Below are 258,580 nucleotides of genomic sequence, written 5' to 3'. Positions count from 1 at the left end.
CTTGTATTACTTGAACTGCTTTCAGTGGCTCAACAGCAGTGATTTTTCTACCTAAGGCTAGTCCTGACAGTAGCTGCTGAGACAGAGTCAGGCCAAAAAACCATAATTGGATTATTCTGACAGCCAGTCTGTCAGCAAATTTTTACCTAACCTACACATGGCCCATTTTCAGAAAAGTAGTAAGACTCAAAACAGATCAGAAATGAACATATTCCAGTGCAAGAAGAGACAATTTACTGACCCTCCACCCACCTGCAGAAGACACCTGATGGCAACTTTACTTATGCTTGAACAGACTGACAGCAGGTAGTAGTAGTAGTTTCAGATCTGGCATAAACAGTAGCTCATCTCATAGGTTTCAGCTGCTTGTCTAGAAGATGTCATGATAATGAGTCCTGAAGTGAGCTCTGTGAGATGTTTATTTTCTGAGGGCAATGCTGGGTGTTTTTGGTCGTTTTTTTTGTGGGTTTTTTTGGTGACTAAACCACTTGGTAGTCTGGCAATATTACAAACTTTTTTCTTTTTACTCAAAAGGGAACCAAACCAAAAGATCTCACAATAATCCAATGAATGGAATGGAGCCCTGTGAAGAACACTCACAGCCATATTTCAAGAGCTGTTGTCCAGATTTTTGTAAGAGGTTTGGAAGCGTTTTCCTCAAATAAGCTCTGTTTGAACCAAGGTACAAATGAGTAGAGAATGCAGATCAAATGACACCACATTGATTTGGTAGGGTTTCACCACATATTCACTAGGCTTAACATGGAAGACTGTTATGAGCCTTCTGTCACTATGTTTTATAAGCAAGCTCCAGCAGGACTTCCGTCAGCAGAAGTTAAATGTACCAATTGAGGGCAGTATATCATCTGCACAAGAACTCACTTAGGAATGGAGCCTGCCTTTGTTCCATAACATTTTTTCAGCCAACTAACTTTTCTTTCTTATCAGATTTTTTTTCTAGCAGATTTTTCCAGCCTGTTACAGAATAGATGTTATGACACACAAAAAAATCCAGTCTGCTCTTGTCTGTACAGAACAGATTATTGCCCTCTGGCTTAATCTTTCAGTGGTCACCAAACAGTAGCAAATTATTGCTGCAGGAGGTCTGAAGAAATTTATGCAGTATTTTGCTCATGAAGACTTACTGTTATCTGTCAGTAGTCATAATAGAAACATATATACTGAATACCTTATTGCTTTTTAGCATTCATAGAGTTTGCAACAAACATGTTAGTAGTTGCCAAATGCAGTAGCCAGATAGAGACACTGCTGCAGCTCCATGTTCCCAGGTCCAGTGAGCAGTGAGGCTGAGCATCTGTTCCTAATAGGTACCCACACAAACACAGGTGTACAACAACTATACATACGCGTAGCCAACTACATGGGTCATTGTAGATAGAAACACTAAGCACTCACACAAACAGCACCAACAGCCTCCTCTTGTTTTCCTCTCTGGCTTAGCACGATAAAAGCCTGATAGTGGAAAATATACACACACAAACATATATGTTTACACACACAGTGCAGATGCCTAAGTAACTGGCCTTAGACACCCAGTCTATCCAATAGCTTGCCCTCAATCCTTGCTCCCCCCAGCTGCAGGCACCTCAGGACCAACAGACCCACTCCAGCTGCTGGTCCGCACACACTGCAGTAACTGGTCTTAAGCACTCAGCCTATCTAGTAACCGGCCCTGGATCCTCTATTTGCCTCATGAAGACACACACACACACACCCACCCACCCCCACCTCTCCCCCTCCTGCCCCCGCATCTTACAGACCTTATGGTCTTCTGTAGTAGTTGTCCTGGACTCATGGGTCCCTACCGTAGCCAACTGGCAGACCCCTCTGGTCTCTCTAGTATCTGGCCCAGACTCACAGTTGCATTGATACTTGGCTCCCAGGCCTCTTACTCTACTCACTGGTAGTCTGGTTTTATACTTGCTAGCAATTGCGCACTGATGTACACACTGTTGCTTGCTCCTTTTGCTGGCACCATAGGCCTCTATGAACCATAGTCCAACACCAGTTGCTGGCATTGGATGAGACCCCACTACACACACAAATGCAGTCAGAACGGAGAGTCCCTCACTCAGCAAGACAGTTAGAATTTGAGCTTACTGAGAACACAGGACAAACTGCAGTCATCAAGAGACTGGTTCCTTTTACCCCATTTCTATTTTTCCATGCTTGTTCCTTCCCAAACCACCTTGATCCCTCTCTTTTCCATGCCTTTGGCTCCTCCCCAGGCCAATAAATCTAAGCATCCCAAGATGTTCCTCCCCACGCTCCATAATGAGACCCACACCTCTGGTCATAACTCCCCCTTGTCTGTAAGGTGCTCTGGAGACCATCTCTCATTGACCCACAATGCTGGTGACCCTCCAAGTCCCTGGGGCTGAGGGTCCCCCGGGACAGCCTCAGTAGGGTCTGGATCTCTGGTCTCTGGGATGTTGGGGTACCCCAAATGCTACAGTGCCTCTGTGCTCCTTCATGTTTGGAGGAACGAGCCTTTATCACATGATCTACCAAAATATGCAATATCAATGTTCTGAGCCACTGCATTGGAGAGCACAAATCTTACTCGCAAGGTACAGAACTGTGCTTGGTAAAGCCTGGTCATAACATCAGATTCAAGGCTACCCAGTGCTCTGTTTTTTTCTGTTGAATAAGACATTCCACAGTTACTCAGAGACACGGTGAGTTAAGAAGCTACACTGTACTTCAGAAACAAATACATATAGTGCTCTCAATACATTTGCTATGCAACCAATTTAATCTACAGGTCAATACAAAATGTTGCTGTTCTGCATTCTGATTTCACTGTTATATGCCAGTGCTTTCAGGCTGTAAGCTTTATATAGAACTACAAAGGTATCTGAGAACAGTATATTTCCATACTTCATATATGAAATTATGAGAAAAGAAGCTATTATTTTGGCACGTTCTAACTTATGTATAAATTATAGAACATCTTTATGAAAACAAAAGTACACACACATACAACTGAAATTCAAAAGTGTTTGGATCATTTGAAGCTGACAGTTTATGAGGTGGCAAGGCCGAGGTAGTACCAGTATGCCAGTTTTGTGGCTGATTGTACAGAAAAGATTAATTTCAAACTCTGATCATTCAGTTTCCATGCAGATCTGTTCCTTTCCAACCATGTTCTGATGATTTGCTGTAAATGAACAACCTGGCATGAAAATGGCAGACTCAAGATGTGAGGCACCAGCTCAAGAGCTGGAAAACATCAGAGCAATAACTTTATAGACCAAATGCCCAAAGAACTTGGTTTTGTTACCATATTGATACCAACAGGGCAGTTTGATAAGGAGCCTATCCCTGACTAATGGGAGGAGAAACTCTGATGACCCCTAAAAGGGATCTTGCTGTCTGCAACACTGAAGTGAAGGAGGTCTTCAGCAGTTGAAAAGCTCAGAAGGAAGGGGAGGAAGCTAGAAGTCCATGTACTTCCTAGCCCTGGGGCAGAAGAGGACTGTCTTATTTAGAAGGACCAAATGTCCTGCACAGACCAGACAGTCCCACTGTGGGCCATCACAGGACAGGAAATCAGAGAGCAGCATGTGTCCTCCTTTCTTATTTCCACAGTTCTAAAAAATACATGGCAGCCTGCAGCAACCCCTGTGGGAAATCCCTCATTTCTGGGGATTCCTGAGTCAGTCCTCGTCAACTTTTTCAGCTGGGATCTAGTGTACTGCTTTGAAACAAATCTCCCAATTGTTCTTACACGCTTGACTTTCCTTTGTGACACAGGATTGTATCAAAGTGCATGAATCAGATCCCTTTTGGATGCACTGGACTGGAAGATGATGTCCAAGAATGTGCCCAATACACTCCAGCTAATTGCAATGGCCATTTGATAGAGCCATGCTAACACCAATGAAAAATAACCCAACTCCAAGGCAACATAAATGTTGAGGGAGCATTGTCAGCACCAGCTGTTTTGCTCTGCACATCCCAGCCCTGTTTGGCTGCCTCACTACTTAGTGTGGACTTAGTATAGCCAGTGGCCATGCAGCTGCTCTGTTAAGGGAAATGAATAGAAAGGAGGGTGGGACAGTGTGGGCCAGGCCGAATTATTCCTTTGCACTTCCAGGCATAGACAAAATGGTAAAAAGTGAATAAGCCACACAAACCCTGGCATTGCTGGGCAGCAAATGCTTGTAGCTCTACAGCAGTGGTTCTTAAGCACGTGCACCGGAAAACTCTGAGGCCTGTCCACACCAACATGTGCTTTCTTGTACTCTGATTTAACACACATCACAGAAAGCATTGTGCTTCGACTGCAGAATTTTTTGAGTACTGCTGGCATAAAGTTTTCTTCTGACCTGATGCTTTTCATATAAGTAAAAAAAATACTTACGCAATTTCTTTTTTTCATAGTAGCTACTGTGTTATGACCCAAAATGCAGGCACAACCAACCCAGGCGAGTGAGACTCTGCAACATAGGCACTACCTTCACATAGAAAGCAAATGCAAACATCAAGAAAGTAGATAGTGTCTATTGGTTTTTATTCAAGGGTGACTAAACCAGGAGTGACATCTAGAATAGAGAAGGAATCCACAGCATTTTCTAAAAAGAACAGTGTGTAAAATTGAGACTACATGGCATCAGAACAAAACCAACAACCTTCAGCTCATGTAAGGCTAACATGCAGAGTCAAAGCTATCCTGCAACAGAAACTAAACACCTCTGAGATTTTCTCAACAGAGCCATATGAAAAGTGACCCACCATCAACTTCTCTGTACCAGAATCAGAAAGAGATGCCAGATGCCCTAGGCCATGTCCTGGTGGAGGTTGGGACAGTGACCCATGTGAACCCATTCCCTGACAGCCAGTCCAAACAGATCGTCGCAGAGAGGACACAGTTTGTGGGAAAGAGCAGCAGCTCCAAAGCAGAGAAAAGCAGCTGCAAGAAGCAGCAATTAAAGGAAGAGGTCAGAGTTCAGACCTTCTGTGTTGTCTAACTGTGTTGACACAAGGAGGAGATACAAATAAAGACTGAAAACCAAAATGACATTTTTAAAAGGTCTGACCAGGTACTCTTCACATTGAAGTAAATCAGTGGAGATTCATTCACTCTGCTCAAGTGACATTAAAAATGCATTAGCATTATTCTGGTATTCTTGCCTAGCCTGTCTGAGAGCACACACGAGAAGGGGCAGCATTTACACTAGATACCAAAGAGGAAGCTGTAAAGGCGGTAGAAAGGCAGGGTTAGGAAAGGCAGTGTACCACAGGCCAGGCTGCAAACATCTTTTTCCTCCTCATAGGAAGGGAACTTTCTCTGGGTCCAGCTAGGCAGCCAGCTCTTCCCCAATGCGAGATAAAGATTTACCATCTAGCCCACAGAGAGTATGGTCAGTATTATTCAGCCAGTCTGAGTTACAGTTCTTGCTGTAAATTGGGTATCTGTTAAAATGCTTTTTTGCATTGTAACATGCAACTCAATCATGGGACTCACAACACTTGGCACATCACTCTGTGTTAACAAATGCTGTGCCTTTTTACAAATTCTGATTGTGATTGACTTGGCATTCAGTATAGACACCAAAAGTCATGGATAAACACAGAAAGACTGGCCTGATTTTCACAACTATAGAGCACCCCAGTGCTCTAAATGCTCAGGGGCTTAAGTGTTAAAGTTTTGGTTCAGTCTGCTGTAAAGAAAACAGATGTAAATTTGCATTCAGCTGAACATCTCAAAAGTTTGAGATGGCTTAGTATGATTGTAATTTGCACCCATATCTTCTTTGAAGTCAAGAGATGAATCATCTGCAAAATTAGTTGCAGATGGAGGCTCAGGTCTTGGGAGGCTTAAAAGATTCCAGGCTGTTTGGAAGGGTTTCAATTTGCATCCACAGCCAGTTCAAAGTGAAAGATTAACCAAACCAGCTAATACACAATGGGATAGATGGCGAGCATCTCCTTTGCCTATTCCCCAGAGGAAACTTCTGGCACAATAAAAGGCTGCTAAAAAGAAAAATAATATTTCTTTTCATATATTTTACCCACACTGTAAAAATCTCTTTACTGGTACCCTGTATTGCTGTTGTGTGCCTGCCGTAATTGAACGGCCTAATGCAAGAAGAAATATTGTACAATCTGAATGCAAACATAATGGGTATTTAAAAAAACTCCCTGGCAATAGCCAGAAGGTAAATAAACAAATACAGAAATTATCTTGCCTAGGCATAGCATTTCTATTAAAGAAGGCAAATAGATGAAATGCCTTTGTGTTAGAAAGCAGGGCATTTCTATACATATGGGTATATATTCAATTCTAGCTAGTTGTGCATTCTTTGTTACAAAAACATTTGTGATTTTAGAGCACAGACATCTACCTCTGCATTAAGCTGTGTGCTGGACAGAAAACCTTTCCTACTCAAAATTATCACAAAGGTATGGAGAAGAAGAAACGGAGTGAAGCAAAACATGAGGTGGGGTTTCTGGTGACCAGCATTATCACACAAATGTAATTTTGCAAGGAAGATTTTAAGGTTTTTTCAGGTGAATGCTGAGACTGCACATGGAAATTAAGACTACGTGGTAAAGTGCTTAGAAGAGCAATTAAGGGATTGAGATATAGAGCCATCAAAAGAAATGAGTCAGTATTAACAGTCCATGTAGATTTGATAGGGTTGTGGTGTTTTGTTTTAAAATCTACACATACCAAACAATATTAGGGAAGCTTTATTTATTTTTGTCTTCCCTTTTACTTATTTAGACAGAACAATAAATTAACTGTTTTTATGCCAGTTCTGAGGACAAGCTGATGAGGAACAAGCTGTAAACCATGAAGGGATTTTAATTTTAAAAACCAGATGTTGAAAAACAGAATTAGAAAAAAGCTATCACTGATTGGAAGTTCCAAAGTAACAAGGAACAATAAAGATTAAAACTGTTATTAGCACACAAACCTGTATCTTTCAACGATTTCAACAGGAACATATAGTGTTGAATCTGGAATTTTCCAGATGCTGCTAAGATATCCATGCCCATTACTGTAACTCCAACCTCTGGCAAACAAGTATTAGTATCTTTTGTATTCACCACATCTGGGTGACTGTCAGCTTCGTATTGTTTCTGTTAAATATTTTATTTATTTCTTTCATATACATATATAATAATATAAAACCATATACACATATATGAAATTTATAATTTTTTTCTTTCCACCTGACCCAGGCCACAGCAGGCAAATACTTTGCTGGCTTTACAAGCATAACATCCCTTAACAATACCTTGGAAGGAGAGAGATTAAATTGTATGTGATTATAGTATCAGTTCTAAACATGTTAGGGCTCTGGGTACTTAGCTGTATGAATCTTCTGGAGTACTCAAATATGCCTTTTCAAAATAGGCTAGAGAAAATTCTAATTAAAACCATTTTTCTTCAGGCAGTACAATATTCCAGTATTTCTTAATTGGCACTTATTTCTCACAACAGTCTACCTGTAACAGCACAAGTTTTGAGTGCAAAAGATTTCCTCTTCCCCCCATTTTTCAGTGTTTCCTCTGTTATGTTGTCACATTTATTTCTAGAAGGAGATAGAGGATGGTATGGATATTAATCAATCAAGCCCCATAGCTGTCCATCAACAAGTGCGTATCTTAAGCCACTTCTGTATGTAAAAGGACCCTTCCAACCATGGCTGGGCCACTGTGTCCAACACAGGCCATGTGGAACCAAGCTCCTTTGCTGGATCAGCTAATGAGAACTGAAAAGCCAACCTAACAAGGCTTCTGCTAAATGGGAAAGTCCATTCATACCAGTCACATTTGTTTAAATTCCTAAACACAGAAAAGGCTCTGTAATAGTGTCACTACCACAAGAAAGCTGTAAAAAGAGTGAATGCATATCCAAGAGAACTACTTAAGCAATAGTAGACAGAGGTAATAAGCAGTAAACACAAGAAGAGTTGTGCTAGAATGCAAATGCAGGTTCGGTAGAATCACCTTTTTAACAGTACCAGCACTAGTATCTGTGTTCAGGCATTTTTCACCAGTTGAATGAGAGCTGGAGTAATCCCAAATCCTGCTATGACGCCACAGGGCAGAAGTTCTCATGCCTTTTTGGGGAGCATCTGCATCAGTGAGTGTACCTCCCCTTTCTCAACGGCACAGTTTTCATTTACATCAGAAGCATCACTGATTATTTCCCTACACTAGAATGCCCACTGCCTAAGAGAACTATTAGCTTGGAATGAATTTTTTATAAAGCTCTACAACAAGCACCTGAGGACTCTGGTCCATGCAGCAGTCCTTCTAGAGGGAGAATTTTATGGTCCAGGTTAGGAAAGAAATCAAGACTCAGAGACACTGAGCTGATAGCTTTTACAAATAAATGGGCTCTAGTTTAAGGTGACCTATTCTGATCAACACTTTTATAATTAGAGCTGCTATGAAATCACACCAGAACAGCCAGTCCTTTAAGTAAGAAGGGCCCAAACCACATGGCCATTTCCCACTTAGTCAGGCTTTTATTTGGCATTGAATTTCTGTAAGTCTGCACATTTTTAATACCTCAAAATAAAAGCCTTATCCTTCCTGCCTTATGAAGATCAATATGATAAGTATATTATATTGTCCATTGGACAATAATTGGTGTTGCCTTCTGGAAGCACAGTGCTGACTATTATGGAAAACAACAGAGTATAGCTCTAGCTCAGCAAGTCACCTACGATGAATTTTGCTTAATACTCCTTGATTAATGCCCAAGAACCTAATAGTTTGGGAAGAAGTGCAGTAAAGACTGTGACAGATCACCTCTTGGGGTTTGTTTTTTTTTTTTTGTTTGGGGTTGTTTGTTTGTATTTTTTTTCCTCCCCAGATTTTCTGAACCTTAGTTTCCATTCCAAACCCATGGCCAAGTTAATTGCAGATCTTGCAAAGACTAAGAATGCAGTCTTTGGAAATGTTGGCCAGGTGACTGGTACAGCAAATACCTAATATCTGTAGCCTTCATTCCTTTTTTGCTGTTATACGTGTTTTTCTGGCAGGGCTTAGTTAGGATTGGTCCCCTCCATGTTCAGCATACAGGATTTTCAGTGGGGGTATTGGAGAGGAAATCTAAGCAGCACTGTACTCAGGGTAAAAGATAGTACTCAAGACCAATCTAGTGCAATAGCACAAGCATTCTAGTATCATTACAACGTGAAAGGATGGATGGAAGTGACCGAGTTTACCTTAATCCAGGTAAGCTGAAAATAATGCTAAAAGATAGCAGAGTGAACCACAACTGATGGTGACCAGGTGCCAAGTGTAATATACATTCATGGGTATGGGTGTGCAGTTAAATCTAGTTCCTTTTAGAAGGCCAAAAAGGGGAAGCCAAATTGGGAAAATGTCATGAAATTGGTAATTCTATTCAGGCTGTCATAATGTATTTGTTGTCATGGTATCTGAGGGTTTACCTTACTCTTCCTTTGATTCTGTCTGGCTTTACTCTTGACATCTACATCTTAGTCATGTAACCCAACAGCTGCTGCTAAGCTTATTTAGGGCTGTGTTGGGACAGGACAGCAAGGAACATTTGAAATCTAGCTATAAAGACAAAGGTATTATGTTTATTGAGCAAATATCACAACTTCCCTTTGACATGGAGACCTTCAGAGGTCTCTAGGAAATATCCAAGTATGAAGCAAGACTTGGAACAGTTGGGATCAGGTTTCCTTGAAGACTGCTTCATCTAAGTCCAAGCAATCATGAAAAAGCAGCCAGAAGAGTATTCCTGTCAGAAATCCACTGTTCTCTGTGGTCAACTGAGACACGGTCTTATCACCTCTACTTATGTTAGTCAGAACCTGACAAATGGGTACCTGAGGACAGAAGTGGTGGGTTCACTGGCAGAAGGAATGAAGGTCGATTGATCCATGAAGGATGGGTGGAGGGAAGATTGTTCACGAAAACAGACTATTCAGGAAATTCTACTGGAAGCACATATACATTGGCATTTGTGTCACTGGAGATTTGAATCCATACTGGTATCTATCTGTCTACATTTTAACTTTGTGCATGGATTATTTAAACATTCCAAGTGATCCTATGAGAAGAACTAGGGGTAAAGTGAGGAAGAGTCACTCCCAGAGTGATAGCAGTTCAATGCACAGGAGTCATTTGTATTACCATGGTATCCTTCTCACTCAAGTAGTGACACACCATGAATGTAATCTATTTAGAGACTCTAGAAAGGTAGCCTTGTGATATCTCTGACCCAAGCAACTTTGCTATAGGCCCCAAAGATACAGGGAGACTGGGCAAAGGCAGAGCTGAGTGGGAGGGCCAAAATGAACGTAAGCTCGCTTCTTTCTGTCCACCCATGGCTTGCTCACTGCTGTCCACAAAACAAGCTCCTTTCCTCTATAAAAACAGATGATAGGGTGGAGGAAGGGTCAAGATTAACAAGCAATACTGCAGGATAAGTAGTAAACCCCTACAGAATATATAATCCTTTATGAAGAGCTCTTTTGGAAATACTGTTAAAATATCTATTTATTTATTGGAGGGGGGGACACAGATCATAAGTTTCCTATAAGTCAGAAACAGTCAGTATGGACAAGCTTTAATTTGCTCTGAGACTTGGAGAAAAAAAAATACCTTTCATTCAGGGCACTAACATATCATCTATGCACAGAATATGTTTTTGCTTATGAAGTATTAATGTTAATACTATTTCACCCTTGAGTAAATAGGAGAGTAGATATATTTCTATGCATGTGCTTTTAAGAACCTGTTTGAAGGAGCTAGTTTTAGTCCATCCATTTAATAAATAAAGTAAATCCTAAATGAGGAGGGGGGAAAAAAAAGTACCATGAGCTTGGATTCAGAGTTAATCCTTTCAAGTTCCATAAATCTTTAGTGACCATCAAGGCTTATGCAAGACATACCTGTATCCAGGTAGCAAAGATTAAGGTACAAGATCAATACATGTAATCAAAATGTGTTTCATTTTTTCCTCCCCTTCTCAAATGATAGCTAATAAGACCTGGAAAGAATTGAGAGTATGTCTGCAAAAAGCAAATAAACTCCAGAGATACAATCTGTTCAAGTAAGAGGTTGGTTAAATGTGTAACTGGTGGAAGGCACTGGAACATTTCTGGTTCTCTGCAACTTGTGAAAAAAGGAAGCTGATATTAGTATTAGGCATGTACATATACACAAAGAGAAAAATACAGGACCTGATCCAGAGCTCACTGGAGTGACAGGGTTGTAGCGAATTAGACCCAAACCAGATCTTCAGCAAGCAAAGAGCTTCTTTTATGATTCTGCTCCTATACTTAACCCCAACTATGTCAGAAACATCATCATCTTCTGCCAAAAAGGCATCCAATTTTTGTATTTTTCATGGATAATTCCATCCAAGGTGGATGGAATGAAAGAGATGCAACGTATAACACAGAAAGTGGCGAGTTTGCATATCCAGGTCCCTGACAGCAATACAACAGCGTACCCTTTCTCCACCACCAGCCTTTGGATTGCAACTTAGACCTCTAGAGAGCACTACAGCAGTGCCAGGCTGTAAGAAGCTTGGTATGCTCAATTTGAGCAAAGCTTTCCAAGAGTGCAGTTCAGCACTTAATAGTTGCCAAGACTTTAGGTTTTGATGCACAAAAAAGACCCAGAGTCTGTTAAAGGACTTGCTAAAGAGCTTGATAGCAGCACAGAGTGTGCACTGTTGCAGCAATGAGAGAGATAAAATTACATTATGCCAGAAGGATAAGTATTAGGAGATTAATGGCCACATGATAGTCTAAGTATGCAGCAACATCTGTAAGCTTTAATGACATTTTCTGGCAAATAATAGTACCAGAACCAGTTCCAACAATGGGGAAGAAGAGTTAATTAAACAAGAGCTTGTAAAGGGACAGGTTGCCTGTGCCATGTCTTGGAAATTTCTAATTTTGTCTTTATCAATAAAACCAGGAACTGACAGCTACTTAAACCAAAAGACACTCTAGAACAGTTGCAATCTAACAGTAAAAAATATGCATGTTGGTTTTTAAAAAAAATATTTTTTTCATTTTGCAAAGTTATGTTTTTAAGGTAAACCTATTAATTTATCCTTTATCTTGTCTAGTGAAAAAAACCAAACCTCTGACATTAAGTAACCTGACATGCATGAGGCAGTCTGTACTTTTGTGGGTGGCAAATCTGTTCACTGACAAAATTCCAGAAAATCTGTCACCCAGCAGGTTCCGAAGGTCCCAAAAACCAGTAGGACAATCTACTACAGACCTGCTTGGGCCTTTACTCTAGATGGATAATGCACATGGCCATATTGCGGGGGGTCATTCTCTCTTGGCAAGCAGTGGCTAAGCATCTTTGGCAAATGGCAAGAAAGCAGGGAAGAAAATTAGATGGTGCCCCTTGTGACCTCTGAATGGACTTATTGGCAAATGCCTGTTGCAAGACAAATAAATAGAGAGGCAGGATCCTCAAACACTTGTGTTCACCAGATGTCTTCCCAATCATTATAAACTGTCCATTTCCATGCCTGCAGTTCTGCATCAGTCTTATTCCTTAACATATTGAGCATTTGTTTCCCTGTATTATTACTGATACAAGCCACAAAAATATAAAGTCAAATTGTACAACTTAATTGTGTAAAAATAGGCCTGTTTTAACAAAAAAAAAAAAAAAAGGTATATAAACAGGCTTAGTTTTCCTATCAAAGCTCTCTTTTCTCTGTGCTAATCAATTTTAGGTAGAAAATACTTAACACCTACCTCTGGGATACAAGCAGTTGATCAACCTATAAAAACCGAGGCTATTCACGATAAATACGGCAGCACTAAAATTACGCTAAATGATCAAAAACATGCATTTATGAGTTTACATGGAAAGTAGGAAATGCATAGAAGTCCTCATAGTCTAAGGAGCAATGAAAAGGCATCACCGGAAGAAAAAGAAACAGAAAAACTGTGTATCCTAAGCTGTCTGTACAATTTTCATTTAGTACTGGAGGTTAATCCATCCCAGACTGCTATCAAACAGCGGTGACACCATTGATCATTCTTTCAACTGGAAGTAATGGCAAGACCTCTGGTGCTGTGTGGGAAACTGGAATTTTTGTTCCTCAAAAGACAGAGATTTGGAATGTGGCTTCAGGCCAAATTGGAGAGTAAAATATAAGTAACTGAAGGGAACATTTTAAAACATTGTTTTATTTCTTTAGACATTCAGGCTATTATTTTTTTTTCTTTTGCTATATAAAAAAGTCACAGCTGAAATGAAGCTAGGACACAAAAATCCCACATCAGAAAAAATGGCAACATATATCAAAATTATAAGCATTAAATAAATAAAATAAAAATATTTACTTTGGAAAAAATACAAGTATGTGATAAGTCAGGGTTTTCGAAAACATCATCTCTTCTTCTTTCTTCAAAAAAAAAAAAAAAAAAAAAGAGTCTTGCAAAATTTTGAAATGCATTGTGCTTTGGATAGAACATCAGTAAAACAAATCCATCAGTGTTTCCCCGATCAGTTGTATTTTTGAGGACTGCCAGCAAATTATAGATAAAGTACCCTAGGTTTCACAGGGGATAGAAGCATGTACTGCTTACGAATCTGCAACCCCCTTCTGCCTTGAAAGACTCCCACAAATCACATTTCTCCATCACACCAAGACTTAGCCAGTCCCTGCCCATTCCCATTTCTACCACTACCAACCTGCAACAAAGCCTGTAAAGTAGGAGAAAAGAGACCCCGTTAATGGCAAATACCCCTTTGATCTGTGCTGTTGAGGCCTCTTCTTCATTTACACAGTTGCAGCATTACAGCTGCAGCAGCGCAGGAGGCAGGAGCAGAGACCTTGCTCATGCACAGGGCTCCTACCTGTGTTAAGCCCTGTTTGACTTCATTTGCTCTTTCATTATTTCAAGTTTATACAAGATAAAGTGTATCTCCCATCCTCCTCCCCCAGAACGCTTATTTGTTAATCAGGCATTTATTTAAAAAACACTCTACTAATCTCCACGTACATTGCTACTTGGTGCAGGGAAGATAGATTCTTTTTATAGATTTATTTAATTCACAGATGCTATTTTAATTGGTCTCCCATGCAATTGTCTCTCACTGGGATTCTGGATGGCTCTGGGGAATTGGCAGCAACTTTGAGAGCTTTTCCAGGTCCCCAATTCAGATCTAACCAGAGTCACTGGTAGCTGAGAATTAAGGTGGAAAAAATTATTTGACAGCCTATATGAAATAAAGTAATAATTTCAGTCCAGTTGCAGTTTGACAGATTACCAGCAAAACCAATTGCTGCTTTTAGGGGCCTTTTTGGAAAAGAAGCCAGAAAATAAGCTTCTGCAAATTATCTTTCACATTAGGGCCAAAGGCAGCCATCAGACCTGCGAACATGAAACTTTTACTATCAGTACACCTATGGAGATTTCAAGTTTTTTCCCAAATTCTAACAGTTTGATATTCTGGGGACTGTTTGCCACGCTCTGCTTTAGACTCAGAAGGCTAATCTCTCTAAGCTTCATCTATTATCCAGGGGAGGGAAGAAGGGAGAAGGAAGAGAGGGCAGGAGATGCTTGTCCTGCATTATTCTCTAGACTCTAACTTAGAGAATTTGGAGTATCTCTCTGTGCTGACTGGAGGGCCAGCCTTGGGCACATAACCTTTAGAAGGTTAAAATTTGCTTTTTTAACCTTCTCCCTCGTGCCCCTGCAAACACACTCCAAGTATTAGGCTAGATAGTAAAGAATGTGTCAGACCACTGAAGTCAGATAAAAAACACTTTGACACAGCACTTAAAGCTTTCTCCCTCATCAAATTTTTGGTCCAGTAAGTCCTAACTGGACACTTTGCTTACTATTTCTGGCAAAAATAAACAGTTTTTCTGTCTCACGCTCCTGTTTGATTAGTACATGCTTGTTTTTCCAAACTCTCGTTCATCTTACTTCCTCAAGGACTGACTTTTAAAACAGCAACACCACTAAAACACATAGCTCAGGTCCTGTTTCTCTTCTTCCCCCACAAAATGGGGAAGTTACAAAGGAAACCTGTGTCTGCAGTGAAATACTGTTCTCGTAGACCACGAGATCCTCCAGTCTTCAAGGAATGGATGCACTGATTCAGTTAAAGTTAATGTATAAAACTAGGATGAACAGAAGATATGTTCTTCAAATTCCTATACGACCTTTTCCATTCTCTCATTAATTCCTGCTAACAAAAAACAACCAACAAGGAGCTTAGTTTCTTCACAGTTACTTTGCCCAGCTCTTAGTGGTGTACCAACACAGGGATATTTGGGTTATTTTTCTTGTGAGGTTTGCAATGTATTGCCACTGGTAATCTAATGAGGTTGTCAAAAGCTACAGCAAAACAGTTCTGCAATTTATATAAGCAGGATAGGGTCTATCCAAAATATATAAAAAGATACACAAAATTCAGCTTTCCTCAGCATATACGAAGAAGAAAAGGTGAACACCTTTGTACAGTTTCATGTAAGGAAAAAAGCAGAATGAGAAATGAAAATTTTCCCAGGAGAAAGAAACCTAATGACCTATTTTTTCCACAGCAACAGAAGTGGGAAGCAAGACACAACTAAAGCCCAGTTAGTGAATACTTTTCTGGTTTTAAGAAAAAAAATATTTTCCCCTTCTTTGTCATAACTGATTCAATAGTGCTTTGTGCCAGGAAAGAAAAGTATTCTATACCTAAAAGATTTCTTCTCTGCTTTGCGTACTTTGGAGATGTAGAGTTAAGAAGTTCAAATTCAATTTACAGCTTATGGTACCCATGAGAACTTTAGAAATTCAGACCTACCAAAAAGAAAAAAACCCCAAACTTCTCTTACTTCACATGTAAGGGCAGGGGATGCAGGGCTACCTTCTATTGAACAGTAACAGTTGACTTCCGGCCTTTTTTTTTTTTCATGTTATTCAATGGTCAATTTGCAGTTAGCTTTATTAACTTCTGAAAGCATCAATAGTTAGAAACAACTGTTTGAAATCCATGGCAGCCCCCAATCCCATAGAAGAACTTAAATAGGTAAACTGCTGTGCAGTAATCCAGAAATTAGTAGGTGTAATACATCATCTTTTATTATAGCTGTCAGTTCTGGAGGGTTTTGGTTCAGTGCCAAAAGGCAATAAGGCTGTACAGGTGACTGCACGCCACAGAGGCTTCTGATGGCACAGCTCCAAATGTGGGCAACTGAGCACAGAAGTAGAAAAAGAGCAATTGCTCTATCAAGGGGTCATTCTAATTACCAAGAATGAAGTAGGATAGGTAGATTATAATACCAGTTCCTGTGACTGGGAATTTTGATAGCCAGGATGCAATCAGAACCTGAACTGGTGAAAGTTATCATGGATCAGTTAATGGTGCAGTTATTTAAGCAAACAGAGAACCTAGACTTCTTTTGCTAACCTTGTGACCAATATATACGTTTTGTCACTCTGCCATGAAAGCATATCTGATAGCAAAATAATTCTATGCCAGGGTATACATACACACAGTTCTCAATGTCCACTCTTATCCTGATGTGCAGAAGAACCTCTGGTCAACTGTGTGTCAGTTTGTCATGGTTTGGCCCCAGCCAGCCGCTAAGCCCCACACAGCCACTCACTTACTCCCCAAAGTGGGATGGGGGAGAGCATCAGAAAAGGAAAAGAGAGAAAACTCATTAAACTGTCTTTACCTCAATCCATAAGTAAAGCAAAAGCCATGCACACAAGCAAAGCAAAACAAAGATTTAATTCCCTACTTCCCATGGGCAGGCCGTGGGTTCAGCCATCTCCAGGAAAGCAGGGCTCCATCACACCTAACAGTTACTTGGGAAGACAAATGCCATCACTCTGAACATCCCCCCCTTCCTCCTTCTTCCCCCAACTTTATATGCTGAGCATGACATCATTGGTGTGGGACACCCCTGGGGTCAGTTGGGGTCAGCTGTCCTGGCTGTGTCCCCTCCTGGCTCCTTGTGCACCCCCAGCCTGCTCACTGGTGGAGTGGGGTGAGGAGCAGAAAAAGGGCCATGACTCTGTGCAAGATCTGCTCAGCAGGAACTAAAAGATCCCTGTTATCAACACTGTTTCCAGCTCAAATCCAAAACACAGCCCCATACTAGCTACTGTGAAGAAAATAACTCTATCCCAGCCAAAACCAGCACTCAGCTTTAGCTTTCTGAAAGCTGTCTACTTTCTCCTGGGGAGACTAGGTGCAAAGCATCCAGGCGACAGAGGGTACAGAGTTAACCATAGCATACCTAGGGGTCCTTAGACTAGCATATGGCAAAACACTCTTAAGAGCAAAGGGATAAGGTGAATAGAAAGTTTTGAAAATGGGTTAAAAGCAGCTCAAGGAAGGGAATGCAGGACTGTGGCAACACTTGGCCTAGACACCTCAGCAGTGTGATCGGCAGGTCAAGACAGCTTATCTTGGGACTGAGGTACTCATTCCTGCCCCCTCCCTTCTCTCCAAGCTCCCTGCTGCTGCTGAGCTCAGCTGCAGCAGCTCAGAGCTCTCTCACCAAGGCAAAGAACACTGCTTTACTCACTCTCAGTATACCAGAAGACGATGCAAGCAGTTCAGCAGCTGCCACACAAGTAACTGAGTCATCTCAGCAAAGGAGACAGCTACAGGGTTAGAATTCCTACCAGTCACCAAAATGTTAGCACTCCCTGCTTATAAATAGGTACACTAGGTACACTGCAGTTGGTGGGAGGCCAGAAACACACGCTGCTGAATGATATGGATCTCTAAGCTGAAAACACAGAGGAATGAGTAGTTCTTACTCCACAACTGAGCTGTTCCTTGAAGCCAAGTTAGGAGCTGAGAATTTAACTGAGGCCTCCAAAAGCTTGGGGGTTTCACCAGCACCAGCTCACAGCCAGAAATAGCTCTGAGGAAAAGCAGCCAAGACAGTTGCAGGTGCTGCTTAACCAGGTTACCCTGGGAAGCAGCTCAGGTCATCCAGCATGCAGCTGGGAAGAGGCACTGGACCTGAGGATCTGTTGCTACCTCTTACACAAGAAGCCTTCATAGCTATTAATTTCCATTTATATAAAACCAGCAGCACCATAGTTAACCAGCACAGAGATGGGTAGTAGAAGGCTCACTAGTCTCTAGCTCTGCAAGTTTTCAGTGTGCTGTAGCCAAACATACTTTGCAAAATAAATGCTGTTCTAAAGGAAAGACAGAGCTAGTAAGGAGGAATAGGTTCATGTTCCCACCCATTGAAAGAAAAAGCCCATAGTAATGACAGGAATTGGGGTTGTTGGATAATTTAAGTAATTATGCAATCGCCTGACTCCTCCTCTGCGATCTCTGTGAAGTATTCACTTTCTGCCTGGAAGAAGATACGACTGAATTTTGTAAGGAGTAGAGACCAGAGGAAAGAAAGAATAAAGATAAAGAAATTAAGAATTGATTTAACAGCCCATAAGGCTAAAGGAATGAGATCCTAATATGCTGCTTTTCATAGTGTACATGTGCACAGGGTCAAATTCTGATCAATCTCTCATGGAAGCAAAGTATGTGCTAATGGGTGCATCAGCCTATATATACACATATATAAAACTTTGAACACTCAAGTCTGCCTCACATAAATGTGCTCACGTTCCTCTTTTAAAGCACTAAGATATACAGTGTATGTGTCACCATGACCTATCTGTTGCAAGATATTTGCTTTACTGTGTGTGACTTCGGGGACTTAACCAAGTGGTGTTCATGAGCAGTGGCAAAGTAGTGGAGAGCAATGTATACTCAAAGTCAGAAGCAATTTCATGGCTATCAGGCTATTCAGATACTTTGATTTTTTTTTTTAATGCTATAAAATATTAACCTATGTTTTAAAGAACCCGTTTGTGCTGTATCCTCCTGCCATCAATTCCATGCTCTTTCCAAGAACTGGGAAATGAGCTATTTGCTGAACTTTCTTGGCCTTCACTGCAGAGAATATCATGTTCATGGAAGAAACTTTCAGGTGGCAGAAAAAGTTCAATACCTGACAGTGTTGTGTCTCAGAAGCAATGATGTCCTAACCCACAATCTGAAACAGTGACTGCTTCCAGGAACAGGGCTAGTTCTTACATACTGATTTTAAACACTACTGCTAATCATCTCTTATCTTGAAGCTAACAGAGGCTGTTTTGGTGAAATGGTGAAACAGTTCTCCATGTTTCTACTGGTTTCTTGTATTGTTTTGCAAGGTTCTGAATTATTCATTATAAAAATAAGGAATGCTTTATAAAGAAGCTTTTGAGATTACAGATAATTCAAATGTTTACTTTTACGCCTACATGCTTGACAAGCTCCAACTTCTCTTGGCAAGAAGGTAGAGGTTGACTTTCACTTGAGACAGAGGCCAAAGCCAACTTCTGGCTGGCTACTGTAATTGCTGTGCTGGGAACCAGTGTGCATTTAACATGCAATAAAAAAAAAAACCTGGCCAAAACCTCCGTTTCCTACCTCAGCAGTGAGGTAAAGCAACTCAGTTTTAGCCCTTGTCTTTAAAGATTGTTACAACTGTCGGGGGAAAATGGATTTAGCTTTACTGTATTTGATTATGCTAGCAATCAAGCCAACATTATCATCTAAGAACCCTTTGTAACCATACGAGAGAGGTGAGCACTTTCCAAGGGGATTGTATCCTAATTAGGGCAGAGTGCATCATTCTCTGGGAGCATCTACCTCACTGTGTAAATCAGTTTTTAACCAGCTCCTGACTCTAGGGTTGTTAAAACTAGGTAAAATGAATACCGCACTATGTTTTCATACTCCTCAATATAGACCATACTTTGCTGGAAAATTAACCGCCACAAACAATTGAAGTGGTGAGATAACCTCAGATCATGGTCAAAACTGCTGGACATCTCAGTCATACGATATGTAAAGGGAAACTTCTCGTGGATTAGTGAATTAACAGAGTTTTAAATAAACGCTCAGTGAGTTATAGAATCTAGCGCACATAAATTAAAAGACTTGTAAATCATGCTTGGAAGATGCTTGGGTTTTGTGGTTTGTTTGGAAGTTTTTGTTGGGGCTTTTTGTTTTTCTTTCAGGGTGTTTTATGGTTCACCCAATCCCCCATAAGCCACTTAAAATTTCTTCTAATTTAAAGAGTATGCAAGCTCCCCTTGCTTATCCTTGTTGCTCTTCATTCAAATGAAGTATCTCTGAAAGTGTGAGCCTTTTCAGCATAGCTAACACAATTTGGGGTAGCAACAGTACCCAGCATGGAGTTTACAGTTAATTCTTTAGGAAAATATTAATCTAACACAACTAAAAGCATGGCACAGCTGAAGCATGCACACATTCTGGGGACAGATGTTACCTGTACTACTGAGTATCCTGTGAGGCTGCTGTTAGCTAAGGATAACAGATATTTTTTTGCTATTTCAGGAGAAAGCAAGGAATACTTTACATGTAGATGCTTTGGAAATGTGCCTGAGTGACATGCAAGAAGACCAACTGAAGTCCCAGCAGAAAGGAAAAATTAAATGTGAACAGATGGACTAATTCTGCATTTTCAAGTAGTGAAATCCAAACGTGAAAGAAACCTGGCCGGCTACAGATGGCAAGGCCTTTTTCAATTCAATCTTCAAGCTATAATAGCAGGCTCTTGATTTCCCCCCCCCCCCCCACATTGAATCAGTCTTCTTGAGGAAGCTGGCATTTCAGTGGGTGTGAAGCAGTCAGATAACCTTCCCTCTCCTGGGGCTTCAGTTTCAAACTGAAATTCAATGTACCACTCACTAGACTTGTTGCTCTCAGTCCATTCAAGAAAAAAAACAAACTGTGCAGATTAGCTTGGTTTAGGTGTGCCAATATAATCTGTTTGGAAAAGGTCGAGGTAGGTAGAATAAAAAGTTTTAATAGGTCAGCCTTGAAGTGCCCTACCAGAGGTACATGCAGATATTTAAACACCTCTTTTCAACATTGCCTGTTTCCAGCAGAAGTTGATGATCCACTACTTTTCTGAGCACTGCGTTTGGACAAACTATTAAAAATGCTTAACTGAAAACAAATACAATGAGCAAGAATACCCACCAAGCTACTCTTGCCGAAGTCCCCCACCATAAAAACCTCATTTATTTGTAACCTACCAGTAGCATGGTAAATCATGTAAGATGGGTCACGGCACTGGGCAACAGTAAGAGAGTGGACAAAATTATGTGATTTCTTTGATGTTTTCTAAATAGGAATAATATCTTGGATGTTTGGTTTTCTTTTTTTTTTTTTTTACCTGGGAAAAAAGTGTTCAGGGGAATCTGAAGAACCTTGCTAATTCTACATGAGATGAGTAAGAATGTAAAAAAAAGTCATGAAAGAAAAACTTTTCTGTGTTTTGACTTGTAATATTTTGAAACTTCTTATCATTTAAAAGCCTAATACCACTTTTTGAGAGAACAAATGGTTTTAGCCATCCTCAGATAGCAATCCTCCTGTTAACTTTTAGGTTCTCTTATAACTGCAAAGCACTGTGAATTTTGAGACTGAACCATATTTTTTTTTACCCAGCTTTCAACACTATGAGTAAACTAAAACCTACAGTTATTTCCACAAAATGTTTTTTGAGGAAAGTCAGGGGCAATGCAGGAAAGGAAGAATGTGCAGTAGAGAGAGTAACATTTTAAGGTTATGACAGAACTAAAACTTAGATTATCCAAACTCCATCAAGCATCGTGGGACATACTGTCTTTTCAGCAGGATAAATTAATTCTTAATGTCACATCATTATATTGCATCTGAGGTTTATTTTGTATAATCTATCCATATGGGTCCTCTTGCCATTCTGGAGTATTAATATAAGCCTAAAAAAGAAAAGGATCCATATTTGCCTACCTATAATGTAGTTGTTCATTATTTATCTCTTTCCAATGATGCACGTGGTTCTGTACTACTTCCTTTGGTTTGGATTGTTTATATAACCTAAACTGAGTCTCCGCACAGATTCTTTCCCTCATAACTACGGAAATGTTAACTCCCAGCTGCTGGAATAATACAGATATCAGCAAACTATCAGTGGGCAGGCTGAAGGCAGCTCACAGAGTCTGCAGACAGAAAATTGTTAAAGCACCCTTTTCTATATACTGTGGTCTGCAATGGCCAGTATCGAAGGCATTAAGGGATCCCATTTACTTTCCTCACTCTAGCTCTATGCTTATCTCATGGCTAGTGGAAGAAATATGTAATTGACCTGGAACAGGTCTGTGTTCTAGGTTCTCTCATTCAACAACACACATATGCAAGTTTATTACCTTTAAGAAAAAGAAAGTGAACTGGTTTTGAAGTTAAAGGAAGCTGAGTACATGGTGAGCTGCTCTGCTGAGCAGATAAAATCTCACCAGACCATTATACTCTTTCACAGTGATTTTGCCTGATACACTAAGCAGTGAAGCTGAACTACTTCCAAGAAAAGAAGTATATTGTTATATCAAGGGATAAAAAAGCATGGGAACTACTGGCAACCCTACAGGCACATAACTAAACTGCTGAGTACAAAATAAATACATGAAATAAAAAGCGAGTCAGAACAGCAATAAAATAGAAGATGCTGTAGTAACTACGATTTACCCATACTAAGAAAAGCAAAATATATAACCGGACCAGAACCATACTGCAACAATAATGTAACTGCCTTTATTGTGAAGTGCATCCCAATCTAGTAATTGCATTGTAATTCTTGCCAATGAAGTTTAGCTTGAATCACTGATGATGAGACCCATTAGCTAAAGACTAAACTGAAGTACTGTAAATGGGGAAAATGCCACAGCAATATCACATAAAAGGTCTCTTTCACCAAAGAGCTCTGTAGGCTCACGCTGCAGCTCTTCCAAACTGAAGTTATCAACTTCAGGGCAGTAGAATTAGCCCTGGAGAGAGTTACCGTATTAGTCACATAAAACCCCCCACAATCCACCATCATCCACAAGTTTCCAGCACCTTGAAAATCTGGAAATATAGGAAAATGTAAAAAGCACCAAAAGTAAAAAACCACATTATATATCTGACGGTTATTCAGGATATTTTACATTTAGATCAGTTTTCAGGCAAGTGATGCAAAGGAAATCAAAACACAAGCATATGCTGTTTAGATGAGTAATCTTTCAAGTCCTTTCACTCTGATCTTCCCACCATAAACTGTCCTGAGTTACTGGAACCTATGATATAGCACTTTGCCAACAGGAGCAAGCTCCTTCCTCAGATATCCTTTACAGCACAGAAGGTTTCACTAGAGCAGGGAGGGAAATTTTCTCTGGAGAAGCTTCAAATTGGCTCTACGGTCTATTCATGTCAGGTTATTACAACTGAGCAATAGCACAGACTTTTAGAATTCCAGTTCCGTAAGCCAGGGAGGGAACAAGCCCTGCAGAAGTATTCCCTGGCCTTACTTCTTTTCCTGCCATAATATTGGTTCCGCAGCCCTTGATCAATGCACCACAATTGGATCTTTCTCCCCTACATCTGCCCTTGGTTGTTCTGCTGTTCATGGTTTCTTATAAGAAACAGGGCTGAGCAGAATAAAAGAACAGAGGAAAATGAACTGACTCCCTTTCTAGAATTAAACTAATCTCTAAAGAATGGAGACACCAACTGAGATGGATTGGCTAAAACAAATTTTGCCTTAGCATTCAAAAACAGGAGCATGCACGCTTTCAGTAACCTTTCAGTTCTATTGATTCAGGTCTGCTTATCTTAGAGCTCTCTCTTTCACTGCTCACAAAAAATCCTGCTTCTGCTGACAGGATCTCTGTTTATCTTTAATAAAATATTAAATTAAAATTAAAAAGTGGAAAATGGGAAAGAGTATTCCCTTCTTTTTTTAGAGCCCTGCAGGAATTCTGATTATGTAGCAATGAGTGTAGTTGCAAGATAAATTTGCTTTGCAAGCAAGCTAGTAAAAACAGTATGGAGGTCTATATTAAGAGGACCACCATATCTGTCTGCGGGTAGAGTGGTCTCAGATATTCTGTTCAGACAGATGGCCTTAGCTTTCAGTAAACTTCACTTCCGCAAAAAAACCCCACATCATTTAAGACAGGCCATCACTCAGTAGATTTAATTGAAAGACAGTGGCAGTCACCAACCACATGAAGTTTAACAAGGGCAAGTGCTGGGTTTTGCACCGGCAATCTTAGATGTACATACAAACTGGGGAACAAGATATTGGAGACTAGCCCCACAGAGAGGGATCTAGGTATTCGGGTCGACAGCAAGTTGAATGTGAGCCAAAGGTGTGCCCTGGCAACCAAGAGGGCCAACCGAGTCCTGGGGTGCATCAAGCGCTGCATTGCAGCTGGGCAAGGGAGTGGATTGTCCTGCTTTGCTCTGCACTGGTACATCCTCACCTTGAGTGCTGTGTGCAGTTTGGGTGCCACAGTACATTAAGGATATAAAGCTGCTAGTGTCCAGAGGAGGGCCACAAAGTTGGTGAAGGGTTTAGAGGGGAAACCGTACAGGAAGTGGCTAAAGCCACTTGGTTTGTTCAGCCTGGAGAAAAGAAAACTGAGGGGAGACCTTATCATGGTCTACAGCTTCCTCCTAAGGGGAAGAGGAGGGGCTGATCTCTTCTCTCTGGCAACCAATGACCAATGGTTTAGGTTGGGTATTAGGAAAAGGTTCCTCACCCAGAGGGTAGTGGAGCACTGGAACAGGCTCCCCACAGGAGGCAGTCACAGCACCAAGCCTGACACTTGGACAAGTCTCTCAGAGACATGGTGTGAATTTGGGGTTGTCCTGTGCAGGGACAGGAGATGGACTTGATGATCCTTGCAGGTCCCTTCCAACTCAGGAGATTCTATGATTTTATGATCTCCACTGCAGTTATCTGTGTGTTTCTTTAGAAGCAGCAGCATGGAAAAAAAAAAAACAAGTAGGAAAATGATGTCTGTAGAGATATTACTCTTCCATGAATTGAAAAGGAAGCAGTTACCTGTTTTCTGATACTATTTATTATTTTACAGTCTTTTGTCCCATACATTATGGATTAAAGACCTCCTGAAGACTAGGAAAAGAGAAGATACAGTCTACATGTACACAGAGATAAGCTACACCAGACCTGTCATAAACTTATGCTTTGGGAAGGCTTTAGCGCACATGGTGGTGTAAATGTTCATTGACAGGTAGAACAATGCAGAAAAGAAAGACAATTAGGCTAAACTCAAATGCCATCTACTTTGGTATGAAAGATATTTAGCTGGGACAAAGGAGAGCCACATTGTAACTCTGGATCAGGCCATGAAGTGTCATGAATATGTTAATCACCTCCATGCTACAGTGATCACACAGTTAATCACAGTTAATTATTAATTTTGAACAGTTTTGCAGTATTGATGTGATAAGCTTACCTCACAAAATGTTTGTGATATGATGAGCAGGTGGGTAGAGTTTTGTAATGAGAAATTATTTGATTTGTCCAGAAAAAGTAATTAATACTTCAGTTTACCATGCATTGGGAAGGGAGAAGAAATCTGGTTTATCTAACACAAAGGAAAAACCCTTACAATGATAAGTTAAACTAAAATTTGAAAAAGTAGATTTAAATAAATACTAGTTCTAAATGGAGCACTTCACTATGAATCTAAACTCCTCACTTTGTTGAAAATCTTCAGAAAAGCTAGCTTAGCTAAAAAAACCCCAAGCATTAGATTGAGAACAAAAAATAAAGCAGAAACTATTTAGACTTCTCCCATTCTTTTTTTCTTCCTTCCTTAAACTGAAGAGGCTAGTGGAATAACAATAACATTTGCCAAAAGCACTACTGTCACCAGATCAGTCACTTCAATAACTTCTGATCAAAAAAAATCCCTGATATTTAGTTTGCTTTGTTCTACTCACTGATACCTTTCACTGGGCTGTACTGCTGCAGCCTGGAACATACCAACTACATTCACTCAGATATTTATGTACTACTAGCAAAGTAATTAAAAATAAATCAGTAGAGCTATAAAACCCAAGGGAGTTAAAAATGGAAAGCTCACAAATAGTAGATTACATTCAGTAAAATCACAATCAAACATCACTATGCTCCTGATTTCATACAGTTCTGTTCCAGCTGTGCTCATTACTCACTATTCATCACTGGTTCCCTTCTCTGAAGATTTTGGCACTGAAATTCTTACACTGGTAAATTTTAAAATCAATAAGGATTACTAATGAGAATGGTTCCCTAATACCGAATCCTGAGCACTGCAAGGCCAAACTCAGTTTAGATGAAACACTTCTTCCTACAAATTATCCTGTTAATCCATTATTGAAGATAGCAACACAAAAAGTTGTCAAAGCTCCAGCTCTTCTTACCATTGAATGCCACTTCCTGATACCCTAAATCATTATAATTTTCTATATCGCTTCCAAAGTACTCTTCACCACACCTACCTTTAAGTGAAACGTAAGGACTACTGCATGAGTGCTTTGGCTCAGATTCATGAGGGACACCCAGGAAAACTCACAATTCAAGCTAGGTGTCTAATAACCCAGTACAAAGCGCAGGGAGACCTTAGCACCTAAAAATGAATTAATGAGTCAGCACACAGGAGGAGAAAGAGGTTGCAGGTGGCTGCCTAAGCCATGTAATAACCAAAAAATAAATGTTTAAAATTCAGTGACACTGTCCTCCCCGCACCTGAACTCTGACACACTTACATGTGGCCTGAAGCAGATGCATCTGTTGGACTGGGTCCCAGAGACCCTTTTTGAACGTAAGCACTCCAGACAGCCACTTCCTTCTTTTAAACAACATTTACCATGTGGCACTCAGGTTTTGAGAGCACAATGTTTACTCCTACTCCTTCCACCTCCACATCTGCAGCTGACACTGATCACCTGGTTATAAACTGAAATGGGGCATTCCCTTGGGAACAGAGAAATGCAAGTTTGAATCTCTTTCAGCTGAAGAGGTTATTGAACTAGGTCTTCTACTGGTCACCAAGTAGACTGATTTGATACTACACACAAGGTCAGTGACCTGTCCTTTACCTCCCTCATGCCTGTGTCCTGTCCCGTGCCCCCCTTTTTTTTTTCCTCAGAGGAAAGCACAACAGCCTTTGCCCCCTGTATTGAAATCAGTGCTCTCAGCACTCCACAATTCCAGCCAATTCCACCTTCAACCTTACCAGGGCAGAGGCACAACTAACTTTGTGACTATCAAACTAGTTTTAATGCAAGATGTTTAACCTGGCCACACTGCTGGTGGATTTTTATAGGCCTAAAATTTCTGTAGAAACAAGAGCAGAAAATCATATTTCTACCTAGACTGCACTATCATGACAAATGTACTTTTTTTTTAATCACCTAAATCCTATAAAACAAAGAAAAAACAAATTGCAGATGTGTAATAGAATGAGCGAGAGAGAGATAACAATGTGAACTAACTAGTCTGGGACCAGCTCTAAAAGCATCTGCATATGCTATCATAACATGTGGAAAAGAGCAGAGGCACTAACCTAATGGCAAACGAGAGGACAATTCATCTTGTTCTGAAAATGAAGTTTGTTTTGAATACTTTCAGATGCATATTACAACCAGTCACAGTTTAGAAGATGAAAGGCTGTGTGACAGTAGAACCTTGACAAAAAATAGGGACCACCATCTAATCAGGGTCATCCAGTTGCATCTAAGATTTCTGTGAAGATACTTCAGAAATGATCTGGTAACTTATTCACCAGGACTCCTCTGAGCTTTGGTGTCACTTATATATCATGCGATATGAGTGAAGAAGCTGTGATTCACCAGGAAACAGGCCTGTAAGCACTATTTGCCCTTCGAGCAAATACAACAATAAACAACAACAAAATAAAAAAGGTGGTGGGGGGGAGGTAACACCTAAGAAATAGAATGAACAACCATCACAAAACTTACAGTTAGTAACTTCACCTTCTGCCAGAGAAGGCTACATGGTCCTGCCCAGAGGTTTTTAAGAACAGGATGATCACGCTCCTACCAGGAATAAGAGACTTGTTTAATCCTGCCTTTGGGCAGAGGATGGATCAAATGACCTTCTGAGGCCCTAATGATCATGTTTCCTATGGCAAAAGGGACCATTTTCTGACCTGGCCAGTAGACATAGGAAGAATATACATGCTTTCCCTTCTCAGTTCTCTTTCAGGCAAAGCAGGCTGCTGCTTTAGGTAAATACAGTTGAAGAAACTGTCCCTTTATACAGAGCCTGCCATCTAGAAAGGGCTGAGGGTGGCAGAAAGGAAGTATTCCCTTCCCTGTTTTGTAGATTGTCTCGTAGATGGAAAAATAGAAGCCTTAGAGAGGAAAAAAATTAAGCTCTTATTTATAGCTGAAGCCTCAATACCCTCTTGACCCTACCTGTGTAAAGTTAGGCACTGGCTTAAGAGCATTCTTGAATCAGGAAGTGACAGAACAAATGACTCAACTCAAGGGACTCTACGGTACAGTCGGAATTGGAAGCTATGTACACAAGATGTTGGACTATGAATCAGTGACAAATCTATCCTTTGCCTCTCTGTAGTAGTGCAACACGGAAGTACTTTATGTTTATCTTATTTAACACAAGCCATGCTAAATACTGTATCTAAAGTGGAACATTTAAATGGTGGATGGGGAGAGGAGGCAGGGAAAAAGGCTGGTGGGTAAAAGAATTAGGGATGACATTTTATGTCTTTTAGAAGTCTGACCTTTTGGTAATATCACTGTGTACATTTTAAATATTAATAAAGTCACTAGCTGTTAGAAGGCACAGAACTGTAGTTGGGGGGTGACCTTTTATTGAAGTAAAAGAAAATTGACAGTTTTATTAGCCATAGAGTACTGCAAACAGAAGCTACAGGAAAAAAGGAAGTAAAAAAAGTCTGTCATTGTAATTAGCTACAGTCTGTAAATTAATCTGAGGATGTGGCTGTGTCTAAATATTGCCTCAGGTCACTCTGTATCTTAGCCCAGCCTTACCAAACAAGCTTCAGAATGAAAAAGAAAAGCATTTCCAATTTCAGTTCTTTAAAGAGGTTTTGTTCCCAGAGAAAACCACCATGACACTGGGACAAAATTAATGGGATCTTCGTGACTCCATGATCATTACTTCTGTGTGCCACTACAAGCATCACCCTTAGCAGCTCTGAGCAAGGCTGGGCTAGAACCACTTTTCAAGCATCACCAACAGAAAGACTAGGACGAAGATCAGACAGCTGTTACCTCAGACCTATTTTTGCTTCTCAGGACTAGTTAACATAATTAAAAGATTCTTGCTCAAATTACCTAGACTTATTCAGACTAGAACTTTGATGCTACATGACTAGGAAAGAAGGATTCACTCTACTGTTTCATCCAAAAATATTTGGTTTTTTATTAGAACTAAAACGGCTGAATAAACTTCTTGTCTTCATTTTGCTGGTCATAATCTCTAGGGTTCAGCTGTCTGTGATCCAAGGCCAGCTGATAAAGCACAGCTGTGTAACATTGACTCAAACTTCTGAAAAAATTGCCAAGCTGTGAGAATGAGCTGTGAAAAACAAATAGAGTAGAACAATTCAAAATAAGAAAAGTAAAATTGTAAGCAAAGGTAAGATTGTTGAGATAGGAGAGTTGGCATCTCAAGGACTTGAGAGAAAAAAAGCCAGCAGCATGAAAATGTATAAAGCCAAGCAGGGGGGGGAAAAACCAAACCAACAAAAAAGCCCCCCCCACAAACAAACAAACCCCTACTCCACCCCAAAAAATACACACCAAAAAGACTTGGAAGTTGACAGCACATCACCAAGGATCTCTATTCCAAAGAGGAACAGAGGTCATTCCTTCACCTAACTGATGACTGCTTTGCCACTTCCTTTTATCCCGGCAAGGGTAAAAAGTTTATGAAGAGTTAATCCATCCTCTACAAACTCAGAGTATGAATAAGGGAGAAGGAAACAAAAAGAAGAAAAGAAATAAAAGGACAGCCCTTACTTGTCCTTTAGATAGCCTTTACTGACAAACCAGGCGCTACATAACATTTTTGCACCTCACTACCACTTACTTAATCTGATAAATTCTTTCATACATTTCAGCTCCATCCAGTTTTTTTTTCCTATTAGTTATGTTATAGTTCATGCAACAGAAAAAGCTGGGTTTATAAACTATACCTAGTCTTGCAGTCATGAAGGGCAAAATCTGCCCTCCTTTATGTCATATGCTACATAAGGGTTTTCAATGCATAGGATTTAGAGTTGATGTGCAACTCCGTAAAGCCAGCTGAGCCCGTTCTTGCACACAGTCCCACCACTAGGGCTAGTGGAAATGATGAGGACTTAGAAATGGTGAGCAGCACAGCATTCACTCTAGAGGGGAACAAGTCAGTCATCATCTCTTTTTTCCTCCCAGACAGCTAAGGACCAGCACACTCACCACAAAGCAGCTTTGCTGGTGTAAGCAACAGGTGGTGGTTAATCTACAGATCCTGGGTTTTCCTACCACTCAAACATACTGCATATGCACATACAAAAGGATAACTAGAATTTCTGAAAATATTTTTTTTTTAACGGAGGTATAATTTATTTTCCATTCTCATTTTTTTATTTTGAAATTACCTTATTTGGCTAGTAAAACACAGGCTGCGTTTGTTTGGAGAAACAGGCAGGAGAAGTTAAACCTATTCCAAATATTTGTTCTGAATGCCAGAATTTAATCAGTTAATTCACGTAAAGGCATCAATGTGAGATTAAGTACAAGCTAAAGATGTGGTCAGGAAGTCATGGGTAAATCAAATGAGATGGAAAAGACAGTGAAGTAGTTGGAAGGAGATTTATAAGCCTGTTAGCTGTCAAAAATAATTCAAGTAAGCTACTATTTTTTATTTTAAAGTAGACACAAAGAATGTTAACAGTAACATAGAAACACTGCGAAAGATCATGCATCTATCCTCTTAAATTGTCTTCTATTTAGAGGTGTCCAATTTCTCCTTCCTCTTTTCCCTTTATATTGACGAGGTTTAGGATGCCCTGAGGGCATTGCTGTATTACAACGGTATGCAGAACCCATGAAAGACAGACATGTCACTCCACTGAAACTGGGGGCACAACTAATCCTTCTCAAGGAAAGGAGAACCGGCACACACCACTGAAATGCAGATGTTTAACAGCACACAGAAGGTGATACAGCCTTCTAGGACAAAAGCTTCAATTGAGAGTGGAAGTAATGATTGTGGTGCCTACTGATGTCAGTGGGAACCATCCTCTTTGTCTGTAGGCTCTGGACATTCACCACCCTTCCTCCTTGCACCCCCACTAGTATCCACACCTGAATTATCCAGAACCTGGCGGTTATCACATCACTGACATCTCATATAACAAAAATAATTTTATTATAAAAAAAGACTAATTGTAAGCTAGAAGTTAACATGCCTTTCTGCCAGGGTATCGTTAAGCTTCTCCTGAATGAAATCTTTGTCCTCTCTCAATGCAGAATAGTAAAAATTCAAAAAGTTATCAAATGCGCAAAGCTCCAATGTGAATGCCAGAGTTCTTTAGTGATGTAAGGGAAAAATAGACTAAAGAGGAAACCATTTCAGTACATTTTGTTACGACTGGAATTAAAACCTTCACAAAACCGAGTTGTTATAACAAGTTTCCTTGATTAACTTACGTGACCTCAAAAAGAAAGATGCCTTATCCTCAGAGGTCCTGAAGACACTGAGTAGGTTGGGAAACATCATTTTGCAAAAGGGATTAAACTTTGATTCAGAACAGCTATAGTTCAATAATGTCAACAAAATTCACATAGTCTGTCAGTAACTAGGACTGATTACTTTGAGCTATGGACAGGGAATCTTCTCCTCTGAGCACTTTCCATCCCAATCTATACTGCTGTACTTAAGTAACAATAGCAAAACACAAATTAATGCTCTTTGATACTGCATTTTCCCTCGGTCTCAGGAAAATTATTCCTTTTTTGTGGTTTCCTGTCAGGGAGACGTAGGGAATGACCAGAGGACAGAAGTTTAATGGGCAAATCAATTTCTCTCCTTTGCTTTCAAGAAATATTTTGCTTCTCCCCCATCCCTGGCATTTGTAGCTGTCTTGAAGTTGAAAGGCCAGTTCCTGCTGAACTGCAGCCTAAGGAAACTCCTCAGTATATATGAAAAGTGAAGTTACTTTCTAGGGAAATGGCTAGAGATTTCAGCTTTTTGTCCAGAGATCTGAAGATATGAAACATCAAACAGTTATAAAACATTCAACAGATACTCCATCAGAGAGTAAGAAAGCATTATATCCAGCCTATGATATAGTACCTTTTTAATGTACTCTTCTCTACAAAATCACTTCCTGTGAACCTATTCATGCCTGTGCAGAGACCCTACACAAGTCCTATATACCACTAAGTCCTCAGGATTACTTAGGCAACTAATGATAAGAAAGTTTTAGTTTACCAGCACAGCAGCTGGTATAAACCAGAATTACAATTTCAATGAAAGTGAAAGCTTGGGCCAAAATACATCATCCATCAAAACTATACCCAGGGTAACTGAGGAGTGTGACAGGAAAATACGCACATATGTAATGGTAAACAACAGAAGATCACCGTTATCTGCTAAAACAAGATTTCCTTTTGGAAAAAGTAATAACTGGCACATATTCACACATCTATTTGTGTCAGCAACTCAGCACACCAAAGGGCAAAGGATGGCAGAGATCTGGGGAAAATGTAGGGGGTTTCCCCCTTGGTTCTACAGTATCATTCACAGTAGAAAGAGAAAGCTATTTTCTTTAGAAGTCTAGTATTAAAATAGGTTTTCACAATAAAGATGTTTTCATGTTCCTGTTCTAGATAAAATATTATCTAGTCTCAGCAGAAATCTTAATATTTGAGTTAGCCACCTTCTTCCTTTTGAACTGCAAGGAAGTTATGTGATGCCAAGCAACCGTCGAAGGGGACAGAGGAAAGTAATCCCATGAACAAGAAGGCAGTAGAGAGCCTGGAGATGAGAGAAAGGGAAGAACAATTTTTTCATTGGTGTTCAAGAAATCACGTAGTTAATATTTACAGAGCATGCTACATCTGGAGGGATGTGAAGGTGTTTTGGCATAGTCTGGAAATATCAGAAATATCCAGGCCAACATTTTGAAGTAAATGTTGGCCTTTTAATCAACAGTCTGCTCTGTCTTTGCACATACACTTCCTGAGGGTGTTTCCTACCTCTACCACAACATGGCGCAAGCAGCTTGTGCTTGCGCCAGAGACATGAGTGGGAGAAGACTTTTTAAGCATATGGTAGGCTGGGTTGGCTCCCTGACAAATAAACTGTATGTTATCAGTGAAAGGGAAAGATGAAGAAGAAACAGCAAGAAGATGGTCAGGCCTGTTGGCTCAAAAAATTATGGCCAGCTGTTACCAGTAAACATTTATTTAGCTTTAAATTTCCTGCAATTCGGTGTGCAGTGAATATGAGCCCTAAATTCCCAGTGCTATCAGTATAGTGCCTTTCATTATAATGAAAATTCCCAGGCCTGGCCAGAGAGAGCATTAACAGTTTCTTCCCTCCTAAAACACAAGTCTCCACTGAGGTTAATGGGCTCTGCAATACCCAGCAGAACTCCCACACCACTCATTTTCTTGTCTTTCAGCATTAGACTAGACTCTTTTCGTTTTCTGTAGTTATTTTATGGACCATCACTACATATAACAATTATTGTTTAAATCATGGTTTGCTTTGATTTAGTGCACAAAAGATGGTCCGGTGACTTGGGCTGTAGCTTTTCTATATGATTGAGGTATGCAGAGTCTTTATTAATTTTTCTTTAAGATAACAGGCATACTTCAGCTAGGCCTGTAATTCTTCAAGGCTCCTTTTATATGCAAGAGAGAGAAGGCTGAATGTCTTCTTAAGGTAGTGGCCTCCCCCCTGACAATACTGGTAACTGATGTTCGTATCCTTAAAGTTAAATGAGAAGCTAAAGCTTCACCTCCAAGGATACAATAGTACTTTACTACCTTTGAGGATGTTACTTTAGAGAGCACAACACATTCAGACACTGTGGTCTTGCATGTTTCACCATAATGATCATTCCTGTCTTATAAACATAATTCAGCATTATCTAAATCTACATGAAATGTACCTAGTTTTGTGCTTCCTTGCAAATATGCTAGCTGACTTGTTTGGAAAATTTTTGAGTAGGACTGCCCTGGAAAAAAAATGTAGCTCCTTGTGACTGAAAGCTGTTAGACCAATGCACCAGTTTTACCTGTGCAGTGATTTAAATCTCTGTATAGAATCCTCATTTAAAGATTTTTGCAACCAGTCTTTTAAGGTGTCTTGGCAGCTTCATTTTCAAATATCACAGTTCTGGGTTTGTTTACTTGCAGATGTATATAGCTCAGCTGCAGAGAGTGCAGAGGAGAGTTAGGAAAATTATCAGAGACCTAGAAAAAATGAGCTAGAAAACTGGATTTGATGAACCTCAAGAAGAAGGGAGGAGAGGAATTGAGGGAGAACATGGTAGTACTCTTCAAGTATTTAAAGGACACCTGTCAAAAGGAGGAGTCTAGACTGGTGGATCAGAGAAGAAGGAAGAGACTTGAATTACAACAGAGAAGATTCAAAGCAAATTTTGGAAAGACTTGCGGTGTTAAGCGTAATAAAGCACTGTTAGCTCCTTGGATGTTGCCTTCCTTTCTGAAGTCCAAGATGCACATTCCTCCTATCAACTCATTCAGAAACACATTGTTCTTCATTCTTCCACTATTCAAATACTATAAAGTGTGTAAGTCCTTTAGTATGTTAGTTTTTCTATTTTACCAAAAGCATTTTTATCAATGTAACAGATGTAATTGCAGAGAGTTACAAATGCAAACCTACATGTCCAGTAAGTATACTGAGATGCCAATTTTTCATGGAGAGCAAGAAGTAATTTCACACCAAGTTTCAGCATGCAGCGTGCTGTACTGGGAAGCCTTTTCAAATGTAGTTTGGAGGGTCTTTTCCTTAATTAAAAAAAATTAAAGATTGAAAAAGTAAAATCAGCTGTTTTAAGTCTATTTCAACTATTTGAAGGATAATTGACAGTGTTTCCTGCATATACATTCCTCTTTGTGAGCCTGATACTGTTTGTGGTTCAAATGCTTTCTATACGTCCACTTTCTTGCGCCACATTCAACAAGCGCTTACAGAGAGCAATACATACACAAAACACACCTATGTAACCGCATGCGGTCTCTGATTGCTAGCTGAGCACACGAAGGTGCTACATGTGGATGCAGAGGCAGATGCCCAAGCCTATGGATGCAAGAGAACATGGAAATGGACTTCAGCTTTTGAAGGGTGTTATTTTTGGCTTATCAATGCACAATTTGCACAAGGCATTCTCCCCTACATCCTGTTGTCAGATTTTTATTTTGCATCCCATCCACACTGAGTACCTCCAAAAGGAAGAAGAGGCGTCAGCAAGTGCTTACTTTGGTTGCAAGTATGACTGTGAGCTACTGGCAACCTGCTGGTCTTCAAGGAAGAGGCCCCTCTCTAAAGCCACCCCCAAGCCTTCGCTTAATGTGGTATATCCAGACTTTGCCCAATGGCGTGAATTCCAGCAGCAATTCCAATACTAATGTATTTACTGAAAAGTCAAGAAATGGGGAGTAGGAAAAAAGCAAACACCAACATAGCATCAAGGCTTAATCTCCAGAGCTATTTGATGGGCTTTTTTTCTAAAGCAATATTGCAAGGAACTGATTAAAAACAAGCTGCAAACTCATGGGGATTCAATTGTGTACAGATGCAACATGAGAAAAAAAACAGAATTAAGTAAGTTCCTTTTTTCCTGCTAGATAAGCAGGCTGGAGGGCAGCACTCAGCAGTCCTATGTGATCACAAAGGCACAAAACTTCAAACCTGTTAACTCCTGTGTATGATGGCCACCTAGGGAATAAAGAACTGTCTAGAGGCTTCATGCATAAACCTGAAATCACCTGTTAGAAGAAACAGTATTTCACTTTAGTATAAACAAAACATACATCTGGATTTCTGCTGACTTCTGTGTTCACACCCCTATGCTATTACTGTTCCTAGGCAGTTCTCTTTTCCTAGGAGGTGTAAGAAAGTAGCTTATCTAAGCCTAACACCACAGTTTATTTCACAAAAAAATTGGTTGACTCTCTCTCTCTCTCTGCCCAAATACTTTATCTTTGGTCTACTAAAAAAAGAGGGAGTAGAACACACTTTAGAGAAATCCTGTGGACAGGACTGATACACTGACTAAAGCCCAGGCAAAGGGATTGGGTGGTTGGTTCTTAGTTCAATAACAGACTTGACAATTTGTTAATATATAACCAGATGGTATATTCCAGACAGCTGCAAATCCATGGCGGCAGAAAAGACCAAAACCTATGCTAGTGCAGAGCTGATCTCACATAAGCAATTCCTTCTGAAAAGTGGGGGGAAATTAATTCAGATTTTGATTTTGTGGGCACAAAATAACCCATGTGGGTCATTAGATGAAGCATGTATCTGTCACTATGTAATACATGGGTATTTCTTCACCTCCCAGAGCCCTTTATCACCATTTACAAAACAATGAAACATTCCTTTGCAAACTTTTTGGCATCTGTGGGCAGCAAGTATTATACATATGTTTTGCGGTTAGCCATAATCTAATTACACCTACCCATTATGTTCCAGTTTTAGTTGCACCACCATAAACAGGTAATACAATAATAACTAACTTTTGCCAAACCAGATTTCTGGAGCCTTTATTTACACAAGTGCTACAGTTCCCAAAATTCTCTGTGCCTGCTCTCTGACACAGTGCTGCATTTGGAAATCATGAGTGGGAGTTTAAAATAGGTTCAGCATACAGCTCACACTGTTCCCATCTCTGATATCCATATGCGGTTTGGACAATCTGGAGCTTTCTTTGAAAGGCCTCACTCTGTCTACTTTGCAAAATAAAAGTTCTACATTTGCTGCTATTAGGCTCTGCGAGTTACAGCACTTTAAGATGTCACTGACTTGATAACCATTGAGGTTTATAGAACAGTCTGATGGCTAAATAGACACATGCAGGATCAAATGTTTGCCACACAAGCAATCAAACAAATTGGGAGACATAGTTCTATAATCGCTTTCTTCATAACTGTTCTATTATTAACCAGCAATATGCATATCTTCCTCCAGTTAATGCCTAGAAAGATGTCAGTTGAAGCCTAATTACTAGCATAACACTTGGTTGATTAGAAACGCAGGAACAGTCATTGCTCCTACTTCATTTACAGAAGGCCCATAATAATAAGCGAAAGGACGTCAGTCAGTCACTGCTTTCCTGCCAGAAGTTTCTGCTGTAGCAACAGCTTCACATGTAAATGCACTCCTCTACCCATGCCACTCAGCTCGGTAATTGCCTTGCCACTCACATAAAGAAAACAATTTCCCGCTTTGATGGGATTTTGTTGGTGATGTGAAACTGCTCCTGCAATCTCTGCAGCTAGGTGTTAGATGGGTTACTTTGGTGGATCATAACATGAAACTAATCTTTAAGGAAGCAGGTGGGATGAGAGACAGACTCAGGGGTTGGTAGGTGCTAGAAACACAGTGCTGTCCGACTGATCAACAAAAGGAAAGTGCTAGATTAAGTGGAAAAGAAAGCAAAAAGAAGAAAGCAGAAGCAAAGAGAATAAAGTTGCTCTGCCATTTTCCTACTATCAAGAACATCTCTGTTCAGAATATCTTTCAGAAACTGTTATAAAACCATGTATGCTTATTTTATATGCCATAGGTAGCTGACCAGCAGTCTAATTTCAGCTTGCAGGTTTTGGGTTTGCGTCTCCCCATGAGCTGTACACTTATTGCCGTAATTTCCTCATTCCCGGCTGAAGCTGCAGATGCAGAGAGTTTTCCTTTCAATGTGACACGTGGTGGTTTTCTCACTTCACAACCTCATTCCCAGAACGAGGTCATCCAGCGTTAGACATGTCATTCTGCTCCTCATCCGAGGTAAACCTAGATCCCAGCTTCAGGTTTCCATGTGACACCCGAGGTCCCCTCCCAAGCTCCCCACACACTCATGCTTCTCTGCATGACCCCAGCTTGACTTAGTAGAAGGACACATGCAAGGAAAAGGATCTAGGATGGCAAGCAACAGCTAACTCTGCTTCCTGTCACAGCCAGCAGCTGCAGCAATGGAGACAAGACTGACTTCTCCCTCCTGCCCCATACCTCCCAGGTGGATTTATACTGAGGTTTTCATGGACAGGCATAAGAAAGGTATAATTTTTCTGTCTCTCTCATGGTGATTTAAAACTTAATCAGAAATACAGTTTCTGGGCAGTAAGGTGAGGACAGAGCAAATGGAAAGGTTCCTTTTTCATGGTTTACAGAAAGTCCATCTAGAACATGAACTCATTTCAAGGCTCCTTTTGGATGGAAAGCCCTAAAAGGAAAAGGGTAATGAGACTTAAAATTAAAGGTAAATCATAACCATCCTGCAGTATCAGTCGAGAAAAATCTCTAGTCTTATACCTTAAATCTTCCCTTGCAGGCATAAGGGACAGTTTGAAGCAGCCGAGCTGTCCATGAATAGACACAAAAGCTATGCTCCTACATTTGCACAGGGGCCAAGGCATAAGCAAAGTATTATGTACAATTCATGCAAATTGTTATAATTTATGTATTTTCCACCAGAAAAATAAAGCCCCAACTTACTGGAGTCCCAGAACCTGAGGATACCAGAAATACCAAAGATCTCTGTCAGAGTTATCCAAGGATCTGACCCACAGACACACACACGATCCAACAGGGGAGTTCTTATAACATCTTATAGGAAAAACATGCTGAAGAAAACCATCTATTTCAGTTGCTTCCAATGAAGTTTGGGGGTTATTTCGTATCTATTTCTTTAATGTTCAATATTGCTATCCCAAGATCCTATGACAGGACTAGAATTAACCATCTTCAGTATGCTTTCTAATTCTGAGTGAACTCCTGAGAAATATGAATGATGAAGGTCTTAAATGCACCAAGCTCCTCATCTCTTCATAGCACTGTCTTAACCATGGCACATACCTTTAGCAAGTAAATGTGTATTACGTTATTGGGCAAAATCCCTTTCATTCTTAGCTCAAATGGTTCTACTTCAGTTGCAGTATATTTCGTCACAGTAATATTAAGATACTTTCAAAGCTGCTCTTGCATCACAAAGAATTAAAAAGGGCTATTTTCTTCAGGATGACACCAAATCTGATCATCTGAGTAATTACATCCCTTTTTCATACAGAAGAACTTGGCTGCACACAAACCATGGACTCAGGGAAACCTCTTACTGTCAGCTAAAGCTCACCAGTTCTCCTTCTACCCCAAAGAAAGCAGAGGAACTATTCTTACCTTCGGAAAACACATGGCAACTCCCAGTGTATATCTTCAGAAGAATCCAAAACCTCCCCAGTCAGGCTTTAAGTCCTTACTAATTCTAAAATAACAAAAATAATCAATATTTAGGGATTTGTTGTGGTTGTTTTTTTTTTCTCCAAAAAACACAGAATAAAGTTTTTAAAAATAAGACCATGCAGGAATAATTATAATTTTGATCTTTGAAACAAAACAATTCCCCCCACCCCCCACAAACCCCTCCTTGGCAGGTAGCCTGGCTTTGTATTGACCACTTTGTATTTTTCACATATAGTGGAATGTTATTTTTAATGCTGACTACACAGTAAATAAGGGAGATACATGAAGTACATAGCCAAAATAGCCCAATGCTTGGCTTTACTATAAATGCGATAACCAGCAGTAACACAGAGTTGATTTGTACCCTATTTCTAGTAGCTCATATTTCTTTAGCATAGCACTTTTCAAAACTGAAAAATAAGCACAAATTTTATAAGCTTAAAATACAACCTAGGCAAAAATATTTTACAAAGTTCAAGGAACTGTTGAGGTGGAGTTTAAAGTGTAATCACAGATTTAGGACAGCTTCCCACACACTTATTTCTTCAGAGTTTTCATTAACTTGCATCCCATTCACATTCTCCCCAAGTTTTCCCAACCTTGTGTTCTTTTCTCCTCATACTTATTTTTCCTTCCAATAAAAAGCCACTTTCCTGTTTTCTTCTTTGAAAATTAAAAAACCCAAAAAAAACCCAAAACAACAAAACCCAAACAAACTGTAGAATCACTCTGCAGACAGATAAGAAACTGCTGCATATTTTAAAAAGGAAATTGCATATTCAGCACTTTGAAAAACAGAATCAAGCATACATATCACTTCTGGCAAAAGCAGAAGAGGTTTCCAAGCATATTTCTCAAGTTACAGGGATTTGTTCAGTACCCGTTTGCTCTGAATAAGCTTGTAAAGAACCACAAAACCACCATCATAACCAGCAGGCAACATTAGCACGATGTTCTGCTAGACCTACCTCATACCAGTTATGATTTCACTCTGCACACTCTTTATTGTGCCTTTGAAGTACACAAAATCGGGAAAGTTCTACTCAGGAAAATAACACGTTTTGAACAAAATCACAAAACATATATCCAAACCATTCATGCCTCTATCAGAAAAAGCAAGCCATAGAGTCAGCCCAAGAAAACAAGGGCATTTGAAAAAAGGAAGGAAACTCTTTCACCATAGCAAAAAAGGCAGCAGCCAATAACACTGACAAAGATTACCTCAAGGACTTTAGCCCACACCTTACTAACTGTTTCACCTTTGCCTCTTCTTCTGAGCTCGGTTAATCTCTCCTTCACGCATTTTGCGGTTCCTGAGGTCCCTGTACACTAATGACTCATGTCTCCAAAGCAGCTTGGCTAATTTAGCTCAGACAGCTATTAGTCGCCAGGCAACACCCAGCACTAACTTTTACACAAGTGTCTGTATTTACTTATTTATCCTTTCCCCTTTTTTTGGGGGGGTGGGGGGTGTGTGTGTATCATAAAGTCAGCATGCTGCAGACACAAACAGAAGGAAGAACATCAAATAAGAGAAAAGAGCACACCTCTCACACAAATTTATATCACATTTATGAATATTCATGAGAGGAACATCTAGGCTGAGACAGAGAACAGTATTTTGGAGAGAAGAAAAAAATGCAGCTGCTCATTAGCTTTAGAAAGACACACGTGAAAACTGTCACAGCTTTGACTGATTACAAGAAAGTGTTTCACATGTCCCAAAAGCCATTCTTAAATGCAATACAAACCCTAAAATATCTAGCATGTAGCAAAATGGCTTGTATGGTCACTGTAAAAGTGCCATGAAGCCAAAAGACATAAATGTTGCACAAGCAGACTTATGGGATTAACAAAAACATTACATAAACACTACTAAATGCAACTCAGCTGACCTGCTAAAGGGAATGGGAAAAGTTCAGCACTCCAGTGACCCTATCCACAAAGCAGCGCTGTCATGCTTCATGTTAAAGATACGTCATTAATACTTATGTGGACACATAACATCTGTGCCAAGGCTGCGGGAGGGGAAGAGACCCTAAGTGAGTAAAGAAACAGAGAGATCCTTGAGAAACTTTGTATTCAACAGCAACAAGAAAACCCTTGAGTATTAAAGTTAATGGAAACCCCAGGATGATAGCCTCCTTGAAAATCCAGCCCTATGGAGGGGGAATTCTGCTGAATCGGCTCCTTGCTTTGACAGCCAAGAGGAAAAAATCTAAGTGACAGCTGAATGAGAAGTTGTTGTTAGAGTCACTGTAGGTTTCTTAAATGCTTGGGGATTTTTTTGCTGTGTCTGTAACTGCTTCCAATGTTGTAATCAAGAGCTCAATCCTTTGTTGCTATACAATTAATTCGCTTTCATAAGTTTACTTTATTTGAACTCGCCTGGTGTTGTGTGACTCAGTGGTCGCTCTGGCAAGCTGAGATACATGGTTTCTCCAGAAGACAACAATATCCAGTAGAAGATCCCACAAAAAATCTGCAGAACGTCCCATCAAGAAGACTGGTTTTATCAAGATATAGGACACACAAAAAAGTATCTTCTGACAGATATTATTCAGTGACCTGCAAATAGGAGAGGAGATGGTTTATGACACAAGGGAATCCCACATTGTCACATCTTGACATAAGCAGAACAGATCTGTGTCTGTAAGCTTATAAGAAAATGTGAATTTCATCCAGCAACCCAAGTTTCAAAGAATATTTGCATATCCTGTAATCTCTAGCTCTTAAGGCTGTATTGGCAGTGTTGTGTGTTTTGGTTTAAAGAACTGAATAATTATTAGCAGCTGTACCTGATTATGTGCCAATTAATATGGGAGCTCCCACAGAGTTAATACAAAGGTTTTCCTTTCCTCTGCTGTTCATTTTTATCTATGACTTTGAGAAAACTCTATTAATCACCCTAGGCATGTTCTCTCTGTGCTAATACAGCCATTTATTATGGTTATTAGGCTGCTATAAATCCCAGGGAACTTTGACAGATCTTACAATTTTAGACAGAAGATTTATAAGAAACATTTGGCAAATCATTTGTAGGAACTATGTCCTGTCTCTAAACCACATGCCTCCAGAAGCCCCAGGCTTTACCACTTGTGTCTCATTCTCCAGTGTGCTACTCAAAATACCTGCTGTCTCTCTGGTTTACCATATCAGTTCCCATCCTGGTGGACGCTAATAACCATAGAAGTGGGTAAGTACACTGACCGGGAACCAAATCCAGAGACCAGAGAGAGGTGGATCAGCTGGGGCCAGGGGAAGGCCTGGGGCTGTCCACAGGTCACACAAAGTGACCAGAAGCTGCATCCCTTGGCAGGGTAGGATACCCTGGCACCAGAACCAGGCAGCTGCCATGGCCACCTCTCAGATACACTCCAATAATGTGCTCAGGAGATACCCCCCCACACCCCAGCAGGTCCATGCTCCTGCCTGTGCTTATAGTAAAACAAAACAAACCCCTTTGCCTGTGATTTTTCAAGAGCTCCTAAAAAGTCTTGTGATTGTGGGTCATCTTAGCTTGGGTCAGTCTGCTGCTTTTGAAAACTCCCCTTCTTGTCCTCAATATACTTTGTGTAAAACATTAGTATATAATATTATAGGAATTAACGCTGTCTCACAGTGACTGCAAGATACAAAAAGAAATATCACTTAGAAATACTCACTGATTTAAAATTGTAAACTATTTATTCTCAGCCAGCTGGCTTGTGATATGAGCCAGTCTGTATTTAAAAGCATAGCTTCCTCCATTGCTTCTCTCAGTTTGGGTGACTTTTATGCTCTCTCTTTGCAAAGCTCTTTTACTGGGGCAGTGATTTGCGGGTCACATAAGCCACCAGGCTCCTGCAATATGACATTATAGATAACATAACTTAGCATGCTTACTGATTACAGCGTTGTGCTGGTTTTGGCTGAGAAGGGGTTAATTCTCCTCACTGTGGGGGTCGGCTACCTTTCCAGCTTCCCGCGCCCTGCCGCGTGGTGGGGGGGAGCGGGGGGGGCTGGGAGGGGCAGGGCCATGGTGGGGACGGCTGACCCCGACTGGCCAATGGCAGGTTCATTCCATACCATGTGACACCATGACCAATATATTGAGGGGGGCAGTAATGGTTTTAAACCAGTTGGTGTTAAAAATCGGTGTTGGTTAGTTGAGTCTGCTGTGTTCTGCTGTGATTAGTAATGTTTTGCCTACAAGATTTGTTATACAAACACTCGTTTTCAGCTTTATCTGGTATTTGGGGTTTTTGCTGAAACCGTTACTGTACTTCGGACACCACCTTGTTGAGGCAATTAGCAATTATACCTCCTCCTCTGAGAGGTTTTATATGGAGGAAATACAGAATAGTACCTTTGCAACTTTGTTCTATGATGTCTGTGCCTTTGTTACAACAACGTTTTTGTATCTTGAACATCCTTGGGTGGTTAAGGTGCACTTATTGTTAGTTTTTGGGCATGTTGTTTTGGTTTTGACTAAGCAACTTAAGAATATCACCCAGAAATCTGCCCCGAGGCTTGATAGTTACGAGTGGCAGGGCATGTGGGATAGCATGGGCAAATACCTAGGGCAGTGGGCACCCCCAGTGTTTTGGAGTTTCACCCCCGAACAAGTGCAGAATCCTAAAAAACTAGTAGAATATTTGGAGAAAGTATGTTGTTACGCTGGGAACTCCAGAGAGACACAGATAACTGCAACATGCTGGGGTCTGGCCCATGCATACCGAGCCCTGCTCAACAGTATTCAGTGCCCCCAGGGGGAAGAGAATGTCTCTGGATTGAAATGCAAAGTGTCTGGCACTATAGACAATCCAGCCCTGACAACAGGCACTGCAGCCACTCAAACCCCCACAACAAGTACCGGAGCTAGCTCAGAAAATAAACCCGTACCAGTATCAGTTGCCCCCATACACAAGACGAAATATTGGAAGCGGACATCAACTCGTTTAGAACGGGATGATGAAGAACCAGGGCCATCGCGGGGAGAGGAGGGAGAAGTAATAAATGAAACAGAGACCACCCGATCCCTGTCCTTAAGCGAGTTGCGAGATATGTGAAAAGATTATAGCCGTCGTTCAGGTGAGCACATTGCCACCTGGCTGCTCCGATGCTGGGATAATGGGGCCAGTAGCCTGGAACTAGAGGGAAAAGAAGCCAAACAATTGGGATCCCTTTCTGGGGAAGGGGGCGTTGACAAAGCAATTGGAAAAAAACCACAAGCCCTCAGCCTCTGGAAGCGACTCCTGTCTGGAGTGAAGGAAAGGTATCCCTTTAAAGAAGATGTTACATATCGCCCAGGAAAATGGACAACTATGGAGAAAGGCATCCAGTATCTACGGGAATTAGCTGTGTTTGAGGTGATTTATGGTGACCTGGACGATCAACGGTCATCCAAAGATCCAGATAAAGCTGAGTGCGCACGACCCATGTGGCGGAAGTTTGTACGGAGCACACCATCTTTGCATGCAAACTCATTGGCAGTCATGATAGATAGCAGAGGTGATAGATAGACTCCGGGATTACGACACAAATATCTCTTCCTCGCTTGTCTCTGCTGTGGAGAAACTATCCCAAGAGGTCCAGCAACTCAAAGAAGATCTGTCCTACTCCCCACCTCGACAGAGCAGTGTCTCAGCTGCTAGGAATAAGCGTCCTTTGGCTCAAAGAAGGGGATACACACCACGGGCCACCCTGTGGTTCTACCTGCGTGACCACGGAGAGGACATGATGAGGTGGGATGGCAAGCCTACTTCGACCCTACAGGCACGAGTACATGAACTGCAAGGAAGAACAGTCACTCAGGGAGGTTCTTCCAGGAAAGCTGCTGCTCCAGTTTCCAGCAAGCAAGTCCCCAGACAGAGGAGTAGAAGCGCAGATTTTATTTCTAAGTGTAATAGAGGGACTCCTGATTCACATTTACAGGAAGTGAGTTGTGACTGCCATGATCAGGACTAGAGGGGCCCTGCCTCCAGCCGGGTGGAGGAAAGGGATAACCGGGCTTACTGGACTGTGTGGATCCGATGGCCTGGCACGTCCAACCCACAGGAGTATAAAGCTTTAGTGGACACCGGCGCACAGTGCACCTTAATGCCATCAAACTATATAGGGGCAGAACCCATCAGCATTGCTGGAGTGACAGGGGGATCCCAAGAGCTAACTGTATTGGAGGCCGAAGTGAGCCTAACTGGCAATGAGTGGCAGAAGCACCCCATTGTGACTGGCCCAGAGGCTCCGTGCATCCTTGGCATAGACTACCTCAGGAGAGGGTATTTCAAGGACCCAAAAGGTTACAAGTGGGCTTTTGGTGTAGCTGCCTTGGAGACGGAGGAAACTGAACAGCTGTCTACCTTGCCCGGTCTCTCAAAGGACCCTTCTGTGGTGGGGTTGCTGAAGGTCAAAGAACAACAGGTGCCAATCGCCACCACAACAGTGCACCGGCGGCAATATCGCACCAACAGAGACTCTCTGATCCCCATCCATAAACTCATTCACCAACTGAGGAGCCAAGGAGTCATCAGTAAGACCCACTCACCCTTTAACAGTCCCATATGGCCAGTCCGGAAGTCTAATGGAGAGTGGAGACTAACAGTAGACTATTGTGGCCTGAATGAAGTCACTCCACCGTTGAGTGCTGCTGTGCCAGACATGCTAGAACTTCAATACGACCTGGAGTCAAAGGCGACCAAGTGGTATGCCACAATTGATATTGCTAATGCATTCTTCTCAATCCCTCTGGCAGCAGAGTGCAGGCCACAGTTTGCTTTCACATGGAGGGGCATCCAGTACACCTGGAATCGACTGCCCCAGGGGTGGAAACACAGTCCTACCATTTGCCATGGACTGATTCAGACTGTACTGGAACAGGGAGAAGCTCCAGAACACCTTCAGTACATTGATGACATCATTGTGTGGGGTAACACAGCAGAAGTTGTTTTTGAGAAAGGAGAGAAAATAGTCCAAATCCTTCTGAAAGCTGGTTTTGCCATAAAACAAAGTAAGGTGAAGGGACCTGCACGAGAAATCCAGTTCTCAGGAATCAAATGGCAAGATGGTCGTCGTCAGATTCCAATGGATGTGATCAACAAAATAGCAGCCATGTCTCCACCAGCTAGCAAAAAGGAAACACAAGCTTTCTTGGGCGTTGTGGGTTTTTGGAGAATGCATATTCCAAATTACAGTCTGATCGTAAGCCCTCTCTATCAAGTGACCCGGAAGAAGAATGATTTCAAATGGGGCCCTGAGCAACGACAAGCCTTTGAACAGATTAAACAAGAAATAGTCCATGCAGTAGCTCTTGGGCCAGTCCGGGCAGGACAAGATGTAAAAAATGTGCTCTACACTGCAGCCGGGGAGAATGGCCCTACCTGGAGCCTCTGGCAGAAAGCACATGGGGAGACCCAGGGTCGACCCCTAGGGTTTTGGAGTCGGGGATACAGAGGGTCTGAAGCCCGCTATACTCCAACTGAAAAAGAGATATTGGCAGCATATGAAGGGGTCCGAGCTGCTTCAGAAGTGGTTGGTACTGAAGCACAGTTGCTCCTGGCACCCCGACTGCCAGTGCTGGGCTGGATGTTCAAAGGAAAAATCCCCTCTACACACCATGCAACTGATGCTACGTGGAGCAAATGGGTTGCACTGATCACCCAGCGGGCTCGAGTAGGAAACCCCAGTCGCCCAGGAATCTTGGAAGTGATTATGGACTGGCCAGAAGACAAAGATTTTGGATTATCACCAGAGGAGGTGGTGACACGTGCTGAAGAAGCCCCACTGTATAACAAACTGACAGAAGATGAGAAGCAATATGCCCTGTTCACTGATGGGTCCTGTTGCCTTGTGGGAAAGCACCGGAGATGGAAGGCTGCTGTATGGAGTCCTACACGACAAGTAGCAGAAACTGCTGAAGGAGAAGGTGAATCGAGCCAGTTTGCAGAGGTAAAGGCCATCCAGCTGGCCTTAGACATTGCTGAACGGGAAAAGTGGCCAGTGCTCTATCTCTATACTGACTCCTGGATGGTGGCAAATGCCTTGTGGGGCTGGCTACAGCAATGGAAGCAAAGCAACTGGCAGCGCAGAGGCAAACCCATCTGGGCTGCCACATTGTGGCAAGATATTGCTGCCCGGGTAGAGAAACTGGTCGTAAAGGTATGGCATGTGGATGCTCATGTCCCCAAGAGTCGGGCCACTGAAGAACATCGAAACAACCAGCAGGTAGATCAGGCTGCCAAGATTGAAGTGGCTGAGGTGGATCTGGACTGGCAGCATAAGAGTGAACTATTTCTAGCTCAGTGGGCCCATGACACCTCAGGCCATCAAGGGAGAGATGCAACATACAGGTGGGCTCGTGATCGAGGGGTGGACTTGACCATGGATATTATTGCACAGGTTATCCACGAATGTGACACATGCACTGCAATCAAGCAAGCAAAGCGGGTAAAGCCTCTGTGGTATGGGGGACGATGGCTGAAACATAAATATGGGGAGGCCTGGCAAATTGACTATATCACACTCCCACAGACCCGCCAAGGCAAGCGCCATGTGCTTACAATGGTAGAAACAATGACTGGCTGGCTGGAAACATATCCTGTCCCCCACGCCACTGCCCGGAACACTATCCTGGGTCTTGAGAAACAAGTCCTGTGGCGACATGGCACCCCAGAGAGAACTGAGTCAGACAACGGGACTCATTTCTGAAATAGCCTCATAGACACCTGGGCCAAAGAGCATGGCATTGAGTGGGTGTATCACATCCCCTATCACGCACCAGCCTCTGGGAAAATTGAACGGTACAATGGACTGTTAAAAACTACACTGAGAGCAATGGGGGGTGGAACATTCAAGCACTGGGATACACATTTAGCAAAAGCCACGTGGTTAGTCAACACGAGGGGATCTGCCAACCGAGCTGGCCCTGCCCAGTCAGAAATCCTACATGCTGTGGAAGGGATAGAGTCCCTGTAGTGCACACAAAAAGTATGCTGGGCAAAACAGTCTGGGTTCTTCCTGCCTCCGGCAAAGGCAAACCCATTCGTGGGACTGCTTTTGCTCGAGGACCTGGGTGCACTTGGTGGGTGATGCGGGAGGATGGAGAAATCCGATGTGTGCCTCAAGGGGATTTGATTTTGGGTGAAAACAGTCAATGAACTGAATGGCACAATGTGAACTGCTATATAATACTGCGTGTCACCTCTGTGTTGTATCAATGATATCAGAGTACGAGCCTCCCAACCCATGGAAGATCAACTATGAAACAAGCCGTGCAGCAGTGATGGAACGATGACTGACTCGGTATGCAGCAACCCAACGCCACACACCATCTCTCCCACCCGGAAAGACTGATACAACAGATGGAGCCCAGAGTCATGGACTGGGTGAACTCAATGGACATTTTAATGGACATTTTACAGGGAAGGTCCATGAACTAAGGGAGTGATGTCTGTGTATTATGTCAAAGGATGGGAAGGGGAGGGGTGGTGGTTGGTACGGTTGTATTGCATCATATGGGACCCGAGCATGGTGTAAATGGTATGGAATAAGGGGTGGAGAATGTGCTGGTTTTGGCTGAGAAGGGGTTAATTCTCCTCACTGTGGGGGTCGGCTACCTTTCCAGCTTCCCGCGCCCTGCCGCGTGGCGGGGGGCGGGGGCTGGGAGGGGCAGGGCCATGGTGGGGGCGGCTGACCCCGACTGGCCAATGGCAGGTTCATTCCATACCATGTGACACCATGACCAATATATTGAGGGGGGGCAGTGGCATCGGGTCGGCGGGCGGCTGCGGCGCGTGCGGTTTGTTTCGGCGGTTCGTTTCGGCGGTTCGTTCCCCCTCTCCCCTCCTTTCCCCCCTCCCCCGGGGCTTTGTACCTCTCGTTGTTCTCCTTTACATTGCATTTCTACTGTTGTTTCTTTTAATTTTAATTATTAAACTGTTCTTATCCCAACCCACGAGCGTTACCCTTCTGATTCTCTCCCCCATCTACCGGTGGGGGAGTGAGCGAGCGACTGTGAGGGGCTGAGCTGTCGCTAAACCACAACAAGCGTGATTCTATGAAAAAGGATGGAAAGTTTTGCTGGTCTGTGAGGCCATTTTGCTACTCTTGAATCATAAATGAGTTCATTTATGTCATCTCCAAATATCAGCCACATCGCCTGCAGCACACATGCACAATGTATTTGCTGTTAATCCCATGGTCATTAATCAGTCTTGTGGTAGCAGCCATGGTTCAGAACCCAAGCAGAGAAAAACAAGGGTTGAACTTAATACAGTCATAAGATGTTTGTTTTCGTATGTGACACAGCCATGGCCAGCTGTTTCCAAATGTGGCATTAGACAATGAAGTGTAAGCAACAGCCAGACAATTCAAAAATAATAACCTGTTTGTAAGATGCACTGGCTCTACCAGTGAATATATTAGTAATATTAATAATATGATATTAATGCAAAGCTGTGCTGTCACCTGCCACAGAACAATGGCTGTGTATATAACTGTATTGGTTATTACTTTACAAGGAGGCCTGAAGCCTTATGCTGACAGTAAGTGAAGCAAGTATGGCACTTAACCGAGCAAAAAAAGAAATATAAAAATCATACCTTTAATTTAACATATGCATGTTCTTCACTGTGGCAATTGCGCACAAGAACACACTGGGCTTCAGGCTATCAGACAATTTATTCAGGATTACTCTTATGGATGATAGCTCTTAATGGTTTCCAAAACAGACTTGTTCATTATATTGCTTTCTGCTAACAGGATTTCTGCAAGATGCTCCTTTCATGTACTTTTTTGGGGGGTGTGTCTTTGAACCATGAAAAATACCAAAAAACTGACACACGAGTGACTTCAGCATCATAGGCAGAGCAAATATGCAAGAAGTGCATTTTGTTCTGATACTGTCTGCAGTCCTTTAATCAAGGAAAACATTTGCTCAGTCAGGAATGAATGAATGGGAGCTGAAGGGGAAAAAAGACCCGTTCAGAATGATTAACCTGATTTTTCAGCTTAATTTTTAACACAAAGTGAAAATAAATAATCATCACCTCATATAAATCCATGGACTCAGTTATTCTCACTTAAGTAGGGTTACAGAAGTTTATGCTATCTGAAAATTATGCCTGTTATGTTTATCTCAATTTGTAGCCTTCCAGAAATCTATTCCAGATTTCTGAATAGGCTGTGTACCCTGGTGTGCTGAGGGCATCCAAATGCCCCAGCTGGATCATGCTCAGCAATTAGCAAATAGACCCTTTGTCAGAGTAGGCCAAATCCCAGTCTCAGGTCACCACGTTGCTAGCATATGAGATGTCTGAAACGTTGAGCTGGAGTGCAAAGTTTAGAAATTTAGGATTCCAATGGCCTTTTTTTTTTTCCTGTTTTAAGGCTCAAAACCTTAAGCAGTAAGGAATTTGGCCCCTTACTCTCTCATTATCGTATAAGTTCTGTGTTTCTTCAGGTATCCTGTCAAGCCAGCTGGTTTCCAGGGGCCACGCCAGTAGTTTATCTTACTTTATTGTGGGTCACAACAGCATCAGAAACAGCACATTTGTTAAGCATATTTGCCACCGCAATCTTGTTGCCATTGGCTTTTTCCTGTGCAGTTCAACAGAACTCATAAAACTGTTCTTAACTATTGACCCATTTTATTTGCCTAGTTATCCTCTTGGCTCATTTTATTCTAAAATAATCAGTAATTTAACCTGGCAAAACATTTTCTCACACATTTCCTAACTGGCCAGCAAAAGATCAACATTGAAAGGTTTGCTTTCTGCATTACAGCTCTAACTAATGGTTTGTTTATTCAGAAAAACACGCAGAAAGGTTTGGTCTTACCTAGCAAGAAAGGTTGTAAAAGACTACTTTTTGAAATTGTGGGTGGAAATTGAAGTGGCTCAGGAGCGTTCCACTGAAATACATCTACATTGGAAAAGAGCTTCTTGGAACGAAAAGCTGTGGTCTTTTCAAAGTGTTTGGGTTTCATTTAGGAAGTGAGGTCAAAATATTTTGCCTCAAGTTAAATAAACCGGTATTGCAATATTTGGTTTGTGAGACAGAGTCAAAATGTTAGTATCCTTATAGTACTAACATGCAACTGTCTGGCAAAACACCTCAGCCTGCAGAGAGGAACTATACTTCCCACAGGTCACTGCAACAATTCAGTAACATAAACGAGGATAAAACGTTTCAGTGTGGTTCTGCAAACAGAAATTATTTTTTATTTAAAAAGCATTAAATCACTTCAGGCTAAAGTCCTGAAAGGTAGTATTTGGACATTCCTGTCTGAAGATTTTTTGAATTTTTATTCTGGATTTAAGTTTGTCAAGTTTTAGTATGGATTAATTTTCAAATGCAATAATCTTTCACAGTAAAAGAAATTCTAACTTTTTAGGGTTTCTAGTATCTGAATCTGATTATCGTAATCCAGTAAACTAAACTACCTTAAGCATAAGGTAAACTGGTTTGACTGTCTCTAATATGCATTTGCACTGCTTTAACTTCTGTGATGGGTATTAAGTGCAATGTTTTGTTGCTAGAGAAAAAACAAATCTGCCCACTGTTTTACCTGGCAAGAGTCTTTCAATTTCTAAATAACATTATATTCTGCAAAAGCACATGCTTCATAGCCTAGTGTTTATTTACATTTCATAAAGGATATGTGACCAGAAAAGAAAACACGTTGTTCCTACTGCAGCGTCCTTACTGAGGTGAGAGGGGTTGTTCAGTTAGTGCTTTGAACTTCTTTTTCAGCAGATAAAGGACTTTGCTAATAAAAATAAAATATTCAAAGACATGGTTAAGGTCTGTGCTTTGGCTGCCCACAAAGTTTTCACTGAGCACCTCAGCTCTATAAACACCTAGGGAAAGCAGGAGAGAGGGAATAACACTGGTCACTCCCAAGTCTGTCATACCAAATGCCTCAATAAAAGCAGGTGCTGTCACCTGGGACTTCTTAGATATTAAACATTAGGAAAAGCCATAGCACAAAAACAGCAGAACCTGCTGCTTTAGTGTGTGAGGGTGTGACTTTCACGCACAAGTGGTGATGGCTCTGGAGAGGACGAGGCGACATGACAGGTGAGGAGGTGGTGGCCATTTTTTGTCAGGCCAGCAGCCCTTCAAAGAAAAGTCTTCTCAACCCTGTGCCATGGTGGCTCCCCATTTCCCTTCCTCTGCTGTCCCTTTTTCCACTCCCCTCTCAGCTTTGTTACCCCAGGGTTGATGGCAGGCGGCAAAATACCTCAGAAAACTGGCAAAAAAAACCCTCCTGGGCCGAGGACATGGCCCCCACAAGGGGCGACCATGCTGAGGAGAGGCAGCTGTGTCACTGCTCAGTGCTCAGGGGAGCTGGACCCGGTTTAAATGGACTCCCTTGCCTCAGAGGTTGCAATGTGAGGGTGAAGGCTTTAAAAGAGGGCAAGGATGCTGAGAGCTTTCAGTTTTAGCCATCTGACCAGGACACCCTGGAAAGTGCAGAACAGCTAAGCTTTGAAAAAATGGCTTTATAAACACGGTCTTGAATCAGGGCCTTTGAAAGTCAGGCAATCACAAGAAAAAAAATGTGTAGAAATTAAGTATATTTCTATACCCCTCCTGCTCACCTCTGTAAATAGCTAATGCTATTGAGTGTTCACCTCTCAGTCCCCATGTGCTATAATTGCTCTTCAATGGCCACCTCAGAAGCGCCAGCTCTCATGGATTAAGCAGAGGATTGCCATGGTGCATTTCTGCAGGAAATAAATAATTTTTCTCCCAGTTTGGGCTGGACTTCTGTCTATAGATAGCATTTTGTGGAAATAACCTGGGGTTACAGCTCATTGTGAAACAGAAACAGCCAGTCAGGCCCAGCATCCCTGGGAAACATCGCACTTCCCTATATCAGCTATGGCTTATCCAGGAACAAAGCATTGCTCTGCGACTGCAAGGATACCTGGAAACGCTGTGTAGGTCCTACCTGCAAAGGGACACTCAGGGGGTTTTACCCAAGAGCGCAAGTTTTGGTTGTAAGGGAGATCAGTTGGACTGCATTTCAGTCCTTTTGTAGATATTCTGATACAGAATGAAAGCTGGTATTATTTATTTTACCCCATTTCACTCGGCTTCACTTTCCAAACTGCAGCCATGTAAAATCAAAATAAAAGTCTGTACGGAAAATTATGATCGACAGCATCAACCCATAGGGCAGGGGCAGAGAATCCCACAGATTTCTTCTATAACTTTAGGGTTTTCCTTTCTTTTTAAATTTTATTTTAAATACCATCTCAAAATTTAATTTCCACCCTTCATGATACATCTTTGTCTATTACTCTTTTATTAGCTTTCCCCCTTTGATTTTGAGCCACCCACTCCAGCATGCTAAGCGCTCCAAAATGATTTCTTTTTCCTACTGTAGTAGTGCTGTTACCAGCAACAGCCTCGTCATTTACTCTGCACTAAAAGGCAGGAAAGGTTCAGCCTCTGTGTAAGCTTTCTGGCTCCTCACTCTAATAACTAGTGCCACTAACACAATAAAATTGTATATCATTTTTATTAGATCCATCCTAGAGAATTATAGGAGGAGCACTGGCTTGCAGAGCAGATGTGTGAAGCTGAGACAGAATTGCATCTATTTCCTTTTGCCACAAATTGTTCTGTATTGTCCCCTGTTGACTAGGAAATTTAACATACTGTCACTGTACATCACATTTATAATAAAATCATTGTTTAACATAAACGCATTATCCCCTTCTTTTTTAATAACAAACTGACTTTATTTCCTCTACTTCTCATCACCAAAAGAGATTTTTCTTCTGGCCCTAGTATTCCCTAGAGCTGGGTCAGCTCCAGAAGTTTGATGCTGGCTTTTACGGCAGTCCTGAAAGAGAAATGGAATACAGGGGAGGTCGGGAAACGTCAGTAAGAATCTGCTGCTTTTCATTAAATAAAAAAATATTTGGCACTGTATTTCTTGATTATTTTTTTTAACCCAACAACTGTTGCCTATGAGCAGAAGAGAAATAAGTTACCATCCAGATCCAGATAAGGAATTAAAGGGAAAAGCTCTGTCTCTGAGCTGCAGAAAGTTGCCAGCAGCTTTTAATCTCCAGGCTGAGGTGATGCCCTGCTTTTGCTGCAGCTGCGAGTGCTATACAACCTTGTACCTCCCTGGGTCACTAGAGCCACTCTGGTTTTCAGGCTGCTGAATAAACCAGCTCCCGGTTGCTGATTAACACAGAATACTGCAGTGCCGTTTGCAGGCAAAGACAAGCTTATTTTGCTCATTTTCCTAGCTGAGGGAAGAGGACATGTTAACATCACACAAAACCTGCAAGCTAATGTACTTATCTTTGAAAAATAGATGTTTTCTGAGGAATGGGGCCACGCCAGCTGCAGCTACTCTGCTTCTTGTATGGCTGCACAGCATGGTCCATGTCTTAGAAAGCAAGACTCTCCTCTGCCTGCACCATCTTGCACAGACATGGTGCAAAACGCTACAGGATTGCTCAAGGCTGTGGCTGTATATCATTCCCAACAACAGTGCCACCTTCTGCCAACCTCGCAGAGGCACTGCTGTACCAGTCAAATATTTGGGTATGGTTCCAAGTTGGAAATGCAGCTGATACACACAATAACAAGAGGAAGCCGATGGGGTGATGACAGAAAATCACATCAGTTATAAAAATGATGGGTAGTCACAAGCCCTTTAAGGGGCTCTGTCTTATTCACATTTTCTTATGCTGCTCAGAAAACTTAATGAAGTTTAGCTTCTGTCATTAAGATAAACCAGCTCTCTGGTGGTGCTGTCAGCTGTACTGATTAAAGTCAGCCTCCAAAAGCTTAAAGCTTGTCTATGCTTGAAAATTAATTCTATTTGAGGTAGCATATAAATTTAAATTGCAGCAGCTATTCCACCTAAATTAAGACACTTATTTTGGAATAAGAGTGCCTTTGAACTTGGATCAAATTGCAAAATAGAGCAGTTGCTTCTTTTCCCTGTCCTGAACTAAGAGATCTCTGCATAGGAAATGATTCAGGGATACCTCTTGCTAAGCATCCCCATGCACAGATGAGCGTTCAGATGGCTGAACAACAGCAGCCTTCCTTTCTTTATGCCTCTCTCTGCATTGTGCCTCACCAGCCGAGCTACAGCTGAAGCAACAGATGATATGTTTTTGCAATGTGCTGAACTAAACTGATACAGATTATAGTTGTTAAATTTTTAAGGACCTGTAGTGTTTCTGCAAGGCTGTTGTTACACTATAAAGCCTAAATAAGAAAACTTAAACCTAGGCTAAAACCTTTCTAAGAAAAAGAAAATACTTCTTAAAATCTTTTATAAACAAGAACATTTGGAATACAGAAAAAAGGCTGTCAACATGTGGGATCATTTGTCTTTATGTACATTGTAGGAATACAATTATCAACCAGTTTAAGAAATGGCCAGAAAGTGAACACTAGGGAATATAACCAATTCCTGTTACCATCAAGGGTAGTTTTGCAATTAAATTCCAAAAGCCCATAACATCCAAGATATTTGGAAATGTCAGAGTATCTGACAAACACAAAACAAAGTTCTCAGTCTTCCTTCCTTTCATATCCTGCTCTCCCAGCTGCATGTTTAACACTGAACACTTTCCTAATGCTTGCAAGCAGAATAGAAATAGCAGCTTAACAACGTCAGTGCTGGGGAAACATATCCAAGGCAAGGGCTAGAGAGCACGTGGAGCAGAGCAACATAATATGCACAGCTTGACCCTCATTGTCTAATTTGGAAGATGTGCACAAGGTATAAAGCTGCTGTTTAAAATGGAAGACTGTGCCCACTTAAAGACACATAAGTGGGCAAAAATAAATGGTATTTCAGATGCCCTTCTCCAGATTGTTTTGAATAGGGCTCACAGAACATAACTCCAGGTTGGCCCTTAGGTTTTTGACATCTCCAGCTGGGAAAGGCTGTGAGATTGGATGGTTTTTTCAGGATCTTAAATGAAGAATCATTTACTACCTGTGTGAGGAAAGGGATCATAGCGCTTCTCTCATCCATTTTAAGCACAGATTTCAGAGAATGCTGAAGATAAATGGAGAGCCATGTCCAGCAAAAGATGTTCTTCACGTGAAAAGAAATTATTTGGCAGTCCTTGCAAGGGTGTCTGGCCATTCTGCTTCACCTGTCTGACCAGGTGAAAATAACATAGCATTTTTCCCCTTTTACATGGAAAAAGAAAACTATGATTGCAGTGTGAGTGGAAATAGACTCTCCTTGCTGTTAAACACAAAACACTTCAATCATCACCTACTCTTTACAAAATTGCAGCCTGATCTCCTACTTAGCTGCCATCTATTTTTGGATACTCTGGCATTTTTTAGTTGAGGCCTGCAATGGATTCCCCCTAAGCAACCAGCTGATGGTTCAAACGATACCACCTTCCTATGACACAAATGGAAATCTCTGCTCTGGAGAGGACACTGGTAAAAGAGAGCTGCTCTCTACTCAGTCATTGTGGTGCAGTATTTCCCAAAAAGTAGAGATAGATACACAATAGAAATAAACAAAGCCCTAGAAATACCAGAATTAGACAACTTCCTCCGTATAAACTATTCTTTTCTTTTGTTCTGTCCTCTCCTTCATTTTCTTATGATTTTCTCAAATAAGATGCTTATTCCTCTGGGTGGTCTTGCACGGATAATGCCCATCGGAATGAGAGGCAGAGGGTTACTCTGGCACTGGCACCTCAGGACTGCTGGACCTCCAGTGAGTTGCTGTACCTCCAGGAAAGGATATCATCCTTCTGTCAAGCTAGGATATCTCAGGTGGTGGTCATCCTTCCTCAAAATGTGGCCACGAAAGGTTCTCATGTTGTTAAAAATAATTGGTGGGGGGAAGAACACAACAAACTATTGCCCAGAGGAAAATATCCAAGAGGACTCCTACACATGGGAGTATGTGTGTGTGTACACGTATGTGTGAGTACATGTGCAAACACATACAGAGAACAGGACCATGCAGTTGCTTTCCAGCCTGACCTGAAGCAAAACACAATATGCAATGGGCAGTGGTCATCCAGGTGGGATGAGGTGCTCCTCTTACTGGTATCCAAACGCTTGCTCGAAAATGAACTGCTTGGCAGCAGAAACGCTCCACAGCTGGAAACCACGAACAAGTCAAAGCAAATAAACAAGCCCAAAATTAGGTTTAAACCAGAGAATAAAAACCAAACATAATTTGAAAGCGTACTAAAATTGGCTGGAGTCTAAGAGAGCATTTGGTAGCTCAGCACTTCTCTGCTGCACTTCAGAAATTAAGGCGAGAAACAGAGAAACAGTCTTAGATGAAGCAATAAATAATGGACACTTTCAATACATAATTTGCATTTGAATTAACTAGGCTGGCTAAATTAATTCATCCATTATAAAGGGAGAATTTTACTGTCTATATTTTCAAGCTCCCTACTGTGCTAAGTTAAATGGGCATTGAGGCAGGGACTACTGGCTTCATAGAAACTGCTAGCAAATTAGTTTCCTCCCTATTATTATCTAGTTCACACTCACACTTTGGAAACCTAATGCTGATAGAAAGAATTGTCCCAGGGCCTTTTCATCTCTCCACACTTCATATTAGTGAGGGTGTACAGCTATCATGGCACTTTTGGGTGATATGGGACTCACCCAGAGGTTTTTTTGTCTGAAACGTGTTTCCAGGCCTCCCTCCCTGAAAGGGTTAAATCATGTGGCTAAGGTTATTTTGTATTAAATATAAATTTTAAAGTCTAGGAAGGCTGAGGAGTGATTTCTTTGCAACATTATTTGAATTACTCCCTTGAGAAAACATCAACTAATCTTAAAATAGATGGTTGATGCAATATATGACAATAGGTTTTAATCATATAGCTTACAGCATCAGGAGCTATCTGGAGGAAGACACAAGCTTGGAGACTTATGTGGTAGTCAATATATTACATTGCTCCTAATAATGCATTAACCTTATGTTTTCAACTGCACACAAGTTATATTTTAATGAACTGTACCATTGGGGTTTTCAAAGTCATGCTCAAAAATGCAAAAGCATTTGCAGAAAGGCAAAAGAGACGTATTGTCACCTCCCCTTTCCAAACAGTGGCAGAGGAGGGAACCCATCTTGTAATTCAAATCATGTTCAGGGTAGGGTCATATCCCTCTGAGATCTTCACATCAGGAGAGATACACCACAGCAAAAGCAGAGTCTGCCCCAGGCTTCCCGAAGGACATGCTAAGGGACAGGATCCGAGCAGCAAGGCTTTGACAGGAGCACGGTTCACCAGCAAAACCTATTTAAACTTCTGACACTCTCTGCCAGTATCTGGAGAAAACTTGTTCTGGTTGCGGAACAGGAACAAGCAAGTGATGGACAGCTACCTAGCAGCTTTTATCACCTTCTCTAGAGTCGTAGATAGGAGAGAGAGGCTTGTAGCAGGTACCTGAACTCATGAAGCTGGGTTGGGAAAGAATGGATTTTGGCAGAAGAGCGATACTTTCCCAGAACAGCTACGTTGTAAAGCAGAAGGTGTGCCTGTAGCTCACATTTTTCTGAGCTTTGTGCCCCACACCCTGGTCTACCTCCTTCCTCTCCCCAGGGAGGCATAACGCATTCCAGCATTTCTTCCCCCCCACTTTATTTTTTCATAATCAAGAAAAAAATTTATGGGAGTCCTTGCAGTGCCAGAATATTAGTCCATCAGCCCATAGTTTCCTCACTCCACATGGACCATAACAGCGACATGAGGAGAAGGAAGGCAGAAAACAAGAAGGCAAACCACTACACTCCTTGCAACATGACTATGATCCACCATCTGGAGAGCTCTGGTACCACGAGCAAACAGTTAGAAACAATGAAGCTCTTTCTTCAGGCTGCCATGATGAAACAAGCTGCAGGAATCAATACCTACTAAAGCCCCCCAGATAGTTTACACTACCCTTCCCTTGCTATCGATTTCTTCCATGCAGAAAGCAAACCATGTTGCAGCAGAAAACCACATTGCTACAGAAAGTCCAAAGGGACCATCTCCTTCCCTGTCTGCTTATGACACTGAGAAGACAAGACCAGGCTTTGTAATAGTTTGTCCCTGCTGTCTGTGTCACTTCAATACCAAACAGGATATTGTGTATATATTTTTTTAGCATTAAACCTAAGAGGCAAGATGTCTGGTCCTGGAAATCACATCCTTCAAGGTCTAAATCCATTTGCAGAATTGCTAAGGTTTCTTCCCTTGCTTTTAGTTCCGGAGAGGATTAAACAAATTTACATCTAAACAGAGTAAATTTGAACACTGTAACAGGATGGGACTTAAAATATTGATTTTTCTTATTAGTGAAAGGTTACAGCACAAAGCATCCACAGCATACAGAGCAAGAAGCATACAGAGCTCTAGAAGATGTCAGTCTGATGCCCTGGAACCTTACAGGATAACTTTAAAAAGTATTCACTAAATGAGGAGCATAGAAATTACCTGGGTGAATACAGCGAAGCTACCCAAAATAATCGGCAAATGACTGACTCTTGCAACAGCCGTCTTTAAATGAAGAGCTAACTCTGACTGCATTTGGGTGGAAAATGAGTGGAGCAGATTGCCACTAAAGAGAGCGTCACCTTCCCAGCCGAAGGCTGATGGTGATAAAAGGGATGTTTAGGCACATCATAGCTACAAGCCTGAGTTTTTAAATTTTTGCGAGCTGATACAAATCAGAGAGCTCTTTCAGGAAGCGTTCTCAAATACTGGGCAATTCAATATCAAAGGTAGGGAAGAATAAAAGTATCTCACAAATCACAATTATGAGGATCAGCTTTCTTCAAGATTCATTAAACCATTCCAATTTTCAGAGATTCAGTATATAATAGATATTAAATATTATTTATGCATTCCTTGAGCCTTCTAATCGAGGGGAAAAAATCTGCATTTCCTAAGCTAACGTGAATAAGGTAGTTGCATTCCATATCAAGACCATTTCACTTTCAACAGAAAATTAATTCTATATCTCTGAAAAGGCCATTTATTCGGGATGAGTGACAGGTGCCATAAACTTACGAGATGTCACTTGTATGTCAGTTGAGCTCAGCTGAACAAATCTGAGCAAATCAATTAAACCCTGTCAAGTATAATTACCTGCTGGACCAGGATACATCATTTTGCATTTATTACTATTAACAATACCACAGAAGCACTAAGTTAAACAGCAATTTTGATTAACATGAGGTCATACAGAGTTCTTTCTTCCTAAATGCTTCCTTCGCCAGGAGTTTACATCATGATCATTACAGTATAATTTTATTATTTGTACTGTGATAGCAATTAACTTCCAATTATGAATGAAGAACAAAATATGAGGTCCAGTGCTAGATTAGCAGGACCAAATTTTAATTGTAGAGAAAAAAAAGGCTTAAGGGGATGTATTTCTAAGAGCTGGAGGACAGCATGTGCTCACAGGACTTGAATTTCACAGATTCATAGAATCATTAAGGTTGGAAAAGACTTCTAGGATCATCAAGTGCAACCATCAACCCAACACCACCATGTCTCCTAAACCATGCCCTGAAGTGCCATGTCCACATGTCTTTTAAATACCTCCAGGGATGGTGACTCTACCACCTCTCTGGGCAGCCTGTTCCAGTGCCTGAGCACTCTCTCAGTAAAGAAATTTTTCCTAATATCTAATCTAAGCCTCCCCTGATGCAGCTTGAAGCCATTTCCTCTCGTTCTATCGCTAGTGACCTGGGAGAAGAGACCAACACCCACCTCGCTACAACCTCCTTTCAGGTAGTTGTAGAGAGCAGTAAGGTCTCCCCTCAGCCTCCTCTTCTCCAGACTAAACAACCCCAAGTTCCCTCAACCTCTCCTCATAAGACCTGCTCTCCAGACCCTTCACCAGCTTTGTTGCCTTGCTTTGGACATGCTCCAGCAGCTTGATGTCCTTCCTGTACTGAGGGGCCCAAAACTGAACACAGTATTCAAGGTGTGGCCTCACCAGTGCTGAGTACAGGGGCACCATCACTTCCCTACTCCTGCTTGCCACATTAATTCCTGATATAAGCCAGGATGCTTTCTTGGCCACCTGGGCGCACTGCTGGCTCATGTTCAGCTGGCTGTCAACCAGCACCCCCAGGTTCTTCGCCACCGGGCAGCTTTCCAGCCACTCTTCCCCAAGCCTGTAGCATTGCATGGGGTTGTTGTGACCCAAGTGCAGGACCTGGCACTTGGCCTTCTTAAACCTCACACAATTGGCCTTGGCCCATCAATCCAGCCTGTCCAGGTCCCTCTGTAGAGCCTTCCTACCCTTGGAGCAGATCAACACTCCCACCTAACTTGGCATCATCTGCAAACTTACTGAGGGTACACTCGATACCCTCATCCAGATCATTGATAAAGATATTAAACAAGATGGGCCCCAACACTGAGCCCTGGGGAACCCTGCTCGTGACCCGCTCATGAATTTGGGCTCTTAGCTCCTCTTTCTATTCTCCTAAAATATTTTAATGTATACGGAATACACATATTCTGGGTGAATTGTTTCACCAGCTTTAAATCACCCATGGTTATAAAAACCCTCAGCACTCACTGCTATGCTGTGTCACTTAAAGGACTTTAAGTTGCACCACAGCAATTTATGGACAGAACACGTCTTTGCTTTCAAAATAAATTTTTTTTGTTTGTCATTCCTTCGTTAAACAATTTAATAGAATATTACAACATACACTTCCCAATAAACTTATGTGTTTTGCTAGGAGCCAATTAGTGTCATTCCAGATTTGTTTTTCTCTCCACTTTCTGGTATCATACAGTTTGGGGAATACTGGATATTTTAACCCAGTTGTTTTTTAATTTGTTTTATAAGATGAGAACTAATGTTTGTAAATAGGATACGCATTCAATATAAAAGTCAGTTCAATGCATATTTATGTACTTATATGATGTTCATAAAACTCTGAGACAAAGGAGAAAGGCTATAGAGTATAAAATGATTGACAGCAACCAGCCAAAATCTTCAGACAAATGAGGCTGATATTTTCAATATGTACATAATAGTCAATCATTAAGTTAGGAAGATGTGAAGTAACTGATTATTGCAAGAAAATTTAGAGCATTCCTGTACAGGTGAAGTGCCTACTAAGCTGCAGCATAATTGTTTGGTTACACAGTAATGCTTATGTCAGTTCTATTTTTGTATGTGATGGCAGAATTGTTCTGGTTTAATGAAAAGAAAATTAAATTATGATTTAATAAGAGGAAAAACAAAAATAAAGATAAATCACAAAGACAGAAATATTACACAACACAGTTAACAAATCAAAAAGGCTGACCTCATTGGACTCACTGCTAAACCACCCAGCAGGCAAATTTGACAGCATTCATCAGACTATAATTTCCCTGATACCCTTCCAGAGCATCAGAAACTACCAGGATTCCCAAGGAGTTCTCTAACCACATAACCTGCCTGGATGTTATTCAGCATAAGATGTGTTTAAAGAACAAAGGATATAATTCTACACAATGCAGAATGCAATTTGTCTTATTTTGTAAGGTTCCTGCTGAAGTCCTGGCTCTCGAGGTAGTGTAGTCAAAATCAATTCACACCTCCATTCATCATGCTGCAGGGATGAATAGATGCGGTCTCTGTGTCACATCTGTAACAGCCACTTCCATTATTCTCCAATCCCCCCCCAACAACTATAATTCAATTCATTTTCTCTATGCCTCTGAGAAGGTTACAAGTGACAAAGCTGGGCAAAATCAAAGAGAGCAGCACCCTTCTGTTAGAGCCCTGAAAGTGCTAGGAATAGGGAAAAACTTGAGTTACTAGGGTGTCGTGGTTTAGCCGGCAGCTCAGCCCCACGCAGTCGCTCGCTCACTCCCCCACTGGTGGATGCGGGAGAGAATCAGAAGGGTAACGCTCGTAGGTTGAGATAAGAACAGTTTAATAATTAAAATTAAAAGAAACAATAACAAAAACGCAATGTAAAGGAGGGCAACAAGAGGCACGAAACCCAGAGGAAAAGGAGGGGGAAGGGAGGGGGAAGGGAGGGGGAAGGGAGGGGAATGAACGGCTGAAACAAACCGCAGGCAACGCAGCCGCTCACCCCACGCCGACCCGACGCCGCGCCTCCCCTGAGCCGCAAACTGCCCCCCGCTTAATATACTGGTCATTGTGTCACATGGTATGGAATGAACATCCCATTGGCCAGTTGGGGTCAGCCGCCCCCGCCGTGGCCCTGCCCCTCCCAGCCTCCCACCCATGCGGCAAAGCGCGGGAAGCTGGAAAGGTAGCCCAACCCCCAGGGAGGAGAATTAACCCCTTCTCAGCCAAAACCAGCACATAGGGGATGCTCATATGCAGGGGTACCCAGAGGCTGGGGGCTGCAAAGATCTGTCTTCCTAAAACTCCAGGAACAGTAATGCCAAAGGAACATGCTTCTAATTTTGCAGTCTTTGCCCAGTTATGACAATGGTGATTCCCTGTACTTACTTATTTTTATATTCTAATTGACGCAATGCATAGTGGACTTATTCAGGAATTGGTTTCTTATTTTACTCACCATTAGACGCTCCTAAACTACACGGGGCTTTTGCTTGACCCCAGGATTCTTCTGGATTTACCTTCTTTTCTGGAAACAATGAACATTTTGTTTAATATACACAACTAATGGGCTTGCCAGAAAACTCAAGCTATGGGGAAAACACCACTTTTGATTATTTTTCTATCAAAGGAATCAAAATAAAAAATAGCATTTTCAAGTCCAGGCTTTGAAATGAAGTATTTCAAATTTAATACTACTGCTCTTTGCGTGGAAAAAAGCCTCCAAACCAAATACACCTAACTCTTCTGAATCATGTTGTTTCACTATTTAGATCTGAACATTTACTGCACATGGGACAACACACCATTATTATTCTTATTTATATGACAGCCTGTCATCAGAATATGAATACATCCACATGGACCTAATTGATTGTATGTATAAGGGCTACACGTTCCCAAATATTCTGCTTATTCAGTCACAATGTAATAATAGAAAAGAGTGATTGCCTTTCTCAGAATTTTATGTAAGCCGTTATAAAATTTCTAAAGCTTTTTAGATATGTAAAGCATTTCGTACATATAGTGAGCAATGGGAGGCAGAAATACCACTGACCTGGGAATATACAGACTGAATAATTTCATCAAAAAACCAGTATGAACTTCATGAACCATTTCTGCAATAGATCCTTTTAGGTGTTCAGTGCCACAATCTACAAGGCTTAAGGGATTTCACCTGCAACATTTATAGGTAGACGTACTTGCATATACACTTTCAGCCTCGGACTCAGTTTAAAAAAAGCTCAGAAAATTCAGATCACATCATTTTAGGTCTCATCACACCAGCTGAAAACAATAGTGGCCTCCAATCTAGCTTCTTTCTTTCTTAAAAGAAGCTTTATGCTGTGGTCGAGGTCTTGGTAAGCACATATGGATTCATTCTAGCCTTTTCAAGCTTTGTGGCCAAGGCCAGAAACCATGATATTCCTCAAGATACAATGTTGGGTTTCCTTCCTCCTTTCTGAAAACATAATTTGAGCAGGAACAAAATGCCTTAGAAGTTAATTGCTAAGGAAAAAACTCACCCTAGATCATCAGGCACATAGACTGATACCCCTGACATTTCATTCGTATCTCCCTTGCTCTCCCTTTGTGAAATCAGCACCCTTCACACTCTCAAATTAAGTTAGACCTGATGATCTCCCAGTCTGACACTGAAGAGAGCACAAGTGCTCCAGGCTTAGGATGGCCTTCACCTGAGAAAAAGACCCTAAAAAGTATATGGAGGGTGCACTGCGCATGTTGGAAGCCAACACTCAGCCTCCTAATTTTCCATATTGGTTTTCAAGCTTTTCCTAATCTGTATTTCTGCAAATATTTACCCCCAGCAGAAACTCCAGCTTGGGGGTGTGTGTGAAAAGATGATATAACATTTCACAGGTGTTAGTAAAATAATTTTACAGATGACTTTGGAAGAAAACCAAATGTTTCTTAGATGTTTTGAAGAGTTCCTATCTCAGTATTTTTCCAGCCATGGTAGGGCTTTTATTATTCCTGTACCACCAATCTGAATTTTAAGAAAACCAAGTTAAACATTTTATTATCCTTTAAAGAAAAAAAGTAAATGATAGCCTGAGCTCTCCTATGAAAAAACACTAGTAAGTCAGAGGCACTGTCATCCAAACTGTGGAAAGGGGAAAAGAGAGGTGTTATCACAGGGACCCTACCTACAGAGACGTCCCAAAACAACTCATCCTCTTCAGACAAATAACATCTGATGAGACAAGGGCTAAGTTCAGAGCTACCTACATATTTTATATTGAGTCATAATTAGCTGCAGTATATATAATTCACTTTAAAACGGCTATGAATAGATAAGTGCCAGGGACTGCCATCTGCTCCCTAAGCCATAATTAACTGCCTGACTACACAATACATATATATTTATCTAATTAGTTTTAATATCACTGCTTTTGCTGGCACTATGTCAAAAAATAAGGTAAAGAAGCAGGTCCTACTACCTCACGGAGAGAGGCTGGAGGCATGAACAGCTCTCAGGGGAGCTGCTCCAGAGGGCAGCATGGCCCCAGAGGGGGTGAAAGAAGGGTGCGAAGGGGCACCCAAAACAGGGAGCTGTTGCCCACCAAAAGGTTTTGCAAGACAACACGCAGGGCACTTCTAAGCCAGTCTCTCTCTGCCTGTCTTACCACGGGGCATGATGCAAAGCTTGTCTTGAATCTCAGATGAAACTCGTGGTACTGTGGGTGATGATTAAATAGTGAGAAACCAGGACAAGGGGTGTGCAGACAGGCATAGCTGTGCCCCACCATGCATGGACATGAATCAAATGCTGCTTCTTGAAACAATTATTTGAGCCCATAGTCCAGATATTTGGCAACATAGTCCAGAAAGACTTTCTATGGGGATTGGGATACTTTTCTATTTTATTCAGAAAAAAAAAAGTACCTCAATGTATTTTCCCCGGCTCTCTGCATCATAACCCATTTTACATCCACTATTAATTTCAGGGTGAGTAGCATTAATGCTTTGCCACAGGACAGATTTTGTCATAAATTCCACATTTTGATTGCAACTCAGACAAATATATTTTTTGTCAATACAAGATAAATACATTTAGGGCCAGATTTTAAAAGTATTTCAGATGCCAAAGGGTACATTTGACATAAATTTCCCATGAACTCAGGAATCCAAATGCATCAAAATCCAGTTGTTCAGCCCAACCCTACTGAATCACTCACTGAGTTTCCAAGGGCTACAGGTTAGCTGAATATTGACTTCAGATTAGGAAGCACTGTCGTTACAGTAATAACGGGACTTCTCATACCAGTCTACCCATGGGAAGTCTCCACCAAAGAAACCAAAGAAACAGAAGAGATGTCCTGCAGCTTCCCCATTCCTCTTTACACACTTTGTGATTTTGCAGGATCCTATCTGTCAAGTTCTCTCCTGCATACCAACAGCACACATTATTTACACCTCCTCTGGATGTTTGGTGTTTTAAAGCCCATGCTTCCTTCCTGGGAGCAGTGAGGTTCATCCATGAGTTAGGAAGTTAATGTGAAGCCCCCTAAGATGCACTGCTGGGGCTCTGGGCTTCTCTGTGCTTATCTTGAACAAGACCTTTGGTAACTGCAATTTATTCCCACAGGGGAATACCCACACATTGTACCAAGTTGCTGTAGCAGCTTGCAGACTTTCCATAGCCCTCCCTAACCACAGCTGGGATCCCTGCCCAGCTCTGCTTCTCCCCAGGGATTACAGCTGCCTCCTTAGTGCCACCACGCCAATGCCATCAGGACCCATCACTGGCTCCTGTGTCATTTATACGAGAGAAGAATCTGTCATCCCAGGCAATGACTTCACCAAATCCACCATCAAAGCCTGGTAAATGAAGTGTGACAGGCTTGCTCTCATTTCATGCCCATGGTGGTGCCAGATCACAGCAGTGACGCTGACATGACTATCCCACAGCAGAGCAGGTACATTAATTTAGTGACACATATGCCTGTCTCTACTTTTCAGCTTTCTCCCTCTCTGCCAGCCCCCAGGGATAACTAGCTGTGGATGCCATTTCTTCCAGCCTGTGGGGCTAAAAAAAATTTATACATATCCTCAGAAGTCCCTTTATTTCACCAGATGGGCTGAAATCCCGAGTCTCAGGGAGCCTGCATAGCCATGTCTTTGCATGTTGCCGAAGGTGGAAAAACTCTGACTGCAGTTCCCTTGCTTTTCTGGGGAGCTGAAGGCCCCTTGCAAGTCTGGATGAAATATTATTGCTCCAATATTGTGATTATATGCTGTACAAAGCTGGCTATATTGCAAATGCCACGTAGGAGGAGATGGAGATCACAGCTTGTTTTTGGAGGAGATAAGAGAATGTAATTTTTCAAATGGGACCAATAAAATCAGACAGCCCTCTTTGGAGCCTGTTTCTTGAATGCTGCTCAGAGCCTCTCTCAGCATAACAACAAGACAACAACTGCTTAAATAACAGAATACAAATTTCTGTTGCTCCAGTAAATAAACGTGGGACAGGCTTAATTCTCACCTCTCCCCAGAACCCACCAGCAGCAAGCTGAGCAAGACAGTTTTATCCTACAAGATTAAGATGTGTAGCGAGCTAAAAAAATTTAATTACAGAAAAACCATGCCATCGCCCTGGGCCTGTGTCTCTGCTGAGAAACACAGAGCCACATTCCTTCAGCCGCAAGTATCCTCCTCCCCATTCTTGTCTTTATTCATGAAATTAGGATCCCATTCTGTAATACCATTAGCTAAAGCAGCTTTACTGCTCTAATAGCTTTGCTCCTTACATCTGCCTGCTGATGGCCTCTCTCCAGAAAAGCACTTAAGTATATCCCTCTGTAGTCAAGGGAACATCCTCTTAGTGGCTTCACAGGAACTTCTCACGGACTGGGCTTCACAAGTGCACTGTTGAATCAGGGCCTCCCACTTATCTGTCCAATTAACAGCATTGGGCTCCTTAATTATAAGCAAAACGAGGCAGATATTGTATACCATTTGTTGGAGCAATTTTGCATGTTCAGTGAAAACCATTGTTACTATTTTCTTAAAAATATATATATACATACATCAATTATTAAAACCATTCTCCTTTTTCAGAACCATTTTTCTAGCCCCATGACATCAGAAGTTTCAGTTTATCAGGATCATGGATACTGGCATCTCACCCTACTCTTGGTATTAAAGAGGGATGTTCAAGGGACAGGACCACTCTTCACAATCATCTTGAATAATAAAATTGAAGCAAACACCTCAGATGGAACAAGAAGGAACACTTTCCCTCTGTTAACTTATATTTTATCATAGATTTCAATTATGCTGGCCACCAAAGCATGCAGAATTCAGGAGCTCCTTGCTGCTGTCTCTATAAACAAGCAGAGCCGAAGTTGTGTGTTCTCATGATCCCAACAGCCAAGCTTTTGCAGCTGTGCAAAATGCTCAGGCTTCCTCTGCACGCCCTGGAATTGAGTCACTTTGCTTTCTCTCACAGATCGGATGGAGTCTTCTCTTCTGCCTCTGCCTATTCATTTTGGCACGTGACCTGTGAACAACCATCTACCTTAGAAAGCCATGTTACCTTTAGCAAGGCCAGAAATTTCTCAGAGTGCCAACCAACATTAAGCATTCCTATTTGCTGCTTTTGAAGCGGATCCGAGCATACATTTCCCTAGAGAGAACAACCAACCCTCCACCTCTACACACACCTCAAATAAACACACAGCTTCCTCCCAGACTTGAGATGTTTACTGTGAACCATCTCTAAGCTTATTTTCACGTTCTCCAGGCTTCTCTAAACGGAAAAGCCCAGAGAGGGCAGAAGCATCGACATTTAGATGACCAGAGTAATGACAAGCTAACAATACATTAATTACGACAAATTATTAGCTTTGCCAGACTCAGAAAGAGCCCGCTGTGAAGGCAAAAGCAAATGCCTTTTACTCCCTTGCTTGCCGAAGGCACAGTGCCACTGCACTAAGCAAACGCCATCCAACTCCCCTGTTGCAGGCCAGCCCTGTGGTGATTTTCAACTGGCTTTTTGTCGCCTCCTAAATGCAGAAGCTGGCTTCTTAGAAGTGGGCAATGAGTGCCTAAGTACTCTCAGAGAGCTCACCTAGCAGGGGTCTTTCCTTAATCAAAAATTGGATGACAGTGTGATGCCTTTACCTGTCAGCATCCCTGACACCAACCACTTCCCTCATTGATCAAGCACTTCTCCGTCAGGACTCAACCAGGGCCAAGCAGCTCTGATCTATGTACAATGGGCACTGCAATAAGACTTAGTAAAAAGCACTCAACTCTAAGTTTCTCAGGACCTGTGGAATAAGTTTGGTGTAATAGTTTATTCTCCAAACCTATTAATGAGCCACAGTTAAAAGACCAGACATTCTCTGGAGGAGGAACGCCAAACTAAGGCGGGTTCAGTCACTTGAAGTTGTGCGGACATGAGGCCACATGCTATGGACAGCAGACTCTTGCTGGAAACTTGTGGATATTCCTAAAACTCTGGGATAAAGGCTAAAACTAGGAACGACAGGCTAAAATTTGTTGCTCTTCCTCCACAGTCACAAACAGCTCTTGCTTGCACAAGCGAAAGACTGGGTAGGTACCACAGCCCTGGTGCTATTAAAGCTCAGCACCACATGAGTTTCTTTTAGACCTTTGTAAAGCAGCTAAAGTCTTGGTAGGAGAAAGGGGAAGCTGTATTTGATGGCTGGGGCAGAGGGGCTGGTAGGAAGCCACACGCCCTACTGCTGAGCAATTCCATCAGTACTGCTGCTGCAATAAAATTGGTAGCACAGCAGCAAGAATTAGCTCAAATTTGTGTCTGTAGCAAGTGAAAAGCTTTGCCTGAAGAAGATTGGGTCCAGTGTAAAGGGAGAACCTATTTCACAGAATTGCAGCTCTTAGTTTGTCTTTCCTCCTCAGCTGGTCTCCCTCTGTGCTGCCCTGAGCATATGCCTCCATGCTCCACTATTATTAATTCTGTAAAGCTGTTAGGAATCCATTCACATGGGAAATGGTGAAAGCACATCATCCTCCTCACCTAAATTTAGGAACTTGAGAAAAAAACAAAACAAAACCCAAATACATGTGTCCAAATAGAAGTGTTAGGAAAAATAAACCCAGACAAACCTACAGGGCAGAGTCCCCACTGTAATCAGATTCACATGTATCAAACCAAGAGCTAGTTTACTGAAAGGTTTAGTTTTTGTATTTTCGTTATCCCATAAAAGAAGAGAAAAAACCAGGCTATGAAGCCTCAACACTAGGTGAGTCACAGCCTGGAAGAACTCACCTTCATTCACAAGGCCAGTTACCTTCTTTCTCCAAAGGGAGAGGACACCTTGACACCTTTTGAAGGACAGAGCATGCTGCAGATCCAACCTTCCTCTTTATAGTAGAGAGCAGGTCAAGGCAGATATATAACCCTTTGGTCCCCTGGTGTTTTTCTGCATAACAACAGCAATTAAGGGTTTTCACAGAGACAGGCTTCTTTCATGGATTTCATCTGCAGACAGCTGAAGGACTTTGCTAATTCAGTCAAAAAGCACCATTCATCTGTGCTAGTCTGTGCATTGAGTTTCTATCACACTCCTTTCAGAAATGAAGTTACTGTATCTATCCAACCAAAAAATACAGTATCAGCTCTCAAAAACCTCTAATTGATATTGATGCTTGGACCACTGCAACTTGCTTATCCTAAATTCTGGTTTAATGAAAACTGCTAATAACTCCCCAGATGCAACTGACAAAGTGACACCCCCCTACACAACAGTAGCACAGAACTTTTTTAGGCTAGGAACATCAAAGTGGGGCTTTTAATATGAGTATTTGAACAGCATTAAAGGCCAAGGTCTTTCTCAAACATCCTTACCAAGTCAGGAGCTAAGGGATTCATACCCTTCTTGCTCAAAGAGTGTCTGCGTGTCATACAGGCAGGTTGTATATTTTAAAAGCCAGGGTTCCTTCTGTTCTTTGATAATGAAATTTGTTTCTTTAGACAAGTTATTATTAAAACAAATTCTCCATAGAATTTGAACAGGACTGGAGACAATTTCAGGAAAAGCACAGCATTCATGTTGGGTGTAGAAAGGGCACAGCGTATAAGGCAGACATCTGCAGTACTTCATCTCCTCACCAAATCTATAAACCCAGGGGCCATATTTTAGAAAGGAATTGTCTGAGAAAGGGTTACACCTCAGGAAACTCAGCAGTGTTACTCAAAGATCCAGCTGTTTTTTTTTTTCTCCGAGAGTGGATTTTGTGCAGAAATCCTGTTGTTTTGCCCAAGAAAGGGCACACTGGCAAAAACGTACAAAAATCTCCTAACAATGCCCAAGCATTTAGTTTTTGAAATAGTTAAGTGGAGAGATTCCTAGCTCCTGCTGGTCAGTTGTCCTCACTGTCCCAAAATGCAGCTGACCTGAGCTCACGGCTACATAGGAACACTGCCAAACCTTGCTGTACAGGCAGCCATGGGGATCAACGCACCACAAGTGCTGGGCCTTTATTGTCCTTTCCAACACAGGTAACCTGATGGTCTCTAGATCTAGTGGGAAGTTTCCCAGTCACATGGGTTTCTCCTCTGAAAAAGTGCACTCAACAAATAACCACTGGGAAATAATTGTGGAATTTATTTTATCGGAGTCACTTTAATCTTAATATCAAAACAAGCTGATGGAGTAAAAAAAGCTACAACAAACTGAAAAGAAACACATCGTTTTCATCTTTGTTTGCTTTACCTCAGGGGAAAATAGAAGGTCAACATCTATCAATTTCTTCAAGGAGAGAAAATCTTTTCTCAGCCCTCTCTTAATGCCATCATGTTCCCAAAGCTAGAGGTTAAATGAAGTTCAGTGACCTGTGTAATCAGAAGGTATAACTTACAAAAGATGCAACTATTCCACACTGCACCCATAAATGCGGAACCTGATTTCTCTCTGCCACCAGACAAGTACCATTTCGCATCTCTTCTCACCTGTAGAAGCAGCTAGAGCCCCACAGAGGCAGCAGCCAATCTCCTCCGAAACCTCGTGCGAAGGTAGAGGCATCGACCCTTTGGCCCTGGAGAGGTACCACTCCAAATTGCCCCTCATCAGCATGCACCATCTTTGTCACCGTAGTCCAAGTTTCCTGGCTTGGCCCTAATAACTTGGACAAAGCAACTACACAAGCCATTTTCTCACAGGTCAAAAATACTTCCCATGATATATGTAGAAAGGTGCAGGGTCAAAGGCACAAAAGAGGTGAGACTCAAATGTGACGCAGCCTCCAGTCCAGAAAGCCCTCGTTTGCCAAGAGCTCGAAGAGCTCACACCAGTACGCACATCCCACTTCTCCATCATCTCTGAGCACAGCGTCAGGTGTGGAAAAAGGAAAAAAGGTGGGGAAAAGTGGTTATTTTGGGAAGCACAGCTTGCATTTCACCTAGGGTCCTCCAGCACTGTGCACTGTTCACAGGGAGTAGCTTTGCCAGGAGACAGCTGAGACAGCTCCTAAACACTGCTTTTCATTTCAAAAGCACCCCTCATCAGCCACGACAGCTGTACAGTTAATTTTCCCATGGGTATCATTCCCACATACATGTATACGATACTGCCTTCCAGTCGGAGGCAACAAACCACATGCAATTTCCTACTGTCCCATGGAGAGCAGAGGCTGGCGAGGGTGAAGAGAACTCCCAGCATATCCAGCGCAGGCAAGGGACACTAAAAGCCCAGCCCGTGAACGGCTCCCCATAGCTGGACCGTTTGAAACCCCAGTTGCAGAGGATGATATCTTAAACTGCTTCTAAAAGAAAAGACCCCACTCAGCACAGCACTCAGCACAGAAATCCAGTGCACAGAAATCCAGCACACCAGATCTCTGGGCTTCATCCACTTGTGAAAGGTGGGCCCAACCAGCCTGTGCATTTCTGTCCTTGCAATATTCAGCCAATCAACTCAGCTGGGACTGAGTCTTTATCCATGAAAGGCATTTTTGGGTCCTTTCTGGCCTTTGAGACAGGACTAGCTCACAGTGCCTCTGTGGTCACAGAGTGCTATCAGATGCAAGCACATCTTTCTGTTCTCCTCTGGCTCGCGGTGAGGCAGATTGAGGAATTGACCCTTGGACAGAGGTTTTTCAATCTGTGTCTGACAGAACTGGAGGCAAAAACAGCCTTTCACTTGTAAAATTAGATCTGCCTGCAATGCTTTCAAGCATTACAGTTCTTGAAAAAGGACAGAGGTGTGGTAACATACCTCGTCTACAAAGACATTAATGTAGTATGTTGTTTTTCACAAAGAAATGGCAAACACAAGGCAGATCTGTTAATTGTTATTCTTTTAAACCATCCTCCAGACCAAAATGAAGCCCTACCCTTCCTTTAGAGGACAAATGTACCACCTCCACGAGCACTTGCTCCAAGTTGCAGTTGTCTGGCAATGCACCTTGCCTGGGAATCAGCCTGCTGAGGTGGGCTCCTGTCATGGTTTCTGTTAGCAGCACAGGAACATTACCCACAAATAATCCCCTTTAAACAAGGTCACCAAAGCAAGGTTTTCAAAGGAAACACAATGCTAGAATTATGACTGGCCTGTATGGGCTTAAACCCCTCAAAACAAGTAGGTTTTAATTACATTCCCCTTTGGTGATTCCATCCTAGCAAGGACATGCCACCACCTCCATCCTCTGCCCCAGCTTTTCCCCCTCAGACACAGCAGGATTAGGCAATGCCATATGGCTCCTGCTGCTCCCCGCGTCTAGTTACCGCAGTGCTGCCCCTCTGGGCCATCCCGTGTTTCCATCTTCTGAGTTCACCCTTCAGCCTGCTTCCCCCTCCTCACCAGGGCAGGGGGAAAACAAATACCTCTTACAAACAGTTTAATACACAGACACACTACACTTCCTCGCCCTTATCTTGCTCCCCAAGACAGTGAGCACATCTCCATAGACCTCAGCCCGAGGCAGATTTTGGGCAAGGAAAATGCCAGGTCAGACATAGAATCATAGAATCATTAAGGTTGGAAAAGACCCTTAAGATAATTGAGTCCAACCACTAACCTATTACTGCCAAGTCCACCACTAAACCATATCTTCAAGCACCACATCTACCCTTTTAAATACCTCTAGGGATGGAGACATGGAGAGCTATAAACAGCAGTGAAGTCCAGGGTAGGGGCAGGTAACTCCCAACTAAGCCAGGCAATATGAAGTTTAGTTACTTCTTATATGAAATAATGTGGGAACGAAATTGGCTTGTTTTACCAAAATTTGTTATTTTGCAATTGGTTTGAGAGCTCCAAAGTGAATTTTGAAATGCTGTTATGAGACAGGTTAAAAAAAAAAAAAAAAAGAGTAGATTTAGCCATAGGGGCAATATAAAATTTTCCCTGGGCCAGCTTGCTCACTTATCAGAGTCAATGTAGATCAAAAGAATAATTTATAAGCTTTAATGAGGATATTGATTTGCAAGGGCCCTTTTATTCATGTAAGTGGGGAGGGAGGTGACAGGGGAAGGAGCCCTGTGGCCAGAGTCTTACGTGAGGGCATAAAGCGTCACAGGGCACAGAAAGCCCATGCCAGCACGGGGAAGGTGCACAACACAGCCAGCCCAGGCAGTAGTCTTGTCTCTCCCAGCAAGGGGAGACATCAGTGTTTCCGAACAACTCACCATCTAATTTGTACTTATGTAAAAGAGCTGTCCCGTAACACAATTAACATGCAACACTTCAGCGAGACTCTCCGCTGCTTGCTGTTGAACTATCTTCAATGCCATTAATGAGAGCTAATTAAATCAATCCAGTCACCACCATACTCAAACATGACTAGTTACTGAACCTGTATCAGATCAGAAGCGTTTTCTCAGGCACTGTAGATATGAAGATGCACGTTTATCATGCTGCCCTTCCAGCATACATCTGTTCTCACTGCTGCGTTTGTCACCATCCCTACCCCCAATACATCTAGGTGTCAATTAATTCTTCCCTGTGCAGCTCAAGTGCATCATCTTGAATAATCTCTTTCTTAAGATCTACCTACAACATCTCCTCATAGGGAAGCAGCAACACTCAGCCACATTCCCTACATAATGTGACTGTGACCATAATCTCTTCATTTCTGTATTGCAAGTTATCAAAACCTCAAACCACCTCCACATGGATAATTTTCAGGGGAAGTGATGGAGGTTTTGACTCCCTTCTCCTCACTCCCAGGCCTTGGAGATTTGCAGCACAATTCAATGAAATAAACTTTTCTGAGAAGTGTTACCAGGAAAACCCTTCAAGTAGGTAATTGCTGTGGAACTTCAAAATGCTTTTTATAATTAATGAGTATTCAAACATTTGCAGTACTAGGCAATGGCATTTCTGCTATACCACCAGCCCCTGTACCTACTGCTCCATTACCATGAGCATGCAGGGGGATGATAGTCTTTTTCTAAACAGAAGCATTGTCTCAAATTACATTGTAACATTTGGTCTCTGTCTGGCTAACTCTCCCTTTTATTTACAAATCAGCTACATTAATGTGCTTTAATTTCAACATTGGTTGTTTATTTCACAGATAAATCACTTGGCAAAAGGGAAACCCACCCTAACAGAAAGCAGAACCAGCTCTGACACCACATAAATATATATTTGTAATTACTCCATAGTAGACTGAAAAGTAGTGGGTTTTTTACTTCACAAACATAGCTGGTGGCATTTTCCATGCTTTAATTATAAAAATACCAACTTGCAGGTCAGACAGGGAAGAGCTAACTAATGCAGCATTCATTTCTCAAGCACCCCTTGGCCATAGAATTGCATCCCCTGCCCTGTGTCCTTGGAGAAGAGAGATGGGGCAAAGCCCCTGCGTGTGTCCCGGATGGAAGGACACAGGGGAAATGTGCAGGAGCCTATGCATGGAAATGGAGTCCCTGCGAAGAGCCACACCAAGAACCCAGGGGAAGCTGGAAAAATATCCTAACCCTGAACACCAAACAAAAGCAATTAGGAAAATAACACCTTGTTAGAGGTAGTGGCAGTGAGTGACAAGCCAGATTTTAATGCACTTTATTCCAAGTGCATTTAAGCAAGAGGCATAATTGCCTAGATGAAATCATGGGTGGTTTTGCCCTGGCCCTGCAGCTGTGCAAGGAATTATGGGCACATAACCTTTGTGCCTTTATTTCTCTGAACTTGGCACCCTGGGGAAAAAAGCAGAGTAATGTTTTAAAACAGCTGCCTTACGCTGGTGTGAGACAGACTCGGACTGTACAAGCATGAACAGGGGATTGGTTCTTATCCCTCTGTGTAAAAGGCTTTCAGAGCCTCATCTGAATGCTGCCAAAGACACACTAGGAATAATAATTTAGACCATAATCATTAATTATTATAGTGGTATGTAAGCTCCCAGCAGAGATTAATGCTGGGGGGATCCCTTTTCACCCATCATCCAGCTGTAGAAGGACCCAAGAGGTGAAATCAAGGATATCTGATGGCAGGATGACAGGATACCATCAGGCACTTCCATATACAAAAGCAAGCAGGGTGTTCATTCTCTGTGACCTCACTGGGTACAAAGAATAAAAGTTTCTTTTCTTCCTTCCCCAAAACCCAATTTCTTCTACCACCCAGCAAAGAAAATTAAAGGTGCTGCAGAAGAGACAAGCAGAGCACGTACGTGCTTTACCATTGCTACCCACAGAGTAGCAGCTAAGTTTGCAGTAGGAAAATATTCAGGAGAGCTGATCATGAAATAGAAAACTCTCAAAGTAAAGGTGGAAAAACCAACATATTTGCAATAGCTGGTTATTCTGGGTTTTGCATTTCTTGACACCCTCCTCCCAGTGTCTGGGAAAAAAAAATTACTTTTTTTGCCAGACACCCATTTTCTGTTGTGAAAGTCATACTGGGAAAAAAGTCTCTGTGATCATTACAAGGGGTGAGATATGGTGTCCAAAACCCAAGTCACACATAGCACTGCATCCCACAGAGAAACTTCAGTCCTGACCCCCATCTTGTTAGTGAGCTCGTCAAGCCCTGCTACAAGTTCCCCCTGAGTCTTTTGTGTCCTGCTGCAGCAATTTTAAGGCCATGGCAGACTTGTTTATGGAATAAATACATTTGACTGCATGGGTCTCTCCAACTTCAGAGAGGATCAATGAAATTCTTTCCTTAGAGGAAAGAGTCTGATTCAATTCTTGGTTTAATCCACCTAAAATCATTTAGTCGAGTAAATTCACGTGACTAAAAGCATTCTGTCAGTTAAAGGCATTTCATCAGCTGCATACCCATAATTCTGGTGATAAAGTGATTTTTGTCAACAAAATATTGCCTGGCTCACGTACAGAAGTTTGTTTAGCAGCAAGCAAGTACACAGTAAAGGCAGGAATCAGATCCTAAAGATTATGTAGTTATAAAAATACAAGGAGAGAAATTATCTGTTTGGTGCCAGACTGTGGGAAGTAGTTTACATGAAAGAAGGGGGCGTTTACAAGGCAACATCAGCTTCCTGCGGGCCTTTAACGTTACCGTAAATCAAATCATCAGCGCAGAGCCATGGTCACTGGTCACATTGCACAGGTGTTTCGTTTCCTACTGGTTTTGATCTTACAGTTGGTAGATCTGTTTAATGTGTTAATTGCAAACCCCTCTGCTCTTTATCCAAAATTTCTTCTGTTTATTGGTGTGTCTGGCATCAGAAACATGCAAATTAGGTGACTGAGTTTTTTTGCCTTTTGCATATCATTGTGCCTTCATCTAGTCTGCTTTGAACAAGCCTCAGCAGCTGAACTTCAGCCCCAGGTCTGCAAAGCCACAGATGCTGCTAATACACACGCAAAACCCCACTCAGCCCAGTGCACGGGGTCTGACAGTGGTGGGAGGACTACTGCAGCCCCGCCGGTGGGCTGGATCCCCGAGGTGCTGGGTGCTGCCTCTGACCAGGGAAGGACGAGCCACGCCGCTGCACCCTACAAAGGGCGGTAGCTCAGTAGTCCTGGCTCCTGACTTTCTCAAGGCAGCACTGTGCAGTTCAGGCTCCCACCCTGAAGTGCAATTGCTGAAGGGATTGATTTACTCTTCTGAACAACTTTAACGAGGTGCTTTGTTAAGTCAGAGCCTAAACCACACCCTAAGACTAGAAAAGCCATTGATACCACCTCAGGTTACTCAGTGACACTGCCATCCGGGCGGGGAAGGTCAGGATCTGTGCCAATATCAGTATTTGCAATCATCTAACAGAAAACCTGACTATAATTATATTTCACTGGCTTGGTTCATGGCAGTTCTCACTAACACATTGATAAATGGCTGGGATTTAGGCAAAGGAGACAACAGGAGACAATTTTGGAGCCAGCAAGGAGCAAGAAGCACAGGCTGAAGGTCTGTGGCCATGGGCAAGTCAGAAGGAGTGGGAAGGTAGGTGCTCTCTGAAGTAATTCACGAGTATAGGGAAAAGAAGGAAAAGCAGAGAGAGAGGATACAGCTGCTCAGTACTAAGGAAGCAGAGCTGCAAGGGGCAACACATGTAGGAGCAAGGAAAAGAGTTTCCTACAGCAAAAATGGAGTGCATGCAAATACAAACACACAAAAAGGAGGAGTGAAGTCAACAGCAGAGAACAGAGCTATTAAACATTATCTGTCCTCAGGAGACACTGGCAGACAGAGAAAGGAGGAAATCTCAGAGCAGCTTTATTTATTTGGTGGAAGTGCTTTTGACTTTCCAGCTGTGCAAGAGCTACAGCAGGAACCCCCAGCCGGGGAGAGGCCATGCAGTGCACACCTGTATTCGCACACCCAAGTTAAAGCAAAGCAGCTTATCCTAAGCCTTCAGGGTGGTATGGAAACAGTATTATTTCCTGCTTCCAGAGGTCAACAGAGCAGCTACGGCAAGGCTTCCAGTATGCTGAGAAACAAGAAAAACACCCTTCAGTAGGTCTCAAAACCTTATTTGTGACATGAAGGGATGTCAAGGTTTCTACTGAAATTAGAAGCAGAGTTTTGCCTGCCTCCTGCTGCCAAACAGCTTGCCATGCCCCCTCAGCATTTGCCATTTTCTTCTATGCCTTACAGCACCATACGGCAGTTCTCAGAGTCACCGATGCATCTCCTCCAGCAAACCCTCTCTTGAATTCCCGTGTTATATTTTTTATATATATATAAATTATATAGTAATTTTTGAAGCCTTTGAGCTGTACTTACAGTTAGGAGTTGGCAAGGGGAGCTGAAGTGCTCTGGTACGAGAAGCTTAACCAAAAAGCCATGCTTTTCACACTGGTGCAATTGCAGATATACATCTGGCAGCAGGGTTTACATATCCAGGTAATTATTGTCTGGGAAAGAAATTAAATTAGTCTTACCCTTCTCCCTCCGTGGTAGCACTTGAGCTGAAGTGGTAATAAAGAAAAATCTCAAACTAGCCGCTAGTCACCAGAATAATTTGTCTGCTATCAATCCATGGTGTGATTTAACGGGGTGAAAAAGCAGGTACAGGAGGGATGTTTTGTCCCTCCCTAGGTTAGGGAAGCCCTTGCTGAAGTCTCACCTCATCCTATGGGTTCTGCTGGCCCTACCCTTCTTCCACCACATCACCCTCGTGGGTCCCCAGCTTGGGCCCCGCACACACATTTCACTTCCTGGTGTGCCCTGGGAAAGGCAGCTGCTCCCTGAGAGCCAGCATTGCTCAAGAGAGGAACGTGCCCAGGGCTTGCGAGAAGGGGCAATTGTTCGATTCTGTGCTCAGCTGCTGAACCTGAGAGTCTGCAGGTTTATTCTCAGCCTGCCACAGAATGGGAAGAGGTTTAACATCCATCAGGCAATTTTTCTGCAGACTCTCACGCCCAAACATTTGCCTTGGAAAAAGGGTTTGCTCTTACTCTGCTTGCTGACATTTGCATTCTCTACACCAATAATGCAAAGCTGAAGCTCCACCACAAAACACCTTGAAATTTATGGCTATTTTCATCAACAGGAACTGCAAAATTAAAACCCAAGACCCTCCCCACCATCAGTTTTGCCGTCCACAAGCCCAGCTCTGCCTAAATCATGCAAAAGCCATAAAAAGGAGCCAACACCAACCCATAGATCCCAGCTGTCCCATCTCCCCAGCTTAATACCAGGTGATAAAGATGCCCCAGAGTTTATATGGCTGCCAGTGCAACACCTCCCCCCCCCCCCCTTATTGATCGTATACATAAATAAAAACACAATGATCTCATTTGAGTCCCTTTTAACCAGCATACACAAATGCTAGGCGCCCCAGCTAGTCTAGCTGGAGCGATTCACAGTTATTCTTGATTGAAGCTGACTATTAGTGGATACAATTAAGATGCTGTTTCAGTTTAAAGATGAATTGGCCATGCAGCAACAAATTGTGAATGCTTATTGCTGCCACTCTGAGGCAGGTAATCAGGGAATGAAGTTGTAATTGTGGCACCTCTTGTTTTGCTTCTGCTGAAGTGCAGAACGCGAGATTCAATTTAACAAACAATTTGCCACATGGCTCATCCCTGCTGGGTGGGAAAGCAAAGCTTGTTGGCAAGGTTCTCCTTAAGTTTTGCTCCTTTTTAAACCTGTTATAAGCAAAGCTAGCACTGCTTTAACCTTTGCACTGAAGCAGAAAGCAGGAGGAGAAACCCAGGAGCATCACTGATGGTGTTTTGAGAGTGTATCGCAGGCTTCATCCAGAGACAATATAAACCAACCCCACATGCAGTGGAAAGAGTCATCATTCTTTTAATGACTTTTGGGTCTTTGTGAGCTTCCCTGGAGAAACCAGCAGGCAGCCAGGCCAGCACACTGGAGCAGCAAATGCCAGTGTGCACAAGTGGGGAGAGATTTATATATGCTGAGAGTTGCTCTCCCTCTACAGGAGATTCAAGCTGGAGACCCTGGGTGATCTTCAAGCCAAATCTTTAAGTCCTTTTTCCCCCAAAGGAGGGAAGGCTGAACTGAAGAAGCAGCTACATATAGATTTAGCAGCTCGCCTCTGTCCTGTTGCAAGGGAAGGAATGCAGAGACATGAAGCAGGTCTTGTAATGATGTTTTGGCTGCACTGAGGAACCAAGTGTGAGCTCCTTTGCTGTAGTCTGGTTATCACAGTGACTTTACTTCCTTGGGTGTTTCTGAAGCAAGCACTCTGCAAGGAAAGTAATCTTGCTATCGTGAATCAAGAGAAATATACTAATTTTAATGGGCATTTTACTTTCAGCTGTTCCACATCTGTCCAGTGCTACATTAGAAGCCACAAAACTCCCCACATTTCAATTTTATATCAGCAAGACTAAGTCCTGGGAAGCGTTAAATGCACATACGCACTCTGCATCTTGCAGCAGCTGACAGTCCCTGGGTCTTCTCTTGCTTTTCTCCAGTTAGCTGTTTCAGGGCCTAAGGGGCTGGCGTTTAAAGGACTCCAAAAAGTTGTTAGAACCAGATACTGCCTGGACCAGACTTGCAGGACGGAACTTTCTTGGCTTCATTTACCTCTGTTTGGGATCCATCCTTGCATACAACGTCTGTATCCAAGTTTCTAGTCCAGACTCAGCTCCTCCAACAAGACCGATTCCAGGGACATGCTACAGCCAGCCCTCAAGCAGCCTTCCTGCTTCACTGCTGTTAGCAAGTCATAATCAAGCAAGTCACTTAAACTTATTTTAAGCCCCAAATCTCAGTAATTTTATTCTGCTTCTTTAAGGCTAAACATGTGCTTACATGTTTTGGGATGTCAGAGCCAACCAAGACCAGTTGCTCTTGGTACTTCTTCAGGATGCAGACATTGGCACCACGTTTTTGGTCAAAAAGAGGACAAAGAAAATTATCCTCTAGTTGCTAGTCTGACTTAGCTCAGATAATGAGGATGTCAGCTGTCACAGAGAGGTCCCTCTTTTTATCAGTTTATCTTTGTAAGTGGTTCAGTTTCTCCTTCCTGCAAACATACAGGAATCAGAGAACATCAACGACCACAGGGGAACATTAGTGGTTGGTAATTAGAGAGGCTCCAACGGAAGCCTTTAAGAAAAAAAAAAAAAGAAAGGGATCGTCTTCTGTTTTTTTCTGAAGTACTGCTGGTTACCATCTTCAGAGAAGACATTTTCTTGCCTACAAGCACAATATGGGACTTAACATCAGTTGGATCCTGCTCTTCACTCCTCATCAGCCTTGGAATAGCCCCAAGGCAGCCAGCAGCAAAATTTGATAAGACTTTAGGCAGATACAGCTCAAAGTGGAGAAAAGCTCACCTAATTAGATTAAAGTTTAGAGTTTTGGACTGAGGCAAGCTGTCAATGCCAAGAGCTGTGTGCTCTGGCAAAGCAAGTAGCAGAGCAGCACAAAAAAATGCTTCATAATTTGTATATCAGCAGCGCTGGATACCTGAGGGAGGATAAGGGTGTTTTTCTTCAAAGGGAATGAGCTGGATAGTGGAGAATGCTGCTCTCCAATACCACCCAGCCCCTCCCTCCCCCCCTGCCCTAGCCAGCCTGCCCTATTACAGAACCTCTCCTTGCTCAAATATCTTGCAGGAGACTAAGCACTGGCTAAGATGTGATATCCATTACAGGGCTATCACTCTGAGCAAAGATGATGCCTTTTTATCAACCCTTATTAGATAACCAACATTGCACCAGGAGGTTTAGTTTGTTGCTCTGTATCACAGGGCTGAGGCTGATGCCCTCTGCTGCAGCAGCACAACACACTACAGAAAAACAGAACTAAACTTACTCTTAAGTACCACTCTCGCCCATCCCAGATGGATAATAATGCATCTTATTCTTTCAGACACAGAAATTATTCACATATTTCCCCTTAAAGGAGTACACAACGAACATCAAAGCAGTGTCTGGACCCATCCTAGTGCTGCGTATATAAAATGCAAAGCTTTTGAGTAGGTGAAATGAGAGTTTCCAGCGTGCTGACTTTGGTTTGAAGGCTGCACCTTGAGGTAGCTCCACAGCTCAAGCCCTGAGCACAAGGAATACTGCAGGAGAAGCTTCTGCAGCTATTTAGCAGCTAGACAAGGAAAACAAAGGTAGATGCTTGGTCTGTAATCCCTGCCTGTCTCCTGACAGCAGGGCCTGCTCCCTGACCAAAGCTTGGGAGCTGTGAGTTTAAGTCACTGGGGAGGAAGGGGACAGATGCCACAATTCATAATGTCTCCTTCAGGCTGTACCAGGCATCTAATATAGAAACAGATTAGAAGAAAGAGAGGTACATGTGTCCCAAAAGGTATCTATCTTTTATGTCCCAAGTCATCTAGAGATACACACTGCAAATACCTGTCCCGTCTGACACAAGCAGGTTGTGTTAACTGATCCACTGTACAGCTGTGCAGGGAAATCAGGCAGAGAAAGGTGAAATGCCTCACCCTGCAAATACTTGCATGAATACTTAATATCTCTCCCACGAGCAGTCTCACCAGCTCCAATACAACTATAGATGTTTTATAAGAGTAAAGACCTCTAACCCACTATCTGCCTCCGAGGGGATTTAGAGGGAGAGAGATCCCAGTCCTCCACCTGAGCCAACCACCCCAGCTTGCACCAGCCTCCTAAAGCATAACTCCAGCACCAAGCCTGACATGAACATCACCACCAGATTTTCCGTTATACAAGGCTCTGTCAGAGCTGAGCCCCTCTGGTTTCGATGCACAGGAGGTTACACTCAGCTGCAGTGGTTTGCCAGGAAATCTATCTCAGGCTCACCCAGACACAGCAGTTGATACTCTCCCATAAAAGGAAAGATGCTAATGCCCCTCCAAATAACCACACAATAAAATACACCAAAAAACTTACCCCTCTTTGGGTTTGCTCTGCCAAGATGCAACACTCTTCGCACCCAGGGAAAAACCTGTCAGGCACCTCAGCCCACCACCTGAGGCCACTTGAGTCTCCTAAGGAGGCAGATTGGGCAGCCCTGAGTCCATCCCCAGCTCCACCTCCCTCCAGCCTTGGCCAGCTGCTGGGTGATTTGGGAGCCCCTCATCATCATCAGTGAGTGGGAGCAGACACTTGTGCAGCCTTGAAAGGTGACACCCCAAATCAGCCATCCCTTCTGAAAACAGTAGGTGACCTCTCTAAGGATGCATCCACCTGTGCTGCCCCTTGAAGACACATGTGGTCACAGGGAGACCCCCCAGGACTAAGCCTCCAAAAGGCTGTTGAGAATGATGAGAACTGAAATTTGTGCCCTGGTTGGAGCTAAGGAAAAGCACTTCCTGAATCAAGCTGCTCAAGTTCCTTGTGTCATGGCAGCACAAGCCCTGCTGAACTATAATTCACTGTTTTTATCTTCTTGGGGCAGGGGACAAAGTTATACTGAAAAATACTATCTATAAAGGTCTTTATCTGGAAACAAATACAAATGATACTGCACTAACTTAACTCAGCTAAGGAGATGGAAATTAGATAATTTAAAAGAAGAGAGCAGAGTTTCAGCAGAATCATCTTTTTTTACATAGCCAGGCAAGGGGCTCATCTTGGGCAAAACAAACACATCTTTTATGATTACGGCCATTCAAAGCTGTTTCTTGCATTCTAAATTGTCAAACATGAAGGATCAATGGTGTCTTCAGATGATGATTTAATTAAAAACTCCTTTCTTCAAGTTGAGATCTGCAAAAACGCTCTGAATCGTTGATGGATGATTTGCCATTACCTTGCTTTCTTTTTAATTTTTTTTTTCAGAATTTTAATTGCTGTCATTTGAGGATTATTGACTAACTGTAATTGCTGCTTTTCTCAGGCTTCTCCCTAGTTATCTCTGGCTACATGGCCTATGCAAAAGATGAAAGCAGAGTGCTTCAGAACTGTAATGTTTTTCCTTGTCTGTTAATGAGAATGCAGATAGCTTTGCTATGTACGTTTGACTCCTGTGCCTGGACCCTGCATTGGCTTGAACTTGAAAGCCAATAATCCTACAAAATAATCTTCCTTAAAGAAAGCGCACTAAAAGCACCAAACCCCCCTTTTTATAATCCAGTTACTATTGGAGAGAAACTAGAACAATTAACTCTTTACAGCACAGAAAACTCATGAGTGCAAAAAGACATTCCCCTCCACCTTCCAGGCTGAGCAAAGGGAGGAAACTTACTCCTCCTGCCTGTTTCTTTGCATTTCAGGTACATTTAAGAGTTTACATATTTCAAAATACAGCGCCAAATGTGCTGTTACACAGGTAGCATCAACTGCAACAGGCATGAAGCTGCTCTTTGCTGCAGGTTTAAGGCGATGCTTTAATTTTAGGCTGAGGATTATGATCTCAGACTGAAATATTATTTGGAGGCAACAAATGATCATGTTAAGAGTTGCTCTGATAAGTCTGGTGTACCTAAGTATAGGGATAGTGCGATTAAACAAAAAACCCACCCTCCATCATTAATTCCAGAGCAATTACTTTTACAAGCTGATCATCAGCTAAGTGGGAGCTCATTACCAGAATTTGTCTAGAAATAAGTTTTACTTAGTGAGTGGTTGCCCACACGACTTAAATAACAAAAATTATGAAATACAGTAGTAGAAATTTGAGAAATTACTTCCTTTAATTTTTTGCCCAGGGATGCTTGTGCCCTGCTACTGACCTGCAGCCCAGTGGAGAAGCCAACACCACACTCAGCTCTGCTCTGGTCCCACCACTGCAACCAGATACTGTCCTGCCATGGGAAATCCCTCTCATCAGTGGACTGCGTGAGCATCCCATAGCCCTAGGAAAATTGGAGACAAAAAGTTGCAGCAGAGGGAGGGTGCAGAAGCTTTGGCACCTGAACCCCACAATGGGTTCACCAGCCTGGCAAATCTTTCCATGGCATAACCAGGCAGGCAGACTCGGTAAAGGATACTGTTGGAAATGTAATTTAAAGTGTAGCAGGCAGCAGGGAGACATATGAAGGGAATCATGGATATCTGATCCGGTTTGAAAAGACAGCTTGGGAAGGCAGCTAATTAGGAACCTAGGGAAACAGCTTCCCAGGCTGCACACAGCAATCAGCTCATGGAGAAAGGAGTTGTAAGTTTTCTGCATGAAGAAGCCAACTGTTAAATCGAGTATGGTATTGATGGTAAATGCATTTCGTCACCAAATTATATAAAAAAAAAGCAGAGAGAAGGAAAACTAAAGTCTGTTTCAAGGTTTTATGCCTTTTCTAGGGAAGATAGTCTTGCAGTACACAGGAGAGACAGCACAGGTGGGAATGCTTTCACTTAAATTAACATCAGTAGGCTGAAGCAACTCCTTTTCTTATGATTTGTTCAACAAAAAAGAAATTAAACACTGAGACTTATTTAGGAAAAATGATGGTCAGGACAATGCTTTTCCTTTCTACCAGTGTGATTTTTTTTTTTAATACATATGAAAACAATTCTTTTAGTTCTGCGTTTTGAAGAAGAGGCATTTATTTGTTACAAAAAGGTAAAGATCCATCATTAATTTACTAGGGTGACCTTCCCTATTAAATCTCTGCTCTGCAGAGAGAAGTGGACACTCTTCAGGGACGTGCTGGGAACTTCAGCTAGCTTCACCCTTGCGTTCCTTAGTCTCACAGCAAGACTGATATCAAAAGAAGGGGAAAAAAATCATGAAAGGAATCAAGGGGTTCTTCTGGGTAGAGAAGTCAACCTAAAGATTTGGACCATCCAGTCAATGTGAGTCATGCATGCATTTAAGGAATGCAGACACTTAAAGAATTAAGAGGGGAGAGATCCCACTTCTTTTGACAATAAAGAAACTTTTGGAAAGTTGTAACAGAGCAAAATGTGGCACAGAAATAAGAGTGGCAAAGAGCAAGGTTGGAAGGAAGCAGTAACAGATTTCACAGGTGAACTCCATCTTGAAGGCTCACCACAAATGTTTTCCTTATCCAATTGTAGGAAGTTTCTTTGCTTTGGCAAGTCCTCTTTTTTTCTTCTTGTCATCAAAATATGTTTCAATGGATTCTTCTCATGTGATTTGAGGAGATTAGGAGTAGTAGAATTTTTTCCAGAGGCACCTTATTTTAATAAAACATTGCCATTAAACTAAAAATTTTAGCCTGAACCCTGTTTCTTTGAAGGGCAACAGCATTTTTACTTTTGGTTTCGGTCAGACCAGAGTTGGGCTGATGGTGAACTAGATGGATGGCGTAGAGGTGTATTGTGGACATTTGTGTATGGACAGTAGAGAAGATAAAATTCACTCCTGTGACTGCCATTAGGGACACTTCAGGGAACTTGAGCTGGTCCCATAAGCAGGGACAGGAGGGGCTTATTCACATTATCTCAATGTACCCAAATTAGGACCAGATACAAATGTAACTGAGAAGAGTGATACAGAGTACTTAGACTAGAAAGCTGACTGTATTAAACAGGCATATATATTTGATGTACAAATTTAGAGAATGTAAATACCCATCTGAGTGTGAAACCTGTCCCTGGTGTAACCAAGTTAAGGCAGGGGCATGCATTTGACCATCTGACCAAGCAATTTGAAGGCATATCCACTGCTAACTGAAGTAATATGTCAAACTTTGACTTGTTTCACCAATATCATGGAAAAAATGCATCTTGTGAGAAGGGAGAGCAGACGTACTGCAGCCACTAGGTGGGATAACAGCCTAGCAGGCAATGTGGCTGGGAGATTAACAGCAACACAGAGCCTGCACCCAGCCTTTGGCCAGCATCACTTACACGGGATGGGCAAGTAAAGCATCACACTATGTGTTAAACCTGCCACAGCCTTGGTCAGGGAGCAGATTTCGGAGACTACAAAATCTCTTTAAATATTCATGAATATTCTCTGTAATTGCTCAGGTCACATTCAGTGTTTTTATAACTTGACACCTGCATAGTTCCATAATTGAATTTGCCATATTTGCGAACACCCTAACAGGGCTGCTTCAGATCTCTTGCAGAAACTGTAAAACTACAGTAAAGGAAATGGGCAAAACTCTTGAAATCAAAGGGTCTGGCTTAATTTACATGAAAAGGAATTTGACCTGGAGACTTTTCCGCTATGTTTTATGGAGTAAGGAAAAAAAAAGTGTTAGTTCTGCTTTAATATTTACCACACATCATTCATGCATCTTTAACAGCATTGTTTACAAAAAATGCATTAACAGTTCTGTTTTGCTTCAGGCAGAGGGATCCTTTACAGGAGAGGCAGCTTGATTTGGATCTTAATGATGATGATATTCTACCTCTGTTCTGTGAATTAATGCATCTGGGAGATGAACTCCAGATCAAAGATGTAAGAGTAGGAGCTTGGCCTTTGTACATGAATATTCTTAAGGATAAAGCAAGAACTTTTTCTCCTTACAGCACAAAGCACCTCAGAAAGCTCCCAAAACAGAGCAAGAGGGAAGGCAACCACTAAATAGGAACACAGAGATAAAATAAGGCTTAATCATTAAACACCATCAGCCCCTCCCCGCTCCCCCTAGGTTGTATATGTGTGTGGTCTTCCTCTCTCTGATTTCTGTACATGGAATTATTGCATTTCCTTCATTTCTGTTTGTATAAGTGTGCCTCTTGAAGGAGGGTAGGGATGGGGTTGTCCCAAAGCCACCTGCAGCCCAAATGATTGATTACCATCACATCTAGTCTCCCCCAGGAGCCAATATGACACTGAAAACCTTGCTTCCATAAACCTTGCTTTCCATAAAAAAATCCATATGGGCAATTAGATTCCCAATATGAAAAGGCTTTACACATAGACTTGCACGTGACTTTGCCAAGTAACAGAAAGCAATGTCTGCAGGTTAACAATTTAGTAGTAAACTGGGCATATATGTATGCAATATATGTTTTTATATACACAGTATTTCAAAAATGGTCAAGATGCTTGTTTAGCAGGAGGCTGAAAACACCTCCTACATGAGTTAAGGATCAGGAATCTGTAATCCTTAAGAAAATGTAGGACTGAAATATTAATGAATCCCCAGCAAATCCTAAACAAGAGTTACAATAGCAAGACTAGCCAGTTTCTTCCACCCAAAATCCTCTTCCACAAAAGCAGTCTGAGCGTATGGGGTTGCTTAAGTCCGGCTGGTGTGAACAGATCAGTCTCACAACTGAAAAAAGGATGAAAAATATTTTGGGGCATCATAGCACTGATTTCCCTTCCAGTGAGAGCCTCACCTGCCTTTGAAACCATAATAGAAAAGATTATGAAGCAACATGGAAGGAATATTCTGGATGATCCTATTTACCTTTCACCTTGCAGAAGAATAAATTAGATTTTGTAGCATTTTCAAAATAATTCATAATTCCAAAACTATATCAGAATTATTACTATGTATGAAGTAATAAAGACAAGATATACACTACTGATCCTAGCCAAAAAACCCAACCATGTATTAACAATTTTCAGCCTAAAATGCCACAACAAGCAGAAGTGTAAGAGGAAGGTATCATCATAAGATTTCAGAAACTGCTGCTGGCACTGGCTGATACAATTTCTCACTTTTAATCATTAGGCATTACAAGGGAGTTTGTACTTTGGAAACTACCAACTCCATGTCCCTTACACTCTGACAAGTTGGGCTCTGCTAAAAATAGCAACCAGTGAGGAAAAGAAATTAAAGTGTGGTTTTTTTGGTGCCAGTTTTACAAATAGGCCATCGCTGGGAATACAGTCCATGCCACTCTTCAAAAACTCCTTCTCCCCGCCCCCCATAATTTCAGCTGAAAATCCACCCAGTGGTGCTGCCAGACACCACGTCTCCAGACTCATGTGGGCTTGTAATTAAAATAAATGCTGCAGTTGTTGCTGAGCACTGGACACAACTCAGCCTCTCTGTGCTTACTCCCAGCACCTCCTCCTCAACACCACTTCTGTTCCTCCTTCCACCTTGCACCTCATTTTCTTAAGAGATTGATTCAAGGTGCTCAGGATAAGAGCTCAAGGCTTCTGTAGTTTTAAGAGATCTAACAACAAAGTGTGGCAGCAAGACCCTTTGACACACTAAGAAGTGACTTGTCATAGGTCTTGGAGGAAATCAGCCTCTGACATGAGACCTGAGCCCTCATTTTTTGGCATTGCACTTCCATTGTGAGTGCATCTATTCTTCCACAGGCGCCGAAAGTGACATCAGTCACACAGCCAAAAGACAGAGGGGAGCTATGGGATTGAAAACGCTCTAGAGTCACACAGTTTCATGCTGTTTCTTTAATTTTTTTGTCTGGCAAGTGAAAGATATTTCACCAGAAGGTGGGAAAGGACTTGGAACAAAATTGATCTTGGCTGAGCAAACATTTGACAACGTTCTGTGGGAAACAACCATCTGTCTTGGGAGATATCAACTCCAGGAGATATTGATGGCACTAAAAATATCTGCCTTAGTCCACAGTCCCAAGGCATTCAGTTTTCAAGCATGGCGAGCCTCAATTCTTCAGCAGTAAACCTTTTTGTTTTTATTTTTAGAGTGTTGACTTACCAGGTGTGCAGTGAAAGGCTCCGGTTTGGCCAAGATGCAGCTGCACATGTTTTGGCGCCTGGGCTGAGTGGAAACTATAAAGGAGATGCAGAGAGATAATTAATATGGATTAAATGGAAAAAGGGCTGTGTGTTCTGCTTCGCAAGTACAGACTGTACACAGAGGTGGATGCCTCTGTCTCAGAAGAGCTTCCTGGAGCAGTTTGGCAGGCTGGTTTCTTCTGAGATACATAAGGGGAGACGAAAAAATCCCAGTAATCTTTGAAAGAAACTTTAAAAATGCACCATGAATTCAAAACAGCACTTTACTCCTCACTGACAAAGAGACTAATGTATTTATTGAAACTGAGAAGCAGCCTCATCCCACGAACCATTAAGATTTAGACCATTTCATCTTCCATGTGTGGATAAAAATCAAGATAATCCAAAGTTTTTCTAGGGAGGTGTGAAGATGGGGCAGCCTAAATTCCATGATAGATGCTCTGCATAGAAGCTGGCAGATTCATTTTCATACTTGTGATCTGCTGGTCTTCTGCTGTCCAGGCAGATGCTTTTCTGTGGGCCTGTGAAGTAAGTAATAGTTTTACCATATACTGGAGGTCATGCTACCAGGACATATTTCTCTTTGGAAAAGGCAGTCTCTTGGCCATCAGGGGTCTCTGTGGGATACCAGAGACCAGAAGATTACAGGTGAAAGCCTTGACCTGTTGTCCCATACCTGCTCCATAGTATCTTGCCCTCTCCATCTGTGACCTGTGCAAGCTCCCCACCAGAGCTATGCCAAAGTCCACACCTTCTCACAAGGAGCTTCAGTGGCGGCAACAAGATACTCACTTGTTCTACGGGAACAATTTGCATTTTGCTCTTTTGAGCCCTATCCCATCATATTTTCATGTCCTGGGATATTTATTATGTTTTTTCCCCTCATTTTCCTGTGGTTTTGACCTTTTAGGGAGTTTTTTTTTTAGGTGTGTTTGAGGTGGGTTTATGGTTATTGGCTCTCCTGGGCAACAAGTGCCATGAACTCATGCTGAGAGCTAGAACAAATGATACTTCTGGCTGACAGCCCCCTGCCACCAGCAACTATCCACCAGTAAACCCCAGAGATGGATGCACTTTCTCCATGCTTAGTCTCTGGCAAAGTGGACTTTGTTTCTGTGGCCAACATGACAATCCAACGGGAACCCATGCTACTTACCTTGCAGAATAATGACTGTTCAGCATAGCCAAATGTCCTTGATCAAAAGTCAGGGGCATGAAAAGGGGCAGGCTTACCAGATAGTAAGTTTTTGGTATGATGAAGGTAGCTAAGATAAGCTAGACCAGCAATCACACTTGAAAAATAATATTAATTAAAAAAAAACCAATGCATTTTGAAGACTTATGACTGAGTCTTCCTCAAAAGCTGACTGAGATGGCATAAAAGAGAGTAAGAAGTAATATTAAAAACAATCAGATATTCTGGTGATGAAGGAAAGAGATGCAATGCAATGACTACTTCATCAAGATATATCAGGTGGATAAAGAAAAGGGAGTGTCCTAGCAGTATAGCGTGCTTGACAGGACAGATTTTTCAGAAAAAGAATTCTTACTTCTGGAGTAATTGAGGAAGAAAACATAAAAATGCTTTAGAAAACAGTAGCTCCATGGTCCTGGAATAGTAAATACTGCATGTGTGGGGGAAAAGGGAGTAGGGCTTTATTGGGTAACTGGAGCAGACCAGGGCACTCCGGGGAGCTGTAGAGATATTGGATCACAGCTAGGAAAGAAATGAAAACACCTGAAAGATGAGGGCAAGCAGGAGAAGGGATTGTTCCCTGCACATATACTGAGAGAAGGAGCTGAGACAGAAGGCTGATAGGATGCACACTTCTTTAAAAATTTTTTTTTAAAAAACTTGGGTTTGTTTGCATGACAGCTCTGAAATAAGATAAAGTACAGAGAAGGGCAATGCTGCATAATGTGAACAAGAAAAAGGGAACAGTTCAGCTTTTTCATTTAAATGCATTAAAATCTCTGTGAGGTCTGTGTGTGTCGGGGGAGGGCATGAATTTAAAAAAAAATTATGCTGAAGTAAACGATGACTCTGGTGAGAGAACAGACTCAATCTGAAGGCTCATAAGCACTGCTGAAATTATGAACTGTGCTAATAGTCCCAGGCTATGTTTCTGGATGGTGAGCAGGGCATTGACTCAACAAATATATCAGCAAGATAGAATTTAACACGAGAAAGCTCTCTATAGCTCTTCAGAAACATACTGCTGTGGTCACAGAGACCTGGCTGCAGGGATGGGACGAATGCTACTGATGTGGTATGGACCTGCCCATGCGCAGGGAGCTCCTCCACAACACCGAGGTGGTTGTCCATGGGTGGTGACATGCCAAACTGCCTCTGTAAGGGCCACTTCACACACCCTGTTGATCCTCTCTGTCTACCTTCATCCCACTCTTTTTCCCTGGCACCAGCACTGCTGTGCAAGGGAAGGATGCAGCCCTGAATCTTGGCCTCATGGGGATATGAGAGTGGCATACAAAAGCCGATAGGCTCAGGCCCAGACACACCCATGGAGGGGACAAGCACCCCAGAGTGAAGGGCTTTGCAGGTTTGGTGGTGGGAACAAAGACCACATGCTTTGCTTCCTGCACAGTCATGACCAAAAAAAAAAACAACCTTTCTCTGTCACACACGCTAGGGATGGCTGCCACTGATGTTCTGGCTGCCTTCCTCCATGCTTCATTGAACAGGAGCCATCTGTGTGCTAAGGTAACCTCTGAGGTGACAAACAGGAAGCAAACACTTGAGAGACACTGGTAAGCTGCTCAAGGCCAGAAGATATTGGTGGTACCTTACCAAGGGGAGATCTTGCTGGCTTTGTATCATCTTTTCCAGATGTCCAAACCCAAACAGGTTACCTTTTAGCATCTGAGGGAAGATCATTGTATCTCACGAAGCACAGGCTGGCCTAAAAACTAAGGAAATGAAAATCAGGCTGTTATAAATAATAACCAATGACTCCAGCTCAAGCCCCTTATACCCAGACCTCCAAAACCCAAATCCAGATGAAGCCAATTAATGTAAAGAACCGCATATGGTCCCTAATGATACATACATTTCAGTTGTCCTGTGCAAGCCAAAGCATTTCTGCCACATCATCAAATACATATCTGTGCAGTCTTAACTCAGTAACGATTTATTTATATATGGTTATGGTGCACCCTGAAACACACAGCTTACTAATTAACTCAGCCACCTGGACTGGTAATTAGCACAACAAAATCTGGAGCAAATCGGTAAGACTGATCATGAGATGTACATGCTTGAATCACTGAAAATAGTCAGCCTCGGTGGTTCTAGCCCATATAAGGTTTATCAGCCCATGCATTTCAAGTTGAGTGCCAAGAGGCTGTCCAGTGCTAATGACAGGTCTGAAAAATCAGGCTCTGGTTGTGCAGGGAGGTGTGGGCTTGAGGACCCTGGCTTTCAAGTCTGCTCAGTGGCAGCATGAGAATGTGCCTTTCAATATCATATTCAATGATATGATATTCAGCACTTGGACAATGTCCTCAGACACATGGTGTGAATTTTGGGGTTGTCATGTGCAGGGACAGGAGTTGGATATGATGATCCTTGTGAGTCCCTTCCAACTCAGGACATTCTCTGATTCTATGATTATGTTAAAGAGCTGGAACCACAGCGAGTGCTGGAAGTCTTTTATCCCATGAAAGCATCATTGCCCAGCATTGTACCTCAGACAAAGTTATTCTGACTGCAAACCCTGGACTGGAGGTTTTGTAATGGAGAACTACAGATCTGCATGGGACCGCTGTACAGGAACCAAAGCAAAGACAAGTTAAATTTGGGCAAAACACTTCATCCTCTGTGTGCACATGCAAGAGGGCAGCTAGGCTGATACAAAGACTGACATTGCAACTGCTGGTTTGGACACTCTCAGTATCTTAATACTTACCACCTCACCTCTTTTGCTACCAGGAAGAATTACAATGATTTAGCATTGCTTGTGCAACTCCACACTGTGCATTTGCTGCTGGTCAGTGAATTTAATCATGCTGGAAGTGATGAGGTGGGCTACAAAGGATGAACTGTTTCCCATACACATTTAGGCTCCTTTGTGCCTGCTAAAGGGTTTGCCTAAAATGAGTGACAACCTGCCCGCTCCCATGCCTAACTATCATAACTGTGTGAAAACAGAACACGGCACAGTTAGTAATTATCCCCTCATTATGCCAATGTGCTTCTGATAGCATGATCATGATCAAAAAACACGTGATTCTCCTTTTACCGTTTTCTGTTTGCAAATTATCTTCTTTTTCTGCTAATAAGGATTAAAAAAAAAAAAAAAAGAAGAAGAAACAGCAACAAAACTACCTTTTGAAGCCTGCAACTGTCCACACAGCAGTCACTGACAAAATGTTCCTCAGGGAACATGACCTGATTCTTCAGGTCGAAGTAGCAAATAGCAGCAGAAAAAACAGGCACATGAAGGCTGTGAGAAGGGCACATGAAAACCATCTAAAGCTGAGTTTGAAAGAGAATTTGGTGCCCACCACAGGTGGCTCAGAATTTACACATCATCTAGGGACAATTTTGATTAGGATTAGTTAACCAGCAATTTCCTTCCTTATTTGCTTTTAACAATTTATGGTTTATAGTGCAGTCTAGGAAGCTCTGCAATAGCCACTAAAGCATTTGGGAGAGGCAGCAGGAGTCACTCCAAAGGAGTAAGTGAAATCTCAGCATGCACACTTCAGCTGGAAATCATAAATGATCCCTAGAAATGTCTAGCTGACCCCTGAGCTGGAAGACAGAAAACAAGAGGGCATCTTTCCTGCTCCCTACAAAGGCGGCTGCCAACCACCAACCTTGATCTGTGCATTACATGCAATGTAAATGCACCCTTTCCTGCTGATCTTATGGTAAATCTGATCCCAAATTCTGCCTGTGCCTGCATAGCCTTTATATTTGCTTCTGTCTTCTCTTCTCCCTGTCTTTAAGGATTGGCAGTCTCTTCCTCCTTTCCAACCTAACCAAAAGTGTTCACACATTCTTCCTCGTAACTGTGCTGATACAATCTTCTGGCCCATCATCTCCAGCTAGCCAGTCATTACACACTTTTTGAGAAATAAAATTTTAAAAACCAAAGACATTAATAAAACTTGTAATCCTGAGAAAATATTTGCTTTGGATATTGCATAGAGAATTTAGGAAGCTGGGATCTACCAGTTTTAGGAACCAGGGAACTTTTTTATGCTTTTTTTGCAGAACTGATCAGAAAATGCTAGCCTGAGCTCTGAAGTAGTTATACCAGAACTAGTGAGTGCTGGCAGCTGAGTCTGAGATTTTGAAAAGGACAAAAGACACTTGTAATTTCTGTCCAGATTATTCAGTAAGGTAGCACTAGATTTAGGAATGAACCCAGATGAATCTGTGCATTATGGCATTTTGCAGGACAGCAATGCCAGTGGCTGACTGTCACCTTCAAGGGCCTGAGCTGTGACTTCTGTAGAAGAGAGCAAGGATGTGGCTGGTGCAGGTGAGAGCAGCCATGCATCCATTTGCCAGGGGTTGGAAGACTGGCCACCTCTGGTGCAGAGCAAAGATGAATCATTCCTCTGGTAAATTGAGTTGACTTTCAGGACAATTAAACTATCTGTGCCTCTATCCAGCATGCTGTTAAATTCCAATGCAAAATGAGTCTCATTTGAAACAGCAGCATTCATAATAGATAGTGCAGGCCCTTGTAATGAGATCCTCTCATCTTGTTTGATGAGTTAACAGTGAGCAATCACAATAGTTAGCAATGCAGATAAAGCCTAACTACTGACATCTGAGCTAGTAGAAGGGGATGGGGCTTCCACATGAGAGTTGAAGTTTCAGGCTTCCTGAAAATGGAATTCAGCCCTTTCCTGCACAAGGACCAGCAGTTTCAAAACAGCTTCACATTTGCCCCCTCTTAGCCAAAAAAACCCTCTCCCTTTGGACAACCACAAACCTCTGCAAGTGAGCGTGAATCTAGGCCCAAAGCTCTCACACAACAGTTTCTAGATGTAACGCTTCCATTCATCCTCTGCTATAGTAAGGGCATGCTGCTTTATTCTAAGTAGTGCTTGGAGCCCAGCAAGCTGCAGCTTCACTTGCTGCAATCTAGCAATGGGCATATCTGCTCTTGACTTTCAGGAAAATCCAGTTCTGCTTCCCTCCCACAAAAAAATCCTAGTATGGTCAGCAATTCTTCCAGGTTAATCTGAGAAAGCTGAACATCCTCCCCCCACTAAGGACCACTACAAACATTTCTGCATGCCACTCCAAGCACTATATGTGTTTATTCCATCTTGCCTTTTCTTACTGAAATTCAGAAGAATGCATCTGTCTTAAAAATCAAACCATTCTCATACAGAAAAACCTGACCAAAACTGGGCACACATTTTCCCCAGAGGGGAGGATGTGAAAGCAAACAAAACATGGCAGATGTTAGTCATGGTGTTTAATGTAGTGCTGGAAGGTTCTCAGATCCTACAGCAATGAGAGCTCAGAATTCTATAGTGCAGCAGCCAAATGCTTCAAGATGAGCTTTTCACATTGCTCTGTTTTGAAATACTTCAAGATGATGTGGCACAGAAATAATTTAGGCAAGAATAGATTTTCCTAAGCAAGACAGAATGATAAAACATTGCACTTTGTGATACACAGCTGAAATCACGCTACCTGAAAAGGCAATATCTCATATGAAACACCAAGTATCAAAATAATTTTATTTTTTCCATCAAAATGTGGCGAAGATGAAGAAGATTACAGCAAAATGTCTTCAGACTGAACTTCAAGCTGTCTTACATATACAGAACTTTGGAAATCACAAGTTGTCTTCATCTTTTCCAATCATTTTTGAATTAACTAAGTAACTATCTCAGCTTGTTTTTAAACTGCAGTGACAGACACAGTTAAATTCTCAGATTTATTAAAAAATATCCTAGGTGAATAAAAAGGGGGAAAAAAAAACAGCTCACAGTTTTTGCATGTTACATTATATCATAATTTGACTTCAGGATGTTGGAGTTCACTTTACCAAGATCTGACACTATCTACTTGACTAAGCAGTAGCTCAAACACACACACAAAAATGTAATAAACCCACCAAAAATGTCATGCCAGAGAGCTTCAAAGCAGCACAAGGCTTGACCAATTTAACACCTTTTTTATTCTTAAAGGAACTGCTTACCCACTGATTCTTCTTCTGTTCACCCAAGATCATCCTGTCACTGTTGCTCAGAGCTGTAGTACATTTCTCTCTGTGCAGTAAAAGAATAAAAAAAATCACAGATACAATAAAAAATTTTATGGCCTCTGCTTAAGGCTTCCAAGCTACCTTGTGGTCTTTGTAGAAGGGCTCATTAAAAATGCATTATGCTAGCGAGAGAAAAGGTTTGCAAAGGTGTGGGGCTGTTAAATGAGAGAAAATTCTCTCCTCGGGAAAGGAGTGACAGAGATTGCTTTATACTTTTTGACTTCTGGCTTTCATTCAAGCACAATATCACAACCAACGTACAACTGACTGCTCTTCCCAGCTGAGGCTGTTATGTCTCCAGAGGGAGAAATCGTACCCTGGGAGGTGGGCAGCACTTGCCTGGTGCCTTTTGCACAGTGCCCTGCTAGTAAATAAACAGGCCAACAATGTCCCTGGCAAATGTGGAGCCATATCTAATGGGAATCTGATGGGAATATCCTGAAACTGTGCCAGGGACAGTGGGTGACACAACCAGAGTGGGTGTCCCCAGGGCTCGTTCAGAGCCTTCCTGCAATAAGTCCCATATTCTGTGAACTACTAACAAGAGCTGCAGGAAAATTTTCCCTAAGAAGAGCACCCACATCACCCTGAAATCCCATCCTGTTGTAGCACCATGCCCCACACCATGGTGTAATTCCAGAATAGATAGAATTCAGTGCCACCAGATGCTGACGTTAAAAAAAAACAATAACAAAAAAACCCCAGACCAACCAACCAACCAACCAACCGAAGCCAAGACATAATGAAACAAGATGCCAAAACCCAGGATGTTATTTAGATACAATAAGATTTTTAAAAATTTGCTCATTAGCATCTTGTCTTACTGGAGGTCTTTAGACTTTGAATGTTCCGACTTTTCTCCCAAAGCACGGAGGCAAGAAAAACTTGCCCTTTTTTCCTTTTTCTTTCTTTTACTGAAGAAAGTATGGCTCCTCTCCAGGTCATATATTGCATAAGATATTTTGGAAATCAGCAAGCGATTTGCAGCAGCATTCAGGTTCTTTCTTCATGTTGAATTTAGGATTACAGGGACCCAGGTACAATTTCATAAAAAAATTAAAGGGAGCAAAAATAAGCAGTCAAAATTAGCATACAAAGTGGAATCTATATTTTTTCATGGGTGAATATTAATTCTACAGAAAAGAAGTAGAAGTAGTACTCTTAATAAAACAGTGTTTTCCTTTTAACCAACAGCATTATTAGAACACGAAGGTCTTTGAAAAAACCCTCACCAAATATACCTGACAAAATATCCGAGCCTTCCTCCTTTTTTTTTTTCTTCTCTCCCCTTTAAGGGAATTCTTTCTTTTTATATTCTTTTGTTGTCACATCTGTGAGGATATTTGTGTCGTTTCTTTCACTATATTTCAGGTAGCCTGGCAGCACATGTATTGTAAACCAAATTAAGATGGAGGCAGGCAACAGAAGGGCTTAAAAAAGTTACTGCAAATCAGGGAGGAAGTGGGAGAGAAGGTGGAGTCAGGGCTGGTGCCTGGGGGCAGCTCTGTGGGTGCAGTGTGGGGTCTTTGCTGGTCCCCTACCTTGCATGGGGTCAGTTTGTCATGCCCTGCGTCACAAACTGCTCTGTCCACCTGCCCAGTCACCCATCCAGAGTCTCCGGCCTGGCCTCGGCTGCTAAAATGAAAAAATAAGGAACAAAAGCAGCAAAGCAGGGTGTAAGCAGTGCAATAGTGCAGAGAAAGGGCCTGCGGGAACCTTGCCCCATCTGCGATTCTTGTGAATGGCTGTGCCCTGCTCTGGGAAGGAAACTGGAGGTATTTAATGGGAAAATCACTTTTCTGGAGGAAATGGCAGCACATATCCCTATGCCAATCCAGTGGGAATTATTCCTTAACATGGGAAATGTTAAAATAAGCATTTTTCTATCTGTTCTCTCCTTTTGACACCAGATAAGGTTTGAGTTGTAAGAATACACAATAAGGACAGGTATGTCTGCAAGAATGTGAAAGTAAATGCATCAGCTTCTCAGTCTGCAATGCCCAAACATAGCCAACAGACCAAGCAGCTCAGCAGGCTGGAGAGTATTAACACATCAGAAGCAAAATGTAGCAAAAAAGCATTTTTTTTCTTCCTGTCCATGCTGCCTTCCTGAGTACTGGGAAAGGGGGAACATGCTAAAGAGACTGTATTGTAGCAAGTGTCATATGGCATCATTAAATTTCAGATGTGCCAACAGATAATTTAGATAAAGACCAACAGCCACAAGGATGCACAGGTGCATTATCAGTCATGACTCCAAGGATGACAAGTTGTTACCGCAATTTCCTGAGAGGCTGCAGCTGTGAACTCCCTTTTTCTTTTATTTTTCACCCTCCCACTCAGCAAACTTCAGAAACTGGAGTTTAAGTCTCTCTTATGTTGATGTGCTACAGAGGAACTGAAAGAAAGGCTCAGGGAAGATACTGGTTTTAGCTATTTGATCCAGCTTTTTACATTGCTATTCTTTGCCCAGTTCTGAGAAAAAGAAATCCCTTTAGCCTCCGATTCCCTACCTAATCAAAACTAGGCTATTTTATCCAAATAGCCAAGCCACATTGCTTAACACCCGCATTGATTTCAGTCCCTGGAGAGTCAGATCTGCAAGATTTTCCTTGAAGGACTAGTCAGAAAGGAGAGTAATTTCTGCTGCTGCTGTCATGAAGCTCTACCTTTGTCATAAAATATTACTCTTCCCATCAAGAAACAAATGGCACAGTAGCACGGGGAGGGACTGGCAAGGGAATGCAAGCAAAGATGGGTGCAGGCAGCAGCCTGGCTCTGCCCTGAGCAGTGGCACAGCACCTTCCAGCACAGTGCAGGGCCGAAAAAAGGGTGCTGCAGCCCCAGCTTGGCTTTCACTGGGGCTGCGTGCTCTGTCTGCACAGGGAAAGCAGCAGGGGGCGATGGCCTGCAGCACAGCCTCCGAGTTGCTTCAGGAGCAGGGAAGCACAGCTTTCATCAGCGCAGGACTAACATTAGCTACAAACTCCTCAGCAGGCAGATCCCTTCATTGCATTTCTTGTAACCCCAAGGAAGGAGACAAAAAAACAAGGATGCAAGTATGGGGCATCTTCAAAACCCCACCCCAGCTCTTGCAGGACTCCTCTGTCCCAGCAAAGGGCAGCTGCGGCCACCCACGCAGAGCCAGGGGACCTGACCCTGACCTCAACCCTAACCCAGCCTGCTCCCGTGGATGGGGACATTGGACAGTGGGCGCGCAGAGCTTCCCACAGCTCACACAAACAGAAAATCTTAAAAGTTTCAGGGGTTTGCCACCTCCACGGCATAGATGTTGCCAAAGGTGGGAATGAGGAGAGGGAGGGTTATCAGCAGGCAAAATAGCACTAAAGATCTCTTTCTTGAGGAAAGCAGGCTTTACAAATGCTGCAGGGAACTCCAGCACAAGCCAACACCTATTTAGTATCTCAGCTTTGCTGGAGGTTTGCAGCAGGAGCATGGAAGTGTGGGGATCTCTCACTTCTTACAATTTCCCTTTAAAATATAACCTATCAGACAGGCAGGAAAGACCAAACACTTTGCGTCTCTTCCAGGGATCCCCATTACACAGAGAAAACAATTATTAAATCAATGGATAAATCAAAAGCTACAACTTATTTTTCTCTTACAGGTGTCAACTCCAGAGCAGATCACAGATGGGAAAGCTGATTTTGGAATACAAATGAAGAGCACTTTCTTTAGGCATCCTACCAGTAATAAGCTGTGGAGAACACAGTCCCTTTGGCTCCCAGAATCATGCAGATGAAACCCAGCTGTCATTACACAGTTGGGTCCCTAGCAGCAGCAGAGAGAAGAGTGTATTTCAAAAGAGTTTCAACTACAAGATAAAGCTGTTCAGTTTGTTCAGAAATTGATTTGGAGGATTCACTGTGCAAACAAAATACTGTGCCTGGGTTTTGTTTCTTTGCTTTCTAACACCTTTTTTTTTTTTTTCTTATACTTCTAACATTCCATCACATGCTGCTCTGTCTTGCTCTTTACTAAAAGACAAACCTATGCTGCAGAAGTGTTACCCAGCCTTCAACCCAACACTAACTCTGACACTATTCTCAACTTCATTCCTACAATCTCAAATACTCATAACATCAAATATAGCTAGATCTACTCTACCAGCACAGGTCCTGCTAAAGCCAACATACTTCTCAGAGCAAGCTCTAGCCCAGACCACTGGTCTCCAGGAATTCCAGATTAAGGTCAGACTGATACCTTACCATGAGCCCTACCTTCTCTCTTACAACTCCCAATACCTGTAAAATGAAATGTATCACTGCCAATCCCCCATACAGGGAAGAAGGCTCTCCACTAAGCAGGGCTTAGCTGCTTCTACTTTCCTCTCAATCTCCACTTAAATCTTACCCTGACCTTTGCTTCAGCACATCAAGGTTAACCGCAATGTGCTCACACTGACACGCTAACTCCTTCTGAACACTGCCTTACGCCAACTTATTTTTATGTGCTGACGACAAATGAAGCAGAAATAATGGAATTTTTTTCTTTCTTGCAGCAGAGCATCCCAGTAGACCTTGCATAAGGTCCGTGGCCCATGCTGCCCGGGGAGATACCGTTGCACTGCCATCCCCTGTTGTTGTTACTCATGATTTAGTAAAGCCAGGCAGGACCCTGAGGTTTTCTCTAAACAGAGATGCAAAGATGAATTTACTGCTTCAAGAAACAGAATTGGTGGTGCAGAAAGCCACCAATTACTGGATTATTATTTTCTTTGGAGCTTTGCTGGCCAAGCCTTCCATGAAGGCATTGATACTTAGCCTTTTCTCTTTTGTTCTTTTGGGTGAATTTTTTTGTTCGGTTTTTTTTTATTTGTTTCTTCATAAAAAGGTCATAACAGTCCTGTGTCCTATCTTCTCATCTGAAAGTTTATTTAAAAGAATCACCTCTTTTTTGCCCTTAGTTAATCCTAAAGGAATGAAGATTCTGAGAATATTATGAAAACCTTTGTCCAGCTGAAACATTGACAATTGGTCAAATTTAAAGTAAAATGCATCAGGCCTGTTTTGACAGTCATTTTTATGAGCTGGGTTTGCTTCCAAGTTTCAGCTCATTATTAGTATTTCTAGGTCTCAGTCCAGAGCTCTGAGGCATCATGGTAGTTGTTACCAAGCCCAAGAGCTTTTGGATCTGGCATGCTTTGCCCCAAAAGACTGTTTCAAGTCCATCCACACAGCCACTAACCTGCCCCAGGTGCTGCAGCTGCACAGAGCCTAGGAACAGCTCAAAAGCTTGCCAGGAAAACAGATAAGCACATTGATGGGTACCTGCATAAATGACAGGGAAACCTCAGCTGATCTCAAAGGGAGGGTGATCAGACCTGAGGATGGTTGCCTGAAGTGATATGTGATTTCCTGCTTTCCTGCATCATCTTAATTCCTAAAATTTCTAGATTTCTAAAATTTCTTAGTTTCTAAAAAAGCATACCCCACATTATCATTTACAAGCTGGCTATTAAATTGCAAGGCTGGAAAAGTATTCAGTGTTCTCCACTTCCCTCACTGAAATTACACAGAAATGGCAGAGCTGCCCACTGCTGAAGCCTGCACAGAGGCTCCAGCCAGAAGTGTGAGAGGAAGGTCTGTTTTCTCGGAGCAAGTAAATCACTCCAATACATCATTAAACAGCCAGGCTAACTCTGAGACAGGACAATGCATTCGGGATCTGCCAGTGAAGGCAGGGGTTGCCCTCAGACCACCCCTGTGCACTGACACATTAGGAAGGGCAGCTTTTGTGACTTTTGCAACTTCATCAACATTTGTGAGAAAGACAACAAAAAAGAGGTCAGCCAAAAGATGAGAGACTCCTTGCCTTCTTCTGAACACACTCAGCTTGAGAAGGAAACTAAATAACTGATTGCAAATTCTGCAGACAGCCCAGGTGAGTGTCCAGCAGCCTTTTGGTCTGGATCACCACAACCCCAGAGGAGCTTCCTTTGAGGGAAACACGGATCCACTCTCACCTTTGGTTGTTTTGGCAGTGCTAACAATGTCTTTGTCAAACACTAGGCTAAAAATATTCTTCAACATCTACCCACCTGCATCTGTATTGTTTTCTTATTCAATAAAACATTCCTTTTATTTTTTTTTAAATTCATGTTTAGACAAAAGAAAGCAAAAACAACAGGGGAAACAAAAGCACTACTGAAGACGATTACAAAGGGATCTTAGTTAATGAGCTTACTGCATACTTTATTTTCTGTTTGACATCTTATTATACATCAGATCCTTCTTGCTCTAAAACACCAACAATTTCCAAAGTTCGTGTTATGTGCCGGTGTGCATCTTCTCGAAAGCGCTTTGTACCTAGGAAGCAGAGTCACCACTGGGGTTGCTATGGCAAACAAGCTTTTTTATCAGTCAGGAAAAGAAAGTACTCTCTAAATACTGAGTAATTGCTCCAGCAACTAACGAATGCTAGAGTAAGATCAAAACCTGTAGTAGCTTCACCCAGGGTAATGCAGCTAATCCCCCTTTCTACAGTTGATGGAGATCTTTGAGTGCAGCATATTCAAATTTTTTTTCTCCAGGAGCTACTATTCTAAGCTAAAATGCAAACTGTGCTTTCATCCACATTGGTGTAAATACAAAATAATTTGAGTGACTTTAGTGATATTATTCTGACTGCCTTAATCTGGACTGTAATCACTCTCTTCACTGCATGCCACCCCACCACAGCTGCATGCTTGCACAACTTTCCTGGGTGTCACCCAACCCAAACACGTGCCTTACACCTTCACAGCCAGATTCATTCCCGCTCAGGGGGCTGTGTCTGAAGAGCGCAGGATATAAAAGCCATTTCAACCTGTTTTTAAAGTTGTTTGGCTAAACATTCTTTTACCTGAATGCAATAAAGCTACTCCAGCATTTTCAAGACCTCAAACTTTCCAGCCAAGCACTTAGATGACCTTCCAGAATTTTTTTTTCACTAAGGGGTTCGTAACAGCATGGCATACATGAGACTATTGAGTGGAGTCTGATTTCTGCTTGGTACCTGGGGAGTTTTTCCTCTACCACACCTTATGTTAACAGAGTAACTGTATGTCATGCAACTACTCTGCCTGTGGGTTCACGGGGCAGAATCAAATCAGGGTGTGCTGTATTTCTCCACAAAAAAATTACTAAATGGCAGATGTTCAAACAGAATGACAAGTTGTGAAATCCTCAACCTCTGGAATATTTCTGACAGGTCTCTGTGGGCTGTATCTTGGCCCCATGCTGCTCAGTATCTCTGTCCATGATTTAAGGGGAAAAAAGAACACATCAACAAAACTACTAGTGATGTGTCACATGTGATATATGACACACATGCACACAGTGACACAGAAATTAGTAGGACAATAAATAACACCAAAGCCCAGTCAAGTAAATCCAGTGAAAGGCAGCTGCTAGTGGAGACACATTTTAAGTTGCCGCACTGAATTCATAGTTAAAGGGAGCTACTCTGGATTTCCAGCCAGGTAGCTGCAAAGAGACCCACCTGCTCCTCCCAGCTGCTGGCTCTTCTCATCAAACATGGGGCTGCTGAAAAGGTCACAAGACTCAGCTTTCCACTGCTGGTGCTCCACTTACCTTCTATCCCATGTACTGGAGGCACCAAAAGCAAATGCGCACTTCAGAACATCCAGTGGTAGAACAGGATCAAGTGAGACTGGTGGGTGGGACATAAAAGAGAAGAAAGCCTGGGAAGAGAGGAGAAACTGTTCATAGCTCTGTCAGAAAGTCAGAGGAATGTCTAAAGATACTAAAGTAAATGGAGTTATCAGATTAGGAGTTTCTTTAGTAGTATTCATGAATGAAAAGCAGAATTTAATCCATTGTACTTTTAAATTAAAGCTTTTTCTATCCTTGAAAAATGCAATTAATTTCATTACCCCATTCTGGATGTCAGGAGTCACTTCTGATTGACGTGCCTGTTTAAAGGCTGCATCCAGCCATTACAGCACACAGCTTATTCCATGAGATCTTCCATATAACCTGCTCAGTCTGCCATGGACTATCTGACATGCAAAAAAACGAACTCTCTCAACCTTCATGAACTGACAGGCATGTCCTCACTCAGGTTGCATGAAAGGTTAATTCTGTTTTCCAACTGGCTGTTGTTTCTCACTGTAGAATAAATGGTGCCTCAGCTTCTTAAAAAAATAGATGTATTTCTGATACTGTTGCCATAAAATTTAATGGTTAAAGTAGGAAAGAATTGAATAAACCAAAGCTTCACGGTCTTGTTACCTTATTACAGTTGTGCCTCAGCATGATACAGTTACTAAAGTATCATCACTACATAATTTTCAGGCTATTTCTCCTGATTTGATAGATGACAAAGCAGAAAACTGAATAGCTTGTGTAGCTGCATAAATTGCTGTACACCTAATGTTCCACAAAAAGTCTGCCACTGAATCAGAAATCAAATACCATCCCTGCCAAGTCCCAATTTCTCACAGCCTAACATGTGGTGGGGAGACACTTCCAGAGGGAGGGTAGGGGTTGCAGCTGATCTACCTCAACCTTGCTGCTTTTGGATAAGTAGAGCATGTCAATAGACAGTGGTGCTGGGGAGGCCATGTACATTCAACAGTGCCTAACAACAATATAAAAGTACAGTAGCGAAGAGAGTATCAGCCATATCCTTTTTTAAGTATATATATACACACACATATGCAGGCTCTCTTTTTCTCTAGAATTTCATATTTAATGTGAAGTCACAAGAATAAACATCTTCATGGGTCACTTTCTCTGGGCAGCTTCTCTATAAATGCAAAAAGTCTAGTTCTTAATAATCAAGCCTGTGAAATTGTCACGAGGGTTAAAACCAGATCAAGAATTCCCCTACATTCTTGGTCATCGTCTAGCAGATGTAATTCAAAAGTATGCTCCCGGGAATCAGGGAGAAGGTATGTCCATCTGTCTGCTCACAACTTTCCCTTGCAACTTTTTTTCTCAGCACACCAAACAGCTACAAATCAACAGCCGACTTATGACCCATTTCTGGGATCAGAAATGCAAAGTTCAGACCTTTCATAATTCAGAGAGAGCACGCACACAAGCAGGACAGCATGTGCACATGTCCAAAGAGAACAGACAATAATGCACAGACCTGCAGAACCAGAGGGGGAACATGGTGACTGTAACCTGCAACTAGATACAACTTCCAATTTTGTTCACCATTTTGCTTGACACCCTTCTGTTTGTGTTCATATAAATGTTTATTCAGGGGAACAGGGGCTGTTTTACAGAAGGAACACAGCTGTAAACAGCCAGGATGCCCTGAATGGTATGCCCACAGCTGCTGATAGGCAAGCAGAGCATCCAAGTCCTGGAAACTTTTACAGCGTAGCTTACAAACATGTCCTCTTGTGTGGCACAGCGGGCTGAGCCCCCACTCCCAAACTGGCCTTGGGTTCACCCCCTTGCCTCGAGTATTACAGAGAGCACCATGTCCTCGTGTCCTCTCTGCTGCACAGCGCAAGACCCCTTTTGGGCTTACCAAAGGCCAAATATAAACAAAAATTAGTCTGGCCAAATTAAGATTTCTTTGTTTTCTCATTCTCCAGGAAGAGTTTGAGCTTTCAAACCAAATTTCTAGGTATGCTCCTTTCCAGTTCCTTTAGCTTTGCAGCTACAAGGACAAAACTTCCTAAACACCTCCCTTCATGTCTTTCCACTGGTCTTAAATGCTAATGTACTATATAACCCTGCTGTGTGCTGAGGGACCCTTTACATTATTTAAAGGCTGTCAGTCAAGTATGAACCTTTCCATTGATTTACCATTTACTTCTCATCCTCTCCTGGATGCATTAGGCAGCTGCAACCTGCAACTGGTATTGAAGAATAACAATTCCATTTGTTTGAATCAGACTTAGCACTACTCACTTTTGCAGCCCATGTAATTCTCCTTAGCGTGGTTTGTGTGACATTAATGACAAAAGAAATAATTCAGCATGGTTTTTATCCAAATGTAGCCCTGTCAGAGACTAATATACAATCTTCGCTAGCTTATTTAATGAAACAAGCCACTGAATTGTACTTTTAAAGGCTGAAACTCTCATTGTAATGGAATTTGGTGACAAAACTCCCCTGACACCCAATGGTAACTAACAAGTACAATCTCCCACTCCTGCTCCTGCCACCCCGCCTTCTCATTTAGCCCTCACATTTACACTCTGCACCCACCCAGCAGGTCTGTGCCTTCTTACCCTGCACATTTTACAAAACAGGCTGGCTTTTTATGAAGCTGCACTTAGCTTGGGGGGACCATGAATTGAAGCTGAGCAGCGCTGGGGATGTCTGCACAGGGTAATTAGGAGAAAAGAGAACACTTACTTCACTAATGAGACCTGGCAGCAAGACCTCGTGAATGAAGCCCCTCCTCTTCTGGTCATCAGGGTGTGGGTTCAGTGCTGAATCCAGCCACTCCAAGCATTTGAGGAAGGCTGCTTGGCTCAGAAGCACTTTAACAAGACCACTATTAAAAAAAGAAAAACAAAGAAACAACAGAAGGGAGGCGGGGGGAAGCACTCATTTTTGGACATTCATGACAAAATTTCCAGTAATTTCACTGAGGCCAGGATATGCCTCTTACTACCCACTCCCCCAGTCCCTCTACCAGGTACTTTTTTCTTCATTTCTCATACACTCCTTCCTACTTGCCCTGTGTTCATTAACACTGTCCCTGAGCTGCCATGCTAAAATTGGCGTCAACAGCTGTATAATTTCTGCATAAAGGAACACTCCTACCAAGAAAAACCTTGCAGCTTACAGTGCTGCTTTCCCTCAGAAATGCATTGGCTTCAAAATTATCTCAGTGCTGCATTTGGATCAAGACCCTTATTTCCTTGTGACTTTATGTTTACCTCCTGTTCTTTTTATTCCGGGCACACCACTTAATTTTTCTGTAAGCAACACGTTCAGAGATGGCAAATAAATCACACCAAATTATTCTCACCTGGAGCAGGGTCAATTTGATATTCATATTGTTTTTTTGTTTATCCTGGGCCTGCAAAATGATTTTGATTTCTTTCAGCTTCAATTTACCTAAACTGTTGGTATCCAATTTTTGATTTTGCAAGAATTGAGCAGTCTAGACTGCTATCCAGGGTGTTTTTCCTCATGTCCACAGAGTCTGTTTTTCTTGTTGTGCAATTGCAATTGCTCTTTGGAAAGATGATAGTGTGCATTAGGTAGCTGATGAAATAAAGCCTAATGAATTCTCACAGAGAGTGAAATCATTACAGCTTGTGATTTCAGAATCATTAATAATTTCCTTCCAAATAAGATAATAATGAATAGATGATACATTTCAAAGTATACTCTAAGTAAAACTGCTAATGATTTTGTTGGAGCTGGAAATTGTGCGCCAGGAAAAGGATGCATCTGCCCCCAAAAGCAACTGTGATAAAGAGGGAGTCAGGGATAAATTAAGGTATCCAATTGGATTTTTCTTCCCCAACCCTGGCCAAGACACCCGTAACACACCATCCAGAACATTTCTCACAGCCCAGGTCTCTTTGCAGCCCACCTTTCACTTGGGGACCCCTTCACAGCCCCACACCAACCATACTTTATCCCAGCAAAAACCCTGACCCTAAAAATAACTATAACTCAACCATAACATACAGTAATGCCTGTACCATCTTGCAAAGAGACATGTCCAGAAAACACTAGCTCCTTTACAGAAATTGCCTGGTTTAAAGTTGTGATGGGCTAGACAATGGGATTAGTTGAGAGGCTATTGATTTATTCAACCAAAACCTAGAGTTTAACATGAAAAGTCTTACTTTTGAATGACATTAAGGCCACATGCTTAGTATAGATTTTCACCACAACAGTGACACCAGCACAGGAGGGAATGAACAGAGTACCCCAGAAAATTTTTCCTAAATTACTCATCCCTGTTGGCTGAAGTCACCATTTTGTCCAACTGCATTAACAGTGTGAAATGTAAACATCAAAATGGAAGACGACTTATTAAATGAGATGCAGATCAGGTAGTGCGAGAAAGCACTGCTCCCTTCCTTCAGTGAGTTCATTTACTGAAGCCAAAAATCCCAAGCAAACCCAAAACGCATAAGGTACACACAGTTAACTTATTCACATCCTCCTCTTTGCAAACAAGCTCACATGATTCTAGGGTTCAAAACTCGTTTTCCTTCATATTGCTCTAAAACAACCAAACTTGCAGATTAGACAAACACGCATAGGTGAGGTTGTCATCAAGTAGATGACAATTATTGACACAGCAATAGTCATAATCTAAGTCTGCAAAACATCCCCCATCCAGAAGAGACAGGTACCTGAGAAATACCAGACTTGGTGATCAGCCATGCTCCATCCCTGGTAACCATTACCCTACACATTTAAGCTCAGAGCAAGTGCCATTAAATTTCAGGGCTGGAGTCTGCCCTGCATGTTGTAGCTCCATGTATCCTTCCTGCAGGGCAACTATATCAGCCCAATATATCAGCAAGACAAAGAGGCAAAACTTCATGGGGACATCAGCACTGGTTTCATAATACGTCATGTACAGAAACAAAAAATCAAAGTGGCCTCTTTGTATAAGTGATTCAAAAAAAACATTGCAGCCCAGCAGAGGACAACTGATGGCACAGTAGAGGTCTTGCAATGTGTTATATTTCTGCCTATACGTATGGTTTGCAGTCTGATTTGCTCAGTACCATCTTTAGTTTAACTGTCCATTTAGTTGGAATTGCACGCAATACTTACAGAAGCATATGTGGGACTGACAGGAATACAAATGAATTATTTGGTCTGGAGTTACAACAGTTCCCAGGGGCTTTAAAAGAGAAGAAGAAAAGTTAGAAAAATTTAAAAACCACTGCTGCCTTTTGAGTTCCTGATATTTTCAGCTTCTAAAAAACCAGTACCTTAGTTAACTTTCCACACTAAACTTTTTTATGATAGGAATAAAGTTCTTTTCATTACAAATAAAAAAACATACTCCCTGGCATAGCAGCCCTGCTATCATATTTAAGGCACATCCCAGGGTAGAGCTATTCCAGATCAGAGAGAATTTTCATTTGAAACAAAGGCTGGATTGCACTTTTCATTTCTGTATACCACAGCAGACAGGAGCAACTGGCTGGGATCCTTTAGAAGCAATGCTGTGCTGTTAAGTGTATGGACTGCATTCAGCAAAGCAGCAATTCCCAGTGATCCCATAAACTGCAGCCTAGAAAACACTGAAATGCCTCATCTTGTTTTTCACAAACTGCAGGACCTGGTGATTTCCACTTGCACCCCAGTCCTCCTGAGGCCATGACAAAGAGGGAGGGAAAAGTGGAGCTCACCATAGGTGCCAACTCCTTGGAGCAATAACTATTTTGCTCCTGTAAATCAATTGCTGTGAGATTTTGAGGGCTGAAATCTGTTGTGTTTTAAGCCTGAGCATTTTGTTGCTTTGTTCCCAGATCTTCCACCCAGCTGGGGCCTCAGCACCCCACATTTTCTTCTTCATGCCTTGCTTTCCCTTGCCTGTCAGCTTTGGGGCTGGGGAGGAGTGGTGATGACTCTTTTCAGGCCCTGTGCCAGCTTGCTCACAAATGTCAAGACAAGTCGGTGATCTCCTGTAAAGGTTTGACTCCGTTGAGAAGATGCTCTTTAAAACCAGCATCCCTGGCACCAGCTGAACAATTAAACGCTCACAACCCAACACACCACCCCTGTCCTGCAGCACTGCGGGCTGCAGTGGCAAGCAGGGCACAGCCTCCTTGCTCACCAGCATATTCAGAAGTCTTGCTGCCAAACCCATGCACAGCCTCCCCCCAGACCGCTGAGGTACTCTGGGTGGTTTTGTCAGCAAAGCAGAATACAAGCATGAATAACACAGCATACTATCAAGGACAGCAAAGAGCAATCAGCACAGCCAACCCTGCTCTAAATGCTACCAGAATATTTATAAACTGAGCATTTCGCCCAGGGAGATGCAGCCTAATTTAGGCTCCTGCTTCCTGCTTACTTCCTTCTCCCCAAACACATGGCAGTTTTCTATCATTAATCTCCACAGTCTCATACTTCCAGTATTCTGAACTTGTATTTCTCTTTCCTGTAGATACAACTTCTCCTCCTACTGCACAGAGCAGCCAACCTTGTCACCTTTGCTGGCAACACTCACAGCTTCACAGGATCGGGCCCATTACAACAAATAAATCACTCCCAGCTCTCTGTGCACATACTTGAACAAGATTAGTAAAAGTGGTTTCACACAATAGGCTACCCAGCCCCAGCTGCATCCTTCCAACTTGGTTTAAGAGTGGCTCCTTTTAGATTTATTCCTACTCCTTCACAGTAATTTTTGCTAGACCTGCTCACCACAAGCAATTGAGCTGCTCCTTTTATCCTCCCCAAGCTCAATCAGTGCAGTTCTGTGCACTGGCACAGGTATCAAATGCAAGGGGATTTTCAGAAATTTACTGGCAGCAGTGAGGCTATGGGTAAGGATTTTCAACAAAATCATAACCAGATTTGAAGTAATGTGAAAGTCCTGGCAGGAGCAGGAGCAGGCATGCAGAAGTTGCACAGCTCTTACCACTCTCATTTAACTCGATGCAGCCTCAGCCTGAGTTACAAGGCTTGGGAGGGAAGGAGTGCACAGCCTGACCACCCATCCCTGCCTATGCACCTTGCTCAGTCTGTATGAAGGATGCCCCTAAAATAACCTGCATCCCTCTGGTATAGCCTCTGACCTCTGACTACATGGCCTCTGTGTGTTTTGGGACTCATGTGTCCTTCAGAAGGTCTTTTCATGCCACAAGAAACACCGTGTCTGTATGACTCTAAAAGATGAGATTGCTGGGCTTCTCTCACTTGCACTTCGGGAGGAGCACAGCTCATCTCCTTTGCACTGGAGTAAATGTCTCCCTTACCTTCAACCAGTGATGCACACCATACAGATGAACAGTAGATTAAGGACTTCACCAGTGCAAACATGTAATTGCTATTAGTGCTAATTGGAAAAGTATTTATTTCAAAGATGCTTTTAGACAGATTTTGCGTATTAAATAGAGGTAGGTGAGATGTTGCAGGACAGCATTTTATTAATGAAAAAAACCACAGAGCTGACTGACTGAAACTGCTGACCATCACTGGCGTTGGAATGGGCAAAATGACGAAAATGTTTTCAATTTGTATGATAACTCAACGCCTAAGTAAAAGGTATTGAAAAGCCCTCAACGCTATCAACAAACATCAAACCTAAAAGGAAAGGACTTTTACTTCTGCTAGCTAACAAATAATTCAATTACACACCCAGCGCTAATGCGAGGGCAGAGAACCGGAGCGTTCCCTGCCATCGGCACTGGGGAAACTTCGATGGGTAATTCATTAGCACTGTGGAAGTCCCTTCACATAAATTTCTGTGGCATTAATGAGGAAATGAGGCATCAATAATACAAGGATTTTGGAAACAGTTCCTTGGCTCCATTTCTGGATCTCAAGCAAGGACATCTCAGTTTTCCCATCTCTGTCACAGCACGGCTTGTGCATCACTAAATCTTCACATAGGCTTGGGGCGTGGGCTCCACTGCAGTGTTTTAGAGGTCTCACAGTGGCCCTGGAAGCAGGGACATGTGAGCCATAGCAAGTAACATGGAACACAAGTGCAATGTCCTTAGCATTCACAAATTTGGATGCCCTTGAAAGCCGTGCATTAAGTCGCACAGTGACGGAAGAGAAAGAGTTAACTACTCAGGAGCGAGCAGATTTGCTTCATGCAGCAAACGAGCAAAGCACTTGACTCGAATATCCTAACCAAGCAATTGTGCGAAGGCACTCAGTGTCGCAGCTATTGTTTCATCCCCTTATTGGCACGGCACACTGCCATGGGCTCTGAAGCTTCCCACCCCTGACAGGGCTCCATCCCGGGATGTTCGCACACATGGAAAAGCCCCATTAAGATGAAAGTTCTCCCAGCCTCTGCCCATCTTCCTTCACACTGCCTCTGCAGACTTGCAGGATGTGGAGCAAAGGAACAGGTTTTGCTTTTAAGTTAGAAAAGTAGCACTGCTTCTGGGGAAAAAAAAAAACAACCAAACAAACAAAAAACCCCCCCAAAAAAAGAACCTGGCTGCTGTCCAGTAGTGGTTGTTCCCAGGAAAGCTTCGTCTCTAGGCCTGCTAGACCTAGAGATAGGACCTGTCGGATAAATCACTTTGTTTTCCAGCAGCTGCTGCTACATAATCACACCGAGCTTGTTTACAATTGAAATCACAAGTTATTCCAAATACTGGTCTCATTTGAAAAGCTCATTTCACTCCAGCACCTAAAAGGGGGAAAAACAGCAACTACCTGCGGAACAGACACCCACCTTTCTGAAATTTCTGTGTGGCAACGCTGCAAGGACCACCACCTGTGGGAAGATGGGAGCTCAGCAGACTGCAGCTGGAGGAAAGGACAGGGACCTGCCTGAGCACCTTCTCAGCCAGGGCTAATGGGAGAGGACCACAGAACCCTGCACAGCTTTCTCTTGATCAAATTCTGGAAGGATTTCCCCACCCCCCACCCCCCCAACTCTGTAGGGAAAGAATCTACCTGAAATTTTGTGGTGAGTGTACGAGCTTTCGGTTCTCCAAAATACTCTGTTTTTTAAGGTACTGAAGGAGAAGACAGCCCAAAATAGCAAAGACTGCATCTGTTTTGTAATTAATTTTGGGTTCTTGATGACTCTTCCTTCTAGCCTACCAGTGCTCCTCACTTCTGACTGTCACAATTTCAAATAAACTCCTGATTGTGCTTGAACCCTTCAGTAGGGCACCAAGAGAAGATGCATCTGGCCCCCTGGATCACAGACCCATGCATTTACATTATCAATATACCAGCACTTTTCTGCTAGGCTGCTCTTTTTCAACTTTCTTGCTCTTCTCTGTGCAAGATGTGAGAGCAGTTAACGAAGCAAAACCTCTCCCCACTTCCCCAGCCAAATCATAGGCTCCGTCCTGCTCGTTAGATATCAGTCCACATCCCAACCTGGCAGGCACAACCTCTCCCATATTGCTCTAAGATCACTGAACTAAGCCAAGCAACTGGGAGAAAAGTTGTTATGATGCGCTCCTTTTCTGCTCAGCTGAGTTTGAAGGGTGGAGACACAGCACGTATTATGGGTTTTGCCTTCGCAATGCTACTACTTCTTGGAAATAAAAGCTTTGCAGTAGGCTTAACCTTTCCAAGAGTTCCAGAAGATGCAACTGAAGCTTTCATGGTCCAAGTTTTTCATCTCCAGCCAGGCCCTTACACACATGGATTAACAGAAGTTCTTGTGCAGCAATTATACAGCTTTTCCTTCACACAGGCAACATGCAAATACATACACTGTGGCTGCATCTACCCTTGGCTAGATCTGGTTTGAGCAGTGCCATGCCTCTCAGCAAACATGCAGAACTCAGCTAAAGCAAAAGCAGTTGAAGCAGCTTACACCACCTGAGAGCTTGCTCTTCCAATGTATTTATCCCACTCTGGCTTTACAAACCATTTTGCAACTGTGCTGGCTGCTCAGGAATTTAATTGCAAGTCTCTTGATATTAGGTGGTGGTTTTAATGAAAACTACAGCTCCTGGGGAATGCAGGAATCTCAGCTTTCATTTAAAACCAATTGAGTCTTCTAATTGCAGCAGCAACCTGAGAACACCAAGTAAGAAAGTCCTAAAGGATGGAAATCCGAAGGTAAATAAAAGACTTACTTCCTTCCCTGCTCATTTTTTATTCAAGAAAATGCTCTCAGGATTTTCAAACAAATGACATGGGAGGCCTGACTCATATGTAGAAAGCTTCATTTTAGAAATACTGATATTAACATAGCAGAATGGCAGGGGGAGAAGATAACAATTGCTTTAAGCATTAATAATAACAACTTATTTTTATACTAATAATAAGATTAAAGCATTTTTACTGTAGCTTGGAAAAGGTAACACACATACATTGAGAGCAGATGTTAGAAATAGGGCTACAGAAGGCAGTTTAACAGCTGGGCAGAATTACCAGTTGCATCCCTTTAACATTTATATATCACCAGGGTGTGAATTCAGCAGGGTTCAGGGATTGCAGGCCAGCTCTTGAGTATCTGGAATAGAACAAAAACACCGCCGAAGTTTAAACCATAAGTTATGTCAAGTTTAACTCTGGAAGTTAGTATTGTATCCCTTTCCTAAAGCTTGGAGCCTAGGGCTGGTAAGGAATAAAGCCTGTTATGATTTAATGGGACAGGGTATGTCTGTTTTCATAAACCCAGCTGGCTTGCAGAGGAAGGGAATAAGGATGGTCAGAGTCTTGTATTCTAACTGTAAATGTTGATTCTTTGTCCCAACTATTTTCTGGTTATTGAATTCAAGTTGAAAAAGCAGTTTACATACCCACACAGTTAATTGGAAGTAAAAGTATGTCTGTTTATGGCCAGAAGTGCTACCTCTGTTTGGGAGAAACAGGTCATTGTGCAAAATTCATGTAATTGGTTTCCATAGCCCAAAACAAATCAGGAATAATTTCTTACAGTAGAGGAGCAGATTTGTACTGAAGTGTCCCTGGAAACTTCTCATTCACAGAATCGCAGGTTGGAAGGGACCTCAGGGATCATCTAGTCCAACCTTTCTAGGACGAGCAGAGTCTAAACAAGATGGCCCAGCACCCTGTCCAGACAAATCTTGAAGGTGTCCAATGTGGCCGAGTCAACCATTAAAAGAAAATTCAGAACATCATCATAAAAAAACCCCAAGCCTATTTTAGAACCACAACCCACTGAAATAAATGAATGAACACAAATCTTGACTTGGAGTCTGTTTTTCAACCTGTTGTTTCTGAGAGAGGAGCCCCAAAATTCCTCTGGTACCCTCAGCTTTTGGTTTACATTTCAAAGCCTCACTTTGCAAACACAAAAGCTAGAACTGGCTGGTTTTGCTGTGTGAACCCTTTCATCCACCTTCAAAATCGAGACAGTGTGGCAGTTATGCCTAGGACAAAGCAACAAACCAAGTAAGGAGAGCTCAGATACTGTATGTCAAACTACCATCCATTACCCAGTACCTTTGCCTTCCTATTTTCTAGAAGTGTGGCTGTACTGCCTCCTTCCCTGGCTCCCTCTCTGTTTATTATTTCCTTTACAGGGGTATATCAGGAGGAGACAATAAAGAAAGCAGAAAAGGAGAAAGAACAAAGGCACAGCACAGATCACACCTGTGCTTTAGATCCCTGCACTGTTCTACACAGAGGGAGGAGGAAGGGGGAGAAAGGGGAGGAAAACCTGGGAACTAGCATGAGGCAGAATAACTGACTGGACAAAAAAATAGTGGCTGGATTTGCTGGGTGAGAGAGCAGACTGAAAACGTGGCCCTAAAGAGCAGTTCCCAGAGGAATTTATTGGAAAAGTGAACAAACTAAATATTGGTAAGAAAACACTGTAAGCAAAGCAACAGGGTAAACACAGGCAGTGCTACAGTGAAAGAACACAGATGATCCCCCATATTAAAAAATGACAATATTTTGCTGAAGGAAAGTAGCAAAGACTGTTGACAAGAGGAATTTCAATTGAGAGCAATGCTCACTGAAACCACTGGAAGCTTTTGCATCTTCTTAAATAGACACTATACCAGATCCTCAGCCCTTGAGCAAATAATTGAGGGGTGAACCAGGTGTGCAAACAGCCATGGGATGCTCTTATGCCATCTTTAGCAATGCAAAAATAATCCACAAAGTGGAGTTTAAAATGCATCATTCATGCCTAGTAATCACCATGTTTATTCACATGAAGAAAATTGGCCCAAACCTATGCTGTAGTCAGGAAATTAAGAGCTGGAATCAACACCTACACAAACAATACGACTTGTTGCAGGGATGGGAAGCCTTAGAGCAATCCAGGTACCTGGATCTCTCTTGGCACCGCAGTGATGGGGGAGGCATTTTGCTTTTATTACTTCTCCAGTCCACACCTGTACAAAACAGGCATCGGATAGATGAGCTACTTGGCAACTGATGACAGGAGGGTCAGGAACAAATGATAAAATTTTAGAGTTTGGGTGGATGAAGGACCAGTACAGTGCTGTATGGTGAAGGCTTGAAACATGCAGTAAGTGCTGTTGCTATTCAGTAGGCACCAGTTAGTGAAACGTCCCTGCTTTGGTTTAATTGTTTCCAAGCAAAACCTTTCAGATGAGTAACCTTCCTCAGCTACTTTCTAAGGTGACCATGAGTTTTTTCTCACCCCATCATAGCACCTATCCTTACCTGCAGCCAGAAAGGCTGCAAGACAAAGTGACTTGCCAAGCAAAAGTTCACACAGAGGGAAAAACTGGATCATTCCTATTGCAGACTAAAGAGGACGAAAGGATTTCCACATTTGCCTCTGGGGAACTCAACACTGTACCCTGGCACCCATTTTGCCCCTTAAACTGAGTTTGTCAGTGCACAGTGGCCCAAATCAGCCAGAATGACTAGAGTCACCTCTGAGCTTTTTCCTGGACCATGACCTTACGTGGCCAGGAGGGCCCCATCAGCAACACTGCCACCATCACTCTTCTCACTGCCCCCAAGCACCACAAGCTTCACTGCCTGCTCTTGAGAATGCTTTGGGGGCACGTGATGCCAAAAAGTAGAAATAGAAATCAGATCCCAGGTTTAAAGTTTTTCATCATTGCTGTTACAGTCTTATTTATTAAAAAGAGATTTAAAAAAAAAATCTTGCCTGCCTTGAGATTTCACAAACAAATGCATTTACAATGATAAATTAAGAGAAACCCCCAAGTGCTTCCAGAGCCAGAGATTGATAGACTTTTCCATGGTCTGTGGGAACTTAGCCCTCACTAAGGTCAAGCCAAATTACCTTAAAAATAATTTAGCTACAACACAGCTTCTTGATTCTGAACAGGTAGATTATGCGGCCATTAATCAGCTCCAGGTCTGGCCTTTACTTTTGACATTCAGAAGGTAAACTTACTCCATGCTGATCCTCTTATTGAGTTTCTCAGATACATTCACACTCAAAAAAAGGAAAAAAATCTCATTCCCTACTAAGCACTGATGTTTCCTCATCTTTCATGAACGATTAAACGCACCTTTTAATAAATTTGTTTGTAATGCACCAATTTCATTTTGCCTGCTCTCAAGGAAGCAGATTTTTACTTGATGGGCTAGAAGACACAAGAGAGTATTTATCACCGGTATGTCTGGGTCTGTAGTTAGTTGCAGAGCCATAAATTTGGAAGACAGCACAGTAACTGATCTTCAGTTAATTTCCTGGAAAGTCTGTAAACTTTGTTCTGGGTGATCAGAGACAAAGGTATAACAATAAAATAACCTGAGATGGCCAAACCCAATTTAATAGTTTCCATAAAGATAATTTTTACCAGAGCTCTGCAGGACTTCATTCACTGATACAATACCACTCCCTCCACGTAATTGTGATAGCAAAAATTCACTTTTATACCCTGAATCGGATATTCTTGGCTAGGACTCCTATAGCTATGTTTAGCTCTCAGACGCATGTCTTTAGTAAGAACTACCTATATATCCAGGGGCTGAATTTCACCCAGTGAGGATATTCAGCAAGATTTAATTTTGACAGATGATCAAAGGCCATGGCCTTATCACTCAGTGCCTGCTTCAGCTCCCAATGGATCATGGGTATACTCTTGAGATAAAGCTCTGACTTTCCATTACTGTCATAAAGAAAGCTGTAGAACCACCATATCTTAATTTGTCTTAATTATAAATATATCTTCTAGCTCATGAAAAAAGAAAACTTATTTTCATAAGTGATTAATGAACCTGCAGATTCTCCTGCAGATATAGTCAACAGCCTTCCAGGGGCCTTTCCACCAGTAGTCCTGTTCCAAGTACTGCTTATTTACATGATATCTACATTAGCTTGCAATCAGGTACAGCTTTGCTCGCTTTCTAATCAAAATGACACCAAAACCTTGAATTAGCCTGCAGACCATCAGTTCCCAGGTTTGCAGCACTGGTCTATAAGGCCACGATTTTGAGGCAGCTGTTGTGAAAGCCTTTGCTGTGAATACTCAAAATACATGAGTAAGTTGGATCAGCTGGGGTCCATAGCCATCACACTGCTTTCCCCTCCTGCTGGCCAGAAAAGGAAGAGGGCACACTGTAGAATTAAGTTTGCATGTGATTCTCTTCCTATTGAACACCAATACAGAAAATAAGAACTAATTACTGCTTTCCCTATTATAGCCCCAAAAAGCTCTATTAATTGCCTACCTCTCCTTATTTAGTACTATTTTGCATAAATTCAGTGAGCTATCAGGTGAATCAAACCCCATATCCTGGCTTGCACATTTGACTCCATTCTTCAAATAGGAAAATAGTCTCTACAAGAAGCACTCATTTAAAAACTTGGGTTAGGTTAGTGCATATAGTGAAACCAGCATGAAGAAGGGTTTTTAAAAAACTATTATTTTATTAAAAAAAAGAATCCACGGTATTATCCTGCATACTTGTGCATGACTTAAAACAAACTAGGCAGCATGTGGCAGGGCATCCTTCACTGCTAAGTGGATCAATGAAGGTCTTTGGTTTCATTCACTGCCGCTTGTAATACCAAGTTTTGTGATTTTTAAATTAAACCTAAAGTATTTGACACAGAAAGAAAGAGGGTTTACGTATTTTCTAACAGACCAACTTTCTTTAGGAGGTTTGGAAAAATATTTTACAGGTATTTCATGTAATGGGTTAAAGTGTTCTATATCAAAAACTCAAAACCAGTATTTCAATTTTTCATTTCTTAACAAACATTTCTTGTCTCTTTGACTTCAAGAAGTCAAAATGCGAGTGAGACCTTAATATTAATCCCAGCAGTTTCCTCTTCATGGGAAATTCTCATAATAAGTGAAACATGACCATTTGGTTTCTGCCCTATCCCAATCAGTCTTTCCTCGTTAGATCCAGCTCTAGCCTCATAAGACCCTTATTGTCTTCTCAAAATACATCTCACCCAACTCATTGTAAGGAAAACTTCAGGCTTTTAAAGCTAAAAACAGAACACAAAGAAAACCAACAAAAGCAAGAGTGAGAAGAAAAAGTTTGCTGTTCTGTTCTGTTCTTTTGTTTTAAATGAAACCCTTGCCATTCCTGGGGAGAACCAGAGGACGCAGTGCTATACTTGCATTTGCTTTGTTTATAGCTGGAAGGTGGTGTACAGCATTAACTACTTGTATTCAATCTTATATCACCTGAGTGCTCAGCAGCTCCAATAGCCGCAGCTCCAGCAGTCACTCAGCTGAGGAGCTTTACAGATATATAATATACACACATAGCTGCATCTATCTCTATGTGTCCATATATATCTCCAAGTCTGCACTACCTGCATGCAAGGCAGAAACAGTTTTTCAAGACCTTAGCAGGCAGTGTTAGGCACGTGTTTCTAAAGGAGGTCTGCTCCTGTTGGAGAAACTCCATAAACAATAGTTTTTCTATCACTCAGCAGCACTAGGACTTTCATGGCCGGACTGCCAAAGCTGTTTAGCACCCAAAACAGTCAGTTTGCCTAGAAGCCCCGCTGATAATTTCAGCGGCTAAATGAGAGCTGACCTCAACCATGCAAGCAAGGTCTTTGGAAAAGTCTGGCCACAAAGCTTTCATCTAAACTGACTGCTCCTCAGGCAAGCGGTAAATATCTTCTGATGTTGTCCTCCTGCTTTTGTGCCCTAACATATGCAGTCTGATTATTTATATAATGTGTGAACTTCATATACATTGGGCTAACTCCCTCAGGATGAAGTCTCGCTTAGTTTTGCACAATGCAGCCAACAGTTTCTCCTAGCCTCCCTGTGCTCACCTGCCACACAGGAGAGGGCAACAGGACCCAGCTAAACCCAAACTGAAGAAGTTGGGAAGAGTAACAACTAACAAGAACAAGAATAAGAGGGAAGGAGCTGACTAGCTGAGTCTGAGAGCTCCAGGCCTACCACCTGGGAAGGTGAGCAGAAGGAAGATCCCAACACACTGGCAGCAGAAACCATCCTTCAGCCACATCCAAGGATTGTATAGCTTGGAAAGATGTGTAAATCATTCCTGCCTTGCTTGAGGTCCAGAAGATGTGCAGGCGTAACTGTGCCCCAGGACTGACCAATGGAGCCTATGTCCAAAATACAAGATATTTAATGTTGGAAACACAGCTCCTAAGTCATACCCTTTTTCAGTCAAATAAAGTTCTGCCAACAAAACCACCCACACTACAAATCAGTTTGCGCAGTTTGGTTCACTAGAGCTAACAAAATCAGCAGAAACCTAAGTTAATGCTATTATATTTGGATATTAGTTAAACAAAATAATGTTTCTTTTTTTGGAGATACTTGCAATTTCTGTTGTATTCTACATGCAATAACATAAGTTAGTATATACAAAATCAATATGAAAATGCACTGACCTCCTTGGAAGGATGGACACACTACTTTTTGCAAGTGCAAAAAATTGTGCTGAGGTGTTTAAGTCCAGAGAACTCTAGCCATCATCATGCAAGCCTCCCTCCTCATCAGATGTAGGCAGGAAAGAAAATTCCCTCCTTCTAAGGCCACAGTGCATTCTGCTGGGCACTGAGCTTTCAGGCAGTTCAATCATCACATAAATAAGCCCCAACTGGCATTCCCAAATGCTTTGAAATTCTATTGCCTGCTGCTGGCACTCCAAAGGTATGCCTCTGGAGATATTAAAAAAAATATCAAAGATCATCTGTAATTAGATGCAAAATAACCATACCCAACTGGTATGTGTCAGGGGTAAAAATAGCATCAGCCAAGATGGCAAAAGCCTTTTGGTTTGTCAGGAATTGAATGTGTAGCACCAAGCGAGCGATTATTACAGACTCTGATCAGCAAAGGACACAATCATTTGCCTTGTTGTCTTGCTGCCTATCCATGTGAACAGCATCAAACAACTATTAGAAGACACCCTGCCCCGCCCCAGAGGGAACACTGGTGGTAAATATCTGAAAACCTACTTGTTAACAAGCTAACCTTTGAGACTGGTGAGAAGACAAGGAAGCATTTATCAGCCACTGTATCAATAATTATGGAAAAGGAAAATCACAGCTCATTGTCTACCCCAGCACTGGGAGGAAAAAAAAAATTAATGCAGGCATAGTTCACATCGTGTCCATGGCGAGCAGTTCTTCCATGGCATCTCCCAGCCATGGGCAACAGCTGCCAAAAAGGTAATTATCCATGGAGCTGCTCCCGGGGGCTGTTCAATACAAGAGTGACGTATATTTGGAAATTACCCCAACGCCTTCCTGCTAGTACTAGGAGACCCTGTGGCACACAACCCTCAAGGACCACTAAATGCCCTGGTAAAGAGGTCCCACAGAAAGGCCACATATGCAGGTAGGCTGTGGTATCGTACATCAGGGCTGAAGCACTCAGACATGATGACTTCAGTTCCCTGGAGCTGTGAGGTTTCCCCAAGGCCCTTTGAACATGTAGGGATGGGGACTTGGTTTTAAGCATAATATCTGATAGTAACTCGATTCCTTGTTCCTGATATATTTCTCCTTCTTGTGTCACCCAAGAGGCCTTAAATACCTAATTATGCTTCAGCATACAGCTACCCAACCTTGTAACGGGTGTAAGTCCTGCTCCTGTTTATAGCCTTTCTTTTGTCTCCAGCCTTACTGCGAGGAAGGAAAAAGGGTACACTTGAGCCTCCACCAGGCTCCTCAGGGGGTTGCTGTCCTACCCAGGCACAGCCTCCATATCAAACTACCAGTTATCTTTTCAATTAATTGTAGGTATCATAGTGGTTGACAGGACAGCCTTACTACCACGGCATAATTTAATATGACTAAACAGTAATCAAAATGTTAATAGCCTCAGAATTAAATCTGTGCAGAAGAAGTAGGATTTAAAAATGGGAAAGGACGACCAAGGCTAAGATGAATAATGTTAGCTGTAGTATTACAGCTAGTTGTAATAGTATAATTAGTTGTGAATTAAAAATTAAAAATTACACTGCTTGCTTTGAGTTCCAGGACGCGCACCAAAAAGGAGCCGTTAGTCACAGAAACGAGGAACAGTTACACAGTCCATCATCTCATAAACCACAAGACCCAGAAATGAATCCTACATGTCACAAGAAAATTGAGACTCAGCATTTTACAGCAATACATAGCTTTTAATTTTAGCCCTTAAACCGGATCCTGATTATCAGTATGCTGTGCTTTCCCATTTCCACCCTGAACAGAGTTTGGAGATGGCTGTTCTCAGAAGCCCTCCTGGCTGCTAACAACCGCCTGGCTGAGCTTCACTTTTCCTTCAGTCATGGTCCCAAGTTGTCCTTCTTGGCTAGGGTGTGGCATAGCAAGCTCAGCCTTGGCATCCCAACCTGCTCCCTTCCTCACCACAGCTTTGTGGAGGAAAAAAAACCCCAAAACCAAACAACCCAAACCAAAAGACAACAAAACCCACTCTTTTTCTGTTGGTCTTTTTTCTTTTTTTCTTCTTCATCCTTGCAAGGCAAGGATGCCAGGTGATGGTTTGGCTTGACTCCATCAACAGGTGCTGCTTCCTTGCAGGGTTAGGCAGCCCCTGCAGCTCGCTGGCTCTGTGTTCAGGGGCAAACAGTTTAATCTAGTAACATGCTTCTAAACCCAAAGCGCAGAAGGTCAGTAAAGCTAGTGTTCAGTACCATAATGTGTAATCAAGAAGCTATACAAAAGCAAAAAATGATGTGACTGAGAATCACTTTTTTTTTTTTAAATTATGGCGGCAGCCAGTTTTTACCATCTCATTGTTACTCACTCGTATAACAGATACAGAAGCAATTGCTTGAGCTGGTAGACAGTTTTTGAAAAATTACTTTGACCTCTATATTAAAAACAATATTTTAAGAGGCATTTCATGCTTTTAGGCAGTGATAAAGTAAATGCTTTTTCAGGTTGTGCTTATCCTTTTTCCTTCATTTCCTCCTTCGTACTTTCTTTTCTTCCTCTTCTCTCGGTGTCAAAAAGAAAAAACTGTGATTGTAAAGGAGGAAAACTTGGAAAGAAAAGACAACTCTCTCTACAGAAAACAGACAAGAAGAAGATAATAGAAGTAAAGTTGTGATTTTTTTTTTTAAGGGAAATCACCTGGGATTGAAATAACTGAAATTTTTGTCCTCTTCTCACACACACGCACATCCACCCCATCCCCTTTTCTTCCTGGTCCTGGCTGACTTGCTCCTTCCGGCAGGCACGTAGGGACCTGTTTTGCTGCTGAGGGCTGTTGCTCCACAGGATGGAGTCACCAGAAATGATGCTCCCAGACATTTTGTGTAGGGATAAAATGAGCACTGAACTGTGGCTCCGCTGCCCCTTCCCCTCACACACACACACAATCTTTTTGCCACAGCAATGCTGCAGGCTTGCTAATGCTCTATTCTCAGGGTTTTAAATATTGAGAAAGACACTACTTAATACTTCTGCAGGAGCCCTGGCGCAGAGGCAGTTAAACACTCCAGGCTGCACATGCTCACACAATTACCTTTTGTGACTGTCACTAAATAAATCCTGCACTGAGCCAATGAATCTTAGAATGGCCTCATTTTTCTAGCAATGATGCCTGAGGCAAGACCTGCATGACCCAGAAAGGAAAAAGGTTACCTTTTTCTGAAATTCCCTAGTCCTGCTTATCTGCTGCTTCTCCCTAAACATCTGCCAGCTTCAGGCACATGTTATAAATATCAGTTTGCCTTGCAACGGTTCCTGGAGTCTATCAGCAAATCGAGCAATTAGTATTGTCAGCAAATCATACATTAACTGAACTATTCTGTCTCAGCTAACCTAAGAATAATTGCGTATTTAATTCCTACCTAGCAAGATCAAATCAATTTAAAAAAAAACAAAACACAAGACCATGGGTAAACATCAAAGATCACTAGGTAATAAATGAAAAAATTAAAATCTTATCTGAATACTAACAAAAAACAAAGTAAAGCAGAGAAGATTATTTCACATCCGGCCATTCTGATTATCATTGTGTTTTCTCTATAGTTCAACTCTAGTGCTACTTCAGTACATGGTGAAAGGGTCAGAGTGGATTTTTGGCATCATAAGAAAGATTCTCTCCCTCCCCACCTGGCAAAGACTCCATACAGCCAGTTCAATGCCACTTCAAGGGTGAAGAATGGTATCACAAAACTGGCATTTTCCTGCATGTTTTCCCCATGTGAATTTGGAGCTGCAGCTACCGACCTTACTGGCAAGGAGACAATTTTACTGCTGGTTGCTTGTTACCTGTGCAGAAGCATCACAGCCATTAAAGGGGGAGCAAGACCTCATTCCCTCTTGTGTGGCATCAGCAGAAGTAAATAACGTTTATGCACCTCTGCTGTGCAAACCAGAGAGTAATTCAGGGGAACTGCTCAGGCCGTTAAGTTGATGATCTGATATCTGTTCCTACCCTCGGAGGTTCAGGCCCCATGCTGTACACCATTCCTGCTATGGCTTTTAATGCTATTACACCAACAAGAGTATGAGTCAAAGAAAGCAAAAGCACTATGGCTAGTTTTAAACTATGCTCAGGTACACCACTTTGAACAATAGCAAGGCCAAACACATACATCAAAAAGTTAATGTCTATTGAGGCCAGGAACAAAAAAAAAAAAACAAAAAAAAAAAAAAAAACAAAAAAAAACCAAACCAAAACAAAAAAACCCCACAGTAAATCAGTCTTATCAGATTGATACTCCCAATCTTGATGTGATCCATTAGGCAGGTTTTGTTGGCAGGAAAGCTCACAGGCTCAGCCCGCGGGAGATCTGCAAACACCACCAACTTCAGATTCTGCCAAGAAATCTAATAGCAAAACCACCTCCCCAAGACATGCCAGCCAGGCACCGCTGTCCTGCTCACAGGCACCAAGCTAAAATACCTGCAACAAAGATGAGGCCTTGGTGACAGGCATAGAGAGGAAGAGGACTACATTTTAAAAGCCCTGTTGACTTTCCTACCCTCCTTGCCCTTGTCCTATACCCTATTTATGCCACCACCTACCAATCAGTTCCCTCTGGCTGTTCCCCTCACCTGAAAGCTTCTTCCCCCACCTGCATTCTCTTTCCTGCATTAGGTCCTTCTTACATTAATCAGTTGGAAAATGCCTTGGTACAGTGCTAAGATGGCAACCTTCAGGGTCCTTAACAGAGACTTCATTCCCTGGAGGTGATGGGAGCTGCTGCTTCTTACTCTCCTCCTGCCCTGCTCTTGTGCTCTTTTGCTCTCTGGGTTTTTCAGACTTCCTTAGCAAACCATGCCATGCTGTTTTGCTCACCAAGGTAACTCATGACATGATGCACAAGCAGTGGGCTTCCCTGGTACTGCTGTTATCTGGCAGGAATTTCTTTACATCCAAATGCAGAGCTGTACCCTAACCACACACATGCATTGTTGGGACAGCATACTACCTGCCGCTTTGTGCTCTTCCATCGGTGCAAATAAAACATACAGCAACTGGGCTTCTTCATAAAAATAATACAATTTACTGTAATAGCTTCTGGTTTAGAACAAAACTTTAAGTCATCAGCTTATTTTTGGAAAAAATAAGTGACCTACAAGCATTGTACAATGAGACTTTCACAATGCTGGAAATGTGTATTGGCTCCACCTTTCCTACTTATGCCATTTTTCTCCCAGAGCCAGGGAGGATGCACTGCAGTTTCTCTTACTGTGAGGCCAGAAGTGGACAGCATTTGCACAGGATCTTATCTAGCCTCTGAACATACATCACCAATGATAAGCACAAGCAACATGGGGTGATTCATAGAATAGAATCATAGAATCTTTTAGGTTGGAAAAGACCTCTAGGATCAAAGTCCAACCATCAACCCAACACCACCATGTCTCCTAAACCATGCCCTGAAGTGCCATGTCCACATGTCTTTTAAATACCTCCAGGGATGGTGACTCTACCACCTCTCTGGGCAGCCTGTTCCAGTGCCTGACCACTCTCTCAGTAAAGAAATTTTTCCTAATATCTAATCTAAGCCTCCCCTGATGCAGCTTGAAGCCATTTCCTCTCGTTCTATCGCTAGTGACCTGGGAGAAGAGACCAACACCCACCTCGCTACAACCTCCTTTCAGGTAGTTGTAGAGAGCAGTAAGGTCTCCCCTCAGCCTCCTCTTCTCCAGACTAAACAACCCCAAGTTCCCTCAACCTCTCCTCATAAGACCTGCTCTCCAGACCCTTCACCAGCTTTGTTGCCTTGCTTTGGACATGCTCCAGCAGCTTGATGTCCTTCCTGTACTGAGGGGCCCAAAACTGAACACAATATTCAAGGTGTGGCCTCACCAGTGCTGAGTACAGGGGCACCATCACTTCCCTACTCCTGCTGGCCACATTAATTCCTGATACAAGCCAGGATGCTTTCTTGGCCACCTGGGCACACTGCTGGCTCATGTTCAGCTGGCTGTCAACCAGCACCCCCAGGTCCTTTTCTGCTGGGCAGCTTTCCAGCCACTCTTCCCCAAGCCTGTAGTGTTGCATGGGGTTGTTGTGACCCAAGTGCAGGACCTGGCATTTGGCCTTCTTAAACCTCACACAATTGGCCCTGGCCCATCAATCCAGCCTGTCCAGGTCCCTCTGTAGAGCCTTCCTACCCTTGGAGCAGATCAACAGTCCCACCCAACTTGGTGTCATAAATTCAGACCCAGACTGTCGGACTGCAGGTTTAGCTCCAAGCACCCATCTTTTTCTCAATATCTCCCCTGCATTTGCAATAGTAATTGTTACAAAACTCTCTTTTAAATGGAGGTGCGCAGGACACAGATGCTCCTGGAGGAACTGTAGACTGCCGTACCCTCTGGATTGGAAAGCAGCATATGGGTTACCAATGTGCTGTCTTTGTCCTAACCCCATCCTTTGCTTTTGGGGCTTATACTAAGACAATTTTTTTCATGCATGTGCAAAAGATATCCCAGCTCTTTGAGATCTTCTACTTTTTCTCCCCTAGATCCTGGAGCTGATGCTTCTCACTGAAGTCTGCAGCTAGACAGGAGCCAGCCCTATACCCAGGTATTCTTTTTTATGCTAACTCCCATTGCACTGGGCTGGAAACTGCCAGTGAAGTACAGGAAGGAGGGCAGAGGTATTAGCATCCTCTACACATCTCTCGTCCACAGCCCAGCTCTCAGTTGCAGGAGAGGCTGAAGCCAAAAGATTTAATGAAGCAAAGAATGGCTACACTCCTGACATAAAAGGCACAGCAAGCTTTCATCTTCTGAGAGGTTAAAAATAAACAGTTTAGCTTTCAGCAAAGTTGTCTGATTACAGGCAAAGAAAACTACACTGATTTCCATGGAAATAGAATATTTTGTTGCTGCTACTTGATCTTGTTGAAATGTATTAAGAACACAAAAGAGTGCAATTTCAGTATCTGGAGAGTGCTAGTATATTTTAAACTTTTAAATTAAATTGTTTTCTTTTTAAAGAAAGCTGGCTGATTTTAGTTTCTTAATTAGTTCATTACCACTAGAAATGGAGCATGCTCTTGTAAGGTGTCGTGGTTTAGCGGCAGCTCAGCCCCACACAGTCGCTCGCTCACTCCCCCACCGGTAGATGGGGGAGAGAATCAGAAGGGTAACGCTCGTGGGTTGGGATAAGAACAGTTTAATAATTAAAATTAAAAGAAACAACAGTAGAAATGCAATGTAAAGGAGAACAACGAGAGGCGCAAAGCCCCGGGGGAGGGGGGAAAAGGAGGGGAGAGGGGGAACGAACCGCCGAAACAAACCGCACGCGCCGCAGCCGCCCGCCGCCCCGACGCCGCGCCGCCTCCGCGCTGCCACTGCCCCCCCTCAATATACTGGTCATGGTGTCACATGGTATGGAATGAACCTGCCATTGGCCAGTCGGGGTCAGCCGCCCCCACCATGGCCCTGCCCCTCCCAGCCCCCGCCCCCCGCCACGCGGCAGGGCGCGGGAAGCTGGAAAGGTAGCCGACCCCCACAGTGAGGAGAATTAACCCCTTCTCAGCCAAAACCAGCACATTCTCCACCCCTTATTCCATACCATTTACACCATGCTCGGGTCCCATATGATGCAATACAACCGTACCAACCACCACCCCTCCCCTTCCCATCCTTTGACATAATACACAGACATCACTCCCTTAGTTCATGGACCTTCCCTGTAAAATGTCCATTAAAATGTCCATTGAGTTCACCCAGTCCATGACTCTGGGCTCCATCTGTTGTATCAGTCTTTCCGGGTGGGAGAGATGGTGTGTGGCGTTGGGTCGCTGCATACCGAGTCAGTCATTGTTCCGTCACTGCTGCACGGCTTGTTTCATAGTTGATCTTCCATGGGTTGGGAGGCTCGTACTCTGATATCATTGATGCAACACAGAGGTGACACACAGTATTATATAGCAGTTCACATTGTGCCATTCAGTTCATTGACTGTTTTCACCCAAAATCAAATCCCCTGGAGGCACACATCGGACTTCTCCATCCTCCCGCATCACCCACCAAGTGCACCCAGGTCCTCGAGCAAAGGAAATCCCACGAATGGGTTTGCCTTTGCCGGAGGCAGGAAGAACCCAGACTGTTTTGCCCAGCATACTTTTTGTGTGCACTACAGGGACTCTATCCCCTTCCACAGTATGTAGGATTTCTGACTGGGCAGGGCCAGCTCGGTTGGCAGATCCCCTCGTGTTGACTAACCACGTGGCTTTTGCTAAATGTGTATCCCAGTGCTTGAATGTTCCACCCCCATTGCTCTCAGTGTAGTTTTTAACAGTCCATTGTACCGTTCAATTTTCCCAGAGGCTGGTGCGTGATAGGGGATGTGATACACCCACTCAATGCCGTGCTCTTTGGCCCAGGTGTCTATGAGGCTATTTCGGAAATGAGTCCCGTTGTCTGACTCAGTTCTCTCTGGGGTGCCATGTCGCCACAGGACTTGTTTCTCAAGACCCAGGATAGTGTTCCGGGCAGTGGCGTGGGGGACAGGATATGTTTCCAGCCAGCCAGTCGTTGTTTCTACCATTGTAAGCACATGGCGCTTGCCTTGGCGGGTCTGTGGGAGTGTGATATAGTCAATTTGCCAGGCCTCCCCATATTTATGTTTCAGCCATCGTCCCCCATACCACAGAGGCTTTACCCGCTTTGCTTGCTTGATTGCAGTGCATGTGTCACATTCGTGGATAACCTGTGCAATAATATCCATGGTCAAGTCCACCCCTCGATCACGAGCCCACCTGTATGTTGCATCTCTCCCTTGATGGCCTGAGGTGTCATGGGCCCACCGAGCTAGAAATAGTTCACCCTTATGCTGCCAGTCCAGATCCACCTCAGCCACTTCAATCTTGGCAGCCCGATCTACCTGCTGGTTGTTTCGATGTTCTTCAGTGGCCCGACTCTTGGGGACGTGAGCATCCACATGCCGTACCTTTACGACCAGTTTCTCTACCCGGGCAGCAATATCTTGCCACAATGTGGCAGCCCAGATGGGTTTGCCTCTGCGCTGCCAGTTGCTTTGCTTCCATTGCTGTAGCCAGCCCCACAAGGCATTTGCCACCATCCAGGAGTCAGTATAGAGATAGAGCACTGGCCACTTTTCCCATTCAGCAATGTCTAAGGCCAGCTGGATGGCCTTTACCTCTGCAAACTGGCTCGATTCACCTTCTCCTTCAGCAGTTTCTGCTACTTGTCGTGTAGGACTCCATACAGCAGCCTTCCATCTCTGGTGCTTTCCCACAAGGCAACAGGACCCATCAGTGAACAGGGCATATTGCTTCTCATCTTCTGGCAGTTTGTTATACAGTGGGGCTTCTTCAGCACGTGTCACCTCCTCCTCTGGTGATAATCCAAAATCTTTGCCTTCTGGCCAGTCCATAATCACTTCCAAGATTCCTGGGCGACTGGGGTTTCCTACTCGAGCCCGCTGGGTGATCAGTGCAACCCATTTACTCCACGTAGCATCAGTTGCATGGTGTGTAGAGGGGATTTTTCCTTTGAACATCCAGCCCAGCACTGGCAGTCGGGGTGCCAGGAGCAACTGTGCCTCAGTACCAACCACTTCTGAAGCAGCTTGGACCCCTTCATATGCTGCCAATATCTCTTTTTCAGTTGGAGTATAGCGGGCTTCGGACCCTCTGTATCCCCGACTCCAAAACCCTAGGGGTCAACCCCGGGTCTCCCCATGTGCTTTCTGCCAGAGGCTCCAGGTAGGGCCATTCTCCCCGGCTGCAGCGTAGAGCACATTTTTTACATCTTGTCCTGCCCGGACTGGCCCAAGAGCTACTGCATGGACTATTTCTCATTTAATCTGTTCAAAGGCTTGTCGTTGCTCAGGGCCCCATTTGAAATCATTCTTCTTCCGGGTCACTTGATAGAGAGGGCTTACGATCAGACTGTAATTTGGAATATGCATTCTCCAAAAACCCACAATGCCCAAGAAAGCTTGTGTTTCCTTTTTGCTAGCTGGTAGAGACATGGCTGCTATTTTGTTGATCACATCCATTGGAATCTGACGACGACCATCTTGCCATTTGATTCCTAAGAACTGGATTTCTCGTGCAGGTCCCTTCACCTTACTTTGTTTTATGGCAAAACCAGCTTTCAGAAGGATTTGGACTATTTTCTCTCCTTTCTCAAAAACAACTTCTGCTGTGTTACCCCACACAATGATGTCATCAATGTATTGAAGGTGTTCTGGAGCTTCTCCCTGTTCCAGTACAGTCTGAATCAGTCCATGGCAAATGGTAGGACTGTGTTTCCACCCCTGGGGCAGTCGATTCCAGGTGTACTGGATGCCCCTCCATGTGAAAGCAAACTGTGGCCTGCACTCTGCTGCCAGAGGGATTGAGAAGAATGCATTAGCGATATCAATTGTGGCATACCACTTGGCCGCCTTTGACTCCAGTTCGTATTGAAGTTCTAGCATGTCTGGCACAGCAGCACTCAACGGTGGAGTGACTTCATTCAGGCCACGATAGTCTACTGTTAGTCTCCACTCTCCATTAGACTTCCGGACTGGCCATATGGGACTGTTAAAGGGTGAGTGGGTCTTACTGATGACTCCTTGGCTCCTCAGTTGGTGAATGAGTTTATGGATGGGGATCAGAGAGTCTCTGTTGGTGCGATATTGCCGCCGGTGCACTGTTGTGGTGGCGACTGGAACCTGTTGTTCTTTGACCTTCAGCAACCCCACCACAGAAGGGTCCTTTGAGAGACCGGGCAAGGTAGACAGCTGTTCAGTTTCCTCCGTCTCCAAGGCAGCTACACCAAAAGCCCACTTGTAACCTTTTGGGTCCTTGAAATACCCTCTCCTGAGGTAGTCTATGCCAAGGATGCACGGAGCCTCTGGGCCAGTCACAATGGGGTGCTTCTGCCACTCATTGCCAGTTAGGCTCACTTCGGCCTCCAATACAGTTAGCTCTTGGGTTCCCCCTGTCACTCCAGCAATGCTGATGGGTTCTGCCCCTATATAGTTTGATGGCATTAAGGTGCACTGTGCGCCGGTGTCCACTAAAGCTTTATACTCCTGTGGGTCGGACGTGCCAGGCCATCGGATCCACACAGTCCAGTAAGTCCGGTTATCCCTTTCCTCCACCCGGCTGGAGGCAGGGCCCCTCTAGTCCTGATCATGGCAGTCACAACTCACTTCCTGTAAATGTGAATCAGGAGTCCCTCTATTACACTTAGAAATAAAATCTGTGCTTCTACTCCTCTGTCTGGGGACTTGCTTGCTGGAAACTGGAGCAGCAGCTTTCCTGGAAGAGCCTCCCTGGGTGACTGTTCTTCCTTGCAGTTCATGTACTCGTGCCTGTAGGGTCGAAGTAGGCTTGCCATCCCACCTCATCATGTCCTCTCTGTGGTCACGCAGGTAGAACCATAGGGTGGCCCGTGGTGTGTATCCCCTTCTTTGAGCCAAAGGACGCTTATTCCTAACAGCTGAGACACTGCTCTGTCGAGGTGGGGAGTAGGACAGATCTTTGAGTTGCTGGACCTCTTGGGATAGTTTCTCCACAGCAGAGACAAGCGAGGAAGAGATATTTGTGTCGTAATCCCGGAGTCTATCTATCACCTCTGCCACCGTTGGTGTCTCGTCATCTTTCCAGGACATCACTGTCAATGAGTTTGCATGCGAAGATGGTGCGCTCCGTACAAACTTCCGCCACATGGGTCGTGTGCACTCGGCTCCATCTGGATCTTTGGATGACCGTTGATCGTCCAGGTCACCATAAATCACCTCAAACACAGCTAATTCCCTTAGATACTGGATGCCTTTCTCCATGGTTGTCCATTTTCCTGGGCGATATGTAACATCTTCTTTAAAGGGATACCTTTCCTTCACTCCAGACAGGAGTCGCCTCCAGAGGCTGAGGGCTTGTGGTTTTTTTCCAATTGCTTTGTCAACGCCCCCTTCCCCAGAAAGGGATCCCAATTGTTTGGCTTCTTTTCCCTCTAGTTCCAGGCTACTGGCCCCATTATCCCAGCATCGGAGCAGCCAGGTGACAATGTGCTCACCTGAACGACGGCTATCATATTTTCGCATATCTCGCAACTCACTTAAGGACAGGGATCGGGTGGTCTCTATTTCATTTATTACTTCTCCCTCCTCTCCCCGCGATGGCCCTGGTTCTTCATCATCCCGTTCTAAACGAGTTGATGTCCGCTTCCAATATTTCGCCTTGTGTATGGGGGCAACTGATACTGGTACGGGTTTATCTTCTGAGCTAGCTCCGGTACTTGTTGTGGGGGTCTGAGTGGCTGCAGTGCCTGTTGTCAGGGCTGGATTGTCTACAGTGCCAGTCACTTTGCATTTCAATCCAGAGACATTCTCTTCCCCCTGGGGGCACTGAATACTGTTGAGCAGGGCTCGGTATGCATGGGCCAGACCCCAGCATGTTGCAGTTATCTGTGTCTCTCTGGAGTTCCCAGCGTAACAACATACTTTCTCCAAATATTCTACTAGTTTTTTAGGATTCTGCACTTGTTCGGGGGTGAAACTCCAAAACACTGGGGGTGCCCACTGCCCTAGGTATTTGCCCATGCTATCCCACATGCCCTGCCACTCGTAACTATCAAGCCTCGGGGCAGATTTCTGGGTGATATTCTTAAGTTGCTTAGTCAAAACCAAAACAACATGCCCAAAAACTAACAATAAGTGCACCTTAACCACCCAAGGATGTTCAAGATACAAAAACGTTGTTGTAACAAAGGCACAGACATCATAGAACAAAGTTGCAAAGGTACTATTCTGTATTTCCTCCATATAAAACCTCTCAGAGGAGGAGGTATAATTGCTAATTGCCTCAACAAGGTGGTGTCCGAAGTACAGTAACGGTTTCAGAAAAAAACCCAAATACCAGATAAAGCTGAAAACGAGTGTTTGTATAACAAATCTTGTAGGCAAAACATTACTAATCACAGCAGAACACAGCAGACTCAACAAACCAACACCGATTTTTAACACCAACTGCAAAAAGGACAACATGGTGCTGTGACCAGCAGCTGTTGTTATCTCCAACCCTTGAGCCCCACGTTGGGCGCCAAAAAGACTGCTGTGGTTTAGCGGCAGCTCAGCCCCACACAGTCGCTCGCTCACTTCCCCACCGGTAGATGGGGGAGAGAATCAGAAGGGTAACACTCGTGGGTTGGGATAAGAACAGTTTAATAATTAAAATTAAAAGAAACAACAGTAGAAATGCAATGTAAAGGAGAACGAGAGGCGCAAAGCCCCGGGGGAGGGGGGAAGGGAGGGGAGAGGGGGAACGAACCGCCGAAACAAACCGCACGCGCCGCAGCCGCCCGCCGACCCGACACCGCGCCGCCTCCGCGCTGCCACTGCCCCCCCCAATATATTGGTCATGGTGTCACATGGTATGGAATGAACCTGCCATTGGCCAGTCGGGGTCAGCCGCCCCCACCATGGCCCTGCCCCTCCCAGCCCCCCCGCCACGCGGCAGGGCGCGGGAAGCTGGAAAGGTAGCCGACCCCCACGATGAGGAGAATTAACCCCTTCTCAGCCAAAACCAGCACATAAGGTTATAGCACAATATTATAGAAATAGAGAAACAGCTGCAACCCACAGCAGAGGAGATACAGACGTAGGCGATATCCGTACAGATGAATCAGGGACTTAAGTTCCTCCATGTCCTTTATTTCCTCCCTAAAAACAGTGAAAAGCAGTTCTTTAAGTCATAAATCTTGCTAAATTTAAACCAATTATGGAACAGATCCTAGTGTCTATGGAAGAAGGATCAATCCCTAAATTTTGTTCACTTCTGATGCATAGGAATACTTTGTAAGAATAAGGCCTGCCTATGCATGCTCTTCTGGAAGCAAAATAACTCAGTTTGAGTTCTCATCTTATTACTGTGGTACATATCTCCATAGCGAGGCTTCTTTCAAATGAGCAGTGTCCTATTTCAGTTTAACCCAGACAGTAACAACGTAATCACTCAAAATGGGGCACCATTGTCATGACCCTCACTGTGATAAATACTAAATACAGGTGTGAATGAAATGCTGCTTTGCTAGTGCAGCTGTTATATTTTTAGACATGCCCTGGGGTAGGATTGTCTCCAACATCTCACCATGTACCAAAGAGACATTGCCACAGCAAAGCCCAACTGAAATAATTATTTTAACAAACAAATTTTAAACAACTCAAAAATATCTGTTCTTAGTTAAAATAACACATTGTGATAATAACAAGAAAAAAAGTCTATTTCTTCATCCATTTCTTCAAAGTGAAATTTCAACAAAAACAATAAACATTGTTTTCATTTTGACAGTGTGACTTTTTTTGACAGAAGTTTTATGTTACTGTAATTTTAGGTGATGGAGCAACTTAGGCTTCTAATCAAAAGGCTGCTGTACTTTTTATCTATACATTATGCTTTCTACATGCTTGCAATTGGCATGCGCTCTGGTTCCAGTGGCGATGATCCAGGAAAGAAACTAGACGCTGGAAATATTTGCACACAAACCACAGACAACCTCAGACTGATTTAGGACAGCTTTCCTTCACAGACTAGTCACATTAGATATTGATCAGTATAAATGATCACCGATACTGTGGCTGAAGGAGCCTTTTCTTTCAAAATAATGGCCTCATGAAACCAATTGTGCTTTTTACTTTGCATTACACTGAAGACCCTGTCTGGCTAAGGTTTACCACACATTTAATATGAAAGATTGCCCATGAAAACATGTAGCAGTGGATCCACAAAGAGATGCAGGCACTGAAATACATAATTTCCAGTGCCTGGTAGTTTTCATAGCCCCAGTCCAGGTGTCGGAGCTCTTCACTGAAAGTACAGGGAAAACCACAAAAGACAGCAGCTATGGCAGCTACTCAGTAAGAAACACTGACAATGAGAATGGGACATAAGTCCCATTCCTGGATGTAATTAGGTGTTTATGGCTAATGAGGAATCAGAGAGCACCTATTAACTGAGGAGCCTGGTGAGTACAGCAGTCACCAAGGAGATGGGGGAATTGTTTGCAAACAACGACCTGGGTGAGGGTATATGTACCTTATTACGGTCATTACAGAATTCTTCCTTTTTTGCCATTTCTCTTCTGCTTACAGACACTTTTTGCTACTTCCTGATGATTCCCTTTTCTCAAATAGGCTAATACAACACTTTCATAGGCTGGGTAGCTAAAAGCTCCGCAGTGTTCAGTACTCAAAGCCACATAGATTCTCCATGCAAACTTAATTGCATTAAGGACTGGATTTAAGAGCAGCAGATCAATGCTCAGGACAGTTTTTAGGGTGAAATACAAAGACCTCATCCACAAATGAAAGGAAGAGCACCACGTAATAATGACAGAAAAGGAACCCATCAGCTACATTTTCATTCATTGTGCTGCGTCTGGCAAAAAACCTGAAACTAAAACCAAACTACCGGTGATTTCAGTTCACCACTTTAGTAATTTTGCTTTTAATAATATTCAATCAGCAGACCTTATTAAGTGAAGTATTTTTTTAGACACCTGGTGGTTTTGACTGCATATGTACCCTTCTATCCCTGGCCAAATACATTTCTGCTTCACTGCTTGCAGGAAGACCACCTGAGGAGAGCAGAGCAGAACCTGCCAGTCCCACACTGTCCCCAAACAAAGTATTAGGTATGCATCAGCAACTTTTATGTACAGTCCTTCTTCATATATTATTTTCCCTGTTATATCACCTGTACAGACCATGCTGCATTTTACCTAGCCAGTTTGGGCTACACCGTCCCTTGCGCTACCCACTTCGTGCAGCTTAACTGTGGTGTTTGTTACTGTGCAGTTTTTACTGTTGCAGTAGGACAACCTCATTTTACCATTGCAATCAAGCTGAAAGGCATTGCCAATTGGATGGTGCGAAACAGGAGCCTCCTTGCAACTTTAAACAGCTAGTTGGCAAAATTGTAGGCACTTCTGAATAACCTGCAGCACATATGGACAGATTAGTCAGCAAACCACTCCTTTGTTATGTTGGGGTTTTTAAGAAGCCCTTTTGGAATAAGCTTGTGCTTATTTCTTCCAAAGTAATGATAATTGATTCAGACCATCTTGAAATGAATTCAAGCTCAATAAGGGTCGTGGCCTGACAAAGAAGTGCACCTTCACTGTGCAGAGGAATCCAGCTTGCTTAGGAGTCTGTGAAAGCTGCAGATCTGCAAGCGGGAGGTTAATTTCCAACAGCCTGATTCAGCAATAAATACAAAATCCTCCTCAGACCTTTCAGGCACAAGCACTTCAGAGGCACTATGAACAGATTAGCTCCCTTCATTATGGGCTCTTCTTTAAGGGAAATCTAAAATCTCACTGTTTTCCCTGAATCAGTCTCTGGTTTTGACTACAGTTATGTGTAGCACGGAGCTATTTACATATTTATTTAGTGTCGCTGGGGGGTCAGCAGGCTATAGTTAAAAGTGTAGAGCCGGTTTTGGGGGTGCTTAGACATGGGCAGCACTGGCAGGGTCCCACGGGAGGCTAGTCTGCAGCTCCCTTCCTCCTTCCCACCCCTGAGGCAAGAAGGGGATGAGTGATGGATGACCCCCCCGGGACACTGGGCAAGACTGGATTTCCCTGCCTTTTCTTCAAGCGTTAGGGAGGCAGAAGGCAAAGGGCTTCTCTTAGCTAGTGAAAAATGTCTGTCCCTGCCACCATTGTTGCTTTTAGCCCACTTTCTCAAAAGTAGGATTGAATTTGGCTTCCTATTTCTTACCATTCTCATATGAAGGAAAGCTATAAATAAGTAGTATTTAGGTCAGCAGGATCACATTTATAAGCCATAAATCAAATCTCACAGACCTTGAACACTTATTTGTAGCTTACAGACCACAACTTTAAATGTCCTGTGAATCTTGATGGTGAACTGCTGGATTTCGCTTCCATAGTGTGTAGAAGGCTAAACAGCAAACTTCCCCAGCCCCGGAAGGGTCTGTCATCTGCCGCAATGATGTGCGGCGTGCTGACACACATTCAACAGCAAATAGCACATGCAGCATTTTGTTCACAAAATCCCAGCTTCTTTCAAATAATATTGTATTGGGTAAATGATAGCACTGAGTTACTGCTGTATTCCCTGTGTGCAGGACTTCTGGTCTTCTGCATGAAAGACTGGCTTTGTGTCTAACATCCCTATGTTTTGTTGTCCTTATTACGCATAGGCATTTTACTTCACTGGCTGTACTACCCTTCCCTTTGAATCCCTTGGTTCTCTTCTGTGATGCTTTGTGCCACTCACGAAGACAAAGTCTGGTGAGTATGTTTTCAGTTAGGGCAAGGACTTCCTCTTCCTGCACGTGATCAGATTTTCAAAACAAATAAAATTAGCTTCTGCATGAAAGACAAAATAGTCTCCATGTGTGGGAAACAGCAATTCTCACGAACAAAAGAATGAGTAACTGGCCATGTTCCCTTAAAAGGTGGTGAAATGTTTGTCCTTTGGTTAACAGAGGAGGAGGTGGGTTTGAAACACATTACTGGTGAATCCACTAAAACAAACTTTCCAGAGAAATCCATCACCATATAAATGCTTATATTCAGGAGTAAAGATTACTCAAAAATTGCAATGTGCTCACACGCATAACATTTTGCGTAGTCAACATGCGCTAGAGTTGCTCCCATTTGAAGTAAGGCAAATCATGACTTGTAGATCTTTCCTTTTCATGTTATGCACAGTACTGTTTATGTTTGGGTTTGTCCTGGAGCAGACTGCTTGGCAGTTTAAAGAGAACAGTAATTGCTACTTAAATGAAACGGGGGGGGGGGGGTGGGGGGAAAAAAGGACCCTGCCTCTCCTTTGCACAATTTTCTCCCTTTAAATGAAAAAAATGATGAAATTTGAGTAATTTCTCCTTTGAAGGAGCTGTGGGTCTCAACTGATGCAGGTCTTCTGACACAGTAAAGCTGCACTGACATGCCTGTGTGAGCCACCTCCAGCTCTTCACTGATGTTTTACAAAGATTATGTCACTGATGGGTACGCTGTGTGGGAAAGCAACGTGACTCTGGGTGCAGGCAGGTAGGACTACAATTCCCTCCCTCACTGCAGCAGCAGTCCCTCACTACTTCTGCTGTTCATTTACTGTTATAGGGAGGGATAGGGACGACTATCGTCATATCTCACAGGAGAGCTTTACTGTGTCTGCCTGAAAATCAAAAGAGGGATTTGTAGCTGCCTGGGGTTCACTAGGATCCTGCACTGCAGTGACAAGCAGCCTGGCCAAGCTGGAGGTAAGAGAACTCATTTGTTTAGCCACCTACAACCCCAAAGCACTCAGACTATTGAGACAGGACAAGTGCACATTCAGCACTCACTCCTGTCAGGAGCAAGACCCACTGCAGAAGCACATGGGAAATTTTGTTCTCAGGAGGTATCAGGAAATTTTACATAATCTCCCTGTTCTACGCTGCCTAAAATATCCACGAGACGCACAGAGATCAGGTAACAGAGACACCATGTGTTGGAGAGACATGGACATGACAGGTGATGCCCTGCTGCCAGACAGGGCAGGCGGAGGAAAAACCACTGACAAACCATCACCCCCTCCAAATGAACACGTGTGGAAAACGGACAGTTCAGTCCCTGTACCCCTTCCTATGCTGAAACACAGCAGCAGGGCCAAAGATGATGAGCCTGTCTGGGGACTCTTTTTCCCATACCTCTCTCTCCAGCATCTTTAAAATAATGGAGGAAAGGAAAAAAAAATAATGCCCCTGCTATGCTCTGGGAGCTGCAGAGGTTTGGGAGGGCAGAAAGTAGATCCCCAGGGATCCCCCATGAGGTCACTGCACCTGCCTTCTTGAAAATGAAGAGCAGATTTTTTAATCACATTGAATTGTACGTGATTTACTTTTCCCATCAAGTAGAATTAGATAATTTAGGCCCTTGCCTTACTACATCATTGCCCTTCTTGACAGTAAGTCTGATAGAAGTTATACTGGATTTTTCACTGACAGTATCAGGCCAAAGTTGGCTCACTGTGTCCCTGCTCTGGAAAAACTTCTGTTATCAGCACAGTAGTAAACACTGACCTCTCAAAAGAAGCTTCCAAGGAGTCCTACATCCTCCGGAGGACAGATGGAAAATTTGGCTTGGAAAGGAGGGGCTAGTGGTATGTGAGAGGCAGGTTGTAGAGCACACATGATGGCAGAAACACACTGAAATGCCGATTCTGCTGTCTGTAATTGCATAAGCGGCTTTTCAAAAGGATGGGGAGAAATTTCCCAGGAAATTGGTTGTCTGAGGTTACGGAGATAATAAGTATTTTCAGAAATCAGCACCACTGCCAGAAAACTTCCCCCAGGGAATGTAGGGAAGGCAGAGTCAGGAATGCTGGAGTAGGGAGAAAGTACAGAGTGATGAGAAAGCCAGATAAGTGGTGGGGGAAGACCTTTTCATAAAACAATCTGCTGTGGGTAATGTGAAAATTAAGTTGGCTCTTCGAAGAAAGGAATCCCACTCAAAGCTGCTTTTCTAAGGAAGGGGATTATCTTGGCTTGGTTCCCTACGGCTTTTAAATGCACACAGGAATTTAATTAAGCATTGCTACTTCTCTAATTGTTGAGGCTATTCTCAGAGAGTCTCCCAAAACTTTCCAGGCTCTACAGCGTTGGTCCAGAGACAGGATTTCTCAATTAACAGCAAGGTATAGGTCTGGGACTCAGTGCCCTGGTCAAATAGCAACTCTGTCAGTTTATGAAACATTGATGTAATTCTGCTGAACTGGAGCCAGCTGAGGGATTTATTTTGCCTTTTTGGTTTCTGCAAATTCATGTGGAGTTTTCCACAGGGTATAAGCAGTCTTTGCTTATGCCACAAGCCATCCTGTGGTGATGTTGTGTGCTCTGCTCTGGAGGGACCACATTTCACAGGCTGCATGTCCCTCATATGTCAGCCTAAAAGTGGGAGGTAACACTCAGCAAGCTCATAGGTTAACAGCTTTCAGATCCTCTGATAGAAAAAGCCATTGTATTATTAACTAAAACTGATTTGTCTCTGAATGTAGGTTTACAATCTGTTCAGAATCAAAAAAAAGCTGATGCTTGGGGCACCACTGGTCTGTTACTGGGATTTGCAAGTGTACATCTCAATAGATGAAAGGCATCTGGCTTTTTTTTGCAGGTGTGCCTTCAAATTGAAGAAAGCTGACAGAGTAAGCGCTCAGAGCTTCCAGGGCTTGTTAAAACTCTGGCTGGTTAAAGCCCAGCCTTGAAGTTACATAAAGGGGAAACGAAAAACAATTAAACCCCCTTTAGCCACATATTAAGCTTTTGCATTTTCCTACTCAGAAGTTTAGCCAAGCGAACAACACAAAGTGACCACAGATCTGAGATGAGCAAAATACTAAAATATTCCTATGGCAAGATGCCAGTCATCTTCCTTTCTCCTTCCCTGCCTCCCCAGCTTTGAATTTCCTTCTGACTCTCAGATATTTAATTTGTCAACAGAATCCTCAACTTCTGGGCTCCAGATAGGAAACAAAATACTCATGTCAGGGATTTAATCACATCTGATGCCTTCTGCCACAGCAATGGCCCTCCTTGGACAGTGCATCAGCCTCAGGTAAAAGGCTAAGCAGGGAGAAGTCCTACTACAAAACCAAGGCGGGTAAACAGTTTGTGTCCAGGCACCTGATGCCACCTCTCACTGAGGGTGTCTGTTACGCAAACCACTTCATAGCAGTGTGGTGAACAGGTACCTGAACCCAAAAGCAAGCTCAGAGCAGAGGACAGGTCCCTGAGATTTGTCTGCCAGTTGAGACTCATGTGTAACATGTCTCCAAGCACTTCAGCCAAGTGTGGCTGGTGGGATGACATGGGAGATGCTCCAGATGTTGCACCCTGCGCCACTGGTACTGCTCAGCCCTAGTGCTCCATGGCAGAAATACTAATGTTATCTAGAAGGACCACTGCAGGGTGTCTGACTTCAGTACAGTCTCCCTAGTGGCTACCTTTATTTTTGTAAATCACCAGACTATTCTTGCTGAGCCCTCCTCTACCTCCTTCCTCCTCCAGAATGAATAAACAATCTGAAGCAAACATTTGGAATTGAAATTTCTGCTTGAACAACTGATTTGTTACAAGATTGATACGGGATGGAGAGTGTTAAGCAGCTACAGGTATCACTACAAGCCCTTCTGATAACAACAACAGATTCAGACCAGTGTACCACACTGTACCCACATAGATTAATAGCTTGGATCTCTTCAGGGATTTGGCAGGAGATCTAAAGTTGTATTAATGTGTTTTTCTTGCCTCGCTGATAAAAAAAAAACCAACAACAATTAAGCAAGGTCCTAAGCTGTCATGAATTCTTTCTAGACATACTGTAATTGCTATTCTAAAAGAAGAAAAGTGCAGAGACTACAACTGTAGAAAAATAAAAGAGAAGCTGTTATGGAGACTTAAAGCAAAAAATACCTGCATTATGTCCTCTCCCTTCTAGATGGCTTATGCCTGAACGGCTTTCTGCAATTGCTTTTTTTGTTTTTATTTGATCTTAGTAACATTGATCTTTTTTTTATGGTGTGACGTGATGAAATCTGAACTGATGTTACACTTTACTAATGTAGAGCTCCCTTGAGCCAATATCAGTTTTGTCTATGATGGCTTTGCAAGGGCAAAAGTCAATTAGGGGATTTTCCCCTTACCTCTGTCACAGCCTCTTGAGTTTGAGACACTTACAAATAAACCAGAAATTCACATTTCAAGCAACGAGCCAGATTCTGAAGGGTTTTCTCTTGTCCCATGAAAAGCAATTTTTACTTGAATTATGTTTCAATCAAAACTGATCAAGGATGACCTGATCCATTCCTTGAATATGAGTATATATAAAATCTGTTGAGTGTGCATTGGCTGTTTTACAGAGCTTGGAAACATGCTACCATCTATTTATGTGCAACTCATACCCCATGGCTACGCTCATCCAGCCATTTACCCTACCTTTGCTTCATTTGGGACTGAATTTCCCCATGAACCCAGCCTACCCAAAGGCCAGTGGAATAACCTCTTTCAGCATGATAACCTGTCATATAGACACTGTTAAGGGGGAAGACTATATCATACATCATGTATCTCAGCTGGCTGACTTTCTTTGCTAATGCTATTTCTCCACTTTCTGGCATAACACTGGCTAATGTGGAGAATTAGGGGCATGGCCTTTCTTCCCTTCTGGACTCCTCCTCCCTTTTTGGTCAAGAAGGGACTACAACTTGGGACTTCTTGGGAGAGAGTTTGCTGGTGTGACAAACCCTCCTGGACCCTGAGAGGGAGGCTGTGCTTCCCAGAGCCTGCCCTAGGGGCATTTTTGGCACATTAGTGTTACCACAGGACCAGGCTACACTGTCAGCTCACTGGTAACTGCAAGCAACTTCGCTGGAAGGTTGTCAGCCCAGGACCAGAAATCACAAATAGATTTCCATATGTTGTAAGAATAAATTTCATTTATCAGTGTCTGCAGCAATGTGAATTTGAGCTTGCTTGTCTGGTGGACCAGGTAGCAAAAGCTATTATTTTACAAATACAGGACAGACTAGTCTGAAAATCTCTAATTACTATCATTATGTTTTACTGAGTCTGTTTGGGCTCCCACACCTACCTGTAGCCTTAGCTGAGCCCACCCAAATTCTATCATCTGAGGTGGTTTTCCCACACAGCATCTGCCAGATAATCCCTAATAATGCACAAAGGTATTAGCTTGACAAGCACTCCCTTATTTATTTATTTATTTATTTTTTGGCTCAGAGTACAATGCAAAGCAAGCTGAAGCCTCTCTTGCTTCTGTCTCTGATGAAGCAGAAATTATCTTTTCAAGGCAGGGCTCAGAAATGGTATTAAATCAGGGCGGGGGGGAAATGCAGATGAGCTCTTTAGCTAGGCTGTCAACAGTGCCACCAACCCCCACCAAATCTTCCTTTCTTTGCAACTGGCAACTCCTTCCCACCATTTCTCTATATTTATATTGGGTTAAATGAGTATACACATAAAGCACATCTGGCACACAGCCAGATCAGAGTCTCAGACTTGCATGCAGTTACAGATGTAGAATACTATTTCTCACCGAGAGTGATCCAAGGTGGCCTCAGGAGAGGTGGCCTTGGGTTGCATTTGCACTGGGGCAAGTTAGGAGTCATTACCTGATGCTTTATGTCCCCAAACCACGAGGCTGAAACCTCCAGGTAATCATCGCAACTTTTTCTACCAGAATCACAAGGTCCAGAAGAAGCCATTCATCCAGTGGGACTACAGGACAGTGTAAGGTACATCAGGTTGAATAGTCGCCCTTTACTTGGCCAATACAGTTAGTCTCCTTGCATCACTCACCCCCAAGTAAATCTCCACCTCCAAGTGTGAGAAATTAAAAATATCAAAATTAAGTCCTGAAGAGTAGGGGAAAAAATCCACACAATAAAGTCTGCATTTTCCTGTTGTTTTTTTTTTTCTCCTCCTACTCTCTAATTACTCAGCTCTAAAATGTCACAGAAACAACTTTTTTTCCCACAGCCATACTTACTAGGTAAGACCTTTGAAGCTGAAGTATTCTTAAAAAGAAGAATGGAGCACTGGGACTGACCTTGATCCTAGGCTTAAACTATCCTAAATTGAAATGCCAGTTCTCTGAGAGACCTGGAATGCATTACTCAGGCTCTGGGAAGTTAAAAGGGAAAAAAGGTAACTTTCTACTTCTCTTGCAAATTGTGAGGATTAAGATGATAGGGATTATGAGTTTTTCAGTTCTTCAGTAATGTCTTTCTTCATCAGCAAGATCTGGCAAGATTAGGTGACTAATCTACTTGCTGATGTGCGAAATGTTCAAGTTCAGAGGATTTTTCTTGTCCTTACCTGAACTCTCACTGAAGAGGAATTTTTCAACTGAATAATGATTGATTCAAAACCAAGTTACAGGTCTCAAGGGACGGACATTTAGGGTTCTAATTCTCAACAGTCACATCTAATTCTAATTTTGGCCATGATGCCAAAAGAAGGAAAATGGTTACTTAGATTGAAAACAAGCCAATAATTTGTCACAAAGAACAGGTTAAAAAGGTGGGTAAAAAAGCCAACATGTTATGAAGTAGAAACCAAACCCAGCAGCTAAGATAATGGAAGAACAAAATAAAGTCACAGACTGTGGGGTTCATTTATCTGATAGACTTTCTGCTTCCATCCACTGCAATTAATTTTGGGTCAGATGGTTTGCACCAGGCTTATTTCTCTTGATCCCCAAGAGTCTTAACGTTATAAGGCTGGGTAATGATCTTCAGCCCCCGAGAGGGTTTACCAGTTATGAGAGCTCTCTCTGGGAAAACAGCGTGGTTTTCATCACTAGTTTGATTGGTTCAAATCTGCAGAGATTACTTAAAATCAGAGACCTGGAAACTCTCAGGGATTTCTTGAAAGCCTCTTCCAAACCTGGCATTGTTCAGCCTGAGAGCACTTGTTTTATGGGATTTCCCATGGAAAGTCTAACTGCAGGTAACATCTTGAAAGGTATGGTGGATGTCTGAGACCAAGAAATATCCCTCTCCTATGTCATGTGCCAGCATCTACATTGAGCAGGAAACTAAAGACCCTTCCTGAATAATAGCTTCTCTAGAGGGGAAGTAATTAGTCATATTCTCTAATATCACAAATGTAATAACTTTGATGAGAAACTGAATATAGAAATATTGCTCCAAAGCATTTTCCTGTAATATGCCAAGTTACTAAATTGGCTTCCAGATATTCCTCAGCTTCCTACCCTGTGCATAGGAATGAACAACTCAAATACCACCACTGTATGGCCAACAGCACTCCATGGGACACAGAAGGACATGGTAGAAGTCACTGCTTTCTGTGTGCACACACATTACTGCTGCTGCTCTCTTCTTCAGCATTGTTCGCTCGATCTTTTTCAAGCATATTCTTGAAAAGTACCTTAAAATTAATTATATGCAACGCAGGTAAAACTTTTGGGAGTACTGCAGCAATGTCAGGAGGCCAGCACTCAATTTCAAAACAGATTTGGGCCGGCATCCACGGAGATATTTAGGTGCCAAACACCCATTTGGTGGAAGCCACAGGCAAGAATCTCAGTGCCTGAGGCTGCAAGTGCAGCGACAGCCCTGAGCACTCACAGGGCTCCCAAAGGATCACAGACGTGGGCTAGCTCTGTCGCTGCAATATTCTCAGCAAGCTCAGTGTTGCAGCTTGGTGGATGAAACCCTCTCATAGGAAACCCAGGGCCAGTTTGCGTTATTCGTCTCTGAATAAGACTTTCATCCAATCCCAAATGCTCACTCTGCTAAGATGAACCATGCTCCTATTCCTTCTCTATTGTTGCCAGAGCTCATTTTCCCTATTTTCCTTCTGTAAATTAGGGTAATTAATTCAGAAATGAAATTCAGCCCTATACAAAGGCCTTGGCAAACTTAAATGCTGTTGAAGAGAGCATGGAGGATGCCAGAACTCCTGAAAAGAAGGAATTTCACTGTAACTTCTTTTGGCCAAATTTCATAATTAATTTTCAAGCGAGCTCTTTAGAAGCACAGTCTCTGTGCTTTAGTCCACCTTAATTATAAAAAATATATACGCAAACCTTTTTATTTCCTCTTCTTCCTTGCTTATTTTTCTCTAATTGTTAATAATTTTAATTAACACCAGAATTTCTCAACAGCACATCACCGTCTTTTTCATTATAAGTGTTAACTGCAGACTCAAATAAAAGGTGAAGAAGAAGTTGAGGTAAACATCAAAAGAAGCACAACACCGTTGGATGAGCAGAAAAACAGTTACTTGCACAGTTGTCTTATTAGGGCTTTGGGTGATTTATAATAAGGTTTTAAAACTACTTTTTTATACCCTCCTACCTATATGTACTATTTTTTTTAAACAAAATATATGTGTCAAGCTATTATCTGGTTTCCAGATAAATTATTTTTACTCAGATATGCCTTGTTCAGAACAGGTCACAGTTGGATCTGAAGCATATTCAGAACCTAAAACCCGATCTACATTTTTACTTTCAGTACTGATTCTGGAAGATTTTATCAGTAAGTGCCACTATTCACATCAAATGTTGAGGGCTCTTAAAATATTGACCTAATGAATGCCAGTTATCTCTATGTACATCCATATGCACTGTTACATAAGTTGTATGTATATATGGGCACAGCAACGCTTTACGCTGATTATAACCCAGAACCAACATACCTTACTGAAATATAGAAGTATGAAAAGTGAATAATACAGAATTACAGAACTTTATCACACAAAGTAAAATCTTTCAAGTTTGGGAATAATTGTGACTTTCAGCCAGGGAAGCCTCAGAAACACAGGGCACTTTGGATTAGAGAAGGAGGCAGGTGGTGTCTCCAAAGGCCAGTTGTAGCATCCAATCCTATTTCCCAACAGCAACAATTTCATGTCACCTAGTCAGACATCAAAAGAAGCAAGCAAACAACTCAGTGAAACAAAAATCCCTGAGGCTTCCCAGGACACAGGGACGTTGGGAGGTAGGTGTTTCCCAACAGAAAGTAGGCATTTCAGCACTCAGTGCAGGGGCTAGATGGTACCCAGGGCTGCCTGAGAGCATACAGAGAAAGGTCAAGGGCAGCGCTAGTGATATCCAACACTTTCTCTTCTGCCCAGGGATTAAACGTAGTTGCAGTCCCTGAAAGCTTAACCAGCAAAGATGAGGATGTTGCCAGTCTGTGGCAGTAGGAGCTACCACCTCTTCAGCTGCTGCAGCTAAATTCTCAGGCAGGTCTAGTGGCACATCTGAGCCCTCAACCCTCACAGTCCCATATATGGATGCAGCAGAAATCAATGTGGCAAAGTAGTAGAACAGACAGCTCAAGGTGGAAACTCCCTAGTTTTCCCAGCTTCACCTGCCAGAGCTTTTGAGTTGGAGCACCCAATCCTTGTCCTCAGCCATGCCAAAACCAAGACCACGGCATAACTTGGCTGCTGGTCTGATCAGCCTTCAAGGTGCACTACCCCTGATGCATCCTTCCTTGATTTCCCCAAAGCTCAAGAGCCCCAGGCAACAGGAGGCACTGGTTGGCCTGGCCAAGCACCTGTCTACCCCACCAGTGCTGCTCAGGCTGAGGACACTTGCCCACATTGACAACTGTCATTAATATAGAAGGATAAAGCCTGTAGCAGGTAAAGATATATTTTTAGATAATAAAGAAAATAAACAGACATCTGGTAGATCATAACATGTCTCTCTTCTGCCCAGCCCTGACCCATGAAGTGCATGAATATTTATACGAGCTTTGCCCATACTAATTCTGAATTATATGGTCATCTCCATTTTATAGCTTCCATATGTGCTCCTAGTGCCATACACCACATTGTCCTTACTAGTTATGACACTTGAAAGAAGATGACTTTATTCTTACCTGCATGTCAGATTTTCTCTCAGTAACATCTAGTTACACCCTCATCTATAGCCTCAATCCTTTTTATTCCTCTCTGAAATCCTTCCAGTTTTCATTCTCCATCACTTTTCCTCCACATCCTGCCACAAAACAAACTTGCCTAAGTCCCATCCTGAGAAACACTAGGTGCTTCCAGACAGCACTGAGCAACTTCCCAGCACAGGGACTGACGTGCAGTGCCCGCTGTCACTTCCAAGGCCGCTGTCCCCACTTGAACGCAACTCCTTGGAAAAGGCTGTCCTTGCTGCTGAGGCGTATGGCCTCTCAAACATTCAGCCATCCTTTAGCACCCGGCACTTTCACTTGTGTTAGAGAAAGGTTTCTGCATTGCAAATTCAGACTTAGGCTACAGGGAAATGACATGTCTCTCTAGGTCCCCCTTTCTGTGTCATTATTTCCCCAAAAAATTCATTGCTTCCCATTTTCCAGGTTACGTTTCTTAATAATTTGTTTATATTCTCTGTGTTTTGTTTGGGTTTTGTTTTTTTTCTTTTTGGGTGCATCCTGGTTTGTGTTATTCAACATCCATATCAACTTGCTTTTTAGTAAGTTTTTGGCCTCATTAATGAAGGGGGTTTTTTAATAAATAATAAAAAAAGACAGACTAAAGGCTACTTCTTTCCTGCCCCACTTCCCAGTTCAGCACAACTCTCCATCCCAAAGAGAAACAGTGCAATAATTTGCTGGGCAATCCCTCAGGAAAGGTTCACTTGATTTAACTACAACATTATTTCACAAGCCTTTCTGGTTTAAGCCCTCAAACAGAACCTCAGGGGGATCACCACTGCATGCAGACTCAACATTCATTTTTCTAAAGAAGTCCTTGTCCACCCATTAGATGCTCACTTCATATTGTTTTGGTCTCTGATTACCCCGCTTCATAGCCAGCAGCCTCTCCTTTCCCTTCACATTTCATGTAAAACAGCAGACTGCTTATGCCCCCAGCTCATTTACCATCTCCTTCAACCAGTAAGGAAAGAGATTGGACAAAGTAAGTTTTTTGGAGGCAGTTTGATTGGGCACGGAGGGTCTGTACTGGATCAGGTCTGTGAGGCACAGCCTGGCAGCTCTGATGGCCACTCAGAACACAATGATGAAATTCCGTTTTGCTCACCTTCATTTCACTCTACTGTCTGACTACTCAAGCTTTTTATTTCGTTGCTTCCCCTACTTCCCTGCCAACCTTCCTCATTACCCAGCACTTGGTTTTTCTTTCAACTCTTGCATATTTCCCTGTGAAATGTCACTCTCCTCTCTCATGGATTTTCTTCTTCTTCAGGGTTTATTTTCTTTTTCTTTCTTTTTTCCTGATTTCCATTTTTCTAAAAGGAACAAAGACCTGTTCTGCTTTAATTACTGCTCCAGTTAGCTTCCTCCAGCTTTCTTCCAACCCCTTTCATTTTCACTGCTTCCTCCCAGCGGACCTGGCCCACTCAATTTTATAATTCCCTACAATTTACTTTCTTAAATATAGTGTTATGCGCCTAATTAATCCATAGATTTAATTTGTTTCCTACTGGGATAATCATACAATCTTCCAATAGCATTTTTTTACATCTGTTGTTATTCTTTCCTTCCTGGTAATTATATACATAAAGATAAATACTTGGGGCAGGGAAGTAGAAGACAGCAGGTCGTGCTTCAAACCCACATTTCCCTCTCCTTACAGATAACTTCCCCTCTTCCAAGAACCAAATACTGTTCATCTAATTCAACAGGGCTGACATTTCTAAGCAAAATAAAGCAGACATTGCTTTACAGCAAAATATAAGTTAGCCAGAGCCAGATCATGAGCTGATGTCAATCAGAATAGATCCATTGCCTTCAGAGAAAATACATCACTTTCTAGCAAAAATATAAGATTTTAAGATCACCAGAGTTGTGCAGATACAGCACAGCTGAGAATGAAGACTACTTTTAAATCTGTTGGGGTTTTTTTGTTTTTCTTTCTCTTAAAATTATGAGCTGACTTATACATTATTTTCTGAGCCATTAATAGTGCGGAGTCTAATTTAGAAGCAAAGCTAATGCACAGGAAAACTAAGCAGCACAGATGACAAAACTATCACACCTTCCCTGGTACTGGCAAGCAGAATGAGGGCTGAATGCTTGCACATGTGGCTTACTTGCATTAGTGTGAAAACCAGTGCTTTTGGAAAAAAATACCGTATTTTATTATTCAAATTGGATTCCTTTTTCATGTCAGTTCATGACATGACATCATTTTTGTGAGTCTTTCCTGTCAGGAGTGACATGTACTCACATGTATCTTTGATATGGTTTTATTTTTCAAATTATCACAGAACAAACAGCAATGAATAACATCCATACAAATGTGTTGCCTTTATATGTGCTTACTTCACAGTAAGTGAGAAAAGAGAGAAAACCAATCCAAACAGACAGAAAATATACAGAGCATGACTATTTGTAACGTGTATGCAAAGAGTTTCATACAGCAGAGACATATCTCCAGGCTCCTTGCTGCTCCTATAATAGAAATAAGAAATATATAACGTACCTCATAAACCAGCTTGTTGGATTTTATTGCAAGAAATCCATCAGGCATCATATTACCATGCAAATCCTCTTATTGCATTGTCTGACAACAACATTTCAAGTAAAAAATAAAAAACGCTAACAACCTGGAAATAAATTTTTTCTTTCATGCGCGTCACCAGCACCCATTAACAGTAATAGGAGTTTCTCTGCAGGGGCCTGTCAAGGTGGCAGTAGGCTGCCCACCCATCTCCCCTCCTCTGCAAACTGAACTTGTGAATTGCTGCATATATATTCTTCTTCCCTTAAAGATCAAAGCAGGAAGCCAGGAATAAAAGATATTTTAAAAACCCAACAAGGCAAGAATCACAATGGTTCCATGAAATAAAGGTGCAGGATTATGTATCTGCTTGCTCTTTGACAGCCTCCTGAATCAGTGAGACAAAAACCCCTCTCATTTCTATGCCCTGTGGCTCTCAGAAGGTACCTGCCAGCCCACATCTGGGCAGGAGAGTTGCAGCTTGTTAGTGGAATATGCTGGAAAATATTAGAAAATTGTATTAGTAGTTTTTGTAGAAAATGTAATTTCCTCAAAAAAGTAATTTCCTGATGAAAAATGTCAAATCCTTTCTTCCAGTACAAACCTTCACAAAACAGATTTCTGCTGAATTCTGTATTCAAATCAGAATCCAAACAGCTTCAGAGATAAAGGCTATTTGTGTTCTTTTCTCCTCCCTTCTATCCAAGAGTCTTTATAATTTATTTCCTTTTTAAGAGTGAGGTAAAGAATGCCTGTCAACATTAAACCCCATCACTTCAATATTACATAAAACATCAACCCTAAAAGATCATGTTTTAGAGTTTTCCTATCCTCTGCCACTACTTGAGAGATCCAAAAGAATATGGACAAATTTCAGTCTAAAGAAAGAAGCTTTTTATTTCACTTAATCCCCTTGTTCAAGATGACAGAAAGAGTCAATCCTATACTACTTTCCCTTTTCCATACGATAAAAGCAGATAAAAAGTGGGATTGGTTTCCAGGAATACAGCTTCTGGTGCTAAGTGCCAACATCAATTATGATGAGTAACGAAGATTTTGTGAACCTACAAACACCACAGGAAATATCCCACTAGCTGCAATGACAGGCCTTCTCCCAAGCAAATTTTGTGTAGATCTCTCTACTACTATAGTATCTTAGATCTTGCAGTATCTCTAGTGTGTATATTTTCACCACAGTACTACAGGTCAGGGAAGTAATATTCTCCCCATATTAAAGATGAAAAGGATGTGCATCAGTAATTATATGCTTCACACTTTGGAAAAATCCTACAAGGAATTTTGCCACCAAAAGCAGTGATTCCTCTGTTTCTAAAAACTCTGGCCTCCACCATCAGAACAGAAATCTCAGTTTGGAGACGGAGCTGGGCTGGGGCACGGGATGTGTCACACAACCACTCTTATCCCCTCATCTCCTCCTGCAACCAGCCCTGGCCACAGATCTGGGGAACAGACGTGCGTTCTGTTCCTTGGACCTCAGCCATCGGCATCGGTCTTTCTACACAGACTATATCCCCCTGAGCAAGACTAGGAGGAGAACTGGCCCTAACATAAGCTCGTGGACTTCCTCTGATCTGGCCCTCTGAGCACCCATCCTGAACAAGTCTGCTATTGGCCAAGCTGTGGCATGGCCACCACCTCCACCAAACAACACCTTGGCAGCTTCCTTTCCTTCATGTGATCAAAAATGGCAGTGCTTCCCCCACTCTTGTCCCATTTGATATGCTGCATGTAGAGACTTTGTTAATATTTCATATTTGCCAATTCCTGCAGATCTATATAAACAGGAACCAGCTTTTTAATCAACAATGCTGAATAAACAGAAGCAACAGAGGAAAAAATGGCTTGCTGCCCCCCTTGAGTGTCCATAGAGCTAGAGACCATGTAGGCAGGCTTGGCTGTCAAGTGCATCACAGGGTCAAGCTGCATTTTGAATTTATCCTTCAGTAGTGCCAGGAAGATAAAAGACAAAGTTATAATGTCATATAAGATATAAGAAAGTTAAATGGCACATAAACAAATCTGATGCTATGTTTGACCTATGGGGGAGGGGAAGGGCTGGACATACTGCACACTGTACGTCTTCTAGGACACAAATGAATTGGTGATTGGAAACTTATTCATATACTTCATAGGCTTCTGCCATTCACTAAATGGTAGGTATAAACCTTATTGGATTTAGTATTTTGTGGGAAATGACTCATAGCTTTGTCCCTTTAATGGATACTCATTTAGGAAAGTACTATATAGGTTTTATTGCATCAAGAGGAATAAAAGATTTTAAATGAATCTTAATGCTCTCTCAAAGTGCTAGAGTAGGGACTTCAAGCTAAATTCACGTCTAGAAGCAGAATCTTTCATAAGCTTTTTAATGTATGGAAGGAAAACTTGGGGGATAGAAGTATTTTATTTTAACAAGCCTTAAGTCTCCTTTCTTCTTTGATTTGCACAGGTAACCTCTTTCACCTCTCCTTAGTTTTCCTTCTCTTCATCTTTCTCTTAAAACTCCTTACTCTACTCCTCCTTTCTCCCACTCCTCTTCCCTTCTGGCCAATACACCAGTTCCCACAACGAACATACAGTTTTCTTCCCCTCCTATTTCAGAGGTGTCTCTCTAGAGCTTACTGTTTATATGTTTTCATGTATTGTTTTCCCCCACAGGCTTTTTATCAACACATCTGGGAATCAAAATAACACGGTCTTGTTTTCTGGCATTATTGTTCCTGAATAGTGGAAATACCATAAAAGCAAGGAAACCCTCTTGCTCCCTTGCTTTCTGAGGCTCACAACTAACATCCCTAAAGCAAGTCAAACTGACAGTCTCACGAAGATCTCCCACAGATCTGAAGACACAATCTGCTCTGATACTGCTCCTTATGTCCACTGTGTATCTGTGTGCTTGTTACAATCTCATTTTACATAAGTATATTTTACATAGGGAGCTACTTTCTGCACATCCTTCCTCACCATGCCCGGGGTCTGGGAAAGACTAGCTATTCAACTTGCATGCATCTTCTCTGGATGGTGTCTCCTCCCGTTTCTAACCTGATACAATTTGCAATTCATTCCCCATTCCTTCTCTAAGCTTTTCTGCAGAAAAATCAGTTGCTCATGATGACAACTCCAGATTCCTCATATGCATACACCTAACGTCTGGGAGCAGATCACAGGAGATAGATCAGCCAGTACTTTGGAGACGCACAATCTAGGATAACACACAGCTGAGGAAAGTAAAGTCTTTCTGTTAATTCCAATTTCTCAGGCCTGCAATGTAATCTTAAAATATGCCAAGTACCTATGACATGAGTTAATCAGAGGTGAGCATGCCCGGCTCCTTGTAGGACTGATGCTAGCTGTAGAAAAGTCTTTGAACACACACAATGTCCCTTGGATTTAATCATACAAAATGGCATTTTTCTGTCTCAAGATATGGGCATACAATCAAGAGCAATTTAGTTAGCAAGGTATAGCAAGGTATTATCTATTAGATGAGCCATATCTGCTAACTGAGCGGCCCTTTGAGTCCACTCCTGTTGCAGAATAAAACATCTTTGCTTAAACCAGTGTAAAACGCAACAAGTTTATAGCATGCACCTCTGCCTGTACACACCAACTCCACAGCTGAGAGGTTTTAAATGTTAGCTCACATAGCAGCTAGCAGTCAGCCTCCAACTAGGTGATGAAACCGCCAATTTCTCTTCTATTCTAATCTTTTAATTCCAATTCAGTAATAAACTTCCCTTTCAGGGACTCAAGGAATGATTTGCTTTGTCTCACGTATCTCAGTATCTAAAGAAGCTTTGACAAGGAGCATACCTAGAGTTTCTGATATAAATATATAATAAATCCAATGTTGTGAAGCATGGTGGCATTTTTACTTTATTTTCAAAGAGAATTTAATCTAACTTCCCAGGAGATTCTTCTTCTCTTGTGTCATAACAAAGCCTGGCTTGTAATGGATCTCCCGTTTTATTTTCAGTCTTGAATAATGACAAAATTGCTGCACAGAGAAGTAGCGTTCTATAATATGTCACAAAATGCAAGTGGGAAATAACAGTTGTCTTTGAAAGGCTGGACTCAGCCCAAGCCCTGATTTCTAGAATCACAGGCACTAAATTATTAAATATCTCCCCACAATCATTCTCCAGCCACCCTTGAAGCACAGGGAAAGTCCATATGTAATATGAAAGAAAACAGACAATGAGGGGGAAATAATAATAATGAAAAAAATCAATAAGTAGCACTTTAAGGCCAAACTTTCAATTGATGTAATATTGATATAAACCAGCCAAGAAACTAGTTCATAAATATCCATCTCTACATGTCATTCTAAATAAAGGACTTTTTATATTAAATTCATGGCAACTAACAGGATGTAATGGAATTCACATATCCTTTGGGGAAAAAGGCCTCTTATATTCCATTATAAACCCTTATGTATCAAAGGACTAAAAGCCACTTTTCTCTTTGATGCCGTAATTTTCTTCAACAAATTCTAGAATCCTTTCATTGCTATAGAGCATCCTCATAAAAGACTAATATTTTCTACCATACTTTTGATGACTGTATCTGTTTTGCTAGCTCACAAGTTGCACTGGACCTTTCTAGTAGAAAGAAGAGCTGGAGCTCATTGTACACAAAGTTGTATTTGCCACTTTAAAAAAAGACATATTTTCCAGTATGTTTTGCATTGCAGACCTCAGGCAAGAAGTTCAGAGCTCAGTAATTAGTGGTTGAGCACCTTGCGCTTACAGTACTCTGGGTTCTGCAACATTTATTGTAGTGAAAAGTAGTCATGGGAACCTGGAGGCAATACTCCTGCTCACGTCCTGATCATTTTTCACTATGCAATTACAAAAATGCTAATTTGCTGTGTTGGCCATTGACCTTCAAAAGCACAGACCTTTTAAGAGACGTCATTCCCTATCAAGCCTGATCAAGACCTAATGTCCCTTTTATGTTACTCCCAGAGACTGCTGTCTTCTCTCCTTGCTTAACGTCAGTGATACCTGCTCATCTTCTCTGTAGCCAATCCCATGGCACTCTGCAAGGAGATTGGGATCTTTATTTCCTTTCAACATGTGAAGAGGCTAAACCGCAAACAGATGACTTGCCCATGCTCTGCCACATGCTGATGACCAAGGTGGATGCAGAACTCGAGTCCCTCAAACACTTAGATATCCACCCCAAAGACCATAGGGACAATGACAGGGACTTTTTCCAATTGCTTCAGTGAGCATGTCAAACATCTCACTTTAAATCCTTCTAGTGCATGAATCTTGTTAACCAGATCTTATTTCTCCCCAAAGCTTGCATTCCACAGTTCCCATCTCCTGTCTCTCCTCTGCACGATTTAGTCCCACCAGCCCAGTGCATGAGCTCAGGGTTGCCGCAGGGTGCCCCTGCTTTGCACACTGGCCGGACAGAGGCTCTCATGAGATGTCAGCCACGAGGTGGATGGTGCTGAGGCTCATCAGCCTCGCTGCTATTGATGCTATCACAGAGAGCAGGAGAGGCAGTTGTGCAATTGTTCTGAAAGCCTGCCAAGCAGCTCATTTACAGAATTAAACAGTCTGTAGTATAATTAACATAGGGAAAACTGTATGGCCTTTTGTTACTTGTCACACAAGGTAGCTTGTTTCCTCATCCTAACATGACAGGAGGAAAGGGACCATGTGGACAGGGCAATCACTGAATATGCCTGGACCTCTGTCCTGCCTGATGTCTCCTGCTATTCAGAAGCATTTGTGTTGCTTGAATACACGCACAAGGTCTGGGCAGAGAACTCATGGGACACTAAAATGAAAAGGAGGAACTGGGGTTGCAAAGCTGATCACTGCAAGATCCAACTTCAACATATCTCAGTGTCATAGACCCTCTTTAAGAGCCCAACCTCCTCTCTGGTTCATCTTCCACCACCCTCCAGCTTGTAGTGCAGAGCCATCAATAACAGCAGCCCTGGGCCAGATTTAGACAATCTCAGTTTCAGCACCTCCTTCTGTGATGCTTGTGGCAGATTTTTGTTCTGTACCAAGGAGCACTGTATCCTTTTGAACATCCAACTGGTTTCTTGTTCGCAGCTGCTAAAATGTAAAAGGGAGCTTTCTGCAGCCCTCACTGAGTGCTGGGTCACTCCCTTGGCTAATCCACAGCCGTCAGTCCTCTTTAGAGAAGGGCTGTTGGGAGGAAGAGGAGGGGAAGCTGGGTGTTGTTGAAAGGGTATCCCATCATTGTGTTTGTGGCCCACAACAGTGCTGTGAACAGGACAGTTTCTCATCACATAACCTCACATTTGCTATGCCACAGTTAATTCTTCCCTCTTTCCTGCTCCTACTTTTGTACCTCCCTACTAGTTGCTCTTCTCCCTTTTCCACCCCTTTGCTCGGAATCCAGTCCCTGGTCCCATGCTGGGCCAGCTCAGCAGCAGAGAAGACACTCCTCTTGCCAGGGGCTGCTGGAAGACGCTGCCATGAGTGGTTTCAAACCCCCCTCCTCCCATCCCTCCCACCCCCACACTCCACTTTCTCTTTTTATTTTTGAGAGGCTGGAATATCGAAGGATAAAGAGACTGCAGCTGTGTTGGGGAAGAGAAACCAGTCACGCCTCAGCAATTTATGGACAATTTCCCATTAATAAGAGATAATGGAGTGCAGTTCAATGGATTTGCAATTGTACAGTCGCTCTTTGAGAATGTGGAGGGGAATCTGATAGCAGTTTGTTCCTCTCAGAAATGGCATTACCATGATTTTGTATATCCCATTGTACACAGGAAGATTTGGACAGTTTGAAATTGTTTAACAGCCTATTAAGAAAAGCACAGGTGTATCAAGTTATTGAAATGACCTCAAATACTGTTACTGTGAGGGAAACATCTGATACAAATTACCCAGGGGCTCACACCTCCCTCCTGCATGCGCTCAGTAGGCCAGCACACTGTGCAGGAGCAAAGGTCTGTTGGTTTTTGTGCATATAGGACCCAATTCAATTCTCCTTGTGCAGGAGCCTAGGGGAAAAACTATGGCAGGGGATGCTCAGGGAGATGTTTTAAGCTGCAAAGCACACATTTCCATGTGTGTCTCATGGCAGGTCAGCTTGCTCTACTTCCATACATCCCCCACAATCTTTAGAAGAAGGCTAGCCTTATCACAGGCTCTCACTGCCATATGATCATGGTGGTCTGAAGTTATAGTGCCACTTTATGCTGCAAACCAACACAGAAACAACAAGACTTGATTACTGCAGGGTGACAGAGTTCCTAGGGGTGAGAAACATGGGTATGCAGAGTCACAAAATAATCAGTTTGCATAGTTGTTTTCTCCTGTACGTTGTCACTGAGTGCTTGATTCACTATACCCAGTCCTATAGAACCAGGGACTGATGCTGCCAGATAAATCTGCTCACCGACGTAAAAGATTATTCCTCTTCAGAGTTTCTCTAGACTGGCATACACAGTTCTGGAGAGTCACACTGGTTAATGGTGCAGACAGTTCCTCACAATTTCAATTTGTTGTCCTCCAGTATAATTGACTCCCACTTAATACCTTATGAGCAAGGGCAGGCAGAAGTGCACCTTCTCTGTCACTCATATTTCTACACACACCCTCTAATACATCTGCTTAAAATTGTTTTTTCCATCACTAAGGCTAAAGACAAGCAGAAAATTTCCATTTAAAATTCACATCTCCAGATCCTCTCTCTTTCTGCAGTACTGTATTATTTTGGAGATAATATAGCTCGAGTTCCCAATGAAGATGTATCTTCAGTTATTTTACAAGGGTGTGATTATACCTTATGATTTATTAGTCTCTCACTGTACTAACATTGTTTGCTGCAATTACATGACTACAAAAACATTTCAAGCATCAATCTGAAGTGACAACACTGAAGTGCAAGACTTTTTTTCCTACATACTGATAAAGCACTTGCTTATGAAGACTAACACAGTCTAGAGTCTAACACAGAGGATGTTACTATCCAAAAGAAGTGACTACCTGTTTTTCCCCACCCTGGACTAATTGCACTGACAGATACCAGCTCACTCATTACATTTTCAATGAACCGTAATAAATGGGTTTCAAGTCACAAGCTTCTATAGTAAATCAAAGTTTTGCCAAAGTTTGCAGGCCAAAATTTTTGCCAAATTCTTTAGAGTCAGTTACTATTTTCTAGCTTAAAATATTTTAAAAAGGGAAAAAAGAAACCATGGGTACACCAGTACTGAGGAATTGCACCAGCTCCCTACAAGACTACTTTGAGAAATAAACCAGAAACAACCAAAGGAGCACCTTTTCAGATTCAGGTATAAGTGGAGATGCATGAATGGAGCACAAGTTCGTGCAAACCTTTAATTTGAAATCTCTTCTCAAAGATCAGCACAGATTCACTTCACAACTTCCCAACACAGCCTGAAATTAGTCACATTTGACATGGTTTCCAGTTTTAGAGCAGGTCTCTCTCAGTTACAGGCTTTTCTGAAGGACACAGATTATGGGCTATACCAGAAACACCCATGTGCATCTCCTGTGACATCTTATCCTTAAAAATTAGAACACAACATTTTCCTAGACAGAAACATTACTTTCCACTGGGAAAGTTAACGACCATAAATACATCCATTTTCTCCAGACTGGCAAGCTCTCCTCTTCCTTAGTCCTGACTCTGAGATCAAGGCAGACACTGTCCAGCTACTTGGTGGGAGATGATCCACCTTTGTAAGTTTGCCTTTTCAAGACAGACATATAAAGGACAACAGTATTATCTTTCACAAAGAGTGAAATTTGTGATTAATGCCAGGGCTCCTCCATCACTTTGGAGAACTGACCCCTGCACCAGCCTTTCTCCCAGCCAGCCACCCACCAGGCCAGCCCATCCTTTTCCTTGCAAAAGGGGCATTTAAGAGTAGACCGGGACCCTAGGGCTCCCCAGTAATGTGGGTGCAATAGTCCTGCTTCTTGCAGTTCTGAAAATACCTAGCAAGCACCAAAGCATATAATTAAGCCCAGACAGGTTGAAGTTCACTGGGCAAAAAGATGTGTTTTGCATTCCATAACATATCTAAGAACATCTCATTTACTTTAAAAATAGCCAGAATTACAGGAGGCGCTTTTTTAGATTTCTAAATAGCTCAGCTAAAAACCAACTCTCTTAACGAAAACCAATAACAAATTACTTAATTATTAATCTCATGCACAGAGGCAATTATTTCCAAACTGAGACGTTTATTTAAAAAAATAATATTATAGATTATTTTGGAAAGATGACATGTCTCCTTCTTGGCCTCCCTTTCACTTGCTGTGTTTTAATTTGCATAAACATGACATTATCAACTGAAAGAATCACTTAAAAAAAAAAGCTCCATCAGCAAAACCTGACAGTGCGGAATTCAATGGCACCACAGAGGTCCTCTTGGTAAGAAAAGAAAAGATGTTTTCCCTTTACTGACTTTTAACAGGGCTGCAGTTCAGATTTATGTTTTAGAACCCTTTAATAACTGAACATGTGTAAATATTTTTAGATGCACTGCGGCAGATAGTGAAGGAATAAAAATACCACACTGTGCACCTTGATGGGGCTGTTCAACTGGAGGGGGGGAAAGGGAGGATAGGTTATACAAGATCTTGCCATGTTGAGAAGAAAAAAAGTAGACACCTTCCTATTATCATGCTGTGTGTGTCTCTGGGACCTTTTGTTCCAGTAAAAAATTGTTAATTGCTGCTTTAGTAACAAAGGAACAACATGCTGCAGTGGGACTATTAGAAGTCTACATGGCTTGTTCACCCTAAGAAAGGCAGAGGGGTTTAACTGGCTATGTGTTCTTAGAAGATGCAATAAAGCAGGATAATCAACAGGTGTCAACATCTAATGATGGAGATTCTTTACAAAATAGGAGAGAAAATCCAAAACCTAGTTAGTCAAATGTTACAGCATCCAGGGCTGAAAAAAAATTGAAATGGACATAGAATTTAGGAGGAAGTTGTGCACAGCCAAAAAAAACATGCAAAGAATTTTCAAAGGCTATCATCATGTCATATGTCTGATGAGGCTATTCCTTTGGTTCACCAGAAAGGAGGTCTGCAGACTCACATGTAAAACAGCAAACTATAAGTCAGTTTACTCAGAACACCCACTGCTCTATTATATCAGCTAGCTAATAAATAGTTCCCTTAGTACAGCAATGTACAATGCTGTACCAGGCTTGTACTAAGTATGAAATACTTTTTCAGTCCTCCTTGGCAAAAGAGAAATTTCCTGTAGATCTCTTACCTAATGCAATATATTTACGCTAATTCTCCAGAATGGTTGTTTAGTTTTCCCTTTGATTTCCTTAAGAGCGTGCATACAACATACTCAAAAAGGTTCAGACCTAAGCATTAGTTTTACGGCATGGTTTAGGCAAAGAAATCAAATGGGTGCCTAGTATGGCCAGTTTGCATGAGGTCTGAAGTCTCCAGAGCTTTCCACATACACACTCAACTCAGTAACCTGTACCAACTCCAAATGATACATACCGAGGCTGGTTTTCTGGAGCTCAATTTCAGCAGAGCTCTGTTTCCAAATGGGCAGTTAAACACATTTTTATGCACCTATGTCTTCTGGGAAGCTGCCAGTCTGTGGGTGGCACTGCCAGGCGAGGAGAATGTAGCCCTTATTCAACTGCCTATATTGGAGTAGAACGTTTTGGGGGAAACTAGAGTAGGACCATAATGGAAGGAATAAAAACTCAGGTATGTCGTACATAATTCTCAAATCTACTAAGCCAATATTGCAAGACAACTGACCTCAAAAAAAAAAAAAAAGAAATCCAGCCACTGTACTCACTGCATGAGATTGTGGCCCACAGTTCTTTTAGCCTGTTTCTGATTTACATTTTGGCATCCATAGTTGGGTGGACAATGTTAGTTTTCTCTTTCAAACACTAAGTACTAGCCTTCTTATCTTTACTAGCATATTACCTCACAAAATTCGCACAACAAAAGAGCCCCCAAAATTAGACCGAGACAATCAGATTAATTTGTTTCACTGTTTTTTAAAAAGTACTTTGGGTTTATGTTCTAAAAGCAACTGATACCCTTTTAAACAAGAGACAGCAGACAACAGATCTCATGACCTTTTCCCCACCCTCACAGTAAGCATCCTCAAAAAAGAACTATCAGATGGACTCAACACTAATCCTCATCTTAAACAAATACCCTTTGTTTATTGACAAGTGGACTCTTTTCTTGTTTGTGAATACTCACCAATGTTTGGCATGAGGCAGAGAAGCAGAAAGGGGTAAAGATGACCACAAGAACCATTCTTTTCTTTTCCCATAACACAGACCCTTTATGCAAAGTAAATTCCAACTGTAACACTGTAACAACAGTTGTGATCACAGCTTGTTTGGGAACCCCCTTCTTCCCTCACAGACCCCTTGGGGTTCAGAGGCAAGCTGCAATACAGGTAGCTTTAGCTGTGTTTATCTGAAGAGACTCCAGCAGGACCAAAGGTACTTTCCTATTGAAAGATCAAATCTTTAGGTGGAAGAAAAGGGCAGTTCAGCAGGCTACAGATTTAGCCTGTGGGGCTCAGGCCTGGCAGCTCCTGTGCATTACTAAATGGGAGGAACATTTTCTATTTATGTCCTCCTATTAATTCAAATCAGTAATGAAGTTGGGAGCATCAGAAGGTTTTAGCAGTATATGGGATTAAACCAGGCTTAGATAACTGAATAAATGAAATCACTTAATTAGCTCTCCTGAAACAAGTTATTATACAGTGCTCATTTCCAACTCTCATGTGAACCCCAAAGAGTTCTAGAAATGCATTAATTGCTTGAATAATAAATCTTATATTTTTGCATACCTACTGCAATTATGATGGATAATGAGATTTTAATTAATCAGACCCAGATATTTTTAATGCTGTTGAAGAACACAGATACATCAGGGACCTATTTATTTGGTAAATCTTGGAGGAAAAGAAAAGAAGCAGAAGGCAACAAGAATAGCAACAAAAATATTTCTATGTTAAACTAACCTATATATAACAGACTTCTTAACAACATTCATCCTGCAAACATCCCTATTTTGAATACAAACTCTGTAAACTGTCAAGTCCTGGTCAAAGTATTAACTTCAGTACCTCTCTAAAGTCTAAAGAGTTATTAAGTATTATGCCACCTGGAATACACTCTTGGTTTCACACAAATAAGACCTTTTCTACTGTAATTTGAATGCTCTTTGTACAAAGATTATTTTCTTGCTCATATATTCTATGTTTCCAGGTACTTATGAGTGAGAGCCACTTCCTATTATTAACATGGCAAAGAAGCCATTAAACCGTTCTCATATCTTTCATTTTTTTCAAACCCTTCTGAGGAGATAGCTAAAGATCTCTCTCATGCAAAGGTAGTGGCATTGCAGTCGTCATTAATTATAAATCAGTTTCTAATATGACTGAGGGCACAAAGATTGTAGGGGGTCTCATTAACATGAGATTAAAATTTCCTTGAAGTGTAATTATTTTGGAAGAGAGCCTTTGGCTGGATTTATGACAACGTATTGCATCTCTGCACTTACAACACTGACGAGAGATTTTGTTCATCACGGGGAGAATATCAACAATGTACACCACTTCCCTTGGAGAAACTCTAGGACTTGTAAGGAAAAACTGAAGGAGGGAGGACTTCAAATTCTAATTCCAGATTTCTGACTGGTCCCCTTTCTTCTTAGCTCCTTTTTGATAAAAGGAAAGTTGTTGCTGGCAGTTGCTGAGAAAGTCAAGGGAACACTTTGGCAGTGCAAGGTCAACTTTCACGCGTGTTTGGAATGGGGAAAAGGTAGTTCTTGCTGTTTAAACAAAACTTTGAGATTTCAAAATTTTCCCTTCTTCAGTGAACCTTGCTGGATTTGACACAGTAAATAAATTTGGGTTTCTCTTCTGCTTCTCTCCCCTTATTAAGAACTCTGAACCACTTCCTCTGAAGAGCCACTTCTCTCGGAAAAATAAGGTCAAAGTAAATTTTGTTATTAAACCTAGCAATTGGCAGTAGCATATTCAAGCTTCTTTTCCCTCTGGTTGAATTGCTAACCATTGCACTAAAAAAAAATGCAATCCTTACTGAGCTACAGAGAAGGGAAGGGGGTAGCAGACCCCTCCACAGCTATTGCCCAGCTGCAGGAGTCTGATCTCAAAGTCTCTGGCTCGAGGAATTAGGAAACCAGGTACTTTCAGCCTAGAGGGCATTTTCCAATCTATATCTTTGGGCTCTTGCATAACTTTAAAAATCTGGGCCCTGAGAGTGCCTCATAGACGACAGCCAGATGTGTTCTCCTTGGCATTTCTTTGGAGAGAGCTTACGTTAAAGAATGGATTTTTTTCTGTTCTTCATTTCCACAGAATTGCTCACAAAGGAGAGCCAGCTCCTAGCTGCACTGAGCAGGTCCCTGTTTTGAAAAGCGACCACCAAGTCCTGAGCTGCTGTCAGCTTTCCCTAGCTGATCTGCGTTGCTTCTGTTTGGCGGCTATTGCATCCCATGCCAGAAAACCAGTTTCAACAGACAGCCAAAACACTGGCATACAGAGGATGCTAAATGCCATCTGACCCAGAGAAACTGAGGACACAGTGGTCAAATATTGCTATGAAATTTTGTTCTGTCTTTGCAGAAATAGTAATCTTAGGGAAAAAAGGGGCTTGTCTCAAGACAATGAGTGGTTTTGCTCAAGGCTTTTTGGGAATAAACTTGCAATTTATTATTAGCATCAGTGCTGCTGCAACCTACCTTGTTAATTCAAAGATTAATTTATAAGCTGCTTTGGTATGTTGCACTCAGCTCTTAGTACTGAAATGCTTTTTTGTGCAGTTTCCCCCACCCCCAATTTTGGTTGCCCTCCCCACCACCAACCTATATTCGCTTTTATGTGCTAGGAAAACAGCAAAAAAAAGTGTGAATTTGCCACTTCTGAACATCTTGTCCTCTTAATTTGTACAACCCTCATTTGTTCAGCACAGAAACAGTACTAAGAGCAGAATAAATTTAGCTGCAAGGCAGGGTGGGTGCAGGGAGGTAAGCAGAGAGGTGCAATGGTGCTGCTCTTTGCCCATTGCCCAGCCGGCAGGTTTCATCATGCCCTAGCCCTCCTCCTGCAACCTTTCCTTTGCCAACTGCAGACATTCAGGTTGGAAACGCCACATCCATGCACAGCCTCTGCATTGTTTTCTCTTCTTCCCACTCCCCTCATACATTCACCTTTCTTCAAATTAGCTTTGTTTTAGGGTTCCTCCCCGCTCCTTCCAGCTCTCAATTCCCTGGATGCGATACGTCCTCTCAGGATCTCTTGCCTTCCTTCAGCAGCCTGTGCCTTCCTCCCAGCCCATCCTCTCCCCTCCCCTGCCCTGCTCCTCCTCAGGCACAGGTCCTTCACTTTCTGTCGCTTTCCCCCAGACTCTCCCCTTCCCATTTATCAGCTCCATCCCAGTTGCCTCCGCAGAGTCCTTCACTTCTCCCTTGCTGTGCATTGCTCATGCTCTGTACAAGGAGACAGCCAAGGAGGTCACTGAGCCTTAAGACCAGCATTACTGAGAATATATATGCCAGAGTGACTCAGGAAAAAACATGGTTTTATTGCCAAGTACCACAAATATATTCTATTTGGATACTGGCAAAACAATGCCTATGCAGAGATATCTGTTACTACTTAGACAAAACTTGTACGTAACTGTTCGCATGGGGACACTTTCCTTGTAAACCAACATCTTGGTCAAGCTCTCTTTCTGCTTTTAAGAGATCATCAAAGTCTCCTGGTCCCACCAAACTCATGCAGATGGGTAAGAAGGTTAACCTACCAGCTAAGAGCATTTGCCCATCTGTCACATGAGACCTGCTCCAGAAATTTCTATACCCAAGCACGGTCCCTGACAAGCTGTTGTCTGCTCATACCTGAGGAAGGCACCTTCTCAACCACAAAGAAACAGTTAATGACATACTGCTGCATGGTGGAACATGACAGACACTGAATAAGCCCAGGTATAGGGCTTCTGGTCTACAGCAGATTGATGTCATGATACCATTTCTTAATTTTATCTATACAGAAAAATAAACATATGCACAGACCATGTTTACTTCACTCTATCAAATATAATTTTAACAAGCATGACAATTTTTACTGTGTAACAGAATGCCTGTTAAATATTATAAGTTTCAGTGCTTTGTAATTGTATTTCAATAGGACAAGAAGTTATTTTGCTGCACAGTGAATGCATGTCATTAAAAGTATGAATTTACAATCTGTTGTAAATGAGTGTTCATTTTACATTGTAATTTTTTTACTAGAGTTTTGCCATTTTAGTATTCACTGTAATCACTCTACTGCGTTGCAAGCAAATGTCATTTATATAATAGATAAAAATTCAGATAATTCAATTTAAGGGATATCAGTCTGAAATATAAATACATGCAAGCCATGTAATACAAATAAACTTATTCCAGGTGATTGCTTATAGCAGATAAAAATCAAATCTCACCATCATAAGAAATTAAATTCCCAGTACAAATAACAACAATTCAGTAGTTTCTGCTGACCAGAACGGCCAGAAAATTAGCACCAATCCAAACTTAAATGTAAGGAAGTTTTCACCACTAAGAAGAGACCAAATGTTATGTTTTCTAGATGGTTTAACAGCTTATCTGTCTGAATGTTTTTGAGAATCCAGAGGTTCCCCCAGCTATCTACCCGAGAAAATAATTTATGTGTAAATATCTAGAAACAGAAAACTATTGATAGAATAAAACAAACGATTCTAAAAGCAACAATGCTTTATTTGCTCCTCTGCCATTACAGCTGCCTGGAGTATTTACAGTATAGCCCCAGAGCATTAACAAACAGCCAAGCTATTTCTTTTCTGTTGATAGCCACCTTATTGCTTTCAGCAGCAAGCAAATTAAACCTTCAAAATGATTCTCATGTGCTCTGTCTGTAAAAAGAATTTAAATTAAAGTAATACATTACAACAAAAGTGAGTACCTAGCCAGAGTTCTCAGCAGCCTCCTTCTTCCAAAACCATCCTCAATGGACACAAATATAGTTACGCAGTTCACACCTGCCAACAGACATCTGCACATACCATATGGTACAGGACACACCTTATCCTAGCACTCACACATATGCATTTGCAAACACCTCCTGTCACTGGGAGACGAGTCCAGCCAAGTGCTGCTAAAACCAAACAAGAAAAGCCTCACTGCCCATTTCTCCTCTGTCAGGCATCCACATGTGCGCCCCAAGTGTGGGTCAGCGCACAGAGCAAGCTTTGAAAGGGCAATGTTCAACCCCAGCCATACTATGAGACGAAGGCTTGTGACTGCCCCTTTGCAGATGGATACGAAGCCAAAGAAATGAAATTTTTCACTCAGCATCACAGAACAAACCTGCACCAGGACAAGGACTTGAGGAGAAATCTTGCATAGTGCCACTTTTATCCTTCTTGTATTTATATATAGATAGTTCCCAAACTTAAAGTTTGGACCCAAGAGCAGTATGCAAGGCTGTCTCATGCCTTTCACTTCCTGGCTGTAGTTCAGAGCTCAAAATTACTCTGAGAAGGTTTTAATTGCTGTTTTCCTGAGGCAGTGCAAAAAGGATGGAGGTGAACTGATAGATCTGAAGTGCTCTAAAACAGACTATGGCCTCAAATGCAGCTTCTTTTCTCTGAGGCTGCTGGAGAGACCCAAGCCTCAGAAAGTGAATAACCTGATGTGAGTGAGCAGAGTTACATTTTTGAAAGGTAGTTATTCTTGGTAGTTATTCTGATAAAAGTCAGCTTAGGCGAGACTTAGGAAACCCACTTATTAACAATATATTTATAAAATAATAATTAAATTTGAAATCCTGTTCCTTTTGTTTCTGTGCACATATAGCTCAGTTCCAGCTTCTTCTGCACCTATTGCTTGAAGATTTTAGGTTAGACTCAAGAACAATCGTAAAAATCTCTGTTCTTTCTAGGTCAAACTCAAAGTTAGCTACTTGCAAGTAACCCCCTGCAAGCATCACAACAGGATCATCACAGGAGAAATGGCTTTAAGTCAGGTGTCAGGCACAGTCAGGTTGGGAAATGGATATAAGCAGATTTAAATAAGTAGAACACCTGACTGCATCAATACTGTGAAACCCAACAGGCAAACAGTACAAACATGCAGCACAGATAGGAACAAAACCCATCAGCAAAATAAGAGCAGCCCTTCTTGTGGTAGGTATTGTTCTTCCACAGGACCACAGAAGTACCAAAAGAGATTTTCTTGCATGTCTGCCCATCTCGCAGAGCAGGGTGAACACCATTAAGCCTGTTTTACAGTGGAGATGCCATGAGGCTCTCCAAAGCAGCTCCAGAGCCATTCAGGAATTCGCTGGGGATAGATACACAACCTGTGAGTCCCGAGACCCTACCTGTTAGCAGACAGCTGCCTCGTCTGTGTCTCCAGATGTTCTCTGTGGAGTTTGTGCTGGCTAGGGACACTCAGCTGGAAGAAGCTCAGGGTTCTTCCACGCCAGCTGGGTCAGGATGTTATGCTTAGTGCACTGGCACCAGCTCTGTGTCTGTAGTAAAAGCCAGCTACTACAACACTCTACTACTGATGCTCACAGTTTTTCCACCCTGCAAAAGCATGTCTAACCTCCTCCTCATTTACATCCCAAACAAGCATGGATTTAATTATCAGCTCTTTTTGTTTGAGAGGTGCAGGGTAACTAACAAGCTTTCTTCTATAACCTCAGACACTTCAGAGGATTAGAATTTAGCACTGCAAACCTTAACAAAACCAGGTCTGGCTTAACTCATTTTTAATATCCCCTCAATGTCAAATAAGGAATTCCTTCTTCACAGCCAACACACAAACCCTCAAGACTCCCTTTCACACAAAGTTGTATGTCACAACTCTCCCTGCCCTTATGCGCTAACATATATGACGCACCAGCTCATTTCATTATTCTATGCAGTGCAGATTTGATTACCAAAATCTGCTCTAAATATTCTTGAGAAATGTCTGACAACTCCTGGCATTAGCACATAGCTCCTCCTGGATTATTCCTCAGCACTGCAAAGCTGCACATGCCATTGCTTGGTACAGGATTGGATTTACTGGCACTGCATTTCCTGATTCAGCCTTCCAGGTTGGAAGTTTCCAGATACAGTCCCTTGGAAGCCTATTGGTTACACATGGGTCCAGCGTCAGAGCAGTTTAGGTACCCTTTTATAGGAAAAGACAGATATTGCTGGATGGGAACAGTGTTATCTGCACTGCAGGTCACCGAGTACTGTGTTTTCTGCTAATTAAATTCACTATTGGAAGCTCCTTACATCTCCACATGATACATAACTGCAGAGCTGGATGTTGCCCCTAACTGCTTTTTGTAACAAGGTTATAAATGTCATGCTTTTATGTCCAGATATGGCAGGGCCCTGACAACAGTACACGATCATAGATGACACCAGTATCACACTGTACTGTACCAAAATTGGATATTAATGAGGAAGTTTCAGTCCTCTTTCAGTACATTCTTATTTTGGTCATTTAAGAGCTGTATTTTCACAGGAAGGTTAAGGAGCATTAGAGTAAAACTCAAAGTAAAGTTTGGGACTATCCATATGATGCGATAAGTTTAAGACACAAGATAGTCTGTATGAGCAATATTATTAATTGCCAGCTTACAAGATTTCTCTAATAGCATATTACCCTTTCTTTTCTTTGACCAAGCAGTGAAGCAAACTGAATGAGTACATACCAATGCACCTTTGCTTGTGATGACTGATTACGTTACTTGGCAAGGAGCTATGGGTTGAGTGATCACTATATACAACATGACCGGTTGAAAGAACTGCTGCACAGTTTGACATTTGAGCAAATTGGGTAAGAAGGACAGAGCTGAAACTACCCAAATCCAACCCAGATATGACTGGTTTTAGTCTCGACCATGAATGAACTAGGGAAAAAAGCAAGTTAACCCAGCCTGAAATAAGCCTCTTGGCACCAGCACTGTTGCTATTTCCACCTAAATAACACATTCCTTGGGAACCCAATTCCTGTGCCTTCCCTGGGCACAGTCTCCCACACCACTAGGCAAAAGATTAAAATGAAGTCTCAGAAGATGATCCACCCAGGCCAAGCGGGAGAAAAGCATTCCTAATATTTTTATTACCAATGGGTACATTCTGCCACTACTTGTACTTTTTCAGTCTCACCAGAGGTCAGAGGTAGAATTCATCCATGCAGGTTTTGATGTGAACTACAAGTCTGGGGTTACTTTATGTAGGGATAGATGCTACTAGATCACAAAGTATTTTTCTGTGGTAATTGCCTAAAATGGGTCAAATAAATTCTTCCTTATAAGTGCTTATTGCCCACTTCTGAAAATAGAGCACCAGCTACCAGTGCAGAGACACCTCCACTTGCAGAGGGTAGAAATGCCATGCTAAATGATCCCTGCAAACTAAACCCACATGGTACAGGACTGCCCAAGACCAACAGCAATTAATTATTAGCTAATTAATCAGTTAATCACATTCTGATGTGCATTTGGCCTAGAAAATGCTCACTAGTCCTGCATATGTAACATGTTTACATTAATATTTTGGAAAGCATAGCAGCTTCCAAGTTCTTTTATGTCTGCATACAGCAGAGACCTCTAGGAAAATCTGATCAGGAAGCATAGCATAACTAAATTATTATAACAGACACCTGTATGAAAACAGCCTTAAATCTAGGCATCTACAATAAATTTACACACAACTTGCTTGCTGCTATCCAATTATATTCTTTAGCTATTGCCGAGTCAACAATAAAATTCAATTTTGCCAAATATTTGAAGCAAAAAATAAAGGACAGGGAACAGTCCTGTCCCAAATAGCTTTCTATTTAGACGTGCCCTTATCCAAGGCCAGCGTAAGAAAACATTCTAGCCCTTTCCAACAGCCAGATCTCAGAATTGAAGCCATCAGCAGCACATCTCTAACTAAAAAGTGCCACTGAACAAAGCTTGCCTTGATCAGGAACCATAGCTCACAGAATATTACATCAAGTTTTTCAGCTTAGAGAGGAAAATATTAGCTTATCCTGTCTGTCTTTGCATCTCTCCCAGCCCTTTACATTTCCACCAGGAATCCAGCTAGGACTTTAATGGCTTTGGTTTGTCTGAAGTATATTTCCAATAAAGGCATTCAGTGTCAATCTGATCATGAGAGTGAGGCAAAGGGGGGTACATTCACACAATTCACTGAATGTTTCTGTTTCAAATGCAAGGCAGCAACTTGTTAAATGATTTCTCAGATGTCAGAGAAAACCCTTGGTGATCAAGGCATTATTTCTTGTTCTGTGCCTGAACATCTGAGATTTCCCTGTAATGGAAGAGGAGACCATGGGGAGCTGCAGATGTTCCCAGCAGCATCTCTCTGTGGCAGCAAAGGCAGTCCGTTATGGCAGCTCCCAACATGACAGATGTGTCACAGGGGCCGCGATGACACTAAGGTCCCAGTTGAGCTGCACTGGTGTTCACCAGTCACAGGTGAGGGGCAATAATACCCAGCTGCATATCCACATTCTTACAAGACACATGTAAAAACATGAAGTACTTGACTACACCAGCAGCTTAGCACCATTTCTTAGACTACTACTAGTTTCTTACTGTAATATAAAAGATAATAACTGCTTGTAACTCAGGTGCAATAGAGACATTATGTTAGGGCTTCTGTCAGTGACATGATGGGCATTGTGCAGATAGGAAGGTAGAGCACCCCTTTCAAGAGCCTCTACAAATCAAATAGCACCATTTTGCTGGGGATGAATAACATGCAATTTCACACATTCTTACATTTGCTTGCTGGTAGTATTTAAAATAAAAACCAAACCAAAAACAGTGAGAAAGATTTCAGCATGTACATCATAAAGAACCATATGAGAATGATATTAGCAGGTGTTGTGGTTTAGCCAGCAACTCAGCCCCACACAGCCACTCGCTCACTCCCCCACCAGTGGGACGGGAGAGAATCAGAAGGGTAAAGTTCATGGGTCGAGATAAGAATAGTTTAATGATTAAAATAAAACAACAACAAAAATGCAATGGAAAGGAAAACAATGAGAGGCATGAAACCTGGGGCGGGGGGAGGGGAATGAACCACCAAAACAAACTACACCTGACACAGTCACTCACCGCCAGCCGACCCGAGGCAGCTAGTCCCCAAGCCGCAACCACCCCCACCCGCCAACTGCCCCCGTTAATATAGTGGTCATGGCTTCACATGGTATGGAATGAACATCCCAGTCGGGGATGTTCAGCCAGTCAGGGTCAGCTTTCTTGGCTGTGGCCCCGCCCCGCCCCTCCCAACCTCCTGCCCATGTGGCAGAGCACGGGAAGCTGGAAAGGACCCTACTACAGGCACTACCGTGAAGAGAATCTACCCTTTCTCAGCCAACACCAGCACATGCGTTGAGCTTTCCCTAGCCCAACCAGCATTACAGAGATTGGTGGGAACATGTTTAGTGAGCTGGTCCTTGATTCTTATTTGCAATTCAAGGAGTCTGTGGCTGATCAGACTATTGTTTCCTCCCCTCCCTCAGGGAAACACCGAAGAACAATTAGTAAATAATGCGTTTGAGGTATAAACCTTTAACATCTGGTGGATATTTTAACTAGTGCTGCCATTTAATGATATCAAATAAAGAATTATACAGTCTGATTTCCCTCTCACTATTCCAGTCAGGAGCAGCTGCAGTCTGAGTCTCAAGTTGAAGATTACATTCGCAAATCAGATTTTGGGGGTGGTGGAAATAAATGTTAGTCCATGGTTTGATCAAAAGTTTGAAAGCTAGTCTTACTATGAAAGGGTGAAATCGTGGCTGCAAAGTCAACATGAGCCTCATTCAAAATTTCTTATACCTCTTTTAATAGCATAAGTGTTTCAAGCTAGTACATCTGGGTCTCTGAAACAGTGGCAGCAGTATTTCAAATATTCTCAAAGCCAACTACTTGGATGCTCTTGAATTGATGACAATAATTGTGAAGATTAGCTTCTCAGGCCAAATATAAACAAGCCAGGGCCATGCAGGCAGGCTTAGTTCTCTCACAGGAAACACGTGAGTGAAGCAGGATGCCAAGGCTCCAATGAGGAAAAGCTGGAGGGTGTATCAGCACACGTGCCGAGTGGCAGAAAATTAATCATTTTGATACTGCAGCTACTGCAAAAGACATATCGCTGAATACATAAAGGCAAAGAATAGAATAGTAGAAATCAGTGTAAAACTAGAGAATAACTGGCATGTTTTGGGTACCAAATAATCAATATTTGTTCCCCAAATCATAACTGCTAAACCAAAACTTCAGTTAGGCCACAGGAGGGACCACAAGGGGTGCATCAAGCATCATTCAGCAAAGCAGCAAATACCAGACCTTTCCTATCAACAGTATTCTCCAAACAGACCATTTAAGGCAGGTCACAAAACAGCAAGATACCAGCTGTTTGCGTTTACTTTTTCTCATTATATTTCTTAAATAAACTTTTTCTTAAGACAAATCTGACTGAATTCAGATACAATGCTGCCTTTTGCCCCAATCATTTTAATAAACTTGATAAGCAAGCCAGATTGTATGCCAATGCTTCCAACAATTAACTTGCAAGAAATCCTGCGATTAACCTTAGCCTCTTTTCACACTTATTTTATTATACTTGTGGATCTTTACACTTGCTCATATACAATTTGAAAATAAAACACTACCAGGCTAGCAGACAAATTAGTGACCTAAATGTTCCAGAAAATGAAATTATATGTTCCTTAGCTGTCCTGCAAGGCTTGCAGAAGCAGGAAGAAGTATCACCAAATAACCTGAATTCAATAACTCCCCAGAAGCACCAGTTCCCCTAACCTTAGGAAATTCTGATGCATCTAGTAAGGGAAAAATACATCTCTACGGCACTAACTGCAAAAGGAAAAAGTGGAATGCTCAGGAAGAAGAAAACATTGAAAAAAAAGATTAATACACTGGAAGATATATATGAAGAGGAGGGGCAGAAGATTTCTCCTCTGCCAAGCAGTACCCCAGGCCATAGGGTTACAGGTCCATCCTGTGCTTCCTTTCCACTTCGATCACAACCACCTTTATTTTTTTATTTATTTTAAATACTGGCTTTGAAGTTATCAGTTACGTGAATAAAATAAAAGGATGCATTACAAAACATCTCTTGATTAGCCATTTGGTCTGACCAGCTAAGCTTGTTTTAAAATTATGCAGGAGAAGCTGAGCAGGCCCTCAAGCACAGGATGCTTGTGGCTGTAACTGGAGCCCGATCAAATCGCTGTCTTCCTTTTGGAGGATGCAGCCTTGCAACCCTGCTGCTGAAATGGTGTTTTGATAATACCTTGCGGAAAATTGGCACAAGCACCCATTTAATGTCACATTTCTGCTTTTACTGTACAGCTTTTATTACTTTATATGCATTAAAAATGCATGGCTACTTATAAATCTTTGATTACACTATGCAGTAGACCTGTTACATTTTTCACTTCCCTTCCAGGATAAAATCTACAGAATGCATATGAACCATACAGGACATGGGATATTTTGCAAATTTGAATGCAGGCATTAATTCAACGGAGAACAGCAGCTGTTCCCAGGAACAGTACCACAAACTGGAGGGCAGAATTTGTCCCTTTTAGCAAATAATTATGTTGGATTTGTGAGAGGCAGCCTCAGTGTTTCAGGGTGATGTGCTTTGAGGCTGAGGTGCCTGCCCTCTTTATCCTTTCATTGTCCCTCCTCTCATGTTCCTGCTATGAGACAGAGCATGAATGGAGACTCAGGCCAGATGAGCTATTATTATTCACAGCTCCAGGCAAGAAAAATAGCTCATGAAAGGACATACTTGTCAGGATAGCTGAGGTTCTGAAAAAAGTAAAACAGTAGCCTACAAACCTACCCAGTAGTTGGAAGGAATCACTCATAAAAGATACATAGCAGCTACCAAGTACATTCATTTATCCAACCTCCTACCACAGCTGCTCTTGACAGAGACACCAATGTGTTACCCTATCTGCAACCATTCTCCACCTTTCTTACCTTTCAGTCCTACCCCTCATATCTGCTGCTGTTGCTGCTGCAACCCTACTTCCACATAGCCATCACAACCATGTGCTGTTTGTCTTGCCATCCAGTCTTTGGCAATCAAGCACTACACCACAACACCTACTAGCAAGGCCAGTCAGCCTATATTTAACATGATACAGTGACAAGAGCACCCCTGGGGAACTTCCTTAATCCCTGAGAAATGAGAGGTGCAAATCATCCCAAGGCCCATGAAGCTGGATTTAGGAGACTGAAATGACAAGATAAAAAACCATAGTGACTTAAAGGAAGGGGTGGGGAAGGCTTATTCAATCACACAGGTGGTGGTGAAGTGGGATTTGTACCTGGGCTGATTATCCATTCCTCTTCAGCAGGTCCTGGTAGCAATGCCCCAGTCTGCTCTTAACTCTTGCAGTACTGGCACTCTCCCAGGCCCTCTTGGTGCCTCCTACAGTCTCCTTGCTGACTGCTTCACCACCCGAACATACACACACTGCTGCATTTTATGCTTTAAAATAATCTCCTAGGGCTTAGGTATTGTACAGATTACAGCTAGCAGGCTCTACTGTTTTTCAGCTTTTTTTTCAAGCCAGTATCAGGAGAGCTGCGCTTTGGAACTGCCTGTTCCATGTATCAGGAGATTATGAGGAAAATGTGTTATTTCCATGAGGGCTGACACCGTCATTTTCTCCATTTATTCTTACTGATTTTTTCCCCCCTGATGTAGTGCATTATACAAGTTCTTCTCTCAGTTTCATTTTTTACAGCCATGTTTTAATATCCTTTAGAAAACGCATGCATTATTTAGCATACTGCAGAGTGAGGATATGCCAGGTGTGAATCATTTTACATTGCAGGAAAACAAGTTCTCTTTTCTGTATAATTATCAAATCTGCTTCTACAGAGAGCGTTTATCTACAGATAGGCTACAACACTCAGTTACCTTATGCCACTTGATAAACATTTCCTCTAACAGGTAGAGCACTTAGAAATAGGGAACTTGTCAAGGTTAGGGGAAATGGTCCTATGTGAGGCTTGGTTTCTTCGACAGCTCAGAATTTCTCAATAGTTAGAGCTGAATATTGAGAAAAGAGTAGCTATGCTTCCAGTTTCAACATTATCTGAGGAATATCAGTTATCGAAGAAGGATAAATACACATTTTTACTGGAGTGATAATGTATTAAGTGACAATACTTCTTGTTTTGGACTTGGTGAAACATAGCAGATACAGAAATCATGCGAAAGGTAGGTAACTGCATGCAGGCACAGCATCACTCCACCTGTGTCAAATTCACCTTATATAACATTTCTTTTTCACCAGGGCATTAGAGTTTTCCCCTTAAAAACACACTTTTTCATGCTTTCGTTTTCTCCCCAATTAGCTTTTTCAGTGGAGTTAAACTGGACTCTAATCCCTTTGATTTGAGGGTTGTCTACATAAGGGTACTTGAGAGAAATAAATTCAAACTAATTAAGGGTTTACATTCAAGGCAGAGGAGCCAACCTGCTTAAGTCCACCTTATGGCTACCTATTCACAGCAGTTTGACCACAACTAAGCAGACTTTGTTTCCACAGAGGACAATGTAGGCTATGTGTGCACCCAGACCTGATTTGTCTGGGTGCATTTGCTGTCAAACTTTCACATAACCTGCAACAGCATGTTTGCTCAGGACAACCTCCCCACGAGAGCACAAAAAAACCTTCAAGCACTGGTTTGTTTACCTCAGTGCTGGCACACACTTCAAATACTTCTATACCTAAATCAAACTGCAATGCCTTTAGTTCCCAATGAGCATCTACATGGAGCATTAGCGTGGCTTATTGCAGTATAAATCTTAGTTCAGATAAAGCAACACTGAGCAGCCAGGCTATGCTCTCAGGTGTCACAACTTAATGTGATCAGTAGCAGCTGCATTGCAACCTGCTGCTTTTCATTCTTCTGAGCAGGGACTAAGGCTGTGAGTGCAAAGTGATCTGAAAGTCTACTTCTCTCAGACTGATAGGGCCAACAAGGGCAGGTGGAGGAGGAGTTTGTTTTAAAGGAGAGATCTGAGCTGCTGGTTTGTTCTCCTTGCCCATAAAAACCCTCAGTGCCGTGTCCAAACTGTTTCAAAATGCCACTCCACTATTTGCACAGAGGAACCTCAATAACATGCACTACCTAAAGCTCCTGCACACTTCTGCTCCTGAGACATTCCAGCACCAGAGATGACTAGATAAAGCTTCCTCCAACCATCTCCCCTTTTTCCCTTTAAAGGGGAGGCCTCATCCCTGCCCACAGGGGCTGCTCTTTGCAGACCACCCTGTTATAAACAGCCAACAACTGTATCTATACCTGGGGAACTTGGCTTTCAACCTCTGCTCACAGCACTTCCCTGCTAATGCTGAGCAGTGTGAATAAGATGAGTAGACTGCTTATGGATCCTGTCCTTCCCAAGTGAGTGTCTTTGCTGCCAGGTTACAGAAGCACACACCAGTATGTGCCCTATTTTCAGTCCGATATATCTGGCTTTTCTGTACAGTAGTTGGGCTTGCACAAGAGGAGGACAGAGCCTGGGCACCTTACTCAGACATAAGGCAAGGGACTGAATTTCCTCTAGACAGGAGTTGAGCTGAACCCAAAACCTCTACCTCCCTGAAAAGAATACTTACAACTAGAATACTTTTAATTGGAAAGTACTACCTCCTCCATCTCCTTCAGCAAACAATAATACAGTTACATGTAATAATTTAGTGTTATAATAGAAAATATTAAAAATGCCAACAACTGATTGTGCAAGACCTCCTAAAAAGAACTTTTGTGCTTTTAAAAATCAACAATTCAAAAATTAAATGGGAGGTTAATGTAATCCCCTTTGTGCAGTTGAGTCTGCTACATATGTAAGAGCTTTGTGTCATTTTTTTGTATCAGCATAAGCATACGGGATCAGACACAAATGAGGAGTTCTGAACTTTTCTGCAGACAGATGAATGAATTCATGCTGAAGCAGCAGCACAGAGCTTGCACTAGCCGGTCCAAAAATAGTAAAGAAACCCCTTTTCTATATTTAGCCCTTTGTGGAAGGGTTTGTGTGTTCACTGACGAACTCCTAGGCTAGCTAAAGTTTTACAAGAGCTGTATCTCTCTATTTCTACAGGCAAAAGGGTGTAGAAGTTTTGGATACTAGCACAATATTATCTCCCTTTTTGCTTTCATTGTATTCAGGAAGGCTGGCTCCACTAAATAGCACATAAATCTTAACTGTCTGTAATCTGTAATAAAAAGAGTTTTTGAAAAAGGGTTCCTGGGCAGACTATTATCCATTTTGTACCACTTTTTCTTACCTTGATCTGTCCCTTTTTTTCTTCTACGAGAAGGAAACAGAGATTTCTTTTTCTTTTTTTCCCTCTTTTTTCCGGCCTGAGCTTAATTCTTGTGGCTGATATCTAACATCACTGATACAATGTAGTTTTTCTTTTTGGCAGCTGTTTTTTTAAATGGATTCCATAGCATGATCTGACCAGTGACAAATGACCCAGCACTTCCACTTGGAATGCTAATGCCGAATTATCTGGCTTCCTGGGGTCTGATGGAGATGCAGTGAGAATTAAAAAAAATTACTGCACAAGAGCGGTGGTGACTGATGTAGGGTCTGCATGCTGAGCTTCTGACCTCAACTGTTTCTACAGTAACTGTGCAATGTATTGTGCTTTCTATTCTCAGACTCACTTTGGAAACCAATTAAATTAAAAGGCTATTCATTTCATTATATTTGTCTCCAGGATGCTCAAATAGAAATGCAAATGGTTCCTGTTCAGAGTCCCTGGTATCAGAGGAACTGATATGGTACTGCTAATTTGTGATAACAATATAAACCAATATGTAATCTGCACTGATTTAAAAGATGTGCATAGGATGTACCCTGAACTTACAACACACTGATTAGGGAGATCATGAAATTAAATCTTCTGAAGGGCACTCGTTTCAAACCCTCCAGGCAGCTCCTTTTCTTTGTTTAATCAGATAGCTAATCATTGTAAATTGCACTTTCCAAGAGCCAGATTAATCAATACTAGGAAACATGGATTTGTAATATTGAACAGTTACAGTTTCTGGAAAGCTTGGTGAACATAAAAACTGTGAAAAAGTGGTCAGTAAGCACTTTGCTGCTTTAAAAAAAAAAGGCAATAGAGGAAATGAGAGAATATTTCCTACTAAAAATAAAGCAAGAATCATTTGAGGACTGATCCACCAATTTGAACAATAAACAAACACATTGTCAAATGTGCTGTTCTCTTAAGAATGGTTTTATCTCCAGCTCAGTGAGAAATTAACATTTTTGTCAAATCACAGAAAAGAAATGGACAGGAAACATTATTCTACTGCCTGTATTTTTATTCTAAATTAAGCTTCTGTTATAGTTCCCCAAATCACTTACAGTGATAGTAATTTCTGATCTGAAGGAACGACCTTCACATTGAAGGGGAGAGAGAGAACTTGAACACCGTCCTGAAAGATACAAAATAACAGCCTGCAACACTCCATTTGTAGATCATTTTTGCAGGCTAGCAACCACAAATTGAAACTTGTCTATCATCAATGGCAAATCAAATTTTAGGCCTTTTATAATGGTCATGGTACAGAAGGCTTGTTGTTAGAGAAGATGTGGGCTTATAATGTAGGCAGCAGCCATCATTGCAGTTTATCTAGACATGGCTGGCAGGATATAATAAGCTAAATGAGGTTGCAATGACAAAAATGTCTCCAGGCTTATGAAAACCTGGAACACTGTTTCTAAGAAAACCTGGCAGCTTAGACAAAATTGACAAACTCTTGACTCCCTTTTCAGATAGATGAAACCATTCTGGGCCAGAATAATTCACCTGCAGTGCTAAAACTCATGGACCTTCCACCAGGGGTGAGCTTGAAGCCAGTTCTCTGGGCTGAGAAAATGAATTTGCGTCCCCCTGACATGAATAAATTAGTTTTGTTTTCTTCCATTCCCTCTCAATAAAATTTCAATCAGCTGTTGAAGTGCTCAAGGCAAAAAATTTGAAGTGAAAAAGTAGGAAAAGGTTTCTTAAAATGGCTTGGAAATAGAAGGAAGTATGAACATTTCATTAAGGTCAAATAAGCATGTCTAGTCATCCTCTACTACAATAACTAGAAGTCACTCAATAAAATGAAAGCAAACTGATTTAGAGATGACTGAAGGAGAGCTTCTTTTCAACAGCCTGAGGATTTTGTGCCACAAAGTTGCAAACAGGTCTGAAGTTTTGCTGGATTCCAAAAAAGCGTGAAAAAAACCATAATGTATTGCAAACCAAAACACCTAGAAGGGCTTCTGTATGTGTGCATACATACAATACATACATGTGTATGTATTTAATATAAATAGGTGGAAGAGCAGAAAGCAATCTCTACACAATAACAGCCAGAAACTCCATGCAGGCACATTTTTCTATAAGTTGCCCTGCTGTAAAGTTTCTTGAACCATCTTCTGACATGGCTGGAATGGGCCCTGCTAAAAGAGAGGACACTGAATTAGAAAATCCATAGGCCTATCTGACATAGAGCTTCCAGTCTTTCTGTATCCTTTGTTGCCTAATTCCCTTGCTTTGAGATAGTTTGCCTTATTATTGTAATTCCTTGAATTTGATGCAACAGTAATGGGGCAAAACTTTTTCTTCCTACCCCAGTTTTGCAACTTAGATGATGAGGTCTGCAAGAGGAAGCTCTCTTTGATAATTTTGTTTGGTTCTCTAAGTATAACAACCAGTTTCTTAAAAAAAAAAAAAAAACAAAACCAAAAAACGTTTCAAAGCTTTTATCTTTATGTATGACATCTTCCAAACTACACACTAAGCAAACTAAGCCTTTTCCTGAATGTGAGTTTATTTGAAAAGACAGGACAGGAAGAGTCCGTCCCAAATTTTTCAATTAACTTTTCTTAAATGAAAAAACAGTTTTAAAAGGCTTATTTTTCTTTTTTAAAAATAAGGTCTTTTTTGTGATTAGAAAAACCTGGAGGGAGAAATTCTAAGTGGAACTCATTGCTGCAATGTAATTGCGGCCAAATACTCAGCCAGATTTGAAGGAGGACTTGATTTTATTAAAGCAACAATATTCAGTTACAATAGCTAATGATAAAAAAGTAGTATAATGGCAGGGAAAGAAAACCTGGAACAAGTAAGGACTTAGCAATGTGTTCAGGACAAGACTTGATTAGGACAGATTACCTCATTTTTTTCTTTTTATGAAGTGTTCTGCACAGTCACTTCAGGCACGTTGTACTGTCCAGTGGTATGAGAAGACCTAAGATCTGGACATTTATTCCTGTGAAAATTACATAGAAAATACACTTTTAAATGTGGAAAAGTATCTGACCATCCTGATGACTGTTGACATTGACAGTGTTAGCAGATACTGTACCATGCATATATTCTATTATGTTACTCTGCTTTTGTATTTTTGTTAGGACACAAAGTTAAGTACTTTTTGCATGAGAGTGCTGAAAAAAAGGAGGACATGAAAAATAGATTTGATTTTCTCTGCAAGCTTGAACATTTTTTAGATGTTGCACTTTCCAAAAATTAAAAAAAAAAAAACATTCTGAAGAAAACAATTTTTGGTGAAGAATAAATCAACAAGAGTTTTTCCTACACATTCCAGTAGAGTGGCTAAAGTCCTCCAACTGTGAATAGACATTCAATACAAGACACAAGCCAGTCTAGAGTAACCCACTGAAAATACCAACATCATGGACATGGGTTCCCAACACTAGCAGTCTCATTCCACCCAACTTCTGCTGTGTCTCAAGACTTGCTGCACAGCCAAAGGCAAGTAAGGAGCTTCCACGGTAGGGGCAGACAGGAGAGAAAGCTGAAGACAGGACATCCCAGCCCAGCTCCACAGAATTTCATACATCAGAAAATCCACAAGACAATCCTGTGCTTATTCTTTAGGCTTGGGTTTGTTGGTTTTTTTTCCCCTGCTCCTTTCTTTCATCACTGCTGAATGGCTTGAAACTCATAGTATTTTAGGGCTTGTATCATTATCATCCAGGTATTATTAGGATATTTTATTATATTTTTTTACTGGGGGTTGGAGTAAAGGTCCCTTCCAACCCAAACTATTCTACGATTCTATGATTTAGAGCAACGTCTTGACTCAAAATTAAGTTGGATCAAATCTCTAGGTGTGCTCTTCTGCACTCATCCTGATTTCCACTGCAGCAAAACCAAACCCAGATGAAAAGGAGACCAACAGTGAGAAGCACACCTTCTCCATGGTTTATTACTTCCACTGAGAATGAAGTGGAGACCAGTTCTTCCCCACAAGCCCGAAAGATGCTCTACCACCTTTGTATACTTGGCATAAAGGCAGCTGTGAACACCAGGACCTGAACTGCAGGAAAATGGGTAGCAATCAGAGAGGTGCAATGTACTCAGGGAGGGGAGGATGCAGGATCCTTAAAAACCATCAGGACAGAAACAAAGAAATTACAACACGGTAAACTTACATTCTGAAGGGCAGCTATTTCTATGGATGCTTCCCCCTGCCAAAAAAACCTGAAAACACCCTACCTTTTATTCATTGGAACATGGTACCCCTTTTTTTGCACTGTTGATTCACATACAACATACACAAGATGGTGCTGATAGAGAAAACCTATTTCTCACTAAGAGTAAATTCAGCAGGCTATGCTGTCCAAAGCACCAATCTTCAGTGATACAGAAGTAGGACACCTTTAAATATAAGCCGCCTTCTAAGGAAGATAAAAAAACAACCAACCAAAAACAAAACAAAAAAAAGTCAGAGTCACTAAAGTTAACTAAAGAAAAAAAAAATCCCCTGAGACTTAAGCCAGAAGCTTATAACAAGGCCCTTATTCATTAAAGTTGTGGTGCTTTTCAAGGAAAGCTATGGAGATAAAAAGAGTACCACTGTAGAAGAGATAATTTTATTAGTTCATTTGTATAATTAGAGGTTTAAGCCATGAGGTTCAGCCATGTACTGGCTTGAAATGTCAAATGTGAAGCTCTCAAGTATTCAGATTTTAGGAATTAGGCCAAAAAAAAGTGTCAAAATTAGAGGGTATTTTGACTGAACCTTTAAAGTCTCTCTCAAGTAAACCTAAGTGAATTAAATATAATGTTACATGACTGATTAGACCGTACATTTGACCATCAGTTGCATCTCACATTCTGCTACCTACCAGCTGGAATGTTGATGAGAATTTTTATAACTTTGTTACATCTACCTTGTGGAACAATTTAACCGTATAAATCTTATCATGCAGATGCACAAGTAAAACAATACCAGCTGCTGGTTTCTGGTCATGTCATGCTGTTTTACCCCTCTACTTCTCCCTGTGCCATATAGCACACCCCCACCACACAGGGACTGCTTTTGAAGGATGCTATCTGCAGGAACAAACCGATTATTTTCTGCCTAGCATCTAAGACACACAGTCCCTGAAGAAGCAGTACAGGCACAGGGCTTCATAGGCCCAGATCTTACCAAGGGAGCCTCCTGAGCAAAGAGATTATGTGATGTAGACAGCTTCCCTTTTTTTTTTTGTGTGAGCAGGTAGGTTAATCCTGAGAGGACAATACTCACCTACTACTCATCTAACTGCTTGAAATTATTCTCTTTCTCAAAGAATTCTGCAAGGCTCTGGCACAAGGCTTCCCTCTCTAGCCAAAGAGCAAAACAAGCTTTGTCTAAATTAAGTGTTTGGATTTTCAGGATAAAATGGCTTAATGTCATCTTTTTTGTTGGCTGTACAGCAAAACAATGGAAGATGAACAAGCATTGCAAACAAGTAAGGTGACACAACTCATCAACATACAGCATGATCTCAAGCGCATCACATTTGAATGGTACCATTTATGTTTATAACCTTCTTCTCTTGCTAACCTGTATTTCGTTTCTTTCTTGATCTACCTCTAACTCCTCTGCCAGAGGTGGTACAGAAACTATGCAGCAGCAATGGGAAGAAGAGCAGATGCAGAGAGAAGTATCTATTTATACCGCAGCCTTTGTGATTAATCGCTGAGTAGCATCTCTTTGGAATTAGCATAATCTCTGAAAGGTTCCCATATGTTTCAGGCTGACTGTGTGCATGTACGCTAATCAGCTTCAAATTATAATCAGGATATTAGAACATAACTTTGCTAAGCAAACGGCTGAGAAGATCAGCAAATATTCATCAGTGAGAAGAAAACAGAGCTTTGGAGAGAAGAATCTGATTCCCATCAGTTTCTGGCTAATCAGTGTGCAGCCTGGGGAGGGAAAGAGCCCTTGCAGTGTGACCACTGAGGGCACAAGGCCGATTGGACCTCTCCCTCATGTCCTCAGAGTGCAGTAGCCAGGCTGTATCTCTTCTGTTTCCCTCCAACAACAACTACCACAAAAAATTACCTGCAATGCAGAATGGATGTTGTCTAGATAAAGTCCCTTGCCACAACTGGTGAGAGCATTTGGTTTTTTTCTTGCGATCTTCCAAAATGAACCATACAAGTAGCCTCACAGAGCAGCAGGGTGCTGAGTGAGTTAGCCTTTCTGCACAGCAATAGCAGGTCAATGTGCTTCAGTCCTAACAGGCTGGCATCAATCTGCCTTCTCCCCCTCCAGGCCTGAGGAATTCTCTTTCACAGGACTCCTCCAGCAACCCCAGTAGCACAGCCCATCGTCCCATGGGCGTGCAACCACATAGATGGAGTGCACACACTCTGCACCTTGCCTGCGCTCTGTTTGCAGCAGCAGCAATGTGCAGCCTCTATCACATGTGCATACCTTACATGACAGAGTTGACGATGGTAATTCAAACCTCACATTTCTTCTTGCTTTCCACTTGGTCCCTTTCTTTGGTACATCCCGGAGGCTTCTGCATAGGAAAGGGCAGGTGTGGAATTAGCTAACAAGATATTAATTAAGACCAGATTTTGGTAGAGATAAGACAAATCACCACCAAACTTCTGTTTCCCAGCATTCAGCTTTAAGGAGCACTTTATTTAGACAGCTAGAAAATGCAGTGGTATTGTGGGGAACTGAAGCCTACAGTAACATTTAGCTTCCATTTCAGCTAATTTACATTGAATATTCCCCTTGGAAATTCAGAGAGCAGCTACATTGTCTATTATATGTGTTACATAAAGACAACCAGAATGAGGTATTTGGGCACTGACCTGCTTGATATTATTTTTCGGCATTCTCTCCTTCCCACCCCCAACACACATTTGTGAAGCATGAAATACATTCACCCTTCCTGACTCCGTTCTATTCTTTTTAAATCCTGACAGAACATGTGACGTTGGTAAGTGAACTGTGCTAGGCTGGGTCATGTTTTCAAATGAAGAAAAAACCCACAGCTCTGCAGTAGATTGACATAATTTTGGTTTCAGAGCTGACAATCATTTTTCATCATTGTTTCAAGCATGAAAGATTTAGCAATGGCTGCATAAAACTTCAGTAACACAAACCTTTGATGTTCTGTCAAGCAGCTTTGCTTTTCTCCCTGTCATATACACTGCAACCACAAATTACTCCCTGGCAATCCTAGGTGGAGATTATTAGAAAAATCTGAGGTTTAAAGAGTTATTAAAAGTACCTTTGCTTCTCAGTGACATGCAAACAATTGCATTCTTTAAACAAAAAAAAAAAGAAGCCTGGTTTTCTTAACATGCTGCTGATTTTCCTCTCTCTCAACTTATTCTGTTTGGCTGGGTATTTCCACCTCAAATTCCAAGTAATCAAACTGTCATGAGTATTGCCTACTAAGAGAAAGCATTGAAACAAACAAAAAAAGAACATTAGCCTGTGAGCTGCAAACACATGCACAGAAGCTGAGCAGAGCACGTGGTTTTCTGAAAGGCCAGTTGTGCTACCGGAGTGTGAACTCTGCAGGAGAAAGCTACGTGGCAATATAGAATTAGAATAAAGGATTCTATTTCATTTTGATACATTCATTCACAAAGGTGGAAATTTATCTATTTGTCTATTAATAAAACAAAGCAAAGATAAGCACTCCGAATTCAGGACTTTTTTTTTGCCCTGCCTTGAGCTCCATAGGGCTGTCCAAAGGTTTCTTGTGGATGCCAATTTAAATTAAACAGGTAAAATGCACTGGCCTGTTACCGCAAAAGTTGGTGCTTAAAAATCCACATCTTGTCCAGTAAGGTCTTTCAACTAAACAATGTGTACTCTTTTTTATTTGCAGTTTTAATTCATCAACAGCATCTGCACATCACTGCATTCTGTAGTTTGCTATGACACTGGACCTGAAGACCCTTGGAGCATGCATTCCCATTTTTGGGATGCAGCTCTCTCATATTTTAGCTTCATGACTACAAGTGATTTTTGTCATCCAAACAGGCTTTAGCTGTGAGATAGGGATAACAAAACTTCTCTAAGCAATTGATCAGCCCAAGATTACACATGGAGGGAAGGTTAAAGAATATCAACATCTTCCTCAGAGCCTTGGAAATTAATACTAAAGATCATTATTAAGATCTTTAAATTTAAGAATGTGCTTACGGGCTCTATTGCAAACATTTTACAGGAAACTGACCTTTTTGAATATGCTGTAATGCAGTCTAGGAGGAACGCAGCAGTTTAATGAAGGGATGGGAGGTAAGCAAGAGTAACAGTAGTAATAAGTCAAAGAAATAGGCTTAGTTGTCTGTAAAAGATTTGCAGATGAGTATTTCATACAGATAATCATGTGCACGCAGATAGGTATTCACATCCCCAAAAGCTGACTTTATCCAATGATAATAGGACTGGGTAATTCACTCCAAATGCCTCAAATTTCATTGCATTCAAATTTAGTGTGACCTCTTCAGAGGCTAGACAGCGATAAAAGATCAAATCCAACAAACTTTCCCTGTCTTGCACCTTAAGAAGTCAAGGAGACTATAAACGCACCATTTATGTGATTACTTTTGGTGTGCTGGTACTCTCACTTCTTTCTCAGTATATAATTACCAAATACCCAAATGAACACCTCAGGATAATGCTACAACTCAACAATTATTCACTGAAAAGAGCTGTTGAATAACATTTGACACACACATTGTCGTGGTTTAGCGGCAGCTCAGCCCCACACAGTCGCTCGCTCACTCCCCCACCGGTAGATGGGGGAGAGAATCAGAAGGGTAACGCTCGTGGGTTGGGATAAGAACAGTTTAATAATGAAAATTAAAAGAAACAACAGTAGAAATGCAATGTAAAGGAGAACAACGAGAGGCGCAAAGCCCCGGGGGAGGGGGAAGGGAGGGGAGAGGGGGAACGAACCGCCGGAACAAACCGCACGCGCCGCAGCCGCCCGCCGACCCGACGCCGCGCCGCCCGCGCGCTGCCACTGCCCCCCCTCAATATACTGGTCATGGTGTCACATGGTATGGAATGAACCTGCCATTGGCCAGTCGGGGTCAGCCGCCCCCACCATGGCCCTGCCCCTCCCAGCCCCCCCTGCCACGCCACGCGGCAGAGCGCGGGAAGCTGGAAAGGTAGCTGACCCCCACAGTGAGGAGAATTAACCCCTTCTCAGCCAAAACCAGCACATTCTCCACCCCTTATTCCATACCATTTACACCATGCCCAGGTCCCATATGATGCAATACAACCGTACCAACCACCACCCCTCCCCTTCCCATCCTTTAACATAATACACAGACATCATTCCCTTAGTTCATGGATCTTCCCTGTAAAATGTCCATTAAAATGTCCATTGAGTTCACCCAGTCCATGACTCTGGGCTCCATCTGTTGTATCAGTCTTTCCGGGTGGGAGAGATGGTGTGTGGCGTTGGGTTGCTGCATACCGAGTCAGTCATCGTTCCATCACTGCTGCACGGCTTGTTTCATAGTTGATCTTCCATGGGTTGGGAGGCTCGTACTCTGATATCATTGATACAACACAGAGGTGACACGCAGTATTATATAGCAGTTCACATTGTGCCATTCAGTTCATTGACCGTTTTCACCCAAAATCAAATCCCCTTGAGGCACACATCGGATTTCTCCATCCTCCCGCATCACCCACCAAGTGCACCCAGGTCCTCGAGCAAAAACAATCCCACGAATGGGTTTGCCTTTGCCAGAGGCAGGAAGAACCCAGACTGTTTTGCCCAGCATACTTTTTGTGTGCACTACAGGGACTCTATCCCCTTCCACAGTATGTAGGATTTCTGACTGGGGAGGGCCAGCTCGGTTGGCAGATCCCCTCGTGTTGACTAACCACGTGGCTTTTGCTAAATGTGTATCCCAGTGCTTGAATGTCCCACCCCCCATTGCTCTCAGTGTGGTTTTTAACAGTCCATTGTACCTTTCAATTTTCCCAGAGGCTGGTGCGTGATAGGGGATGTGATACACCCACTCAATGCCGTGCTCTTTGGCCCAGGTGTCTATGAGGCTATTTCGGAAATGAGTCCCATTGTCTGACTCAATCCTCTCTGGGGTGCCATGTCGCCACAGGACTTGTTTCTCAAGACCCAGGATAGTGTTCCGGGCAGTGGCGTGGGGGACAGGATATGTTTCCAGCCAGCCAGTCGTTGTTTCTACCATTGTAAGCACATGGCGCTTGCCTTGGCGGGTCTGTGGGAGTGTGATATAGTCAATTTGCCAGGCCTCCCCATATTTATATTTCAGCCATCGTCCCCCATACCACAGAGGCTTTACCCGCTTCGCTTGCTTGATTGCAGCGCATGTGTCACATTCGTGGATAACCTGTGCAATAATATCCATGGTCAAGTCCACCCCTCGATCACGAGCCCACCTGTATGTTGCATCTCTCCCTTGATGGCCTGAGGTGTCATGGGCCCACCGAGCTAGAAATAGTTCACCCTTATGCTGCCAGTCCAGATCCACCTCAGCCACTTCAATCTTGGCAGCCCGATCTACCTGCTGGTTGTTTCGATGTTCTTCAGTGGCCCGACTCTTGGGGACGTGAGCATCCACATGCCGTACCTTTACAACCAGTTTCTCTACCCGGGCAGCAATATCTTGCCACAATGTGGCAGCCCAGATGGGTTTGCCTCTGCGCTGCCAGTTGCTTTGCTTCCATTGCTGCAGCCAGCCCCACAAGGCATTTGCCACCATCCAGGAGTCAGTATAGAGATAGAGCACTGGCCACTTTTCCCGTTCAGCGATGTCTAAGGCCAGCTGGATGGCCTTTACCTCTGCAAACTGGCTCGATTCACCTTCTCCTTCAGCAGTTTCTGCTACTTGTCGTGTAGGACTCCATACAGCAGCCTTCCATCTCCGGTGCTTTCCCACAAGGCAACAGGACCCATCAGTGAACAGGGCATATTGCTTCTCATCTTCTGGCAGTTTGTTATACAGTGGGGCTTCTTCAGCACGTGTCACCTCCTCCTCTGGTGATAATCCAAAATCTTTGCCTTCTGGCCAGTCCATAATCACTTCCAAGATTCCTGGGCGACTGGGGTTTCCTACTCGAGCCCGCTGGGTGATCAGTGCAACCCATTTACTCCACGTAGCATCAGTTGCATGGTGTGTAGAGGGGATGTTTCCTTTGAACATCCAGCCCAGCACTGGCAGTCGGGGTGCCAGGAGCAACTGTGCTTCAGTACCAACCACTTCTGAAGCAGCTCGAACCCCTTCATATGCTGCCAATATGTCTTTTTCAGTTGGAGTATAGCGGGCTTCAGACCCTCTGTATCCCCGACTCCAAAACCCTAGGGGTCGACCTCGGGTCTCCCCATGTGCTTTCTGCCAGAGGCTCCAGGTAGGGCCATTCTCCCCGGCTGCAGTGTAGAGCACATTTTTTACATCTTGTCCTGCCCGGACTGGCCCAAGAGCTACTGCATGGACTATTTCTCGTTTAATCTGTTCAAAGGCTTGTCGTTGCTCAGGGCCCCATTTGAAATCATTCTTTTTCCGGGTCACTTGATAGAGAGGGCTCACGATCAGACTGTAATTTGGAATATGCATTCTCCAAAAACCCACAACGCCCAAGAAAGCTTGTGTTTCCTTTTTGCTAGTTGGTGGAGACATGGCTGCTATTTTGTTGATCACATCCATTGGAATCTGACGACGACCGTCTTGCCATTTAATTCCTAAGAACTGGATTTCTCGTGCAGGTCCCTTCACCTTACTTTGTTTTATGGCAAAACCAGCTTTCAGAAGGATTTGGACTATTTTCTCACCTTTCTCAAAAACTTCTTCTGCTGTGCTGCCCCACACAATGATGTCATCAATGTATTGAAGGTGTTCTGGAGCTTCTCCCTGTTCCAGTACAGTCTGAATCAGTCCATGGCAAATGGTAGGACTGTGTTTCCACCCCTGGGGCAGTCGATTCCAGGTGTACTGGACGCCCCTCCATGTGAAAGCAAACTGTGGCCTGCACTCTGCTGCCAGAGGGATTGAGAAGAATGCATTAGCGATATCAATTGTGGCATACCACTTGGCCGCCTTTGACTCCAGTTCGTATTGAAGTTCTAGCATGTCTGGCACAGCAGCACTCAACGGTGGAGTGACTTCATTCAGGCCACGATAGTCTACTGTTAGTCTCCACTCTCCATTAGACTTCCGGACTGGCCATATGGGACTGTTAAAGGGTGAGTGGGTCTTACTGATGACTCCTTGGCTCCTCAGTTGGTGAATGAGTTTATGGATGGGGATCAGAGAGTCTCTGTTGGTGCGATATTGCCGCCGGTGCACTGTTGTGGTGGCGACTGGCACCTGTTGTTCTTTGACCTTCAGCAACCCCACCACAGAAGGGTCCTTTGAGAGACCGGGCAAGGTAGACAGCTGTTCAGTTTCCTCCGTCTCCAAGGCAGCTACACCAAAAGCCCACTTGTAACCTTTTGGGTCCTTGAAATACCCTCTCCTGAGGTAGTCTATACCAAGGATGCACGGAGCCTCTGGGCCAGTCACAATGGGGTGCTTCTGCCACTCATTGCCAGTTAGGCTCACTTCGGCCTCCAATACAGTTAGCTCTTGAGATCCCCCTGTCACTCCAGCAATGCTGATGGGTTCTGCCCCTATATAGTTTGATGGCATTAAGGTGCACTGTGCGCCGGTGTCCACTAAAGCTTTATACTCCTGTGGGTCGGACGTGCCAGGCCATCGGATCCACACAGTCCAGTAAGCCCGGTTATCCCTTTCCTCCACCCGGCTGGAGGCAGGGCCCCTCTAGTCCTGATCATGGCAGTCACAACTCACTTCCTGTAAATGTGAATCAGGAGTCCCTCTATTACACTTAGAAATAAAATCTGCGCTTCTACTCCTCTGTCTGGGGACTTGCTCGCTGGAAACTGGAGCAGCAGCTTTCCTGGAAGAGCCTCCCTGAGTGACTGTTCTTCCTTGCAGTTCATGTACTCGTGCCTGTAGGGTCGAAGTAGGCTTGCCATCCCACCTCATCATGTCCTCTCCGTGGTCACGCAGGTAGAACCATAGGGTGGCCCGTGGTGTGTATCCCCTTCTTTGAGCCAAAGGACGCTTATTCCTAACAGCTGAGACACTGCTCTGTCGAGGTGGGGAGTAGGACAGATCTTCTTTGAGTTGCTGGACCTCTTGGGATAGTTTCTCCACAGCAGAGACAAGCGAGGAAGAGATATTTGTGTCATAATCTCGGAGTCTATCTATCACCTCTGCCACCGTTGGTGTCTCGTCATCTTTCCAGGACATCACTGCCAATGAGTTTGCATGAGAAGATGGTGCGCTCCGTACAAACTTCCGCCACATGGGTCGTGTGCACTCGGCTTCATCTGGATCTTTGGATGACCGTTGATCATCCAGGTCACCATAAATCACCTCAAACACAGCTAATTCCCTGAGATACTGGATGCCTTTCTCCATAGTTGTCCATTTTCCTGGGCAATATGTAACATCTTCTTTAAAGGGATACCTTTCCTTCACTCCAGACAGGAGTCGCCTCCAGAGGCTGAGGGCTTGTGGTTTTTTTCCAATTGCTTTGTCAACGCCCCCTTCCCCAGAAAGGGATCCCAATTGTTTGGCTTCTTTTCCCTCTAGTTCCAGGCTACTGGCCCCATTATCCCAGCATCGGAGCAGCCAGGTGGCAATGTGCTCACCTGAACGACAGCTATAATCTTTTCGCATATCTCGCAACTCGCTTAAGGACAGGGATCGGGTGGTCTCTATTTCATTTATTACTTCTCCCTCCTCTCCCCGCGATGGCCCTGCTTCTTCATCATCCCGTTCTAAACGAGTTGATGTCCGCTTCCAATATTTCGTCTTATGTATGGGGGCAACTGATACTGGTACGGGTTTATTTTCTGAGCTAGCTCCGGTACTTGTTGTGGGGGTTTGAGTGGCTGCAGTGCTTGTTGTCAGGGCTGGATTGTCTACAGTGCCAGTCACTTTGCATTTCAATCCAGAGACATTCTCTTCCCCCTGGGGGCACTGAATACTGTTGAGCAGGGCTCGGTATGCATGGGCCAGACCCCAGCATGTTGCAGTTATCTGTGTCTCTCTGGAGTTCCCAGCGTAACAACATACTTTCTCCAAATATTCTACTAGTTTTTTAGGATTCTGCACTTGTTCGGGGGTGAAACTCCAAAACACTGGGGGTGCCCACTGCCCTAGGTATTTGCCCATGCTATCCCACATGCCCTGCCACTCGTAACTATCAAGCCTCGGGGCAGATTTCTGGGTGATATTCTTAAGTTGCTTAGTCAAAACCAAAACAACATGCCCAAAAACTAACAATGACTGCACCTTAACCACCCAAGGATGTTCAAGATACAAAAACGTTGTTGTAACAAAGGCACAGACATCATAGAACAAAGTTGCAAAGGTATTATTCTGTATTTCCTCCATATAAAATCTCTCAGAGGAGGAGGTATAATTGCTAATTGCCTCAACAAGGTGGTATCCGAAGTACAGTAACGGTTTCAGCAAAAACCCCAAATACCAGATAAAGCTGAAAACGAGTGTTTGTATAACAAATCTCGTAGGCAAAACATTACTAATCACAGCAGAACACAGCAGACTCAAACAACCAACACCGATTTTTAACACCAACTGCAAAAAGGACAACATGGTGCTGGGACCAGCAGCTGTTGTTATCTCCAACCCTCGTGCCCCACGTTGGGCGCCAAAAAGACTGTCGTGGTTTAGCGGCAGCTCAGCCCCACACAGTCGCTCGCTCACTCCCCCACCGGTAGATGGGGGAGAGAATCAGAAGGGTAACGCTCGTGGGTTGGGATAAGAACAGTTTAATAATGAAAATTAAAAGAAACAACAGTAGAAATGCAATGTAAAGGAGAACAACGAGAGGCGCAAAGCCCCGGGGGAGGGGGAAGGGAGGGGAGAGGGGGAACGAACCGCCGGAACAAACCGCACGCGCCGCAGCCGCCCGCCGACCCGACGCCGCGCCGCCCGCGCGCTGCCACTGCCCCCCCTCAATATACTGGTCATGGTGTCACATGGTATGGAATGAACCTGCCATTGGCCAGTCGGGGTCAGCCGCCCCCACCATGGCCCTGCCCCTCCCAGCCCCCCCTGCCACGCCACGCGGCAGAGCGCGGGAAGCTGGAAAGGTAGCCGACCCCCACAGTGAGGAGAATTAACCCCTTCTCAGCCAAAACCAGCACACACATGAATCCATTTGTAGATAAACCCCAATCAGTACAATTCATTGACTAAATTACACATGGTTATTTATTCACCCATCTCTCACCACACAACTTTCCCCCTCTCCCCTTTGACAAATTCTTAAAATGATCAAAATGCTGATCACAGCCCAACAGTTTATACGGACTCTTGTCGTCATTTCTCCCTTCCAGTTTCTTCCCTCTGGTCCTTTAGTAAGCAAACCTTCTGGTTCAGTAATTTGGCAAATCAGTGAATTTTTTACTTGCAATTATAGAACTGCTGCAAGGCACTCCAGTCAGCAGGAATGCCATCCAGGAGATTCACAGCTGTAAAAATGCATAAACAGCCACCGTTCCCCACCACAGAACTTTTATTGGATATGCAGTCCATCATTCTGAATGCTTTGATTTATTGGAGTGAGAAGCAATGTGAAAACACCGTCAGGCTTCTGGAGCCACTGAGACTGCTTCATTCATGTACATCATGCTCATGAAAAGCACAAGAATCTGGTAGACTATAAATTAGAAGATCCCAGAGGTGTGGGGTGGGAGGGGGAATCATGAGGGTAAACTTAGCTTGTGATTAGCTTTAAATCCTGAGAAACATTAAACAAATTCTGGCTGTTTCATAATTTACACCTTCCTTTTCCACTGTTCCTTTACTTACAACTTCCCAGCAGAAGTACAGACCCACACTCCCCCTGCTCCTGGTTTGCAGCCACTTGGGCCAGCAGGATCTGCCTGCTTTGTTAAGGTCTTTTTGCCATGTCTTCTTTGGAAACCACTTATTAAGGTGCTGGATGTGAGATATTTTTAATTCTGCTGTGAAGGCCTTACTTGCAGAGGGTGCTGCTTTGGCTAACAAGGCCCTCCACCCAGCTGTGGCCCTGTACCACACTCTTTTCTTCCCCTCACAGCTACCATAATCTCACTTTTTGAAGAATCTCTTTTAGCCAGGGAAAATGAGGTCACTTTTCCCACCCAGTTTGCACAGTGCTCGCTTTATACTATTAACCTAACAGTTCTCTCTTAAAGGGTAAAATGCAGCCGCAAAACTCATGCTGCAGAGATTTCTAAACCTGAGTTAGCCTTCAGTCTATAGTGACAATTTGTATTAGATTCCATGGTCCAAGGCTTTGTTTACAATTTTCAGTCCTGACCAGCCCTATAGCTTACTTCACATCTGATACCCCATTTCTGGAGTATAAGATTCTGTATGATATTATGTATCTTCCTCAACTCTAATCCTGTTTGCAGGTGATCTTCCTCTGCATTGGTTTATTGCAATTAGCCTGAGAAGAGCCAGCCCTCATTTTTGCTCACATTCTGCACACAAGCGTGGAACCACTGAAATTCCCTGCTTTCCCATCCCCATCCTCACAGGCTCAACAGCCAGGTGTGAGTTTTCCTTTCAGCTGACCAGAATTCAATGATGAATCCAGCTAGTCCTCTTGCAGTAGCACTGAAAACTAATGCTACCAGAGAAGCCAAACCAAAGCCAGAGTTTAGCCAACTGTTTACAAAAGCCTATACAGCAAAGCAGACTTTGGGGGGGGGGGGAAGAAAAGGAAAATATCCATATCAGAAAAGTATCTTTCTACCTCATTTCCTTCTGACTTGTTTTAGAGGTTTCTCCAGCAAACATTATCAACTATTCAATCCTGACACTTTTCAGCTACAGAATATTCTTAAAGCATTTTTTTCCTTACTGTAATTCTTTATACAAATATCACCATTCCTACCTTCAGCTCCTCAGACAAAAGGTACCTTTTCAACAGAGTACATTGGACTAGACCTCCTTCCTGCAGACTTGTCCTTTTAAAGTATTTACTAGGGCTCACTCCTTGGTTGATGAGAGAAGAGAAGGCAGGTAAACCTGCAGTTTGGAGGGGCAGTTGACTGCAGCCCTCAGCTAGTCATTTTGCAGCTAACTCTGTGAGGCAGGTCTCTTCCACATGGTAAATAGGCTTATTTACTCTTCTCACATCTCCTTCCTAATGCTTTCCAGGTATCCTAAGCAGACAGGCAACCAGCTTCTGCTCTTGGATACCATCCCAGTTCACCAGCATGTGTGGACTATCTGAGGAAAGGATTTAGCTCAGTATAGTATTTACACTACATGCTAGTCATTAAAACAGCCACCAGCTCCTGTTCCATGAGGAAAGATATAAATTCCAGGTCATTACATAAACTGACTTTATAGTGCATTTGCAGGGGCCATTAACTCGGCTACAGCCCTCTGGCTCACCCTTCAGAGGAGGAACAGGGACAGAAACAGCAACGCTGTACTCTCCACTCCTGCAGAGGTGCTGGTACAAACCATAAGAAGCATTGCACTTCTCTCTCACTGCCTGGTCCCCAGTGAGAACTTGACCTAAATTCTGTGGCTCACCAGGAAAACCAATTTGAGATCCTGCAGATAATCCAACTAACATCAGAAGGTGAGTGCCTTCTTGTGAGTAAGGCTGTGCTACACAGGAGAGTCATTTCCAGGACTGTCTCAGATACCCTTTGCCTCATTTCTCCATCTGTAAAATAGGGCTAATGTGTCTCCCTCATGCACAGGTGATAATGAGATGAAAGATGCCCAAAGATTATGTATTGTCCATAAAAACATGACCAGTTTAATTTGGTATAAACTGGCAGCAACTTTAAAGTTTCAAAGGCAACTCAATTCAGTTTTTAGTGCTGTTTCAAAACATTAATATCTACTCTGCTACTGCAGTTTGCTTTGCAAATCCACAGCTGTCAAACAGAAGTCATTAGGGGAAGGGGGAGAAGCTGGAGTTCATGTTGGCTATGACTTTTAGATCAGTAGACTTCAGTGCAAATCCAATTGTAGTAAACAGTTTCTAGTCCCCCTCTAGCTATTGTTCTGAGCTATCTTCAGATGCATATTGACCTCCCTTAACTGCTTTATAGGTCAGTCATGTAGCAGAGATTTTCTTTACAGCTGACACCCCAAGGCTGGTATCTTCAGGCTAAAAGCTGACACTGCACAGAGCTCATGTATACCAGCTCAGGGGAGCTGTGCTGATTGATAGCTGAGGGTCTGTTCTGTAATTAAAAAGTAGAAAAATTGGCTCCTGGAAAACAGAGTCTGCTATGAACTCAATGGCTCTGGAGTTTCTGACAGCAGCTTTTAAAATTTTCTGTGCTAGGAAACAGCCTGTAAGAGGTACCTGCTTCCATCACCTAACCAGTCACAGCTCTGCCTACACAGCTGTGCCAACAAACTGATCACAGGGTGATCCTATACATGAAAGCAGTAAAATATTCCGAGCTGAAATTAAAAGAAATTGATTCTAGGTAATTTACCTAATCCAGTTACAGCACAGCTCCAGAAACAATTTCATGAGCACAGCCAAGGGAGCAGGAGTGTGTAAATGTCCCTAAAACCATGGAGACAGTCTCTGGGGAAAAGGCGGCAACTTTTGGTGGCTTTCCCAGCACTGAAATCATCCACCCCTCCTACCATGAAAAAAAGCCACTTGATGAGAGCCCTTAGCCTAGCAGTAATCAATTTAAAAGAGAAAAAAACATAAAAGGCATAACAGAGGTCCTCCTCATGACACTCACTCTCCAGGGCTGCATGTCCATTGTTAACAGCCAATAAAAAATTTCTTCCATAAATTTTCTGCCATTTTCAATGTCCCTCGTACTGTGGGTTGGTGGCATGCTGAAGACCGCTTCTTGCCAGAGCTTCAAATACTGCACAGACACACAACTCACTCCAACTTAGATTTGACACTTTTCCTCAAGATTAAATGGGCTACTTGCAGAGACAGACAACTCACCAACTTCAAAGCTCCCTGTCTCAGCTAACAAGAAACAAATTCCTTCCCCAGTGACTCCTCTCAAGGGAGTACTGCAGGATAAATCTGTGATATTTGCATTAGTTCATCTTTAAACATAAAGTGGAATAGATTCTGTTTCTTTAATATATTTTCATATTATTTAAACGGACTTGTTTTAAAAGCATGTTGCTTTGGGGATATTTTGCATTCATATTTACCTTTTGGCCAACAGTTCGTTTTAGGGGAAGATCTGTTGGAACTAAAGCAGTTGAGGATTACAAAGATTTTAGAAAGGATTTACATCTGAGGCCACTTTCATCCTGATTTTCACTAATGCTACTTTTCTCAGTTTAGTGACATTTATGGATACTGGAAATCTTTCAGTGACAGAGCACACCAGTAATCTTGGCTGCCTGAAGAAAGAGGGGCTTTCCTGCGCTTGTCCTGGACCCTGCTGCCTATAGAGAGGTTTTGATCAGCAGATATCAAAGCACTTTGCAGAGGCACTCAATTTCATCCTCCTGTTTTTGCAGCGGCGGCAATAGAGATATGAGGGAATGAAGGGAACAGTATTGTTTGAAGGCCAGCAGAAGAAGGGTTGATTTTTTTTCTTGTTTGCTCACAACAAACACCATAGATTACAAGGTGCTCGCTCACTCTGTCCTACCTAGTTATCCCACAAAGTACTTTGAGACCATTACTCGGGTATTTCTGTGCTACCTAATCTTGTTTTAGGATTGACTGCCCAGTTACCTACACCTACCCCTGCTGCTGGGGGAACTCTGCAGCAGAAAAGGCATAAAAGGGAACCACGTATCACCCCAGTGTACAGTCAGCATCTTTTAGTTAATCTGGCAGTAAAAGCGGACGTTAGTAAAATGCTGTCAATGGAAGGACCCAAGGCACGATTCAGTTCTGGAGGGAAGAATGTACATATGCAAAAACCTGTAAGATTGTATAAACTCAGACATCCATCAAAGTGAAGAAAAACCTTTTTGGGGCTCAGCTGCTAGCTTCTCTACAGGCCAAAGAGCGTCCAGGCTACAGGCACTCTCTCATAGGATTGCTGTTCTGACAAAACAGAGTTGTTGTGCTGTTTTTGTTGCTGACGTAACCCACAGCAGCAACACCGTCACACAGTGTCAGCAATGACACCCCATTGGTGTCAAGGTCCTGCACCTGGGTTGGGGCAACCCCCCATATCAATACAGGCTGGGAGATGAACAGATTGAGAGCAGCCCTGTGGTGGATTTGGGGGTACTGGTGGATGAAAAGCTGGACATGAGCCAACAATGTGCACTTGCATCCCAGAAGGCCAACTGTATCCTGGGCTGTATCAAAAGCAGCATGGACAGCAGGTCGAGGGAGGTGATTCTGCCCCTCTGCTCCGCTCTGGTGAGACCCCCCCCTGCAGTGCTGTATCCAGCTCTGGAGCCCTCAACACAGAAAGGACATGGACCTATTGGAGCAGCTCCAGCAGAGGGCCGCAAAAATGATCCAGGGGCTCGAGCACCTCTCAGGCAGTTGGGGTTGTTCAGCCTGGAGAAGAGAAGGCTTTGGGGAGACCTTATTGCGGCCTTTCAGTGCTTAAAGGGGGACTATAAGAAGGATGGGGATGACCTCTTTAACAAGGCCTGTTGTGACAGGACATGGGGTAACGGTTTGAAACTAAAGGAGGGTAGATTTAGACTGAATATAAGGAAAAATTTTACAATGAGGGTGGTGAAACAGGTTGCCCAGAGAGGTGGTAGATGAGTGTGGAGAAACACTGGAACAGGTTGCCCAATGGGATGGTAGATGCCCCATCCCTGGAAACATTCAGTCAGGCTAGACGGGCCTCTGAGCAGTAACCTGATCTAGCTGAAGATGTCCCTGCTCACTGCAAGGGGGTTGGACTAGATGGCCTCTAAAGGTCCCTTCCACCTAAACCATTCTATGTTCTATGACTGCCTGAATAGCTGCATCACTCCTAGCCTCTGTTTTATTTTCTGATTAGCTGCAAAAAATTTGCTACCACACAGAAATCAGATTGACTCATGTTGCACTGTTTGGGAATAGTATTTGTGCAAAGATTCTCTTAAGGCAGATATGAGATTCTCTACTTTTTAATAAAGTTCACAACTGAATATTATGAAGTGCTGGGGAGAGGGGGAGTGAAATCAACACCTTGATCACTAGGTAAACGTTTTTGAGTTCTTTACTGGCTTTAAGATTTACTGTTTAGCCACTCCAATTCCTATCACGTGCAAATGTTTCCTATATTAACAGGACAAGAGTGATTTGTGGGCAGTGAATCGGAAACAGGATATCAATTAACAGGGCCATTTGGGGTTAGCACAAAATGACAGAACAGCAGGAAGCGGTTAAAAGCTTCCCCTTCAGCAAAGCCCTGCAATTTTGAGTCTTTTCCTCCAATCAAGTAGCATATTGATGAGAAACCAGTTCTGATAATGACCTTCTGTGGTAATTCATTTCTCTAACAGGAACTCTGCAAAAGCACATCATCTACACAATCACTTGAGCAGCATGACAAATGGCAGAAACCATTTGGGTAGGAGATTTCTTTTTCCTTTAACTTGACTGACATTTTTTCCTTTGAAGGGTCCGGATCTCAGCCTGACTATGCAGGTATTGCTTTTTCCATGCGCAATCTTCCCCTCTCCTACCTGTCTCTCACAGCGCATTGAAATTTTGAAGAGACTATCCTTACTAATTCATCAGTCCTACTGTAACCTAATGCACTGGTTCCTTACTGTGTTGCATATTTTAAATGTGCCTCCCAGATCATGGCACAGTCACATTTCATTCCAAGCTGTAGTTCAATTAATTTCACTTTTTTGGCAGTGCTGAAAAGAAACCCTCCTCCTTCTTACAAACGCAGACACAGAGTGCTGAATGCCTGCTTTCCTACGTGGGAAACAGGTGGTGTTTGCTCTCCGCCCTTGGGAGTCATATTTCATTATGTAAAAATCCATCTTTACGCAGTGACACCAAGTCAGCCAGTGCAGACCGCATTACTGGCAGATGCTAGGAAGGAATCCGAACAACACAATATCTTTCAGCTGATTTTACTGACCATTCCACAACTCACCTTTAGAGCTCCAGTATTTAGTTTTAACTCTCTGCCTTTTCCCAGTACTCCAGAGCTAGTGATATCCATGATAATGGTGACTGTTCTGTTGGGAAGTTCTGCTTGTAAAATGGGAACAAAAATGACTGCCATGAGCTGGGAGGAACCCCAACTTTTAAATATCTCATGTTGCACTTCAATGATTTTTGAAGCTCCTAATACCAGCTCAGAAAATCCATGAAATGCTGACCCAGTATGAACTCACTCTGTCAGTTCATATTTGTTCAAAACATTGGCAGGCTTTATGCCAGATCTGGGATCATTCATCCACCCCACAGCTGGCAGAAAGGTGACACAGAATTCGCAAAGGCTGTCCTGTGTGCCCCAGCGAATTCATCAGAAAGACATCATGTTGAGCCAATGCCTGATTCACATTGAAACTGGTATGAATATTTGATAGTGAATACAGCACCCTGCTACTGCTGTCCTGGGAAACACAGCAGGGGTGCAGGGAAAACTTCCTCTCCCAACTGTGTCTCAGGTCTTCTACTGTCTGCCAGTTCTTTGCCATCTTATTACAAGCCAACAAAGACTGTGCATAGAGGGGTGAAGGAGAATGTTTATGACAGCTACAGGTTATATCTGAAAATTATTTTCCTAAGCAGGGTCAGCCAGCCTGCTCATGTGCTGGCACTGAGGAGGAAGATCAGCTTACATAGCATATATTGTCAAGAAACTACTATATGAAGCGTGGAGGACAAAGGCAAAAATGTGTATGAGCTTTTTTCTAAGGCAGCAAAACTACTTCTCCCTTTGTAGGGTCTAGGACAGTCTCAGGCATAAACAACTTTTAAAAATAATTTAAATAGTTGTCATGACTATTCTTGCCTTATGTCTGTTGATTCGGCTCCCGTGATGCCTGAATAGTTCTCCAGAAGCCAGTTTACTGTCTATTTTCTGTGCCTGATGAGAGCAGCTATTTCTTATTAGGTATTTTTCCTCTGTATTCCAGATCTTTCGTCTTCATTTCTCTCCCTCAGCACTAATGGTGCCTGATGCAAATACCACTACTAGCAGGCCCTGGTGGGTAGGAAGAAAAGCAAGAACATGTCACACCTCAGCCTAAGACTGTAACATCTGGAAGCACTTTTATATTGTGCTACCCCCAAGCTCTGGAAATTCTGCAGGATTTAGTATTTCTAAGCTAAATACAGTTCCTTAGTTCTTTTATTTGTAAGAAGTCCCACCTCAGAAACAAACCAGATATGCCAAGATCTAGCTCTCTAGGATTTTATTTTATTGCGTCACGACTTCCTAAGAACAAAGCATGAAAGAAAGCAGATGTTTCCATGTATGGTCTTAAGGTAGACGCAAGCCTCCTGCTACCTTCCCTGAGCCCACTGGGACCTTTGACTTTGTAAAGACAGAAGCACGAATTAGCCTTTGCAGAATCACAATTCTTATACCCTACAAAAGAAGTGAATTATGCCCATTTTCCCTTTTAAGCACAACCAGCAACTGGCTGGAGAAAGCGAGGCTGGGGAACACTGATATACATACACACGCACACAAGAATTATCCTGACCTCTCCTGCTAAGCTAGGTCAGCATTCAGCACATGCAGGAGAGCTTGCAAGCAGCTCAAAGTGTTGGGTTGTCCCACCCTCATCCTCACTCAACCAGTCCTTTCCATCATGTGCATCCCCTGCTGCCTTCACGCAGTGGTTCCCCATTGCATTTTATGTCTTCCAATGCTACATTGCTCCTGAATTGTTAGACATGAAACCTTTCCTCTGTACTTACCCACAGCATCACCACTGAAGATATCAAAGATATCTCCCCATGCAAGCCCTTGTTTGTTGTTAGGCTAAACTCAGCCATAGCTATTTTTGAAACACTGATGCTCCCCAAGCAGCACTTAACATTACTGTGAAGGTTTAAAATGAGATCTAGAAAACTGCAATTGCTAATATGTTTTCAAATGTAAATCCTATTGGACCAGGATGGAGGATCCCTTAAGGCCAGCTATGTTATCTTTGTCTATAGAAAACAATTAGAAAGCTAATTTTAAAATGCTACAATTAAAGGCTTAACATAAATGCATTTCTGATACTATCAACAAGCTTGGCACCCTTCAAGAAGCTCTTTCAAAATACCAGTGCCTTCAAGCAAAATAGCGGTTTTTGTTTTTCCTTCATGCTGAACAGACCATGGGCAATTTACACACACTGTACGACCTTAAAAATACTTTATCCATACTATGCATCTTATGTGCTATGAATTCCATACAGACTGTAAAAAAACTACATAAAGTCTCATATGGATTTACTGTTCTGCCTATAGATTCATGGCTGAAGATAAAGCATACTAGGAGAAAAGCTTGGGGGCAGGTATATCAAAATCTGATGAGCAGGAGTTTTGTAAGATTTAATAGAAAGATTTCTACCAGTATTTTAGATAATCAGATCGCAGTGGGATTTCAAAATTAATTTCCCTTTCTTGGGCAGATTTATGTTGTGTTTTGGGAATAATCACACAAATTGAACACTGCAAATGAAAATCCTGGGTGTACTGAGGTCACTAGGGCAACTCCTACTGATTTCAATTGGGCCAGGGACTCCCTCTATGGGGAAGTCTTGGGGAGAAAATAAATTCAGACTTCTGGAAATGGAGCAGCATACCAAAAAGCCTTTTTTTGAATTTTATTTTGAACACCGTCATACTGCCATGTGAAAAAGCAGCTCCTTTCATTGGCTTCAGGAAATCATCAGGTATTCCTACTCCCACTGATTGCTTGCAAATGTGGTAGAACAGGCTGGCTTAAGAGCCGCTGCTTTTCACAGTGGCCAAATACTGCTGATGGGCTGAAGTCCCCACCTCAGCCCTGTGCCAGAATCTCAACTTCTGCTGAGTGCTGAGCTTGGGAGGTTCAAAAAGACCCTCCTGTTTACAGCAGTCCCAGTTGGCTTCTTTAAGGAGGTACAGGCTTGTCCTGGCTGTAAGATAAGTAGTCCTCCCTATCAGAGGCCAAGGAACCTTGGGTTCCTACTCCTAAGAGCTGAGCACTTGGAAGAAGCCTGTTTTAGATGGGACCTTGCCACCTTGCCTTTGTGAGAGGCAGTGGCTGTCAGTTCCTGAGGAGTTTCCAACTAAGTTGGAACAGACAGTCCTCCTCCACCAAGCAGGATTTTACCTGTGAGACAAACAACTGAATTCAGCTCTTGGAGTCATCTTCACCCCAAACCCCGAAACACCCTATCACATTTTTCCTTCTCCTTCAAACTCCATGCTTCTCTGCATCAGTGAACACAGTGCAATAGGCTCACACAGCCCTACCTAGCATCAATTTCCAAAGCAAGTATCCTAGCACTTCTGTCAGATTCCAGCCAGAAACAGAGGAGAATGTCCCTTTGGATGAGACAGGCCATCCTTTATTCATCTTGTCCACTTATCTCTTACCTGTTTATCAGAGAAACCGAGGCTGTTAGCAGCACCAATCTCCTCTAACATACTCAGCTAGACTGCTGCTGCCGATGTGGTCCTTTCCCACACCAAATCTCACTGGTATCTACCACACATTTAAGAGCTGGTATCATTGGTACAGAACAGGGCATAGGACAGTTCCTATTTGAAGCCAGTTCCAAACTAATTGGAAGCACTGGACACATAACAGAATTTGGACCAAGAATGTAGTAGTGTGGTACCAAGTATAGGAGTAAGACTTGTAGAAAAACAACTTACCAAAAGTGACAAGTTTGATGCCTGTAAACATGCTTTAATTAGAATTCTGGATGAAGCCTGAAGGTACTGTTTTTACTGGGGTAGACTTCCTCAATGACATTTCCATGTGTCTATATCGCACTGTGGAGTATTTCTTATCATTAGCTAGTAATATCTGAAAGGTCTTGGAGATGGACATCACAGAAGTGGGGCTTCAGCTTCGCTGACCATAAAAGTATTTAAAATGAAGACTCAAATCTCCTGGAAGAAAATTGTTGAGTAAGAAAATAGTCAGAATTCTGAACAATATTACATAATTAAAGTTTCAGCAGAGAACAGCCTCTTGGCACTAACCATGTCCTTTATTCTGCTATATCAGAGACTGAAAACCATGGCCTTTCCTGTGCCAACTGTCTTTTAGAATAAACATGAGACCCTCCCCCTTCATCTCCACATACTTAATAATATTAATAGAACATTAAAATATTAATGCTAGTAGACAAGGTCTTTCATATAGGACATAAATTCATTCACTCTAGCTCATTAGCTCAACCATCAACCTCTCTACAATGTAACTGATGAACATTTTCATTGTTCTTCCCTGTTTTTCCTTAGACTTTTACTTCTTTGGGGATCAAAAGATCTCTCATTACATAAGCTCAACAAATATCTATGCACAACTGTACAACAATAGAAATTTCTAAGAGATAACTAAGTAAAGGCTTTCACAGCTCACACTTCAAAGATGCTGCAGGAAACAACCATTTAAGAACCACTTTTATTTGTATTTTTAGCATGATTATACACATTCATGAGTCCAACAAGATCTGCACTGTGACATTGAAGATACAGTACAATAACATTCAACATGAGGTACTTCATATTTATATATATCTGTCCTTTATAAATAATGCTGTAAGCTTGCTAAGGTCAAACACTGCTCCAGCACAAATGGGTGCTGGGAGCTGAGTTTATCACAACGAATTAAAAAACAGAACAAACCGAAACAGTTCAGTGCAATAAGTATGTAGAAATTAAAATGTTTAAATACTATTTTAGATATGCAGAAAGTATATTACATTATACTCTCTTATCTCAGATTTCCCTCACCAGGAAAATCAAACATACAAATAGCAAAGATGGCTACTTGTTTAAGACAGACTCTATGAAAGGATCTCTATCAACATTATGCTTACATTCCAGGTTGATACGCGTGATGCTTGCAAAATGTCAACCAATGTATTCAAGCTTGGATGCTACTGCTAAACCAACCAAATCTGCATTTAGACACCTATTTAAGTGCCCTGATGTCCTAAGGTGACTGGTTCTAGTCATCATCTTACATACCAGTACTTGCCAACATCAAGCAGTGCTCGGAATCAAGATGTGCTGTAAGCATCAAAAGGTGCTTTGAGGTTTTATGTTTATTCAACCATACTGAAAAACTTTACATGCACCAGCTCCTAAAACCTGGAATGGACTCGGAGGAATTAAGCTAGAGGTAGCTTTCATCCTACTTCATCAAAAAGATCTCATAACAGTAGGAAATAAAAATTACATAAAAGCTTATTTTCTACATGTTACAGCTACGCAGTATTCTGATCTCCTAACTTTCGTTCCAGCCAGTCAATATAGTAAATACCTCATCTTTATTTGCAGATAAGTAAAAAACAAAAAATAAAAGTGAGAGCCCATGTCTAGACATACCAGTACAGTACTCTCTGATTTGTCCCACCAGCTGAGGCACCTGATTTTTTTTCCAAACAACTCAGAACGCAACTTGCTACTGCAAGCAACTTGTCAGTCTGATCATCACTCAGAGTAATTATATCTACATCAACTATTTGCTGCAAGAAAACTCAATCAGCTGATTAGCATCTTTCTCTGCTTTCAAATGTATTTAAATAAATGGAACTGCTGCTCAGATGTTGTCTAAAAGTAGATGACCATTACCTCATCACAATCTTGGATTCCTTTTTGCAGTATCTTCAGCAACTCCTCCTCCAGTCCATATAATTATATCCTCCTCTATTTTAGGCTGCAGATCTAAATATAATTAACTGGAGGTTTTTTAAACCTCTCTCTGGGAGCTTTCCATGGAGTATTCTGTTTAGATTTCACTAACAGTCTGGATTATGTACATCTGTTACAAAAAAAACCAAAACATTTTTCTATATATTTTGAGGGTATTTACATTTCAGAAAGAATGCTGCTTATACACACACGTATGTACGTATATAAACCATTAAACACTACAATGGGTGAAAAGCATAGATCTTGGAGGACAGTTTTTTACCTGGCTCTCCTTTTATTACCTACAGAGAAGATCTGAGCTTTGGCCATAAATTGTTTGACGTCTACGCTTGTTTGCCTTACTTCAGATGGTATTTTGGACACTGCAAAGATGTATTGGCACTTTACAATGCCCAGGGCCAGGATTCCAACTGTCAAGAAACACTTAGAGTAATAGTATTAAACTGGTAAGAAATCATACGAGAAAAACATTTTTATTACAAAACTGACAAGTGAATTTAGAGTTATGCTGCATTAATGTGTTGATACATTGCAACATTAATCTTCAGTCTGTCTAAAGAATCATTTGGTCCTCTCATTTCGTTAAAACATACACAACAAACACAACCCACTTGAGAGATAAAATAAGAATGAGATGCTTTACAAGAGGTAGTGTCCCTTTGTGAAGCAACTGTCCCAATGCAATAGTGAAGGATTTTTCTTATGTTTAAATTGTACCTGTATTTCTTATTTATACTGGTTTCCTTCCCTGATAAACAAGTCATGATCCCTAACACTTTTCAAAAACAATACAGGCACATACAAGAAGTTTTTTGGGGAAAAAGAATCAGACAAGACAAAGTTCTGCACCACATAATCCTCTGATTAATGTGTAACCATAAGCAGCTGCAAGAGATCCAACATTAACACGTTAGAGAAGGCTTCCTCCTCTTCACTGTTATCTGATGATATACGCTAAGTGTAATGTGGTATCTGTTGGGAATCTTCTTGTCTTTGTCTAAATTTCTGCTGACAATACATGGTAAAAAAAGAAATCTCGTGTTACAGAAAAACCTCCAAGTCAGGATTGGTACATTCTTTTGCTCCTCTATAATCTGCCTCTACCATGTTTAGGAGGAAGGAAAAAAAAAACCCACCCAAAACAAAAAAAAAATCATCCTGCATCTGATGATAGATATTAATTCCCATTATTTAGCAAGGGTTCAAAGAAAAGCCATTTAAATTGCAAATCAACCTCAGCGTAGCAAAATGTAGGTCACAGGAGTAGAGTAGAGCTGCACATACAATTTGGACATGTGCAAGCACTTCGTTACCTTTGAGGTGGGATTCCTAGATAATTAACTCTGATGGTAACTTGCCAAGCTCACATCCCACCTGTCTCACTGTATACATGTCCACGCACTGTGGACATGGCCAGTATGCCATATAATTCCCTGAAAGCTGCTTGCTTCTCTCCATCTTCCTCTGCAGCCATCACAAACAGCTGGCTGCAGGAGAATCTCACAGGTTGAAGGTCTAAACCTATGCTTTTTCTGCTTACAAGTGGAACACTTCTTTCAGCTCCCATGATCAAAAGCAGGTAATTATTGGAATCTCTTAAGTCTGAAAAGCAGACAGAAGGCAGAGCTATAGTAAAAGGCGCTTCATTTTCTATCCCTACCTCCCCAAATAACAACAAGCAGAAAGCAGGAAATGGAGAAAAAGAGAAAATGGATCAACAAAGACAGCGTTTAGTGAGATACAAGAGGGGAACATCCTCTGGTGATTCATAGATACATCAAAGAAAGGGTCAGTATCACCAGCAAACAGGCACCTCTCTTACAAAGCCTTTAAACTTGCTTGTTCCTATGAGCTTCCAGTTTAAATATTACACTTAAACTTGATCACCAACAATGCTACAAGTATAGCAAGCCAGTAACTTGCCCATAGCGTTTAGTTACATATTACCTGTACTGATCACGTATCTGCAGATAGAAAGCTAAGCATCAGTAGGCCTGAAACAGACAGGTTCTTCATAGCAAAATGCTTTGTCTCCACACACTTTCATTCAAGCATAAAATATGAGTTCGGGAATTTGCCCTCCCTGCACGCCGGTGCCATTTGTACTGTCCGAAGAGCATTGAAACTGAACAGTCACCTTCCCACACTGAACTTCTGTCATTCCTTCTTGTCCAAAATAGCTGAGTTCATTACCATCCAGAATCACGCTAGCTGTGTAAAAGGTGTCAGGCTCAATCTGCACTGGATATTCAAACCACACGGGAAAAGTGCTACTAGAACCATCTGAGAAATATTTACTCAAGTTCTGGCCTAGGATAACTCCTTGTCGTTTGAGTTCAATCTTGGCACTGTACTCTGCTGATCCACAGCTGGAGCCATACAGCCCAAAGCCAGCAATAAACACTCTCTTATCAACAGCAAACTGGATGCTGTCACACCGGCCCCTGTAGCGCCACTGGTTGCTGCGGTATGCGCAGGACTGGAAACGGTGGCATCGCTGAGGAACGAGGCCTTTCCGGGGCTTGCTTACAAACTGTAACTCTGGCTTTTTGGCAGCCGTATACCAGAGGAAGATATCATTGGTTTCGTTGAGAGTCAGAATCCCAGACTGGGCAGCGCCATTTGCAAAGTCATCGAGTGCCATGGTAGGGATGCGTATCAAGTACAGCGCCTTCCCAAGGACTTTGCGCTTGTTCTCTATGGTAGCCATTAGCTCTTGTCGCTGACACTCCACTTCAGCCCAGTTCAGAGCTGCTTCAAAAACAACAATTTCTTTGGCATTCAGAGTCTCCCTTCGGAGAATGCTTTCAAGTGTCTGAAAATCAATGTCACAGAACCCCTCAGACTTCAAAGCTAGCTCAGCTTGGGCATCAATCACTTCCCAACAGCGCTGGGTCAGGTCAGGTTCCTCGAAGAGGCAGCTCTGGGAAAGCAGCACACAGGCATTCTTTGCACTTAGGCTTGTCTCTAGAAAGTTGACGCAGGCACGGGCGAGATGAGGGACAATATACTTCTTGGCAGCATAAAGAGTGGCCAGTACAGTATCTGCAGCCAAATCAATTTCATCACAATATATGTATCTGAAATAAAACACATGCATGTAACACTGCCACTTAATGCAAAAACATAATTTGTCAACAACATCTGAAAGTTATAAACACAGAATATTTAAATGTCTCCACATTAAAATTAAGCAGTGCTTTTGGGGAACATTGATTAAATCCAGAAAGAAAGTACAAACCAAATTCATCACTCAGGTAAGACCATAGAAGAAAAGGAACTTAAACATAAGGTGAACAAAACCTCACTTCATTTAGGATATATGCTATGTAGATAATGGTTATGTTTATCACCCCCTCCAGCTCTGTCTTTCTTCCATACATGCTTTGGCTAATGAGCCCCAGGCAGTAGCTCCTCAAGGGCTACCTTACTTGGCTAACACAATAGTCTGGAACACATGTTACAAAAAGAACTCGGACTGGATGTCCTGTGATGGTGAAGGATGATTTACTGAGGTGTATCTATAAACACAGGAATGAAAAAATAAAAACAAGTTTATTAGGAATAACTACCCAGTGTAAGAATAGAAATGCTCTCGAAGTGTATCAGGTGCCACCCATCTTCACAACTACTTGGTTGTGGTGTGCTGGTTTGTTTGTTTGGTTGGTTTTTTTTTGGGGGGGGGGGGGGGGGGGAGGGGGAGTTTGGGGGGTTTTTGTTTGGGTTGGTTTTTTTTTTTTTTTTTAACGTGGTGATGAAACATAAGAAAAGGCACAGAATTCTAATTTTCAGCATCCTACCTCCACTACCATGGTCTTTTCTCTCAGTCTCATTGCATAAGGAAGACAAAAACATTTACTGGCATGCTAGTGTGGTGGAGGAGATGAAGGTGAAATTCTATTTATGTGACTAAACTGCTGGGATTCATTGCTCAGAGAAATGAAGCATTGTACAGTTTGTTCTTTTTAATATCTCATGCTTCAGGGCCCCATTTGCAGCTGCGGAATGCAATGTGCTAAAATCATGCCAAATGCAATTTTACTCTTCATAGGGATAGGCAAGTTTTGATGGTTATGGTTGACAAAAGCGTCTTCCTCCAGTAAAGCTGAAATTGTATGCAACCCTGTACTAATCAGAATTTTCTAAGTAGCAGGTTTCCCAAAACAATTAATTTTTTGCAGGATGGATGTCCTTATAAAGTGGAAATAGTATCTACACTGATGTGATTATAGTTGTAAATATCTTTAAATTTTTGCAGAGGTAGGGTACTATCCTCCAAGCCATACTTAGAAAACATGCTCAGAGCAGACACTGCTCATGTAATATAAGAAAATCTAAGAGGTTAAAGAGAAGAATACTTAGACAGACCCAAACCTGTTGGTTGGTTGGTTTGGTTTTGGGTTGTGGTTTTTTTTTCGGGGGGGGGGGGGGGGGGGGGGTGAAGGGCCAGGTTAACCTTTATTACTTGGTTTCAGCTGGGCTATTTGTAACAACAAAGAGCACATCTATATGTCACTGGTTAGTGGCTTATCTCCTTTACTGTCCAAAAATTTTAGATGTATCAATTCATTCATTTTTATTATTCTCCTCATTGCTCTCCAACTCGTTTCTCTCTTTTACTACTTCTCTTTGCTGGCTAGTACAGCAGAGAATGATGACGTCTGTTTTAAATTTAAATAGCACGAAAGTTGCTAGTTTAATACTCATGAAAGTGAAGAACTAGTATCACTGATTTACAACATCAGCTCTCAGCAATATTCCACACTTTTCACTCTGCCAACACACCTCAACTCTGGTCTGCAATTACTGATATTCCACTTTCACCGTGTTCTTAGAGGATTCTGCTAGACCACACAGTTTGATGGTTTAGTAACACATTCATCCTGGGATAAGACCACAGTTCTAACTTCAACAGTCAAGATAAAGATATAATAAAGACACGGATTTGGTGTATCAGCTAGACTATGAATTTAAGCCTATTTTTAAAACTATAGGAAACAGTCAAAGCAATTTTACTGGGAGAATAATTAGTATCTACCAGTCAAGGTATTACTTCCTATGTTACACCTGGCAACACCTTGTCTGATGCTTGTTGTCACAATGCCCACTATATAGTAAAATAAAAAATATTTATAATATTTATGCTATAAGAAATCACTGTCTGGGGGGGCGGGGCAGGCAGTGGGAACCAAAACCCAAACCAAAAAAACAACACCCAACCCCCCAAAAAACACAAAAACAGACTCAGTGTATTTTCTGACAAAGCTTATGATGCATTCCTCTTGACTGCAGAAAGGAGCAGATGAAGGACAGTGCTGCTTTGGAATAGGTAAAAAGTCTTTTCCTTCTCTAGCAACAGTATCATGAGCCTTCTGCCATCCAGTGCTCACAGCAGTTGCAAGCAGCACTCATGGGGATGATTTCCCAGGGGGAGGGGAGTGAAGGGGACCGTGGATCCTCCCAAGCTCCACCCAGTGCAGCACAAGCACTGGATCGTGCAATGAGGAGAATGCTGCACTGCTGAGCAACATTCCTTTCCCTTCCCTGCGCCATCATGGCTGCAGGCACCCCTGGTGTTCACAGACGCAGGAGCACTCTGCAAGTTCAGGCACACCACATCAGTGGAAGTTAGCACTGGCAAGGTTAGATCAACATCCACACAGATCACAAGCGTTTTGTGGTCTTTCGGTTTTTTAAATAAAAGCCAAGAAGTTGAAGAATTCCATGGTTCTGGACATGCTCTTAAATATAGTTTCCTAAATTGCCATGGGCTAAATAATATGCCAAGACCTACAGGTCAGTATTGATACTCTCTTGGCTAGGTTTGCTCTCTGAACACATTTCTTAATGATAAATTCAGAAAGCATTCAGTTTTTATACGGTAAATCATGTTTAGCCACAGTGAAATAGATTTGCTGTTCAGAAAGGAAGGGAGGCTGGGGGAATCCAAGTATCTTGCATGTGCCTTGTAAAATTCTGCATGAAAGCAAAGCACAAGTCTGAGCTCTGCAGAAAACCAAAAAGGCCCAAAGCAGGCATCCATAATGCACCTACTTACATAACGTCATATCTTAACTTTCTATTCCAGGTCTACAGAACATCTGTGTGACTTCAGCTTTACCTGGCAGTTATGGATATTTGCACAGAACATTCCTGATGTTCATAACCTATAACTCTATGCAACAAACTATGTGCAACTTCAAATGTCCATCTACAGTGCCACTGAAATGTAAAAAGAAAAAACCAGTCTGTAATCACAAGCTAGTCAAAACAATATATGAAATACAGTAAGTTGCTGGCTAGCGATTATATCAATACATGCAAAAAAATCTGCAGCATATTAAACAGATCACTATCAGATACCAATGTATATTCTTTATCAGAAAGCAATGGCAGTTACTAAAGCTGAAGGGAAAAAACCCTCAAAGCCATAGCATTTCTGTGATAGGGTATTCCTCTTTAATAATTAGAGTTTATAGATACATTCAAGGACAATTCATCAGGGAAGCTGGTTCATTATGCTCACTTAGGAAAACATAGCATTTCTCATGCAGCTTGCAAGAAAAATAATGATCATGTAAACTGACTGGTTTTCCCCTGTTAGAATAAAAAACCCTATTCATGTAGTCAGCCTTTTTATCACTTTCCAAATGCATCAGTATGATAGATGAGGAGAAATTTAATTTTCAGACGCTATATTTAATAACTTAGGGTCATTTTTCTAATACAAAACCTGCATACAGCAAGTCTATAAAAGAGCTGGAATGATGTCAATATACAAGCTCAGAATTTCTGGGGTTTGGGGTTCTTTTGTGCGTGTGTTTGTGTTTTTAACTTTTCACTATGCTTGCGAAGTAGAACATGTTTTTTCTTATAGCTGACAATTCTCTTTAGTAACTCCATTCCTTTGTGTAACGTGTGGTGACAAATCAGATCAATAGGCATTACAGTATACAATGTGCCCAAAGATCCCCTGTCAAAGTCGTTATTTATAACTGCCTACATCAGTCTAATATATGTGTGCCTGGAAGTAGAAAGGGAAGAGCAAAATGAGGTAAAAGTTTAAAATACTTGAAACACAAAAAGAATATTTCAAGCAACTGCTTGCTTTCTTTTTATATGCAAGTCATACTTTGATATTACCAGTGTATGTATACATCATAAAGGAAAACATATCCAGCAGATGAATGATGCTTACTTCAGCATTGCGAGAAAAGCAGCAGGCTCAACATCTGGTATACGGATTTCATCTTTGTCCTCAGCAAGCTCTCCATAAAACATTGCATGGAATACAGAGCTCCCAACAGCCAGGACATACTGTTGAGAAAGGGAAATCTTATTTCATGCTTTAAACTGAAAGCACTGCCAACAAAAACAACGTGGGAGAGCCACCCTGAGCAAACTCGGCTTCACTGACAGACTATAGACAAACTCCAGTAAGAAATGAAGTCAAAGTCAAGAACAGAATTACACATTTTCCCTCCATTTTACTCCCATGGGCATATATGTATTAGCTACTGGAAAACGTTCATATCCACTACAGAAGTTAACTATTTCTAGAAAGATCTCAAGAGTAATATTAATCAGCAGCACAAAGCAATAGTCCTAACTTCACAATGACTGCCTTAGCACAAGTGTACTGTTTAACCGAAAACAAAGAGAAGCAAAGAACACTATTGCATTGCAAGTAGCCTTTTAAAATATGCCTGTCCCAGAAGCGACAAGTCTCCCATGCTATGTCCTGGTGTAACTGTAGGAGCTTTCTCTGGCTACCCCTGCCTGAGCTGATAATGCAGCTGTTGCTTACTTTGTGTCCTGGCAGCCGCTGGGTCCCACCTGGTGGCCCGACCACAAAATGAACATCTGCCATCAAGTCATTGTTGAACATCACTGCATTTCTACAAACAGAGGCAGCGTGTTAATTCATGGCGCCCAGTAACACTATGTTTGCCCCAGACCCAAGAAATTTAATTTCTTAACATCTTAAAGTTGCATGTTAAAGAGAAGCAGGTCACACTTTGTTTTAAGCTACTTCACACATCATCACACAAATATACCAGAGAAAAAAGCAGGGAGAGGAGAAGGTGCTCATGCAATAAAAAAATAACCCAAAACTTATGAAAACTTTTCAAAAAGTGGAAATCAAAGTCAAGAGCCTGTATCACTGAAAATCCCCACTAAGGTCTAAAAGCAAGTCTTTATGGGTCCACTGTAGCTTCCAGCAACATTTTTATTTATTCAAGACAAACAGCTGCACTGTCTGCAAAAGATATATTAAAATATTTTCCATTACCAAAACACTTGTTTCACACCTGTGGAGAAAAAAAAAGATAACTATGCTTCCTTCAGCAAATAAATTAATAACTGAACACATACATTACGAACATCTTGCTACTTTTTACCACCCCATTCAAACAGCAAAAATAAACTGCCCTGAACTTACCTCTCTCTGATGGTTGGATAAAGTCCTTGCCAATTAGGTGCCGGAATAATGTTGTTGTTATTGAGATTTTGCTGGTGGTACTGCTGGACAGCAGTTGTATTAGTGTTGGCTGGTTTCTTTCGGGGAAAAATATCAGCAGCCATCTTCTTCTTTTTGGTCTTCAAGGTAATGATTTCATAGCAAACTGAAGGCAATTTGCTGCTGCTACTGCTACTCCCCTTCTTAGAGCTCTTCTTGGACCTGTTCTTGACCGTCTCTGGAAGCATCAAGAAGAAGGTGAGACATTTCATGTTCTTTCCTTTCTCATCTACCATGAGTATACTTGTCTGTAAAGCTAGATAGCCTAACTAGCCAGGAACATGAAGAAACACACGTGGAAGCTGTTAAACAGAGAGCAGCAGAGCTGTGAGTCTGCTTCTTTTCTAGCAAGACAAGGTGACCTTTCCAGTGCACCGAATAAGAAAGCGGCTTTAAGTTTGATCCAGTACTTGAATTGTTAAATACATCCCCATCATTCCTGCCAGTTTTATTTCTCTCCAGATCTCGTGATCGGGAATTGCCTGAAAGCACTACACCCTGCAAGGAGGGTATACGCGTGGCTGTAGCACCGGCTTTCTGAAGGGGGATAGCACGACATGCAATAGTGCTGCTAAGTCTGCTTGGCGAGCTGAACTTGTGCGTTGAACAGATCGGAACAGAGTAGGTATTGCAGCCCTGCAGATGGAGCCAGCATCTGAAGTCACCAATAACGATTGGACCTAGCCGCACAGTGACACCTATTGTAACATACGCCGCTCTGACATTAAAGCGACAGCAGTTGCACTCTTCAGTTAGTACGTAGGGCAAAGCAATAAATGGCATGCTCAGTTGTGTAAGCGCATGACCGGCCAGAAGCATGTGTTTTATTTCTCCTTGATGCTACTTGAATTTTCACAGGGGAAGCAATAAAACGTTTAAATCAGGTAGAAAGACATATTTGATTCTGAATACTTCTGCGGGAGCTATTTCCACATGCAGATGATATTAATGAGTTTGTATGCCTCCAGTATTCCCATAAATCCCTATCATAACAGTTGTTCAGCAAAAACACACTACAGATATCAGAACCAAATTAAAGCAATCAGCTAGCAGCAGCAAGGACAGCGATGCAGTTAAACAATCCCTTTCAGCACAGCTCCTGCTCCAGTGTAACATGAATAGAGATGAGGTCACAGCTTTAGCTTTAACTCCTTATGTTTCCTAACATAAGATAACCTAACAGACTTTGACAGGGGTCCCAAATCACTAAGCAGTGCTAATTAAGCCAGCTTACACCAGACATGGCTGCACCACATCAGAAGAAAACTTCTAGATGTGCAATCAGATTAAAGCACATCAGAATGAATATATTTAATCAATATTTCAAAGCATTAAATGAAAAAATCTGAATGATTTAGAGAGTCTCAGGCAGAAATCACTCCTTGAGATGCAAACATGCCTGGATTTTATTCACAAATACTTTCTGAAATAAACAGGATATAAGATATGCCAGCCAAACCACTTAAATAGGAAAGACGACTAATATTCAGTCATTAGTTTACTTAGAACTTAATTTTAGATCAGATTTCCTTAATAGCAGGTCATGTGTATTAAAAAAAAAAGGCAAGCCTATTCACTTAAAAACAAAAGCAGGGAAATAAAAATTATTAGGTATTAGGGGTCGTCATTTCACACCTTAAAATATTGGGGGGATAAAAATAATTATGAAATTACATTTTAATTAAGTTTTAAAGGAAAAAAATACTTTTTTCTTTCAAAGCAAAGTTAGCCACTTTTAGCCTTAATTAGTTTTGCTGGACAAGAGTACAACAGTGAAATTAAAGTGATCAAAGGCTGGTGGAGAAATAGCTGACCTTGCTGAAATCTGCCACTGACTTAAACTGAAGCACAGAAATGTTACTCAGGCTATTTATTGAAACACCATCACAACTGCTTGAGTCACAGCTATGGCTTTGTAACACAGTCTCTAAATATCTTTAATCCTGAAACTGTAAAACCTAAGTACAGGTATTTCAAAGATTGTCAGGTCTCCTTGGGAGACACTCCATATTAAGCACTAACTAAACACCCTGGCAGTTGACCATCTAGAGACTGCTGCAGCAGCTTGAGATGATAGTGCTGCCAAACACACATCTGTCCCCTCTGTCTGAAGTCACTGCTTATGGAAGAGGGAAACAAGTATATGCACCTATGCCTCAGCTGCTATATTGCACAAAATGCGAAATGTACAAAATCACCTTCACCAGTTATTTAAAAGAAGAATGTGGATTATGCCTGGTGTGGCTGAAAATCAGATATGTTCCTATATACATTGGGAGGCAGGATATGCAATTTCCAAAAAAATATTTTCTAGCAAGCTTGTCTGTCTTTTCTTACCCCCTTTCTCTTTGTTTTCCTTTTTTACCTGCAACAGATTGATTTGGAAGGGAAACTAACAACCTAAGCCACATTGAACTGTGGAGAGGTAGAAGGAGGTAAAGGAGAAGAAACGTTGCACAGATGGGATGTTTATAACTGCACATAGCTGAGGGTTTATAATAGAGATGCAGCAGGTATGCTGAGAACAGCATAAAATTTGCGTTTGTTGAGTTTGTATTAGGGTTTTTTCCCCTCCTTGTGTAAATTTCCAGCCCTTCTAGTTACAAAAATAACCCTTTTGCCACTGTGCAGGACAGACATTTCAAAAGGAAGAAGCTTTTTTAAAAACCCTTAAAGATACAGAAAAAACATGCACTCTTCAGAAAATCTGGTGCTCAGCACTGCAGTTGGCAGAAGGCAAAAGACAGCAGAGGTTAGGAGATTCACATGAGAGATTTGATTTTCATTCTATAAATCCATTTTAGAGACTACCAAAGTATATAAAAATCAAGGTCCTCACACATTTTTCAAACCATTTGACCAGTGCAAATCCAATTATACAAACACCAGATAAGGTCACTGGGAGGATACGGAAGAGAAAGAGAATGACAGATGGACTGACTGGTCAACTCAGTATGGGAAAGAGATCACAAACGTGAACCTGTAGGAGTCTACCATACCTCTGACTTCTGTAAAACTCAGCATGTTGTACTTTCTTGGGGGAAGAAGGGAAGGAGAAGCTGCAACTGAAGCATGTTCTGCCTGAATCCAGAAGTCAGACAGAACCCCAGTAGACAAGAAGTATCCACTTGACAGCATAAAAATCCATCCCTGTAAATAAAAAGCCTGACTGCCATCTTTGCCTATTCTTCAGTCACCCACCAAAATTTGGTCTGCTATAACTGGAAAACAGTGCTGATTCCACAACAGATGCCAAAAAACTACAATATGTTACAGGCTTTATACCACCTTCCACTGTCCTTCATCAGCTCAGAAACTAAGTCTCCTAAACCAATCCTTAGATGCATGTGAAATGGGGAAAAAAAAACCCAAAGAATTAGTGCTTTTCTTTCCACCTTGGCAGCAACCTCCATTTATTTTCCTACAACATAGTTTTCTTTTTACTATACACATACTGCTAATGAATTTACAAATCAATGTGTTAGCCATCAGTAAAAGCAACCTATGAACTGCTCCTGTTGAAAGACTAGTCAAAATCCCAAGTTCAAATCAGCCTGCCTCCAGGAAGAGGATCAAGGAAATTGAATTTCTTTCACTCAAAGATCTATCAATTTCTGAAAACTTATTACTATGTGTTCCTAATCTTCTGCAATTCTCATTTTTCTTCATTAATTATATATTAACAGAACCAAACTATATATATTCAACTTAGAAAAAGAGAAACACAGTCCTTCAAAGACACATAAATATTTATTTCATACACAAAGTAGTGAAACCAGAAATATTTTAACTTAAAGGATGTATCAAATTCCATGCTTAAATCTTAACACTGGCCTGATGAAAATCCAAACTGCCAGTGGTGAAGAATTAAGCAAAGGACTATCTTCTCAGGCTGAAATACTATGCATCAAGTTACACGCCCCTTTCAAATTACTAAGAGCAAGTTACAGGGTTTCCCTTGGAAATCTGCTCCTGACTAAATATTGTAAACAACTGAAGCATCAATTCTGCTGTTCAAATCCAAATATGTGCAATATACCTGCAATCCCAGTTTCACTTATCCCTTAAGAATGTAGCGTACCTTGACACCATTGTGAGGGCTGGCACAGGAATCATATTATAGCCCCAGTCTTGGTACAACTTTTAATAGTACAGTACTACTATAATTATGCCTTTCTAAAGGTAACTTCCAATCTATCCATTTCCAGGGTTGATGGGAGTACTCTTCCTCATATTATATCAGTCTCTACTGCCACAATAGCAAGTATACCCAATTTTTTTCTCCCCTTCTTCTAATAAGCTGTGGTTTCCTATTCCTCTCACTTACAGGTCCATTCATGAATTCATCAACATGAACTGGACAACTCTATAAAAAACAAGCTTTCATCAAAATACCCAATTCTCTCTTACAACCAGATCATGAATAAAGGAATTAATTCCAAGTACGCAATGAGAAAATGCATATATTTCTTTTTTGTAAAGTTTCCAAGTCTCTCCTCTTGGCAGTTATTATGCCTATACGGTGTTAACATTCTTTGTTTAAGTTCTGGATTTCCCCTTACAAAGAAACAAATTTCAGATGATGCATCTCGATTAACCAAAACAAACACACCATGTTACTGTTTAACAATCCACCTGTCCACTGCTAGTTCTCATTGAATTTGACTTCAAGCACTCATTTAAAAGGAGTGTAAAAGTTCAAAAAACAAAAACAAAAAAACTAGACAAACCACACAGCTGAGAAGCCTAATTCTGTTTATCTACCTATGAATTAGTCACCTGGAAGAATCCTTGCCAATGACAATTCCAATCCTTCTGTTTGTAAAAATGCTCATTTGGAAAGGGAGAGCTCTACTCTTGATCTCCTTAAGTAAAAAATGCTTTACAGTTGACAAAATCTTCCAACCTCCTCTCTCCCAAGTTTCTGACTGGCAGCACAGAAAGCAACCAAGATTGCATCCACTTCTGTCTGTTGCATGGAAAAGATGGCCCTGAAGTCTTGCTCAGTAACAAAAAGATCAGAAAGCGTTTCTTTCCCAGCATAGCCAAGAGCTGGGAAAGAGTAGAACAGTATCAGAGTAGAATTGCATCTTGAACCAACACTAGTTCAGTGTTAGGAACCTTTAAACCAAAGTCCAAAAGACCTAAATTGTATTTTGCTATAGGTCTTATGCTACACTAACAACATACCTGCGGGCAAATATTCTTCTTAACTGCTTAGTGTTTAAAGTATGAGGTTTAAACACTTTGCATAATGCTACCCACTAAGAGAGTTTTTATATTTTTTTCTTAAATGCCCTTAATGCTTTAAAGAACACAAAAGCAGAAAGCCCTGAGCAGCCCAGTCAACAGGTAAATATAAACTTACATAGAAGATATGCTTAAAGAACGAGTATTCAGATGTCTTTTAATCTTTCATTCTTATACTATTTGCTAGCATATAGGCTATGTCTCTGCATGCACTTCTTTTTGGTCTCCCTATCAAAGAAGCCTTCATCATTTTAATATGTCCTTTTTGTATCTGCAATCATTTTCATTTGGGTTTTTTTTTACAGCAATATCCTTCCTGAGACAAAGCAATCAAACGAAAACATTATACTTAAGAATAACATTCAGCCCTATGTTTACTTACGAATAAACATCCACTTCCCTTCCGTGTGGTTTTCAATTTGCTCTCCACGAACCTGTTCCTACACCAAGTACATCTCTTCCCACTGTCATTTTTCCCCCCATTACTTTCTTGCTCAGCTGCTTAAACTTTGTGATTTAATCCCAGTGAGAGGTTTGATAACTTTATGCCCCAAACACAATGCAAAACAAAACACTTCTCTACGCTATGGAGTTTTGCTTTTAAAGTTAAAGATTTTGTTCCCAGCTGGGTCAAAATAAATATAGCTAGTGTGTTAAAGAGAGAAAGAAAAAAATGTTTAAAATTTTCTTGTATTTTCATTATGCTTGCTGCATGAATGACAGTCCCCATAAACCACAACTGTCTAAAGAAGGGCTTACGTTTAAACAACTTACAGTCAATATATTTGATCCTGTTACAGTGAATTATCACACAAACTTTCTCTTCTGTGCATATGGAAAGAAATAATGTGAAATGCTTCATTACAACACAAAATATATTTTACCAGCCTGCTGAGACATATTCCCCTATGTCACAGTTTGGGAACTGCAGGTAGAAAATACCCCAGAGCAGAATTTGCAATTTATTCCATAAACATTAATTTGCTTCTCGATAGTTCAAAGTACAAACAAGAATTATAAATGAACTCTGAGATGAGAAAACCTGCAACTACAAAATTAGAAATTCAATTCGAGGTTGCAGGAGATAAACTTGTTTTTCTACCAATTAAAAAGTGACAAATGACATGTGTCTTCCCCATCACTACTACTCTACTTTGTCCATTTCATTTCATGTTGAGTTTTGCTCTTGACAATCTGTGGGGTCAAAAAATAAGTTCTTTCTCAGTGGCTGCCATTTTTTTTCTTTCTTTCTAAACATGAAATTGCAAACCCAAAAGCATTCAGCCCTCTAAGACAAAGGTCAACTTTATTTCTACTCTGCCTCTTACCAAAATGTACTTACAATGGAAAGATCAGATAGCTCAGGAAATCGGTAAGGAGAGACAGTGGTTTTCATCTCTAGGTCACTAATTCTAAATTGACCAAGGTCAACGGTAATCAAAAGTCATTAGCATTTAATGATTGTTCAGCACCCTGTGAGAAAGAAGCTAGTGATCTTAGTGTACTTCAGAAAAACCACCACTACAATTAGTACTCTCATGCTGCCTGTTTCAAGGGAGAGATCCGGATCGGACGACCACAGACAGAACTTCCTATCTTACAGTCAGATCTTGCCTATACAGAGAAGCTTTTATACTAATTTTACCTTGGCTCAGAAAGTATTCTTTTTAAAATTAATAGCTAAATTAATATAGGCTCTGATAAAGGACAAGTTGGATGGTGACTGGTCCCACTCCTTTACATCAGCGGGTCCCAAACGTCTTTGTCCCCCTACACGCAGTAAGGCTGCAAAATGCAAATGCTAACACAGATAAAGAGAAGCAGCTTTCTCAGCAAGTCCTTGCTTGTGAGAGCCAATGGCACTAGAATAGTAACTACCCCATAAGCAGCCACCTGGGCACTGCATTATGGTTGATTGTTGGCATATAATTCATTTCATGTGCAGACAATCTGCACTCACCACATCAAACCACAGCATTAAAGCACCCAGTAGGACAAAAGATGGGGAGAGGATATTGCCATGATCCACACCACACCTGTTCTGTGGCCCACAAAATCTGTCTCCTGGGACCACTACACTATCAGCACCTTCCAACAAGGTTAAGAAAAACTGAGGGGACTTTTGGAAAGCTCTATTAGGTGTTGTAAAGTAAATGCCATTAGGGTCTGCCACCGAAAACTACATCAAGGCAACACATAGTTCCCTAAACTTCACTGTATGTAAAACATGCAGCTTAAAAATGCAAAGCAGGTCAGTTTTCTCCTGGAAGTTCAGAACTTTCACAACTTCAGCACAAAGTGTGATTCTGCATACTTCTGTTCACAGTAGAAGAGCATTCCTGGAACTATTCAGTAAAAGCTTTTTAAAGAGCTTTAAAAGAGGGGGAAATGGTACAGCTTCTTTTTTCTACTGCATTTTAAATTACAAAAGAGGAAGATTACCCCAGTTAGAGAGAGATGAGCAGGCCAGTCCATTGGCAAAACAAGCATTTGATAAGAAATGCACTCTCAAACACAGTGGCTCTCACTCCTCAAAAGTGAGAATCAAAACGCACGAACAACAACTCTTAAAATTTTTGACAATGGTTTAATAGCCCCAATTTTTAGATGTGAGAGACTGCTGCTAACCTGAGCTGCATCCAAATAGGTCAAGAATGGAACCAAACATTACGCCCATTAAACTGCACTGTAATAAATTCATCTTCCTCTGCCACACACTAGAAGCTGTGGATCTTGTTACTTTCTCTCGGTCCCAGACTCTCACAGCACATGCAGCTTCTGTCTGAATGGCCTTCCAGATCTGTTTTCTGCAGACATTCAGAGATCACCAACCAGTTCACCAGTGCTCTAAAACACAAACACTTTCCAGATGGTGGACTTGCCTGGTTTTCTTTTACTCTTGCTTGCCAAGTTATCAAACTCAGATAGGGCAGCAGGATCAGAAAACAGACAAGCCAGGCCTGGAAAATGGAAATTTGAATGAACTGACCTTTTACTTAATTACTGAAGTTCTGTTCCCATCACAACCCCCCACCCCCCCCACCCCCATTTTTCTGACAGACATAATTTGGTTTTGTGATTAAGGCACAGGACTGGAATTCACCTTTACGGCAGAAAACAGATCTGAAGACAACTTCCACCACACAAACCTTTTAATCTTTTCCTTCTAAGATTCCCATCTCTTATTTCCTTCTTTCACCTTATCTACCAGCTCTTTGAGACAGAAACTATTGCTTCTCACTCATTTGTATAGTGCCTCATGAAACAGTGCTTCCATGACAGCTCAGGTATTGAACATTTGCTCCTGTAATGCAAGAGAGCCTGCAAGCTTTGAGGAGTTAGTAGAGAGAGTAGCACAGGAGAACTATCATGAATTATCAGAGAAAGCTAACGCTGTGCATGAAAAATGTTCTGCTGCAAAGCTAGTGTCATTTGCATAAGTTCACGCAACAGATGAAGACCTAAATTTCTTCAGACAACATCGCGCACAGCTATCATCATCAGACCTCCGTTTTAACTGAGCCTACCCTAGCACTGTTGCTTTCATCGTTAGCATAAAAACTGGTAACTTCAGAAAACAATGTTTGCTCACAAGCTCTAACAAGCAAGTGTCCAAATAAGAAAAATTAGTGTTGCAACCTGCATCTTTTTTCTCAGCCTTAAAGGACAAGCTAAAGAAAGTCCATATTACTTCTGAAAGGTGTTTGCTCCAGGGCAGAGTTGAGGATTGCTGGAGGGGAACCACATGGGAAGTTACTGTGCAGCTAGCTGCAGTGTATTTACTGGGGGGGCGGATTTAAAAAAAAAATAAAATACTGCACTCTACATTCAACTTCAGCAATCCTGCAGAACTGATTTCAAATGAATAGTGTCCTAAGAGATCTGATTTGCAAAGTTAAATTACTCAAATGAAGGCAAGATACTATGCGTTATGACATACCACACCTACTTCCTATAGGAAAGTGAGACCTAGTTTTTTTAGCCCGACACTAGCATAAAACAATTAAAGTAGCATCAAATATAGTATTGTATACCTATAACCTATCATCTCTCTCTCAAAAAAAAAAAAAAGGCCGGGACATGGATTGAAGTTTGATATATAGATTACATGCTGAAAACAAAGTACAGTGAAGACTAATGGCAATGCAGAAAACCTGCACCAGCACCCTTCCGATAAGACAGTCTTTTTTGTTTTAATAGGTATGTTAGCAAGCACGGTTTTAGGAACACTTAAGTATCACTGCAATTCAAACTTTTTCTTACTTCAAGTGAGAACAACCCACTACTTCCTCCTATTTGGCAGCACCACTCAGGAAACACTACAGGCAAATTAATTCATAAACTCAACCTGAAAGCTGCAACAGATGGACTTTCTTGAAACAAAAGAGGAAAATAGTAAATTGTAAAGGTGCGGCCCTCAGCTGAAACTACCCAGTCTTCAGACATACGTACACAGAGAAGTTCGGCCAACAATGTGGGGAAGAGAAGGTGGTATTTATATCGAATCGGGTGCAATTAATTACTCCTCCAGGAAGTTTTACTTAATTGATACTTTAAAATGCTTCTTCTTTTAAAGAAGCATTACTTTAGGGGGGCGGGGGAACAACCTTCAACTTTTAGCTTTAGATAACTCAGAATTTTCCCGAGGGGAAGTGCTAGCCTACACAGCCGCCCGCGGAGAAGCACCCTGCCTCGGCGGTCAGACCCTGGCACCTCCAGGTCCCCGGTTCGGTGCTCATTGCACCTCCCGTTTGATTCCGAACCACGCGGCTATGGGAGCGGTTTACCGCTGCCCGCTCGCTCCGGGCACGAGGACGAAGCTCCTGCACAAAAGGCAGCTGCAGAGACTCAGCAGAAAAAAAAAAAAAAGTAGGCATGAAACCTCTCGAAAGGGCTGCAACCACATGACTCTGATCGGGCAAAGACCGTTTACCAAGGGGCTCTTTGTGCCGGGTGAGCAGGCGGCTTCGACACCAACCCAGCGGCCGCAGGCCCGGGCACTCGGGGCACCGTTCCCCACGCATCCTCCCTCCCTTACCCCCGGTTCCCTCTCGCCAAGTTTCGCGGCGGGCGCGTGCAGCTCCCGGCGATGCTGGCGCTCAGGTGAGGCCGTTCCGGCCCATCCCTCATGTAGGCGTCCCCGCAGCGCGGCTGGGGACCGACAACCGCCGGCCCCAGCTCTGCCCCCACCACCACAGCCCGGCCCGCGCGCCGTCCCTCGATCCCTCACCCGCCACAGGACGCCCCCGACCCCGCAACGCCCGGGGCCCAACGGGGCCGACACGGTCCCCTCACCGCCGCCACCCCTTGCCCCCCCACCCGTTAGCGCGGCGCGAGCGCCTGGTAACGGCCGTAACAGTCACATCGCGCCCCCCTCCACCCACCCGCACTGACCTGAGGTCGCCCACCGCTCCAGGGGCGGCGCGGCCCCCCGCAGTGGCAGGCGCAACCCCGCCTCGAAGACGCGCCCCCTCGCCTCGCGCGCACGCGCACGGCCGCCCCCCCCCGGGCGGAGCGCGCAGCGGGGGCGTGGCGGCGGGTATAGCTGTGGGCTCAGCCAGCCACCGCACCAAATTCCCGCCGCCTGTGGTGGAGGCGGTAGCGGTACCCACCAGTCTGAGGGAGGGCGTCACCTCAAAAAAAAGGCCCCGCCAGGCAGGAGGCCAGTCAGGGCCCGGCCCTGCCCTCAGGGGACGGGGGGCACCCGGGGCCCAGCAGTAAAAACTTCATATTTCACCACCAAAAAGGTGACTTTGTCACCAAAATAAGTTTAGAAAAGGCGGGAGACAAAGTAACCGCCTTTTTTTAAAAATTAAAAAAAAAATTAAAAAAATTCCCATTATTGCCTGAAATAGAAGCATGTTTTTACCTTATCACATCCAAACCTGTTTGAGGATTCTCCCTCTAAAAAACGTGATACTTTCTGTGCATGTGCACCGATACCTGTGAGGAGAGTTCACCATTCCCTTCAGAAAACAGCTTTTCTCAATTGGCAAAGTTAAACTGGCCAAATATTTTCCCATATAAAACACTGCATACATTCATCTACTCCTCCCACCTCTAAGGAAAAAGAAAATAAACCTTACAGCAGAAACTCCCCTGCCACATTTCATCCCAGGACCAGCAACAGGCAGCCTGAGGGATTAACCACCCTTCCCCTTGCATTTTTTCAGTTTTTTCCAAATAAACCCAATCACACAATAAGCAGTTGGTGCCATACATCCTTCCTTGCATGAAGTGTTCCCATCCTGCTGCTCGCAGGGTTGCGGATTAAAATAAAAAACAACCCAACCAAAAAAACCCAAAATAAAACCCAAAAAAGCAAAGTGCTTTTTATTTTTGAGCCACTGAAGAAATAATCAACAGGGATAGAGGCATTTCAGGATCTGAACACAGGTTTACCCAGGAGCTTCATAAATAAGGGATTTCTCATAACACCAGAGTATCTAACCATGTGGGAAGCTAAAATGCATTGCTAGTATTTATTTTTTAAAGCATAGCGAAAGGCTTTATTTGAAGGTTTAGGGTGGGCTGGTCCATCTGCCATTCCCCATGTCCATCCATGAATCATTCCTCCCCCCATGCCCCCCAAAGAAACAATTTTTTCTGGAATTGCTGCTGTCTTCCAGCTTTAGTCTCCCATAAACGTTCATTTACCTATATTATATACATGTTATTTTAGCAATTTTCACATTTGCAATGTGAAATTAGGCATATCTATGGATAATCAGTACTTAGCTTTTCCCTTTTTACTATTTTAGCTAGTAAAACGTATAAGAAACTAGATAGCAACAATAATGACTATACACACACTCAGAGAGGCTTTATAGCATTTATGGATTTTTACCAGTAGAGTACATGCTTTAAATTATAGCATGTAAATAATTATTTAATTGTGACTTGGGAAGCCAACACAATAATCATTGTCTGGAGTGAACTTAAACACGCTGTAGATGACCACAGTAATTTCTGTACTATTTTCAGATGGAAGGTAAAAGGCCCATCTGCAGCTGGGGTAATTTAGATGGGCAAGTGGTGGGCACATCCAGGAAGTAAAAGATGAAGTCCTGCAATATTTTCTGCACATGCACTTTGACTGAGAGGCAGCAGGGGCTGCCCAAATTAGGGGCTCCACTTAGGAACATTTGTTTTGCTTTTTTGGGCTCCTTAGAGCTCTTCTGCATTTCCAGCCCAGGTTGTTCAGCTGTGCACAGGGGCTTGGACCCTGACTACCTAGCATCCCCCAGAGAGCTCCTGAGTCTGATTTAATACCTATACCAACACTGGAGTAAACTGAAGCAGTTGCCACCATCTTGCAGCAGACTTTGCACACCCAGCTGAAGTTGCCTGACTACAGCCAGTGGTGCAGGAGGCCATACAAAGCACCAGAGCACCAGTCCCACCCCATCCTCAGCCCTCCTTGCTCGTGGTGACTTACAGACATGGGCTGACAGATTACACCTAGTCTGCATGGCCCAGCTCAAATACATGCTCACAGCACTGCTGCTTGGCACCAAAGCGCTGATGTTCAAAGCTGCAGTCTCTCCTCTTCCTCCTGCAACTGCACGCCCCTTATTACTTACCCACTTTGAAGCGCACAGATGTATGGTTACCTGAGTTAAGTAGACCTCCATGCAACTTGCTGCACATCTCAGGGATGCATCTAGTTAACCAGTGCCGCAGTTTTCTGACAAGTTTCAGCTCGCCTCCAGCAAAAATGAGTTGCCAATAAGCCAGACCTGGCCAGAGCTGCAGTACTGGGCCACCAAAACCATCTCGCACCAGGGGACAAAAAGCTTGAAGCTCCTCGTGCTGCTTGCTGGGTGATGATGTCCTCTCTCCTTGTGCTGTCATACTCCAGGGTGACTATATATATAAAATATGCATAAAAAAAGCTCATGAGGAAGAGGAGCCATAGCCCAAGAGCAGCTGCAGAGAAGGTCTTTGGGGTCTTGCCTGCACCCAGCCCAGGTTTCTGGGCAAGATCCAGCATTACCTATTGCAAACCAAGGGCTGCACTACTGGGGAAGGTAAAGCTGAACTCACTGTGTGTTGGGAAGGGCTGATCAAACTATTTTAGTTGGTGTCTGCAAAGCCATTTAACTGGGATAGGTTCTGCTCTGTGGTGGTGGTAAAATAAAGCCAAATATTTGTGTTGAATCACATTCAGACTCATCTGTTCTCGTGTCAAAGCCATATTTTCCAGGTATTGAGCAGCACTTTCCAAAGACTTACTAACTTGAAGACCCATTTAAATATTCATTTTCCAGTTCAACTTGCATGCTGGGTAGGTTCTTCCAAGTGCTCCAGGGTATAATTAGTTTCTCCAAAAGCATCTTCCCACCAGGCACTTTGCTACTGTGGACCACATTTCCCCTCCACATCTCTGCTCCTCCTCAACCTCTTAGAGCTTTGCTGAATTCCTGTGCACAGCCTCCTGCAAAGGTTATAATCTTATGTTTAATAGGGGGGAAAAAGACAGTGCAAGAGAATTACTGCAAATGGAAGTTATTACTGGAACAGTTATCAAATGAAAGAACAATATAATAATGTCTAGTCATAAAAATATGAAGAGTTGCCAGTCAGAGGCAGACACCTGACTTGTAAAACTACCATAGGCAGCTGCTGCAAGCTTTTGGCAGCCAGGACAAGATCCTTGCAACATGCGGTTAAACACCCAGGTGTTTTGCAGCTATACAGGCTGGAAACCAGGGACCCAAACTGGGACCAGCCAGAGGGAGATGCATCAGCATCCCAAAGCCACAGGTGGTTTGCGCAAAGCAGAGCCAGGGGGGTCAGCTCAGCACCATCCCAGATGTCCCTAGGGGGTTACCACATCCCCTGGGTTTGTTCAGGCATTGGATGCCTCCCAAAGCTAAACCCATTATCTCCAGCACAGCTGTAGCTCATTGAAGCCACCAACCCCAACTTCTGGGTTAAGTATCAACTAACTAATAGCAGATGGTGTTGAATTTTGTCTGCCCCTTAACCTGTAAGGTCAGGTCACACAGGCTATGAAACTGCAGCTAAAAGACTATGTTTTCCAGTCTGGTGTATTGGTACAATTTTCCTCATCTCTCCCAGTTCTGCCCTCCTGCCAAGATCTAGGCCATAAACCTCTTCAGGCTTAACCAAATGGATGTTAACCTTTCCAAAATAAAAATACATGCACAAGTGAATGCCACTGGTCATCAGAAGGGAGGAAAATGTTATATTAACAGAGGAATCTTTGACTCCTATCTGAAAGCCAGCATCTCCTGTCAAGGATTGTCCAGCCTTTCTCACCACATGCACCAGCACCTCTCCACTGCACAGGCACTACACCCTCACAACAGCACCTCAGCTCTTCCCCCCTCCAAATCACTTTCAGCAGCATAGCCAGTTCTTGCACCTCCTTTCCCACCATACACATGCACTCCATGTATCAAGGCTACACCAGGACCCAGCTCCTTATCACCACTTCAAGAGCCTTTGTTCCTCCTGTAGCCTTTTATAGTTGGAGCACTTCAGCATTAGGCCCCAGGTGCAACAGTCCAGGTGCCTTTTAACCCTTCCCTGCCTGTCTCATGAGGGCCAGTGATACCAGTGGTAGTCATAGGTGCTGCCTCCCTATTTTGTGACTGTAGTACCGCTTGTTTTGGTGTCTAGATGTGAAAGCATTGGCTACTGCGATTTGTCAAGCAGTTTAAGACATGGAAAAAAGCATGATGGGTGCCTTTCCAATGCTGGTCGCTAGCTGAGGTGGTCAGCCTAGCCTGAACACAGAGAAAATCCCATCACAACCTTGCTAGCAATACCTGCTTTTAAACAGCCTGAAGGTTGATTCCTGCTGTCTTTAGCCGTAACTTGAGAGCTTAAGAAAGAGCTGAAGTCCCTGCAGGAGCATCTGCTCCTCTAAAACTTGCCAGAATAAGATATTTGATGCAAAAGAAGGGATCCAAAAGCTGCTCTTCAGCATTGACTTTTGGAGACAGAGCTCAATGGTTATCCCAGAGGGAACATTTATGACCCCAGAGACTGAAGAGTATGGAGAAAATCTTCCCTTAACTTGAAGCTTTGGATCAACCATTCAAATTACAGAGAGACAGCATTGCCTGAATGCCAGGTGAACAAGCTTCTGCTTGCATTGATAAAAAATATATATAAAAAAAAGAGCCATAATTTTTTTTTTGTGACCAAGATTGAGGAACCACAGTCCCATGGTCATGTGTTTTTCTTCCTAACATGGTTGTACATCAAAAAAAGGAAAGATGGAAAGCTGAGGTTTTCCCATTAAAGGCGGGCTGCAGCTGGTAGTGGCTTTGGCTGTGGCAGACCAGTGGTTTTCCTCCTGACCTTGCAACACAGAGAATTAAAAAAACTCCTTCACTGGGAATGTGTTGCCCAGGTTTTTGGGTCTGCACACCTCTGCACTGGCACCGAGCTGTACACGGGTGCAACACAGCTGTGGGCAGAGCCCTGCCCAGTATGGGGGCGCCCACATCCCAGTAAGACATGCTGATGGTGTGCCAAGAGGCTGCACATCTCTACCCCATGTGCTGGGAAGGGAAGCACCCCTCAGGCAGGACTCATGGCTTTATATAGTGGCAACATACATGATGGGCAGTATATCTTCTGGATGCACATGCCTGCTGCATCTACCAGTGTGAAGTTAGGAAAAAATATCCAGCAAAACTAACAGGCCAACAGATGACTCCAAAAAGTCTGCTCCAGTGCTCAACCAGTCAAGCCTCCCAAAATCCGTGGGTGTTAAAGCCTGCTCAAAGTCCTCGGAGAGCCTCTTATTAACTGGGAGGGTCTCTGAAAGCAACTGCTTGCAGGACATGATGAAACTGCTGCACAAGCTCCCCCGGTTTCTGGCTGGGCCATCAGCCCTGAGCAGGGGGAAGTGCTAACAACAGTTGAGTTTGTACAGAGGCTTAATTCGCTTTGCAGCTCTGATGGTGAAATAAGATGGTGCCTTAACAGAAAAATCAGAAAGGAAAATGGTTATTAAATTGTACTACAAAACCTCAAGGCAGGATGACTAGGATGTAAAAATATTCAATAAAATTAAACAAGCAATAGGGAAGGGCAGAGTGTTAGTAATAGCAGCCTTAATTATCCTTACAATGGGTGCACCCTGTAATAATTTGCAAGTATTGTTCAAGTGATCACAACAGGTTTGACCCACCATTTCTTAAACTGCTGTAATTATTAATATGCATGTATTATCAGGAGCTGCTGGGAACAACATCTTGAGGCTGTTATTGCAGAGCAAAAGACATGGGTACAAATCTCGCCCTTGATAATTTTGTGTGTGCAGGTTATGGACCAAGAGGGTGTGGAAGAGGATGCACATAGCATCTACACAGCACTCCAGGAGCATGCAAGCAGGGGGTGTATATGAATCTTTACATCCTTCAGAGTGACTGAAGAAATCAAACACACCTTGTTTCTGCTCCAGAGACTTCAGCTTGCTCTTCCCCATCTACCCCTTTGCATGTTTTTTGATGACAGTATATGAACAGGGTGGATAATCCAACCTCAGTTCCATGGGGAGAGCTGGTTGCAGCATTATTCACCAGCTTTGCCTCCTGCTGACTAAGCATGTATTTTTCAATCCTGTCCTTTCGGTGCCCGGAGAAGGAAGAAAGGCTCCCTTTGCTCCTTGCTTCTGCACAGCAGAGGGCATGGATTAGCCTTGAGTGAGGCATCCTGAGAGCCACAACCATCTGGCTGTCATTAGTTTGATTTGATGGAAATGGACAGATGTAACAATTAGTATAGCAAAAACTCCAAATTAATAAGAAGAGAGAAAAAGGATTATTGTCATTGAGGATGGATGGGTTAATTTTGTGCATGAATGAAAGAACACATTAATTAAAATCCAGGGTTTATGTATTTGTTAGTCTTGGTTTGTAGCAAGCTGCTCCAAGGTCCCTGAACCCAGCTGACAGCTCATGTCATGTACCACAGCCCTTGAAATCCTCCATGCTGGATTTCCCCCCTGCTTCTCTTCTCCATCCTCCACTACCTCATCTCCTCCCTGACAGCCCACAGCCCCTCACCAGGGGGTGGGTGGTTGCCTCCAGCACAGACAGCATGGGGATGGTAAGGTACAGGGAAGACCCTGGCACTGTGGAGTATTTCAGGACTGCTATATTGAAGTGCCAACATTTCAACTACTAGTGTTGTGGAAGCAGAAGGCATTCAGCACTTGACATTAACTGGCATTGGAGATGTCTGGGTTAGAGACTTAGCTTTCAGGCTCAATAGGTAGTCTAGAAGAAGCTTGAAATGGGAACTAAATATACTGTAGGATATTGACTACAATTCCCCAAATGCAGAAATAATGCCAGCAACAAATCCATCCATAATTTATTCCCTGATGGCAGAGGATGCTTTGCCCTAACTCAGGAAGCCACTGGATGGCAAATGCTTTGGATGTGATGGTCCTGGCACAGCACCTTTGGTACATGGTGGCTGTCAGTGCCACCAGCCTGCTGGGTCTTGGTGGGGAGAGGGGTGACCACCTCTGGAGTGAGGCGGGGAAAGCATCACTGCTCTAATAGTTCTTCCTCTGAAATGCTTTTATTCTGAATGAATGCTTTGCTTTAGGAAAGCTGGCTAGCCAGCAGGTAGCCTGGTAAACTGGTAAAGTGCACATCAAGCCTGGCCAAACCCTGCATGGTTCTAGGAGTCACAACTGGAAAGAATAGTACCATTTTCCAAGGAAGTTATCACTCATAGGAAGGCTCTTCCCAGCGTGGTCACATTAGTACCCCGAGAGTCCACATGGTCTGAAAATTCAGCATTTGTAGGAATATCAGTGTGAGAGGTGCAATGCAAATACAGAGGAAAATATGGGAATACGGGGAACAACGCCATGCACGAGTACAGGCTGGAAAGCTGCTCTGTTAAGAAGGACCTTGGAGTGCTGGTGGACAACAAGCTGAACCTGAGCCAGCAATGTGCCCTTGTGGCCAAGGCCAATGGTATGTAGGGATGCATTAAAAGGAGTGCGGCCAGCAGATCGAAAGAGGTTATCCTCCCCCTTGTCGTGGTTCAGCCTCAGCTGGCAACTGAACACCACGCAGCCGCTCGCTCACATCCCCCCCCCCACCCCTGTGGGATGGGGAAGAGAATTGGACAAGCAAAAGAACTTGTGGGTTGAGATAAGCGCAGTTTAATGATTACAATAAAATGATGATGATAAATGATTATGATAATAATGACAATAATGTTAATATAATAAAAGGGAAAAGGAAGGAAAGGGAAAACAGGGAAAAAAAAACGCAGAAACACGAACGATACAGCCGCTCACCACCCGCTGACCGACGCTGCCCGTCCCCGAGCCACGATTGCTCCCTCCCTCCCCTGGCCAGCCCCTCCCAGGTAGCATACTGGGCGTGACGTTACATGATATGGAATATCCCTTTGGTCAGTTTGAATCCGCTCTCTTAGCTGTGCCCCCTCCCCTCCCAGCTTCTTGTGCACCCAGCAGAGCATGGGAGGCTGGACATGTCCTTGACTAGTATAAGCGCTACCCAGCAACAGCCTAAACATCTGTGTGTTATCTCAACAGGATTTTTTTTTCCCCCTGCTAATTTCAAAGCACAGCACTATACCAGCTAGAGTGAAGAAAATTAACTCTATCCCAGCTGAAACCATGACAGTATCCACCCCTTATTCCATATCATTGACATCATGCTCAGGTCCCATACTATTCAGTACAAATTCAATAATCCCTATCCATCTTCTCATCCTTTAACAATATATATATCTCTCTCTATACAGATTTTCATTTATCATTCCACTAGTCTATGGAACACCCCTGTAGAATGCCTGTGGAATGTCCATTGAGTTCATTTAGTCCATGACTTTGGATTTCATCTCTTGTAAGGGTCCTTCAGAGAGGCGGTGTGTGTGGGGTCAGGTTGTTGCATGTCAGTCCTTGTTCCATCACCGCTGCACTGGTAGTTCTTGTTCTCTCACTGCTGCACTTTGCCTGGTTCCATTGAAGGTTCATTCGCTATTATTATTAATTGGGAGATTCCCACCATGATAACATTCCATTGATGCAACCATAGTAGTGATGACATACAACATCATATAGCAATTAACAGCATATTATTCAGTTCATTGGCTGTTTTCACCCAAAATTAAATCCCCCTGAGGTACACACCGGACTTCTCCATCCTCCCGCATCACCCACCAAGTGCACCCAGGTCCTCGAGAAAACGCAATCCCATGAGTGGGTTTGCCTCTGCTGGAAGCAGGAATAACCCAGACTGTCTTGCCCAGCATATTTTTTATGTGCACTACAGGTACTCTATCCCCTTCCACAGTACGTAAGGATTCTGATTGGGCAGGGCCAGCTCGGTTGGCAGATCCCCTTGTGTTGACTAACCACGTGGCTTTTGCTAAATGTGTATCCCAGTGTTTAAATGTTCCACCCGCCATTGCTCTCAGTGTCATCTTTAATAGTCCATTGTATCTTTCGATTTTCCCAGAGGCTGGTGCGTGATAGGGGATGTGATACACCCACTCAATGCCGTGCTCTTTGGCCCAGGTGTCTATGAGGCTATTTCAGAAATGAGTCCCGTTGTCTGACTCAGTTCTCTCTGGGGTGCCATGTCGCCACAGGACTTGTTTCTCAAGACCCAGGATAGTGTTCCGGGCAGTGGTGTGGGGGACAGGATATGTTTCCAGCCAGCCAGTCGTTGTTTCTACCATGGTGAGAACATGGCGCTTGCCTTGGCGGGTCTGTGGGAGTGTGATATAGTCAATTTGCCAGGCCTCCCCGTATTTATATTTCAGCCATCGTCCCCCATACCACAGAGGCTTTACCCGCTTCGCTTGCTTGATTGCAGCACGTTTCACATTCGTGGATAACCTGCGCAATAACGTCCATGGTCAAGTCCACCCCCGATCACGAGCCCACCTGTATGTTGCATCGCTCCCTTGATGGCCTGAGGTGTCATGGGCCCACCGAGCTAGAAATAGTTCACCCTTATGCTGCCAGTCCAGATCCACCTCAGCCACTTCAATCTTGGCAGCCTGGTCTACCTGCTGGTTGTTTCGATGTTCTTCAGTGGCTCGACTCTTGGGGACGTGAGCATCCACATGCCGTACCTTTACAACCAGTTTCTCTACCCAGGCAGCAATATCTTGCCACAATGTGGCAGCCCAGATGGGTTTGCCTCTGCGCTGCCAGTTGCTTTGCTTCCATTGCTGCAGCCAGCCCCACAGGGCATTTGCCACCATCCAGGAGTCAGTATAGAGATAGAGCACTGGCCACTTTTCCTGTTCAGCGATGTCTAAGGCCAGCTGGATGGCCTTTACCTCTGCAAACTGGCTCGATTCACCTTCTCCTTCAGCAGTTTCTGCTACTTGTCGTGTAGGACTCCATACAGCAGCCTTCCATCTCCGGTGCTTTCCCACAAGGCGACAGGACCCATCAGTAAACAGGGCATACTGCTTCTCCTTTTCTGGCAGTGTGTTATACAGTGGGGCTTCTTCAGCACGTGTCACCTCCTCCTCTGGTGATATTCCAAAGTCTTTGCCTTCTGGCCAGTCCATAATCACTTCCAAGATTCCTGGGCAACTGGGGTTTCCTACTCGAGCCCGCTGGGTGATCAGTGCAACCCATTTACTCCACGTAGCATCAGTTGCATGGTGTGTGGAGGGGACGTTCCCTCTGAACATCCAGCCCAGCACTGGCAGTCGGGGTGCCAGGAGCAACTGTGCCTCAGTACCAACCACTTCTGAAGCAGCTCGGACCCCTTCATATGCTGCCAATATCTCTTTTTCAGTTGGAGTATAGCGGGCTTCGGTCCCTCTGTATCCCCGACTCCAAAACCCTAGGGGTCGACCTCGGGTCTCCCCATGTGCTTTCTGCCAGAGGCTCCAGGTAGGGCCATTCTCCCCGGCTGCGGTGTAGAGCACATTTTTTACATCTTGTCCTGCCCGGACTGGCCCAAGAGCTACTGCATGGACTATTTCTTGTTTAATCTGTTCAAAGGCTTGTTGTTGTTCAGGGCCCCATTTGAAATCATTCTTTTTCTGGGTCACTTGATAGAGAGGGCTTACGATCAGACTGTAGTGTGGAATATGCATTCTCCAAAACCCACAACGCCCAAGAAAGCTTGTGTTTCCTTTTTGCTAGTTGGTGGAGACATGGCTGTTATTTTGTTGATCACATCCATGGGGATCTGACGACGACCATCTTGCCATTTTATTCCCAAGACCTGGATTTCTCGTGCAGGTCCCTTAACTTTACTTTGTTTTATGGCAAAACCAGCTTTCAGGAGGATTTGAACTATTTCCTTTCCTTTCTCAAAAACTTCTTCTGCTGTATTGCCCCACACAATGATGTCATCAATGTATTGTAGGTGTTCGGGAGCTCCACCTTGTTCCAAAGCATTATGGATCAGTCCATGGCAAATGGTAGGGCTGTGTTTCCACCCCTGGGGCAGTCGATTCCAGGTGTACTGGACCCCCCTCCAAGTAAAAGCAAACTGTGGCCTGCACTCTGCTGCCAGAGGGATTGAGAAGAATGCATTAGCAATATCAATTGTGGCATACCACTTGGCCTCCTTGGACTCCAGTTCGTATTGAAGTTCTAGCATGTCTGGCACGGCAGCACTCAACGGTGGAGTGACTTCGTTCAGGCCACAATAGTCTACTGTTAGTCTCCACTCTCCATTAGACTTCCGGACTGGCCATATGGGACTGTTAAAGGGCGAGTGGGTTTTACTGATGACTCCTTGGCTCCTCAGTTGGTGAATGAGTTTATGGATGGGGATCAGAGTGTCTCTGTTGGTGCGATATTGCCGCCGGTGCACTGTTGTGGTGGCGATTGGCACCTGTTGTTCTTTGACCTTCAGCAACCCCACCACAGAAGGGTCCTTTGAGAGACCGGGCAAGGTAGACAGCTGTTCAGTTTCCTCCGTCTCCAAGGCAGCTACACCAAAAGCCCACTTGTAACCTTTTGGGTCCTTGAAATACCCTCTCCTGAGGTAGTCTATGCCAAGGATGCACGGAGCCTCTGGGCCAGTCACAATGGGGTGCTTCTGCCACTCATTGCCAGTTAGGCTCACTTCGGCCTCCAATACAGTTAGCTCTTGGGATCCCCCTGTCACTCCAGCAATGCTGATGGGTTCTGCCCCTATATAGTTTGATGGCATTAAGGTGCACTGTGCGCCGGTATCCACTAAAGCTTTATACTCCTGTGGGTCGGACGTGCCAGGCCATCGGATCCACACAGTCCAGTAAGCCCGGTTATCCCTTTCCTCCACCTGGCTGGAGGCAGGGCCCCCCTAGTCCTGATCATAGTATTCATCACTCACTTCCGGTAAATATGAATCATGGGTGTCTCTGTTAAGATCAGTCAGGCCATCAGCACTTCTGCTCCTCTGTCTGGAGAATTGCTTACGGGAAACTGGGGCAGCAGCTCTCCTGGAGAAAACCCCTGAGTAATTGTTCTCCCTTGCAGCTCACATACCCGTGCCTCTAAGGCTGAGGTAGGTTTTCCATCCCACTTCTTCATGTCCTGTCCGTGATCATGCAGGTGAAACCATAGGGTGCCCCGTCGTGTGTATCCCTTCTCTTGAGCCAAGGGACGATTACTCCTAATGGCTGAGATACTGGTCCGTACTGGTGAGGAGTAGGACATATCTTCTTTGAGTTGCTGGAACTCTCGGGACAGTTTCTCAACAGCAGAGACGAGTGAGGAAGAGGGATTCGCTTCATATTCCCGGAGTCTATCAATCAACTCAGCCACCGTTGGTGTCTCGTCATCTTTCCAGGACATCACTGCCAATGAGTTTGCATACGAGGATGGTGCGCTCCGTACAAACTTCTGCCACATGGGTCGTGTGCACTCGGCTTCATCTGGATCTTTGGAGGACTGTTGATCATCCAGGTCACCATAAACCACATCAAGCACAGCTAATTCCCTTAGATGCTGAATGCCTTTCTCCATGGTCATCCATTTTCCTAGGCGAAATACAATATCTTCTTTGAAGGGATACCTCTCTCTCACCGCGGACAGGAGCCGCCTCCAGAGGCTGAGGGCTTGTGTTCCTTTTCCAATTGCTTTATCAATACCCCCTTCCCTAGAGAGGGATCCCAGTTGTTTGGCTTCCTTCCCCTCTAATTCCAAACTACTGGCCCCATTATCCCAGCATCGGAGCAGCCAGGTGATAACGTGTTCACCTGAATGACGCCCAAAATCTTTCCGTATACCCCGCAACTCACTCAAGGATAGAGATCGGGTAGTTTCCGTTTCTTGTACACATGGTTCCTCCTCCTCCTCCTCTTCTCGTGATGGCCCTGGTTCCTCGAAATCTCTTTCTAAACGAGTTGACCTTCTCTTCCATGATTTCTTCTTGCGTATAGGGGCGACTGATACTGGCACAGGTTGGTCCTCTGGTTTAGCTGCAACGCTTGGCACTGGGGTTTGAGTAGCTGCAGTGCCTGTCGTGGGGGTTTGAGTGGCCGCCGTGCTCGTCACCGGGGTTGGAGCAGCTGCAGTATCTGTCGCGGCGGGTTGGGTGGCCGCAGTGCTTGTCACTGGGGTTGGAGTAGCTGCAGTATCTGTCGCGGCGGGTTGGGTGGCCGCAGTGCTTGTCACTGGGGTTGGAGTAGCTGCAGTATCTGTCGCGACGGGTTGGGTGGCCGCAGTGCTTGTCACTGGGGTTGGAGTAGCTGCAGTATCTGTCGCGACGGGTTGGGTGGCCGCAGTGCTTGTCTCTGGGGTTGGAGTAGCTGCAGTATCTGTCGCGGCAGGTTGGGTGGCCGCAGTGCTTGTCACAGGGGTTGGAGTAGCTCCCTTCTCTTTCCCTTGGGGGTACTGAATAGTGTTAAATAGGGCCCTATAGGCATAAGACAGACCCCAGCACATGGCAGTGATTTGTATCTCTCTGGAATTGCCAGGGTGACAACATACTTCCTCCAAATGTTCTACTAATTTTTCAGGATTCTGCACTTGTTCAGGGGTGAAGTCCCACACTACGGGGGGTGCCCACCGTCTTAGGCATTTGCCCATACTTTCCCACATACCCTGCCACGCATAGCTATCGAGCCTTGGGACCGATCTCTGGATTATATTCTTAACTTGCTTACTAACCTTAGACAGATCTGATACCACCTGCCAAAGCAATATCAACAGATGTAACTTAACTACACAAGGATGTTCAAGATACTGAAAAGTTGTTGTAATGAAGGAGGAGGCATTACATAAGATAGTAGCTATGGTGCCATTCTGTATTTCCTCCATAAAAAACTCCTCAGAGGAGGGGGTATAATTGCTAATTGCCTCCATGAGGTGGTAGCTGTAGTACAGTAACGGCTTCCATGCAAAACCTAAATAACCGATAACAGTCAAGGCCAGTGTTTTAATAACAAGTCTCCTAGGCAAAATATCTCTAATCACTGCAGAGCACAGCAAACTGACAAAACCAACAGCAAGTTTTAACATGTACTTTACAATCAGCATGGTAAAGACTGGACAAACTAATACTGCGAGCAGATGAATCAATGCTGTGACCAGCAACTGTTATTATCTCAAACCCTTCGTGCCCCACGTTGGGCGCCAGAAATAGACTGTCGTGGTTCAGCTTCAGCTGGCAACTGAACACCACGCAGCCGCTCGCTCACATCCCCCCCCGCTGTGGGATGGGGAAGAGAATTGGATGAGCAAAAGAACTTGTGGGTTGAGATAAGCGCAGTTTAATGATTACAATAAAATGATGATGATAAATGATTATGATAATAATGACAATAATGTTAATATAATAAAAGGGAAAAGGAAGGAAAGGGAAAACAGGGAAAAAAACCGCAGAAACACGAACGATACAGCCGCTCACCACCCACTGACCGACGCTGCCCGTCCCCGAGCCGCGATTGCTCCCTCCCTCCCCCGGCCAGCCCCTCCCAGGTAGCATACTGGGCATGACGTTACATGATATGGAATATCCCTTTGGTCAGTTTGAATCCGCTCTCTTAGCTGTGCCCCCTCCCCTCCCAGCTTCTTGTGCACCCAGCAGAGCATGGGAGGCTGGACATGTCCTTGACTAGTATAAGCGCTACCCAGCAACAGCCTAAACATCTGTGTGTTATCTCAACAGGATTTTTTTTTCCCCCTGCTAATTTCAAAGCACAGCACTATACCAGCTAGAGTGAAGAAAATTAACTCTATCCCAGCTGAAACCATGACACCCCTCTACTCTGCCCTGGTGAGACCACATTTGGAGTAGTGTCCACTTTTGGGCCCCCCAGTTTAAGAAGGATGTGGAACTCCTTGAGCAAGTCCAGCGGAGAGCTACGAAGATGATCAGGGGACTGGAGCATCTCCCATATGAGGAAAGGCTGAAAGACTTTGGGTTGTTTAGCCTGGAGAAGAGAAGACTATGGGGGGATTTCATAAATACCTATAAATATCTAAAGGGTGGGTGTCAGGATGATAGGACTAGGCTCTTTTCAATAGTGCCCAATGACAGGCAAGGAGCAATGGGCTCAAGGTGGAACATAGGAAGTTCTACCTCAATATGAGAAAAAACAGCTTCTTTCCTGTGAGGCTGCCCAGGGCGGTTGTGGATTCTCCTTCCCTGGAGACATTCAAAACCTGCCTGGATGGATTCCTGTACCACCTGCTCTAGGTGTGCCTGCTCAAGCAGGAGAGTTGGACAAGATTATATCCAGCGGTCCCTTCCAACCCCTACCATTCTGTGAAAAAAGGTTATTTTGGTGCATGTTGGCCTCACATTTGTGGCTGCCCCAGTTCTGCCTGGCAAAATGCACATTCACAACTGAAACAGCACAGGTTTGGGCAGAAGTTAGCCAAAAGCCTTACTAGAGGTATGCCCAAATGCTGTGTTTTAACTTTCCCCCCCAATTATCTTTAGGAAATAGCCACATGAAACATTTCAGCTTTTCATTTTGAAACTACATTTTTTTGTCCATTTCATAATACAAACTACAAAAAGCATTTTCAAAGGCCACATAGTAAAGAGGATTAAAGAACCTGAAAATGAAACCAAACAGGTTTTCTTTTCCTTTCTGGTCTCCTTTGGTTCAGCCAGTGAACCAAAAAATACCCCATTATTCATACAGCTGAAATGCATTGTATTAGCGCTCAAGAATTAAACGCAATTAAGTATGTGTATGCAGCCTAACAGCAAGGTGATTTCTATGCAAGTTGTCTAGCTGTGTATTAAGAGTTGCTGTTGGTGGGCTTGTTGCTGAGTTACATTATTTCCCCTGAGAACAAAGCAAATCAACATTCCCCCACTTAGTGTTTCTGAAGATGACGTTTCAGTAACAGTTGAACAGCAGGGTCTGGAAGCGAACTGGGTTATAGAGAGAAAGAATATTAAAGTGGAAAGAAATATAAAGGCTTATCGTGGTTTAGCTGGCAATTCAACCGCACACAGTCGCTCGCTCACTCCCCCACCGGTGGGATGGAGGAGAGAATCAAAAGGATAACACTCGTGGGTTGAGATAAGAACAGTTTAACAATTAAAATTTTAAAAAACCCCACAACAACAGAAATACAATGGAAAGGAAAACAACGAGAGGCATGAAACCCGGGGGGGGGGGGGGGGGGCGGGGGGGCGGAATGAACCACCGACACAAACCACACACAACACAGCCACTCACCGCCCACCAACCCGATGCCGTGCCGACCCGAGCCGCAACTGCCGCCATTAACATACTGGTCATGGCGTCACATGGTATGGAATGAACATCCCATTGGCCAGTCGGCGTCAGCTGCCCTGGCCGTGGCCCCGCCCCTTCCAGCCTCCCACTGACGTGGCAGAGCATGGGAAGCTAGAAAGGACCCTGACAGCCACAGGCACTACACTGAAGAGAATTAACCCCTTCTCAGCCAAAACCAGTACAAGACTACATAAACTCAAGGAGAGGAAGTGGGAGAATTTTTTTTTTTAATTATTTGGGTTTTACTGATACAGTATGTGATTTCTCACACAGGTCACAAATTTAACACAGCTGCACCGGTGTCCTTGTGAATAACCAACCCTGAAGTAATTTGATAAAACCAGACCATAATATGATCAAGAAAGGAGCTGGGGAAAAAAAAGTGCAGGGCTTTCAGAAGTAAGGGGACTAACATCTAAACATGCCAGATTTCCTGTTCTGGAGAAAAAAAAATCTCAAGAAAAATATAACTGCAGGCTGTCAGAGTGGGATACCTTGCAGTATATACAGTAATCCCATTTAGGAAATAACCAGGATAATAGATTGCTGGATTTTTCTTTCATTATACACATTTCTGTGAAAGGTCAACATCTTAAGATTTTTTTTTTTTTTTACGATGTTCTGGGAGCTCTTTTGCTGTTTCTTTCCCCTGTCAATCTGTGTCTTTCCTCTCCCAACAGCTGCTGGCCTCACTAAATGAAGGACACATTTTTCTGCAGTAAAAGATGGTTTTTTCTTTGGGGCAAAAAAAAGGGAGAGGGAATATAATTGTATTCATCACTTGCAGGCAGATATATTGCAATTTGTAGTTGTTTTTCAGGATAAAATGAAAAGTCTACTTTGCTCATCTGGGTTTAGTGGAAGAAATTGAGCTGTTTTTCTGCAGAGGCATGAGAAACTGTATTAATAAAGATCCCCAGAGTCTTTGACTGGACTGGTACCCCCAGGGGACATCCCTCTTCGGTCAGCACCATATCACATCACTTACACTACCCAGTCCCCATAAGCAATGTGCTCCCAGAATTCTACAGGACTGGTAACTGCTGGAGGTGATGGGGCAGGCTCTTCGCTGGTGCAAACAGTGGGGTCCCTCTCAGTTTTTAGGGTGATCACTGCTCACGCCATGCAAATAACAGCCCAGTTTGACCTCACTGGGAGCAGGACAGGTCTTAGGGGCAGAAACAGCCTGGGGATGATGTGCTGACAATGCAAGCTCGATTTACCTTTTTTACTATACTAAATAATAAGTGGTTGCATGCGTGCCATTTTGCTACCTTTAATGCTACTGCTTGCAAATCTCTTTGTCAGAATTGACGTGAGACAGAAAACCCTTTAATTTGATCAAATAGGCAATAAAACCTAGCTGGCTCAGCTGGCACAAGTGACCTCCAGCCAGAGCAGCTGTACCACTTTACACCTGCGGAGATTTTGGCCCAAGTTTTGCTGTAGCTGAGCTTCAGCCAGTAAAACTGACATTGATTTTCAATTCTCCAAGTAAAAAAAAAAAGTTTGGTTTTTTTTTTTTCCCCCCTACAGGCAGGCAGAACAACATTACCACCAGTGCAGCTTTTCTTAGCGTGAAACTGGGCTAATCAACCCGTGGCGGTCTGCATGGTAAAGAACATCCTTCCACAGAAATTAGTACTTCTTTTGGTTTGTTTTAAGTAAAAATAAAAAATAATAAAATTAAATACATAGTTCTTTAATAAATTGTTATTTGCAATCAGCACTTTATAGTGGGAGAGAGACAAACCAGAAAAACGCCCAATGAAGGACAACACCCATGGCAGTTCAGGAGTTTTCCTCCCAAATCAGGGGGCTCTTGTTTTTGTCCCCCCCAGCATCACATGTGTGTCTCTGCATCCTTGGCATTGCTGCTTGCTGCCAGGTAACCTCCACACGAGCACAGCACAGATTTTGAGATGCTTCTTAGTCTACAGAGAGACATAAATTGGAAAAACTGATGGAGAGGAGAAGCACGGATTTGAAAGTGTGTCAAAAATTGCTAGAGGAAAAGAGGAGAAGGGATGGAGTGCTGGTCAACGTGCTTTCAGGTGTTACATACTTGTAGCTGTGTTTAAAAACAGTGGGTTAATACCAGCCCACAACAAGGAGCAGATGGCTGTGCTGTAGGAACCATCCATGTCTCTTGAAAACAACGGTGACTACAAGAATAAAATTAAGCATTTGTTATAGGTAAGTGTGCTCACAAAATGAGTGAAACTATAAGAGGAAAAACCCCTACATTCAATGGAAATATTTCCTTGAATGCAGAAATGCCATTGGTTTGTATCTTGGACCTAGAATGGGACTGGTAGGAAATGGTTCATCACACGTTTTGCTTGCATTTCAAGGTAGTTTCCCACTATATATGCATGATATAGGGGTGTCCCACCTGGGAACACCTGGGAAAATGAGAGTTACCTGCCATTCCTTGTTTCTGTCAGAAGGACCTTAAATATTTTAAGCCTTAAAGATGACTGAGATCCAGGACAATGGCAGGAAATACCAGAGGAAGGCATCAGCATCTCCAGGCTTTGTTTGATGGACTAAATGAACTCAGTGGACATTTGTGGCTATTTATGGACATTTTACAGACATTTCACAGGGGTGGTCCATAGACTAAGGGAATCATGTCTGTCTATTGTATCAGAGGATGGGGGTGGTAGTGGTTAACGAGTAAGTATTGGATAGTGTGAGTCCTCAGCATGATGTAAATGGTATGGAATAAGTGGTGGAGAATGTGCTGGTTTTGGCTGAGATGGAGTTAATTTCCTTCAGAGTAGCTAGTATAGGGCTATATTTTGGATTTGTGCTGGAAACAGTGTTGATAACTCAGGCATGTTTTCATTCCTGCTGAGCAGTGCTTACACAGAGCCAAGGCCCTTTCTGCTCCTCACCCCACACCACCAGTGAGCAGGCTGGGGGTGCAAAAGGAGTTGGGAGGGGACACAGCTGGGACAGCAGACCCTGGGTGACCCAAGGGATATCCCACACCCTATGATGTCTTGGTCAGCATATAAAGCTGGGGGAAGGAGGAAGGGGGGCACGTTTGGAGTGATGGCATTTGTCTTCTCAAGTAACCATTACACATGATGGAACCCTGCTTTCCTGGAGACGGCTGAACACCTGCCGGCCCATGGGAAGGAGTGAATGAATTCCTTGTTTTGCTTTGCTTGCATGTGTCGCTTTTGCTTTACTTATTAAACTGTCTTTATCTCAACCCACAAGTTTTCTCACTTTTACTCTTCTGATTCTCTCCCCCATCCCATGAGCAGGGAGTTAGTGAGCAGCTGCGTGGGGCTTCGTTGCCAGCTGGGACTAAACCACAACAATTATAAACCATTCTGCTTCATTAAAGACCTCTCCTCAAGCTCCCAGCATGAGGATATTTATAGATTGTAGGGGAAGGAGAAGCTCCTCTAGAAATCTTGTGTATCTCTTTTGCTTTCCTCAAGGTTTCCGACAAGTATTCATTCTACCATATGTTGAAGTAGCCTATTTTTGATCTCTTCTGATAGTGGGGTCTTATTAATTTATTGCAAACAGCGTAATAAAGAATAGTAATGAATGCCATCAGTTAGCATCTGCTGTACAAGAGCCATGCCTGCAGTCGCCAGCTCCAGATTGAAACATCTCAGCTTCTCATCAGCTTCTGCAACACTGCAATACAAGGAGAAAAATTTGTCCTGTTGCAAGCAGGACTGGAGGGAGGCAGCACATAACTGTCTAAAGTAACACTTAAAACAAGGCATCAGTGCTGGGAAGCCTCATCTCACAGAAAACCTACATAGATCTCCATTGCCTGAGTCAGGAGGCAGCGTGGTACATCTTGGGGTGGCCCCAGGGCTCCCCATCCCCAGCTTCTCACCATGGGTTTTCCTTCCCAGGCTGGGCTGCAGCTGCTCAGTTGGAGTTTTGCAAGTGAGAAACCAAGGTGGAAGACAATAAAAGACAGTAGTAGGAGGGCAGAAAGCAGAGCAGAAAAAAGTGCTAAAGCTTTGCCAACATAAGCTACCTCTGCCCATGGGTGACAGCTCCAGCCAACCGAGGCATGACTGGTTCATCACTGGACAGCGTGGTCTGCAGGTTTGGGATGAATTCAGATAGAAAAGTCTGTGATGTAATGAGTAAAAGTGACCACTCTCTCCCTTATGCTACATTTGGCTTGGAGGTCTCCCACCAAATTACTGAACAGGTCCTTCCCTTTAAGTAGCCAGATCTGAAAGGGGCAAAGCCCTACCACGTACAGCTGCCAGTGTGGCAGGAGGCTACATGTGCACCTCCAGGGAAGGATGTTTGCATCATTAGGATAAACTTAAAATTGAATCTGATCCATGTAATCAAAACATCTTTGATGATTCACTTCCCATCATTCCCATGCAGTATTCAAGATATAAATAGCCACGTTTTAGGTATAAAAGACTTGCAAGTCATCTTTCTGGTAGTCTTCAGTGTGACAGAACAACTCCAGCAGGGTTAATGGCTGCTGTTGCAGGGTATGAAGAGAATATCAGCCATAGTTTGTTTGTCATCAGGTATCTGGGGTGGACACACGCTCTGCAGAGCAGGATTGACAGACTTGTCATGATGCATGGGGATCAGTTACCAGGAGGGACCCTTTCATCTGTAAGTGAGACATTTAGGGTGAAGGTAGAGGATAACCATGTAATAACATGTGAAGTATTTCTTAGCTGGTCACCCAGGGACAAGGAGCATTAGAAGTGGAACTGGAGCTTTCCTTGGTCAAATACTAATTAGGAGTGAAGAAAAATAAATATGCAGTGAAAAGCCTTTCTAAAATTGTGATGTAGCCTGCATAATCTTTATAAATGCACTGGCTAAAAAATCCTGATCTGCTCTAAGTGTGTAATAATGGGAAAGCACCAGAGGTTTCAAATGGAGGTCAGGTAAGTTCTGGTTCACACAAAAATTAACACCATTACAGCTGGAAGTCTCTCACAAAACATCTCCCATTAAAGAGAGCAAATGCAGGGCTCAGCAGAAGCTTCACCATCCTGGCTGCTTTGGACATGTGCTGCATCAGTTGCCTGGTCCTGTTGGCCAAGTCCTTTGTTAAAGAACTTGGTGCTGTGGGAGTTCTGTGAAGGACAGAAGGTGACACCAAGATCCTGCTGCTTCCCAGGCAGTGGCTGCGTGTCTGGGACTGCTAGAAAAACCAAAGCTTTGTGGAGGTTTAAGGCATATGCCAATAACTGCTGACTGGTTTTAGTTATGAGAGCCAGATATCCATTGTATCGCCTAGCCCTTACTATGCAAAACACAACTACAACATGCTTAAGTCATGCTTTTAAGTAAAGGATGTCATACTGCAAAACATTATGGTTGTTGTATGGCTGGTATTAGATCCTCGTCATCTCGTCATTATTTCCATGTATTGCTTACCCTCCATGAGTTTTGTCAGCTTGAGCCTTTGGAAGGAAAAAAAGTCTAGGACGTCAGTCCTGGATGTAACATGGATGCTCCGCAGGGCTCAAGCAGAGCCCAGCTGCAGCAAGCCAGTTCAGCCCAGTCCTCAGGGAGCTGGTTTGACTGAGAACACAGGGGTCATACAGAGTTGGTATGGCATCCAAGAGAGCATGCTGCTGGCCAGATTCCTAAATGCTTGCACTGTGCTTTTGGCTCTTAATTACTAGTGTTTTGAAGTAATGGCTGGATAAGGTAGCTAAAAGGTTTACCTCTTCCCCCCCCCCCCCCCCCCCCCCCCCAAGAAAAAAAGAATCACAATACAATTCAGGTAATAGCAGTGTTCAGGCAGACTTCAAAGACGCAGCCTCATGACCTCTGAGATGGAGCAGCCTTGTGTGGAGAGAAAGTATGGAACAGCGTGGGCTGCACTGACAGTGTGGGCTAAGTGCAGTTTTTCATAGCCTTGAACACGGTGTCCTGTTGTCACCTATCATCTAGGTCTCTTCTTACACCGCCAACTCTCTCCAGTGGGCACCAAGCGAGGGCTTGCAATGTGCCAAATTAGTGTTCATCAGCAGAAGATTAATGCGAAGGAGAAATTTGCAGAGAGATTAGTGAACCAGTTTGGATGCCAGACAAGGCAACTTCAGTCGCTTTTTAAGGAATACATTTGTACATAAGCGAACAACTTTGCTACAGTTTCATACGTCATTAGGCTAATGTTCTGTTTAAATAGAGTTATCAATCATTTTGTGGTTAAACCCCTTTGTGCCTGGCAACAAATTGATGGGAAACAAAAGCATTATTAGGTTGTTTGAGGATTATAAAACAGTACTTGTAAAGCTCCCACTGCTTCTACAGAAGGTGAAAAAGCACAGAACAACTAATTGATCATGCCAAAACAAGCCTCCAAAAGTGCTGTGGTTTAAATAGAAATAACCACCTGAGGTGCCTTTTATTTGTTCTGACATGCTTCAGCCATCCAAGTATACATTTGGGTCACATTTTCAGCTTTTTTCCACAAGACTTGTGTTTCTTTAAAAAAAAAAAAAAAGGGGTGGGGGTAGAACAGTAAAAAAGACAAGACAAACTGAGATTCTTATGAAACCTATAGTTCCAGCAGCTTGTACTTTAAGGAAGATACAAGACTCCTTATTTTGGAATTAAAAGGCTAGACTCTTATTCAGAAGTTATTAAATATCTAAAAAATAAATTTTGCAATTCGCTCTTGGACGTCGTCTTTATTTTAGTAACTGGTTGCAGGGAGATACCATAGCGCCCTGCTTAATCCTGTATTGAAGTTTTGCACTTAAACCATGAATAAAACTTTTCCATTGCACAATAGCATTGGTAAATTTAACTTCCAGATTACAGCCATGGGTTTTTCAGGGAAAACACATTATGCACATCACATCCTGTATGAAGCACATTTTTACTTTTCCCAGGAAGCAGTTAAAAAAAATCATGTTTATTAGCCCTGTCAACAGCAGCTGTTGAAAAGCTACAGCTGTACTTGTTCTTAATTTCCACAGCTGTAGCTCTTCAAGGAGAACAATGAAAGGTCAAAGGCAATGGCAGCTCATTTTCCTGCATCAAGGTCTAAGTCTTTCTTCAACATTCATCAACTACAATATGAGAGCACAACCCTGAGTGGCACAGAGCAGGTGAAGAGACATCGGTTGTTCGCTCTCTCTTCCAACACAAGGAGGTGTCTTTGAATGACACTAGGAAAAGCCAAATTCAAAAAGAGGCAAGAAGAGATCATTCTTCACACAGCAGGGAGAAGATCTGGGGTCACCCTGCCCAAGGATGCTGAGATGCAGGTCCTTGCATAGGTTCAGGAGTAGCACTTGGAAATCCTGTGAGGGTTAATGGACAGGGAAAACACTTCAGGCTATGAACCTCTGAGGGGCAGAGGGAAGAGAGCTCTGTTACTGCCCACAGGCTCTAGTGCAGGGATGAACTGCAAGGTTGGAGGAGACTCCTACCTTCTTGTGCCAAGCAAATTTTGACTACCCACTTTGTGTTATTAACACCACATGGCCCAAAAGCCAGTCACATCGGTTCCCGGACCAGGTGCCTATCAAGGGCCTTTTCCACTTACACAACAGCTTGAATTATAAATATGAATATGGAAAGAAAAAAGCTCTTGAAGCTTCATTGTCTTGCTCCAGGACCACACCAGTGGGTAAGGAGCAACAGCAGACTTGTCTGCTTCCTAAGCCCCACTGAATGAATATCTTTTGCCCTCAGCTCTGATTCCTTTGCAGAGAGCACGGCAGCAGCCACATGGCAGATGGCCTGGAGAGGGTTACGGCCTGCCTCTTTGCCATGACACACTTCAGACAGTTGCCTTGCAGAGGAAACAGACCTTAGTTTCACACTGGGAGGACAAAGTTGCAGATTGAAAGCCTCTGCAAAGCAACACAGGCAACATAAGTCTTTCGACCATCCACTGTATGCACTAAAGACAAAACAGCTCCCTAACCCTTTAGATGTTATAAAAATGCCAAAAGCAGAAAAAAGAGAGGGACAACTATTGCACCATTATCCATAACATTTTTATGTCTCAGAATCTGTGTATGAATTTTTCATTTTTTTTTCTTTAATGAGTACTGGTACACCAGACAATATCATAAAAGAGAGCATAAAGGGTAATATAATGTTGGGGAGAGGAATAAGCAATAGCAAGCAAGGCCTTTGATCTGGAAAGCAAGCTGGTTTTCAGGTATTTGAGGCTGGAAACAACTTTTGTTTTAGTTTTGTGATTGAAGCCAACAGCCTTAATTCTTACTTTATCACAAATTAAACAACCATGACTAAGTCAATTTAGTTGGAGACTAAATAATGAAAAAGAATAGTTCCAAATTAACATTTCCACTCCTAACATTACTTCAGGGCAGAGTTGAAGTGGCTTGGGTGCTTATTTTTCTGTCTTAACATCTTTGTGCTTCTCTAAAATGTTAGTAACTTAAATTTAAGTTTGAATTTAAATTAATCAATGTACTTTTTTTGAGCATCCTTGTGGTGTGCTTTACCCATAAGCTCAACCCTAACTCCCTCTTCATGTTGTTTTCTAAAGCTGTAGTTTAATAGACGGCATTAATAATACATGTTTGGGCTGCATGCTCCACGCCACCACCACACCCTAACAGAGAATCCTTTACTTTTAATGCAGATAAGCACAATATAAAATTGATACATTTTCCCATTTGTTTCAGTTTTGAGAGGAGTACAGATTAGAGATGCCTTTTCGGCACGTGAAGGAAGTAGATGCAGGAGCATGTGCAGGAGCACAGGGGACACTGGCTGGTGTGATCTGCCACAAAGTCACTGCTCACTCATGTCCTCTGAAATACTAATTGGCTGCTGTGCTGGCAGTGCCATGACTGCCTCCACACTGAGCTCAGCCCTGCCCCGACCTCCTCCTCGAGGGGGTGCAAGCAGCAACGGAGCAGTTTCATGAAGTGGCACCAGGGGTGAGCTGTATCTGACACTGAAACAGGTGTGAATTTATGGCCTTTTTGAACTCATGGAATCTTAAAGCTCAAATATAATTACGTAAAAGCCTTTCTAATAACATTATCCTCCCAGTGTGGTGCTGAAGCATAGCCTTTCTGGAAGTTCAAGGTAAAACCTTGGCCAATAAGGGACTGATGGTACCAACTAGAGGAAAGCATAGCATGGGCAGATGCTACAGCAAACAACTAAACCCCTCTCCCATTCCCAGCTGTGCCTAAGCACCACAGCCCACGCCATTTCTGCTCTCCCATATCAGGGCTTCTTCCATGCTTTCCCCAACAGAGTGACTCTGCGATGAAGATATGTATTCACAGACCTGATTTTGAACCTGATTTACATGGGACAAGAACAGGCATTAAATCCATGGCTCAGGAAATTAGAGTAGGGCTTTCAGCTCCGTGACAGCCTTGCATTGACCCCTTTCCCAGCAGGACTTTCATAATTCAACACTAAAAGTCTTGGATTAGAGTAAAAAGGCAGGCGTATACCACAGCTCTGTGGCTGCTTTTAGCCAGATGGTTGAACTCCTGACACACTGGCACTATTATTTTTGTTAACAATATGAAAGACGATAATGGTAGAGCAGAGCCTAGGGCTAGTCTGCAAAGAGCACTACAATCACTTGCAGGTGACATATCTCTGTAACGCATCAAGGCGAACTTCTGGCGTACACACTTTCTATTAAAGTTAGATGAGAAAAAGGGCCCTTGGAGTAGGACTGCCAGCAACTAGCTCTCTAAATAGGTAGTCACCTAGTTTGCCAAGTTCCTCTCTGTGGAAAAGCCTTTTCTCTCTCTACAGACCTCCTTTGCCCTCGTTCCCTGCTCCCACACCTGCATCTCAACAGCATGGAGATCTCCAGGCAAAAGGACCACCAAGGTGGTTCCCTCAATAAGCAGGACACTTTTGGAAGCCTGTTTAGAGGACAGAAAGCTCCAGCAACCCAGCTCAGCCAACAGGGCATTGACCAGAGCAGGAGACACCCCAGCAGAAACCCCTCAAGGGACTCGCATCCACCATCCCACACTGCAGAACGTTTGGGGTAGGAGAAGACTCTCCTGTTAGAGCTTTGGCACTCTTTATAGCATAATTAAGGGTCTGTTAGACCAGAAAAAGAGGGAAACATTGCAGCTTTGGGGTGCCAGAGATAGGTCTAAAATATAATAATATAATGTAAAATGAAGTTGCTTTCCATGGAGCAAGCCTGAGACCCAGGCCTTCTGAGTTTCTGGAGAGTCCTCAAACCATGGGAGATCTTAAGTTAAAAACAGATGTAGCAGCAGCACCCCACACAAAAATATGTAGATATTGTTCAGGCTTCGACATGGAATAGACCTTTTTTAGCACCTCAAAGGCAGCAACCCTTTGGGACATATGCACAAAGACAGAGTTCTGATCCTCTGAAATTACACCACTGCTTGCAAGCTTAGTAAAACAGAATTAAGACAAGTATCTGAACATCACAAAGATGCTGCATCAGCTACAAACACAACTAGATAAATCCAGTGTAATAGGACCCACCACCACCATTTCACACACAGAAAGAATCAGCACAACTGCTTTAGCAGTGCTGAGGACAAGTTAAAGAGAAAAAAGCAAAATAAAATAATCTCTTCTAGTTTGTATCATAAAAAGTCTCTGAAATAATAAATCATACTACCAAAATGCATATTGAAATATTTTAAGAAATACTGTGCACTCGAAAGAATTATAGACAATAAAGGGCAATGAAATTCACTGCCTAGTGAAGTCATTGCTGGAAATATCTTACAGCACACAAACCCAACTGCCTTATATTAATTTTCCCAAATTTGGAAGGGAAAGTCTATGTTTTCAACTATGAATAGTCTAAAATTAGCTCCACCCTTAGCCTTTGATACCATCCACATTGGACATTTTTCAACAGCAAGGTTAAACATGGAGAGACACCCCAAAGAGCCACATTTAAAAGGCCTGCAAATCTGTAATATTCAAACAAAACTTTATAAAAAAATGCAAGAAACAGTTTGGCTATTAGATATGTGAAAAGGTAAGAGTCAGAATAAACAGCATGAGGGACATCTGTAGTGTTATTGGAATAATTGACTTTTTTGAGGACTCAGGGCTTATACCTCGTTGCAAATAGCGTTTTGCCCACTGAAGCCCAGAGCACTTCATGCTGGAGGAAACACTAGCCAGTGCCATTAGGGCAATGGCATTTCACACAGCAGACAACTGGGTTGAGGCATCTAGAAGCTCTGCAAAATACAACTGGATATGATAATTCAGTGAAATTACACCTTGCATCCACCCAGCTCTATTAAGACCTTTTGCTTCTTTTGTCCAAAGAAGCTGGGACTGGCTGAGCTTATCCAGTATTTATCAATGCTGCAATGCTGGTGAGCACTCTATAAACAAGACATTGTTCTTAGCCAGCTGATTATCCAAAAATGAAGCATGCCACATACCAGAAAGCACCAGGCTTAGTGCTGTGAGCCATCCTCACTGAGTATCACCTTCAGGGTTCCCAAACTGTCTTCAAGGGGGCCCCAGCAACTCAGGGCTGAGGAAGGTTGGGCTTGATGGCAGAGAAGCAAACCAAGCCCCCATTGCCTTGCTCTGCAGCAGAAATCTGCTGCAGTCTGCAAACTCTAGAGAGAGTAATTAAAGTAGAAATGCACTGAAAACATTTCTAGGCAACTTGCAGAGACCTCCCAAACAACATTGAACTGAGCAGGATAACCAAGATCTGTATTTTTAGGACACCTGTGAGATGGAAAAGAAATCAGGGACCATCCCTCACCACATGTCCCACCATGACCAGCATTTACCATAGGCCTGACACTGCCCTGGGAGTTCCTGGTAGCTCCAGGTGGTGATGGGAGATGCCAGGAGTTGTTAAGAAATTAGTCATCCAACTGAATGTTTTAACAAGTGAGATGGTGTTTTGGTTATGAAAAATACTTCTACCCATAGCTCTGGGCTGGGAAGAGTTAAACACCCCAAGTCTGCACAGCAGCGCAGATTTTTCCAATTCTTTGCCTTTTTCCTTCTCCTTTCAATGGGTTTGTTTGTTTCCCTTGGAGGCTAGCAGTCACACACAATGGGCAGATTTTTCAATTAAGCCATTTTTTTCCACTTTTAGTCTTCAATGGAGCCCAGATGCCAATTGTTTGCTGCTTGATTCCTCCCTTCCCTTTCCTGCTGCAGTTTAACCCCTTTCTCTCATTCCTGTTTTTGGGGGTGTCATTTAATCAAATACACTCCTAATGCAGGTGGCAGATAAAGGATTACCAAATGGCTGATTAATGGTCTATATCAGGTATGAGTGACATTAAACAAAGCAGCATATGGACCTTCCATCTATGAATTTAGCAACAGAAACTCAAGTATTAAGTAGTCATTTGCCTTTCCTTTGAAGCCCTCTTTGTAGCATATTTATTTATAAAGTGAAAATATTTTGGCTTTATTGAAACAAAAAATCACTAACAGCCAGCTTAGGCAAGCCTCTCTTCTGATTTATTTAAGTAAGGCTAACAAAGACATTGCAATAGTTTTTCTTTTAAATCCCTCATCAACCCATCACTTTCTGGGGAGGCAGCTCAGCAAGTTTTAGCATACAGCTGCCATCCTGCACTCATCAAGAGCAACCTCACTGACCACCCTGGCCTCCAGAAAGCACACATAAATGCTTCACACAGATCGGGGATTAAGTTAGGCCCAGGCTGGGGCTCAGCTCAGTTGCAGTGTCACTGCTAAAGGTATTAAACCCTTCCATATATCAGATTGATTCTGGTTGTCATGTAGGCGCTGTGTTGCTGTCAATGTGCTCTGTTGCGGCTTACCCTGACATCATGATCAAGTACTTGGGGTTCTGCCTTATGTATTAAACATCAAACTAGGCAAGCAGATAAAATCCTTTCCCCACCATGCATTTCACCCACGTGTTGCTCTGCATCATTGTTATCAGAGAACAGAAAAAGATGTGGCCAGTTTTAATGCTGTAATGTCAGAGCCTCATCTTGGTGAAGAGCACCTGAATTGCATGACCTGCATCTATCAGCTATCACAGCAATATTGGCAGGGAAAAGGCTGGGCAAAAAAGGGGAGTAAGTGGGGTTTAATAAGGAAACACTAGAAAAATTGAGATGAGGATAAATCTAAAGCTATACCCTGAAGAGTTGAAAGAGCAATGTTTAAGAAGAACAAGAGATCCAACCTGGGTTGAGGGACTGGCTTTTTCCAGATCCTCACAGTACCAAAATCCATCAAAAAGCCATCTGCAGAGACTGGATACTCGTTTCAGCTTTGGAGAGGGCCTCCTCCAACACCAGCCATCGCTCTTCCTGTACCATGCAGGGCTGAGCTGCACGCAGCCATCTGCCTCATTTTTTTAGCAATAACTACACACAGGAGAAATAATTCAGTATCAAAATGTTCAAAAGAACCCCCAAAGATATGGGAAAAGTGAGCATAAATATCCAAATAAAACAAGAATGAGCTACTAAGAGAAAGATCATTCCCTAGAGCAGCAGTGGTGTGGTGGGAGAGAAGACATATAGAGGGACAAAGCTAATGGTGTTTGGAAGGATTTATGCACAATGTTAATATCCCAAGCAGTATTTGGAAGTGGATATTTAGTGATTTATCTTATTCTGATTCACTCCTCCCCTGCAAAAGTGACAGGGGGAGCATGTCTCTGAACACAGTATTCACTAAAAGCCATCAAGAACTGAGGTCTCACCCACAAACCCAGAGCAGCTTCACCCTTTGCAAAAACTGTCCCCTCAGGGCTTTCTGAAGAGCTGTGATTTAGGAGACAGCCTTCCAGAGGTACAGTTTCAAAAGTCAAAGGACAGATTTAGAAAATGTAAAGTTGTGAAACCCAATGGGACCTGGAAGAAGTAGAAGAATCAGGTGTCTCAGAAGGCAGCTCTTTCACCAGAGAAGCCAGATAAGCCTCAAAAATCAGTCAATGGAGGAGGTGGGAGTGAAGCCCAGCAGGAGATTCTGGGGCTCTAAGGGCAGCAACCTGAATCTAAAGGAGGCACTGAAGAATGGAAGGGAAAAGCAACAGGCAGTGACACAAAGTCTCTCCCATTTGGTACAGCTCTGTGCATCTGTCACCCAGAGGAAAGCACGTCATGTTTAGAAACCCTCTGCAGGATCTGCCCATGCCTCCTTCAGCTCCAATGCAGAGTTAAAAACCTGGCATACATATGCATTCAGCAGGGTTTATTAAATCAAGTGAAAGAACATTTCAGGGTTTTCTTCTGTTGATCATTTAGGAACTTATTTGTAATAAGCTTCCTCCCCAAGAGAAGTTTCAATTATACCCATGCCACAAAGGAGAAAAAAGATTAACACAGTGCTAAGATAGCTCAGCACTGAGCGCAGCCGTGCACAGGCTAAACTTCTGCAGTTGCTGGTCGGCAAGAGACAGCTTTCTCCAGCAGGTCAGCAGCCCAGACATGGCTATTGCTGGGGGAGGGTGGGGGTAGAACCCAACCTGGGGAAAAAGGTTTTAAATGGAACATAAAATTTGCAGAATGCCACTGAACTTGTGGTGAGACCCAAAGCTGGGTATTATTAACAATTTTTCAAGGACAGAGTTGTGAAGTTTCTGATGACAACTACAATCTCCTCCTTGCAAATTGGCCCAGTGGATGCAAGTTGTGTCCCCCTGCAATGCAACCGTGTTGTAGGACAGGGCTCCTCACCCCCTTGGCAGGGTGACTGGAGAGCTGCCAGTGCCATCAAGGGACATGCCCACACTAGGTCCTCCCTGGGAGTTCTAAGTAACAGGAATTGTTTCTCTTTAAAAGTGCATATTTAAGATTGCACTTTGCAGAATGAAAAGAAAAAAAACCCACCAACTCCAGTACTGTAAGAACAAGATATACGCTTTGCTTTCCATGCGGGTTTCAGGATGGCTTTGGATGACCAGCTTTGCCTTCAGGGTCCTGCCCAGTTCCAGGTGTTACAGAGCAGTAGTGATTAATTACACCATGCTACAACTGAGATTTAAGTAGCCTCTCTTGAACGTCTGAGCTTTTATTTATCCAGCATGATCAACCTGTGTAATCCATGGGCTTGGAACCATCAGCAAAATGGTTCATAAAAAATTTTAAGGGCTCCGCTTCCCAATGACATCGATGGGACAGCTGTGGGAACTGAACTGGTACCAGGGTATTACCAACCCAGGGTAAATTTAGATCATTATGTTTTCAAGAAAAAAAAAAAAGAGGGTGGGGGGTGCGCATAACAACTTTGGCTCTCCAGTACTCAATGTATTTTGGAAATAGGTTAATGTATGTAGACTTTCTGAAGACTCTACATCCAAACATGGATTTGGAATCAATTTAATGCACAGTGCTTCATGCAATTATACC

At 42.7% G+C, this 258,580-nt stretch overlaps 1 protein-coding gene across 3 annotated transcripts; it reads right to left on the bottom strand.

Moving 5' to 3' along the window:
• Positions 1-70,706: 70,706 nt before the first annotated feature.
• On the bottom strand, positions 70,707-227,051 carry BTBD3 (BTB domain containing 3). Of its 3 annotated transcripts, XM_075088242.1 has the most exons (15): positions 226,947-227,029; positions 216,225-216,480; positions 215,589-215,679; positions 214,980-215,098; positions 209,729-210,861; positions 207,701-207,890; positions 205,769-206,008; positions 186,380-186,470; positions 116,087-116,168; positions 110,822-110,891; positions 108,422-108,563; positions 99,617-99,710; positions 98,010-98,079; positions 93,626-93,744; positions 70,707-70,762 (listed from the first exon to the last, which is right to left on the bottom strand). In XM_075088242.1, the coding sequence occupies exons 2-5, from the start codon at positions 216,365-216,367 to the stop codon at positions 209,829-209,831; spliced, it is 1,386 nt and encodes a 461-aa protein (XP_074944343.1). In that variant the 5' UTR covers positions 216,368-216,480; positions 226,947-227,029; the 3' UTR covers positions 70,707-70,762; positions 93,626-93,744; positions 98,010-98,079; positions 99,617-99,710; positions 108,422-108,563; positions 110,822-110,891; positions 116,087-116,168; positions 186,380-186,470; positions 205,769-206,008; positions 207,701-207,890; positions 209,729-209,828. The 3 variants fall into 3 exon arrangements, with proteins under 3 accessions (XP_074944343.1, XP_074944344.1, XP_074944342.1); XM_075088243.1 differs by lacking the exons at positions 70,707-70,762; positions 93,626-93,744; positions 98,010-98,079; ... (4 more) ...; positions 186,380-186,470; positions 205,769-206,008 and having other exon boundaries at positions 207,296-210,861; positions 226,947-227,051; XM_075088241.1 differs by lacking the exons at positions 70,707-70,762; positions 93,626-93,744; positions 98,010-98,079; ... (5 more) ...; positions 205,769-206,008; positions 226,947-227,029 and adding an exon at positions 219,302-219,709 and having other exon boundaries at positions 207,296-210,861.
• Between the last annotated feature and the right edge of the window lie 31,529 nt (positions 227,052-258,580).

This window comes from Phalacrocorax aristotelis, chromosome 3 (assembly GCF_949628215.1).
Source record: "Phalacrocorax aristotelis chromosome 3, bGulAri2.1, whole genome shotgun sequence".
Taxonomy (NCBI): Eukaryota; Metazoa; Chordata; class Aves; order Suliformes; family Phalacrocoracidae; genus Phalacrocorax; species Phalacrocorax aristotelis.
This window is presented reverse-complemented; position numbering and strand designations above follow the sequence as displayed.

Coding starts and splice junctions, on each gene's coding strand:
- BTBD3 (XM_075088241.1), bottom strand. CDS start 219,440: ATGCTGTCAAGTGGATACTTCTTGTCTACTGGGGTTCTGTCTGACTTC. Junction 215,680..216,224: donor TATCCAACCATCAGAGAGAG/GTAAGTTCAGGG, acceptor CTCTGTTTGTAG/AAATGCAGTGATGTTCAACA. Junction 215,099..215,588: donor AGCGGCTGCCAGGACACAAA/GTAAGCAACAGC, acceptor CTTTCTCAACAG/TATGTCCTGGCTGTTGGGAG.